This window comes from Puma concolor, chromosome A3 (genome assembly GCF_028749965.1).
Source record: "Puma concolor isolate L17-30 chromosome A3, mPumCon1.1.hap2, whole genome shotgun sequence".
Classification (NCBI taxonomy): Eukaryota; Metazoa; Chordata; class Mammalia; order Carnivora; family Felidae; genus Puma; species Puma concolor.
In genome coordinates, this window is record NC_141669.1 from 7,262,097 (window position 1) to 7,485,757 (window position 223,661).

General features: G+C 47.0%; 3 protein-coding genes, 1 long non-coding RNA gene and 1 other non-coding gene across 16 annotated transcripts in view; 4 read left to right on the top strand and 1 right to left on the bottom strand.

Moving 5' to 3' along the window:
• LOC147582219 (uncharacterized) overlaps nt 1–1,258 on the bottom strand; it is an 11,387-nt gene extending 10,129 nt beyond the window's left edge. For both annotated transcript variants that reach the window (XR_015248855.1, XR_015248854.1), the window contains exon 1: nt 816–1,258. This is a non-coding gene — a long non-coding RNA (uncharacterized LOC147582219). The remainder of the gene's footprint in view (nt 1–815) is intronic.
• A 37,564-nt stretch (nt 1,259–38,822) lies between these two features.
• Nucleotides 38,823–107,920, top strand: TAF1B (TATA-box binding protein associated factor, RNA polymerase I subunit B). Of its 6 annotated transcripts, none has more exons than XM_086699987.1 (16): nt 38,823–38,947; nt 40,528–40,626; nt 43,747–43,834; nt 46,596–46,724; nt 47,058–47,155; nt 50,197–50,286; nt 55,597–55,750; nt 63,336–63,492; nt 69,473–69,572; nt 90,923–91,070; nt 92,860–93,037; nt 93,599–93,645; nt 96,282–96,372; nt 100,935–101,005; nt 101,683–101,905; nt 107,716–107,920. In XM_086699987.1, exons 1-16 carry the CDS (start codon nt 38,930–38,932, stop codon nt 107,918–107,920), a joined length of 1,896 nt encoding a protein of 631 aa, XP_086556113.1. In that variant the 5' UTR covers nt 38,823–38,929. The 6 variants fall into 6 exon arrangements, with proteins under 6 accessions (XP_086556113.1, XP_025783128.1, XP_086556115.1 ...); XM_086699989.1 differs by lacking the exon at nt 38,823–38,947 and adding an exon at nt 39,194–39,370; XM_086699986.1 differs by lacking the exon at nt 38,823–38,947 and adding an exon at nt 39,420–39,695.
• Nucleotides 107,921–113,823: 5,903 nt separating this feature from the next.
• Nucleotides 113,824–113,908, top strand: TRNAG-ACC (transfer RNA glycine (anticodon ACC)). Its single transcript has one exon. It is a non-coding gene; the product is annotated as a tRNA-Gly (tRNA).
• Nucleotides 113,909–126,756: 12,848 nt separating this feature from the next.
• GRHL1 (grainyhead like transcription factor 1) lies at nt 126,757–183,370 on the top strand. Of its 3 annotated transcripts, none has more exons than XM_086699997.1 (16): nt 126,757–126,914; nt 130,161–130,347; nt 132,711–132,781; nt 135,172–135,562; nt 136,601–136,677; nt 138,125–138,281; nt 138,720–138,831; nt 140,060–140,154; nt 162,848–163,006; nt 171,495–171,582; nt 173,084–173,223; nt 174,300–174,337; nt 176,620–176,711; nt 177,048–177,133; nt 180,464–180,528; nt 181,661–183,370. In XM_086699997.1, exons 1-16 carry the CDS (start codon nt 126,895–126,897, stop codon nt 181,773–181,775), a joined length of 1,893 nt encoding a protein of 630 aa, XP_086556123.1. In that variant the 5' UTR covers nt 126,757–126,894; the 3' UTR covers nt 181,776–183,370. The 3 variants fall into 3 exon arrangements, with proteins under 3 accessions (XP_086556123.1, XP_086556124.1, XP_086556125.1); XM_086699998.1 differs by having other exon boundaries at nt 171,495–171,546; XM_086699999.1 differs by lacking the exons at nt 126,757–126,914; nt 130,161–130,347 and adding an exon at nt 130,360–130,609.
• Nucleotides 183,371–208,970: 25,600 nt separating this feature from the next.
• On the top strand, nt 208,971–218,536 carry KLF11 (KLF transcription factor 11). 4 transcript variants are annotated; one of them, XM_086700003.1, is made up of 4 exons: nt 208,971–209,196; nt 211,127–211,396; nt 212,883–213,861; nt 215,943–216,075. In XM_086700003.1, the coding sequence occupies exons 1-4, from the start codon at nt 209,155–209,157 to the stop codon at nt 216,011–216,013; spliced, it is 1,362 nt and encodes a 453-aa protein (XP_086556129.1). In that variant the 5' UTR covers nt 208,971–209,154; the 3' UTR covers nt 216,014–216,075. The 4 variants fall into 4 exon arrangements, with proteins under 4 accessions (XP_086556129.1, XP_086556126.1, XP_086556127.1 ...); XM_086700000.1 differs by having other exon boundaries at nt 208,973–209,196; nt 215,864–218,536; XM_086700001.1 differs by having other exon boundaries at nt 208,974–209,196; nt 212,898–213,861; nt 215,864–218,536.
• The last annotated feature ends 5,125 nt before the right edge of the window (nt 218,537–223,661 follow it).

The window sequence follows — 223,661 nt, forward strand, 5'->3', positions numbered from 1 at the left end:
GCCCCGAGCCCACATCCATTCCCGGCCTGGCAATCACTTGCTGCTCCCTGTCTGCCTGACATGGGCGAAAACCTCTTCCCTTGGCTCAGCCTATTGTCTGGTAGAAGAGAATACACAGATAATCACATTTAAAAGCACATTTCTAATCACGTGGCTAGCTTCTAGAAAGTCAGGGGGTGCTACTGAAAAGCTTTGGGGGTCAGGCAGGAAGACTTGAATTTGGGACCAGTGGGGCGCTTGGGTGGCTCAGTCGGTTAGGCGTCCGACTTCGGCTCAGGTCATGATCTCACGGTTTGTGGGTTCAAGTCCCGTGTGGGGCTTTGTGCTGACAGCTCGGAGCCTGGAGCCTGCTTCCGATTCTGTGTCTCCCTCTCTCTGTTCCTCCCCTGCTCGCGCTCTGTCTCTCTCTCAAAAATAAATAAACATCAAAAATTTTTGAATTTAGGATCAGTCCTCCCCCCCCCCCCCCCCCCCCCCGCCACACACACACACAAACTGTGTGGTTTCAGGTCAATAACCTCTCTGCCTCCATCAGGTCCTCAACTGGGTTGAGGATAACCTGATAACCTGCAGGGTTATCCTGCAGATCAAAGATAATCCATACAGGCTAAGCGCTCAGCATAACTACCGCACTGAGGGGGCCTTGAAAGTGGCAGGGATTTTTAAGAGTTGCCACACTCTTGCAGGTGGCATCGTATGGGATGTGACCCCAGACAACCAGCCATGGGGCTGATATGCAGGCGACATCTCAATTTCAGACACTCACCAATGTCCCTGTCATCGTCCCATGTCCACCTCAAACATGCACTCTTTACTTGTGGGGTGACCTTGGGCAGCTCTGGGATCCCCTCTGGGCCTCAGGTCCCTCCCCGGGAACCACAGAGTCACAATAGTGATGAGGTCTCAGAGATCTTGGACCAGGGAAGCTGTTTCCACACGGGACAGGTCTCTGCCAGTTTTGGTGCCAGCGCTGGGGGCCCGGAGGGTGGGCCCTCCAAGGAGGTTCAAGCGCAGAAGTCTCAGGAACGCCGACAAGGCAGCTGGGAGAACTTTGGGGCACTGTGGCCCCCGCGGTTTCCTTGTGGTTTCTCTCACTGACACACGACACGGGCTGCTGCATGAGACCCTCCACTCTGCCTGCTGAGGTCGTCTCCCAGGACAGGACCGAGGAGCTGACGTCACCAAGAGGCCACAGGATACAGCAGGCAGTCCTGCCCCGCCACGTCCTGGCTGGGAGACACTGAGCAAGTGAACTCAACCTCTCTGCAAAATAAAACAAGCAATTCCTGCCGTGCAATTCTTGTTCAGGGGATTAGCAACGCGGTCTGTAGTGAGGAACACAGCACCTTGCACAAAGATGCTCAGAAACAGTAGCCGATGTTCCCTCACCCAAGAAACAGCGTAACTAAGAAACAAAAGCCTCCCACGCAGGCCACAGACTCACCCTGATCCACCCAGAATGGGGGCCGCCTTAACTATCTCCTTCCTCTAGCGAATCCTGCCTGGACAACGCTTAGGATCCGCGGGTGAAAACCAGGGGCTCACACAACCCCCAGGCAAAGGTCGCTGGCTTCTGGGAGCCAAGAAAAAATGGACACAGAGTCCCCGGGGCCCAGCTTGGCGACGCTGAGGAAGACTAGGCTGCCCAACCCCGGGGAAGGGGACGGGGTGTGCAGGTGTCCCAGCCCGGATTCCCCCGGGGGGCTGGCTTGGGAAAGGCGCAGGGCAACCCGGCAGGTGCTCATGTCCGCAGCAGGTGTCCCGGCTTCACCCACCCCAAGGAAGCGGATTATGGGAGCGGCCGGGCACGAAACTGAGCAGACAGGCCGCTCTGCGGCTAATGGGCGTGGGGGCGGGGGTGGGGCTCACGCCCACTCACACGCGCATGCGCGCACACGCACACGCAGCCTCACCCACATGCTGACTCCGCAGTTTCCCGAGCCTCTCGGGGTTCACGGCCGCTCCTGTCTAGGGCACGAGGACGCTGGTTTCCCTGTGTATGCGCTTCCTAGCGGCAGGACTGTGCGTCCTTCGGTGGTGACTCTCCTGGTGCAGCTAGATGCCCAGAGGAGGCTTGCTGCGTGGACGGAGGGGTGGGTGACTGGGTGACCCGGGGGGATGGGGGGGCTGGGTTAAGGCAGTGGTGACGCCGCTCTAATGAGGAACTTTACTTAGAGACGCTCTTGGTAGTGACCGGAGACCCCCCTCCCAAAAGCCCCACTTCATGACCTTTTAAGCAACCGCCAAGTGACAAGCAGAATAAAAAACAGTTCGCCCCCTCCTTTTCCCCTAGAAACCTTGAAGGGCACGTCTAGTGAATATTTAGGAATATAACATTTGAATGTGGTGGGAGTGGATTTTCTCTTCTGTCTTAATGAAAACGTTACGGGTTTTGCCACGCAGAAAACCGTGTGAATGTCTCAGAAGTCGTGTCATTGATTTTCACAACAGGTACCCAAATCCCCCGCCCCAAATATTGGGAGGGCACACGCGCTCTCTCTCTCTTTCCCTCTTCTCCCCTTGGTCACATGTTTATAGTTGCAAAGCTGATCAGGCAGCCAGAAGCACCGAATTCTGGTCCTGGCCCCCGATCTATTAGGATGTGACTTTGGCAGCTCATTAACCACTGATGAGCCAAGTTTCCTCTTCAGTTAAATATACCTGCCTCCCTGGGTTCTTATGGGAACTAAGTGAATTTAGGTTGGTTTATACTTTTCCAACTGGGCCACAGATTCACTTGAGAAAGTTCCAGAAATGTATTGAAGGCTCATGAAGCCATAGGATAAACGTGTCCCCCCTCCAAAGGGTCAAAAGATCTGAAGAAATATTATTTCATATTCAAACAAACATGAATTTATAATAGAGAATAGTGTTAAACAGATAGTCATTTTTAAGATTAAAAACTGGGGCTCCAAAGATACTCCACATCTGGAACTCCTAGCCCCATCTCACCCCAGCAGAGTTTCTTCCCTATGATGGGTTGAGTTGTGCCCCCCTGCTCCTGAAAGACAGGTTCTTATCCTGTGAATGTGACCTTATTTGGAATAGTAGGGTCTTCGCAGATGTAGTCCAGTTTAAGGTAAGGCCGTTAAGGTGGGCCCTTAATCCAGTATGACTGGTGGCCTTATAAGAAGAGAAAATGCCATGTGAAGACAGTGACACACGCGGAGAATGGCAGGGACTGGAATGACACAGTTACAGGCCACGGAGTGCCAAGGATTGACGGCCAGCAGCTGGCAAGAGACAAAAAAAAGGGGTTCTGCCCAGTCTCCGAGGAAACATGGTGGACAGACACCTGGATTTGGGTGGTCCAGCCTCCAGGACTGCAAGGGGTACATTTCTGTTGTTTTAAGCCGCCTGGTCTGTGGAACCTTATGACAGTAGCTCCAGGAAACTAACACCACCCCCCCACCCCCGCCGACTTCAAAAAATATAAGAAGCTCTGAGGTTGGCCAGAGGGAGCGGGCAGATCTATTAGGAAACCAGGCATCGGCCCCCATCAGCTGTGTGACCGTGGGCAAGTCATTTGACCCCTCCGAGCTCAGTTTCTGTCTCGTGTGTGTCCGGCCTGTTCGGGGCAGATGCTCTGCCTGTGTCCTTATTAATGTTTGCTGCTCCTGTCCCGCTGTTAGTGTTTGTAACTGTAACAGCAGCATCCAGATCGGGCCTCACGTGGTGGCCGGGCCTCAGTGTGGCAAGTCATCCCCTTCCCGCTTGTCCTGGGGGAGGGATGGCAGGTCAGGCTTCTCCCTCAGGTGCCTGGCAGTGAGGCCGCAAGGATCTCATGGCCCAAGAGCTCAGACAAGGTACTGACCACACTCGAGGGGCCTTTTTCCTGCCTCAGCCACCAGGACGGAAACCAGCGGAGGGGGCTTCGGATCAGACCCCAGAGAAGTTTCTCGTGCGCCCTGCCCGTGGAGGCGGCAGTGAGAGGTCTAGTCCACCTGTAGGTGCCACTGGGTGCTGGTGCCTCCCTGTTCTCAAACCAGCCAACTACACGAGTGGGCAGGGAAGGTGTTCTGGAGGAAGTGAGGTTCAGCCGAGCCAAGGAGGGTGTCTGTTTACTTGTGTGCGTTCTCCATCGTCACTGTACCTCAGCGCAGGGCCTAGCGTGGAGTCAGTGACTGGTGAATATTTGTGGCGGTGAATGAAGCTCGGGCGAAGGAAAGGGAAGGCAATTCCTCCTGCAGGGATGGTTCCAGTGAAGTCTAAGTGGCAACAATCCAGGCATCAGCAGGAGCAGTGCCTGGGGGTCGGGGGGGGGGGGGGGCAGAAGGGCTGGGGGGCCGAGGGCCTTCCCCACCCCATCCTGATGGAGGCCCAGAGGCACTCTGAGACGGTGCCCCCAACGCTGCCATGGCTACTGGCTAGACGAGGCCTCACTCTTGCCCCGTGGAAGGTTCTGGAAATGATCCCACAGAAAAGGGTATCTGGGCGGCCTGGTGCTTGGCAAGGCAGCTGGCACATGCTGTGGTGGTCTCCCAGTGGCCTTAGTCTGAGGGCAGCGTCCCCAGGGAGGCCGGCCACGTGTGGCCCTCCTCCTGGTAGGAAAGACTGTGCTCTCTGCCCCGAGGATGCGTCTGAAGCCACAGCCCAGGGGCCTGTCGAGGCTTCCTGGGAATGTCTGGGCGCCATGGCAAAGGTACCACGACGAAGGTGGCGTGTGGCCTCACACGCCCGGGGACCCCCTTTCTCCAGAGACCTGGCTTGGCCCAGCCATCCCAGTGAACCCTGTGGTAAAACTACTATGGCCTTTGAGTCCGGAGAGCCCTGTGGCCCAGTAGGTTTCTGTCCCCCCCACCCCCCTACACTGCCTCCTCTTCCAGATGGAGGCAGAAGGCTCTTCGGAGAGATGCGGAGAGCAGACTGGAAGTAGGTCTCCTTTTTCTTCCAGACTGTTCTGGAACGAATCCCCGGTCACTTTTGCCTGGAGCCCACGCAGACCCGTGAGCCCTTCCGGCCAATCTTCGTGGACTCCAGCTGGTGAACTCCATGGATGCAGGGGGATCTCCTGGAGTTGTCTCCCAGTGGCGGTACAGTGCCCTGGTCCCTTGGGTGGCACCTCAACACGCAAGTCCTCCTGGGGAGTCCCGGCCGCCCCACTTCCGCACCCACTGACCATCTCTTAGGAGACCCACAGGCGAACTTCTCATCCGTTTGGTGCTGGTCTAACAGCTCCCGTGGCGGGACGTGCCTCTGACACAAACGGGTGCCTGGCGCTGTGGAAGGCGACCTTGTATCTGCCGCTGACTCTCTCCCCGGCTGGGAAGGGCGGCGACCACATCAGTGATGAGGGCGCCCACGGAGGGCGGTGCCCCCTTGGAGAAGGTGCAAGGCTGCCATTCAAGTTCATAGTGTTAACAGCTGCCATTTTTTGCAACTATTAGGCGCCCAGAGTTTCCATCCATATCCCCAATTCTTAGGGCATACATAATTATCTTCTTCTTTCAAATTATTTTTTAAAATGTTTTAATTTATTTTTGAGAGAGAGACAGATCATGAGCAGGGGAGGGGCAGAGAGAGGGGGAGACGCAGAATCGGAAGCAGGCTCCAGGCTCCGAGCCGTCAGCACAGAGCCCGACGCGGGGCTCGAACTCACGGACCGTGAGATCATGACCTGAGGTGAAGCCGGACGCTCAACCGACGGAGCCACCCAGGCGCCCCAATTATCTCCTTTTTTAAAAAGATGAAAACCCGAGGCCCCAAGAGGTCAAGCGGTGTGCCCACGATGGCAGAGCTGGTCACCTCAGGCCTCCGTGGCCCCCAAGCTCACCCTCATCCGCCACACCACACTGCATCCCAGCAGGGCAGCGTTCTGCCCAGCTCCACTGGGTGGCCTCAGAGTTAGTGAGACCCTGTGGGGAGAAAGAGGAGGGAGAGTCATACATAACAATGTAGGAACAGGACAACCGGGACCTTTCCCTTCCAAGGGCGAAAACCGTCTTTGCCTGGAAGGAGGCCCTGGGCACCCCCCAGTGGGCTGTCCTGGCAGGGGTGGGGTGTCGGGACAGGCGGGCTGGCAGCGTGAGTCTTCCCACCTAAGGTCCTGGGCCGCCAACCTTTAGGATCAGCCCATTGGTGGGTCAAGGGTCTACATTTGGTGCAATGAGGGCTCGCGGCCACGAGGTGGCGCCCGCACACCTCCCCCACGGCCAATCGAGCCCACTGGAATTCCACGAGGAGACTGGGGTCTCCTGGAGCCTTCCAGAGCGCAGGGCTCAGTGAAGCCCGGGATGTGGAAGGAGCCATTAAAGCGGAGGGAGCCCTGTGAGCCCCGGCAGGTGAGAAAGTGCGTCTTGCAGACAGCCCCCAGCCCTGCTGGGCCCGAGCCTGGATTTGTGGGAAGGGTCTTAGTTTTAAATCACGGTTCTCCGGTTGTCGCGATACCTCGTTCTTGTCATTTCACACGCCCCAATATTGTTGTTCAGAGAATACGGGTAGGTCTGTGGGCGAAACTGGAGGGACAGGTTTCTGAAGAGTCAAGCCTTAAAAGCCAGGATAAGGAGTTTGTTCAGGACTCAGAAGACACAGGGAGCCACGGAAAGGCTACGTGTGAGGGAAGGATGGAAACAAAAGGCAGGTAGGTGACTAGGGAAGAGGCCGTGTTCTGAACTAGGGCCCTGGGCAGAGAGGAAGTTAGTAGAGACTCTACCACCTGCCCCTTTTTCGGAAGCCTTTGGTCTGCCCGGTGCCTTCACTATCTAGCTCCACATCCTTTTCTGGATGGCCACCCAAGGACACGTCCTCCCAGATCAATGCCCTGTACCAGCCCTGAGCCCAGGCTCCGTCTTCCTATCAAGGTGTATCCTCCTTATGTCCCATTCTTTCAAAACTCTGCTAAGAGAGAGCGGATAAGCCCGCCAGTCAGTCTGTGCCATTGTAAAAAAAAAAATTTTTTTTTGGTTAACATTTATTTATTTTTGAGAGAGGGAGAGAGACAGAGTGTGAGCTGAGAAGGGGCAGAGAGAGAGGGAGACACAATCTGGAGCAGGCTCCAGGCTCGGAGTTGTCAGCACAGAGCCGGCTGCGGGGCTTGAACTCACAGACCGTGAGGTCATGACCTGAGCCAAAGTCCAGCGCTTAATTGACTGAGCCTTCCAGGCGCCCCCAGTATTGTATTAGCAGGTGACGTGTGTGCACACAGCACTATCTGGTGACTGTAGGGGTTTTAACAGGAACCTCCTGGATTCAGTGTCCTAGTCCAAAGCAGTGACCCATCGTGAATTTCAGGCAGAATGGCAGGCCCATATTTGAAGATGACCAAGTATGTGGGGGGGGGGGGGGAAGCCTTCTGAAGTGCCTCAAATTATATCAGAGAAATAGGCCCATTGTAATAACCAGTAAAATCAGTTTCCTTTGACCGTGGGACTTTTCTCTGGTGCTCAAGGCCGTCTCCTGCTTCATTCACAGGGACGGCATGTTGACCGGCTGGTCTGGTATTAGCATTCAGCTCTGCCCTGTCCCAGATCCCTTTACCGAAACTGGCAGGTGGCTACAGTTTGAACTCAGAGCGAGGGACCATCTTGTGGCTCAGTGAGATGAAGTCAGGTACACAAGGTTCTGTGATAAACCATGACAGCCAGCTCAGAACTGTGTCTGTCTAGCTCTGAGACTGATGGTATATACACATATACACATGTATATATATCTATGCATATATATATACATGTATATATATCTGCCTTTATAAGAAGAAGTCTTACTGTTATTTGCCGTAATAGTTTCAGAAAGAGGAGCAGATTAGCTCAGTCCAGAATTACCGGCATTTGACAAAATCTAGTGAGGCCCGTGTTCTGTTGGTGAAGGCTTTAACTGGGATGCTGTTAATGCTTAGCCATTGAACACTTCAAACATAATCCAGATGTAGTTTTAAAAACTGATAAATCTAGGGCGCCTGGGTGGCTCAGTTGGTTCAGAGTCTGACTCTTGGTTTTAGCTCAGGTCATGATCCCAGGGTTGTGGGTTCAAGCCCCGTGTTGGCTCAGTGCTGAGCATGGAACCTGCTTAAGACTCTCTCTCTCTCTCTCTCTCTCTCTCTCTCTCCCTTTGCCCCTCTCCTCAGCTCATGCACACTCTCTTTAAAATAAAAAATAAATAAATAGACAACACTAAAAACAGAAATCCAACTACATAAAAGTTAAAAAAGAAAGAAAAGAAGCTTTTCAATGTTGACATGACATGCTGAGGGAAAATATTTGTAATATACATCAAAGATAAAAGACTGATATGATTGATATTTGAAGGACTCTTTAACACTTGGAAGACAGACCAAAATTCCAATAGGGACCTGGGCCAAAAGACCACAAACATATAATTCACAATGAAAGAAAATGGCCCGGAAACGTATGAAAAACATGGTCACTCATAGAGAAATACAAATGGTGACAACACTAAGATAGCACCGTCACCCATCAGACTGGCAAAAATTCCAAAGCTTGACAGCGCACCATATTGGAGAGGCTGTGGAAGAGTTGGCATTCTTGTACCTTGCGAGTGGAAATCCAACGGTAAAACCCTACGGGGACTTGACAAAACCAGACTAAATTAGACACGCGTTCCCCTAGCCCAACCCTTGCCCTAGCAATCCCACTTCCAGGAATTTATCCCGAATATGTGTTTCCAACACCATGAAAATATGTATGTACGTGGATATTCATTGTAATATTATACGTAACAGCAAATTATTGGAAACTGCCCCAATGCCCATAATCTGAGACTGCGTGAATTAGAAGTGGTACACCCATAAAATGGGGGGTGGTAGGCAGCTGTAAAAAATTGTGAAAGAGCCCTAAAAATTGTTATGGAATGATTTCCAAAATATATTAAGTAGAAAAAAAAATAAAGGGCATATACGACGTGCTATCTTTTGTGTAAGAGAAACGAGACGATATACATAAATCCGCTTATTTTTGCAAAAAAGAAACACGGGAGAGGTAAACTAGAAACTAAGAAAACAACCTAAAGGAGTCGGTGAGAACGGATTAAAAGGGAAAGGAGAGACAATGGTATTTCTCTGCATCTTTTTTTGCATAGTTTTGACAAACTTTGGAACCTTGTTCACGTGTAACATGTTCAGTAAATAAAGTCTAGTCAGTATGAATGGGGAGGTCATCTGTAAAATTGAATAAAGCCTAAACGACAAAACTAAACTATGTATCAAATGGATAACACAACCACACGCGAAAAAGAACGAATTCAAGTAACTTTGAACACAGTACTTTATATCCTCAGTCTAAACACAAAAGGAAGTGGAAAAAAGAAAATCTTGAACTTTACTTAATAATTTTGTGGCTGGTAGAGACATGAGTGGAATGATTTTGAAACAAGCTCTGTGTATCTTAAGACGGAGAAAATGGGTCCGTATGTTGATATTAGGAGCCAGTTTTCACTGTGAGAGAAGAGAGACATAAGTAAGTACTGGAGAAAGGTCAGTGGGTTGTTTCCCAGGCACGAACGAAGTACCACAGACTGAGGGGCTTAAACAGTACACATCTACTGTTTCACGGTTCTGGAGGCTGGAAGTCCAAGATCAAGCTTGGGTTGGTTCCTTCTGAGGGCTGAGAGCAGGAGACTATTCTGGGTCTCTAGCCCAGCTTCCGGTGGTGTACTGGCAATTGTGACATTCCTTGGCTTGTGGAAGCATTCCTTTCTTCACACGGTATTCTCTCTGTGTCTGTGTTGACATTTCCCCTTTATATAAGGGCGCCAGCCATATTGGATTAGGGCCCACCCTAGTGACTTCACACTAACTTGATCATCTGCAAAGAGGCTCTTTCTAACTAACGTCACATTCACTACTGGGGTTCGGCACTTCAAGCATCTTTTGGGGGGAAATAAACCCATAACAGTGGTGAAAAACTTCATGGCATTGTGTAGAAGTGTTAGAATGAGCTTACGCTTCAAGAAAAAAAAAATCCATTTCCACGCTCAATTTCTATGTCACCTCAGCAGCACCAAGCCCCACAACGTCCAGATCTTGGTTCTTAAATACCATTCTCCATTAAAAGGGACCAGGATTTCTTGGGGAAGTAGGTGATTTCAGGGCCGAGAAAGGAAAAGTACAAGATGAGACTGGAGCTTTTTGCTACGCCTGAGAGTAAAGGAAGTGATGTACAAATGGTGGGGACATGTCAAAAGCTCAGTGAGCACGTCCGCTTGGAGAGGATGTCCCTGGCCAAACCTGGGACAACTTGAGCTTCAAGAAGGATGACGACAGCCATGGATGATGGCACATCGAATCAACAAGAACGCACGAGTTCTAAAAAAATGAAACATCCACGTAAGTTGGGGGAGATGGGAAAGCTTTTCTTTGCAGCAGAAAGACGACAGATGCAGACACGCGGGAGCTTGAAAAGAAATATTTCACAGCCATCACTGAATAACTGATTTGAACAAGGATTCTAAAACCATGGAGTGAAAGAGTGTTGGATACCAGATATTTGCAGTCTCAAAGTATCTCCCCAGAGATTACTCAGTAATTACAGAGAGACAAACACCATGACCTTGGCCATGGAGAAATCTGGAGGGCACCACCTTCACCAAGTGCTTGAAGCAAACATGAATACAGCAGGACGGTCTGACGTGACGTGCCTCCTGGTGTAAGGCCTGGAGAACGCAATGTCAGGCAGCATTCTTGGCAAAATAATGTAATCTGAGTCAAATCTTGAGGAAACGATCCCACAAATGCAAATTGAGAGACATTCTCAAAAATAGCAGGTCTGTATCCTTCAATATGTTGGTGTCATGAAAGATAAAAGCTGAGAAACATTTCCAGGTTAAGAGAACGAGATTTTTTTTTTTTTTTTTTTACAGCAGCTTATAAATTTACTTTAAAATTTACCTAGAAGTATAAAAGCTCCTGGAACAGCTAAGTTAACTTTTAAAACTGAAAGGAAAGATTGACCCTACCAGAAATTAAGACAGGCTCTAAAGCCATTTTATTTTATTTTATTTTTTAACGTTTATTTATTTTTGACACAGGCAGAGACAGAGCATGAACGGGGGAGGGGCAGAGAGAGAGAGGGAGACACAGAATCGGAAGCAGGCTCCAGGCTCTGAGCCATTAGCCCAGAGCCCGACGCGGGGCTCGAACTCACGGACCGCGAGATCGTGACCTGAGCTGAAGTCGGAGGCTTAACCGACTGAGCCACCCAGGCGCCCCTAAAGCCATTTTAATAAAAATAGCACTAAACAGACCAAAAGACCAAGGCAAAAGAACGGGGCAGACAGACCCCTGAATATTTAGCAACTTAAAAGAAGAATTTGGCATCATTATCAATAGGGAAAAGATTATCTATCTATCTATCTATGTAGATAAATGGATTGGGAAAATTGACTCCTCATACAGAGAAAAAAAAACGGTTCTTACCTAAAGCCATATAATCTTTTCTAAAGAGAGCCTGGCATTTTACAAGAAAGAACCCAGAAAGGCAGGCAAACGTACTCTGCTAAATTCATCAGTAATCAGAGAAAAGGAAACCAGAACAACAAAATGTTGGTTTCCCACACCACCGGGCTGAATAAACCAGGTGCCAGGAAGGGGCAGGAAGTGGGGAAAGGCCCCTTATTCTGCGTGGTGAGAGTGTGAATTTGTGCAGCCATCCTCTGGAGTGATCTGGAAATTTTTAATTGAATTCCTTGACCTAATAATTCTAAGATTTCTTTTTTTTTTTTTATGTTTATTTTTGAGGCAGAGACAGTGCACAAGTGGGAGAGGGGCAGAGAGAGAGGGAGACACAGAATCCAAAGCAGGCTCCAGGCTCTGAGCTGTCAGCACAGAGCCTGATGCGGGGCTCGAACCCGCGAATCGTGAGATCATGACCTGAGCCGAAGTCCACGACCTGAGCCCAAGTCCGCCGCTCCACTGACTAAGCCACCCAGGCGCTCCCCCTTAACCTAACTGTAAATGAGATTAACCCAGTATATGACCCAGCGATTCCACCCCTCCACATGGACAAGGATGTTCTTTGTGGCCTCGTTTGTGGTGCCTTCCACGGGGAAGCTCATGATTGATTTCAGGTCTAGGTAGGTCAGACCAGATTCACAAGGAAGCAATTCAAGAAATCAGTCATGTTAAAGGACAGCATCCAACCTGAAGACGCCTCTACAGGCCAAAGATCAGGCAATCTGAGCATTAATAAGGTTGATAACTGCAACTAACGAAAACAATCAGACGTGTTTATGTTCACGAGTTTGCAATGATACCAAAAGAACAAAGAAGCAAAAACAGCATTGGTTACTCCTTAGACGATACTAGGGGACCGCTGCATTATTCTGAAAGTGGATAAATAAGGAGAAGTAAGTATGTTTCCCGCTTTTCTGGTATGAATCGTACCTCAGAGTTAAAGCAAATAGGTGACGAAGGAAAGTTTCTGTTTACACACATATTCCAACTAATAAACGAACAAGGAATGATAGAAATGAAAATATCTGTGTTGTGGCCTGAATTTTGCCTGCCCCCAAATTCACATGTTGGAGCCCTATCCCCCCGTGTGGAGATAGGGCCTCAAGGGAGGTCGTTAAGGTTAGATGAGGGCATCAAGGGGAGGCCCTCATCTAACAAGGGGAGGAAGAGACGCCAGCCAATTTTCTTTTATCATGCCCAGAGAGGGAGGGCTGTGTGGGGACGCAGTGAGAAAACTGCCATCTATAAACCAAGGAGAGAGGTCTCACCGGAAACCAGCCTTGCCAGGACCTTGATCTTGGACTTCCAGTCTCCAGAACCTTAGAAAATACATTTTAGTTGTTTAAGCGACCCAGTTTGTGGTATTCTATTATGGCAGCCTGAGAAGACTAATTAATACTCGCAGTATTTTGCAACTCTTACGAATTAACGGATCTGGGCAATGGCCATCATGGCTGATGACACCGCAAAGGAGAGAGAACCAGGTATGTGTACCTCCAAATGGTCTTCCCCAAACTAACAAAGCAAAACAACCCCGAGTCTGTAAAACTTTTAGATCGAATCAGCAATTTGCAGGAAATCCAAGGGACAGAGGGACATGTGAACCAATACCACAGGAGGCAATTAGCAGAATCCAGAGTGTGGGAAATTTGACAAGATCCGGTTTCTTCCACGAAAAATTACAAGGAAACTAAAATAGAGGAGACAGCAATAGATGAGACGAGACGACAAAATATAGCAAGTAATCACAATGTAGGAATCTTTAATAACAAGTTAACAAAGAAAAAAAATTTCAAGTCAATCAGGGAACTATGTACATTGACTAGGTTTTTAATAACGTTAAGGAATCGCTTTTTATTTTGTTTCTGTGTCAGAATTTTTTTTTTCTAAAACGCAGTTATCTTTTAAAGACACATATTGAAATATAATGTCTGGGATATGTCCGGGATGAAATAGTATGTCTGTGATTTGGTTCAAAATAATCTAGAGGGTTAAAGAAGTGGGAGGAGGTACAGATAGGATTGGTCATGTATTGGCAATCGCTGAAGCTGGGTGATGGACATGTACGGGGCTATATTATTCTACTTGTAAAAGTCTAAACATTTCTATAATAAAAACAATTTTGTATGCGGAGTATTTTCAAGCATAATAAGCAAAATGAGATTTTTTTAATTTTTTTTTTTTTTTTTTGGCTGATCCCACTTAGGTAAGTTAAATATACACAAAACAGCACATTTAGAAATTTTTTAATGTTTATTTATTATTATTTAATGTTTATTTATTTTTGAGAGAGAGAGAGAGAGAGAAAGCACGAACAGGGGAGGGGCAGAGAGAGGGAGACACAGAATCCGAAGCAGGCTCCAGGCTCCGAGCCGTCAGCACAGAGCCCGACACGGGGCTCGAACCCACAGACCGCGAGATCATGACCTGAGCCGAAGTCGGACGCTTAACCGACCGAGCCACCCGGGCACCCCTAGAGAGGCTATTTTAAAGACTACAGATGACTGCCTACCACAGACCGAGGAGTGGATTAATGCCACATCCTCTGCACCTGAGGCCCAGGAAAGAGAAAAGGTAAAGAGGGAAAAAGCACAAGGATACGCAAAAACATTCCTGTGGCCCCCCCCTCCAGAAAGAAGCATCGTTAACGTGTTGGTGTTTCCTTTCTAGTGTTTTCTCTACACTTACAGAAAATGACCCTTTCCTTGTCACTCATTCCCAGGCTTCAGAGACACATAGAAATGCGTCAAAATTCTGGATTGCCCATTTTCTTAGTGGTATGATGTTGGGCAAGCTGCTTCCTCTTATCCAGTGTTAATTGTCTCATCCCGAAAAGCAGGAATGACCATAACCGGCCTCTTAAGGTGGCAGGACGATGACATCAAATTAAGGTGGCATGACGATGATATCATTGACACGAAAAGCATCTAACATCGCTGGGAACCCAGCAGCTACTCAGTAATTCCAGCCACTTTTAGCCCCCTCCAGGATCACGTGGTGGTTCCCCCAGGGACTTTGCACCCAGTCGCGAGGACAGAAGCAGGTGACAAGTGTTTGTCACACCGGAAGGCACTGAGCTGTGAGAGAGCCAGGCCTGGTGGCTGGCGTTCCATCTCAAAGCATCTCCCTCTTCTGCGGGACGCAGACACCAATAAAAGACAGGCTGTCGCGCCCGCTGCATTGTTCCCCGTGTTCCGCGCTCTCGGTTCCATGTGCGGCGACAAGAAGCTCACTTGTTGCCCCCCGCCTGCACCGTTCACATGGCGCTGGTGAGGCACCCCCAGAATGTCTTTTGTCATCTGCAGCGTTTTCCAGGGAAGAGTTCAAAGATGTGGGAAGTAACGGAAATACTGTGAAAAATATTGAGAAAGGCTTCCCGGCTGCAGGGAACGTGGACTCTCACTCTTCAGAACCCAAAGGCTCCCCTGCGATGTCCCGCTTTCAGAGTCTCTGTTTCACGCGAGCTGTCCCGAAGCCACCACACGCGGTACTGTGCCATTTTCCTGACACACTATTGGGTGGCTGAGCACACAGAGCTGGGGACAGGTGCCCAAACCCGCCGTGACCCTGGCGTGGCTGTGGGGCTCCCAGGCCTCTGTAGCTAAGCTGTGCCTGTGAATGTCTTCAATTCTAGTGTTTGGCACCTGTTGTTAGGAGAAGTTGTCCACTCTGTTGGCGTTTGTGAATCTGAGACTTTTAGAAGTTTCTAGAACATAGGCCTTGTGGGTCTTAAGGGCCTGCCTGACATCTGGCTATGATGTGACAGCACCAGGTCACAGAGGCAGGGGGGGCACAGGCAGGGCCCCCGCAGGCAGAGCCCCCGCAGCAGGTTAAGGTTCAGGCACCAGAAAGCTGAGCTGGTAGGAGTCAGGGACTCCTCTTTCCTTCCCTCCCAGAAATCCAGAAATATCAGAATGGGCCGTGAAAGGAGCTCATTGGCATCTATTGCCTCGATCCTGTTTAGTCTTTTGTTTTTCTTTTAAGTAGGCTCCACACCCAGTGCAGATTCCTACCCGGGGCTTGAACTCGTGACCTTGAGATCAACACCCGAGCTGAGATCGAGCGGGGCTCTTAACTGACTGAGCCACCCAGGCATCCCAATCCGTAAAAGTGCTGATGGGGATGTTAAAATCTAAGAACCCTGGAGCTGGAAGGAAACTGGTCCAGTGTGTTCACATTGTTGATGGAGAAACTGAGGCCCAGAGCGAAGAAAGAACTTACCCAGGGACACGGGGCTCTGGTGGCAACACTGGGGCGGAATTCTGGTTTGCAACTCTGTATTTTCTCCCACATCTTGCCGCTGGAATGAACATTCCAAGAGGTGCTGACTGTGATCTAGATGTATTCATTCCGGGCACACAAATGCTTCACCCTCTGTAGTATTCTCGGTTAGGGTCTCGAATGCAGTTCAAGGAGTTAATGCCTGAGGTTGGTTATGTGCCTTAAACTCAGGACCACCTAATCTTGGTGGCTTAAAGAGATTATATTACATATTACTATTATTTGTACATTCACTTTTGGTATGTTGCCTGTTTACAAAGTACTTTTTCCTGTACGATCTTATTTAATTCTCTCAACAAATCCACGAGGTATGTGTTATGCTTTCCATCATCAGGACCTGAAGCCTTAGACAGATGAATTAGTCACTCGGCCAGTAGTGCTTGACTTCCAAGGGTCTTTCCCGCCAACCACAGAGGCCTCGAGAACCCAGACTCCTTCGCCGTTGGCCAGGTGAACGTCCATCCTGGAAGCAGCAGACACACTGGGCCCCCTTGTGCAAAATTATTTTGTTTGGCCTCAGATTGTCTTCAAACATTTTAGGTCAGCATCTTAAAGTCCAGAGACTTCTGTAAAAGTGAGAATTTCTGATTTGTTTTAAAAAAAAAAAATCTGGGGGCGCCTGGGTGGCTCAGCCGGTTGAGCGTCCGACGTCGGCTCAGGTCATGATCTCACAGTCCGTGAGTTTGAGCCCCACGTCGGGCTCTGTGCTGACAGCTCAGAGCCTGGAGCCTGCTTCGGATTCTGTGTCTCCCTCTCTCTCTGCCCCTCCCCGGCTCAGGCTCTGTCTCTGTCAAAAATAAACAAACATTAAAAAAAATTTTTTTTTTTAAATCTGGAAGCTCTGGCAAGACTGGAATCTTCTCTCTGTTTAGCAGGTCTTTCTTTGGTCTGTCTGTCGCTTGGTTCTCATCATTACGACTTCCACGATTGTTTCTACCTGTAATAGAACCATGATGGCCAATGTTTGTAAATCACTCCAGAGCTTAGAGAGCCCTGGTCCTAAATGGATGGCTCGGTCTTTCTTAGTCCGGAAAGAATCTCTTCTGAGGTCAGTAGCTGGATGTCAAGGAAAGAGACGTGCTGATTCATGCTGTGTTCCCGAACACTCATGGAGGACCAGCGATGGCCAGCCTCTGCTTAGTGCTGAGGGGTGTGGAGTAGAGTGGGGATTCCCGCTTTCTTAGAGCAATCTCAGCCGAATCAAATAACAGCCATGTAAACTCTAGTTCCAGTGCTAACTAGTTGTTGCCAACTAGGATGTGCCCTTGGCAAGCCACTTCTCTCTGGGGGCTTCGAGAACCCTCTGAGGAACGAGAAGCTGGACTGGACCGCTCAGGTGGCTTCCCTCCGTCTCTCCCACAACCCATCCAGTTGATAAAGGCCATGGCTGCAGAGCCATCTTCCGTGTAAATGTTGCTCTGGCCTGTAATTTCCTGTTTTTAATAACACAGAAGAGCACCCTCGGGCTGTGCTGGAGCCCAGTGATTGCTAGCCCAGAGCTATATGGCTTATTAGGGCCCCGAGTCCTGGGGAACAGCAACGGAAAATCAAATCTGGATGAAAATCATAGGCTCCCGGGAGGACAGACCTTTATCCAGTCCCAGTCTACTGGTGACATTTCAGGATACAAAGAGATTTTTGAACAGCTGGGAGATTTAAGTCAATAGCCGTTTGGTGAGTGTCACCTCTGGTAGATAGTTTGGGGTGACTGAGCCTCAGCCTCGTAGGGGAATCAGATGTGACATACACCGAAAAGCACTTTATAGTTGATGGGGCATCATCACATGGTCTCCGTTAATCGTTGCTAGAGCCCTGGGAGGAATCAGAAGCTCAGAGAGGTGAAGTGATGCTCCAAGCACAGGCCGGAGAGTTTAAGAAATATATTAGTATTATTTTTTTTAATTTTAAGAAAATGCTTTATTTATTTTTGAGAGAGACAGAGACAGGGTGAGAGCGGGGAAGGGGCAGAGACAGGGAGACACAGAATCCGAAGCAGGCTCCAGGCTCTGAGCTGTCAGCGCGGAGCCCGACGTGGGGCTTGAACTCACGAGCCATGAGATCAGGACCTGAGCCCAAGTCAGATGCTTGACCACCTGAGCCACCCAGGCGCCCCTTATTGTTATTCTTTATAAAAGGCTCTTGGAGGTGCTAACATTTGATACAGGTTTTAAAATGAGTATCAGGGCGCATGGCGGGCTCAGTCAGTTAAACGTCTGATCTCATGGCTCGTGAGTTCGATCCCCCATGGGGCTCTCTGCTGTCAGTGCAGAGCCTGCTTCGGATCCTCTGTCTCCCTCTCTCCCTGCCTGTCCCCTGTTGATGCTCTCTCTCTCAAAAATAAATACACATTTAAAATGGGTATGGATTTTTTCTCCTTTTCTACTATGTGAATAAATCATTATAGATTTGGAAAGTGTAATAAAATGCAAAAAAACCCCACCAATCTAAATGAACAAAAGATCAATAATCCTAATACATAGGTGCTGCTGCTGTAAATCACATTCCAGTTCTTTCTTTCCATTTTTTTTCTTTAGTTGAAATCATGCTCTCGATATAGTTTTGAATTGTTTTTCTCTTTGCCTTATATTTTATCACATACATTTTGAACAGGTTGAACTCCAGTAGGAAGTGAGGGTGTGTGATTAGAGAATTCTGTGCTAAGAACTTGCCTGAGGAAAAGGCGTGGGACAGGAAAAGGCAGGACGTATTCAGGAAATGGGAAGTTAATTCTTCAGGCTAACCTGGTGATTCTATGTGGAGTCAGCAGTGTAGCAGAGTCTAGAGAGACCTTCAGTGTTAGATGGTGGAGAGCCTTGAAGAATTTGTATTCTCCTTAAAAAATGTTACACTATAGGGGCACCTACAGTGGTGGCTCAGTCAGTTAGGCATCAGACATCAGCTCAGGTCGTGATCTCACAGTTCGTGGGTTCGAGCCCCGCGTCGGGCTCTGGGCTGACAGCTCGGAGCCTGGAGCCTGTTTCAGATTCTGCGTCTCTCTCTCTCTCTGCCCCTCCCCTGCTCACGCTGTGTCTCTCTGGCTCTGAAGAAATGAATAAACCTTTAAAAAAAACTTAAAAAAAAAAAAGGCTACTGTGATCAGAACATGAGTGGAGGCCCTGACGCCTATTTGACCCTATAAGACACCCTGACCCCATTCTGAAAACCACTGTTGCATAATGTCATTTTTATGGTTGCGTGGTAAGAATACAGCATCATCTAGTTAATCAGCCTGCTCAGTTGTTTCCAATTTCTCCCTTTGTAAATTGATACTACATTCTTTGAGCATATCCCATAATTATTTCCCAATGAAGGTTTTTGAACACGGGTGTGACACAATCAGAGGTGTTAGTGTGAATGCCAAATACAGTAAAATCTTACTTAACTGGAATTCAGTTAACCACAATCCTTAATTAGCCAATTTTCTTTTGCTCAACTTTGGGAAACATAGAGAAAACTCCCTCCCATTCTCCCTCCCTCTTTCTCAAACACACACACACACACACACACACACACACACACACACACACTTACATAGAGAGAGAAAAAGAGAGAGAAAATTATGAAATAGGGATAAATTTAACAAATATTTGCAATTACCATACTCTGAAAACAACAAAACATTACTGAGAGAAATTAAAGATGAATGTAAATGGTGACATATACCATATTCATGGACTGGAAGAGCCAATATTGTCAAAATGCCAATTTACCCCCTCCTCCCACCAATACCAATTCTCCCACAAATTGACCTGTAGATTAAACACAGTCACATGAAAAATATTAGCAGGGTTGTTTTAAAATTCAGTAAGCAAAATTTAAAATGTGGACAGTCAGTTGAGCGTCTGACTTTGGCTCAGGTCATGATATCACAGTTTGTGAGTTTGAGCCCCACATGGGGCTCTGCACAGAAAGTGCAGAGCCTGCTTGGGATTCTCTCTCTCTCTCTCTCTCTCTCTCTGACCTTCCCCCACTTGTGCTTTCTCTCTCTCTCTCAAAATAAATAAACTTAAAAAAAAAATTTCAATGTATGTGAAGATGGGAAGTGTATAGAATAGCCAAAACAATACTGAAAAAGAGAAAAGTTGGAGGACTTACACAATCTATTTTCAAGACCTACCATAAAGCTAACAGTAATCAAGATAGTATGGTCTTGAAGTAAAGGTTGATATATAATATAGACCAATGGAACAGAATAGAAGGTCCAGAAATAGGCCCCTGCAAAAATATGGTCAACTGATTTTCTAGCAAAAATGCCAAGACAATTAAATTAGGGAAAATGATAATGTCTGCAAGAAAAGGTGCTGGAATAACTGGTTGGCTACATGCACAAAAATGAACTAAAACTAGAGACTTTATTTTGAAAAAATAACAGAAAGTCTTAATCATCATTAGGCAAAAAAATTTTTTAAATAGGGCGCATTTACAAATCAATAATTTGGACCATCAAAATAAAAAATGTGTGCTTTTAAAAAAAATATTTGAGAGAGAGAGCATGCATAAGCAGGGGAGAGGAGCACAGGAGGAGGAGGAGGAGGAGGAGGAGGGGGAAAGAGAGAGAATCCCAGTCAGTCTCCACACTCAGCATGGATCCCCATGCAGGGCTTGATCCGACAACCCTGGGATCATGATCTAAACTGAAATCAAGAGTCAGATGTTCAACTGACTGAGCCACCCAAGAGCCCCAAAGATGTGTGTTTTTTGAAAGCACAATTAGGAAAATGCAAAAGCAAACCACACACTGGGAGACTATGTTTGCAAACCATACATAAAATAAAGGACTTGTGCTCACAAGGTATAAAGGAATTCCCACAACTCAATAATGAGACAAGATAATTAAAAGTAGGCAAAAGATTTGAGTAGACATTTTATCCAAAAATACAGATGCCAAACAAGCACATGAAAAGATGTTCAACATCATTAATCATTAGGGAAATGTCAATTTAAACCAAAAGGAGATTCTACTACATACCCACTGAAATGGATAGCGCTTAAAATGTTGACAAGGCCGAGTTTTGGCCACAATGTGAAGCAATACTTTAGCATTTACTTACAAAGTTAAACATTCACTTACCATATGACTCAGAAATTCTACTCTTGGGTATTTTTCAAGTGAAATGAAAACATATGTCTGCCACAAAGATTTGTACATGAAGGCTCCTGGCAGATTTATTCAGAGTAGCCCCCAAACTGGAAACGATCCAAAAGTTCATCAGTTGATAAATAAAGAAAAATCTATATGTAAATGGAATACTACTCAGCAGTTGATAGGCATGAACTACTGATACATGCAACACCATAGATGAATCACAAAAGCATTACTAAGTGAAAAAAGCCAGATACAAGTGACTCCACACTGTACGTATTTATATGAAGTTCTAGAAAAGTCCTAGAAAATGCAAGTCTATGGTGATGAGAGCAGATCAGTGATGGCTAGAGGTTTGGGGCTTAGAGATGGAAACTGACTGCCATGTTCTAAATTGCATTTTTGATAGTGGTTGCACATATATATAAATATATATATACATATATATATTTGTATATATATATATGTATATATATATGTCAAAACTCATGTATACTTAAAATTGGCACATTTCATTATAAATAAATTATACTTCTACTGGCATTTGGATTCATCTTTGTTTACTTTTTTTTGTCATTTGTCATTCTTCCAGCCAACTTAGTAGCTTCATATTTAGGGGTTCAGAATTGCAATGTCTTCTAACGTCAAGGATAGAGTTTGTGTTTCTATTTGTTATTTTCCTTGTTGTTTTGAGATAATTTTGAGAGAAAAAAATGTAGGAAAATATTCCCCTCATCATCTCTCACCTTTTTTTTTTTTTTTTTTTTTTTTTTGAGAAAGAGCACACACGTGTGGGGGTGGGGTGGGGGTGGGTGGGGAAAGGGCAGAGGGAGAGAGAGAATCTCAAGCAGGCTCCGTGCTCAGTGCAGAGCCCAACTCGGGGGTCCATCCAACAACCCTGGGATCATGACCTGAGTTGAAATCAAGAGTCGGACTGAGCCACCCAGGCACCCCTTCCCCTCACCATCTTAAACTTGGAAGTCTTATAGATGACATTTAAAACCACGGGACTGGAGCTATCCATATTTCTTAATTTATTACTTAAATTTTGAGACACTATCCTGAGTTCCCAAATGACGACTAAGGTCTGAGATATCCTATACATCCCTACTTCTTCCCCTTCCCTATCCCTCCAACATAGTTATAAAACAATTTTAGGGGCGCCTGGGTGGCTCAGTCGGTTAAGCGTCCGACTTCAGCTCAGGTCACGATCTCGCGGTCCGTGAGTTCGAGCCCCGCGTCGGGCTCTGGGCTGATGGCTCAGAGCCTGGAGCCTGCTTCCCATTCTGTGTCTCCCTCTCTCTCTGCCCCTCTCCCGTTCATGGTCTGTCTCTGTCTCAAAAAGAAATAAACGTTAAAAATATTAAAAAAAAACCAATTTTAGTTATATCGATAGTCAATATATACTTGATCATGACTGCACAAATGGCGTTGACTAGAGAACCAAATTAACACTGTATTCATACCAAATTTCTTGTTCAGTCCTTCACTTTTACTCGAGTTACTCATTTCCTCCTTTTCTTCCCACATGCCTGATTTTCTACACATCACTGATTTTTCCTAGTGTCCCAGTAAAATCAACCTCCATTTTATCAATCATGTTTCCCATAATCTCCAATAAGTCATATGCATCCGACTCCTAGAGCAGAGCCTTCCTTCCACGTTCTTCAGTTGAGACTGGACATTGTACAGGTGTCATCTGGAAATTTCTATTCGCCATCGTTGTGGGGATTCACATTGCCTCTTATGCTTTAGATCCCTTGCTTCTTAGATTCTATGGGTTCCTTTCTTGGTTTATTCCCTTGTTTTATTGGATCATTACCTCTAGTACTCTACTAAAGTTACAATGAAACGGTACGAGGGAAGTAAATGATATTAGTTCTTGCATGTCTGAAATATTTTACCCTTATTTGATAGACAATTTGGTTGAATATAGAAATGCAGGGTGTAGATTAGAATACCGGAGGCATTGGTCCATTGTCCACTAGATTCCAGTGTGTTGTCGAGAGGTCCCTAGATTCTGATTCTTTTCTTTTTCTCTCTAGAAATTTATAGCATCTTCTCTGTATCCCTGATATTCAAAAAGTTCACAGTGATGTCCCTGACTCTGAGTCTTTTTCGCTCCTTGTTCTAGCCATTTTGAGTTGGAAATTCGTGCTTTAGTTCTGAGACATTTCTTTATATCATTTCCCTGCTAATTTTATCCCCTGGGCTCTCTTTCTGGCATTTCTAGCAGTTGGTTTTGAACCTTGTAGATGTTTCTTCTTGCTTTATCTTGTTTCTGCTATTTTCCTTTCCTTTCTTTCTTTCTTTCTTTCTTTCTTTCTTTCTTTGTCTTTTTGTTTTATCTTCTGGAATGTTCTCCGACTTTTTTTAATATTAAGTTTTTATTTTGATTCATATATTTAACTTTACAGAGGTTTTCCTTATTTTCAGGATTTTTTTTAAAGCCCTCTGGTTGTTTCATGGATACAATATCCTCCTCACACTTTTCAGGGAGACTGTCAGGTTTGAAGCTGTCTGATTTCTCCCAATTCTTTCTACCATTTCTTTGTTTTCTGTCTTTCAAGTTAGAAGCTTTCCCCCACATGTGGAGGTGGCTGGCCGTCCTTTCTCACTTAGCAGCTTAGAAAGCTCTTTGTACATAAGCCAGACTTAGGCCCTAGGGCTGCTGCCTGATAGGACAGAGTTCAAACCAGTTCACTATGAAGAATACCAAATGGTAGTCTCTGGAATTTACACTGAGAGAAGATTCTCATCTCCTGCCAGAGGAGATGTAAAACTTGCTACCGACATTCTGGAAAAGAGGTTAAGGGCAGTATTCAGATTTTCACTCAGTTCCCCTGTTTCCAGTCTGTACTTCCTCCTACCCCACCCACCCACTCTCAAATTCCTCTTTAATTACCCCTGCCTTCTCTTCCATTTCCTTGGTCCTTGTGGACTTAACCCTTTTATGGGACTGTTATTTTAGTGGGAGCTGGGAAGAAAAGAAAGGAGATAATGCATTGTTCAGCCTGCCCTGTGCTGTTTCAGTGATAAGGAGACTGGAATTCAGAGAGGGGTTTCCTTCTCTGTGGTATCCCATGACTCCCCAAGTCACTGCTTCTGTCTGGATCTCAATTTCCTCATCTATAAAATGGAAGAGTACTTCTAGATGAATTTCAGAAACTTTATATTCTGGAATTGTATGTTCCGAGAAACCAGAACCCAATCTTCACAGTTATGTTGTTTGTCTTATTTATGGTGCTCCCATGATGTCCTACCAACCCCCTTTGAAGATTTCTTCTCCCCTTGTCCTGAGTCAATGGCTACAAGCAAGGCTGGCTTCATGGGGGGTGTGGCCTGTGCAGTCACACAGGACCCCGTACTCTGAAGGGCCTTGAGCTTGGTTTAATGCTCTGCTGTGGCCACCTTGAAATTCTTATTAATTTTTGAACGAGGGGCGGCACGTTTTCGTTCTGTGTGGGGCCCCATGGATCACGTAGGTCGTCTTGGCCACGGGATGGTCACCCGCCAGGACTCTTCCAAGGATTTTCCAGAGCACAGCCAGAGCTATGGCTCTGTGGAGTCGGTTTCCTGAAAAGGAGGGAGGGGCATGGAGGGGAGGGCCCCAGGACCAGAAATGGATAAGCCAGCCCCCAACAGGTTCTGCAACTTACCTGAGATCTTATCACTCAAGAGTCTGGGAAACTCCTGAGTTATTTAAGGCAAACTCTGAGTACCTCACTTGTTTTGCTTCTGTTTAATTGGGGCTGTGCCTTCTGGCTGTTGATGTCCTTTGACAAGGCAATTTTGCATCCAGAGGACTTTATTCATCCATCTACCCATTCCCTGAAGAACGCACCCACTCTGTGAGCAGGAAGAGTGAGCTCTTTGGAACAGACAGAACTGAATTAAGATTCCCGCTCTTCCTGCCACATGACCCGACTTGACCTCCCGAGCCTCAGTTTTTCTTCCTGTTTGATGAGAAGCGAATGATGGTCTCCCAGCTCAGTGATGAGGTGACCTGTGATGTGACCAGCAGGTGCTCATTCCTTCAGCCTTCTTCCCAGCGCCAGGCAAACCGCAGAAGACTTCGGCTTCGGCTGTTGGACGCACCAGGCCACAGCCAGGCCTTGGAGCCCCCAGAAGGTCCGTTCGCGGGGGATGTCCTAGATTCTCTCTTCCCTGCAGCAGAAGTGTCGATGGGAGCCCGAGGAGGAAGGCTCAGGCATCTGAGAAGTGTTTGCTTTCAGGACTATCCCTGTGCTTTGTGATTAACATTTAATAGGCTCCAAGAAAGCTTTGAAGTTAATAATATGTCTCCGCCCTTCCCTTTCAACCAACGATCCTCAAGTGATACACTTATGTCTGTGATGAAATTGGGAGGCTCCTACAAGGAGCCAAGGCTTGCTCTTATCTTAAAAAACAGCACAAAACAAACCTTAGAAGTCTAGTTATGAAAATTAAACCCACAGAGAGGAGTGACACGGGAATGTGTCCTCAGCAATGCCTCTGCCTACCAGCTGCGCCTGTTTAGTGAGGCAGACGGGGGGAATGATGTAGTAAATGCAGCCTCATGACAGTTTATGGCATTTGTTCTCACTTTCCAACGTCCAAAGCCTTGACAAAGCCTTTGAACCTCCACCATCTCATTTGTACTTTACGATCTCAGCAGTATTTAGTATTATTTAGTATTTTGCTGAAGTTATTATCCCCATACTGCGGATGAGAAAACTGAGAGTCCCAGAGAAGCGACCTGCCCAGGTCACGACGCAACACGACCCAGTAAGGATCGGGGCCCGGATTCAAATGGACTCTCCTTATTGCAGTCTCTGCTCTGTTGCCTCCTTAAAATAGTATTTAGCGGGGCACCTCGGTGGCTCAGTCGGTTAAGCGTCCGACTCTTGCTCAGGTCATGATCTCGCAGTTTGTGGGTTCGAGCCCCGCGTCGGGCTCTGTGCTGACAGCTCAGAGCCTGGAGCCTGCTTCGGATCCCATGTCTCCCTCTCTGCCCCTCCCCTGCTCACGCTCTGTCTCTCAAAAATAAATAAACATGAGAAAAGATTAAAAAAAGAAGAAGAAATAGTACCTAGCTATTTCCGCACTTAGTGGAACCTCCTTAACTGAACTTTCCAGCTGATGTGTGCCGGCTCCCAATCCCTGGGCTGTTAGAAGCATCAGGAAGTCGGGGTGGGGAGTGAGGCGGTGGGACCAGCTCTATTGTGGCCACCAGGGCCCCAGAGCAGGGCCCCTGTCTGGTGGAGTGGTGGTCACATTCCCGGAATTCCCATGGCTTGGTCAGGACACAATTCTGCAGCCCCTCAGGCTCATCGGGGGCCAGATCTGTCCCTCTCACCCACTCAAGGGCTTTGCTTGGACTTTGCCTGTAAGCTCCCCTCTCTCTCCCACCAGCCGAGATTTCATTAGCAGACAGACATGCTGCAAACGTGCCCATGTCAGTACCACCGTGTCACCCTGCACGGTCCCCCGATGCTCTGCTCTGCTTTTCAGCAAAACTCCCATGGGCCTTGTCTTTCTTTACTGTCTACTCTTTCCTCTCTGTCCTGCCTCGAACCCATGCCAACCAAACTTCCACCCTTCCCGCTTGCCTGAAGTCATCTTGTCCATGACGACTCTCTTGCTGGGTCCCGAGCTAGGCTCACCCAACTCTTAATAGCCTTTGACAGTTCTTCTTTCTTGAAGCCCTTTCCATGTGGCTCTGGTCACCACCGTCCACTGGGTCTCCCTCTACCACCTTTGCTGGATTGTTCTGTTCCGCCTGACTTCTACCTGCTTCGGGGCCTTTGTCTCAGCCCCTGGCCCCTTTCCCCTCGTCCACTGTCTACACTCACTCCGTAGGTGTCTGCGTTTAGTCCCGGGCTTTAAATCTCATGTTTGCACCATGGCTCCCAAGTTCACATCCCCAGCCAGTATACCTCCCCTGAGTTCCAGACTCCTCTGTCTGACTTCCTATTCAATATCTCCCTTGTATGTCTTTTATTATTATTACTATTTTTATTTTTAATGTTGACTTATTTATTTTGAGAGAGAGAAAAAAAAGACACAGAGAGAGGCAGAGAGAGCAGGAGAGACAGAAGCCCAAGCAGGTTCTGTGCTGTCAGTGCAGAGCCTGGTGTGGGGCTTGACCCCATGAACTGTGAGATCATGACCTGAGCTGAAATCAAGAGAAGAGTTGGATGCTTGACCAACTGAGCCACCCAGGTGCCTCTGTGTTTCTTTTTTTTAATTGAAAAAAAAAAAAAAAAGGCTATTTATTTATTTATTTTTGAGAGGAGGGGAGGGGCAGAGAGGGAGAGAGAGAGAGAGAGAGAAAATCTGAATCACTGTGGGCTGCATCCCACGAACCATGAGATCATGGCCTGAGAGAGCCAAAGTCAGATGCTTAACTGACTGGGCCACCCAGGTGCCCCACCTCTTGTATTTCTTACAGATATATCACTGAACATGTCCCAACTCTAGGTACTCCCCCCCCCCCCAAACTGATCTGCCCATAACCATCCCAGTGAAAGGCTGTACCATGACCTCATCATCGATTTCTCTCCTTTTCTCACAACTACACCCAGTCCTTTGTTGGCTCCACCTTCGAAGTGTATCTATTCTCCTTGCCCATTCTGGCACCCGAATCCAAGCGCTGACCCTCCCGATGAGTCCCCTCCATTCCCCCTTCTCCCCTGAGGTCCATTCCCCCGCGGAGGCCTGCACAACACTTCAGAGTAAATCAGACCATGCCACTCCTCTGTTTAAGACCCTTCAATGACTTCTCGGCACACTTAGAATTAAATTGAAATGCCTAACCATGGCCTCAGAAGGAATATTCAAAATCTCCGTAATAATATATATTACTATATACTATTAATACTCATAATGATATATATTATACATATACCATAATAATATATATACTCATTTTCAATCATATATTCACATACAAAAGTCTATATAAATCAAAATTTGAAAATGTATTCTCTTTTGTGGCGCCTGGGTGGCACAGTTGGTTGAGCGCCCGAATCTTGATTTTGGTTCAGGTCATGATCTCACAGTTGGTGAGATCGAGCCCCGAAGTGGCCCAGTGCTGATGGTGCAGAGCCTGCTTGGGATTCTCTCTCCGTCTCTCTCTGCCTCTTCCCCCCTCGTGCATTCTCCCTCTCTCAAACTAAATGAATAAACTTTAAAAACGTGTATTCCCTTTTATTTTCTAAATAAGTCAAACTTCTGTTTATAGAATAAAACTGCCAATAAAATGATGTCAGTTATAACATAGAGCGTTCAGTGAATCAGTCTAATAATTTCTAGGTCATTTGTTGGTTTTCAGAAATTCCTGGTGTGATCTTTTGACATGTTCTCACTAATTAAATAACACCCCTATTGGAGCTATGATTTGACAGAGGGAAGTGCATCCAACTTTTCTAATAACGTCCCCAATAAATCAGTAGCCACTAGGTTGGTTTGTAGTCTCAAATAGAGAATTTCTCTCTCTTTTTAAAAAATGTTTGTTTATTTATTTATTTATTTTTGAGAAAGAAAGAGAGAGGCAGAGAGAATCCCAAGCAGGCTCCATGCTCAGCAGGGGGCCCTATGCAGGGCTCAGTCTCATGACCATAAGATCATGACCTGAGCCTAAATCAAGAGTCAGATACTTAACCAACTGAGCCACCCAGGCGCCCCAGAGAATTTCTCTTAATAACGATATTGTTTGTGGCAATGAATTGTCTCTCAGCTGCTATACAACCAAGAACAATTATATTGAAATGTTTTCTGATCCTTACAGGGTTACCCGAGATTCTTACATATTCAAGATCTCATTATTGGCTAAGTCATGGAAATCTTTTGCAGAGCGCCATGTTTAATGACGTTGAGCCCAGTCCTTCCCAAGAGGCTTAGAGCATCGCAGCCAAAACTGCATGCTCCGCGAGGCTACTCAGTTTTGACTCCTGGCTCAGACCACGATAACCTCTCTGTTTTAGTTTTCTTGTCCGTAAAATGGGGCTGATGGCGAGTTAACACGTTTAGAATGGTGTCTGGCTCTGAAAATGGTAGATATGCATTAGCTCTCGATTTACTAAGGAAACCATGTTGTTAATGCCCTTGACTAGAAGGCGTGTGGTGGGTTTTAACAAATGGATGCCCTCAAATGAGGGTGAAATTCAGGAAGAATGGCGAAAAGTGAGAGCTACACTCTGGAATCCTCCGCCCCTTCCTTCCTCCGCGGCCTCGTCCTATTGAAGGAGTACTGCTATTCCAACAAAGCCTCAAATGCCTGGCTAGTACCCCTACTTTACTGCCCCAGGCCATCCCCAGCTCTCTCTGAGCAAAAATTCCATGAAGGCCATCATCCCTACAGGCAGGCGCGGGTTAAGGGGGGGAAGTACAAGGCAGCCACGACCTGCTGACCGCCCCCAGTTGATCTCCAAGGTGTCCCTTCCCTCTTCCCCCTTCTCCCTTCCCTGGTGGGAGCCAACAATGGTAGCCAGGAGGTGGGATTACTGGGGACATCTGGTACCATGTGTCAGACAGACTGTGGCTGTAGTGCCTATACCAAACTGTGTGTCCAGGAGACCTGTGGGCAGTCAGGGCCCTGCCCAGTGCGCTCAGCCTGAGGCTTAAGGCTCTACCTCTTACCCATTATCCTGGCCACACTGGCTTCCTTTTGTTTCTCAAACACACCAAGCTTAGTCCGGCCTCAGGGCCTTTTTCACTCTCCCTGGGATGTATTTCCCCACATCTCCGTGGCTCTCTCTGCATTCCCATCTTCGATCAACTGGCCCTTCTTCTCGGAAGACTTCCCGGCGACCCTATAAAAATTCTGTTCACCTCACCCCACCCCAGTCACCCTGTATACTTACGTGGCTTTCGAGCACGTTTCACTCCCCAAAGTTATACTTTGTATTTCTCTGTTTTCTATCACCCGGCCATGATAGATATGGCAGAAATGGCAGATGACAAATACTGTTGCAAGACGTACAAACGGCTGAAAACTTAGAAGAGACAAGAATTAGAATGACACAGGTTTGCGATTTGAAGGTTGGCTAGGCAGATGCATGAAATACAGATATTTCTTTTTTTTATTAGTGTTTATTTTTTTAAATGTTTTATTTAGGTGGGGGTTTTTTTTGTTTTGTTTTGTTTTGTTTTTTGACTTTGAGAGAGAGTGAGCGCAAGTGGGGTTGGGGCAGAGAGAGGGAGACCAAAGGATCTGAAGCAGGCTGTGCCCCGACGGGATGACAGCAGTGACCTGACGCGGGTCTCGGACTCACGAACCGCGAGATCATGACTGGAGTCGAAGTTGGGCGCTCAACCAACTGAGCCACCCAGGCTCCCAAAATATGTTTCTAATGAGTCCTTGCTCATGGCAGTCACTGGATTCCACTTCAGTCATGGGACGTGGAGAGGACCGCTGGGAGGGGCCGTCTGTGGGAAGATGCATCAGAGAATGAATGTTCTCCACAGTAAATCATGTCTTTTCTTCAAGAGCTACTTGGCCATCCAACGGTGTCCACGGAACCCCTGAAGGAGCAGCTGCTTTGACCACAATGACAGAAGAACTGGGGTGAGGCCGTGGGAGATCCACCCACCGCCCCCTTTTCCAGCAGCGAAGGCTGCAGGCAGACTGGTGAGCGTTGCTGTGGGGAGGCCAAGGGCGTAGATGATTCTATACACGCGGGACCTCTCGGATGTCATGGGAGCCTCACCGTAACCTGTAATGAGCCGAATATCCACGCCAGACCTTTGTTCCACACGGAAGGCTGTTGTATATCTCGTGGCAAAATACTTAAGAGACCTGTCAGACTCACAGATGAGTTATCTTTTCTCTTGTTAAACAAAAAGGCAAATACTCCTGCAGTGACCGGTGGCTGTCACCTGCCTGGCAGGTGTTTTTGAAATCGTGAATACACTTAATTTGTCCCTCCAGGGCAAAGGGGATGTCTCCACAAAGTAAGCAGCTGAATGGTGTGCTGACTGGCCTTATCCTCATATTTTGATCTCAGCCGTCCAGGGGGCCCCTGACGCTTTACCAAATTCCCGATTCAGCGCTCCCATGCCCCCGAGGTATTACACCTCTGGCCTCTCCTTGGACCTCCAGCAACCCTGGACTGTCACACTCAGCTCACGACCTCCTTCCTGTTTCACCAGGGACAGTCAGAAGGGTTCTTCCTTCACGTCCCCACCAGTGCCTGCCACGGGCCTTTCCTTTATGGTCCTGACACAGAGGAACCAACCGTCTATGCCAAGGCCAATCCCTCTGCCTGAGCTCCGGATCCATCCCTCTCCCCAGCTCAGGGGGAGCCCCTGAAATCGTTCCCTCTCTCCCAACATCTCAGACAAGCAGGCAAAGGAACGAAACCAAGCAAACATCTGCCCTGACTTGACACTGCTTATCAGCAATGGCACTTCTGCTGCCATTTCTTCCACCAAGAAATGCCTCGCGAGGGTGGTCTGCACGCTCCTGCCATTCGTCCTGAACCCATCCTGTTTCAGCCCCAACACGAGCCACTCTTGTCAGGGGCACTGATGACCCCATGTCAGATCCGGTCTTCATCTTGCTGCGGTTCTCAGGGGCCTTTGACGAAACTGATGGCTCCCACCTTTTGGACATACTTTCTTAGCTTGGCTTCCAGGGTACCATATGCTCTTGACTTTCTTCTACTTCGAGGGCATTCACCCTCAGCCTCCTTTTCCGGATCTTCCTTCTTGCTCCTTACTTCAGTGTGTTGGGGTGGTCGGGTCTCTGTCCTTGGACTTTTCTATCCACAAACCCTTGATGACTTTATCCAGGCTCCTGACTCCCGCATTCCTACTGCCAGTTATTGGCTTTCTCTGGAACATCAAACTCACCTTTTCAACAGCGTAGTCAGCACCCCCACCTGGATACTGAGTAGGCAACACTAACTTAAACATCCCAGCACACTCCTGATTCTTTCCTCCACGTTCTATCACAAGCCCATACGTGGACTTTCTATCATAAGCCCGGTCTCCAAAAATGGCAACTGCATTCTTCCGTGGGTTCAGATCCAGAACTTTGCAGTCACTCTTTTCTCTCTCTCGCTCCCCACATCCGATCCACCAGGAAGACTGTGCCCTTGAGATCTACCCCAAAGTTGACTGTTTCTCCTCGGTGTCTGCACCCTCGCCCTGCCCTTAGCCCACACGTGGGCTATTTCAGTGGCCTCCCACGTGATCTCCCTGCTCCCCTTGCCCTCTTACGACCTATCGTCCATACCCCCCCCCCCCCCGAGGGACCCTTCTAAACTATGGATCAGCTGCTGTCACTCTTGTGCTTTCCATCTCACTGAGAATAAAATCCGATGTCCTTCCGATAATCCACAAGATCTCATCCATGATCTGGCCTCCAACTTCTTGGCCTCTGCCACACATCTCCTTGCTTACTCAAGGCCACCTCACTGTCGCAAGGTCTTTTCCCCTGAAGGGCTGATCCCCCACGTGTCCGCATGGCTCAGTACCCCCCACCCCCCACTTCTTTTCAACTTTAAAAAAAAAGTTTATTTATTTATTTTGAGAGAGACAGAGAGAGCGAGCCGGGGAGGGGCAGAGAGAGAGGGAGACAGAATCCCAAGCAGGCTCCGCACGGACAGGTTATCGATATGGGGCTCGAACTCATGAGCCGTGAGGTCAAGACCTGAGCTGAAACCAAAAGTTGGATGCCTAACTGACTGAGCCACCCAGGCGCTCCACCGCCCCACCCCCACCACTTGTTTGAAATCTTCTCTCAAATGTCACTTTCATTTGAGAAGCCTTCCCCACCACTGTCCAGAACAGCAACTCTGATCTCCAACCTTTCCGCCTGTCTATTTTCATATTCTGCTTTCTTTTTCCTCATGGAAGACTTTTTTGCCACCTGAAATATTTACTTATGTTATTACGGTTTCATAATGATTTACATATGTATTTGCTGTGTGACTCTGCTAGCTAGAACATAAGCTTCATGGGGTAAAGGTTCTTTCCGTCCATTGCTTTATTCTCTGTGCCTAAAACACAGTTTGGCACATGCTAGGCACTCCTTCGTTTAAGGCATGAAAAAGTAACCATTTTTTTGGAAGACATGTGCTACGGAGATTGCATTTTGAGAATAAATGTTTGCAGATGTTTCCACTGGTATAAAAATACTTGGCTTCTGTATCTTTGTGAGGCATCTGTTTCTGTTATGATCGCCATTAAAAAGAAGTATTAAAGTAAACTGCATTTAGGACAAGAACTACAAATCTCTGTACCACATAGTGTTAAGCCAAGATTACTCTAATTACAATATTACTAATATTTTCATTGACAGGGAAGTTATTTACATTAATAATTTAGATTTTTAGCTTATTTTGATATTTATGGGTGTCCTATAATGTACATCACTAGAACAGTCCTGCATATATATAATTTATACACAGTATGTATCTGTATAATGGGGTTGAATGTTCAAAATCCTTTTTTTTAAAAATGTTTATTTAGTTTGAGAGAGAGAGAGAGAGAGAGTGTTTGAGCAGGGGGGAGGGGCCAAGGGAGAGGGAGGGAGAGAGAATCCCAAGCAGGCTCTGTGCTATCAGCACAGAGCCCAACATAGGGCTCAATCCCATGAATTGTGAGATCATGACCTGAGCCGAAATCAAGTCAGGTGCTTAACCAACTGAGCCACCCAGGTGCTCCTCAAAATTATTTTCTGATAGGCTGCTGTCTCGAGGACGAGGTGTTTGGATAGGATAGGATCTGGACATGTGTTTTCGGTTCTTGTTACATAACATTCTACTTCGAGTACCAATTTCTGTAGCTCATCTATTACTGTGTAGCAAACTACCTTAGAATTTGCTGGCTTAAAAACAACCATTTTTGTTGACTCAGAATTCTGTCAGTCAGGAATTTGGCTGGGTGGTTTTCTGTTCCACCTGGCACGGGGCGGGGGTGCTGCATAGAGCTAATGACCCCCGCTAGCCTGGGGGATCCAAGAAGGCTTCACTCACATGTCTGACACTTCAGTCCTCTGTGTAGATTCTCCAATACACGTGGCTCGCTTGGGCTTCCTCACAGCATGGCCGTCTCAAGTGAGTTGGACTTTTTGCCACAGCCGCTGGCTTTCAGAAAAGCACATCTGAGGAAAAGCAAAAGCCGAACAGACATCGTGTGGAATTTATACGACATCATTGACTCAGTACTCGATTGCTCAAAGCTGGCCACGAGACCACTGCTGATTCGGGGAGCGGGGAGTTGGATCTCATCTTTTTTTTTTTTTTTTTAACATTTATTTATTTTTGAGACAGAGAGAGACAGAGCATGAACGGGGGAGGGTCAGAGAGAGGGAGACACAGAGTCTGAAACAGGCTCCAGGCTCTGAGCTGTCAGCACAGAGCCCGACGCGGGGCTCGAACTCACGGACCATGAGATCATGACCTGAGCCGAAGCTGGCCGCTCAACCGACTGAGCCACCCAGGTGCCCCTTGGATCTCATCTTTTAATGGGAAGAGTGGCAAAGAACTGAAGCCCATCTGAAATCCATCACAGTCTTCTTTTGCACATCATTATTTCGTGAGATTCATTCATGTTGTCGTCCCATGGTCTGATGCCATCATAATTTGCTATCGATTCTCCTCTTGGTGGACATTTGGTTGCTTGTGATTCGGGGCTATTATAAAGAATGCGTAATGAAAAGACTTGTATACATCTTCTGGTGAATCTATGCACGAAATTCTCTTGGTATATAAGAGTGGAATTGCTGAGTCTTTTATTTTTCTTAATTTTCTTAATGTTTATTTATTTTTGAGAAAGAAAGAGACAGAGGGCAAGCAGGGGAGGGGCAGAGAGAGAGGGAGACCCAGAATCCAAAGTGGGCTCCAGGTCCTGAGCTGTCAGCACGGAGCCCGACGCAGAGCTCAAACTCAAGAACCGTGAGATCATGACCTGAGCTGAAGTCGGACGCTTCATGGACTGAGTCGCCCACGTGCCCCTGGAATTGCTGGGTCTTAGCATATATTTAGCATTGCTTCCAACCAATTTTCCAAAGTATTGCTGCCAATTTATACTCCCATCAGCAATGTAGAAGAGGCCTATTTATCCAGGTTTTTGCAAAATCTCGAGACTGTCTAACTTTAGCCAGTTGTAGTAGCTCGCTGTGGTTCTCATTTGCATTTTTCTAAGGAGTCATGATGTTGAGCACCTTTTTGTTTATTTACTGATCTCTTAACTATCCTGAAATTGTCGTGAAAGTCTTTGACCTATTTTTTAATTGGGTTGTCTACTTACTTTTTCTGATTTGTAGGAATTTACTTGTTGTAGGTGTCTTTTGTTGAATTCATTCATTGAGAACACGTTTTCTCAGTCTTTGGTTTGCTTCAACAATGTCTTTCGATGAACTGAAGTTCCTAATTTTAATCAAGTCCAATTTAACAATCTTTTCTTTCACAGATAGTGCTTTTAGGATTGTGCTCTTTGGGAAATCTATCTCAAGTCAGAAAGATGTCTTCTGGGTATTTTTCCTAGAAGCTCTATGGCTTTAATCATTACACGTGGGGCTATGATACACTTCAAATTATTTTTTTGTATGTGGCGTGATGTAGGGGTATTTTTTTTTATACGAAAGTTCAACTGATCATAGTTTTTATTGAAAAACTGCTTTCCCACTGAATTTTAGTAGCACCTTTGTTATAAATCAGGTTATCTTACTTTTTGGGGGGGAGGGTCAGTTTCTGGACTTTCTGTTCTCTTCCATTGATCTTTTGGTCTATTCTTTTTTTTATTTTATTTTTATTTTTTTTAATGTTTATTCATTTTTGAGAGAGAGAGAGAGAGAGGGAGACACAGAATCCGAAGCAGGCTCCAGGTTCTGAGCTGTCAGCAGAAGCCCGACACGGGGCCCAAACCCACGAACCGTGAGATCATGACCCGAGCCGAAGTCGGCCACTCAACTGACTGAGCCACCCAGGCGCCCCTCTTTTGGTCTATTCTTGCACTACTGTTTGACTTATGTATTTTCTAACTTAAACCAACTTTACATTCCTAGAATAAACTCCACTTGGTTTTGATTTATTAAACTATGTATATATATTGCTCAATATAACAAAGGACTTGCATTCAATTTCCTGGTGTTTTGTTTGGAATTTTTTCATCTATGTTACTGAGAGAGAATGGACTTCAATTTTTACTTTTCTTTTAATATCTTGCCGTGTTTTGATGTCAGAGTTATGCTAGCCTCATAAGATGTGGTTTTCCCATTATTTGGAAGAGTCTGTGTGAGATGGGTGCTACTTTCTTTTTTTTTAAACTTTGTTTATTTTGAGAGAGAGAGAGAGAGAAAGATAGCGCAAGGGTACACAGGGGAGGGACAGATGGGGAGAGAGAGAATCCCAAGCATGCTCTGCTCTGTCAGCACAGGGCCTCACACAGGACTCAAACTCAGGATCATGACCTGAGCTGAAATCAAGAGTCAGACACTTAACCGACTGAGCCTCCCAGGCGTCCCTACTATTTCTTTCTTGAACATTTGGTAGAAATTTACTACCTTTAACTCATTTGAGATTGGGGTTTTCTGTGTGAGGTTTTTTATTTATACAGTGTACCTATTTCCTGAATAAATATAGACTTGTTCAGATTTCCTATTTCTTCTACAGACATTTTGGTAACTTGTATTTTTCTAGGAATTTGTCCATCTCATCAAAATTGCAAATTTATTAGCCTAGAGTTATTGGCAGAATTGAGCAGCGGTTAGTGTCGGTTCCACCAGCTGTCACTTACGTGGAATGTCACATATAGCAGCTGCCAGTGCATAATAGCACAGCTGGGGTCCTTGCGGAAATTTAGGTCCACCTTTACCAGGTGGGCTAAATGTATATCTTTCTGATTTACACATTCTTTCTTTAGATATGTTAATACCTTCCATCAAGATGTTGAATCAAATCTTGGCCCAGAGACTCCCTGGATGCTTTAAAGGTCTATTATCTCAATTCTATTTCCCTGTTTCCTCTTCTTGGGGTTATCTCATTGTTGCCCCACAACATTATCTGTATGTAGCTCAACGTTTTTTCCAGAAATACACCCACATTCACGCTCACCTGCAGCATAAGGCAGAGTCCATTCAAATTATCTGTGCCAATCTGACAGGCAAATAGGGCACCTGAGCCAGAGTTTTAAGAACTGCATACTAAAGCTTCTCTGTTCGAACACTCCTTTCATTCTTACAGTCTATGAAAACATCTTCCAAAGGGCTGGCTTTGCTCAAAACAATTTTCTGGTAACGAATGGCTGGAAAAATCTGTGACTCATTTCTGTGCAACCACACGCCCAAAGTCTCCAATCAAGATATGTCATCTGTTTAAACTACTTTGCGTATACATGAAAATCTTACAAAATCATTCATCCATTCAACAAATATTTATTGATCACATTCTATGAGCTGAGTACTGTTCTAGGCCCTGGATACACGGCAATAACAAAAAGACAAAGATTCCTGATCTCATATTTAGTTCAATACATTAACTATTTAGTTGAGCATTCGGTGCTGCCCTCTTGTTCTAACAGTTCAACACTTGAAATCAGGGCTGATCTAGAAAATAAGAGGCTTATGATCTAGCTGTTCATACGACGACCCTTAATGCTCTAACGATAGGTACGATTTTTCAGAAAGAGTCTGAAGCTGCACAGAGCCAAGCCTGGCAAATGCCACGGGTGACACAACCGGACAGAACATTTGTGCGGTGCCATGAAAAAATGACGAGATGGGCTGCGCCACTGGCCTGGGAGTCTCTTGAAGGCAAGGAGTCTGTCTTGTTTTTCTCTTACTTCCCAATTGCTGGCCCAGTGCCCGGCAGCTAGTGGGTGTTTAACAACTTTGTGAAATAAGTGAACTGACAGGGAAGTAAGGAGCGAGTGAATAAAGAGCCACCTGCTTGGTGATCTCATCTGGTCTCATGACTTTAAATACCATCTAGACAGAGAGCACTGCCGAGTGTATGTCTCCAGTCCAGGAGTAGCCTGTGAGTGCTACAAACTACCTTCTCATCTTCCCTGGATGTCTTACCGGCATCTCTAACTCGATAGGTCCCCAATCAAACTCCGGGCTCCTTTCTACCCCACTCCCAAACTGTTCCACCCACAGTCTGCCCCTACTCAGTCAATGATCACTTCACCCTTCTAGTTGCAGGTCAAAAGTCTTGAAGTCACCCTTGACTTTTTTCTTTCTGTTACCGCCCACTTCCTGACCTTCAAGATATCCTATGTCTACCTTCAAAATCTGTATTTCCAGAATTTTAGCACTTCTCACTGTCTCCACTGCTTTTACCTGGTCCAAGCTACCCTCCTCTCTTGTCTGGATTAAGACTCTCCTGACTTGCCTCTCAACTTCTACCTTTGCCCCCATCGGTGTCTTCTCCCCGGAAGGCTCAGACTGATCTGTCAAACATTAAGTCAGATCGCGTAACTCCTCCAACAGCTTCCAAGTAAAATGCTTGCTTAATGCTAATACTTAGTAGGGGTGCTCGGGTGGCTCCGTTGGTTAAGCCTCCGACTTCAGCTCAGGTCAGGCTCTCAGGATTCGTGAGTTCGAGCCCCGCGTGGGGCTCTGTGCTGAGCCCTCAGAGCCTGGAGCCTGCTTGGGATTCTGTGTCTCCGTCTCTGCCCCTCCCCTGCTTGCGCTCTGTCTCGGTCTCAAAAATAACCATTAAAAAAATATACAGACTAACACTTAGTATCGAACTCTTACAGAGGAGGAAACTGAGGCACAGAAAACGGTGATTGAATCCGGGTCTACCGCGAAAACGTGTTCTTCCCTCCAGAACCCCAGGCCTCTCCCGTGCAAAGCCAGAGCGGAGTGGAGACCCGGGAGCGCTCCGAGTCCACGCTGGGGACCGTCGGCCGCGCCACCGCCTCCCTCGCCGCGCGCAGCGGGAAGACGGTCCTGCAGCGAGCGGAGCGGGACTGAATCGGCTCGGTGTGAGGCACCGCCCCGTTTCTTCCCGGTCGGCTCGGGTTACGACGACTAGGAGAGGAATGCAGTCTGGGAGGGGGCCGCGGGGCCGGCGGGGCTTCCCTCCCGGAGCCGGCGGGGACCTCCCCGCAGCCCCAGGCGCCCGGAATGCAAAGCCGCGGTCTCGGTTTCCGCCCGGCGGGCTCCGCCCGGCGCTCCCGGAAGCTGCGCTCGCTGCCCGGGTAACGGGCCCCGCGGCGCCGCGATGGACCTGGAGGAGGCGGTGAGGGAGCCGGGCGCCCTGGGGGCGCGACGGCGGGGCGGGAGGGGAGGGAGGCCGAGGGAAGCGGCTGGAGGACGCCGACCGGCCGTGGGGGCGGCCGCTGGCGGGAGGAGGGCGGGCGGAAGGCTGCGGGGCGGGGCAAGGGATGGGGCTGGCGGGCCCGGGGTGCGGCTGGCGTTTCTGGCCCCGTGAGGTCGCGGCTGAAGGGAGGGCGGGGCGTTAGTCCGTAGGGGTGTGTTTCCGGGGGAGGCCGAAGCTGTGGGGCTTGTGGCGGTGGCCACCCACGTGGCGCGTCCCCTGTCGGCGGGGCCACCCACGGGTTCTCCTTGCTGGCGGGGTGGGCGTGGGAAGGGTCGGGGTTGGCACCCGCCGGCTCCTCCGTAACCCCCGCCTGTGTCTCTGGGAATCCTCGCCGCCGGCTGGGTGAGGGATTCCAAATTCGGGTTCGGGCCGCGCCGAGGTGATGCCGCTTTTCAGTACGGGGTCATTGCAAACTTTACCGACTTGTTGAAATGATTTAGGCGTTCATTTCTAACACGCTACATGAAATGCTGCACCCTTTGGCCCTATTGAAGGAGCATTCGGTAGCTAGATCAACGACAAGGTCAAAGACCTAAACGCTGGGGATCAGGAATTTAGTGCCAGTGTATGTATGGACGGAAGCACCATGTGGTAGAAGGGCTTAGTCGTTATAGATGCTCAATAAATGGTTATTGAATGATGGATGGTTAACGTCTGTAAATGCCGGGTGAATGAAATTGATCATTAACTCACCATTATAATTGATCATTATAACTCACCACTAACCTGTATTTGCCATGAGTAGGGATCCTGTTTTGCTCACCACTGAATCCCCAGCACCTAGTTAAATGCCTAGGACATGCATGGGTAATACTCCTTATATTGCTGAATGAATAAATCGAAACTTGAAACAACCCCAATAAAAATCTGGTTCTCTTGTCATCTGGTTTTTAGTGTCACGGAGGAGTTGCAAATGGCCTGCTATTTCTTCTTATTCTTTTTTTTTTTTTACATTTATTTATTTTTGAGAGACAGAGTGAGACTTTGCGCGAGTGGGGGAGGGGCAGAGGGAGAGAAGGAGACAGAATCAGGAGCAGGCTCCAGGCTCTGAGCTGTCAGCACAGAGCCCCACGGGCTTGAACTCATGAGCCCTGAGATCATGACCTGAGCTGAAGTGGCACGCTCAACCAACTGAGCCACCCAGGGGCCCCTATTTCTATTTTTAAAGTCTTTTCTTAAATCTTGTCTCTTTTTTCCTCGAAGCACTTTCAAGGAGTTTTATTTACTCATCTTTTTTAACATTTTACCCCATCACCTTTTCTTCTTTTTCTCCCCTCCCCCACTGCATATTTTAGAAACTTTTAAAAATAATTTAATTCCATTTCAAACTGTCCAAAAGACTGAGCGGCTTTTCTTCTTATAGATAATCTCTCTGATATATTTTTTTATTGTCTATGATTTTTTTAATCTATAGGGTAAAATCCAGGGAACCTTCTTTGTAGAAATGCAATGTGGTGAATATGATTTGATAGTAACCCCTTTTCTATCTGCTCCTATAGAAAGAATTCAAAGAAAGATGCACTCAGTGTGCTGCTGTCTCTTGGGGTCTTACTGATGAAGGCAAATATTACTGCACTTCTTGCCACAACGTTACAGAAGTAAGTAACAGACATCATTTATGCATTTGCCAATGTTTTGAAAATTGCAGTTTTAGCCTGTTATGTGGCATAGTGCCCAAGTAATTGATCGATTTTTGTCACTCCTGCCGTGGGCAGATTCCAAGAATGTTAATCTTCACTGCTTCTACATGAGTTAAGGAACGTGTAAATCACATTTAGGATGGGTTTTTGAAATGATGTCGGGCCGCATTCACAAGTGATGTCATGACTCCGACTGTGTTGTGTAAGGGAAAATAATTAAAATTGTACTTAGAAGGTGATGCATTTCTTCTTAATACTTCTGTAAGAGTGTTTAATGTGTTCTAGCTTTGAGGTTTGGAAGATGGAATGTTAGATTGAGGACTGTTGGGAATATTGAATATGCTTCATTCTCATTTTACCTCTGTTTAATCCCTTACAGATTTGCAAAGTGTTTTCTTATCCACTATTTCATTTTCTCCTAATATTCATTTTCACCTGTGAGATATACTATTATGGTCCCTGATGGGGCAAGTGGGGCTCACGAGCTGAGTGAGTGTGCCCAAGTCGCACAAGTCTAAAGTGTTGAGCCCGGACGTGAACCTGAGTCTTCTGACTACAGTGTTCCTTTTACCCCATCGCACCTGCCTCTTACCCTAGAGACTGTCATACTGTCCTGTGTAACGTTGGTCAGTGAGGCCTCTTCACACTGTGAGTGCAACGTCCTGTTCTAGTTACCACACATTCGGGCCACTGTAACCAAAATGATCAAAGGTGTGGGCAGTCTGCTCCTGGACAGGCCAAATATGCCAGGACTCCTCTCTGGAAGAGGATATGCTCCAAGTCCACAGGGCTGGGGAGGAGCAAATGTTACCTTCACCATAGACTTAAGAAAGGCAGATTTAAAACCGAGAAAAGTAACTGTGTAGACTTCTGCTTTGGGCCAAGATGGAGTAACAGGGACTGGATTTATCTTCCTACCTTAAACAGCTAAAAACTTGGGCAAAATATGTAAAGCAACTAAAAAAAACTTTTTCCCTTGAGGAAAGTGGCTAATTTACCTTGTAGCTCACCCAAGAGCTTTTCTTTTTCCTTTTTCTTTTTTTTAAGTTTATGTTTTTATTTTGAGAGAGAGAGAGAGAGAGCAAGCACGGGAGGAGCAGAGAGAGAGGAAGAGAGAGAATCCCAAGTAGGCTCCTCACTGTCCGCGCAGAGCCCGATGCAGGGCTCGTACCCACCGACCGTGAGATCATGACCTGAGCTGAAACCAAGAGTCGGACGCTTAACCAACTGAACCACCCAGGCGCCCCCGCAAGAGCTTTTCTTGAAGCAGTCATTGTTTTCCAGTATGCAGCTGAAGTTCTTATGCCTGCTTCCCATTTAAGTCACAGGGAACAGCTAAAAAAATGCCAGCTCAGTGAAATTTGGGGAGGGGGTGGATATGTGTTACTACCTTGGTGGTGGCGATGGTTTTGTGAGGATGTTTATACGTGTATCTCTACGTGTAGTTACACATGCATATACGGATGTACACACATCAACTCATTCACTTTAAATAGATGCGGTGTGATACTCTTTGCTCGGGTGCGTGGAAGGCACTAGCAGTGTTACTCACCGTTGTTTCTGCAGTGGCCGTGCAAATGTCAACACGGCGAAGGAAGATTGCGTCTAATTGGACAGTTCGTCATTGGCAGATGAAGTCATCGTGCTATTTTCGTAGAAATTAAACTCCATTAACTAATTGCGTCTTCTATTTCTGTCTTTAATAATGTTCCTATTTGATTCTGTCTGATAAAACCTACTGTAGTTACTTTAACTTGAAAGATCCTAATACCACTACACCATCTAGTTCCACATTTGAAAGACAACCTGTGTGGAGTAACTTGTCAAGAATGTAGCATTCTTTTTTTTTTTTTTTTAAATGTTTATTTGAGAGAGAGAGACAGAGCATGAGCGGGGGAGGGGCAGGGAGAGAGGGAGACACAGAATCCGAAGCGGGCTCCAGGCTCGGAGCTGTCAGCACGGAGCCCAATGCAGGGCTCGGCTCATACGCAGGAACCCGTGAGATCATAACCTGAGCTTAAGTCAGACGCTTGCCCTTAACAGACCGAGCGACCCAGGCGCTCCTCCCTGCCTCCTTCTTATAAGTTGTACCTGTCTTTGTAGGATAACTGCTTTGGTGTGTGTTCTGATGGATCTTTGTTTTCAGTGTGGCCAACCCAGTCCACTAATATTGCTTTGAATGTGGTTTCTCTGGCTACAGGAAATACATTCCCCAAATCCTATCGGTAAAGGTGTTTCTTTTACTCTTAGTGAAGGCTGCCGATAAACTTCATTCCAATCTCTAAGTTTAGAGACATATATAAATGTTGCCTTTTGGTTAAAAATCTTCACCTTTTTCCCATCATTAAGACTTAATGCTTTTATGTTTTGGTTGTGAGAAAGGCAGAATCTTAGGTACCAGCCCTCGAGAGCACTTGGAGTTAATTGGTTAAAAATCTTCACCTTTCTCCCATCATTAAGACTTAATGCTTTTATGTTTTGGTTGTGAGAAAGGCAGAATCTTAGGTACCAGCCCTTGAGAGCACTTGGAGTTGAAGACTATGGGATGAGTTACACTCACCATTTATGCTACTCACTATTTATCACGCTAAAATTCTGTAGGTTTGAGTAAAAATAAAAAGTAGTACTTTTATGGTTTCAGAAATGAAAGCTGTATTATTCAAATACGTAGAAGAGCAGGATGAAACAAATCTGTATGCAGTGTAGGCATTGCTGGTTACAACAAATACAGCCCTCTTCATTCCAGAGCGTGTTTGGATGGAGGAGAAAAGGAAGTTTGACTTTAGGTTTCATTTGAAAAAATTAGAAAGTGATTTAAAATAAAAGTTCATTAATTTGACAGACTTTTATTTAGCGTTTATTGTGTTCCGGGTACTGTTTTAAGCAGTGAAAAAATCTGGAATGAAAAAGCAACATAAAGGTTAACCAAAATCTTACAGTTGATACCATTTTCCCGAAATGTTACTGTCCTTGGTCCTGGCACTCCCAGTTTGGTTCATTCTGCTTCCCAGAGATGCTTGGAAATACATTTAGGGAGATGTAAAACCATCTTTTTCATGGTCTGTCTGTTTCCTGCAGAGATCAAAGGAAGTCATAAACACTGGGGCTATTCCTAATACGAAAATACAAGCCATCAACCGGGGACTTAAAAGAAAAAGAAAACTTGGTAAGCCCTTTCTTCATATGTGCTTGGAGACGTGGGATGGGATTTTAAATGGATTTTAGACAAGTTGCCAGAGTTGTAAATGGCTCATCCAAAGTGGAATTAAAGTGGGTAATTGTTGATGGTAAAACCGGAAGTAAATGTCTTAAAAGCATATCCTGTTTTTATCCTGCTTATTGTTGTGAGTTGGTTTTCCAGTGGAGCAGCTATTTTTTTTTTAACTTTATTTTTTATTTTTTAAAATTTACATCCAAGTTAGTTAGCATAGAGTGAAGCAAGGATTTCAGGAGTAGATTCCTTAATGCCCCTTACCCATTTAGCCCATCCCCCCTCCCACAACCCCTCCAGTAACCGTCAGTTTGTCCTCCAGATTTATGAGTCTCTTCCGTTTTATCCCCCTCCCTGTTTTTATATTCTTTTTGTTTCCCTTCCCTTATGTTCCTCTGTTTTGTCTCTTAAAGTCCTCATATGAGTGAGGTCATATGATGTTTGTGTTTCTCTGACTGACTAATTTCACTCAGCATAATACCCTCCAGTTCCATCCACGTAGTTGCAAATGGCAAGATTTCATCCTCTTTGATTGCCGAGTCATACTCCGTGGTATATATAGACCACATCTTCTTTATCCATTCATCCATCGATGGACATTTGGGCTCTTTCCGTACTTTGGCTATTGTGGATAGTGCTGCTATAAACATGGGGGTGCATGTGTCCCTTCGAAACAGCACACCCGTATCCCTTGGATAAATGCCTAGTAGTGCGATTGCTGGGTCGTAAGGCAGTTCTATTTTTAGTTTTTTGAGGAACCTCCATCCTGTTTTCCAGAGTGGCTGCACCAGCTTGCATTGCTACCAACAATGTAAAAGAGATCCTCTTTCTCCACATCCTTGCCAACATCTGTTGTTGCCTGAGTTGTTAATGTTAGCCATTCTGACAGGGGTAACCAGTGGAGCAACTATTGTGCAAAAAAGGATAATGGAGTATATTTCTTCTTATCTGTTGGCATATGTTTCTCTGTGTTATGTCATGTATTGTGAATATGATTTTCTGTGCTTTTAAAGAAAAATGCTTATTTTCTGAAATGACTCAACTATGAAATTGTCAGGATAGGTGAGTTAAACATAATATTCATCTTTTAGAAATCCATTTCTCACACTGAATTTTGAACACACTCTTCTAAAATAGGAACATCATTTTCCTTAAAATAGTCTCAGCATTGAAAGGTGACCTATTTCATTAATCTAGTGAGTATATATAATTAACCATTACTGAGAAGAATCTGAGGTAAAGTCTGATGCTTTAATTTTTTTGAATTTATTTATTTATTTTGAGACAGAGAGTGAGAGAGAGCGAGTGTGTGTGCTTGCGAGCAGGGGAGGGGCAGAGAGAGGGAGAGAGAGAATCCCAAGCAGACTCCACACTGTCAGCACAGAGCCCGACAGGCAGCTGAATCCCCCCAACTGTGAGATCATGACCTGAGCTGAAGTCAACAGTCAGACACTTGACAAACTGAGCACCCTAAGTCTGATGCTTTTTATTTCTGTGACTACCCAGGGCCAGATTCTCCAATTTGAAACCAGGCTAATGGTAACAGTGGATTCTTGTACACTGTTGTAAGGTAGCTTTAAGGACACACACGCATGAAATGTAGATATATAAATATTCGTGAAACATCTATATGAAATACATTGATATTCTTAGATGAATAACAGAGAGAATGCCTAAATGCTAACTCATGTTTCTGTTTTACCTTTAATAGTGACTGTTTTTATTAGGCTAAAAGCTCATTAATTTTAATTAAATTTTATTACAATAAAACTTGATTAATCTGTATTTTACTTAAGTAGATAAAATGTATAGTTTAGGGGTGCCTGGATGGCTCTGTCAGTTAAGGGTCCGACTCTGGATCTCAGCTCAGGTCTTGATCTCAGGGTTGTGAGTTCAAGCCCCACACTGAGCTCTATGCTGGGCATGAAGCCTACTTAAAAAAAAAAAAATGTATAGTTTAAACTTAAATTGCTGAAGGAGATTTGAATGCTTCAAATTAGGTGTCAAGTGTCTTATATTCAGCTTCTTTGACCCAACATAGTTTCTTCATCAGTAAAATGAGAATGGTAATACCATTTGTTCTATAAAATAGGAACTCAGAATTTAAATACGACTTTACCATTTTGTAAGAATGGTGTTCCGCAAGAAGAATGCGCACGTGTTCAGCTTTAAGAGCTTAAACTCCCTCAGTTTCAGAATGCATCAAAATTAGAGGCTTTCTCTCTCACTCATATACAACCCAAGACCCTTTCCAGAAATTGGGTTAGTCAACAGGGTGGGGAGTAGGAGTCCTGTGACATTCTGCGGGGAGAGGGGAGCCTGGAGTCCTAGTAAGAGACTTCATAAAATATGTGTAAAAGGTGCCGATAACATGTTTTCCATAGAGTTGGGATATTTGTCCAGCAGAGAGGAGTAAAACATTAGGGCCTTAACCGATTTTAATATTTTCTTTAACTGGTAGTTCTATTTAAACATGTAGCTGTGTCTGCTGTGGAGGCAGATTTCTTCACAATCTCCTAGGGTTGTTTTGAGCATTAAAGAAAATAATATATTTCAAATATTCAGCACATACCTGGTGCCAAGGCAGGGTTCAGGAAGTATTTGTTTCCTTGCTTCCATTTTCTCCCTGCGACCTATAACTGTCTCCAGAAAAGCAGAATGCCATCGAGCACTTTATTCTCTCAGAATGTTCTTAGTGCACTCTCTGCACTCCTAGGCCTTCGCATCTTGGCTTTTGTTCATTCATTCTCCAAACGCTCACCGTTCCCTTTCTTTGTGACCGGGACAGAGGCCTGGAGAAGCCAAGGCTGCATGGCGAACATTCTTTCCTTTCGGATTCTGCCGGGTATTGTCCAGTGCAGTACATTTTGGGGTTCAGTATATACTTTTAAAGCGTATTTCATTTTTTAATATGTTGACTACTCATTTCTCTGCCTTTTCCATGAGTATTTCAGAAAAATTGTAGATAACTTAAACTATTTAAAATCTGATGAATGATACAAACGGGGTTTAGCTTTAGCATTTAGTACGTATTTGCCAGATTGGAAACAAGAGAGAGTATTCCTGCTCAGGTATACAAAAAAATTCCAGCTGTAATGTGTAAAACCTAGTTGTAATTATGTGGTAGCCTGTAGTAAATAGGAGTGCACATGTCTGAAGCATGTTATTTGTTGTTTAGAGAGAGGCTGGGATTGGTATGTGTGTGAAGGTTTTCAACACATACTTTATCAACAAGCGGAAGCCTTAAAGACCCTTGGAGTGGGCCCAGAACTAAAGGTGAGTCCATTTGCGTCTAGAGGCTAGCTTGATGCTTCGTTTGAATACCAGTAGGATTTGGAGGGAAACTAAGGAGAAAAGTAGGGCTATCAGTAATGACACTAGGGCTACTGAAAGAATCATTTTTTCTGATGTTTTTTCCTTAATCTTTTTATTAGGCCAATAATTTCCAAAGTGTGCTCTACAGAATATAAATAAGCAATGCATCCAAAAGAAAATAAAAAAGGTTTGAGTCTTCAGAGGCACCTGGGTGGCTCAGTGAGTCGAGCGTCTGACTCTTGGTTTTGGCTCAGGTCATGATCTCGTGGTTTTGTGAGTTCAAGCTCCACGTCGGGCTCTGCACTGACGGTGCGGAGCTTGCTTGGGATTCTCTCTGTCCCTCTCTCTCTGCCCCTCCCCACTTGTACTGTCTCTGTCTCTCTCAAATAAATAAACTTAAAAGGAAAGGTTTTAGTCTTCAATATTAAATATTAATATATGTAAATATAAATATATTTAGTTTCAGCATTTAGGAAACATTGGGTTAAATAAAGTAAAACAAATAACTTTGCAGACTTTTTGGTGCCTTCTCTGTGTTAACGTGATTGTTTAATTTCCAAGGGGAAGTAGTCTGTGGCATTCACAATTTGAGAAAATCCTCTAGTGTGTGTATCTATCAGGACTTGAGTTTCAGAATGCACTCTGGGGAGTGATACATTAAAACAGTGCTTCTCAAACTTGAATGCGTACCAGAATCACCTGGAAGGCTGATTAAAACACAGATTGCCGAACCTCATTCTAGCGTTTCCAATTCAGTAGGTCTGGAGTAAGGCCCAAAATTTGCATTTCTTTTCTTTTCTTTTTTCTTTTTTCTTTTTAATGTTTATTTATTTATTTTGAGAGAGAGAGAGAGAATGAGTGCACACGAGTGGGGGAAGGGCAGAGAGGGGGAGAGAGAGAATCCCAAGTGCAGAACCCCACGAGGTGCCCCCAGAATTTGCATTTCTTACAAGTTCCCAGGTGACACTGATGGTCCGGGGACCACACTTGGACCTGCTGTTCCTCCAGAGTACCACAATCCCTACTGTTACGTGAATTTCACGTTTCTTCATCTGGTTGAAGCCATTTCAGGAATTCTTTTAAAAGCCAGTTATTTAGCAACAAGCAGTTATTATACACTTGCTTCGTGCCCGTTATTGGAAACCAGGTACTAAGAGATGCAGCCTAGTTGGAGAGAGCGTTTCACACATGTGGCATGAGTAAACGTGAAATGGTGGAGGGACGCCTGGGTGGCTCAGTCGATTGAGCATCCGACTCGCTTGATTTCAGCTTGGGTCATGATCTCACGGTTTGGTTTGTGAGATCAAGCCCCACCTTGGGCTCTGAGCCTGCTTGGGATTCCCTCTCTCCCTCTGTCTCTGCCCTTCCCCTGCTTGCACTCTCTTTCTCTCTCAAAATAAATAAACTTTAAAAAAATATATAGTTCATAAAAAAAATGAAACGATAGCTGTGCTCATAAATGACATTAAGGGCAAAAAGAGAAGGGAGAAAGATCAATGTGGACTGAAGTCACCAAGGAAAGATTTGTAGAGGAGCCTTTGCTGTTCAAACCAGTGTTTGAGGCAAGCCAAAAAGAATGCCCTCTAGATCAGTTTATAGCCGAAAAGGACCCTGGGCCTACCCTGAAAAGTATTATAGGAATTAAAAATCCAAAAACACGGGGGGCGCCTGGGTGGCGCAGTCGGTTAAGCGTCCGACTTCAGCCAGGTCACGATCTCGCGGTCCGTGAGTTCGAGCCCCGCGTCAGGCTCTGGGCTGATGGCTCAGAGCCTGGAGCCTGTTTCTGATTCTGTGTCTCCCTCTCTCTCTGCCCCTCCCCCATTCATGCTCTGTCTCTCTCTGTCCCAAAAATAAATAAATAAAGGTTGAAAAAAAAAAAAATTAAAAAAAAAAAAAATCCAAAAACACGAGAGACCAGATGGCATCCATGGTGGTCATTAAATTAGGGAAGATTGCTGGTAGTCTGGGGGTTTGGGAATCTGGTTTCTTTCAAGCCATCCTCTGTATAAATGCTTTCAATTTATAGTTCCATATAGTTATACCAAATAGATACAGTAGGGTTTACTCCTATATAGTTTTCTACCCACTTCATTGGGGTTAATCCTGAAAACAGTTTGTCTGAAATTAGCCAATGAGCATAACCCGTTAGACCTGACCATTTAAATGGCATAGGAACGGCATTACTCTAAGAACACAGGCTCTGGAATCAAAACTGACTCCAAATCCTATTCATGGTTTTTCCACTCAGTGCTTGGGTCATTTTGGCCAATTTACTCAGTTTCTGTAGCGGTAAAATGGAGATAATGGCTGTCTTGCAGTGTTGTATCAGAGCTAACGGATGCCTCATGCCTAGTAGGTGCTGAATAATAGAGAAGTTGTTTTGTTTTGTTTGTCCTGTTTTATTTTACTTCTGCCTGGACTCGATAGCAGCTCTGCTTCTAACCAGAAGTGTAGTCATGTAGAAGTTGCTTGCTTTCTCTCATTCTTTTTTTCTTTTATAATTTTTTTAATGTTTATTTATTTTTGAGAGAGAGTCCGAGTGCGAGCAGGGAGGGGCAGAGAGAGAGGGAGACACAGAATCGGAAGCAGGCTCCAGGCTCCGAGCTGTCAGCACAGAGCCCGACGCGGGGCTCGAACCCACAAACTGTGCGATCATGACCTGAGCCAAAGTCGGATGCTTAACCAACTTGGGCCTCCCAGGTGTCCCTCTCTGATTCTTAATTTACTTAACCTGCAAAAGGAAGGGGTCAACTAGGTGACCTTTACAGAATTAGTCTCTTCTTTCTCTAAGATCAAAGGTAATGAAGAATTTATTCAGTGTTTGCCGTATACCTGCCATATACTGATACACAGATTTTGTGATGATCATTCTTTTTCAAGAAAGTAGGTAAGGAAGGTAAGAACATGTTTGAATGGAGGGCGGTATGTGAAGTACATGTGGTAGAGATGTACCGGTGTGTTTGGCGTTACCTGAATTACCACTCACTTCCCTTTTACCTTAGAATGAAGTTTTACATAATTTTTGGAAGCGCTACCTTCAGAAGAGCAAGCAGGCCTATTGTAAAAACCCAGTTTGTAGAAGAAAAGTTACGGTAAGTCACAAGTCTGAAACGCAGGATTAAAAGTCATTTCTAGTATGAGGTAGAGATGAAAACAGGTTCAGCCTCATCTGGATTTGTGATGTTTGTCAGAGAATCGTCAGTGAAGATGTTTCTGTTATAGTCCAGAAGGACAAGGTCACTGATCTAGACATTGGAATTAATTTGGATTTCTTATCTGACTAGTTGAAACAAAGAAATTTGTAGTTAAGTTCTAAGTAGAAGTTTAAGCAATTTCTTTTAAGAAATTTGATTTGTATTTCCCTAATGATGAGCGATGTTGGGCATCTTTTCATGTGTCTGTTTGCCATCTGGATGTCTTCTTTGGAAAAATGTCTATTCATGTCTTCTGCCCATTTCTTCACGGGATTATTTGTTTTTTGGGTGTTGAGTTTGGTAAGTTCTTTATAGATTTTGGATACTAACCCTTTATCTGATATGTCACCTGCAAATATCTTCTCCCATTCTGTAAGTTCCTTATAGTTTTGTTGATTATTTCCTTTGCTTTGCAGAAGCTTTTTATCTTGATGAGGTCCGTCCTAATAGTTCATTTTTGCTTTTATTTCCCTTGCCTTAGGAGACATGAACAGACAATACTTTTTTTTTTAATGGTCATTTATTTTTGAGAGAGAGAGAGAGAGAGGGGAGTGGGCACGAGCAGGGGAGGGGCAGAGAGAGAGGAAGAGAGGGAATCCCAAACATGTTCCGCACTGTCAGAGCAGAGCCTGATGTGGGGCTCGAACTCATGAACCGTCAGATCATGACCTGAGCTGAGATCAAGAGTCAGATGCTTAACTAACTGAGCCACTCAGGTGCCCCCGGACAATACTTTTTAATGATAGAGTTATGAAACATTATCTTTTCTTCATTCAGGAGGCAGATACTTCTCAAGAAAAGCAAAAGATACTATGTGGTTCTACGGTGACACTTTGAAAGAGAAAAGAAAGAACCATCCAGACTATTAAGAACCTGATCTTTAGAATTACACAGCTAAAGTATTTGTTGGTTGGGGCGCCTGGGTGGCACAGTCGGTTAAGCGTCCGACTTCAGCCAGGTCACGATCTTGCGGTCCGGGAGTTCGAGCCCCGCGTCAGGCTCTGGGCTGATGGCTCAGAGCCTGGAGCCTGTTTCCGATTCTGTGTCTCCCTCTCTCTCTGCCCCTCCCCTGTTCATGCTCTGTCTCTCTCTGTCCCAAAAATAAATAAACCTTGAAAAAAAAAAATTAAAAAAAATAAAAAAAATAAAAAAAAATAAAGTATTTGTTGGTTATATTTGTACACTGGGGTTTTACCTACTACATAGAAAATTTGAATCAGAACCTGGAATTCTCTCTGACATTTTAATATGTTTAGGGGAACTTAAGATATTTATTTATTTTTGATTTTTTTAAAATACAATTTATTGTCAAATTGGTTTCCATATGACACCCAGTGCTCATCCCAACAAGTGCCCTCCTCCCTGCCCATCACCCACTTTCCCCTCCCCCCCACCCCCCATCTACCTTAGTTGGTTCTCAGTCCTTAAGACTCTCTTATGGTTTGCTTTAACTTAAGGTATTTAAAAAGGTTTAGGGTGCCTGCGTGGCACCCAACTCTTGATCTCGGCTCAGGTCATGATCTCACGGTTTGTGGGTTCAAACCCCACGTCAGGCTTTGCGCTGATAGCACAGAACCTGCTTTGGTTTCTGTCTCCCTCTGTCTCTGCCCCTGCCCCGCTTGTGCTCTCTCCCTCTCAAAAATAAACAAACATAAAAAAATAGATATTGTAAAAACTTTTGTTAACTTGACTAAACACCTGTCTAAAGTCTAAAGTAATATTCTCATCACAGTAAAATCTTCTTGGTGAGTAAATAAGCGTATGCAGAATTTTAACCTGATATGCAAGTTGGTGTATAATTTTTACTGAAGAGTATACCTATTTTGAATATACTCGATTTTGAAAGGAAAAAGGACCAAGTACTTTTAAGTTAGAAGCTTAGTCTCCTCAAATATTCAGTAATTGCTTCATGCTTTGAATGTGACTGTGCCAAGAATAGTAAGAGGAGTGCATCTGAATCCTGGCTTCACTACTTGTGACTTTGTGTGATCTTGGGCAAGATAAGCGACTTAAAACTTCCAGAAGAAGCAAACAAGCAATTGCCTAAATCAGGATAAGGGAAATAGCAAAGGGGGTGGCAGGAAAGGGTGCTATTCGAGATGGAGTGATGGGGGAAGGCCACGCCTCCCTGATGAGGAATCGTAGGGGCGAGTGAGCCATGAGGATATCTAGGGGAAGAAATGCAGAATTTCAGGACTGACTCAGACCTGCTGAGTCAGAGTCTACGTTTCAACACGGTTCCTAGGTGCTTCTTACACACACGAAGGTTTGAAAAGCCCTCTTCCAGATTAAGACCTGATGGTGGCTGGGATCAGGTTGTAGCAATGGAAATGATAAGTGGTAAGATCCTAGATAAACTCTGGAATAGAGTCGACCGAATTTCCTGACGGATTGGATGTGGGGTGTGAGAGAAAGAGAAGAGTCATCAAGGATGACTTAAGTTTGGAGCTTAAGCAGTTGGAAGGAAGGAGTTGCCGTCAACTGAAATTACAGGTGGAACAGGAAAATCAGTAGTTCAGTTGGGGACATGTGACGTTTGCGACACCTATTAGACATCCAAGAGGAAACTGCAGGTACTGTTAGATTTATAAGCCTTCAATTCAGAAGAGAGGTCTAGGCTGGAGATATAAATTTGGACGTTCTCTCTCTCTCTCTCTTTTTTTTTTTTTTTTAAAAATTTTTTTTTCAACGTTTTTATTTATTTTTGGGACAGAGAGAGACAGAGCATGAACGGGGGAGGGGCAGAGAGAGAGGGAGACACAGAATCGGAAACAGGCTCCAGGCTCTGAGCCATCAGCCCAGAGCCCGACGCGGGGCTCGAACTCACGGACCACGAGATCATGACCTGGCTGAAGCTGGACGCTTAACCGACTGCGCCACCCAGGTGCCCCTATCTCTCTTTTTTTTTTAATGTTTATTCATTTTTGAAAGACAGAGACACAGCACAAGCAGGAGTGGGGTGGAGAGAGAGGGGAACACAGAATCTGAAGATGGCTCCAGGCTCCAAGCTGTCAGCACAGAGCCCGACGCGGGGCTCAAACTCACAAACTGCAAGATCATGACCTGAGCCGAAGCCGGACGCTCAAACGACTGAGCCACCCAGGTTCCCCTGGACGTTCTCCATATGTATTACAATCATCAAATCTAAAATGCCATTATTTGGAAGATGCACCATTATTTTACATATCCCCGAGAAAGAAAATAATTCTGTAAATCAAACTGTGACATGCCATTGGTTGTAAGAAACACCCTGATGCCAGGGATATTAAAACATGGGGAAAGGAAGAGCATTTTGGAATCAAAAACAGTATAGTAGGTAGTATTTAAAACCACAAGACCAGATGATATCATCGAGGAGTAAAGACAGAGAAAGGAACCAAGGACTGAGTTCTGGCCCGCTCTAGGGTTAAGATGTTTGGGATAAAAGCAACATCAACAAAGAAGTCTGAGGACGAACTGGTAAATTAGGAGGAAGGTTGGAGAGTGAGGGGGCATCCTGGAAACGAAAGAACAAAGAGTTTCAAGAAGAGGGGAGTGATCAACTGTGAGAAATACTGCTGCCTGGCCAGGAAGGAAGAGGGCTAAAAATTGATGAGTAGAGTAGCGGGACCACAAGTTTGATTAGAATGACGTATAAAAGGGGTTCCTGGCTGGCTCAGTCTGTGGAGTATGCAGCTCTTGGTCTTGGGGTTGTGAGTTCAAGCACCACGTTGGGTGGAGAGATGACTCAAAAATTAAATCTTAAGGGGTGCCTGGGTGGCTCAGTAAGTTAAGTGGCGGACGCTTGGTTTTGGTCAGGTCATGATCTCATGGTCGTGGATCGAGCCTCACATCAGGCTCCACTCTCCTTCTTCCCTCTGCCCCTCCCTCCCTCAAAAAAAAAAGATGTTTAAAAATGACAAGAATGGGTATAAGATAGACTTGGAAGAGAGAAATTGGAGACAGTGAGTCTGGATAACTCTTCCAAGGCATTTAGCTGCAAAGTATAAAGAATTTATGTTGTAGATGGAATCCAGGAAAGGTGTTTTTTTTGTGTGTGTGTTTTTTTTAAGTGGGATAAATGATAGCATATTTGTGTACTGATAGGAATGATACAGGAGAGAAGAAATTTTCAATGGAGAGAGAGAGACAGTAGAAGTGAGGGATAATCTTTGAGTAGACGGGGTGGAATTGGGTGCCCAGAGGGAGAAGCTGGCTTTTTAGATGGGAGCTTGGATAGTTTGCCAGAAGAATCAGACAGAGAGTCAAGTTCCTGGCAGATGGTCGCCTGCATACGATTGTGGACATTATCTTCTGATTGCTTTGGTTTTCTCAGTGAGTCCGTGCTTATCTGCCAGTTTTATTGTGTACCTTGTCTCATGCTTACCTGTAGAGAGGGGAAATGCATAACAGAGGACACAAGCATCTCATCCCTGATTGATTGATTGATTGATTGATTGATTGATTGATTTTACTTTATTCTCTTGTGAGTTTCCTTAACATGAGTCTTACCTCTTCTTCCCAAGATTGAGTCACTTGGTCTGCACAACTGATAATGTGGCCTTTTGACTGTGATCAGTTTCCCCAAGGTAATGTCAGCTGATGAGGCCTTTATGTAGCCAGCCACATTTCAACAATACGTGTGTGAAAAATTAAACAACGGTCTAAGATAGTATATCCTTGTCAGTTAAGTGTTATAAATAGTAAAGTGCCACAGCAATTCAGGGAATCAAGAACTCTTCGGAAGAAGAATTGGTTGGGAGACAGCATGATAGAGTAAATAACGGATTGGAGAGATAGAGAAGAAAGGATAGTCCAGGGAGGGGAAATGGCATTATCGTAGATCCAAAGCGAAAATTCCCAGGTAGGCTCAGTGAAGATAAGCCAGCATTGCGCATGGGGTCATTATCGATGTGCCCATTGGTGTAGCTGCTAGAGCTACAAGGGAGATGTTGGTCACAGGGAGAAGGAAGCCTGATGTGTCTGTTGGCAACCTGTTTCCTTGCTTAGCCTTGTCTGCAGCCCTTCTCCGGGAGCATCGCCAGGAGCTGCTAGGGGACACCTGGTGGAGGGTAAGGTCTTTTGGTCTTCGGAACCTGGCAGATGGTTGCAGTTCTCTGGAGTAGTTTGCCTTATGGTGTTTCAGATGGGCAGGACTTGGTTAAGCTCGTGGAAATTAACTGCATTTTCAGTTCCCGTGAAATAATTTTATGTATATTTTGCAAATAGGTATTAGAAGATAACCAAAGTCATTCAGACTGGGATAGCGAGCCTGAGCTGCTGAGTGACTTCAGCTGCCCTTCTTTTGTTGAAAGTGGAACAGAGCCTCAGCCTGATGGTCTTGCTCAGAAGCCTTTCCCCATCAGCAAAGCATCACAATCAGGTAAAAGTGAGAATCAGACTACCTAGAATTTTAAAGCTGGTAATGTACCTTAAAAATAATTTAGTTCAGGGGCACCTGGGTGGCTCAGTTAAGCTTCCGACTTCAGCTCAGGTCATGATCTCACAGTCTGTGAGTTCAAGCCCCGTGTAGGGCTCTGTGTTGACAGCTCAGAGCCTGCAGCTTGCTTCAGATTCTGTGTCTGCCCCTCTTTCTGCCCCTCCCTAGCTCGCTCGCACTCTCTCTCTCAAAAATAAATAAATATAAAAAAAAAAATTTTAGGGGCGCCTGGGTGGCGCAGTCGGTTAAGCGTCCGACTTCAGCCAGGTCACGATCTCGCGGTCCGGGAGTTCGAGCCCCGCGTCAGGCTCTGGGCCGATGGTTCAGAGCCTGGAGCCTGTTTCCGATTCTGTGTCTCCCTCTCTCTCTGCCCCTCCCCCATTCATGCTCTGTCTCTCTCTGTCCCAAAAATAAATAAAAACGTTGAAAAAAAATTAAAAAAAAAAAAAAAATTTTAGTCCAGGGGCACCTGGGTGGCTCAGTCAGTTAAGCATCCCACTTCGGTTCAGGTCATGATCTCACAGTTCATGAGTTCAAGCCCCCAGTCGAGCTCCGTGCTGACAGTGCAGAGTCTGCTTAGGATTCTCTCTCCCTCTCTCTGTCTTTCACTCCCCCGCTCTCGCTCTCTCGCTCTCTCGCTCTCTCACTCTCTCTCTCAAAATAAAATAAAACTTAAAAAAATAATTTAGTCCAATCTTTTCGTATTTCAAGAAAAGGAATGTGGCCTAGCAAGAAGCAATGACTTGGTAAATTATATGGCTAGGAGAAAGGTAAATTAAATGAAATCTTAGGGCAGTTTTTTAAAAAGGTACATTGTCTCCACATGAGAATTTTTATGTGATTTTTATTTATTAAAATTTTTGAAGTTTATTTATTTATTTTGAGAGAGACAGAGCATGAGTGGGGTAGGGGCAGAGAGAGAGAGGGAAAATCTTAAGCAGGCGCCTCAGTGTCAGCACAGAGCCTGATGCAGGGGTCGAACTCACAAAACTATGAGATCATGACCTGAGCCGAAATTAAGAGTAGGACGCCTGAGCCACCCAGGCGCCCCTTTGTGTCATTTTTAAAGGGTGTTGAACAATAAGTGGATCCGGAAAGAACGAAGCTCAATAAAGATCATGTACGTGTGGGCTCAGAATTTCCAAAGAAAAGTTGCAGCAGAGAAATGATAGGTCTTAGCGAAATGATAAGATTGGTAAGAGTCAAAGATGATATATCCGACTTCTAATCATAGACTGAAGCAAAATTTATCGTATCGTGTGTGAGTTTCACTTTCTGATTTAATTCCATAATTTAAAATAGATAAGGAGTATATTTAAGGTAACAGGTATAGACCTTCCCCAACACATTTATTCATGATTTTAATTGTTTCTACACTACACTAAAAAAAAAAAAATAATAATAATAATAAAATAAACATGGTGGAAAACAGACCTCAGAGAACGGACCAGGCTCTTATTATAGATTACTGGAATCTTGATGTGTGCTGACAGAGTTCTTTGGGAGATCGCTTCCAAATCGTCTGGTGTTAGGGATTGTGGAAGTCTGGGTTGTATGATTACATATGGTTTTTAACAAAGCATTTCTTGTGTGGACTGCTTCTTTGCAAGTCTGTTCCCCCTAAAGAGCAAATTCCTTTTGTCAGCATATCTGCATTACTTGCTGGACTGCACAGTGACACAGATCTCAGACAAGTTATTTTTTGTGTCCAAAGAAGTAAAGAAGTTAGAATCATAGAATAATTGGGCCGCGGTGGATCTCTGGAGTTTCCTTTCCACGTTTTCAGGCGGGCCTGAACTCCACTGTCCCCAGGACTAGGTCTGAAGTCATCTAAGCCTTTTAGAGTACCATGATTGTTTCCCTATGTCTTTTTTATTTAAAAAACAATTTTTTTAATGTTCATTATTTACTTTTGAGAGAGAGACAGAGCACGAGCAGGGGAGGGGCAGAGAGAGAGGGAGATACAGAATGTGAAGCAGGCTCCAGGCTCTGAGCTGTCAGCACAGAGCCCGATGTGGGGCTCGAACTTACGAACTGTGAGATCATGACCCGAGCTGAAGTAGGACGTTTAACTGACTGAGCCACCTAGGTGCCCCAGATTATTTCTCTATGTTAAGAGTTTTTGTTTTGGTGTTTGCTTTTAGTAAATGGTGATCCTTAGAGCTTTATTTTAGTTTCTACATGTAAAGTGACTACTAATACAACCTTTATTTCACAACTATAAAATACAGAGCGTCACAAAGAAAATCATCAGTTATTGTGCCATCCAAAACCAAACTACTTTGCTGTAGATCATTCCAGAAAGTTTTTTATTCACGTATACATAGAGAGAAAGGGAGATGTAGTATTTGGTTTTTGTGAAAATGTAAACTATTTCTACATTCTTTAAATTTTTAATCAAAATTCTATATGCATGTAATTCAAATAGATTTATAATGCTTGATATGAAAAAAATTGTAGTCTGTTTTTCCCCTAAATGTGCTGTTCCCAAGAGACATTCATTTTCAGCTCTTCTGCAACCTCCATATCGCAAAAAAAAAAAAAAAAAAAAAAAAAAAGTTTATTTTTGAGAGAGAGAGAGTGCGTGAGCAGGGGAGGGGCAGAGAGAGAGGGAGTCACAGAATTTGAAGTAGGCTCCAGGCTTTGAGCTGTCAGCACAGAGCCTGATGGGGGGCTTGAACTCACCAACCGTGAAATTATGATCTGAGCCGAAGTCAGATGCTTAACCGACTGAGCCACCCAGGCGCCCCTGTAACCTCCATATCTCTATAGCATATGCTTATAGTATGACATCTTGATTTCTGCTGTTAAATTCCAACTACAGAAGATAAATCTTGGCTCTTTCACACCTTTCTCACTGTACCTTCCCCATGTAGTCACCAGCACACGATCGTGCATTTCTTTTTCTCTGTCTTCCAATACGATTATAATTTTTTCCTAGCCCAGCATTTAGTGTGAGCTATGTAACTTGCTATGATTATACTTTTCGTAGATCCTTTGGTTTCCTCAGAGTTGATAATTGTCGTCACTTGCTTAGTTTTCTATTTACTTATTACTAATCTATAATTTATTATTAGTGTATCTCCACACTTCCTCCAAGTTCTGAAAATCTCTCAATTTCTTAGCTATTCTACCAATTTCATCTTCAGAAGAAGTCTTGGTGGAGCTTCTGACCCACCCTTATCTACAATGAAATATCCCTAAACGTATGACAAGGCTGTCTTTGGGATCTCTTTACCACCATCCTGAAGATGCTCTTACCTTTTGTTAAGTTCCTTACTTCCTTGACCCTATTTCATCTTTCCTGGTTTACTCCCTTGTTTTTGTGGAGCATCTTTTCTTATTTTCCTGAGGATATTGATATGATAAGTGATAATATTTGACCTCGACTTGTTTTGTCCTCTGCTTCTTGTATTAGAGGTTTTCTTCAAATATTTATGAGGCTAATATGGCTGGTCTTCTTAAGAATAGAGACTGAGGGGCGCCTGGGTGGCGCAGTCGGTTAAGCATCCGACTTCAGCCAGGTCACGATCTCGCGGTCCTTGAGTTCGAGCCCCGCGTCAGGCTCTGGGCTGATGGCTCGGAGCCTGGAGCCTGTTTCCGATTCTGTGTCTCCCTCTCTCTCTCTGCCCCTCCCCCGCTCATGCTCTGTCTCTCTCTGTCCCAAAAATAAATAAAAAACGTTGGAAAAAAAAAAAAAAAAAAAGAATGGAGACTGAAAGGGGCGCCTAGGTGGCTCAGTCGGTTAAGTACCCGGCTTTGTCTCAGGTTATGATCTCACGGTTCATGAGTTCGAGCCCCACATTGGGCTCTGTGCTGACAGTCAAAGCTTGGAGCCTGCTTCAGATTCTGTATCTCTCTCTCTGCCCTTCCCCTGCTTGTGCTCTCTCTCTCTCTCAAATAATAAATAAAAACATTAAAAAAAATTTTTTTTAAAGAGACTGAAAAATTGAGTGAAAGCCTCGTATCCATAGGGAGTTTTGCTAGTTGCACTGTGCATGATCTAGCTGGATTATTTTCTTAGCAGGCCTCCAGCATTATCATCTTTAAATCTTTTCCCCCTGAGCTGATAGGATTTTCAAGAGAAATCTCTTTGAGTCATCTGTTTGGAGGGTGTAATCCTGGCTGTTCTAGGAACTGGGTGGGAAGAAGGCCTGAGAGGAATGTGGGGTGGGGGTGGGGGCTGTCTCAGTACTCAATATGTACACTTGCACTTCATCCTGCTGTTTTTCATAATATCCTGCTCTCAACTGTATGTATGACTGATATATGCCCTATTCCAGAGACCCTTCATTTTACTCTTTCCAGAGAAGAAACTTAACAATTTTCTGCCCAGATTGGGAAGCCTCAGGCATTTGCCAGATGGGGTTGGCATATGACTCTGAGCGTCTGACTGCTTCTCAATCAGACTTTCAAGTAATCTTTCTGGTGTTAGACCCACCTTCACCCGGTTTCCAAGATTTAACCGATTCTGGAGCTTTCTTTAGAGGTCCCCAGGGAAAAGTTACATCGGTTTATGGTTCTCCCTATCGCTGGTTTTGAATCCAGCTTTCTCGACGCTGCCAGGGCAGTAATCACCTGTCCATAGGCTTTCCAGCTTTTACAATTTTATTGCTGGGGCACCTAGGTGGCTCAGTCGGTTAAGCGTCCGACTCTTAACTTTGGCTCAGGTCATGATCTCATGGTTCGTGAGTTCGAGCCCCACATCGGGCTCCATGCTGACGGTGCAGAGTCCACTTGGGATTCTCTCTCTCGACCTCTCCCCTGCTCACGAGCTCTTTTTCTCTCTCAAAACTAAATAAACTTTATTTATTAAAAATATATATATTTTTAAGTTTATTTTATTTTGAGAGCGAGAGCAACGCGGTAGGGGAGAGAGAGAGAGAGAGAGAGGGAGGAGAGAGAGAGGAGAGAGAGCATCCCAAGCAGACACCACCCTGTCAGCACAGAACCGGAGGCGGGGTTCGAACTCATGAACCGCGAGATACGACTTGGGCTGAAATCAAGAGTCGCACACTTAACTGACTGAGCTGCCCAACAGCTGGTCTAGGGACTCTACTTTGAGAACCATCGACAGAAGCATTAAGTAAATTGGCATGCAGTATTCCATTGCCTGGAATTAAATTTCTATTCGTGTCACTTAGGTGGTTTTTAATTTGCTTCATATTATAGACGGTCCTGCCACAACGTGCCCTGACCTTGAGTCTTTGCATGTTCTAAAAATCATTTCACTAGGATGACAGTCTTGAACTGCTGGCCTGTTTGCCACCAAATAGTTATTGGGTTCCTCCTTTGTGCTAGGGCCCGCTCGAGGCCCTGGGGACCCGGTGACAAGCAAGGTCAGCCACCTGCTTAGATTGTAGTGGGAGGAGCTGGAAAATAAATGCACACATTCATTAAAAAGTTCAGTTACAGGGGCGCCTGGGTGGCGCAGTCGGTTAAGCGTCCGGCTTCAGCCAGGTCACGATCTCGCGGTCCGTGAGTTCGAGCCCCGCGTCGGGCTCTGGGCCGATGGCTCAGAGCCTGGAGCCTGTTTCCGATTCTGTGTCTCCCTCTCTCTCTGCCCCTCCCCCGTTCATGCTCTGTCTCTCTCTGTCCCAAAAATAAATAAACGTTGAAAAAAAAAAACTTTAAAAAAAAAGTTCAGTTACTGATAAATGCTATGAGGAGAGGATTTATAGGAGTTGGAAAAAAGGATTTTGAGGAGTAATTTGGAGAGTTTTATCCAAGAAAGTGGGGTTTTGGGGGGTCGTTCTTAGTCCCGCTTTCTACTTACCCTCCTTCCAGCTTTAAACACCAGCTGCATCATGACGGCTCGGAAATTTCTCTCTCGAGGTTCTTCTCTGAACTACAGATTTTTATACTCATCTGCCTACTCAACATCTCCATTTGTGCAGTTAGTAGGGCCTTCATTTAACACGTGTAATTCTGAAACCTTAATTTTCTTTCGTCGAACTTGTACTTCTGCCGCCCTCCTTGTCTCACTAGATGGCATTTCCGTTCTCCTGTTGCTCAGGCCCAAACTCTGAGAATCATCCTTGTCTTCTCCTTTTCTCTCATACTTCGTGTTCAGTCCATCAACAAATTCTTCTGACTCTGCCTTCAAAATATGTCCAGATTCCCACCGCTTCTCACCACCTGCAGTGCTGTTGTCCCAGCCCAAGTGCCCGTCATCTCTGTCCTGGCTGGTGTGTCCTGTGTCCACTCCTGTCCCCCGACAGCTCCGTTCTTCGTGCGGCAGCCGGAGAGAGCTTTTTGGAGACATGAATGGGATCAGGTGGTTTCTCTGTTTGAAACTCTCCAGAAACTCCTCAGAATACTCAGAATAATGTCCAAAATACAAAACGTGACCTAGCGAGCCCTGCGTGATATTTAAAAAAATATTTTTAAGTGTATATTTATTTATTTTGAGAGAGAGAGAGAGAGAGAGAGAGAGAGAGCGAGATCAAGCAGGGGAGGGGCAGAGAGAGAGAGGGAGACAGAGAATCCGCTCCTGACAGCGTGGAACCCCGATATGGGGCTCGAACTGAAAGACCGTGAGATCATCGTGACCTGAGCCAAAATCAAGAGTCAGGCACTTCACCAGCTGAGCCACCCAGGCGGCCCTATCGCTTTCTTCCTTATCATTTCCTGCCACTTTCCCTTCACGCGTGGTGCTCCCGCCACACTGGCTTCCTTGCTGCTCCTTTGAGTTCACTCCTGCTGATGAACGCAGTGTTCTTCCTGAGCTCCTCAAGACTTCCTGTCTGAATGTATTCACGTCGCCGCTCAGATGCCACCTTCCCCCGGAGCTTTCTTTCACCATCCATGTAAAGTAGCACCTGTCTCTTGTCTTCCCATCACTTTGTATGCCCCTGCGTCGCCATCTTCCTGTGTGGCCCTTACCACCGTCTGTCAGTTGCAATTTTTTTTTTTTCTCCTTAATAACCATCTCCCGTTGCTAGAATGTTAAGTTCCGAGCGATGTGCGACCCTGTTCACTGTCCGTTCCCCGGACCTAGAACAGGGGCACAGAGAATGAGAGGAGGGAGTGTTGAAGGAAGGAGCGAGGACAGACAGCGTCCTGTGGGGAAGGGTGCCTGGAGGGTGGGAGTGGGCGGAGGTGCTGTCGTGGCTGGTGTTTCGGAGAGCCCCTCACACAAGAGGGACACGTGGCTTGGGGCCTGGACCAAAGCACTTACACACTGTTTGCTTTGCTTTGCTCTGTAAGTGTTCTTCCTTTTACTTGTCTGAAAAATTGTTCCGGTTCGCTATGAAAACATTCAAGCAGGTCGAGTCCCTCTTTAGAATCTCAGCCCATCCCGCTCCCATAAAGAACCAACAGTTGTTAACCTTTTTAGCCAATTTTCTCTAAACCGTCATTGCTCTTTTTTGCCAGTTGCTCTTTGTAAGGATTGTATCAATGATAATTTGATTTTAAGATATCGAGAATGCCCCTTCGGATTTTTTTGTGGTTTTTCTTCTTTGGCTGTCCAAATAGTTATTTGCTCTTAAGAAAAAAAAAAAAAAAACTCCATTTATGTCTTAAGAAACAGCATCCATCTGTTCTGGATCTCTCGACGGAGTGGAATATTCGCTACGAAAGGAGAAGGGGATCGTGAAGATGACGGTGCCGAGGACACTTGCCTTCTGCTACCTGTCACTGCTGTGGCAGAGAGAGACAGTTACTCTCTCAGAGCTTTTGAGGTAAGCCGGGCCTCTCGTAGGATGACGTCTTTGCTGACTACCTGTGTGAACGGGGGGACAGCCTTTGGACATCTCGAGTCTGTCAAGGAGGCTTCAATTGAGGAACAGAACGGAAAGACTGGGTAGCCTGGCTTCCAGTTCCGAACTGTAACCCTCCCGGGGCCGGCAGCTCATCTCCTGGGTTTCTTTCTTTATATAAGTGAAATGATGGTATTTACCTTGCACGGTGTGTTGGAAAATTAATTATCTACCGTGCGTAGAATGCTTGGAAGATGAAAAGTAACACTTAAGTACCTGAGTAGTGGTATTAAGTATTTTGCATTTCTAAGAGAGAAGATGAGCAGAAGACCTTTACGTTGGCGAATATGGTTACTAGTAGTTACTCCAACGCACACATTGGTGCCGTCAAAAGCTAAAACACAGGCTGTCTGTGTTTATAAGATAAATTGAAAACAAAACTATTAGGAAAACCTGTTAGTAGATGGCCAGTGTTTACATTTTTCAAGATAATTTACAGTGTTTTATAGTTAATGAGTAAATTAGGGCATTGTGTGTAAGCCTTTCTCATTAAATAGAGGATGTGCCAAAATCATTAGCATGTTAATATCGCTCTTGCTTCATATATATATTCTATTTTTTTTTTAATGTTTATTTATTTTTTTTGAGATGGAGAGAGAGACAGCATGAGCAGGGGAGGGGCAGAGAGAGAGGGAGACACAGACTCCGAAGCAGGCTCCAGGCTCTGAGCTGTCAACACAGAGCCCGATGCGGGGTTGGAGCTCACGGACCGCGAGATCATGACCTGAGCCGAAGTTGGACGCTTAACCGACCGAGCCACCCAGGCACCCCCTGTATATATATTCTAAACAATAGCATTAGGTTTAATCCGTGTGTAGAGTGATTTTAAGAGCATAGGTTTAGAACCAGACTCCTGGGTTTGAATCCTGGCTATGCCACTTATATGTGACCTTGAGTAAATTATTAAATTTTCTTTGCCTCTGTTTCATCACTGGTGAAACGGAGCTAATAATAATAATATCTACCTCACAGAGTTGTAACCATTTCTAGTAATGAGCAGTCCATGAAAAGCACTCACCACAGTGCCTGGCACATAATAAGAACTCAATGCTAGTTATTATTGTTTCGTTGTCTTCATCACCATCATCGGTACTAGGCCCTTTGATTAAATAAAATGCCTCCAGTAAATGATGATAGTGCCTTTGAGTTTGGCCACATCAACCAAATAACAAGGCTTTTCTCAGGGGTGATTAACTCCGCATGCAGATAGTCCATTATTCAGTGAATTTTACTGTTAAGTTAAAAACCTCACCTTGCTCCATATGCCTTCACTGGGTGATCTCATCTTCTCCCAAGGCTTTAATTGCCATCTATACGATGATGACGCCGCCCAAATTTATATCTGCAGCCCAGACTTGTCTAGTGAGGGTCAGACCCGTCTATTCATACATACAGTTGCCTGTTGGACACTACTGGGGTGTCTTTACGGTATCTCGAAATCAGCATGGCGGAAAGAGTTTCGTCTTTCATTCAGCTCTCTCTCCATGTTTTCTTCCTTCGTAAATACCATGCACTCCGTTCCTTCCTATCCAGAAACCTCAGAATCCTTGACTCTTTCCTTTCTCCACGTCTGCAGTCAGTCATTACATCCCGTCAGTCATACTTGAAACCACATTTCTCCCCATCCCCTCTGGAATCCACCTGGATTACTTAGCAACCTCCCAAGGGGGTCCCGTGTCTACAGTCTCTATTTTCCTTTCGATAACCCAGAAACAACAATCAAATCACGTCGCTAGAGTTGGGTGAAGGGGCTGTCCAACTACCCACTTGGGTAAAGGAGCTGTCCAACTACCCAGTTGGATAAAGGGGCTGTCCAGCTACCCAGTTGAGTAAAGGGGCCATCCGGCTACCCAGGGCAATCTATAAGGGAGTAACAAGACTGCTAGAGATCTCACAAGATGTAGAAAATAGTACTCACCGGTAATTCCTCTTAGGGAGAATATTATATGTGTTTGGAAGGGTGGGGGCAAGATCCTACACCTTTGTCTCTCTCCCTCTCCCTCCTTCTTTCTCCCTCCTCCCTCCCCTCCCTTAAAGGAGATTTCTGAAGTACCTTCAAGGAGATTGGATCTAGTTGGCTGGAGGGCTTTTATTTTGCTCTGTAGGACATACAAATTTGGGAACCGAGCCTAATTACCTGGGGCAACAGGAAAGGAGATAGTTACCACTGATCCTCTTTCTCTATTTTTCTCAGAGAAGGAGCTCCAAGTCACAGGTTCTCAGAGTGTGGTCCCTTGACCGGCAGCAACAGCATCACCTGAGAACTTGTTAGGGATGCAAATTCTAACCAAATTCTAACCCATTCTAACCTTCTGGATCAGAAACTCTGGGGGTAGGGCCTGGTAGCCTCTGTTTTAATAAGCCATCCTGGGGAGTCTCATGGATGCTAACGCTGGAGAACTACTGCCAAACTTGGAAAAGTATTTAAAGAACATTGATTTGAAGGAAATACATTACTAGCCTGGCCCCAGTACCCATATTTCTTATACTCGTCCTACGTGTCACTGTTTGGTTTAATCCTTTAGCAACGTCCGTAGTCCTTAGATATAAATTCAGAAATCTTAAGGCAGCCTTTAAAGAAGCCTGCCTACTACCCCAGCGATAACAATAGTAATAAAAATAGCCAACATGCATTCATTCCACAAATATTTCTTGAATGCCTACTCGACGTAGGGGTTATTCTGGAGTCTAGACCCTTGAATTACAGTTGTGAGCCATACAGAACAAGTTCCTGCTCTCGTGAAGCTCGAGACCAGAGGAGGAAACAGATGAGCATTGAAATAAATGAAAAATGGTGAGTGAAGTGCTGTGTGGAAGACTGCAGTCAGAGGATGGCTACTGTAGACTGGCCATGAGGGAAGGCCTCACTGAGAAGCGCTTTGAGTGGGGGTAGAGCAGCAGTGAGTATCAGAAATACTAGGACTCCAGGTCGAGGGAGGTCGTCAGTGCCAGGGCCCAAAGCAAGAGCACGGTCTGTGTGATTAAGGAGCAGAGGAGGCCCGTGTGACGGGAGTAAGAATTTGAAGGAGTCGTAGGAGGGTGAGGACAGGGAGATAATAAGCAGGGACCAGATGTTTGTAAGCCAGGGTAGGAGTTTGGGTATTTTTTTTTAATTGAGGTATTATTCACATACAATAACGTTCACCCTTTTAAATGTGCAATTCAGGGGTTTTGAGTATATTTACAAGGTTGTGCAACCATCACCTCTATTTCCAGAGGATAATCGTCACTCTAGAAGGAAACCCCACACTCGTTAGGAATTTGGCTTTTAAATGTGATAGCAAGCCCCTGGAAGATTTTAGCAGGGGAGACGTTTTCCGACCGTTCGGGCAGCTCTGAGGAAAATGGATTCTAGGTAGGCAGAGGTGGAAGCAGAGGGACTGGGAGATCTTTTGCTATATTTCAAGCAAGAGACAGTGGTTTGGATTAGGGTGGTGGCAACAGAAATGGAACAAGGTGCATGGGCTCCGGATGTTTTGCAGGTGGACCCGGCTTAACGCCGATGCATTACTTCTTAAGCGATCTGTGATGGAGAACCAATTTGTTAAATTTCCAACCTGTCACAGATTAAAGCTTTTGGAAAATACCACCTCCCAATTATAAATAGAGACTCTGTTTTCAGGGAACGTGGTCAGGAGGGGCATATGGGACGCTTTTGGTCTCTGGCAGTTCCTCCGTCAGCTTCCTGGATTGATTCAGAGACCGATCTGATATACTTACCAAGATGAAATAGATTGTTCAGAGATTTGATTCAGTATCTCTTTTTTTGGAAAAGTTCTATATTTTTCTAAAAGAAAAAAAATTAAAAACCCACAAAACTTGGAAAGAGGTCATGAGCAGCACTCTTATAAATGGTGAAGATTGTTAAAACCCCAGATGGCCAAAACCTGCTCTGTGTGGATGTCTCGGTTTCCCCTGGTCAGGTTTATATTCCTTCCTGTGCTCCTACAGCACTGAGCGTGTGCCTCTGTAGGACACTGCGGCACTGTCTGTACTGGCTCATCCACAGCCATCTGTCTGTCCTGCTAGGACCATGGTGGGGGCTCTTCAGGTCTTATTCCCTCTGAACTAACCCTCACCCGGGGCTGTCGTAAATGTATTATCACATAGCGGGGATGACTACATAAATTAAGAATATATTCACATCATGGAATACTACATAGTTATAAAAATCATAAGCATGTAATATGCCCTGTATATAAAAAACCAAGAATGTAGTTCCAAAATAATTGAATACCGATCACTATGCACAAACACTTTTTGTAAATGAAAGAAATGAAGGAACACTAGGTGAGGGTGGTTTTCCCTATAGGGCTGCTCCAAAGAAGCCTGCTTTATCATTAAACTCCACAAAACACCATTTTTTTAAATGTTTATTTATTTTTGAGAGAGAGAGAGAGAGAGAAAGAAAGAAAGAGAACACGAGTGGGGGAGGGGCAGAGAGAGGGGGAGACCTTGAATCCGAAGCAGGCTCCGAGCTGTCAGCACAGAGCCCGACGTGGGGCTCGAACCCATGAACCGTGGGATCATGACCTGAGCCAAAGTCAGACGCTCAACCGACTGAGCCGCCCAGGCACCCCCACAAAGCACCGTTTTTACATACTACTTAATTCTCAACTTTCAGTAGACTAAAAAGTTAAATCACATTTTTAATCTGAAACTAAAGTTGAATCAACATTCTTTAACACATAAAAGGCTAAAAACTAGATGTCAGGTTAGCTCTAGCAACAGCAGAGACTTTGACCCAAAGCATTTGTATGCTAATTTATTCCTGTCTTTATCTTATTTTCCTTAACCATTTTCCTATTTTAAAAGTCTAACAGGTGCATACGTATATATGGCCCAGGTCGCAAGACCCCAGGCCTCACTCTGTGCTCGTCCCTGCTTTAGTTTTCTCCCTACCATCTTTTCCTACTTGACAGACTGTAGATCCCAGTTGTTTGTTTTGTTTGTCCTCTCTTTTCACGGGACATAAAACTCCTCGGGAACAAGCGTATTTTCCTGTTTTGTTCATTGCTATGTGCCCACAGCCTCGAATAGTGCTGGGTTTTAGTTCTCGATAAATTTCTGTTGAATCAATGAATGAATTGTAAATAAATATGTGTGTGTATTTATATACATATATAGGTGCGATTTTCTTCAACTCAATAATTTACTCAAGATATTTGATCAGCTACCGGGTACTGGACATTGGGGTGGAGTGATAAGCAAATGGGCAAGGTCCCTTCCCTTAATTATTTCCAGTGGCAGGTCCTGGTGACAGGAGGGTAGACAAGGGAGCTGTTCTAATGAGGAAAATGGGTCCAGGAAGGTCTCCCTGAGGAAGTGATTTAAAAGAGCAGACGCTGGGGCGCCCGGGTGGCTCAGTCGGTTGAATGTCCGACTTCAGCTCAGGTCATGATCTCACAGCTCATGAGTTCGAGCCCCGTGTCGCGCGCTGTGCCGACAGTTCAGAGCCTGGAGCCTGCTTCCGATTCTGGGTCTCCCTCCCTCTCTCTCTGCCTTCTCCCGTTCATGCTGTCTCCCTCTGTCTCTCAAAAATAAACAAACATTAAAAAAAAAAAAAACGTAAAAGAGCAGATGCTAATCCTGCGAGGGGCGCGAGGGGTAGAAGGATGCCGTGTCTGCAAGCCTGGCGGTGAGTTGACAAGTAGGACACATACTTCCTAGAAAGACTTAATCTATTTAGAAGCTTAAGAGATCATTAGATAATTGGCTAAGTGCTTTCTCCACACGCGGGCACAGAGAATCGTTGATATGTTCCGATTGATCATCTTGTGGCAGAAACGACGTTCTCAGCTGAGTCTTACCTTGTCTTTGAAATACGATGTTTTCAGCCCTTTTGTCTACTTTGCGAAATCAGTACATACTCCTTACTGAAGCTTTCTTTTCCAAAATACAGATTTGTTGAAGAGGGACACATTCCTTACATAAATGCTTTTCAGCATTTTCCAGAAGAGATGAAATTATATGGGCGTGACAAAGGAATCTTTGCTATAGAGGCAAGTTATTTTCTTTTTTTACTTGGTGGTCACTAATAAGACACAAAAACAGTATGGTGATTCGTATTCCTTTCCTGACTTACTCTTTGGTGTCGGCACTTTTTTAAAAACTGGCATCTAGTTTTTGTTCTGCCCGTTTGTCATAATTTATTTTCCTCACGTGGTTTCTTCTAATCCTTTAGGGTATCCTGAAAAGACAGCTATAGCGTGAGGTGTGCGTACCGCCAATAGGTATATTGTTAAGACTGAACTTTAGAAGTGTTATGTAGAGACCTTTAGGTAATCTCAAGTTAAAAAAATGTTTTTTGTTATTTGCATACTATGTTGCTTTTGAGAAAAAGAGAAGAAAGTTATTATCTTGTTTCAAGAGGTGCAATTTTCAGTCCTTTGCTTGTTAGTCTTTTTCTAGATCCGTCTTCAGATGTCTCCCGTGGAAGGGCTTCTGTCCCTTTAATTAGGAGTCTTTATCACTGTTTATAGTGCTCAGATTATCTTCTCTTTGCTCTTCATCAGAAGGTTTGCGGGATCCTAACTATAACTATTATCCTCTGTTTACCCACTTAAGGAATTATTGTTACAGCCTTCCCAACCTTCGCCACCTTACATCGTCTGTGGTTTCATTCAAGAGACATTTGTGATCCTTACTAAACCCCTGCATAAGTCTGGTTCACTGTCATACCAATTTTACATCTCAGCAAACAGCTCGGGGAGACAGAACGAATGCCAAGGCCATACAGTCGGCAGTCTCCAGCTTGGAGCTACCGAACTTGCAGCCTCTTCCTCACTGTGTCATCTTGGGCTCTGTTCGCCTGCCGCTCTGCCCTCCCTTTTACGCTGGTTCTTCGAAACGCTGAAGTAGGTGCTATGAAAACACAATTATGTAAAGTACTGATTTTGAAGCATTGAGCCAGAAGTGAATGGATGATTGGAAATGGCAGATAAACAAGCTTGCACAAGACCATAACATTTTACATCTGCGTTGAATTTAGAATATTGGTCACTACGAGTGATCTGCAGGGAACATTAGAGTTTTAAACCAGAAATGGCTCCGCTTTCAGCACCAGTTGTGCAGGAGCAGGTCCTGTGGATTTAAAGAGAGGAAGCAAGTTTGCAGGCGGGTTCCCCGTGCTGCCTCTGTGTCGTCACCGTTTATTCCATCTCCAGGAGAGAGGAGACGAGTCCCTCGTGCACTTGGACTTGCGGTGGTGTGCGTCCATGGGCAGCACAAGGAAGGAGGGTATGGTTGCAGCCAGCACTGAACCTGGAAGAGACAAAGAAGAAATAATAATAGTGGTAGCACTTATTATGTACCAGGCCCCGTTTTACATACTTTATGAACTCCTTGATTATTCAGGAAGTACATATTATTACACATATATCCTGTGAAGTACATATTATTACTACCCTGATTTTACAGATGAGGAAACTGAGGCACAGAGCTATTAGGCAACTTGCCTGGCACTCTCACTCTGACCATAGTCCAGCATGGCCAAGGTAGCCTTAGTTTGGAGCGAGACAAATGTGGGACCCCGCCACGCAGGGAGCATTGGATGAGACGCAGGGACAGGAAGTGGAAGTAGGTCATCGAGGCAGCGAAGAAGCTCCGGACCGGTTACCAAAACTGAGAGGTGGCCCTGTGGTGGAGATGGCACCCGAAACCGGAAGGCAGAGGATAGGGGGTCTGACGGGAGGATGATCTGGGCTGGAAGTGCCCGTGTGGGTCGTGTGTCCTGGCACGAAGCATAGGCTGGCCAGCCAGAGTGGCCTTCCTGAGAGATGGATCTTTATGAAAAGGCAGGTTAGTCTGTTTCTCCGATTGGGCAGGGTTGTGATCACATATTTTTATTTTTAATTTAAAAAAATTTTAAATTTGAGTACAGTTGACCTACGGTGTGACATTAGTGTCAGGTATACAGCGTGGTGATTCGGCACGTCTGTCCATTTCGCGGTGCTCACCGCAAGCGTAGCCGCCGTCCGTCACCATACAGCACTATTACATTTTTTCTTAACGTTTATTTTTGAGAGCTTGAGCGGGGGAGGGGCAGAGAGAGGGAGACACAGAATCCGAAACAGGTTCCAGGCTCCGAGCTGTCAGCACAGAGCCCGACGCAGGGCTCGAACTCATGGACCATGAGGCCATGACCTGAGCCGAAGTCAGAGGCCCAACCGACTGAGCCATCCGGGTGCCCCGTTACAGCACTATTAAAATATCACTGGCTGTAGTCCCTATGCTGTACGTTTCTTCCTGTGACTTATTCATTCCGTGACTGGAGGGTTGTGGTAATTTATTTAGAGGACTGGGGACAAGAGGACACATCCTGTTTTTCCAGTCCGCACTCCGGACCCCAGCTAATTTGCCAGAGGTGTGGTGGAGGAACTGAACTTGAGCAAAATCAAGGAGATACTTACAAAGTAGATGTTCCTACCACCTTAGGAGCCCTGTTTGTCTCAAGTTTTTAGTTTCAGAACTAGCCTGTGCTCAAGGTTGATGGGTTTTTCATCTTTTGTTGTTGTTGTTAACGTTTATTTATTTTTGAGAGAGAGAGAGAACACAAGCAGGGGAGGGGCAGAGAGGGAGGGAGACAGAATCCGAGCTGTCAGCACAGAGCCCAGCATGGGACTCGAACCCACGAACCTCAGGTCATGATCTCACGGTTCGTGGGTTCGAGCCCCGTGTCAGGCTCTGAGCTGTCAGAGCCTGCTTTAGATTCTGTGTCTCTGTGCCCCTCCCCTACTTGTTCTCTCTGTCTCTCACTCAAAAGTAAATAAATAAACCTCAAAAAAATAATTGATTTGAAAATCTGTATAATTCGTTAATTAGTAATTTCAAATTTAACTGCTAAAAAATTGTTCATGGTTAGTTTTCTTTTTTTTAATTTTTTTTTTTTTTTCCAACGTTTATTTATTTTTAGGACAGAGAGAGACAGAGCATGAACGGGGGAGGGGCAGAGAGAGAGGGAGACACAGAATCGGAAACAGGCTCCAGGCTCTGAGCCATCAGCCCAGGGCCTGACGCGGGGCTCGAACTCCCGGACCGCGAGATCGTGACCTGGCTGAAGTCGGACGCTTAACCGACTGCGCCACCCAGGCGCCCCTAGTTTTCTGAGCCTTGTTCAAGTGTTCCACTGAAAGGAAAAGACATTTAGCTTGGTAATTCTCAGTCTGTGTCTTTATATTTGTGTGGTTTTTCTAGAGGGACGAATGGAACTCAGTATTTTTGCATTAATCACCCCAGTGTAGTCTTGGGTAATAAAAAATTCTCTTTCTCTTTCCCTCCCTTCTTTCCACATACCCCCCGCTTCTCCCCTCTTTCCATCTCCTCTCCCTTTCTGTCTCGTCTTCCTTAATCTTCAGTATGTTCTGTGTCTTACATCCCAACTGACTGGGCTTTAACCTGATTTCTCAGAACCATTCACCACTCAAGTTATATCGATAATTTTGCTTGGTTGAGGTTACTTGTACTTTTTGCTAGTGCCTAAAATTATTTACTTGTATTTAACTCCCTACCCACGTCGTAAGCTTCTTAGAAATAGACACTGGGATCTTTTATATGGATCATGAAATATTAAAACTGGAGGAAAATTTATAGATCACTTAGTCCACTTTTCTTAGTTTTTCAATAAGGAAACAGGCCTAAGAAAAGATGTGATTTGGGAATAAGTAAACACCTACTTCATTAGGGTTTTCGTGAGGATTATTTGACATAATCTATTCAAAGTGCAGATGAATCACAGACGTTGAAATGGACACACCTTCTAGGTCTCAGGATGGAAAAGCTTTTCCTCTGAGGAGATGAAGAGTTATCCTCACGCTACTGGGAGGGAAAAAAATGTATCATTTTTGGAAATTAAAATTTTCATCTTAAAACTCTGTTAAAAATAAATAAAACAAAACCCACTTGGAATATGCACATTTCTACGTTTTCTGAAAGGAGGTGCCAGGAAGTTCATGGATATGATTCTTGCTTTTCCGTATAGTGTTTTCTAATTTTGGTTACCATAAATGCTTCTTGCAGAGGATATTGCTTCCTGGGCTGAGTTTATATGCTTGGGAGTGGTGGCTAACCAGTAATTTCCTTTTGAATTTAGAAATTTGGTTTCACTTTATACTCACAGAGACACTCAAACTTCACTCCATAAAAAATAATTATTTTGAAAAATATATACCTTGTCCTTTCGAATAGCAATAGATCCCCTTATTGCCAAATGTGTAAATGACTGCAAGAGTGACAGGGCACACAATCAAGAAACTGCTGTTGTCGTAGCCAGTGTGGCTTACGTTTCCCAGAAGACTGGCTTAAGCCTTTAGCTAAGAGTGGCTTTGCCCTCATAGGCAGTGTGGGAAGGATTGCCTGCAACTGTTAGAGCCACGTTTATATCTGCTGGTGATTCGGGTTTTCAGCCTGAAATATCATGTTCTCACTATTGTATCAAATCTAGACTGTTCTCTGCGCCCCCTAAGTTTTTATAATTTGAGACTTAATAAATATTTTGTAAATTAAGAAGCAAAATGAGGGGCTCCTGGGTGGCTCACTCGGTTAAGGGTCTAACTTAAGGCTCAGGTCATGATCTCACGGTTCGTGGGTTCGAGCCCCATGTCCGACTCTGTGCTGACAGCTCAGAGCCCGGAGCCTGCTTCAGATTCTGTGTCTCCCTCTCTCTCTTCCCCATCCCCCACTCGCTTCTGTCTCTCTCTCAAAAAATAAACGTTAAAAAAATTTTTTTTTTAAATTTTTTTTTTTTTCAACGTTTATTTATTTTTGGGACCGAGAGAGACAGAGCATGAACGGGGGAGGGGCAGAGAGAGAGGGAGACACAGAATCGGAAACAGGCTCCAGGCTCTGAGCCATCAGCCCAGAGCCCGACGCGGGGCTCGAACTCACGGACCGTGAGATCGTGACCTGGCTGAAGTCGGACGCTTAACCGACTGCGCCACCCAGGCGCCCTAAAAAAATTTTTTTAAAAGAAGCGAAATGAGTTAATGTTTACTTGCATGTTTTACTTTTACTCTGAGACTAATGTTTGCTCATCCTATCAGTTACCATGAGAGGCGTATTTAAATCTAAAACCATGATGACCACCTTTTCTTTCATGTTCTATCAGTTTTTGCTTCAAGTATTTTGGAGCTCAGGTACTAGGTGCATAACAACTAGGATATTTTGCCTTGATGAATTGACTCTTTTCACTATGTAACGTCCTTCCTCCCAGCCCTCCCACCCCTGATAAGAATTGCTTTCATATCTACCTTGTTCAGTGTTAATATAGCCAGTTCAATTTTTTAAAAAAAATTATTTGCCTAATATATCTTAAACAAATTTTTTAACCTCTCTACATCTTTATTTTTAAAGTGGCTTCTGGGGCACCTGGGTGGCTCAGTCAGTTAAGCACCCGACTTCGGCTCAGGTCACGATCTTGCGTGGTTTGTGGGTTTGAGCCCTGTGTCAGTCTCTGCGCTGACAGCTTGGAGCCTGGAGCCTGCTTTGGATTCTGTCTCTCTACCCCTGCCCTGCTCACGCTCTGTCTCTCTCTCTCTCTCAGAAATAAATATTAAAAACAAACAAACAAACAAACAAACAAATAAATAAATAAAGTGGCTTCCTGGGGAGTGCCTGGATGGGTCACTTGGTTGGGCATCCAGCTCTTTATCCAGGCTCAGGTCATGATCACACAGTTGTGGGATTGAGCCCTACATCTGGCTCCGTGCTGAGCTCGGAGCCTGGTTAGGAGTCTCCCCCTCCCTCTTCCGCTGCCCCTCCCCTGCTTGTGCGCTCTCTCTCTCTCTCTCTCCCATACACGCTCATGCCTGCTGGCGCTTTAAAAAAAAAAAAATTAAAGTGGCTTCCCGGTAGACAGTATGTGGTGGTCTTGATTTTTTTTTTTATGTAGTCTGATATTCTCTGCCTTATAATTACATGTTTTAAAATAATTCTACGTTTAGACCGTTGACATTTAATGTAATTATAAATACGATTGGGCTTACATCTACCACCTTGCTGTTATTTGTCCCAGCTAGTTTTTATTTTTTTCCTTGTTCTCCTGCCTTCTTTGAATTGACTTTTTTTTTTTTTTTTTATCATTCTATTCGCCACCATCAGTGTATTAACTGTAGCTCTGTGGGCTTTGCATGTGTGAGATTGTTCTAGAACTCCTAATATTCATCTTCAGCTTCTCACAGTCCACCTCATGGGTTGTACTTCCCTGCTCCCATTCTCTGGTGTCCAGCGTACTTTTTTATTTTAAGTTTATTTATTTATTTCGAGAGAGAGCGAGCGCTGGAGGGGCAGAGAGAGAGAGAGGGAGAGAGAGGATCCCAAGCAGGCTCTGCGCTGTCAGCACAGTAGCCCGATGCAGGGCTCGATCCCATGAACCGTGACCTGAGCCAAAACCAAGAGTTGGTTGCTTAACCAGCTGAGACCCCCCAGGCGCCCCCGTGTTTTCATTTCCTGTGCGTGTATGCCCAGAAATGGAATTGACAGATCGTATGGTAGTTATAGTTTTAGTTTTTCGAGGAACCTCCATACTGTTTTTCTTAGTGGCTGCACCAAATTACATTCCCACCAACAGTGCACAAGTGTTCCCTTTTCTTCCACAATCTCGCCAACGTTTGTTACCTTGTCTTTTTGATAGTAACCACTCTAACAGGCGTGAGGTGACATCTCCTTGTGGTTTTAGTTTGTATTTCCCTGATGATTAGTGATGTTGAGCACCTGTTCATGTACCTGGTGTTCACTGGTATATCTTCTGTGGAAAAATGTCTGTTCAGTTCCTCTGCTCCTTTTTTAATCAGATTTTTTTGTTTATGCTATGAAGGTATGTGAGTTCCTTATATTTTTTTGGATATTAACCCCTCATCAGATACAGGATTTGCAAATATTTTTTCCCCATTCCATAGCTTGCCTTTTCACTTTGTTGGTGGTTCCCTTTGTTGTGTAGAAGCTTCTTAGTTTACTGTGGTCCTACTTGTTTATTTTTGCACCTTTTTTTTTTTTTGGAGGGGGGTTGTCAACCCCAAAAAGTCATTGCCAAGATTGAAGTCAAAGAGCTTACCCCTTATGTTTTCTTCTAGGAGTTTCATGATTTCAGGTCTAAGTCTTTCATCCATTTTGAGTTGAGTTTTGTGTATGATGTTAAATAGTGGTCCAGTTTCCTTCTTTTGCATGTGGCTTTCCAATTTTCCCAGCACCATTTATTGAAGACACTGTCCTTTCCCCATAGATGTTCTTGGCTCCTTTGTTGTAAATTAATTGACCGTATATGCACGGGTTTATTTCTGGGCCCTCTATTCTGCTCCTTTGATCTGTGTGTCTGTCTTTATGCCAATACCATAATGTTTTGATTACTATAGTTTTGTTACATAGTTTGAAATCAGAACGTGTGATGCCTTCAGCTTTGTTCTTATTTCTAAAGATTGTTTTTGCCTATTTGGGATCTTGTGTGGTTCCATACAAATTTTAGGATTTTTTTTTCTATTTCAGTGAAAAATGACATTGGAATTTTGATACGAATTGCATTAAATCTGTAGATTGCTTTGGGTATATGGACATTTTGACGGTAGTAATCCTTCTACCCCACTTGCACAGCATATCTTTCCATTTACTTGTGTCTTCACTTTCTTTCATCAGTGTCTTATAGTTTTCAGTGTACAGAACTCGTTTCTTTCTGATAGTTTTCTGTTAGTGTATAGAAACACAACTGTTTTTCATGTATTGATTTTGTATCCTGCAATTTACTGAATTTCTTTACTCGTTCTAATAGTTTTTTGGTGGAAGCTTTAGGGTTTTCTATATATAGTACCATGTCATCTGCAAATAGAGATGGCTTTACTTCTTCCTTTCTGATCTGATGCAATTTCTTTCTTTTTCCTGCCTAATTGTTTTAGCCAGGACTTCTAATATAATGTGAAATAAAAGTGGTGAGAGCGGGCATCCTTGTCTTGTTCCTGATCTCAGAGGAAAAGGTTTTAGCTTTTCATCGTTGAGTATGCTGTTAGCTGTGGGTTTGTCACATATAGGCCTGCCTGATTTCTGATTCTTGTCTTTTCTATTCTTTATGTAATGTGTCTTTTTTCCTCTAGCTGCTTTTTAAGATTTTCTTTTTATCACTTTTTTTCATCAGTTGGATTACGATGTGCCTTGGCGTGGTTTTCTTTATGTTTCTTATGCTTGAGGTTCATTGACCTTAGATCTGTGGGTGTATAGTTTGCATCAAATTTGGAAATTTTTCCTTCATTATTTCTTTACATATTTTTTTCTGCCCTCCCCTTGATTTTTTTCTTGGATGCCAATTCCGTGTTAGACCACTTAATATTGTCCACAGCTCACTAAGGCTTCTGGCTCTTGGTCTATTTGTTTGTTTGGTTTTTATATCTTCTTTCCCAGTGTGTTTGTTTTGGATATGGTCATGTCTTCAAATTCCCTGATCTTTACTTCTTGAATGTCTAATCTGCTGTTAAACCCAATGAGTGTGGCTCTGATTTCAGAACCTTCTTATTTTCATTTCTAGAAATTTCACTTTAGTTTTATTTTTTCCATTTCCCTTGTTATGCTTGTTTTCTTTTACGTCCTTGAGTATATCGCCAGTATTTATAATAGCTATTTTAAGGTTCTTGTCTACTTATTCTATTGTCTCTGTTATTGCTGGGTCTGTTTCTATTGATTGGTCTGTCTCTTCATTATGTGTCATATTTTCCTTCTTTTCATGCCTGGTAACTGTTGACTGGATGCAGACATTGTGAATTTTATGTTGTTGAATACTGGATCTTTGTTTTGGTGTATAATTAGGTAATTTAGAGATCAGTTTGATCCTTTAGAAGCTTGTTTTTAAGCTTTTTCATTGCTGGTCTAAGGCCTTTATTCTGGGACTAACCTAACCCTGCTACTGTGGTATACTCCCTCAGAAAGTTCTATCCAATACCCCCAGTATTATGAAGTCTTTCTACTGCAGCTGGTGTCTTGTATGAGCTCTGGGAATTATTTGGATTCATTGGAAAAAATCCAGTGATTTCTCCCCCCACACCTCCCCATCCCCGCCCCACCGGCCTTGGGTTTTTCCTCACACATGCATGAATCAGCACTCAGCCAAAGACTTGAGAGGACCTCTTTGCAGATCTCCAGAGTTCTCTCTGTGTGTGGTTTTATCCTCGCTGGTACTCTGCCTGCAAATTATAGCCACCTCAGCTTTCGGGAGCACCAGTCTCTGTCTCCTCAACTCAGCAAGACCACAGGGCTCTGTCTCACTCCCCACTCCCTGCACCGCAGCTTGGAGACCGCCTCCAGGCAGTGAACTGGGCCTTTCACTTCTCTTCTTTCAGGGATTATAGTCCTATGCTTCCTGTGTCCATTGTCTGAAACTGTTATTTCATGGATTTTTCTACTTCCGTGTTTATGGTGGAAAGTCAATTCCCATTGTATTTAATCCTTGGTGAGTGGAAATGGAAGTATGACAGATACTAATTTGTAGACATTTACAAGTAGACTCAGTAGTCAAATGTGTTTTATATGAGCATTACCTAAAAAAATTCTTACTTGAATGCCTAAAGTCTCTCACTGCTCATTCATTCTTGGATTTTTAAACAAAATTATAATTTCTATTCATGAATGTTATGACTAGTATGATCTTTGTTTAAAAATTTTCACCCAGCTGGACTGTGTTATTGGAAGGTCATGGTTATAGGCTTTTGTTTACACAAAATACTTGCCCTAGAAATAATCTCTTTTGTTGACTGTTTTTAAGTTACTCTTGAGTGAGGGGACGGGGTAAGATAGAGGAGTAATTTCTTAGAGATTTTGGTGGAAAGTGTAAACATAAAAATAATATGAGATTATGTCTTGGTAGCAATAACCATTGTACTTTGCCTTTTTTGCTCCTATTGAGAACATTTTTTTGGAAAACTTTTTATTTTGGAAGAATTTTAGATTTACAGAAAAGTTGCAAAAACAAAAACAGTACAAAGAACACCCATGTATCCTCAACTGCTGTTAACATTTTATCCCACTTGTTTTATCATTTGTGCTGTTCTCACTGTCTGTCTAGCTACCTATCTATGCAATTTTATATCTGAATCATTGAGGGTAAGTTATATCTATCATGGCCCATTAGCCCTAAATATTTTAGTGTATATTTTCTAAGAAGAGAGATCTTCTTTTACATAACTACAATTTAGTTAACTCTTCATTTTTCTAAGAACTGAACCAGACACTATGTCACAGTTTATTTATTTGTTTTTATTTTTTATTTGTTTTTAATTTTTTTAATGTTTATTTATATTAAAGAGAGACAGAGTGTGAGCAGGGGAAGGGTAGAGAGACAGAGACAGAATGTGAAGCAAGCTGCAGGCTCCAAGCTGTCAGCACAGAGCCCGACGCGGGGCTCGAACTCGTAAGCAGTGAGATCATGACCTGAGCCGAAGTCTGATGTTTCACTGGCTGAGCCACCCAGGCACCCCACTAGTTCTTTATTTAAAAAAAAATTTTTTTAATGTTTATTTATTTGTTTATTTTTGAGCAAGAGAGAGCAAGCATGAAAGGGGGAGGGGCAGAGAGTGAGGTTGAGAGAGAGAATCCCAAGCGGGCTCCGTGCTGTCAGCACAGAACCTGATGTGGGGCTCAATCCCACAGCGTGATCACGACCTGAGCCAAAATCAAGAAACGCTTAACCAACTAAGCCACCCAAGCACCCTGTACTTAGCTAGTTCTTGTACTAGTTCTTTATTGATGGGAGTTTTGCATTTGGTGCTAAAAGGCTAAAGAAGGCAGCTAGGTAATGAAAAAAACAAAGCGAACAAAACTAGAAACAATCTAAATGTCAACAGGAAAATGGATAAAAAGTGACAGTCACACACTGGTATATTAAACAGCTACAGCCACAAGCAACATGAATGAATGTAAAAAACATTCTATTGAGTATCAAAGGCAAGATTCAGAAAACTACACATAGTGCGATGCCATTTGCACTAAGTTAAAAAGAAGGTAAAATAAATATATTTATTTAAGTATGTTTATGTGTATGATATTATTTTTTTAAAAAGTAAGTTTGAGGGGCGCCTGGGTGGCTCAGTCAGTTAGGCGTCTGACTTCGGCTCAGGTCATGATCTCGCGGTCTGTGGGTTCGAGCCCTGCATCGGGCTCTGTGCTGACATCTCAGAGCCTGGAGCCTGCTTCGGATTCTGTGTCTCCCTCTCTCTCTGCCCCTCCCCCACTCGTTCTGTCTCTCTCTCTCTCTCTCTCAAAAATAAATAAAGCTTAAAAAAAATTTAAAAAAAAAGTAAGTTTGTGATGAGCAACTTCAGGATACTAGTTATGCCTCTAGAGGGAGGGGAGGCAGTGGAAGGGGGGGGAGGGCAGGAATATACTGGTAGGTACAACGGTGTTGGGGATTTTCTAGTTCTTAAGTCAGGTAGTGGATTCATGGGTGTTCTTTTTATTATCAGGCTTCAAGATTACAAATGTGTTACATGTATTCTTTTGTATTTTTCAGACTTTAAAGGCAGCTAGAGGGTTGTCCAAATAGAATTTCTCAAACAGGAATAAAAGGCAATATGGGATACATGGGTTTGTTTGTATGTGTCCTGCATCCCCGACTATTCTTTGAGCCATATTTAATGCTTCTATTATTTTTTATCCACAAGACCTAATATAATTCCGTATACATGGTAAGGATTCAGTCTTTGTTTATTGATTAAATGATTTGAAATAGCTAAAGCCAGAATACGTTTAAATACTTTATTTTCAGGGGATTTCAAATTGATCTGTTGGGGAGTTTTTTCCACCCAAGTAGGAAACTTTCAGATGTATTTATTACATAAAATATGAGGAGGCCATTAAATAGTGGCATTTGGTGAAAAAAAAAAAAAAGAAAGCATTCTACTGATGTTTTAGCAATAAGTGTATGACGGACGTAACTCTGATGTATAAACAAGGACATCGAAAATGCCAGTTATGGGTGTGTCAGTATCACTCATGAAAACCAGTGCGTGAGATAAATAATCTTACCAGTTAATTCGTACTATTCACCAATATACTGAAACCAATAATGAATTACTTTGGTCAGAAAAGACATGTGTGAGGCTACACTGAGGACCCTTCTTTTTGGAAAGTCATCCTTCATATTTGCCGTGTGAAACTAGTGACTTACGTGGATTATCTGTGATTTAGTTTGATCCTCGGCCAGTACCCCCGGGACCCAGCATGCTTGGCCCAGGTCTGCCCTCATCGCTAGTTCCCGGGAGAAGAGAAATGGTGCCCAGGTTTTCCACGTTGGGTGTAAGGTCAGTCTGCTGTAGAAATAATCACATAACCCTTCCAGAATCAAACTGAAATAATTTTGGGATCCTCTACTTTTCAGAATACTGGCTTTTTAACCTTCTTTAGTACACATATGTGAGATTTGAACATTAGCTGCTTTGCAACAATCAGGAGAATATTTGGAGAACAGACACATCTTCAGAAGGAGGACTCCAACAGGTTTTCCCCTGCTCTCATCCTGGGCCCATAACAGATTGCTATTTTTCCATTGAATTGGCGAGTCCTCATTGGTTATCAGTTCATAAATTTGTATTTGTTCATAAGGCCTGTCTTTGTGCAAGTTGACGACCTATTTCTAAAATAGTCTCATCCCCCAGACCAAGACCCTGTTTCACATAAAGTAAATGTGTTCACCACAAACTTCCAGACTAGACTTTGAACAGAAAAAAGTCTTTTACGTTACTACATGGTAGATTTACAACCACTTAGCAGACTAAAAATGCAAAGTGAACCGTTTTGTGAATCATATTACCCGTGGAAATCATTTTAGCCTTCCTCCTTCAACGATATGTTCCTGTGTTTGTCATTACTTCTGACATTACTTTTATTTCTTATTAGTGTTTCTCTGTAATGGAAAGTCTTGTTTTAAGTTTGGATTAACAGGTGCATGTAGCATTAGCTTTTTCTTGGCTGAATCTTTGCTTCAAAACAACCATAATAAGTAAGGGTGAGGCACTGTACTCTTTTTTTTTTTTTTTAAATAGCTAAGCAGGAAGTTCACCTCTGACAGGGTATTGTAATCAGGTTTATCACCAGAGCCTGCTGTTGGGTAACAGAAACTCTAGCTTGTCCTTACCTGTCTGGAGGCATTGCTTCATGAAGGAAAATAAACTCACTGGAATATTTGTGAAATTTAATAAAATGCTTTCCCAAGCACTTTGTTTTTAGTGCATGCTAGAAGAATTTCTAATAGCTTTGTGGCCTTTTAAAAAACATATTAACCTTGCGATTGATCTCTTATTCTTGTAATTAAGTGAATTTGTATCCCTCTGGAAGCCCTATGTAGCACAATTGCTATACCTTTGAGATGCATCTTCAGCCACATCTGGCAATACGTCGCATTCCCTCTCTCCTGTCGCCTCCTTTTTCAAGAAAAAGGGGGCAGGTTTGGGATGTCTTCAGATGACTGTTTATTTAATTGACGGACATCTTTTCTTCATTGTACGCTTTGCCTTTGCTCACAAAAGTGCATTCACTGTTCCATAGTATGTTGAAACTTTTCAATGGAAATGGCTTTTGGTTAACAAAGGAAGCATTTTCCTTCGTCCTTCCACGTCTTAGCTTTCTCCAGTAAGTCTTGGCTCCTTCGGCAGCTGTACCTCCACCAGCAACGACAAAAGGTGCGATTGTTCTAGGAGATGGCGTTGGAGATAATGCCAGTGTTTTGTGTGTGGGCTGCCGGGACTGTTTCTTCTTCTGTGTTTGGTTTTGTTTTGTTTTTGTTATTCTAGACAGTTGAGCACACCTTAAAAACAAACCACCACTCCCGAAAAGAGCTTTAAAGACCCTTAAACCTTCATCCTAGGTGACCTCTTTTTCTCCATTAAGTTGTTCCGTTGGCCTTTAAGTGGGCCCCTGTGTCCCCATAATGACAAATCTGGCAGAACTCAAACCAGGGGGAACAGAATCCAGAACCCAGAGACCGTCGATGTGGTTTGTTTTCTTTCTCCGAGCCGGAGACTTGGAGCACCTGACTCTTCCTGCCGTCACCCTCCCTGAAGAGCAAAGCTCAGAAGAGGTTAAGGTGTGCGAGTTAAGTTTTAGTGTTTCACACCGTCTCCTTTTGCTGAGTTGTGATTCCCAACTCCAGGTAGATAGGCTTTTCCTCGTATTTATTTAATAAATTTAGAGATAACCTCCTCCTCCTTTTTCTGCTTCTGCCTCTTCTGCTGTATGTTTGACTTACGTTTCTGGAGCACAGTGCTGATTCAAAGCATTGTTTACTTCTAGAAAAAGTCTCTCAGTTCTCCCGGTGGAATAAGCTAAACTGTAGTCTCTTCCAGGGACACCCTCTCGATGCAGAGCCCCAAATAATCAGATCGCCGCTTGAACTGGAGCTGGGCCTAGACCTACCTGTCTCTGTTATACTGTTTATTCTGCAGAGGACTTGGAGACAGTAGGGTGGTCCATCTTTTCTGCACTGCTTTTCCTTATTTTTCTAGATGTTAAACCCACAGACCGGTTTCTACACAGAGAGTATGTCATACCCATGTTATTCTGCCGTGCTCCTTGACAGTGTTTCTAAATCCTCTCAAGAATTAGGCATTTCGTCATCCCTCGCTAGACTCAGCAAGAAGGGATAAGGAGGAAACTGGAAATTCGTTCTGAAGTACATCTCCAGTATTTTGAATGTTGATCAGCAACATTCTGATCTTCTCTCTGACTGAATGAGTAGAAAGAAAAGATGTAATGCGAGTTCAGCCAGACCCACTGAGTGGCACTTTGCCAAGATGATTCATCCTGCCTCCGAGCTGTCTTAACACCCTTTGTGAGACTAGGTCCCCGTTGGTTGGAGGAGGGGAAGGACCGCCCAGAGCTGTCACACACTCCTGGAGCGGCTCCAGATGCAGGCGTTCGGGTCTTCCAGCTTCCCCCTAGCTCCGCGCACCCCCTCGCTCTGTAGGCCACAGGTAGCTCTCGGGATTGCTTGTGCAATCTTTGTTAGAAGAATCTGGCGGGTTTCAGTGCAGCCAAAGGGCTCAGGGGAGTGTAAGAAGAACAGGTGTTCTCGGTTTCCCTCACTCCCACTCCTTCCAGAGTCACTGCTGCCACACAGCGTGGACCGAGGCCAGCGGAGGCTTTCTTTTGTTCCTGACCTCCCACGATATCCTGACCGGCCCTGGGATTCGTGGGCACACTGCTCTTTTCAAGCTCGTGGGGGAACGGCATCCGAGGCACTCTTCCAGGCTGCAGGAAGGATCAGGGTGGAAAACCACTGCATTTTATTATTGGGGGGGGGGGTGCCTAAGAATATCCTGGCGAACTTGTGCAAAGTACAGATTCTTTGGGGTGCCTGGCTGGCTCAGTTGGTGGAGCGTCGTGACTCTTGATCTTGGGGTTGTAGGTTCAAGTTTCATGTTGGGTGCAGATTACTAAAAAATAAAATCTTGACAAAAGGTAATAAAATAAAGCACAAGATTCTTTGGATGTCAGAGATTCATTAAGTCTTCTGTGGGCTGAGGACAGTGGGATGGGAACAAACAGGTTTCACTGTGGTCTCATTCTCTAAAACAGTGCCGTGGAGCCGGGCTTCCAGCCTTCCGCCTAAGGTTCTTTGCTGAGCGAGCCGCGCAGGCCCCGCCAACTGCCCTTAGTTGCAGTGGGAGCAGACGGCTGTAGGGGGAGGCTAGTCCATGGCCCAGCCCTGCAGGGACTTCGTGTGTCTTGTGTGTCTTTAGAGGCAAAGGGGAGCATTCGGATCCTTTTGATGGCGTCCTCTGGGACAGGAATGGCGTGCGGTGGCCACGTTCAGTTCTAATCTTCCCTCGTTTGAGACGCTAAGAAGACCGTCCCTTTCCGTATTCTACTAGAACCGTTACGTGATCATTTTTAGATAGAGATTCTGCTACCGTATTTTCTTTTTGCTCTGTAAATTTTGTCTTCAGGGAAAGGCAGACCCATACCTTAGTGTTACACATCTAATAATTACAGCTTCATAAACTCACCCATATAGGGTTCTATTGTTAAGGTATCTTATTGTTAAGGTATTTTAAAATAAAGGTAGGAAATAGCAAGTAGTAATAGATTTTGAATGTAGATTTTATATATATTGATTTTTTTAATCTTCAACTTTCTAATTCTAATTATGACCTCTCTAATATGTTGTGGTTTTTTTTTTTTTTTCCTTTAGACAGATGTTATTTAGGTTCCTTTTTTATACTTCTTAAAAATTGTAGGGGCATCTGGGTGGCTGAGTTGGTTAAGCATCTGACTTTTAATTTCGGCTCAGGTCATGAATTCACAGTTCGGGAGATCGAACCCTGTGTTGGGCTCCGCATTAATAATGTGGAACCTGCTTGGGATTCTCTCTCTCTCTCTCTCTCTCTCTCTGCCCCTCCCTCACTTGTGCTCTGTCTCTTGCTCTCAAAATAAATAAATAAATGTTAAAAAATACTTCAAAATTATAAACAAAATACAATTATGGCAACAATAACTTAAAACTTACCATTTAAACCATTTTTAAGTGTGCAGTTCAGCGGAATGAAGTACACTCACCACCACCATCCCTGTCTCCGGACCTTTCTCATCTTTACAAGCTGAAACTCTGCCCCCATTAAACTCCAGCTCCCCACTGCACCCTGCCCCCCAGCCCCAATTAGGGTGGGTAGAGAGCCACTGTTCTATACTCTGCCTCTCTGGATTTGACTCTTCTAGTACTGCACGGAAGTGAAGTAATACAGTATTTGTCTTTCTATGTTTGACTTATTTCACATGGGAGAATGTTTTTAAGGTATATCCAAGTGGTAGTGTGTGTCAGAGATGAAAATTTCTTTAAAAAAAATTTTTTTTTTTTGGGGCGCCTGGGTGTTGCAGTTGGTTAAGCGTCCGACTTCAACCAGGTCACGATCTCACGGTCCGTGAGTTCGAGCCCCGCGTCAGGCTCTGGGCTGATGGCTCAGAGCCTGGAGCCTGTTTCCGATTCTGTGTCTCCCTCTCTCTCTGCCCCTCGCCCGTTCATGCTCTGTCTCTCTCTGTCCCAAAAAAATAAATAAACGTTGAAAAAAAAAATCTTTAAAAAAAAAAATTTTTTTTTAATGTTTCTATTATTTTTGAGACAGAGAGACAGAGCGTGAGCAGGGGAGGGGCAGAGAGAGAGGGAGACACAGAATCTGAAACCGGCTCCAGGCTCTGAGCTGTCAGCACAGAGCCCGACGCAGGGCTCAAACTCATAGACCGTGAGATCATGACCTAAGCCGAAGGCGGACACTTAACCGACTGAGCCAACCAGGTGCCCCTTAATTTTTTAACGTGTATTCATTTTTGAGAGACAGACACAGCGTGAGTGGGGGAGGGGTAGAGAGAGAAGGAGACAGAGACTCTGAAGCAGGCTCCAGGCTCCGAGCTGTCATCACAGAGCCCCACGTGGGGCTCGAACTCACGGATGGTGAGGTCATGACCAGAGCCGAAGTCAGACTCTTAACCGACTGAGCCACCCAGGCGTCCTGCTTTTTAAGGCTAAATAATATTACATTTTGTTTATCCATTCATCCTTGGACGTTTGAGTTGTTTTCACCTTTGGCTGTAGTGAATAATGCTGCTGTGAATGTTAGTGGCGAATATCTGTTAGAGTCCCTGCTTTCAGTTCTTTTGAGACATCTACACAGAAACGCAATTGCCGTTATCATATGGTAATTCTATATGTAATTTTTTAGACTACTGTAATATGTTTGTGAATATTTATTTTTTTCTTATGAAAGAAATATATTCAGAATGATTAAAAGAAATGTAGAAAACAAATGTATAAAGAAGGCGATAAAAATCACCCACAATCCAATTTCTCATGGATGCCATTAACATTTATATTTTAGTTGTCTTATTTAATGTGCACTAACATATTTGCAAAATTAGGATTGAAGACTACATACAAATTTCTTTTTCAGTTTTCACTGAGTATTCACTCAGTTTCACTCAGTATTGCACTGTGAATATTTTCCTAAGTCATGGAACAGCCTATGAAAAAAGCTTTTAAAAAGCCTTTTTAATAGCTGCTTAATATGTATGCATGGAACGTATATCTAACATAGATGTCCATTAATAAGGAAATGTTGGATTCACAGGGGAATACTTTCCAATGACTTAAATTGATGTTTTCAAAGGCTATCTCATGACATTAGAAAATACACACAAAATATAACGTTAGGTGAAAATTTAGGAGACAAAACTTATACAGCTAATTCGGTTTGTACAAAGGTTCTCAGACAGATGGGAGCTTAGCCTGAGAGCAAGGTAAACCATTAGATTTTAGTAGAGGAGTGACATGTCAGATTTCATTTTGAAATATCACTCTTGCTGCTAGTTTCAAAGAGATAAAGGCGGATATGGAGATACCGTTTGGTTGGGAGCCCAGACTGGGGTGACGGAGGCTGAGAGGAGGGTAGTGGTTATGGAAGGGATGGGGACGAGCAGCCTTCCAGACCCAGCCTTGAGGCAAAGAGTCTGTGTGCACGTGGTGTGTAAGAAGTGGAACTGTCAAGGACGAGTTCCAAATGTTGGGTTTTTGTGGCTTGGTAAGGGATACCAACGGGGGACTAAAAGTAGGGGTATGGAAGAGAAATAACTCAGTTTGGAGCGTGTACATTTGACTCAGTGGAAAGATACTCAAGCGGAGTTGTCAAAGACGCTGTCGAATTGAAATCCCGGTGTTATAAATGTGAATATGCCCCAAAGGGCTGAGAGAAAAGTCCTCCAACATCCTAACAGTGGCTTTCCCTAAGTTATAAGCATTTTTTATTGTCTTTATTATAGTATTTTATATTTCATAACTTTTCTGTAATGAGCATGTATTATTTTTATAATCAAATTTAAGTGTTACTAGAATACATCCATGACATTATTTATAGTAGTGTAAAAATTAGAAACAACCTATGTGTGTAACAGTTGTAGAAGATTGGTAAACATTAAGTGGAAGGATACTGAAAACCGTCTAGCCGCCTTTTGAAAAAAGCTTTTCAGTGTTAGTCAAAAAGGAAAAGTCTGTTTAAAAATAAATGAAAAACTTGAAAGTGAAGTCTGCCCTATGGAATGGAGATTAGGAGAATCTAGAATCAATTGTAAACTATAAATCCGTAGATTTGCATTATTAATAATTATTTTACCCCCTGTTCATAGGTGAAAGAACGGTAGCCTATTTGTCACCAGATATTTAGTTTGACCTACCAGCTTTTAGCGTGGACATTTGAAAATATATTAGATCTTCTTAGCTTCCCAGATTGCTTTTCATTAAGGACCTTACAGTCCTGAACTTATCGTACATGATACTAGTCATGAATTTATCATACATCAAATTGGTTTTTTGAGATGATTTTTTTTCTAAGGGGAACATTCACTGCTCTGGTGTTTATTTTGTTTGCAGATAAAAATGCTTAATTATACATCCTGCCTGCATTATTTAAAAGGATTAGAATTGCCATAAATCTTGTCGGTAATGTTAAAATTGTCTTAACTTGAAAAGATACTTCAAATCTTGTGCAAAATGAAGCAACTGTTCTAAATGAAGTAATTTTATAAAGAAAAAAGACCAGTTCATCTCGAAGGTCAATGAGATTTGATTTCCTTTTTTTTCTTTTAAATTCACAGATTAGAATACAATGTACAATATTTCGGTGTACAAGTAGAATCACTCTATCTCAACATTTGAAAAAAACGGAAAAGGCAACACTGCTACAGGGAGCGACAGCATTACTCGCACCTCTGTAACTCCACCCTTGTGTTCACTCTAGTCGTTCCCCCCGCCCCCACTCCAGAGTGATCACTGTCCTGACTTCTCACTCCGTAGAAGCTTGGTGCCGAGTTGCTGGGTTCTGTACTTTATATGCATGGATCGTTCTCTACTGCACCTGGCTTCTTTCTTTTAACGTGATGTCTTGAAGATTCATCCATGTCGTTGCAGGCAGAGCATTCATTTCCTTGCTGCAAAGTGCTCCTTTATGAGACTATATCAAAATTTACTTATCGTTAATGGTATTTGGGTAGTTTCCAGCTTAGGGCTTTTGAAAATAGCGTTATTAAGAATGTTCTGGCACGTGTCTTTATGTGGACATCATGTACATTTCTGTTGGGGATATGTAGCTAGGAGTGGAGTTGCTTCACCAAAGAATGTGCACATGTTCAACTTTAACACTGCCAACCAGGTTGCCAAAATGTTTGTCTTTAGGCCCTATTTTAACAGGGTCCTACCATATCAGAAATGTTAGTTTCTCTGAAATTCCATAAGACTTAAAAAAAAAAATCTTACTTGAGTTACTTGATAACTTTCTATTTTTATACTGTGGTTATTTTCACACACCTTTCTGGGTTATAAACTCCTTGAAGCCATTGTTTTATTCATCTTTACCTTTCCCAAAGTACCTCGCATAGACTCTAGATTTAACATTTTTTATGTGAATGGATGAGTCAATGAGGCAAAATTATATGTAGTATTAATTTCAAAGATGTTTATAAATGGCAAAAATAAAAATAGCATACCAATTAAACTACGGGGGTGATCTGAAAGTGAACAGCATGCATTTCTTAATAATAGCTCATAGATTTTCCTGAATTCTATAAGAGAATCTTGCATGCAGTTATATGGGAGAAGTTGAGTTGTGCATTTTTACCTATTAGACTTAAGCCTTGGTATTACCGCCCACGCAGAAGCATGTGAACATAGTGAAACAGTAAGCTAAACTTGGTGGCCATGAATTTGAAGGTGAATGAGAGGGTGTGGTGAGGAGGTGTGGGAGGGAGATCGTGCAGCAGAGCAGACACGATGGCTCTGTAACTCCGGTTTGGGTCACAGCTTTGTCCCTTCCCCCAGGTTCTTCTGTGACTGGCAAGAAGTAAGGATTTCTCTCTGTCATGGGGAAGGCCAGTAGGAGTTTTATGAGCCAAATGGAATTTTAGTGGCCTTTTTATTTAGCGTTATTACTGTTTTATTTTATTTTTTTTTTTAATTTTTTTTTTTTCAACGTTTATTTATTTTTGGGACAGAGAGAGACAGAGCATGAATGGGGGAGGGGCAGAGAGAGAGGGAGACACAGAATCAGAAGCAGGCTCCAGGCTCTGAGCCATCAGCCCAGAGCCTGACGCGGGGCTCGAACTCACGGACCGTGAGATCGTGACCTGGCTGAAGTCGGACGCTTAACCGACTGCGCCACCCAGGCGCCCCAACGTTATTACTGTTTTAAACTGCTAAGAGGATAGTAAGGATTTATGGGTGTTTTCCTCTTAATGCTTTTCTCCACATTCCAAATTTTATTCAGTGAATACGTATTACTTTTAAAATCAGAAAATATTTTCTAAAAGTAATTTATGTTGCAAAAGTTGCTACCTTGATTATCTTTTATTTCAGTCTTGGCCTACCTATGAGGATATCTATAAAAAGATGATTGAAATTGCCAAATTCTTAGATCTGCCACGTTTTCCAGACATAACTGAAGACTGCTATCTTCATCCAAACATCTTGTGTATGAAATACTTGATGGAAGTCAATCTCCCTGGTAAGTGTGTGGGGTATGTGGTGAGGAAGCTGTTATCGAATTGTAGAATTATAATGAACAAAATACGGAATCCTCTCAAATCACTGACTATTAGAGCCACCTGACAGCGTCCATAGTAACATGAAGCTTAATTTCACAATCCTTTCTTAAAGTATTTCAGGCCACATAACAAGGTTAAAAGGACATTGTTCAGAAATTAAAGAGTTCTGTTTTGATACGAGGGATATGCTTGGTTTTACAGTAAGTTTGCTGAGTGCGATTAAAGTAACAAACGTTTCAATATGTGTTATTAATGACCTAGGTGCCCCCCTCCCGGAAAAAAAAAGACAGTGCTTTGTCATTTACGTGAAGCATGATTATTACACAATGAATTCTAATTTAAAAAACCCCAGAAGCTCACCTATGGTAATGTTTTTAGTGTTTGGTAACATGATGCTATTTCCAGTCCCTAAAACAAACGGAGATCAGTCTGGTAGGATCCCAGTGAACTCTCTGAGGCAATGAAACACAAATGTGGAGACAGCCCCGGTAGGCCTTGTTCACAATATACCGAGACACAGGGAGCTCGATGGAATCTGCCAATGGAATCCATTCCTGAATTTCTTGCTAAACTAGAAATGTGAGAAATTCAGGACTTATGTTCTTAAGAGAAAATACAAACATGGTGTGCCTATCCTATTGCTTGAGCAATATAAAAAATGTGATTGAATATAGTTTTTAAATGGGGAAGGAAAATGCATATGTTCATGAACAAAGCAATATTCAAAATTGTGTAGTGTAATTTTCACGGTAAAAATAAATATAAATATGTCATAACATAATATATGCACAAATGTTACACCAGGTAATAAATAGAAGGAATACAGGGGCTTACCAAAATGTAACTGACACAGGTCGGCTCATGGCAAGCGTCTGGTTCATGGGCTTGCTGTTGGATAGAGAGGGAAATAAAGTCAAGAGGAAATGGCGACTGAATGCATGCATCAAATTGCAATTTAATTCATTACAATTTATTATGCTCTTATAAATAATAGCTATTCTGCTTAAATTAAAGTAGAATGTTGCATATCTTATGTACTTAGGGAGTAAAGAAATTTGTTTAGTAACTTAGTGTTTTCAAAGTATGTGCACTTGTACTATCTTACTTAATCTCAGTTTATCCTCCCATAACCCATTTTACAAATGAGGAAGTGACTAATCCAGAGTCACAAAGGTAATGATCGGAAAGCCTAAATATATAGGCCCTAGCTAGGCCGTCTGGTTTCAAGTGCCACATTATTCAGCTTCGAATGATAGGTGAAGGCTAAACTGAACATATAATGTCTTTGGGAAAGCAGTACATCAAGTTCAATATGCATCAAACCTTCTAGCGTGCTAGCCAGGGTGTCAGCCAGCGAGTGAGTGTATACTCGTAGAGAAGCGCTTGGTCTTATAAGGGAGTTAGTTTCAAGTAAGTGACAAATTGCTGTAGAAACACAGACAAGAAACCTGTATGAAACGATAGAAAACTAGTGTGTGGCTGTGAGTTAGGTACCAGAATGTGTCCTATAAATAGTAGATGTCTTAGGAAGCCCAAATAGGGAAAGCTACGCCTTGCCAGGATCCTGCCATTGGTGTTTCTGTACAGATATCATTTTTGCGTTTCTTTTCTTCACAAAATGTGTGCCTCTGATTTCTAGCATCGTACCGTGTCTTAAGATGATAAAACTTGTCTTACAGAGGTACAGTTTAGCGTGGTCTAGTTAGGCAAAGAATTTATTTCACATTTTGCTGTTTTGCTCTTCAACAGATGAAATGAATGATTTAACCTGCCAAGTGGTAAAAATGACTGGAGTAGGAGAAGTGGATTTTCTGACATTTGACCCCATAGCTAACATGGCAAAAACTGTTAAATATGATGTACAAGCTGTCGCCGTTATTGTAGTCGTATTGAAACTGCTCTTTTTATTGGATGACAATTTAGAATGGTAAGTGTATATCGATTTTATGAGGAAAAAATCGTACTGTTTTTACCTAATTATCAGAGGTAAAGGATTCCATATATTATCTGCACAGAAAATAGAGCCTCTCAGTTGTGTGGAACACGGGCTAGTAGCAACAATTACTTCTTACAAGAATTTTGACTCAGCCAGTTGTCAGAGATTTAATTCTACCTTAGGAAGTTATTTGCCTTGCGTTTTCTTGCTATTTTTAGGTAGATACACATGTTCTCATTGCTTCACTGATTCTGGAGTTTAAATCATCATACACAGATCCTAAAGAATCTTGTAGCACTTTATCTGTATGCCTGTAGGCTCCTGGCGCTGTGTGTCTTCAAAGATTATTTCGGAAAGTAAAGGAATCTTGAAGTGTCACCCCTCCCGAATGCCCGTAAACGATGGCAGGGTGTGTAGGGATTTGCTTCTCCATTAAAAGTTGGCATCGGTGCCAAGTACTGTTCTACACTTTTCTTTAAGAAGAATTCAAAATGCAACTGTCTTCGAAGAAGTGATATCTCAATGAATTGACTTGCTTATTGGTGTTTCCAGGTCTTTGTCTAATACTGCTGAGAAATATAATGAAAACAACAAAGAAGGTACTTAACTTTTTATCATTCAACTTCAAAGTGATTGCAAGTGATGGATTAAAAGAAGCAATAGATGTAAGGAAGAAACTTTGAAAAATATACAAAGACACACATATACACACATGTATACAAATTGTACCTTACGCCAGAATTATTTCTTCATATAATTATCTAATTATACATCTAGGCTACTAAACTTCAGTGATTTCCTACTGTGTGTAAACACCAGCCAGCTTTTTTAGTCCCAGCTTCTCCTCACTAGACCGCGAAGATGCTGGCACTTCTGGGACTATGCCATCTGTTCTAACGCCTCAGCCTTTGCTCACACTGGTCCTTCTACCTGAAATGTGTTCCTTCCTACCCCCCTCCTCCCCCAACCCCTGGCAAAGCCACCTTTATTCTCCAAAATTCTACCTTCCCTTCACACCCGCTTGTGACCTCACCACTCCCCAAATCAGAACTTACCACTCCTGCCAAACCGCTCCCGAACAAACTTCTGTTGGAGGTTTCGCACAGTGAACTAGAGCTGGTGGACAAGGTATGTCTAGCCCTGGTAGATGGCCAGGACCTGTAAAGTGCTAAGAAAAGCTGGCAGAGAGTAAGGGCAACGTAAATGATAGAAAGATAGAGAGGTAGATTGTAAGCTCCCAGAGGGAGGGACCACGTCTTTCTTTCTTCTTTTTTTTTAAATGTATCTTTAGTGCCTAACACAGTGTCTGGCCTGGGAGCAATTCAGTGAAGTTTGGAAAATACATGAATTCTTAAATTCAATTCTAGTTTCTTAGTTCCCTCACTAGGATTTATGTTCATTGGTTTTTTTAAAAAAAATTTCAGCTTTATTATTGGGTTATAATTGACATATAAGATTGTAAGATATTTAAAGCGTGTATCATGGTGATTTGATATTTGTTGGCACTGTGAACGTATTCTCTCATCTGGTTAAGTAACACATGTATCACCTCACATTTTAATCCTCTGTGTGTGTGTGTGTGTGTGGGTGTGTGTGTGTGTGTGTGTGACAGAGAGAGAACATTTAAGTCCTATTCCCTTAACAAATTTCCATGATGCAATACAGTGTAATCAACTACACTCACCATGTTTTACATTAGATTTTCAGACCTTATTTATCTTAGAGCCAAAACTTTGTACCCTTTTACCAACCTCTCCCCATCTCCCACCCCCAGCCCCTGGAAACTACTTTTCTACTCTAAGAGTTTGACCTTTTTTTTCCCCTCCCAATATTGCACATACATTGGTGTTAGGAGCTTGGATTTAACGGTAGAAATCAGTTTGTGAGTTCTTTCCAGAATATGTGCAGAATACTTCTTTCTGTACATTGCTTCATGTCAGTTTCAACACAGAGTGGAAGGTTGAACAAAATGTCTTCTAATGTCCCTTCTCAGGCTAAAGGGCCATCATAGACTGTGTAGACATTTAGAGTAAACAGAGGGCTCTGATATATCATCTGCCCTGTGATGCTCCAGATAAATCCCTGCTGTCAGCGGGGCGAGTGTCGCCGTCCCCACTCTCTCTGCCTCCCTGCTGTCCACCGTCCCCTGCCTCCCCACATTATTGATGAGGAACTTGAGGTTTAACGAAGTTGTGGCTTATTTAAGTTCACAGAACTTTGTGTTGCATGAATCACTATAGTTTTTCCCTGTCCTTGTAGCTATTTTGGTAATTCCTGCTCCTCTGTGGCAATATGGTCTATGATGCCATATTGAATTCAGTGATGATGATACTGGCCATTTGAAAAGATTCTTAGGTACACATTGAAGGAGACTGTCTTCATAAGAAAATATATAACAAATTCAGCCTTGGGGCACCTGGATGGCTCAGTCAGAAGAGCATGCAACTCTTGATCTCAAAGTCGTGAGTTCGAGCCCCATGTTGGGTGTTAGAGACACTAAAATAATCTTCCTTTCCTTCCTTCTGATTCCCTCACTCTACAATCCTCTTTTCTGATTTACCTTTAATGTTATTTTTTTTCCCTCTGAAATCATCCCATCCCCCCATGTGGATTGAGTAAAAGAGTGAGGAGTGAATTCTTATATTCGACTACATTCAATTCTGTTGTCTCTCTAACCTCGACATCTTGAGCACACACTCATCCCAGCTCTTCAGTACAATCCCCTTTCTTACTTCTCTCTAGATTCTCTGGATTTGGATTCAGATTGGGAAGAACAGGAATAGGAACTGATGAAACTGGAAGTCCGGAGTCAACTATTACAGTGCCATTTCGCACATTTATCAGTCATTTGTTCCTTAATTCAAAAGTATTCGCAGACATATCGGAGCCTCACCGTGTGCCAGACGCTATGCTGGGTGTTGGGTTGGGAAGAAGAGTCATGATTGTAGTGACAGCTAAAATATGTCCTCTCTTCTCAAGGAGATGATAGTCAAATGTAGGAGAAACAGGTATATACAGGTTTTAGTATAATCTAGTTAGGGCCACAATATAGGTAGGAACTTAGTGACGGATTGCTCAGGAATCATGTGGGAGTACAGAGATAGTGACTCCTTAATCCCCAAAATGTTGACTCCCTAGTGTTTATTTGTGTCAATGAATGAAGACTCAAATGAACGAGGTATGTGGTTATAATGTGACTTATTTGGTTACTAATCATGGATTTCATTTCTTTCAGATAAGCCATGGTTTGATTTCAGAAAATGGTACCAAGTTATGAAGAAATCTATTGATGAGAAAAAACAAGAATGGGAGGAAGCCAGGGCAAAGTATGTTATCTCTTCTAGTTCTAGATTTACCTACTTGATTTCCAAGTCCGTTACCTTCTATTTGAAAGCTGAAGTTTCATTAGTTAGACTCATCAGCACTGTGACATTTTTTCTAGAAATACTAGCCCATATATCCTAATCAACTTTGTTTTTTGTGTTCCTGTTAACTCGACTCCAGATTTTATTTGGATTTCACCAGTGTTTCCATTAATGTCCTATTTCTAACCTGGGATCCAATCCAGAGCACCACATGGTACTCAGTTATTAACTTTTTATAATTTGCATGAGTCTCGCCTCCATTTCTAATATTCCTCCTTCTTCCCCTTTCTCGAAGTTGAACATTTTTCATCTGCTTTCCGGTATCACAAAGACTACAAATATCAGTCTGACACAGGCAGTTGGAATATTCCCCCAAATAAAGATCCCCACAAAAAGCAAAACAGAAGAAAACTGAAAGAGAAGATATTTAATTCAGTCGGTCTCGCCATTTGACTTTGAGCCCTCATTCTGATGTAGGTTCACTGCGATAGAGTGGAAAGAGCATAGCCGTAGAGACGGACAGTGCTGGGTTTGAATCCTGGTTGCATACAGACTAGTTGTGTGACCGTGGGCAAGTTACTTAATTTGTTAGCCTTGGTGCACTGAAATTTGGATTGCTTATAAATTTTCGTAGACATTATATTTTCTATAACATAGAGTACATTTCTATTGATCTCTGGTTTGAAGAGTTTTATATCGATTCTTAGAACTTTGAGTCTTTACGAGACTTTGAAGAAAAAATTAATGTCTGTGTATTGTATGTAAATTTAGAATAACCCTCATTTGATCAACTAATTTTGTATACTTTGAGAAAAATAAAGGCTCCTCAAATGAGTTAAAATGAGAATTCATTCAACTCCAGGTTCCTCATCAATGAAGTAGGGATAATAATGCCTGCTTTGTGCTCTAAGACCTAAATTTCACTTTTCACAGGTAGAATTTTTCATCTACATTTAAGAGAGCTTTTAAATAGAGAAACAGACTTGTGGAGCTGAATGAGGCCCTGTGGGGAGGAGGATCCTTGCCAGAAAGGGGAGAGGTGTAGCAGTTTCTCGAGATTCAGGTTTGACACAGTGATGGAAGAGAAGAGGTGGGGCGGGAACTTCTTCTGACAGCCTGTGGGACCCAGGAAACTGGGTCCTTCCTCTTCCTTGTCAGAGAAGGAAGGTCTCCTCAGTCGTTGGGTCTCAGCAGGTAAAATACTAGCAGCAAGAACAGGAGTTGGTTCCGTTGTCTCAGGTTATGTTGGAGAACCAGACGTCAGGCCTTTTATGGTGCCAGCGGGCTGTCCTGACCGATCCTGAGAGGCTACGTATTCAGGGGCCATGCCACTTGGCGTCTCGGTGGTAACTAGGCATTTATTAGCTCAAACCAGGCACCGACTCACACTTCAGACATAGCTATTAGAACCCCAACTGATATTTCAGCCTTCAATTGCACATCAAAGACTTGCTGACTTTTAGCTACTCTAGGGGAGAATTTACTGACCAAAGAGAGGATGTCTGTTTTCAAAATGGCATCTTCAAAATGGCTGGGAGAACAGCACCCAGGGAAGAGACTGTCCAGGGGATCTGTTACCAAAATCCTTCTTCATAGGGTAGGTGCTTTGAGCTAAGTGAATCACTACTGACCAGTGCTTGGGCACACAGCCCCTGTGTGTGCAATCTGTTACCTGTCTGTTTCACCCTACCCCACCCCTATTGTTGACGTAAATTTGTAATTTTTTCTCCCGTTATTCTGAACATCATCTTCCATGTTGTCAGAGGAATGTTAAAGTGTCTCCTGGAGTAGCTAAGTATAGGTCACTATGTATGAGACCATGAAAAACATTAATAAACAGTAGTTGAAAGCCTAATCACAGCTTAAGAGTTTGTCTTCATGACTTCCAGTTGTTACGGAAGATGCTGGGAAGAACATGGAGGAAAATTTAAAAGCATGTGCAGAAAATCTTTGCAGCCTTTTGGGTGAGGCACAATTCCGTAGATATGATAACAGAAGTGTGATCTATAGAAGAAAGAAATTATAAGTTGGACTTCATCAGAAGAAAGAATATCTATCCTCAAAAGACACTGTTAAGAGAATGAGAAGCGATACAGTGGGAGAAAATATGTGCACATCACATACCTGATAAAAGATTTGTATCTAGAATAATATTAAGCATTCTCATACAGTAAGAAAACAGACAAAAAAACCTAATTTTTTAAATGGACAAAAGATTTGAATTTCACTAAATACTTCACTAAAGAAGATGTATGGGGCCCCTGGGTGGCTCAATCAGTTAAGCATCTGACTCTTCATTTTGGCTCAGGTCATGATCTTATGGTTTGTGAGTTCAAGCCCCGTGTTGGGCTCTGCACTGAGAACAAAGAGCCGGCTTGGGATTCTCTGTCTCCGTCTCTGCCCCTTCCCCCTATGCACACACACGGGGTCTCTCTCTCTCTCTCTCTCTCTCTCTCTCTCTCTCTCACTTTCAAAAATAAATAAATAAACATTAAAAAAAAGAAGAAGCAGCTGACCTTATTTAAAAAAAATTTTTAAAGATGTATGAAATGATGCTCAATATCATTAGTTAATAGGGAAATGAAAATTAAAACCACAACAAGATATCATTACACACCAGTTAGAATGGCCAAAAACAAAGCGACATGAACAAAAAAGACCATACCAAATGTGGGAATTCAAAATGGTTCAGCCATTTTGGAAGTTTGACCGTTTCTCATAATGTTAAACATACGTTTAAACATTAATAACGCTATGTAGTAATTTCACTCTTACATAGTTACCCAAGTGAAATGATAACTTCACGTAAAAATCACCATTCGAATGTTTGTACGGGCTCCATTCACAATGGCCAAAAAGTGGCAACTACCCAAATGCCCTCCAGCAGGTGAATGGATAAACCAAGCGGAATATGTCTGTACAATGAGATACTGTTCGGCAGTGAAAGGAACAGACTTCGGATGCATCCACAATACGAATGACTGAAATGCATTATGCTGAATAAAAGTCCCCAAAGGTGACATGTGGTATGATTCCCTTTATATGGCATTCTGGGAAAGGCTAAATTCGAGAGATGGAAAAACATCAGTAGTGGCCTGAGATCAGGGACGTGGGAGCGTGGGGAGGGGTTGTCTGTGAAGAGGCACGGGAGACCTTGGGTTGACGGGCCTGCTCTGTATACTCACCATGGTGGTCGTTACGCCACTGTGTGTGTGTGTGTCTGAGCCGGCCGACCTGTACACTGAGCTGGGGGGGGAGGGGGTGTGTGTAAATTATACCTTAGGTTTTAATAGTTGGGAAATAGAATGGGAAGACTGGTGGGAAGCATATAGGATTCCTGCAGAAAACATTAGGACTTTGTGACGTGCCTCTGTTTTTTGTAGCTTTTATAGTTTGGGGAAGAGGTAAGCAAAGTACAAATTTAAAGAAGGAGTGTTTAGACAGTTAAAATGTCATTTTACATCGCTTTTCCCATTTCCTAGGCGTATGACCCGAAGGAAATAATGTCTTCTAGATTATAGCACAGTTGCTACCTGTAGAGGCATTTATTATAAATGCGTAAGAAAATCTATCTAGATTAGGTATCACAAGGAATTTTTTTCTTAATTTTTTAATGTTTATTTATTTTAGGTGGGGAGAGGGGCAGAGAGAGAGGGAGACACAGCATCCGAAGCAGGCTCCAGGCTCTGAGCTATCAGCACAGAGCCCGATGCGGGGCTCGAACTCACGGACCGTGAGATCGTGACCTGAGCCAAAGTCAGACGCTCAACCTACTGAGCCACCCAGGCACCCCCACAAGGAATTTTTAATAGCGGGTTTATCCACTGATTGGGATTAAAGCATTTAGGGAACTTCTTTATTATTCCCCCCCCCCCCCGAGTACATTGTTAACGCTTATTATTTAAGAAAATAAATAACAAAAAAGATATTTGAAAGAATCACAAACTTGTTTCCCATAAGTTTCAATGACAAGCTCTCGGATATATTTTAAATGTATGGTTCACTAAAATTTAGTTCGTACATAATTTTCAGGAAAACTGTCACTTATCAGCATCGATTGCATCACTACATCAGAAGCTTGGTGCTGACTGTTCACCTCGTATGAGTTACCAGAATCAGGACACCTCTGATTTAATCCTCAGCCAAAGGACAGTTGGCCAAGGCACAAAGAACAGTGGTTTCTTAGGTGGTTTCACTTTATGAGAACAGACAGCAAGAGAATTTTATGGTGAAGGAAACCATTTCTACATTTTTATATAATTCATAGCTTCTTCAGGACCTTATGACACCTGGGAGAGTTTGGGGATGAGCACGTCATTCTGTTGGCTTGCTGTCACCTTCAGCGCTCCTCACTTACATCTATGACATAAGTGCTACAGACCCGTGTCAGTAGGTCATTCCAAGGCAGAGGTACGACACTTAACAGCAGGAATTTCAGAGATCGCTTCAGAGAAACTTTTCTGAACTGTGTTTAGGTCCATTTCTTCTCCGTCATACTCCGCATGTTTTTCTGTATTGTGCAGGTATCTGTGGAAAAGCGAAAAGCCACTCTACCACTCATCCATTGACAGAGCAGTGGCATTTAAAAGACGAGGTGAGTTGTGGTTTCTGTTAATGCCCCGTAGCATCACCATGTAGAAAAGCTAAATATCTTGACTTGAAAAGGGCGTGCCTAGGGGTGCCTGGCTGGCTCAGTCAGAAGAGCGTGCTACTCTTGATAGGGGGGTCGTGAGTTTGAGCCCCACTTTGGGTGTAGAGATTGCGTTAAATAAATAAAAATAGTTAAAAAAAAAAACAAAAAAAGTGAGTGCCGAAGGAACTTTTTTTACTTCTTCAACAAACGTTTCAATGCACATCCAAAGAAACATCATCATCTGCAAGAAATCTCCATGGGAATCTATTGCAGGAATGTTGCATTTTTTAAAACAGAACTTAAGTTCCCACCAAAATCTGAAATCCTATCTTTCTATGACACTCAGAACTCTGGTTTGGAGAATTGCCTTTAGGTTGTCTTGTTAATTTCCCCCCCCCCCAACTGTGGTAAAAATACATAATATAAAATTTACCATTTTAGTCTTTTTTAAGTAGTTCCCCAGTGTCCCTCATCCAGTCTCAGTTTCCCTTACTGTTTTCGCCTTTCATTATCTTGGTGCGTTTATCAAAACTCAGAAACCGACGTTAGTACGTTGCTAACAAGTAAACTACAGGCAGTATCTGTGATTTAACATTAGTTTTCATTTTATTCCTTTCCTTTTTTCCTCCCATTTCCAGAAATGGTGGTGGATCTACAAAAACAATTTAGCACATTGGTTGATTCAACACCAACTGTTGGAAGAAAAAAGCCTTCGAGTTTTCAGTTCAACTGGGCAGAAGGAGACGCGGCCAGAACCTGTTTCCACGGACACAGCCTCCAGGGGATCCTGAAGAACAAAGGCCAGTCGCTGACAACCAAGAACTCACTCTACTGGCTAAGTACACAGAAATTCTGTAGAAGGTATGTGATGCTTTTAAAAAAATCAAAGGATAAAAAAAAAAATCATGAAATCCCTCATTTGGCATGAAGCAGTATTCTTTTCGAATTCAAAAAGTCACCTAAAATTAGAGCTGTCGTGAGGACCAGATAGGTCATTTGTTGGAATTAGGAAGATGTTGGGCGGGGCACCCGGGTGGCTCAGTTGGTTAACCTTCCGATGTCAGCTCAGGTCATGATCTCACGGTCCATGGGTTCGAGCCCCGCATCGGGCTCTGTGCTGACAGCTCAGAGCCTGGAACCTGCTTCGGATTCTGTGTCTCCCCCTCTCTCTGCCCCTCCCCTGCTCATGCTCTGTTTCTCTCCATCTCTGAAAAATGAATAAACGTTAAAAAAATTTAAAAAAAGAAGAAGAAGAAGAAGATGATGATGTTGGGCTTAGAATCAAGAAAATTGGAATTAATGCATTGAGTCCCGTTTAAGAGTTTTAGGGATGGAGGTGTTAACTCACTTTACTGCGATAATCCTTTCACGACATGTACGTCGCACGCTTTGAACTTAACATACGTCGTGTCGATACTATCTCAACAAAGCTGAAAAGAGTTTTAGGATATAAAGACTTTTTTCATTGTGACTTTGTATTTTTACACCAAGCTCATCCGATACTAATCTCAGTCTTGATGCATAGAAACCATCCGTCCGGCAGTCTCCCCGTAAAGAGGATGTGCCAGTGCAGCCGGCTGTCCGTCCCCCGGCTCTGCTCTGCCCACAGCGAGCAGGTCACTTCCCGCTCTACGGCTCTGTGGCCCCAGTTGCAAAACCAGCGTTTGCGCGAGTGAGGGAGGGGCTCATGTCCTTCTGTTTTTCCCATGGCGCAAACAGCGCGTGATGCCGATCTTTGCCCGCTTCTCGAAACCTCCAGGGGCTCCCCTCTCACTCACAGGAAAGTCCGAAGACCCTCCAGAGCTCTCTGACCTTCCCTGCTTCCCTCCTTTTCTCCGTGTTCACTGCCTTTGCTCACGCCGGCCTCCTGGCCGTGGCTCGAGCTGGCCAAGCACCCTCCCCACGCCGGCCTTTGCACCTGTTGAGCCCCCAGCCCGGAGTGGTCTTCCTCCCTGTGTCCTCAAGGGCTCACTTCTGTCAGGTGTTTGCTCCAGTTTCTCTTCACCATCCTGTCTAAACTAGCACCAGCTACCCCCCCACCACACACATACACACACACACACACACACACACACACACACACACACACACACCTCATCACCCCCTGTTCCCCTTGCCTATTTTTTCTTTCTTATAGCTTCTGTCACTATTGACTAGATTGTTATTATATTTGCTTACTTGCCTGCCTTCTCACACTGGAATAGACTGTAAGGTCCTTGAGTGCAGGGACTCTGTCTTAATGAATTAGTGAAAACTCCCAGAGGCTAAAACGGGGCCTGGGTGCTCGCCAATTACTCGTTGAATGAATGAATGGAAAATAGAGATGAGAATTAAATGAGATGTTTGGTGTCTGGCATCTAGTAAATCTCAGTAAATGAAAACTATGATCATTGTTTTCAGTAAACCTAATTTTCTGTTAAAGAGTTTCTCTTCCTAAGTTGAGTAGCAATCAAAGGTAAGTAAGCTGTAGAAAATCCAAAAGTAAATAACAAAATGAAGTCATCTGCATTAAAATTTACTACTTAAGAAAGGCTGAGCAGAGTCTAGAATGACTGGGGTGCCGCCGTCTTAGCAGCAACGGGGAAATGCTGGAATCCCGACCCCCGGGTCAGCTCCGTGTCTGAGGTGATACATTCCTTTGCAGTGGTCAGAGCAATGACTCTTTCAGGTTTTCAGATTGCATCAAAAGGAAGAGAAAAGGTCGTAGTCCCGGCCAGTGAGGAGCCCCCGCGTGAGACCAGCACGTTAGGAAGCGGTGATCTGGCGCCCTTCTGTCTCGTCCACCGGCAGGGTCAGTCCTGAGTGAGGGAGGGAGGCGCTCATTGTACCTTTATGCTTTTCCCGTGGTGCAGTCAGTGTATTTCTAGACGTTCTTCACAGATGTCATACGGTGATAGAAGACAGTTACAAAGAGACCTTGGTATAGTCAGAGTTGAAACAGCGGAGATTTTTTTCTCTCTGTGTCAACTGTTAAGGCTAAAAATTATAACCTATAGACGAAGCATCAGTGATACCGTGACTTTATGCACCAAAATTCTGTCAACCTTGCCTATTTCGACCATAGCCTAGAACCAGAGGGTAAGCAAAAAAGGCTTCAGCGAACCAATAAAAATGCCCCAGGGTCCAGGACTAGAGCTGATGCACTTTTCTCAGGAAGCCCCTCGGCCCCTCGCTCACAGCCTGCTTACTCTGCCTTCGGGTGTATTTCTGTCAGGCCGAGTTGTCTGATTTCCAAACTCCGCATCATCAAAAGAAACAAAGTAGGAGGGACACCGAAAAGGGCTGTGCTGATAATCATCTTGACAGCAAACGTTAAGTGACACCCACCCGGTAAACGGTAGAGGAGCCGGCATCAGAAGCAGAAGCAGACAGAAGAATTGAAATTACAGCGGTCTGAAGTTCATTCATGACACACAGTCCAGTCCCTCCACGCCACAAGATAAGCCTGATGGGGTCTCCGCTTGAACACAGAGCAAGACCCACATGCCGTGTGCATTCTCTTTGGGTTTGTTTTCCTTAGCTGTATTTCCTAGTATTTTTACAGTAAAAATGGACAGCCGGTAACAATATAATTGTGAAGGCTAAAACACATTATATTGAATGTGCTCTGTTTAAGATAACCGAGTCACGAATCATTCAGTTTTAAAAGGTGTCCGTACAAAATGGTTAAAATGAAGTGTTCTGATGCTGAGGAGAGCAGATCTTCAGCTGTGTAGAGAATTTTGTCACACGGAAGACTCACGTCTGTAAAATCTTGTGCGAACTCTCAGGCCTGGAGGACTAGGCAAGGAGGACAAGAGCACCTCTCGACGAGAGGCCGTTTATCCTTCTTGCCTGAGGCGGAGCCAGCCGTCTTCATGAATCAAAATGCCCTTCATACTTCTCAGTTGCCACAAGTGCCCGTCTGTAAGTAGGCCAGTCGCTGGCAGTTAGCTCGGTCTGAAGGCCTGTTGGAGGCACTGGCTAATCAGGTGTCTGCCCTTGACCTCCCTGAGACGAGCCGGTGGTTCCTCTCCCCTTCCGCAGGAAGAGGAACAGCCATGGTATTTCAAGTTGCCACCCATGGGAAATGGAGAGGCTTTGGATGTACACACACACACACACACACACACACACACACACACACACTTTTTTTTTTTTTTTTTTTTTTGCTCCCACAAAAATCTTATTTGAATTAAAAATTTTTTATTTTAGAGGCATCCGGTTAGGGTTTCAGTTAAGCATCCAACTTTGACTCTCGTCATGACTTCACAGTTCATGAGTTCAAGCCCCATATCAGGTTCTGTGCTGACAGCTCGGAGCCTGGACCCTGCTTCGGATTCTGTGTCTCCCTCTCTCTCTGCCCCTCTCCCCTTCACGCTGTGTCTGTCTGCCTGCCTGTCTGTCTCTCTCTCAAAAATAAGTAAATATTTTAAAAACTTTTTAAAATAAATAAAAATTTTAATTTTAACTAGTATTTTAAACTATAGTAAAAAAAAAAAAAAGTACTCAAATATGTCACATGCCAAATTTGAACCTATTTCAGACCACCAAAACATTAACTCGTGTTAGCAGGTTTATTTTTGTACGTATACAGACTTGCGAAACTATTCTTTTTGCAGACATTTGAACTTCTTTCAAGGAAGCTCTCATGAGGAAGTTCAAATGTACCTTTACACTGACTGCCCCCTCTTTTAAATGTAAACCTGTACTTCATCCCTTCACATAAAATTGTTTGTGTAAGCATATTCTTATAGCATCCATTTGCCACACTCATTTATTTTCCGTGTCAGAGATCAAGGAACATCAGTTGGCCCATGTTCTTCTCACAGCAGAATGCTTGGCAATAACAAACTGTTGTGTGTTGTATTCAGTTTGATGGCTTACAACTCTAGGATAGTTTTCTGAGTCTGTGATAAAGAATATAATCCTTAGAAGGTATTCCTAGGGATTCAGCTTAAAAATAAAAGCCCTCATGGGAGCAAATAATCTGTATGCCTTTTGTTATCTTTCTGGTATAGAGGTAGAGCCTCGCAAGGTAACAACCCTTTTTGTTGTAACCGTTTGTCTGAAAGAATCTCTCTCACAATAGCTGAAATTTAAAAGAAAAGAGGGCACCACTTTGTGAGAATTCGTGTAAATGGCTTATATTTGATTTCTGTTAAACCAACCAATGAATAGTTGAGGCTTTTAAATTTCCTCTTAGTGAATATGGTAGGAGGTTGGCTTTGTTGTGTATCATCATTCGAGTAGTCTTAAGACTTTAAGTGAAAACAAAAATCAATTTTAAAGGAGTATAGTGGAAGTGAGCATTTTTGAGCCCCTGTGAGGTGCCAACCATAGGGTTAAGTGCTTAATAAATGTTCTCATTCAATGCTTTTGTCTACTCTCGGCGGCAGGCACTGTTATTTTTTCCTATTTTACAGGTCAGAGAACCGAGTATAGTTGTCCGTAGTCACAACTGATGGGGGCAGAGTTTTGTGGGGCAAACATTAACTTTCTTTCAGGAACCGAGGATCATATATGTTAGATAAATCCTAAAAGCGCATATCCTGTGTATGTTGTTTACTTGTTTTTTAAGCTTCTTATTATGGAAAATGTCAAGTATATTAAAAAATAGAGAGACTAGTTTAATGAACCCTCCTCCCTGTACCTGTCATTCGGCTTTAACTGCCGTTAGCATGACTGGACTTGCTTCACCCACGCCGACTCCCTCCTCACCCCCACCCCCAGATTATCTGGAAGCATATCTCAAATGTCATAATATTTTTAAAAACAAAACCATAATAGCATTAATCAGACATTTAAAAACTAATAGTAATTCTGCAGTACTATCAAACATGCAGCCAATGTTTAGATTTTTCCAATTGCTACGAAATTTTTAATAGAATTCAATCCAAATAAGACCTATACACGGCAAGTAGCTAAGGTGTTCCTTGAGTGTTTTCGTTTGTAAATTCCCCTTGTATGTCTTTTTTTTTTTTTTTTTTTTACCCCTTGCAGGGAAAAATTACTTGTTGAAGAACCCAGGCCTTTTGTTCTGTATAAATTCCCATAGCCTGCATTTTGCTGATCATAGCCCCTGAGACTAGTTCGTCTGTGCCCTGGATTGCCTACACCTTGGTATAGTTAGAGATGGAGAGTTAGAGTGAGTTAGGGGTCCGTAATTAGAGATTTGGTGGTAGTTGGAGATTTGTTCAGATTCAGGTTCTACTACTTTTTAAGATCAGTGAAATTGCTTTGTGAACTCTTGTTTCTGTAATAGGCACAAGATTGCGGGCTACGTTATCAAGGCTGGTGTCTTATTTTGGGTGGGGATTAGGGATTATTTATTTTATTTTCTTTTATTTTAAAAAATGTGCCCAGAATCCCTTCCTGTGTGCCGTTGTTTGCCTCGAGCAGGATAAGGAGAGCAGCCCACCTGGGACGGAAGGACGTCTGGGCGAGGAATTGTGAGGCCTGGCTCTGGGGCGTCCGGTACCCTGGCCTGGTAGCTATGGGTGGTGCTGACCTCTTGTCCTCTAAAGTTAAGGAGATTTGCCGGTGTTCCAAGTTTCCTCCCAACTCAGAGTACTGTTTTAAGCCGAACCGCATATATTTGCGAGGTTGTTTAGTGGATGTGTCAGGGATAGGTGCATACATTTCCAAATGGCCATTTTAAGATAACTTCTTCCTTTTTCTTCCCTTTCTAGCTATTGTAAACATGTGACGACCTATGAAGAATCAAATTTTTCTCTGAGTTATCAGTTTATAATAAACCTCTTCGCCTTCCTGCTAAGAATAAAGACCTCTTTTCTCCATGAAGAAGTGAGCTTAATTGAAAAGAGACTTTTCAAAACAAAATACAGTAAAACGAAAAAGAAATCTTCAAGATCCAGGAAAGGGAGAAAATACTGAGAAAAATGAAATCGAAACTCTCTTGGGAAAATATCTCAATAGTGACAATAATGTCAAAGTATAATATTCCAGAGAATCGTGGAAAGTAGAATTTTATTACATATACATGCTTACATAGACACACATCTGTAGCAAATGTGCTTATAAAAACATGTATTGGAAGGGGCGCCTGGGTGGCGCAGTCGGTTAAGCGTCCGACTTCAGCCAGGTCACGATCTCGCGGTCCGTGAGTTCGAGCCCTGCGTCGGGCTCTGGGCTGATGGCTCGGAGCCTGGAGCCTGTTTCCGATTCTGTGTCTCCCTCTCTCTCTGCCCCTCCCCCGTTCATGCTCTGTCTCTCTCTGTCCCAAAAATAAATAAACGTTGAAAAAAAAAAAAATTAAAAAAAAAAAACAAAAAAAAAACATGTATTGGAAAACAAGTGAACTCTTGTATTTTTTTTAAATTATGAATGTTTCTTGACAAAATTAAAATAAGTTTTATAAATAATACCTGGAAATTTGTATTCATTGTATGTTAAAGCTAAATTTGCTTTCCGAACTAGATGGCTTCCTTATTCTTTATGCCCCAGAGGAAATCCCGGATGGATCAAAGATCTAAACGTCATAACCTTTACATCCACATATACGTTACAGTGTCAGAAGTAAACGAGTAGAGCTGTCTGGATGATCTTGGAGTGCAGAAGGACTTTCTGAGCGTGCCCCAAAAGCAGAAGCCAAAAGGGAAAGACTACAAAGCCACAGGCAAATGGCACGTTAGGAAAATATATTTGCAGCACGTGACGGACACAGGACTAATTTCTTTAATGTATCAATAGCTCTTGCAAAGCAACAGAAAACAGACAAACTGAGCAAGAGGTATGAAAAGATAGCTTTCTGGAAAAAAGAAATACAAAGGCCAAGCCAAAAAATGATAGGATACTCCACCTTGGTCATATTAAAGAAATACAAATTAAAATAGATACTATTTCCCACATGTTAGATTTGCCAAAGATTTGTAAAGGTTTCGACTATCTGGTGAGGATATTGGAAAGTCAGGCATTCTTGTTCACAGGTTATTCATGCAATGCTGGGCAACTTCTGTGTTCCGGGCATATTCCAGGCACTGGAGATAACAGCATTAAACAAGGTCCCTGCCTTGAAGGATCTTCTACCCTAATTGGGTGGGGGCAGGTAGTACCAAATATATAATAGTTGGGCTAAGGAAATACAATGAAGAAAAAGCAAGGCAAGGGTGATAAGGGTGGGCCTTTTTATCGAAGGAGATTGAGGAAGGCCCCTGGGAGGTGACCTTGAGCAGAGATCAACTGCTGTGAAGTACAACCAATGGCCTAGGCCATGGAGCTTGATAACCTTCCAGGGGAAGGTCATTCCAGGCAGAGGAAACGTGCAAAGGCTCTGAGGCAGGGGTATGCTTGATGGATTCAAGGAGTACCATGTGGTCCGGGGCAGCCGGAATGTTACGGTTGAAAGGGAGATTAATAGCACACGAAATGGAAGAATTTGCATTCAAGGCCCCGGTAAGGGCTTTGGGTTTTATCCCAAAGGTGTCATAGGAAGCCATTAGAAAATTTTGAGCAAAAGAATGATGTGATCAAGCCTGTGTCCTAGAAGGCCCGCTTTGCCCTGTGGTGAATACACGGTGCAGAGGTAGAGGCCTCATTAGAGCCCACTGTCCTGGTTCCTGGGCCCTTTAATTTCCTGCTGCTCCCCCTGTGTGTGAGGGAAGTTAACCGCTGGGTTAGAAGGTTGTGGGACTGGGGCGCCTGGGTGGCGCAGTCGGTTAAGCGTCCGACTTCAGCCAGGTCACGATCTCGCGGTCCGTGAGTTCGAGCCCCGCGTCAGGCTCTGGGCTGATGGCTCAGAGCCTGGAGCCTGTTTCCGATTCTGTGTCTCCCTCTCTCTCTGCCCCTCCCCCGTTCATGCTCTGTCTCTCTCTGTCCCAAAAATAAATAAACGTTAAAAAAAAAAAGAAGGTTGTGGGACTAGCCAAACACACTGTACCTGACATTGAATAGATGAGGTTGACAGCAGTTTATGGATCGTAGGTACTTACCACCCGCGAGAGGACGCAGCACACAACATAGGGCCAAGGCAGAGGGGGGGGGCAGGCACACTTGGGAACGGGGAACAACCAGGGAGCGTGGGAGGCAGGCTCTGCAGTATCAGGGGGAAGGAGTGACCCCTGGTTCCTGCCCGAGGGTGTCATTGGCTTATTTGAATAATCCGATGGGCAGTGGGGAGCTCAAACCTGGTACTCGGCAGCCCCTTGGTCTTCTTCATGAGGTGTGTTTGATTAGGGGACCCGATCCACGGAGCAGAGTGGGGAGGGGAAGTTGCCGTTAGGCCACTTGGGGCCCTCCTAGTTTCACCAGATGTCAGGACGCCACATGGTTTTGGGCCTTAATTTTAGGCTGCATACCACAGGGGAACTCAGAAGAGGGGGGATCGGGAAATCTGTTCTGTTTGGGGCACGTCGAGTTTGAGATGCTGATCAGACACTGGAGGCATGTCAAAGGACGAAGCTGGGGGGCGGTCTGTGGTTCAGAGGTCTGGGGTCATGGCAATGTAGGAAAACACAGAATATAAGTAATATTTAAAAATTGCGGGGCCAGATGGGATCTCCTAGAGGGTTTGTATAGATAGAGCTCTCCATGGATGCTGTTGGCAGTTCAGCAAGTTCCCTTCTACTCCTAGATTGCAGAATTTGTTTTTTTTTTTAATCGGGAATTAATGTTGGTCGTTTTTTTTTTTTTTTTTTTCAGATGCTTTTCCTGCAACTTTGAGATAATGGTACATTTTCTCTCTCTTTTTTTTTTTAATTCTTGTTTTATTTTTTGTCTACTTGATTCTTTTTTTTTTTTTTTTTTTAATTTTTTTTTTCAACGTTTATTTATTTTTGGGACAGAGAGAGACAGAGCATGAACAGGGGAGGGGCAGAGAGAGAGGGAGACACAGAATCGGAAACAGGCTCCAGGCTCTGAGCCATCAGCCCAGAGCCCGACGCGGGGCTCGAACTCACGGACCGTGAGATCGTGACCTGGCTGAAGTCGGACGCTTAACCGACTGCGCCACCCAGGCGCCCCATCTTTTTTTTTTTTTTTTTTTTTTTTGGTTTATATATTTTGGGGGAGGGGTAGAGAAAGAGAGGGAGAGAGAGAATCCCAAGCAGGCTCTGTGCTGTAAGCACGGAGCCTGACACGGGGCTTGAACCCATGGACCGTGAGATCATGACCCGAGCCAAAGTCAGATGCTTAACTGACTGAGCCGCCCAGGCGTCCCCATTGTCTCTTAGCCAGTTAATGTGGTTTCACATTTGAAGTTCAACTGAGTTTCAAATGTGAAACCAACCTTGCGTTCCTAGTATAAACCTTACTTGGTCATGATCTATCATCCATTTTACATATTGTTGAATTTATTTTGCTGAACTATTTTTTTTTCTTTTTTTATTTATTTTTTTTTTTTTAATTTTTTTTTTCAACATTTACTCATTTTTGGGACAGAGAGAGACAGAGCATGAACGGGGGAGGGGCAGAGAGAGAGGGAGACACAGAATCGGAAACAGGCTCCAGGCTCCGAGCCATCAGCCCAGAGCCTGACGCGGGGCTCGAACTCACGGACCGCGAGATCGTGACCTGGCTGAAGTCGGACGCTTAACCGACTGCGCCACCCAGGCGCCCCTATTTTGCTGAACTATTAAGAGGTTTTGCATCTGTGTTCATAGGAAATGTTGTTCAGTAGCTTTCTTTTCTCCACTGCCAGGAAGAAGATTCGTGGATATTTCTGTACATTTATTTCAATAAAAATGTCTCGCGTATCTACACAGTGGTTCTCAAAGTGGGATCCTTGGACCAACAACATTGACATCACCTGGAAACTTATTAGAAATGCAGAAGTCCAGGCCCTATCCCTGACCTGCCGATTTGTAAACTCGGCGTGGAGCCCTCCAGGTGATTCTGTGCACACTAATGTGAGAACCACAGGTGTATCACGTATCGGTAAAGTTCAAAAATAAATGACAGGGAATGGGAGGTAAGCAAATGCTTTTAGGCTGCAATGAACAGAATCCCTAACTGTTAAATCAGAGGTAATTTGTTTTTTCTTTTAACACCTCATGAAAGCTCTGGAAGTAAGTGGTTCCAGATTTGGTTCAGGGGCCCAGCAATCCCATCAGGGACCCAGACTGTTTGCGCTCAGGTGGTTCGAAGCATGGTGGCCTTTTGTTCTCCAGCTTGCTACTTCAGGGTCACAAGATGGATGCTACAATTCCACACAGACAAATCCTGGTACAAAGAGGGAATTTTCTAGAAGCCCCCTGGTAGAGTGTTCTTTACCTCCATTGGCCAGAACTGCACCATAACTAGCAAAGGGGGATAGGATTACCATGACTGGTTTAGATGACCGTGATGCATTCGTACCTTCCCTGGGATTAAGGGTCTTTCTTTAATACTTGAGCAAAATTAGGGTACTATTAACAGAGAAAGGTCGGGGGAGCGGGCTGTCTGTTGCATTCCTACCTTCCCCAGGATTAAGGATCTTTCTTTAACATTTGAGCAAACTTTGGGTACTATTAACAGGGAAAGGTGGGGGGACCGTCTGTTGACAGGCAATGAGCAATATCTCATTGCGGTCTTTTCTCTCAAGTTCAAAGTCTTCACATCTTATATGTGCAAACTATGATGCTAGGGTATTACGAGTAAACTAATTCCTAACATCTGTTGATCGTCTACCACCAGGACATTCTGTGAGATACTTTATAACTATTAGCATCCAGCTTTGTTCTAGTCTTAGAGAATGACCTAATAGTAAATGCTTGCATAAGGTCTGTTATGTGCCAGATGTTTTTCTTAATGTTCCGTATTTTTTCATATATGTTAATGGAGTTAAATTAATAAATGAGTTATTAGTTTATCCCTCACAACAACTACATGATGTAGGTACTATTATTCCATTTTACAGATGGGGAACCTGAGACATGGGGGAGGTTGAATACCTTGCCCAAAGTCACACAGACAGTCTAGAATAAATTGCTGAACTACACTGTCTCTCCTGAGACTTAAACAGCTTTCGCTTCCCCAAAGCTTACAGTATTAGCAGAGCCTAATTTTTTTTATTAAGATTTTTATTTTTAGGTAATCGCTATGCCCAACATGGGACTCAAACTCACCATCCTGAGATGAAAAGTTACGCGCCCCACCGAGACAGCCAGGCGCCCCAACAGAGTCAAAATGTATTTGGCCACATTCAATCCACAAAAATTATGCCCCTCGATTTTATTATCTGTAACTTTTCCCTCGTCTCCATCCTGTTGGGTAGGGCTGGAGGGCAGCAAAGATACAGCTTTGGATCTTTAGTCTTACCAATTAAAGACATCTTCGTCTCTTCAGGGTTAAAACGACCACTTTGGGATAAATATTTAGTAAAGTGATCCGGGCTGTTTTACCAATCTGTCTCCTTCCCTAGATGGTCTCTGGGTTCAAGGGTGAGATGGAGAAAGAGCCCTCACCCTACGTGTGTCCTCAAGGTCCTTGCCAGCTCTCTGATACAGATGGTCGTGGGTGCTGATCGCTCCGCTCAGCTCCCACAGGCTCGGGGTGTCCACGAGGAATGACAGCCCCCAGCTCCCCCAGCTGCCTCCCATGTTCTGGCGGGGAGAGCGAAGGTGCCTCTGGACCCCTTCCACGCTCAGGCGTGCCTTAGTACAGCGGGTGCCCCTTGGAGTGGGCGGCCATTACTTCTCTGCTGCAGTCCCCCCACATGGGCACAGGACACCCTGGTCTCCTCAAGGCCTAGCTCTGTTTGAATACTTGCCTCAGCTATTTCTAAACTAAAAAGGTACGCGGTTATGAAATAAGGCAGAAGTAGACGAAGTGCCATAATGGATGTAATAGAGCCCAGTAGGGGCGCCTGGGTGGCTCAGTCGGTTGGGCGTCTGACTACCACTCAGGTCACGATCTCACGGCTCGTGGGTTCGAGTCCCACGTCAGGCTCTGTGCTGACAGCTCGGAGCCTGGAGCCTGCTTCAGATTCTGTGTCTCCCTCTCTCTCTGCCCATCCCCACTCATGCTCTCTCTCTGTCGCAAAAATAAATACACATTAAAAAAAAAAAATTCAGGGGCGCCTGGGTGGCGCAGTCGGTTAAGCGTCCAGCTTCAGCCAGGTCACGATCTCGCGGTCCGGGAGTTCGAGCCCCGCGTCAGGCTCTGGGCTGATGGCTCAGAGCCTGGAGCCTGTTTCAGATTCTGTGTCTCCCTCTCTCTCTGCCCCTCCCCCGTTCATGCTCTGTCTCTCTCTGTCCCAAAAATAAATAAACGTTGAAAAAAAAAATCTTTAAAAAAAAAAAAAAATTCAAATAGAGCCCAGTGGGAGCATAGAGGAACTCACAGCTGGCAGGGGCAGCTTGGAAGGGCTGGGTGCCCAGGGAGGGGTGCCCAGTTCCCAGGCTTCCCCCACCTGGAGCAGGAATCAGGTTTTTCATCTCCTTTCAGGGGAAGCCATAAATTATTTTGCCAGGAGACAGACTTGTGGTACTTGTTGATTTGGGTGGAATCTCTTTTATGAACGAAACTTATTTTATGTTTTTTTTTTTAAATTAAATACCTTACCACTCCAGTGAAATATAATTTTGCAGATGAGGTGACCACCCTAGAGGGAAATAAAACCAAGTAAAATTTCACGTGGTCTCATCTCCAGTAACTATTGTGACAGTGAGAAATCAGACACTTCCAGGGGGTGAAAATAGAATGTAATAGGTACTTCTGGAAAGAAAAAAAAAAGTCTTTAAATTGTTTTGTCTGTCAGTGATCCGTCTAAGCTCATAGCCATGCAAATATAGCATATATGTACTGAAGTTGAGTGAATTTCCTGTTCTTCGTTGTCTGGAGTATCAAACTTCGATCATCAGAACATCGTGGAAAACAGCTGCGAGTATGTTTATTCCACACCTACCCACCTGTTTTCTCATTTACTATATTGAGATAAATCTATCCATCCATATCTGTAGCGATTCAAAGTTTGATCTAGAAGATTAACATAAAAAAAACCTCTAAAGTTTTTTAATTAAAAAATTAATTCAGGGAGGTGCGATGAGGATCTTTTCTCCTGAGAATACAGAACATTGACCTAAATATTTTGTTAATCTACAAGGATATCACAAATTTTGAACATACATTTTTGGTTTGGGTTATTTATTTATTTATTTATTATTCAATGTTTTTTATTATTTTTAATTTAATTTTATCTTTTATTTACATCCAAATTAGTTAGCATATAGTGCAATAATGATTTCAGGAGTAGATTCCTTAATGCCCCTTACCCATTTGGCCCATGCTCCCTCCCTTGGTTTGGGTATTTAAAAAAAAACTGTAGGGGTGCCTGGGTGGCTCAGTCGGTTAAGCATCCGACTTCAGCTCAGGTCACGATCTCGCGGTCCGTGAGTTTGAGCCCCGAGTCGGGCTCTGGGCTGATGGCTCAGAGCCTGGAGCCTGCTTCTGATTCTGTGTCTCCCTCTCTCTCTGCCCCTCCCCCGTTCATGCTCTGTCTCTCTCTGTCTCAAAAATAAATAAATGTTAAAAAAATTTTTTAAAAATGTCATGTTTATTTAATTTTGAGAGAGGACAGAGTGCTAGCAGGGACAAGGCAAAGAGAGAGTGAGACACAGAATCCGAAGCAGGCTCCAGGCTCTGAGCTGTCGGCACAGAGCCCGACGCGGGGCTCGAACCCACAGACCGTGAGATCATGACCTGAGCTGAAGGCAGAGGCTTAAATGAGCCACCCAGGTACCCCAGGGTTTGTTTTTTTTAACCCTTCAAAAAACGTGGATTTCTTCAGGCAGTTTGGAATTCTGGGTTAGACTTGAAAGGAGAAACGGCTCTTCTGCCTGCCAGATTTGGCCCCTCTTACATTGGGTAAAGCGACATCATCATGGGAAAGTAATGTTGTTTATTTATCTCACCAAAGGGCAGTATTTCTCTGGGGGCACAACAGGCGTGTCATTGCCACACGAAAGTGGATGGAGCCTTCTATAGCCCAGAGGAAGGAGGAGAGCCCAGGGCCGGGGCCAGCAGGGGCAGCACGTTCACCCCGGGGAGAGTGTGTAGTTCTTTGTTAGCTCTTTGGGTTGGTTTTTTTTTTCCTCCATTGGCACAAAGCCGAGAAAAAAAAGCACTATGAATTCAACCCTGTATTTACACAGAAAGCTATATTGCTTAGGGGAGAAGGCGCATTATTTCCAAGACTTAAGGAAAACTTTGAGTAGAATTTCCAAAGCTCTGTGAATTATTATACACCGCAGCGAGTTAAAAGCGTGTGTTTTCATGTTGGGCATATAGCCAGTGACATTTTTTTTTTTTTCCATTTACAGTGCCTCTGTATTCTTGAAAGCTGAGTAAGTTCACACCGTATGAAGTCTGTCACAAAATGTTTTCGAGAAGCTCTCAGGGTACGTTCCCTTGTTCCGTGTCCTTGTGAAGTATTTAAGCATAAAGTGATGTTAGTGCCAGACTTACCTGATAATGCGCCATGATTTGAGGAGGACTTACAAAAGAGCGCTTTTATTGACTTTATAAATTAAGAACCTGGTATTTCTCAGCTCACTTGGCCTTTTGCCCTTCTGCTACAATTATTTCCTTCTAGAACGATTAGTGCATGTTTTATGGATATTTGCGTTGAACTGGGTGACTCACAGATATTTCCAAAAGAATTTTTAAGTTAGAATGCCACTTAAATGTAATTACCTTTTGTCACCATTGTTGTCTACATTAATTCAGATTCAGTGATGAAGTTAAACATTACCTAAAATGAAAAAGGTGGTCTCTGAATTTAACTCCAGGGCCAGAAGTAGGAAAAACGTGTTCTTTACCACGTTGGAGGAGAAGAAAATATCGTAAACATGTTCATTTATTTTTACCTTTCTCTCCTTAGAAATTCACACCGGGACAAAATCCACACCAGGGAAGGTCTCCTCCGCCTGGGGTCCTCGGTCACCTTGCTTGGGCCCTGTCTCCCCCCCCACTCACCGCTTGGCCATGATGTCAAGACACCTTGCACATGTCACCCCCTCTCCACGCCTCCCTGTCTACCCACCGAGTTTCTCCAAGGGCAGCCCAGGGATCTGCGTCTGATCAAGTTCAGACCCTTCCCGACTCCCCTGCCTGCCCCCCTCCTCACCACAGCCCGAGGGTCAGAGCAGCTGGGGTGGCCCCAGAGCCTGCCTTTCATCACCTGGCAACCCCCGGCCCCCTTCTCTGTTCTCCCACCTGGTCCCCGCCTCCCAGCCCCCACCTCGCTCTGTCCCTCAGACTGATTTCATCCTCCCTCCGTCTGAAAGGGCCCTCGGGTCCTTCCACAGCATCAGGGAGGGGTCTTCTTGCTCCTCGGGACCCACAGCACGTCCACTGTCTGAAACCTACTTCCGCACATGTCCTATTGTCCGAGCCAGGCGGTGAGCCTCTGACACTGGGGGCCATTTCTCATGCTCCGTCTAGAACCCTACATTCCACGGATGTTCAGGAGACGCCTCCGATGGAAGGAGTGATGGTAAAAAGGGAAAAGTTCGCGAAAACCTTCCTACTTTCTCATCAGCCATGCACCGCAAGGATCCCCACTTCACTATCGCACCTGGTTGTCTGCCTTGCAAATGTTGGTTTGGAACCAAATAGAAGTGTTTTTATTTTTTTTTAGGAGTTTCGTTATTTCTTTTGAGAGAGGGAGCACAGGAGGGGCAGGGAGAGAGGGAGAGAATCCCAAGCAGAGCCCGGCATGGGGTGGGGGCGGGGGCCCAACACGGGACTCGAACCCACACACCATGAGATCATGACCGGAGCCGACATCAAGAGTCAGACACTTAACCGGGGAGCCACCCAGGTGCCCCCGAAGCATTTTTAAAACAGAAGGGGCAAATGGGCATCTCTTTTGCTCAAGGTGTACCTGTGGCCATACCACACAGATAGCACGTATCTCTGGAGTGCTCAGAATATTCCAGGCCGTGGTCTCAGCAATTTACACGAACCACCTCTACTAATCCCGACTGGTCCCATGATGCAGTACCGTGTTATTCGACAAATAAAGACATTGAGAAGTTCTTTTTTTTTTTTTTTAATGTGTATTCATTTTAGAGAGAGACAGAGAGACAGAGAGGGAAGGGCAGAGAGAGGGAGACACAGAACTCAAAGCAGGCTCCAGGCCCCGCACTATCAGCACAGAGCCCAACTCGGGGCTCCAACTCATGAACCCCGAGATCACGACCTGAGCCAAAGTCGGACTCTTGACCGACTGAGCCCCCCTGGGCGCCCCAAAGCCATCGAGAAGTTCTAATGCCAGGCACTCTAGCTCCGGAATGTGAGGGCTTCACCAGCTTCCAGCCCCGCCTCACAGAGCTCCAAGCCCTGGTGATGTCAGCGTGGAATCGGAGGAGCCCGAGAGCTACCACGAAGGTGAAAACATTGGTTTATGACTGGTGTGTTTCCTCACCACCCCCTCCTCCAAAACCTCTGCCCCAAACCTGTTTGGCCTCCTTGCTCCCCGGCTGTCAGTGACAGCACCATTCACCTAATCACCTAAGCAATAAATCGCCAACTCCTCCCAATCTGTCATCCAACATCTCTGTCACTCAGCCCTGGCGGTTCCACCACCAAGGACCTCTCTGGCCGGTCTCCAATCCTCTGATAACATAGTCGCTGCCCAGCCCAGGTCCTCACCACCACCGTCCCGGTGGGTGCAAAACCACTCTCCTTTCCAAGCATCTGCCCCGCCCCTGCCAAGTATTTCCGCCAAAACAGATCTGATGCCACTCGGAGACTCACCCTGCGATGGCTTCTGTTGACAACAGCCTGATAGCTTGGTCTGGGAGGCCCGTGAGAGTGTGATTCCTTCCAGTGCAAGCGAGGGGTCCCTGAACAGCCATGACATCTCACACCTCGGGGCCTCTGCCCGTGCTGTGTTCCCTGCCAGAAATGCCCTCCCTTGTCTCAGAAGACCCCTTATTCTTTCTTTACGACCCTGCTCAAACGCCACCCCCCACCTTTCCCCACCTCAGCTCTCCCGGGCAGAATCCGTCCTCCCCAAAGCACGTGACACACACCTCCATCAGGGCATCTACAACATCTGTGCTGATGTTCCTGGGTCTCCAGGAGGAGCGATTTGTGCACCAGATCGCGAGTTAGTCTGTGAGTACGTGCACCCGCGGGCTGGGTAGGAGATTTTTGAGGGGAGGAAACTACAGCTCTTATGCGAAAAATAGAGCTCACAAGGATCAAAAATATGCAGGTGACAATGCCAAAGAGGAGCCGTGTGTAGGAGACGTCCCACATCTAATCTGTAATCATGAGGCTCGTTCAACTGACTTCTACCTGCCACCCACCAGAAACTTGTTAGAACCCCTCTTCTTTGGCATTTTCAATACAGTGCCAGTGCATCTGTCTTGCTTTATTAAGGATCACATGCCTTTTTTAAAAAAAAATTTTTTTAACGTTCACTTATTTTTGAGAGAGAAAGAGAGCGCATGAGCCAAGAGGGGCAGAGAGAGAGGGAAACACAGAATCTCAAGCAGGTTCCAGGCTCTGAGCTGTCAGCACAGAGCCTGACGCGGGGCTCGAACCCACGAACCGTGAGATCATGACTTGAGCCGAAGTCCGGTGCTCAACCGACTGAGCCACCCGGGTGCCCCTGGGATCACATGCCTTTGAAGAAGCACTTTTTGTGTTTTGCTCGCTCCGTGTATGTGTTAAAAGCCAGCCCTCTGGGGGCGCCTGGGTGGCGCAGTCGGTTAAGCGTCCGACTTCAGCCAGGTCACGATCTCGCGGTCCGTGAGTTCGAGCCCCGCGTCGGGCTCTGGGCTGATGGCTCGGAGCCTGGAGCCTGTTTCCGATTCTGTGTCTCCCTCTCTCTCTGCCCCTCGCCCGTTCATGCTCTGTCTCTCTCTGTCCCAAAAATAAATAAACGTTGAAAAAAAAAAAAAAAAAGCCAGCCCTCTGATCTCCCGTCTCAGAGTAGTGTCCCCATCTGCTGATCCCCACAATGGCCCCAGAGTAGGGTCACCTGGGAGTTTTGTGATGCCCTGAGGAGCTTTTACTGAGAGGATGAGGAACTTAATTCCAACTTTCCTTCCTACCGAGGGAGGACAATCTCTCTCTCTCGTAGTAGTCAAAAGCGGTGAGATGCTACAATTTTAAGTGGATAGTTTATAACGAAGGCGTTTTACCACTCATAACCTTTTCTTCAGGGAGTAAAGTATGCAAATGTGAGCCGGCCAGCCGAGGACAGGCCTTCCTTCCCCTCCCGAGCCTGGAGCGCTTTCTGGAGAAGGCCGCAAAGCATGATGGCTCCCCGCCCCACTCAGCGTTAGTCACGGGCAAGGGAGGTTTACCGAAGGGTAAGGCCAGTGTTTCCAAGCCGAGGGCTTTCTGGCAGCTGTGGTGCAATGTTGAGCCTTCACTGGAATGATCGATCTCCATGAAGCCAGAGGAAAAGAATGTGAGATATCTGGGTTCCAGTTGCCAGCAAGAGGGTGACACCCAGCCTGACATCGCTCTTCTGCCTCCATTCAGAAACGGGAGAGAGTCTGGATCAAGGCCCAGGTATTTAACAAGACTCACCTGAGACTGCAGTCATGCTGGAAGAACATGGCAGACATGGAAGGGAAGGGGCGAAGCCTCCTTGAACGGGCGCATTCAGGACAATGCCACTAAGGACCTCCGAAAACAGAGCGTCGGATACCGAAAAGCGGAGAGAGGGTTCTGCGAGTCCCCATGTTGTCTAAGTTTGAGGATCAATTTAGGGAATAATCAAACCCGATCCTGGAAGCCAGAGGCTGTCACCAGAAGCCCCAGCCATGGCTCTGCCGCATGTAAAGTGTCCAGGCTGCTTTATAATGGGGCCACAGGCTGCACCCAGAATATCAGGCAGAAATGCTCTCATATCGGGACCACGTAGAAGGGAAAGTGTGGGATTTGGAAACAAGGGTCTGGGTTCAAGTCCCAAAATTCCCGAGTAGGAGACTCTAAAAACATCACTTGATCTCTCTGGGCCTTGCTTCTTCATCTACAAGGTGGGCATAACCCTGTCTACCTCAAAGGCTGGTTTTAAGAGTCAAAGGAGCTCAGGTATGTGATCGATGAGTACTGCCCAAAGAAGGCTAATGTCCTCACCATCCTGAATAACAATTATCGATACTATATAATATGCTTATTGCTATGCTAGATGATGAGGTTTTTATTTTTATTTTTTTAAATTTTTTTTTTCAATGTTTATTTATTTTTGGGACAGAGAGAGACAGAGCATGAACGTGCGAGGGGCAGAGCGAGAGGGAGACACAGAATCGGAAACAGGCTCCAGGCTCCGAGCCATCAGCCCAGAGCCCGACGCGGGGCTCGAACTCACGGACCGCGAGATCATGACCTGGCTGAAGTCGGACGCTTAACCGACTGCGCCACCCAGGCACCTCAATGATGAGGTTTTTAAAATATATATGAGATACAGTTTCTGTCCATTAAGCGGCTTATATAATACGGTGAGGGACAATGGGAAGTCGGGACGTTTAATATTTATTGAATTCCAATAGGTCTGGCATTGTTTGAGATACTTTTCACAAAACAAAACAAATGGATCCCTTGGTAGGAATCAGTGTCTCCTATTCCCCAGTTGTGGAAACTGAGGCTCAGGGTTATGTAACTTTCCAAAGTCACAGGGCTGGGAGGCAAGGGCGGGGATTCCATACTCTCCCTTCTATGCCCCGTATCTCTAGAGTAGAAGACTTTCATCTCACAGCAGACACACAGTGACACAGCACAGACACAATGGCTCTGGTACACTGGGTGGGACTAACTCGGATGTCAGGCACGAAGGCTCTTCCATTGCAACTACTGAGATGTCCCTTCCATATGGCTGTTTCATCAGAGCGAGGTCCCTGTGCGTGATGAGCCCCGCAAATGGCTCGTCGGGTGATGGTGAGGTGGCATAGCCAGCAAACAAGCACCTGGAGAAACTAGACTAGGTTCCCGACCACCTAATCTCCCAGGAAGACGGAGGCCCGCTGTCACGTGTCTTCGCGCTGGGCATTGTGTGAGATTCTTTACTACGTGATGTTATTTAACTCCACAGAACTGGATGCTGTTTTCCTCATTTCACAGATGAAAAAACTGAGGACTGGCAGGGAGACAGGCTGCTTGAGGTAAAACTGTGAAGCAGATCTGAGATTTGAATCCAGATCTGATTGACTTAAAGCCATTCTCTCAAACTCATGCAGAGCTGAGTTAACTGAAAGGCAGAGCAGCTTGTGATGTGCAGTTTAACAAAGGGATGGCCGAGGCTCCGCAGGAGTAGTTCAAGTAGGATGGGAAGGATGCTTGCAGGAGATGGCCTTGGAGGTGGCCTTGAAAGCAGAGGTGGGATGGGGGCAGTGAGGTAGAGAGAAGGAAAGGCATGGCAGAGGCAACCGAGGGCCTGAAATTGCAGGGCATATTCAGGGAACACGGTGATGGGGTCCAGGGCCCTGGGGCTTTTAACTGGGACAAACTTTAGAATGTATCCATCGGGGCCAGATGGATAAGGAATTTAAATGCCAGGCTCCGGAGGTTGGACTTCAGTTCTGTAAGCTGTGGGTAGCTAACATCAGAACTCCTAGCAACCATTCTTGCAGTCACGAGACCCTGGAGCTGGAAGGGACCAGATGACCAGCTCAACCTCTTCCTTTTTCTGAGGCCCAGAAAGCACGAACTCCACTGAGCTCAGTAGAACCTGGGCTAGAGCTCTCTCAGTCTACTTGGCCCTGCCTCCTTACCCCCACGTTCCCTACTCGGAAGCCCACGACTCGAGAAAGTGCCTCAAAGACCCTTCTCTTAAAAAAAAAAAAACAAAACCAAAACCACAACCCCATCCGTTAGCGAAGAAGAATTATTGCCAAACAAATAAAAAGATCCTAAACCTCACTCGTAATTTTAAAAAATGCAAATCAAAACAATGAGATGCTAGTTTTCATCTAACAGACTGGCGAGGCTGAGTTTGAGAATGCCCATCATTGGTGATTCAGCCTGTCCCGATAACCCATTGGTTGGAGTCTAAATGGGGCAACCTTTTGGAAAACGAGTTGGGAAGATCCGTAAAGATTGCACCTGTGCATATGTCTTTTTCATAGAAGTGCAATTCTAGGGATTTAGCCTAAGCTTAGACTCAATCAAGTGTGCAGAGTGCATAGTTAGATGTTTGGTGCAGAATGTTTGCAATTGTGAAAAACTGAGGAGAAAACCCTAATTGCTCACCCATAGAGTCTCATTATCACATATCAATACAAAGAAATAATATGCAGCCATTTTTTAAATTTTCATTATCTTTTAAATTATTTTCAATATTTTTTTTTTTGAGAGAGAGAGAGAGGGAGGGGGGAGGGGCAGAGAGGGAGACACAGAATCTGAAGCAGGCTCCAGGCTCTGAGCTGTCGGCACAGAGCCCGACGAGGGGCTCGAACCCACGAGCCGTGAGATCATGACCAGACCTGAAGTTGACCGCTTAACCCACTCAGCCACCCAGGTGCCCCATGCAGCCATTTTTTTCTTAAGTTCAGTAGATGTGTATGTGCTCACATGGAAAATGTTTAAGACATAGGAGATGGAAGGAAGCAAGCTGAGAGTTGGGCTGTGCGCAGTATGAATACCATTTGTGTAAGGAAATAAAACATACGTATACCTGTAGATACGTGGGCATTACCTAGTAAGATCCCCAAACACCGTTCACAGCGATTATCTCTGGATGGAGGAGGGAGGGACTCTGTGCTCTAAACCCTCTGTGTTACTTAAATTTGCGTGTAGTTTTTCCTTTATGTCTCCCTTCCTTTTCTGCTTTTTTTTTTTTTAACTATGACCACATAGTATTTTTCCAACTTAAAAAAATAGTAAAAAAAAAAAAAAATAGAGAAGGTATTACCAAGAGAAAGGTGGAGAGCTCAGAGGTAAGGATTTTAACTTCTGTTTTAGAGAACTCTTGGAGACAAGCTCAATAGCCTATATGAAAATTTATAAAAACAGACCCAATGTTTTTTGTTTGTTTTTTTTTTTTATCAATACCTCTAGGGTCTAAGAACCTCGGGCCCTTACTATTTTTGTTTTTGGTTATATGGTTTGATATTCGCTTGTCCCATATTTATTTTGTGCCTACCAGATACCAGGCACTGGGAGTGAAGCACGAGGCTTTTAGTCCTCTGTCTCAGGAAGGCCACGTAGATCAACCCCGGTCATGGTCAAGAAGGGAAGAGGGGCAGAACCGATGCCTGCAGGCTCAACGGACGCTTACTGGATAGTTCCTGTGTGTATACCACGAGGCTGGGGACATACACGCGAAAGCGATACAACCCCCGCCCTTTGTCGAAGAGCTCCCACTATGGTGGGGACAGATGCAAACAGAAAATCACATACTACAGACAGAATATGGTAGTGGGGTGACGCAGAAGGGACTGTGGGGATGCACAGGACACTTAACCCAGCCTAGGAGGTCAGGGGAGCCCCGCCGGAGGAAAGGGGAGTCCTGGCCGAGTCTGGAAGGTTGAGTGAAGTTGGCCGAGTGGGGAGCGGAGGAGCAGGGAATTGGGGGCACGGGGTGGTTCTTAGTTCTGTGCATCGGGAGGGGAAGAGCGAAAGGGCAGGTTGAGCTATTCATCTACACACCCTGCGACGGAGTTTGCACTTTATCTGGAGTGTACCCGAGTGACACGATCTCAAATGTGTGCTTTAATAAGGTTCACTCTGGCCACCTCTGGAAATGCAGCAGAGGGAGAAGTCGAGGTGGGGACAATGCCCACTTGGGGTTGCTTCAAGCCGCGCCAACTCTGATGATTTCCACCTATATAAAGACCCCGGCGGCCTCCCTGTTTCTAAATCCTCATCTTTTGTGGCCTCCCGGCAACATGTGCCCCAGCTGACCGCACCTTCCTCCTGTCTCACTTTCTGCACCCAGCTCCCACGAATCCATTTCCCTCCCACCTCGGCGATCTCCCCTCTTTGGCCCCCTCTGCTAGATCTTCTTCTTCCCAGCTTTTCTGCATTGGGGGCTCCAGGATCCCCTGGGGGTCCTGTTGTGTCCTCCCCCTGCAGTGGAGATTCATCTTATCCCCAGGCTTTCAAGACCATCTCTGCGCTGATGACTCCCAGATGTCCGTTCGGCCCCCTCTTCCCTGGACCCCACAGTCCCGTCCAACCCACTCTTCCAGCTTTTACCCGGAAACCTTGTAGCTGTCTTGGACTCTCTTCTTCTCATACTTTACATCCACCTGTCAGGAAATCCTGCTGGCTCTACCTTCAGGACACATCCAGGCACTTCTCGCTGCTCGACTCCACCACCCTAGGCCACGCGACTATCATCTTCGATCGGGACTCCCTGCTCCCATCTTCGTGCTCCTACCGCCCAGGTTACTTAAAGACGTGAGGGAGATCAGGTCACTGCTCTACTCCAAAGCCTCTGTCTTAGTAAAAACCAAAGTCCACACACCTCTCCCCTGTCCTCCTGCTTTGTCCTCCTCTGGTCACCGGTCTCCTGATGTCCACCGTCCACACCTTTTGCAAAGGTGTGCCTGTCCCACTCCTCCCCCACTTCCTTGAAGGCCTTTCCTCCTCAGGCCTTCCAGCCCCAGCTCCACCCCGTGCTCTCCAGCTGCCTGCTTTTTCTCCCGCAGAACTTGCCCGTCTCATGAGCGCGGTTTCCAACACACCTTACTCATAACTGCTTATTGTCGGTTACCCCCTAGGATGCTGAAGGCAGGCAGGGAAATCTGCTCACTACCTCCACGTCTAGAACAATGCCTGGCATACAGGAGTTCTCCCTATACTTGTTGAACGAGCCAGCTGACCCTGGAGAAGGGAACTTCCGCTCAGAAGGACCATTCGGCCGGAGTAGGGGTGGAAATGCCGGAAATGCTGGAAGGTTCAGCAGTGGGTTAGGGATGGAGCCCCAGGAAGGAGCTCTGGGGGTGGGGGTGGGGAGGGGAGTGAGGGGTGAAGGGGTTGAAGCCCAGATGGGGACTCTGAGAGGGCTAAGGGGTGCGCAGGGACTAGAGGTGATGGGGGACCAGCAGTGAGGTGGGGGCGCAGGAGAGGGGGAGGGGCAGGCACTTGGGACCAGGAGGCTAGGACGAGGCTGACGCCACCACTCGGCAGGTCCTCACCCAGGCCTCACGAGGGGAAACAACGGTTAGGAGACGGGCAGTTGCCCAGTGACTGTCACATAGCGGACACTAGAAGATGGACGCGCAGAAGGTTCGAAAGCCCGACAGCTGCGGTGGGCACGGCGAGGCCGGAGACATCTGAGCTTTCTCAGGCCACAGCCAGAGGCCTCATAAATAAATGGACGCGGACTGAGAGGCGGCACGAAGGCGGGGCGCTTCACAGACCCGGAGAGGGAAAGGTGCCCGAGGCAGCCGAGCTGCGGACCGCGGACGGGGTGGCTCCATCACTGGAGCCGCGGAGGGCTTCGGTGGGCTAGCGGGGAAGTTAGGCCCCCAAGGCCCGACAAGGACCCCCAAAGCTTGGCCGGTCCCTCAGGTGAGCCGCCGAGGGCTGCGAGCTCGGCGCCGGGCGGTGGGCGCGCGGAGGGCGGCGGAGGGGCGGAAGGTGCGCGCCTGCAGCCGCGCGGCCACGCCAGTCCCCGGCCCGAGGCAGGCCGAGAGCGCGGGGCGCGCCGCACCTACGCGGCCACGCGGAGCGGCGGTCCCCGCCCCGGCGGCCCGCGCGCTGGCCAATCGGGCGGCGCCGCCGGCCTCCCGGCCCCGAGGCCCCGCCCCGGGCGGGCGCGCTGCCAGCCAATGGGCGGTCGAGCCCGGGCGCCCAGAGCGCGCAGCCCGCGCCGAGCCGGCTCAGAGCGAGAAAAGCGAACCCAACCCGTCGGGGCCGCCGCTCCGGACCCGCCGCCGCCGCCGCCGCCTCCTCCCCCCCGGATCGGGTGTACTGTCCCAACCCGAAAGTCCAGTTCTGCGGCCCGGCAGCGGCGAGCAAGCGCGATGACACAGGAGTACGATAAGTAAGTGAAGCGCCGGCGCGCGAGTCCGGCCGTGCGGCTTCAGGCCGCCGCTGCGCGCCGGGCCGGCCGCACCTGCCGCGAGGCCCGGCGAGGCGAGGCGAGGCCGGGCGGGCGGGCGGACGGACGGACGGACGGGGGTGTGAGGCCGGGCGCGGGGCGAGGCCCGGCGGGCGGGGTGTGAAGCCGGCCGGCCGGGCTGGGGGCGCGTCTCGCCGACCACTTTCTTCTCCGCCGCGGCCTCTGCCCTTCAGCATCCCCTCCCCCGCGCCTTTGTTCCTCCGAAGCCCCCGGGGAGACCCTTGCTTTGGGGACTCGATTCCGGAGAGGACAGCTCCCTGCTCAGCCCCCCTCCGCCTCGGCGGCACCACCCCGCGGGCGCGCCCCCATCTCCGCTCGGCTGGTGGCCCGGGTGCGGGGAGGGAGATTCGTGGTGCCGCGCCTGTCGGGCTGTGGCCGCGACGCGTGGACCCTCCCGTGCCACCCCCCCCCCCCAGCGGGGTCGCGTTTGCTCGGGGGGGGGGGGGGCACTCGCTCCCCCGCTGAAAGGTACATGTCTCGGGTAATCAGTCCCCTGTCGCCCAGCGGTCTCCTGCCTGCAGTCCGCCTGCTAGAACTTCCGAAAGGAGAGATTTAGGGAAAAGTTGAAGTGCTCTGGTGTCCTGGCATTTTTTTTTTTTCCCCTTGGCTGGCTGTGTGAGTGAGAAAATTGTTGTAGGAGTTATTTTGCCACTTGCATCATTGATGGTAATTACAGATTACTGTAATTAAAAATCCTCAGAAAAGATCAGGAGGAAGAAATCGTCGAAATCAGGGTGATAAACAGAAAAGTACTGGGCTAATATGTCTTTTGGAGTTTGTGATTAAAGAAATATTTCTAACCCGTGCAAGGTGGTAATGTAAGATGTTAACATTAAGGGACACGGGGTGAGGGATATTCCTGTATTTTCTTTGCAGCTTTTCTGTAAATATAAAATTGTTCCGAAATAAAAAAGTTTTAAGAAAAAAGTGAATCGCACCAAACGAATGGGTATATTTCAGATCAGTAAATCCAGATCAGACGTATTCCTTCCAGGTTGTAACTTACGTGTGCTCTTTTTCTGATTGAGGGGGTTAGATTGTGTATGGGATATCTTAAATGGATTAACCTGGTGTTGTCCATTAAGTGATCACTTGAAATATATTTCAGAAATCTTGGAGAGCTCATTGGTGAAGGGTTTAAGACTTACCCAAGGCAGTGAGGGGCCTTTCGAGACTAGCACCTGCCAGTGCCCGGCTGTCCTAGGAGGAAGTAGACTAAGACAGGCAACTGGGGACTGTTTGTTTCTTGACTTAGGGTTTAGATAAGGCAAATTTCCAAAGCTCAAATTTTGGCCTCTGGCACGCTTTGGAAATGTAAGGCACCTACCTTCAGGGTGATCCCAAACAAAGCCATTTGCAAGAAATATTCTCTGTTGCCTGGACAAATTTGGGATGGGGGTGGGAGAAGAAGGGAAGCTGAAAAACTAGCATTACGGGAATTGAATGAGCCAAGTGCTGTCATAATCTTCTGGAAGTAGCTATTACACTATTAATAATAGCTTAGCCATGCCCCAGTAAATCACCTCAAGATAGCACTGATTCAGTGGTTGTTAATACTCGGCTCGGAATGGTGTAGGCAGTGCCCTTTTGTATGTGACGTATTTATTTCTTGTGCGTGTGAGATTTAAATCCACTCCTGCATTTCTAAGCAAACTGCCTCATTGAGTTTGTTTTGTGTTAAAATAGTACATGCACCACCTCGAGTCTTCTTTTTCGGCGAAATGTAAGCTCCTTGGATTTTATGCCTAGACATGAGTTTAAACCATTGACTTTGAAAGAAGACCTGATTTTGAGGTTACGTGGTCGGCCCGTGTCCCCACCCCTTTTCAAAGATGTTCTCCTTTCTCAAAATCCGTATCTGCTTTTAAAGGGCCTGGGTGACTGCCAAACCCTAACCTGTGTTGATTACTTGAAAAGATAATCAATCTTTCTACATTCACTTTTAGAGTAGGCAGGTCACCTTTAGGCCATTTAACATATTTCATTTGTGTGTTGCAATGAGGCCTGATCCTTAAATTTGCTTGTTAGAATAGTGATAATTCAGAGCCGTTTTGAACATTAACAGGTTTTTGGTGGGTTTTTTTTTTTTTTTTTTTTTTTGCCCCTTCAACTTCATTTTGCTGGAGTAAGTGTTCCATTTTTTCTCTTTATTGACTTATTAAATAGCGCCAACCGAACAGTTGTTGAGACTGTTTACATTTCAGGGTTTTGGAATCAGTCATGTTTGTCTTAATCTTTAAAATTAAGTCTTCTGTAAGACTCTACTAAGATCTCCGTTGATTTTTCTGGATTTGTCCCACCAAACAACAGTGTTGAAACGAAACCGTTCTTGCCCGGTGTGAGAAACTAGGAAAGATTTTTAAAAACAAGATTTCCCACCTATTTTTTTTTTTGAAAAAGCTCCTTTCGTTCAGTGGCTTTATTTATTGTCGTGATTCTCAAGTGTTTATCTCTGAGATAAACAGTTAACTCCCATGCCAGAAACTTATGCCTCCTTATTGATTTACAGTCCCCTTTGGCCACATTCCATGCTCAATCTGCTGGGAATCAGTAGAATATTCTAACTTTCTCATATACCCCGGAGGATTAAGCAAAGTTTCCCTTTTTCTTTCCGCCCCCTCCTCCTCTCCCCCTCCTTTGTGGGTAGGAAGGTTTTTAAGGCATGATATCAACAGGAGAAGGAAGGAAATAACATGTAGCAGCATGATGATCGAACCATGTAAACTCTTCTTGAGGAGGGTACAGTCCTGATTGGAGAGGTCTGAAGGGAGTGAATGTTCTGTTTTGCCTGACTTTGTCCTTGTGTTTGTTTACTTAAGTGGTTGAATAGCCTGGCATTTTCTTAGAGCATTTTTTTGTTTTGTTTCGTTTTGCCAAATACTAGATCCTGGGTGACAGGTACAGGTAAACCGCCCAAGGTTTAGGTTCCCTGGCTGCCTAAATACCTTGCATCTTACTGGGTGAGCCCTCGGCGTGCATGTAAGTGGGTTGTCTCCTGGTCTTGTCTTCATTTTCTTTGCCAGGGCGGGTCACTGATGAAACAGTAAAGAACAAAGCTATTTGATTGGAACGTCCAGGAATTGGTTGTTTGGGTCTTGAAAAATGAGCTTATGGTGCCTTGCGGTAAAAAGTGCGATATACATACACGTGTTTCTGATTTCTCCGAAGCAAACGGCCGGTGTTGGTTCTTCAGAACGAAGCACTTTATCCACAGCGGCGCTCCTACACTAGTGAGGATGAAGCCTGGAAGTCCTTCCTGGAAAACCCTCTCACCGCAGCAACCAAAGCAATGATGAGCATCAATGGGGACGAAGACAGCGCGGCCGCCCTGGGCTTGCTCTATGACTATTACAAGGTGGATTCGCCTCCTCTTTTACAAACCTAACAACAGTCCGAGAGGCACTTGATTCAACAGCATATAAAACAGTAATTTGCTGGCAGAGTGTAATGCGAGTTGCTTCTCTAGTGACTATAAATAGTCTAATGAGTACTTTGGCTTACTGTGGTTCAAAGCTGAAAAGGGACGATCATAGAATCAAAGGGTTGTTTTTGCAGTGTGTGCAGTAGCCCGCTGTGCTAGCTCTATCTGAGAGGCGAAGCTACCGCAGAAGAAAATGGTAAGATGTGTCGCATCGAGATTGAACGTTTTACCAAAGGTACTTCTCAGTGCCCTCAAGAAGAGACCGTGGTTCATTTACCTGTGCTCCAGCCGACATTCTGACGCAGTCAGAGTGACTTCCTTTTCCTTACGTGACACGACAGAGCTTTTGATTTGATTGTAGGAGTCATGAAGGGAAAAAAAGCGACTTTCTAGTCTTGGGCTTGCTTGTTCTACGCTCAGGGTATATCTCGTTGCCTATTTCTGTAGGTCAGTGCTAACCATTTATATCTCTGCCCAAAATCATTTATATCATTTATTCTCTGCCTGAAGTTTTACGTGGTGTTCCTACCTGGAGATTTGTATCGTCGTCGTCGTCCTCATAATACTAGCCAGCGCTTACTGATTGTCTGTATCACACTAGACGTGTTACCAGCACGTGTGTTCTTTTTGATCCCTCCAGAAGGCCTGCAAAATATGTGCTATTATCCCTATTTTGCAGATGCGAAAAAATTAAGTCCTCAGGTCACAGAGCCAGGATGCGTAGCGGCCAGGGTCTCAGTCCCGGTCTGGATTGTGCCAAAGTCACCCTCTTCAGTATGCCATGCCGTCTCCCCTGGGACACACTTTGCTTCCTGTATTTACTTTGGCATTTTTCTCTCTGCCCAACGATAGTATGTGGAGATGGCCATACGTTACAGTTTGGTTTTGCCCTATTTTTTTGTTTTTAGAACTTCCAAAGCCATAGGAAACTTAAATTTGACTGGAAAATTAACCCCCAGATACAGTCACCTAGATTCACCAGTTGCTTGCCTTCTGTTCCCTTCTGGCACTGTATTCTTTCCGGAATACAAGAAATGCAGAGGGGACAAAAGCAAAGAAGATAGTTTGATTATGGTCACCAAATAGAGTGGGACCTAAACGCAAGATTTAATTATTTTCTTATGTGAGGCTGTGTATCCGGCTTGTTGTGTTTGAGAGGCTGAGGTAAGATTTGTTTTGTTTTGTTTCCTTTGAATATGAAGGGAAACTTGTGACTCAGGATGCTGGAAGAAATCTTTGCCTGGGAAGTGTAGCCGAAGGATTCCTTTCAAGTGGAGCTTATGATATATCTGTCCTCCTTACGGCTCGTTTTATTGACTCAGTCAGTATAAAAATCATAAGTTCCTAAGTATTATGAAGTTTGAGGTTACATATTTTTTTAGGTTTTTTTTTTTGTGTGTGTGTGTGTATTTATTTGGAGAGGGAGAGAGAGGGAGTGCGCACACAAGCGGGGACGGTGTAGAGAGGGAGAGAAAGAGAATTCCGAGCAGTCTCTGTACCGTCGACACAGAGCCCGATGCGGGGCTTGATCTCACAAACTGAGGTCATGACCTGAGCTGAAACCAAGAATCAGAGGCTTAACTGACTGAGCTACCCAGGCGCCCCAAGAAGTTTCATGTTTTTAACTGAAACTTTGAGAATGGGAAGACACCAGCAAGTGTAGTGGCAGAAAGACTGATGTAATAATACTGATTGTAGTGCTTGTATATACGTATGTTTTAAATACAGGGTCCTCGAAGTATCTTACATCTTAGGGGGAGATAAATCATCACGTCTGTACTTTAAAGGCGACCATCTTCTGTCTGTATGTCAGACTGCTTATGATCGGTGTAGGGTGATTTTCTTTTCTAAATGAACTGATGAGTTTGAGGGTTTTTTTTTTTTTTTTGCATTTGATCTGAAAGGTAGGGCAATGGAAAGGAGCAGCGAGAACACCGAAAGAGCCCAGTTGTGTTTTCAGTAGCTTCTTGTTTGTTCCACCACGTGGATAAATGGGTAAAACCAGGCCAGTGGTTTTTGTTTAGGGGATGCGCCCAAACTCAATGACACATTAAATTTGCGATGCCCTGGGTTTATTTGGCAACTAAAGAATCGTTGGCTTTTGCTTATTAACCTGGCGACCAGAACGGAAGCTCTTGAGGGCAGACGCTGCCTTCATCGCGTTGTCCCCACAGCCTGGCATTGGGTGGGCAGTCTGGTAAACCTGTGAATGGTTGAACTTAACTAAAAAATAAAAGGCTGGGCCTATACTCCGCTAAGTGAGAACTGAATTGTCGTCTCGTGTGTTCATATCTAAGGTTCCAAGAGAGAGGAGATCGTCAACAGCAAAGCCAGACGTTGAGCATCCAGAACCAGATCACAGCAAGAGGTAATGTCTAATAGCACAAAATCCTACTCTTGAAAAATGCCAGGTTTCTGCGAAAATAAGACTGGGAGTTTGTTTAAACGAAAAAGCTCTGGTGGAAGAGATAGGTGGTAATTAAGATTCTGTTGCTCCGAAAAGTTACCAGGTTCTTTAGACATAGTTGCCTTTTCTGGAAAACAAAGCATTAACTCTCTTTTCCTGTGGAGGGATGTTTTTAGTAAGAACGGAAGGGGAAGGGACATGTTTGCTTATCCTCTTTGAGGTTCTCTCAAAAGAGGTGTGGCTTAATGCAATGGTAGGGGTCCTTTTAAAGAAATTAAGTAGCCAGCAATCTTGAATAATTGCCTAAGCAAAACTTAATGAAGTAGCTCGTGTTCCCAATTCTGTTCCCAATTCGTGTTGAAGTTATTTTGAAAATATTTTAGGGGCGCCTGGGTGGCGCAGTCGGTTAAGCGTCCGGCTTCAGCCAGGTCACGATCTCGCGGTCCGTGAGTTCGAGCCCCGCGTCAGGCTCTGGGCTGATGGCTCAGAGCCTGGAGCCTGTTTCCGATTCTGTGTCTCCTTCTCTCTCTACCCCTCCCCCATTCATGCTCTGTCTCTCTCTGTCCCAAAAAAAATAAATAAACGTTGAAAAAAAAAAAAAAATTTAAAAAAAAAAAAAAAAAAGAAAATATTTTAGGTTAAAACTTCTAGAAAATTAAGGCTTCACTTTGGCCAGGAAAAAAAATTAAATACATCTTTTAAATTTCCCTGTGTTCTATTAGTAATAGAGGAGTAAAACATTTTTAAAGAAAGAATGACCACTCAGAATCCCACTGTCTTGACGATTTCTTTATTTACTATTTGGGTGTGTGTGCACATTTTATGCGGTTGTGGTTGTATTCACAGATCGGATTTGATAGTTTGGGTTCTGCCTAATCCCTTCTGTGAGTGTTTTCCACGTTGCTGTTTTAATCGTCATAATTACCCTTTGGAGAAGGGCTGATGGCTTTTATTATGTTACTCTTTATCATGGGCATTTTCAAACAACAGAAGTAGAGAAATAATATAAACCCACATACGTCATTCCTAGCTTCAGCAGTTACTGACATGATTCCTCCAGTTTGATCTACTCTTCCCTGTTCTCCAACTGTTAAATTCACTTTGTATTTTATTTGTTTTTTGCTGTAGTATTTTAAAGCAAAACTTAGTGTCCTAACATTAAGTCCCTGTCTAATTTTTTTTTACTACCACGAAGGCTTACTGACCCACTTTCTAGATCGCTTTTTCCTTTTTTCTTTCTTGAGGATAAATTCTTGGGAGTGAATTTATGCTTCGAGGTTCGAACATTTCATTGATCATGCTCTTTTCTGTAAAGGTCAGCCTGTATTGTTTGAGGGAGCTTTGAAAATTCACGAACTGTGCCCTGGACAGGAAATCATCTTCTGTTGCCCAGAATAGTAACTAAACCAAAAAATAATTTTATGCAAATTTATCTACCTGTACAGTGTAACCATAGGTTTTCTTGTGATGGTAGAGAGAGCCGCGTAAGTGCAGGTACCAGGGAGAGTGGTGGCCGAGTAGGGACAGTTTATACTTGGCAAACCCTTGTGCACCAGGCATTATTATACACGATCTGGTGTGCCGTCTCATTTCATCTCGCCACGACCTTGTGAGCATAGATGCCACTGTCCTCCCCGCTTTAGAGAGGAGCACACAGTTACAAAGAGATGAGATAGCTTGCTAAAGGTCGTAGACTTTGAACCAAGGCGGTCTGACTCTGGAACCTGTACTTGAACTGTCTTCTTTTTTTTAAAATTTTTTTTTCAACGTTTATTTATTTTTGGGACAGAGAGAGACAGAGCATGAACGGGGAGGGGCAGAGAGAGAGGGAGACACAGAATCGGAAACAGGCTCCAGGCTCCGAGCCATCAGCCCGGAGCCCGACGCGGGGCTCGAACTCACGGACCGCGAGATCGTGACCTGGCTGAAGTCGGACGCTTAACCGACTGCGCCACCCAGGCGCCCCTGTACTTGAACTGTCTTCTGCTCCGGCCATTAGGTTTATATCTTTGAGCTTCTAATGAAATAGGATAATTTTATCAGGATTATTGGGAATAGAGAGAACTGCAAGGGCTCTGTGTTTCAAATGAAATTTTACTTAATACTTTTGAATTTTACTTGACTGATGACTATGAAGTCTTTTTTTCTTTCTCTACTAATGGAATGTCATTGGCATTTTCTATTTATTTGGTTCTTCCCCAGTATTGTATTATTATTATTATTATTATTATTATTATTATTGCTGCTGCACAGGACCCAGCAGCCCACTGCCATTAGGAACATTTAAAAATTGTCAAAGAACTGTATCAGCATTGAATTTGAAAACACAGTTTGCTTTTCTTTTCTTAAAGAAACAGCATACCAAGTGTGACTGAGCAGTCCCTCGTTTCTGCTGGAGAAAACAGAGTGCAAGTACTGAAAAATGTGCCATTTAACATCGTCCTTCCCCATGGCAACCAACTGGGCGTTGATAAGAGAGGCCACCTAACAGCTCCCGATACAACAGTCACGGTCTCCATAGCAACGATGCCAACCCACTCCATCAAGACAGAAACCCAGCCCCATGGCTTCGCTGTGGGAATCTCTCCAGCGGTGTATCATCCTGAGCCCCCTGAGCGGGTGGTGGTTTTCGACCGGAACCTTAATGCTGACCAGTTCAGCTCTGGTGCTCAACCCCCAAATGCTCAGAGGCGAACTCCAGACTCTACCTTCTCAGAGACCTTCAAGGAAGGCGTTCAGGAGGTACAGGAAATGAAAGCATCTTCCTAAGACATTTGTGTGTTTGTATAAGTATTGAGTTCCACCTCTTCCTTGTTACGTAAGCTTGAAACTCAGCCTGAAATGAATGGATTAGGAACAAAAGATTTTTTTTTTTCTAAGAGAAAAGGCCCATGGGTATAATTTGTAAACTAAACCTACAAAGCCAGAAATGATTATCAAGGGCACATGGCTAATCTTACCAGCATTTGAGTTAACAATTATGATTTCAGCTAAGTGATTTGTTGGAGAAAGGGAACCCCGTGCATAATCTTCCATCGACAACAGAGATCTCCACATAAGTCTCTTCTCAGCTTTTTGTCCTAGACCAAAACAAGATTCCTGCAATTGCTCTTAGCATAAAATGATTTATCATGGACTTGCTTGGTCTCTCTCGGTTGGTAGTGTAGTCAGGGAGGCAGTAGGTCTTGATGACAAATGCGGTGTGTGAAATTTACAAATTAACCCCCAAGGCTTCTGGGGGGTTTTGTGGCGATGAACACCTGTCAGGTAAAAATTAGGGACCGAAGATGTTCGAAGCCATCTTTAACATCTCACGGGGGACAGGAGCATCTGTCTGCTTATGGAGTTAAGGACTAGAATAGTAGCCTTTTCCGAGACAACGCACCGATCCATCCAGCCACGGTACAGACCTGATACTGTATCTTCGCTTGGTACGATGATTCCTGAAAGTCACGAGATTTTGGTTGCAGATTCTAGAGTTTGAACAGAAGTGAGATGTGTGGGAAAGATGGGAAAAGGGAATAACGTAGCACTCTGTGGGAGTACCCGCGGAGATTGTCCCCGTCGGATTGAGTGGCATGTAACATGGGTGGGTATTTTTCTTTCTTTTTGGTTTTCTCTTTACATCTTTTGTAGAGTGAAAATTTTTATTTTAAAGTGAATATTGAATGAGCAGTGGGTTGCTGTAAGCCACATACTCCTGTGCTGTACCAGATAATTGGTCTTTAGTAAGCCTGATAACCAGTTAAATAGTTGTGGCTTATTGCATTGATATTTCAGGTTTTCTTCCCCTCGGATCTCAGTCTGCGGATGCCTGGCATGAATTCAGAGGACTATGTTTTTGACAGTGTTTCTGGGTAATCGTTGTCTTTTAATTTGATTTTTAACTTCCAGCTCTTACGACTTTTTTGTTAATTTGATACTGGAAAATCAGAGGTGGCTTTGGTGTGCTTTCACCTGTATCTCAGCTACAGTTACTGTGGTGTCGTCTTTGCTCGAGTCCGTTTAACCTTGGAATCTGTACTGTGTTTCACGTTTCCTTAATTCTTGGTGTTGGTGCTTTTCCTTTCCTTCGGTTTCTTTATGTGATGGCTGCAGAATGGAATCTAAAAGAAGAGGTGAGGGATTCAACTAGATCCCCGAGCTCCCTTCTGTTTGCAAGAGTGTGTACTTCCGTGAGAATTTAGGAATAACATCAGGTGGATAAAGGCTTTTATTCGTGATTAGGCTCGCTAGCGGTAAAATAAATGAGGTCAGCTTTTTTCTGACCTGACGACCTCTTCTTTTAAAACCTCACGAGGTTGTGTCACACACTGGGAATATGAATATCTTCCAAATAAATTGTGGAAATGTAAAAACACCTCCAGAGGGTTTTTAAAAGAGCTTAGGATTTCATTTTATAATTTCGTTCTTTGCAGTTTTTGGTATGTTGTATTTTGAAGCGAACCCCGTTTATTTGAAAGCCTAGGATTTTGTGGGAATTGAGACTTCCCTTAGAGACCTGCCTCAAGGAGCGGGAGTCACAGACTCGAATGCCTTTAGGATCTCAGATAGGGGTCACCACCCTTTTTCTGTAAAGAGTCAGATAGTATATATTGAAGCTTTGTGGGCCTCCCAGCCTCTGTTGCAACTGCCCAGCTCTGCCACTCCAGCACAAAAGCAGCTGCCTATAACATGTAAATAAAGGGTGTGGTTGTGGTCCATAAAACTTGATTTATAAAAATGGGTGTGATTTTCGACATCTGGCCTAGGAAGGCTGTTTAACACCTTTAGGGAGATTTATGCGTGTTACTTTAAGGTGGTAGGAAATGTAGGGAATCGTGGAATGCCCATCTAGACATTAAATTGCAAGCAAAACCAACAAAAAGAGTGCGGTGCAGACCACATCAGATTTAATCAGAGGACTACCAGCCACCTGTTTGCAACCTTTGCAATGTCTTCTGGTTGCAACCAGATTGGCAACATGTCTTGGGAGATTTCCTTCCAAAATCCTTTTTTAGTCACGGGTATCTTTAGTATCCTTTGCTTCCCAACTTCGAATTTTTAACGTTACTTCATAGAACTTCTAGGAGGCATTTTGTAGCCCCACATGAGAGATTGAAGAATTTCCGTGTCGCTAAAGACAACCTTTCTTGTGGAAGAAGTACCAGTGCCATTTATGATGTGACATAGTCAGTTGGATGTTTCCTGGTAGTCGCCTGTTGGCATACATCCACACTGAAGCGTTTCAGGATTGAGCTCAAGCATAAAGGAAGCTTCCCAAAGAGTGGATTAGAGATCTGTGACTTTTGTTTCATTCTTTAGGAACAACTTTGAATATACCCTGGAAGCCTCAAAATCGCTTCGACAGAAGCCAGGAGATAGCACCATGACATACCTAAACAAAGGCCAGTTCTATCCTGTCACCTTGAAGGAGGTGAACAGCAGCGAGGGCATCCAGCGGCCCATCAGCAAAGTCCGAGTAAGTTCTGCTCTCAGTTCTGTTCTCTAGGAAAGCTAGTCAGAGCTTAGCATTCCCCAGTCTGAAGAACATCAAAATGAAGATCTAAAATTGCGGTTTCAGGGGTGTCTCGGTGGCTCAGTCGGTTGAGCGTCCGGCTTCAGCTCAGGTCACCATCTCGCGGTCCGTGGGTTCGAGCCCCGCGTCGGGCTCTGTGCCGACAGCTCGGAGCCCGGAGCCTGCTTCCCATTCTGTGTCTCTCTCTCTCTCTCTCTCTGCCCCTCCTCTGCATGCATTCTCCTCTCTCTCTCAAAACTAAATAAACATTTACAAAAAAATTAAAAAATAAAATAAAATTGCGGTTTTAAGCCTTACCTGTAAAATAGAACACTAAGTTTTCCGAAAGATCCTCGCCTCCCCCTTCAGTGTCTTCATGTTATAATGCCTTCTCTTTCATAGAGTGTGATCATGGTGGTTTTTGCAGAAGACAAAAGCCGAGAAGATCAGTTAAGGCATTGGAAATACTGGCACTCCCGACAGCACACAGCTAAACAAAGATGCATTGATATCGGTAAGTAGCTCCGGAGCCTGCTTTTTATTCCCAGAGGTGCACGCATCCAGTTTTCTGATTCCAGTTATTTTTGGCAGTGACCAGCTTCCTGCCGAAAGCATTTGAATTTTTATGCCAGCTGCTGATCTGTTCCAAACCCTGTCCTCGGCCTCCTGGAATCAGTGCTCTTAACCTTACTTCCTTCATGAGGACATGTGGCCCGTGCAGTGGCTTTCCATATGACACCAGGACCAGAGGCTGTGTAGCCTGCCCACGCAAGCGTGCCCCGCTCTTTGGTCTGCAGAGTTCTTCAACGTTTATTTATTTTTGGGACAGAGAGAGACAGAGCATGAACGGGGGAGGGGCAGAGAGAGAGGGAGACACAGAATCGGAAACAGGCTCCAGGCTCCGAGCCATCAGCCCAGAGCCCGACGCGGGGCTCGAACTCACGGACCGCGAGATCGTGACCTGGCTGAAGTCGGACGCTTAACCGACTGCGCCACCCAGGCGCCCCTGGTCTGCAGAGTTCTTGTGGTGAAATGTGTTCTCGAAGAGATTTCCGATCATTTGTAAATGATAGTAAGGCGGACAAAAACCCTAAAGAAACAAGTTAAAGGAAAAACGGCTAGCGTGCACTTACCTGACAGTGTCCCCCGGTTGCATGTTGAAGTGCACCGCTAGACTCTTCTGTCTTCAGAGAGACCCAGAGATGCGTCACTCGGGGTGTAACAGCAGACCTGTGCAAATCCATGTTTAATGAAGTGGCTTTATGAGAACGAATGCCTGGTCTCTTGCTATGTATATAAGTTTCGTATTAAAACCATTATCTATATCGCAAGATGGCTCTTAACCTGAGTGTTGCTGCTTCTTCTTTTTCTTTTTTTCTTTTTTTTTTTTTTTTGTCTTTTTTAACTTTCGTGGTCTCTTTTCAGAACAATGAAAAGAACTGAGTTCTGATCTTGGCTCTCGGGGCCAGTTTCGTGACCTTGGGACAGTTACTGAAACTTTTTAATCCTAAGTGTCTTCATTTTGACATAAGGGGAAAAAATTAAATACTACATAAACTTGCCTCTATTTTAAGAGTGCTGTGATTTTTTTTCTTCATTTTTTGAACTCTTTTCAACCCAACAAAATGTTATATTAAGTTTTTCAGAGGTGATAATATGAAAAAACAAATCGTACTTTGAAGTGCTATAATCTCGTGTTGGAACCAGAAATCACAAATTTCTCTCTCTCGTCACTCATACAGCCGACTATAAAGAAAGCTTCAATACCATCAGTAACATTGAGGAGATTGCGTATAACGCCATTTCCTTCACTTGGGACATAAACGACGAAGCAAAGGTAGGTAATGGAGTTCAGGGCCTTTTCTGTTTCCAGCTTCGTGAGGAAAAGTGGGAGGAGTTTAATGATTTGACAACTGATCTTTCTCTCTCTTTTTTTTTTTATGGTTTTACACATTTTCATTCTTTTTTTTTTTTTTTTAAGTTTATTTATTTATTTTGAGAGAGACAGACAGCATATGTGCGTGTGGACGCGCGGGGCAGAGAGAGAGGGAGAAACAGACTCCCAAGCAGGTTCCGAGCTGTCAGCGTGGAGTCCGGCGCGGGACTCGATCTCATGAACCGTGAAATCATGACCTAAGATGAAATCAAGAGTCAGATGCTTAACCGACCGAGCCACCCAGAGCCCCTTCGTGTTTTCATTCTTTTGCTCAGGAATAGGAGAATAGGCTGGGCTAAGAAGATAGGTTCTGGCCGTTAAGTCGTGCCGTGCATGGAAAGGAGACAAGACTTTGGGAGAAGAAATAGCCACTGTGTCATCAGCGGTGCCCTCTCTTCCGCTGGGTGGTTGACTTCCTCTCTCTTCAGCATTTTACATTTTCTGAAGTACAGCTTCTTGCCAGATGCTCTGAAACTGCCCTTGACCCCTCTCCGTCCTCTGAAAAGAACCACACGTGGCGCAGCACGCGAGCCCGCGGGGTGGGTGGGAGCCTGTCACTGCACGCTGTGCGGCGCGGAGCCTGACGCCTCATTCTCTGTGCTCCGTTCCCTCATTTGCGGAGCTCATACCTGCCTCCTCTCTCCTTCGGGCACGTCGTGGGCTTATTCAAACGGTGCCTCTGAGGCTGTTGGAACTTCTTCAGAAAGGCCCTTAAGTACAAGTTGTTGGTAGCAGTGCTCTCGTATCGTTGCTCTCAAATACAGCTCGTGGAAGGTTCTCCTCTCTCGGGGTTTTTTTTTTTGTTTTTTTTTTTTTTTTTAATTTTTTTTTCAACGTTTATTTATTTTTGGGACAGAGAGAGACAGAGCATGAACGGGGGAGGGGCAGAGAGAGAGGGAGACACAGAATCGGAAACAGGCTCCAGGCTCTAAGCCATCAGCCCAGAGCCTGATGCGAGCCTGACGCGGGGCTCGAACTCACGGACCGCGAGATCGTGACCTGGCTGAAGTCGGACGCTTAACCGACTGCGCCACCCAGGCGCCCCGACTCTCGGGGTTTTAAAGTGAAGAATTACCTCCAATTCACATGGTCATTTGGATCATTCTTTTTTTTTTTTTTTTTTTTTAACGTTCATTCATTTTTGAGAGACGGAGCGCGAGCCAGGGAGGGGCAGAGAGGGAGACACAGAATCCGAAGCGGGCTCCGGGCTCTGAGCTGTCAGCACAGGGCCCGAACCCACGAACCGCGAGATCTTGACCTGAGCCGAAGTTGGACGCTTAACCGGCTGTGCCGCCCAGGCACCCCTGGATCATTCTAATTGGAGTTTTGGGCCCTTTTAAGAAAAATTAAACATATTCTCAAGTCATTTCTGCCCTTCCCACAGATTCCTTTTAGAATAATCCCTCTTTCACTAAATTATTAGAGTTTGGGTATTTATTTTTTTTCTTTGGATCAGTTTAAAAATTGGGAGCTGAGGCAACACAAGAGAAACATAAAATTTTGGGGCAGTTAGTGTAAAACTGCTCTTTACTCTTTGTTGCACTTTTCTACATCAAGGTCCCGGTATGAACTGAGGCTAACCTTCCTGTCCTTCTCAACCTCTTTTTGTTTTTTGTTTGTTTGTTTAATTTATTCAACAAGAACTATAGCCATTATGGAGTAAGTCTGCCTCGGGTACTAATTATTACATCATTTAATTTTTTACTGCCTAGGGTTGCTTTTAAAAAATCCTACGAGCGGGTTCTTGAGGACCATGTTAACTTTGTAGTAGGATTGCTTTCCTTTCTTACTGTGGGCACCCTGTCCAAGGCAAAGACGTGTCCTCAGTGGAGGATGTGGTGAGTGGGTCTGCCGGTCTGTAAGGAAGTGCGGGTTATTGTAGTTGCACTGATGTGTTCCTCCTGACCACCTTGATCCTATACAAGTGTCCTCAGGTTGCTTAGTCCAGAGTTCGGTGCTTGATTAAACCACAAATTCACTACAGAAGAGCTGTTAGGAGGAAAAGTAAACTTTTCACTTTATATCATGGTTGTTACGGCTATTTTGAAATTAAATATCATAGTAAGACCCAGCAGCCTGCAAGAACAGTTGGCTCTGTGCCCTCTGGGTGCTTCTGTTATAAACGCAAACCAGGGATAGGTTTCCTGTTTGCCAGTAGGGACTAATTGAGAAATTGTGGAAGAGGTGATTGAGAACATCGAAGTCCTGGGCCCACTTTGCTGACTTACCTGTGACCTTGGGTTTAGTCCCTTAGTCTACTCGCTCAGTTTTCTCCCCTCTGTCCCCCTAGGAAAACAAAAAGCCTAGGGTGGCCAACTCTCTTTTCTGTTGGCACGTCATCAAGTTAATAAGCACTTGTCAGAGTGCGAGGAGAGCTGGGCGGAAAGCCCTGCATACGGGCAGGGTGCTTTGTTTGTTTGATGTGTCACTCTCCAGGATGGGAGTGAAGCCAAGATGACGGGTGGGATAACGGCTGCTTTTATTCTGGAAGACCTTCAGCATATTTGTATTAAAGAGAAATATTGCTGGAGGTGTGTCTTAAGTAGTCTTAATAGCTACCTGTTAATTGGTATAGGTAAGTTCAGTTTCATTTCCCCCTTCAGACCCCCAACGCTGACTTGATCTTTAAGCTTTTGCCTGCTGCCGGAAAGAGTTCGTGCCATTTCTTAACGAGGCCGTTACCTTTTGATGCTGATAGCAGGCATCTGCTTCAAGCGTGTGTTGGAATTCAGTATGTAGATTTTTTGCCTTCCCTGGCCAAGTGGATGTTTTCTGTTTTTACACTTAAAGTAATTGATGCCCCAGGGCAGCTAGAGTGAACAAGTAAACGTGCAGAATCTTGTGTAGGTTTTTTTTTTTTTTTTGCTTCTTTTTCAAAAGTATCCACTTTCTTTGCCCACTTACTTGTTCAAAGTTGGAATACATTTGTTGATTCTTAATTCCAGTGCATTCTCCCCCATACACGTAAGGGTTTATTGTGTGTGTGTGTGTGTATACTGTATACATATATATATATGTGTATGTGTACATATATGTGTATGTATACGTATATATGTATACTACATATAGTATACACATGCTGTATGTATACTATATATATTATATATATATTATATATAGTATATACTACATACATATTGTTACATATATATGTAGTATATATATTATATATGTATATGTATATAATATATATGTATAAATGTATATATGTAGTATATATATTATATATATAATATAATATAATATATATGTAGTATATATATACTATATATACTACTATATATAGTATATATTGTATATTATATATAGTAGTATATATATAGTATATACACTATGTACTACATATATATATATGGCATTCCTTTTGTCCCTGACACATCTTTAAAAAAAAAATCTGGGGCGCCTGGGTGGCTCAGTCGGTTAAGAGTCCAACTTTGGCTCAGGTCATGATCCCACGGTCCGTGAGTTCGAGCCCCGCGTCGGGCTCTGTGCTGACAACTCAAAGCCTGGAACCTGCTTCAGATTCCGTGTCTCCCTCTCTCTCTGACCCTCCCTCATTCATGCTCTGTCTCTCTCTGTCTCAAAAATAAATAAACATTAAAAAAAAATTTTTTTTTTTAATTAAAAAAAAAGAATCTAATACATCCTTTTGGCCATGCCAGGATGAATAAAATCAGAATTCTGTCCCAGTGTTGACACCTGAATCTTCCCTGTAGTTTCTGCAGCTTGCTTTGGAGGTGACTCTATTTTGATCCCATATCAGGTTGAATCTTGAACACGTTGGCTTATGTTCCACTTTGGGAAAAACACTGCCCAAACTGGACTCATCTTACATCGTCCCTGTATATACTCCATCCATCAGTGTTATCATATACCTATTACTGTAGGAACTTGAAGATATTAGGAAACTTGTCAAAAATCATGAGTTTTCAAAGCGGCAGGTAGGAGGAAGCTGCTGTGAAAAGCAGAAATAGCATAGGAACAGTCCCCCAGGTGGCCCTACCCTCTGTGCTGTGCAGACCTATTTCGTTCATTTGCCTGTCCTCCACACAGACTTGGATTTGTCTGGATAGTCCGGTATCTTTTAAAGAGGCAGGAATCTCTGGGTAAGTTAACCTTCATCGGCCACTCATATTCCCCTGTGGAATAACTTTTATCAGATTTCTTCCCCTTCAGACTACAGCTGAGATCAGCTGCTTGAGGTACTTTTGGCAGGGAGAAGCATTTGCCTTCGAAACATTGAAAGGTGGATCTCTGGTGAGGTGCGGAAGTTTAGAATTTGTGAGTTCTGAGGGCACGGGTCACATGGAGAAGAGAGGACTAGGACGTGAGGAGGGCGCATGAGGAAGGTGGCATAAGACAGGCCCCTTCTTGGGCCGTATAAAGATTTTGCCCGCAGCCGGCTGTGCTCCTCCCCCATCCCAGGGACTCATGATGTTAGCAAGGATCCAGTGCCCGCTACGACCAGGGCACTGCACGAGATGGAGGCTGACGATGCCAGTATTGCAATTCAGGTATCAGGTTTACTGTGGGTTAAATCGGCTTTTGCAGGGTAGCCTGAGATCCTGATTCTGACTATAGTCAGAAGACTATATATATAACCCTTCTGACTAATGTTATAGTCAGAAGGGTGTTGTGTGCTGTTCATACTACTTTATAAATGGACTTGAGAGACCCAAATAAGTTATAAATTGGGACGGTTTTATTCCTCAGTTACAGTATTTCCAACACTCAATACTTAGTTCTGGGTAGGCTGCACATCTTGGCCTCGAGTTTTACATCTTGCTTGGATTGTAAATCTAAGAGTTCATAAGAGCATTGGGATTTGGTTAGTGATATGAAGTAAGGGCCTCTCAAAGCCTGAAGATCTAAAATAAATAGAGGAAAAAGAAGTTAGGGAGAGAGAATTAACTTCTTTGAATGTCTGTTTTATGCTGAACGCTGCCGGGGTGCCTTACGATCGCACTTAACGAGGCAGTGCCAGCTGCTCAGTACCGAAAAAATGACGTGGTCCTCTAGATGAGCACGTTTGCTACTTGGTCATCACAGGCGGCTGTCGAGCAGGCAAGAGTCTAGACCTTGAAATGGACAGAAAGTGTTTTTGACAGGAAGACTGTTTAAAACAGTACGGGCACCCGGGGCGCCTGGGTGGCTCAGTCGGTTGAGCGTCTGACTTCGGCTCAGGTCATGATCTTGCGGTTCGTGGGTTCGAGCCCTGCGTCGGGCTCTGTGCTGACAGCTCGGAGCCTGCTTCGGATTCTGTGTCTCCCCCTCTGTCTGCCCCTCCCCTGCTTGCATTCTTTTCTCTCTCTCTCTCTCAAAAATAAATAAAATATTTTTTAAAAAATAAAATAAAATAAGTAAAGTAAAGTAAAATAAAATAAAACCATAGGGGCACCCGGCTGGCTCAGTCGAAGGAACGTGCGACTCTTGATCTTGGAGTCGTGAGTTCGAGCCCCACGTTGGGGGTGGAGAGTACATTAAAACAGTAAAATCCTTGAAAGGGTAATAATTCTCGTTAATAGAGGAGCGTTATGGGTTCACTAGTATAAATTCCTGTAGTAGAAGAACACTTTGCTAACGGGAAGTAATTTATGTTGATTGTTGGGTAAGTGATGTTTAACCACAGAGAAAGAGAAACGACAGCTGTGTCGGAATCAAGTGAAAATTGGGCCAGCGCACTCGGAGGGGACCCTGAGATCCAGAGGAGCGCTAATTGGGACGGATCCGTGTTGATGGTATAGGAACATACGGAATTACAGTTAACCTAGACAATATGGCAAACAAGAAAATAGCTACATTTCAAAGCAAAGCTCAAGATTTCTTTGATCATTGAGATGTAGCTGTGAAACTAAGCAGACCTTTTAACGATGGAGTGGGCCCCAGGGATACAAAATATCTCACAGATTTCTTTTCCGGTGGTGACTTCTGAATTTTTACACCAGAAGGTGCATTGTGGCGCAGCTCCTGTTCACAGGTTTCATTTTGAAACTATTGACAGCAAAGCACTTGCTGTCAGACAGGCATCAGGCTCCTGCTAGAGGAAGCCGTGTCGAGAAGAAGTCAGACGTGGGGTCTGATTGCGTGTTACTGTCTTGCGCGTCCGTGGCTTGCGACAACCCGGAGGTGCGGCCCTTTTTCCTGCAGGGCCGTCGTGGAGCCGGGTTGCTGTTTCACATCTTCATTAGACTCTCAGGAGGCAGCGCTGCATTTCGGTCTGTGATCGGGCTTTCCGCGGATAGATGGAACTATGCCTTTTCCTTGGTGGCATGATCTTGTCGCGGGGGGGTGACAAAATCAGTTTCCACATACGTTTTGTCTCCCCACGGTCCTTGAGGAGGGAACGAGGGAGCCGTCAGAGATAGGGCAGAACCAGAGCACCCCGTCCTGTGGGAAAACACCCATCCTCGAGAGCACTTTGTGCTTTTACGTTTAATCTGTCGGCTCTAAGAAGGAGCGCCAAGGCGTTCTGAAGGATCGTCACTCTGAGCCAAATGTTTTATGTGTCATGGAGAGAGGCTCATGTTACAAAAGAAAGAGGATTAAAATAGAATGCATAGCCCCCCTAGGGGACTGGAGCCCTGAGCAGCTTTACCGCGAGGGGCCTGTGCTTGGACGCAGCCCTGGTTATCTTTCCCTTTTGTCTTCTTGTCTCGGCAGAAATGTGTGGAGTTCCTGGGGAGGGATTATTGGGGCTGGCAGAGTTCATTCTGTCAGAGGGGTGTAACCATCCCGGTAACTTGAACTTAAGGCTTTCTGTAGGTGCTTGTGGGATACAGGTTTATGGGTTTAATAACCGTTTGTTGTTTTGTCTAAGCGTAATATTTGGAGTTCATTGTGAGAGTAATTTTTAATTTGTTTGGACTGAGCATATTGCATGCATTTACAGGGATTCCATTCTAGTGAAGCATCAATTAAATGCTCTATTAAAGAAAGGTGTTGCCATGTTTGGTTGCGTTAAGCAGGGACAGGTTTGGTTTGTTTCACCGCTTTAAATTTCCAGTGTGAATGGGAGGGAGGAGGGAGAGAAGGGAGTCAAATACCTTACTTGCAATTGCAATCAAACGCAAGCAGGTGATTTAAAACAAAAGCATATACTCCCTGGCCTAGAGAGGAGTCAGGAAGCACTGCTACTTTTAAAACGAAGGCTAAGGGGCGCCTGGGTGGCTCAGTCGGTTGGGCGGCCGACTTCGGCTCAGGTCATGATCTCGCGGTCCGTGAGTTCGAGCCCCGCATCGGGCTCTGTGCTGACAGCTCAGAGCCTGGAGCCTGTTTCAGATTCTGTGTCTCTCTCTCTCTCTCTCTCTCTCTCTCTCTCTGACCCTCCCCTGTTCATGCTCTGTCTCTCTCTGTCTCAAAAATAAATAAACAAAACGAAGGATAAGAGGCTTTTAGTGTTCAGGCAGATGCTGGGCTGACTGCACTGAACGGGCTTATCCCTGTGTCCTGTCCTTAGAGCTCTGGGGAAACGGACAAGAAACAAAGAGCCACGCAGGCTTCAGAAGGGTCATGCGTCTGACTCCACGGGTTTCCTTTTGTGCAGGTTGACAGTACGTATTTATCAAAGTGAAAAATAAACTTTTTTTGGTGCCAGAAAGATAGTCATATTCCTCTCTAGGGAATGAATAGTCTTAAGGGTTTTCATTTGATCGGGTTTGGAAATGGTGAGAAGTTTTTCCTGGTTGGAAATTGTGGAGAATGCCTTTAATTAGCTGATACGGATTAAATTCTTAGCAACTGGAAGGTTTGCTTCGAAGAAACTCTCCTGGGTCTGACTGTGAGGAAGGCTGCTCTTTGAAGCTTTCGTTTCTTTTTGCTGGATTCTGGCCTCAAAGTATTTCACGTGGCATACCCTCGTCGCCTAAGCAAGGGGTTCGTCCAGATGGAACGTAAAATGCACTGAATCCTGGTGGAAATTCAGAATCCGCAGGTAACAATAGCACACATTTATTGTAGCACATGCCTGAGGGTAAGAGCCGAGTGCATGGTGTTTTTGCTTGGACAAGGGAGACACTTGGCAGCTGAAGAAAGCTTTAGTTCAGTAGTGAAACCCGTATCTTGTGAAACAGGTTTGGAGCGTCACGTCTATTTAGACACCATTTGTGCTGCCACCTGAATTTGTTTTTCATTCTCTCTCTCTCTTTTCTTTTTTTTTTTGGTCCAGTTTCGCCCCTTCCACCACCCTACCGCTGTCAAGAAACACTGAGCTCCTCTACAGAACTTTTCTTCTTTGACAGCTTGTCACCTCAGCCCTCCTTTTCTACATCCTTCCTGGAAATTCCATCTAAAGTGGTTTTAGAAATCTGTCACTTCCACCAGTTTTGCTACTCGTAACTAAATCAGAGAGCTTCGACTCTGGCCTGACATTCGTAGTAGTAACCGAATTTACCTGGAACGGATTCCAAGGCAGCAGGGGGCCCCGGACTTCGGGTTTCTTTCATACGGCAGATCTCTACTCGAGACTCAGATCCTTTCGTAAATCTCAGTGAGCTGTCTACATTCGTTACTCACTTGGGGACTTTTTCTTTAGCTTCTTTTAAAATGGAAAATATAATCAGGATTTTGATTGGAAGTCTGCTTGCCTGCCGAGTCTGCCCTCATGACCCCATATGCTTACCTGCCCTATTCTGAACCTGGAGATGCCGGAATGTGGTCTGTGTTTGCCTGTGTCACACCTGCATCCAGTTCTGCACATTTCACAACGAACGTCCTACTTGTTTGGGACAACAGGTGCCAAAACACTGTACCTGCCAAGTGTCCTTAAGTTCACCAGGTCCTGCTTAAAGGATGTAACAGAGGGAGGTTAATACGTGGGTGCCTCTGGAACGTCTCTATGTGTCTCTCTTCCCATCTCCTTCTCTGTTTTCTCTGCCTCTGTTTCTCCGTCTCTGTCCCTTCCTTTTCTCCTTGTCTTTGTGACTTTCTCCCTGGCTCTCTCTGCTGTCTGCAGAAACAGAAGCTGCCATATGGGTGGTGTGGGAAGGCAGCACTGAGGCCACTGAAAGGGTGATGACTGCTGGGGCCTCGTTTTTTCTTCACGGAAACACCCCACGTAGAGGCGAGAAGGTTTCAGGTTCGTGCCTCGTTCTTCCCAGATCCCTCTCCTCCCCGCCCTCAGCCCTCCAATTCTTTTTCTTATCTCTTGATGGTCGTTCGGTAGTCTGAGAAACAACACAAACACTAATTGCACACTTGGAAGCTTTTAGTTCCATGTAGTAGGATTTCTTAACCACCTCGTATCATCAGAGTAGTGGGGAGGTCGGACTCTCCGAGGCCGATCCGATGAGTCAGTAGCGGAACTGGATTCTACTTCTGAGTTTATGACTCAGCCTTTGATACCTGCTGGGGCTTCATTAATCAGGCAGGCACACGGAGTAAGTCGAGGAGCTACAAGGCAGAAGTAAGACAGTCTAGGGCTTGTTTGGTTTTGTTTGTTTGGTTTTGGTTGGGCAAAAGAATACTGATCTGGATTCAGTGTCTGCTGTGCAGGGCTCAGTAAATGTTAGCGTCGACGCAGACTTTAGCCACGAATTGGATCTTGATTTCTTTTTTTTTTTTTTTAATTTTTTTTAACATTTATTTATTTTTTTTTTTTGAGACAGAGAGAGACAGAGCATGAACGGGGGAGGGTCAGAGAGAGAGAGGGAGACACAGAATCTGAAACAGGCTCCACGCTCTGAGCTGTCGGCACAGAGCCCGACGCGGGGCTCGAACCCACGGACCGTGAGATCAAGACCTGAGCCGAAGTCGGATGCTCAACCGACTGAGCCACCCAGGTGCCCTGGATCTTGATTTCTTAGTTTACACCATTTCCCACTCCCATTGGCTTCAGTTGACAGAACTTCCTACCAGCCTACTGGGAAAATGGTGATTTTATTCTCATGAATCAGTGTTGTTGGATTTAGGGTGAGAATAAACTTTGTTTTTATGGGGCACCTGGCTGTCTCAGTCGTGTGAGCATTCAACTTCGGCTCAGGTCACGATCCCACGGTTCATGGGTTTGAGCCCCACAGCGGGCTCTGGGCTGACAGCTCAGAGCCTGGAGCCTGCTTCTGATTCTGTGTCTCCCCACTCACACCTTGTCTCTCTGTGTCTCTAAAAAAAAATGAATAAAAATGTTTAAAAGGAAAAACAGGTTTTAAAAAAAAAAAACTTTTTTTTGTTTTAAGTTTTTATTTAAGTGATCTCTACACTCAGCATGGGGCTCAAACTCACAACCCCAAGATGAAGAGTCACACACATGCTCTTCTGACTTGAGCCAGCCAAGAGCGCCGGGAATAAACTTCGCTTTTGACTTCACGTTGTAATTTCATATGTCAGTAGAGATTTCTGACTAAGAAGAGTTGCTTTTGGGTATGTTTTCGAGTGGCTACCTTGACTGATGTGGAAGAGAGTAAAACTAAAATTTGTCCTGAGTTTTCTACTTTCAATTTAGTAGATCAGTTATGGTCTAGGAATAAAATTACAAACATTATATCCATACTTGACTAAGTTGAATTTTAATACTAGACTGGGTTAAAGTGATAAAAACTCCCAGAGGCAACTGGATCCAGGGTGGCTGTGGCTGTCTCTGAGGGGACCACGTCACCAACTAAATCTTGTGACTTAATATGAAGTCAGTAGGAAGTTGGCACGGAGACTTCCCTTTGATTTAAAATACAGGGACCTTTAATTTCACGCCTCGTGATCCAAAAACAACCTGTGCTCACAGCCACTTGGGGGTCACTTTTTCCCTGTTTTTCTTCTTCCCTGGACAGTTTTCCCATTAGATTCTTGTTCAGCTTTCTGTGCATCGTTGTGCCAGTGTGCTTTCAAGAGCGCGAAGTTTGGTCCCGGCCTCGTCTCTGCCCTCTCTCTCCTGTGTGTCTTTTATTATCTGTCTTCAGAGCCTGAGCCTCGGCCGCAACTGAACGCTGTCTCTCTTGAGTTAAATGGCATTGAGTGGCCAGACTCTGAAGCGTGTAATGCTCACGCTAAAGGTAGATGTTTTTAGGGTATATGACAGATCTATAAGTACATTTTTGAAATAGAAAACATTTGTCAGTTATCAGTTTTTTGATGCGTCTTCCATAGCTAAATTAACCGACTTTTCTTTTTTCTTTTCTTCCTTCTGTCAGGTCTTTTCTTGCTTACGATTACCAGACCGTTGACACTCACTTGAACTATCTGTGCATCGTAACTGACAGTATAAAATATTGACATAGGTAGTCAGGTTATCCATATGCTGATACTTTTCCAAAAGTCTGCTGTGTGTAATCTTGTTTGCAAGAGCAAAGCACCATTCTGACTTGAAGGATTTTTTTCGTAATGTGTTCTTTCTTTCTTTTGAGAGGGGAAGAGTCCGTGCACGCGTGCACAAGTGGGAGAGGGGAAGAGAGAGAGAGAAAGAGAGAGAAGGAATCCCAAGGAGGCTTTGCGCTGTCAGAGGACTCTGTTTTCAGGGCTCTATCTCATGAACCGCGAGATCATGACCTGAGCCGAAATCAAGAGTCAGACGCTTAACCAACTGAGTCACCCAAGTGCCCCAGGATTTTTTTTAACTTCAATTATTATCGACCAGTTTATTTCCTTCTAGGAAGTCTGTGCAAGGTAATTAATCTCTTGCTACGGTGTGGAAGAACTGGCTTCTGAAGTCATGTTGCAGAGGGTTGTCTTTGTTAACTATACATTCATTCGTTCAGCAAATTCTTATACTTTTCTGTGCAAGAACTGTGAGGAAATAAAGAAATGATTGAAGCATAAAGCCTGTCCTCAAAAGAGATTACACCGTCTATGTAATGACACAGGTCATAAGTGAGGTTAGAAAAACTCCGACGGTTTCTAGGGCAAAAGAGTACTTTCCGCTAAGGGGAATGCTCTTGATGTGACTCTTTGAGAGCTTGCATCTGCAGAATATTTTTGCAGTCTATTTGATTGGGCTTTTTTTTCTTTTTCCTTATTGTCTTTTCCCCCGCACGGATTAGCTGTTGCGAATTTCAGTGCAAAAGAGGCAGCTAGAATGGTTTAGCCTACAGAGGTGCTTTGACATATCGAGGCCCAGACATTGTGTAGTATAGAAAACGGCATTTGGGACTTGCCTTCTATGACACTTGAATCGAAGAAAATGCAGACCCGTACCACACCCATCAGTATAGCATGCAGTTGCGGGTGAAGGGTCACAGATTTGTTTATCAAAAGCAAAATTGTTAGATACCTGCACTTTCCATAATGGAAAGCTGGTCACCGTAGATAACATTATCAAGTACAAGAGTGGATAGATGCAATAGAAAATCACCTCATGGCTCATTATGCGGCTTCATCTCGACCCTAGAACTTTTCTCTCTCTCTCTCTCTCTTTCCGGCTTTCTCTCTATAGATATAGATGTAGATATATGTCAGTGAACCTCGAAATATCGTAATCTTTCCCGAATTAATTGAGGGTATGTGTATAGTCGATTTAATTATCCACTCAACAAATATTTATTTTACGTCCAGAATGTGTAAAAACCTGCTGTCCGCCAAGATGACCTAGGTGTTCAGGTCATCTTGGAGGAGAGTTATGAACATAAATAACCTGTGAACTTGGGCAACATGTTTCTAACCTCTAAGCCTCCATTTCCTTATCTGTGAAATGGGGTCAGAATAGTACCAATTTCCTGTGTTATTTTGAGGACCAGAGTCTGGTACGTTGTAAGAAGGCAATAAATACAGCTCAAATATCCTAGCAGCACGTGGTTCGATTTGGCTGGAGTTGAGGAGGCTGGGGTCATTTATTTAGTGAACGTGTGGTTCTTATCGGCCAAGTACTGCCAGGATGTTCTGGGAACGTAAAGATGAGTCAGATCTGGTCCAGCTCTCAGAAAACTCAAAATTTAGTGGGGGAGATTGCCACCCATGAGTCCATCGACAGAAGAAAACAGAAAGCCTAGAGCGTCCCTTAGAATGGGGGGTGGGGGGGGGGGTCAGAGGAGACCGTTGGGGACACTACCACCCACGAAAGGATAGTAGGAACTGGCCAGGCGTTCAGAGCCGGGGATGGGCCGATGGCCTTGGGAGGTAGGAGTGCAGAACCGAGACCACTGGACCTTGCCTGAGGTCTGCAGCGGGTGGGGGTGGGGGGTGAGGGGCGTGGGGGCCAGATCCCGAAGGCCCTGACATGCCCCAGCAAGGCCCGGGACTACACCCTGTAGATGAATGTGTCTCAAAACCTTAGGGTCTGTTGGCCAAGTGTACTGGCCAATGCTCAGTTTCTTTGAGATTTCTAATACTGTAGGCTTCTTTAAAATCATAAAAGATCATGTAAGATTTTTTAAAATCATAAGTATGTTGAAAATCACAGAGCATATACCTGCTGCCAGGAAGTGTCCGTGCCAGTGTTTGTGCTTGGATGTCAGGTTTGGTCCAGATGAAGACCAGATGAGCTCTCGGGGTGCCCTGTGATCAAGCATTTTGCAGCTGTTTGGATAGAGCAGTATTTCTCAAACGAAGATCTGGATATTTGTTTACCGGTTAGGGAACTTTTTTTTTCTCTTTTAAAAAGGATACATGTAGGGGCTCCTGGGTGGCTCAGTCAGTCGGTCGAGTGTCCGACTTCAGCTCAGGTCACCATCTCACGGTTCATGAGTTCAAGCCCCACGTCGAGCTCTCTACTATCAGCACAGAACCTGCTTCAGCTCCTCTGTCTGTCTCTCTCTCTTTGCCCTTCCCCCACTTACGCTCTCTCCAAAAGAAGTCAAACATTTGGGGGAAAAAAAGGATACATCTATTATTGACATTGGAGAAATAGCGCAGTAGGCAGTAGAAAACGTGACTGGAAAGGTCCATCAGCATCACCCATAGCATCTTGAATGCTGAGGAATTTAGTTGCTATTATGTAGCCAGTGGTGAGCTATAGAAAAGTTTTTAGTAAGAAATGAGTAAGATTCGTAGTGATAACTGTGCTTGGCGATCGCCTAATGTCACCGAAGCAGTCTCTTGTTTCATTTGGTCACCTGATTAGTAGCCATTTTATTGTCCAGAGGGCTCTCTACTTGGGGTTGGGAGAAAGAAGGGTTAGTTTGTGTAAATTGAGATCAGCTCTTTTTTATTGAGTATTTTGTTTTTGAGGGGCAGTATTGTGTGTATTTTAAGTTCTGTGAGGATTTGACAGTTGCTAAATTACGATTTAGAGATCCTGTGTAGCTATTTGCAGACCCGTGGTTTTTCTGTCATTACCAGCCTTTAATTCAGTACCGATGTGTAAGAGGCATTGGGAGAAATACAAAAAATGTGCTAAACACTGGAAAACATTTTAAAAGTTTGTTTATTTTTGAGAGAGAGAGAGAGAGGGAGGGAGAGGGAGAGGGGCGGGGAGCAGGGGGTGGGGCAGAGAGAGAGAGACAGAGAATCCATCCCAAGCAGGCCCCGTGCTGCCAATGCAGAGCCAAACACGGGGCTCAAACTCACGAACTGTGAGGCTGTGATCTGGGCCGAAACCAAGAGTCCCTGCTCAACTGACTGAGCCCCGCAGGCGCCCCAAACGCCGGAAAACATTGGAAAACCGTGGAACAACCTCTGCCATCGAGGGCCTTAGAGCACTTTACATTTACAGTGTGGCAGAGTCCCCGAAGTGTTACGTAGAGAGGTGGCACGTTCAGCACCCCTGTTTGTTCCTCTCTCTGGCCTAGGTGACAAGGGTATAGAGATGTGGCTCTTTGCCCCAAACCGAAGCTCCGAGTCTGGTCTCGGGGGAGAGGAGGGAAGCTTCTTAAGTACAACTTGCTAAGTAGTGAAACGGCTGTCATTCTGTTTGGGTCATTAGGGAATGCTTCTCAGAGCAGTTTTGTCAATCGACCTTGGTCTTTATCCATGGGCGATGTCAGTAGAGAATGAGGTATGAGCTGGGGTGGGAGTTGGGAGCTAGATTTTGGACGGCCTTGATAATTTGGATCCCTTCCGTCAGAGGGAAGTGAACCACTGACGGTGATGATGATTTATCTAGCCTCTTTCACTTTCTGGGCCATTGAGGTGATGTTACATGGACGAGTTCCCGTGATCCCTCATGTAATGAGCCTAACACTGTGTTACATTGTTTTAGTTTAAAAATCAGATCTCTTGGGGGCGCCTGCGTGGCTCAGTCGGTTAAGTGTCCGACTTCGGCTCGGGTCGTGATCTCACGGTTCATGGGTTCGAGCCCCGCATCAGGCTCTGCTGACAGCTCGGAGCCTGGAGCCTGCTCCAGATTCTGTGTCTCCCTTTCTCTCTGTGCCCCTCCCCTGCTCGTGCTCTGTCTCTCTCTCTCTCCAAAACAAATATTTAAAAAATTTGTTTTAAAAAGTAATAAAAATCAGACGTCTTAAAAAGAAAACTTTATCCCAGCTGTTATGAGGGTGGTTCATGTCTTAGCAAATCTAAAGGTTTACTTTTTTGTTCCACTCATTGAATAAACTAAATTATAAAATTAAAAGAAAATCATTTTCACCATTCTAGCAGCAATGTTATAAAAATATGCAAAATTCCACCCAGACCTCATTAAAAAAATTTTTTTTTAATGTTTATTTATTTTTGAGAGAGGGAGAGACAGAGTATGAGTGGGGGAGGGACAGAGACAGAGAGGGGAAGACACAGAATCCAAAGCAGGCTCCAGGCTCCGAGCTGTCAGCACAGAGTCCAACGTGGGGCTCGAACCCACGAACTGAGATCATGGCTTGAGCCAAAGTGGGACGCTCAAGTATCTGAGCCATCCAGGCGCCCCTACCCAAATCTCTTAGTGGGGAAAAAAATTAAGACTATATTATTTGGATGTCAGGTTCTTGTACACGAATAATAATAGAGAATGAGTATTAGAGTTGTGGTAAATCTTTTAAAACGAACAGGCTTTTTGTTCATGAAAAATATCCTAATATAGTGTACTTAAGTCGGCCAGTTCCATTATTTGGCTTCTGATTCAATACTTACAATTTTTGTAACTTTGGACTGATAAATTTCAAGTGCTTTGTTAACACTTTCTGTGAAATTATATTTCTGTAGTTTCTCCCCACACATTCACTTGTGAAAGCTCACAGATCTGAGTGCTCTCTTCAGACGGGACGGTCAGCATGTTTTACCAGCATTGTGCCTTGGTTTATTGTGTTAATGAAGCCCCCAAAGTGAGTTGGGGGTTTATAAAATATGTTCTCTGTTGCCCTCGCTTCACTGGCTGGGAAATGAACCTCTGAGGGCAGCCTGTGTTTTGAGCTTACTATGTCCGAGTGTCTTTGTCCCCCTCCCTTCTTCCCTTTTGAGAAGTAACAGCGGGGACAGCGGCCCCCAGCTCTGGGAACAATAGTGCGCGGCTGCCACAAGCTTCCTGGAAAAAGCATCAGCAATTAGTTCAAGATCTGATTTCTTGTTGGTTCTGCACTTGCAAGCATTTGGAATAAAAAAATCAGTACAGGGGCGCCTGGGTGGCGCAGTCGGTTAAGCGTCCGACTTCAGCCAGGTCACGATCTCGCGGTCTGTGAGTTCGAGCCCCGCGTCAGGCTCTGGGCTGATGGCTCAGAGCCTGGAGCCTGTTTCCGATTCTGTGTCTCCCTCTCTCTCAGCCCCTCCCCCGTTCATGCTCTGTCTCTCTCTGTCCCAAAAATAAATAAACGTTGGAAAAAAAAAAAAAAAGCTAAAAAAAAAAAAAAATCAGTACAAGTTAAGCCTTTGATAATACCAATCTTTTCAATCAATTTTCAATCAATTTCAATCAATTTTCAGCTGAGGTTTGAAAACAAAATTTAATCTTCTGAAAAGTTTTAAGTGCGGGAATTCTCAGCCAAGAATGAGGAACTACATTAGAAAAACGGGCTGGACGTTTGAAAAGGAATCTTGCAGAGCATCTTCGACTTGTTTAGCAGTTTATTCTGTGGTTGGTTGTTTTTTTTTTTTTTTTCTCTCTCTCCTAGCGATTTTGGTTGGGAGCATTGGATGCTCGTCTTCAAAGATTTATGTTTCATTTGTTTGAATAAAATCAGACTTTTCCTCAAAATCAGTGACAAGGAAGTGTGAACAGAGAAGAGGTTATCACATGCGTGTATTCCATGGAGGAGGTGAACCTGTAATAATTCTCTTTCTTTGAACCTCTTTCCCACCCTCTGGGGAAGATATTGGCAGCTTTTCTATGATCACGTCTTAGGAAGTATTTTTCTCTGCACAGTGACAATGGCCTGAATATTCGTTTTATCCAGATTTGGGTGACTTGGCCTGTTGTCCTGCTTATTCGGGGTGTCGCCCATTAGGTAGAACCCATCCCGGTGTTAGCGCTGCGAGGAGCAGACTGTAGCCACCTTGTTGCCCCCCCTCCCCCCGGACCTGAACGCGAGCTCTGCCTTTCGTTTCTACACTTGGCCTCCGACCTGCTTTGGGTGCTGCTGATTAAAGATTTGTCACCTTCCTAAATAAGATTCCCTAGAAACAACTTCTCCCTTAAAATTACCCTAGTCCCTTCTGTGGGTGTGGGTTGTACTGATAAAATGTGTGGTTCATGGGAAGAGTGAGACGTCAGCGGGAGCTCCTTCTTAGGAAGTCACTTGTATAGAAAGTGGAAATACTGAATTACAAAAAGGGAACTAATCCTTCCTCGCTCCTAACTACGCTGTGATGTGATATAACGGTCAATTAGTGTTCGAGCACCTTAGAGAATGGTTTATTTAGATCAGGGCTCAGCAAACCGCAGCTCTCTGCAAACCCTGGCCATCCAGCTGCTGTTTATGTAAATAAAGTTTTATTGAAAACAGCACCACGACATCCACCTGTGGCTGCTCTGCCTTGTTACTGAGGGGTTGCCGGGTTGCATCCACGAAGGCCGAAACACCGTTGGGCCCTTTCACACACAAAATCCAGCCGCCTCCTGGTTTACACCGACAGGCGACAGCTGTCTTATGTGGCTGCGTTGTATGCCGCCTTAGCCCCATTTATTCACTGCTCCCTCTGCATCGTCCTTCTTTGGTTAAAAACATGTGCTGCTCACCAGGCACCAGAAACAGGGCTGGCCCAGCATTGTCTCTGTCTCCAGGGCTTGGCAGCTCGGTGGGGGTGACCCCACAGGTCACCCGAACGCACGGTTCACCCGCACACATCAGCCCCTGCGAAAATCGCACGTCACGTGAGGGATAAACAGAAGTATTGTTTGAAATATTTTTTTAACCGTATTTCTTTATTTTGAGAGAGAGCGTGAGTCAGGGAGGGGCACACGGAGGAGGTGGGTCTCGAGAGAGAGAGAATCCCAAGCGGGCTCCACGCTGTCGGCGCCCAGCCAGACGTGGGGCTCGAACGCACCAACCATGAGATCATGACCTGAGCCGAAATCAAGAGTCAGACACTTAACCGACTGAGCCACCCAGGCACCCCAAATTTGATAGAGTTTTAATAGGTTTTTGTCTGGTCACTATTTCATGAACTGTGGGTTTCTGACGATTTGTATGACCTTACTGAATAGTAAGTTTGAGCAGATGCTTTAATCTTTATCCTTCCATTGGTTGAATGAATATTATTATTCGATAGGGTTATACCTCTGTAAAAAAAAAAAAATTCAATCAAAAAGAAAGCTTGAGGGGATACTATAAATACATGTAGGAATATCTGAAGTCTTCAAAGAAAGGAAACCATATGTTGGGGCTTGTTTTAATCACCTCAGAGTTTTGGAGTCAGAGGAGGCCTTTGGTGGATCAAAGCGGTAAGTATACAGAAGATTAATCACCTGACGGCCGTGGCTTTTATCCTGACTGATTGCTGGAATTACTTGGGGAGCACCTGAAGAAGGCCTTGTGTCTGGAACCCACCCCAGGCCAATGACAGCACAACCTCTAGATGTGGCTTTACTGTCTCCAGGAAGGGCTGACGTCCTCCGGGTGATTCTGATTGAGTCAGGGACCTGAAGCATCCAAGTTCCCAGGCAGTGCTGATGTTCCTGGCGCCATGCTTTATGAACCTCCGCTTTATAAGATTCTTAATTCCGTACAAGTAGTTCATATAATTACTCGAAGTGGCAACTTTACACGGTACTTTTAAAATTACATGATTGGTAAAAAAAAAATTGATAAATGTATTACACAAAATTACTGTCCCTAATAAATACATAATAGAGAAAAAAGCATTCACAATCTTTTAACGTAAGTATAATCCTAGGACTCAAGAGAACTGATCTAGACACGGGGCATCTGGGTGGCTCAGTCGGTTAAGCGTCCGACTCGATTTCCGCTCGGGTCCTGACCTCGCCGTTCAGGAGTTGGAGCCCTGCCTCCAGCTCTGTGCTGACCGCGCCGTGCCTGCTTGGGATTCTCCTCTCTCCCTCCCTCTCTGCCCCTCCCCTGCTCTCTTTCTCTCTCTCTCTCTCTCTCTCTCTCTCTCTCTCTCAAAATAAATAAACTTTAAAAGGAAAAAAAAGTGATCCAAATGTCATCTAATACAACCTGCATTTGACAGGCAAGGACCTCGCCCGTGGTCACGGCACTAAGCCGCGTTGGAGCTGAAACTCCAGTGTTTTCGTTTTCAGACCAAAGGCTTTCCCTTCCCGTTGACCACGTTACCCCTTGCTAGAGCGCACACACAAGGCATCTTTGCACTCTTGCCGGTTTTCAGTCGAGGCTTACACATAGCAGATGTGTCCCCTTCAGTGGTGGCAGCGTGGACCCGGGACTGCCCTGCCGGTTCTTGCCGTGAAGCAAGAGGCTTCAAGGAGCACCGCCCCCCCGTTTCTTGAAGGTCTTCGGCCCGTCATCCTTCTCGTACGTCACGTCCCTGGCCTGGAATGCTTACGCTGCCCATCTTGTTCGCTGTTTACGGCCGTGTTTACGTATTTCTCTAGACGAGGTGGTGGTTTTTAACGTTGAGTTAGGAATGCTGTGAGCTTTTCTTTGTTGCGTTTAGAAATACCGCCAAGTTTGGAAAGAACTGATTTTCAACATAGAAGAATGTGCATAAGAGAGCAGTTGCCAGTAATCCTCAGTAAAAGGGTAATGTCCCTCTGAAGGCTCCGTGTTCAGGCTGATCCTAGGATTTGGTTCCTGCTTAGTTTTGCTTTGAATAGAAACTTGACACTGGGAAGCAAGGGGAGGTTAGGTTTTAGGTTGGATTACTGTGAAATCCTCTTGTAAATGGAATATCACTTTGGGTCAGAGCCTTCCTGGAATTGTTGAGGGTTAAGTGTAACTTTCCCAGGCTGCTGTTTTTGAGTCATAAATGGAGCCATGTGGCCTCGTATGACAGAGAAATTTAGATTTTCCATTTGGTTATAAAATGAAAAAATAACGGCGATTCGGTTACCTGATGGGCTCAGATGTTCACAGGGACTACTGTCTTGCTGTCTGTCTTGTTGTCTGCCTTCCTATTTTGTCTTTCCATAGCCTGTCTCCTTAACTCAGATTTATACATCGTACGTGAAGTGTTTTTTAACAGCATACAATTGGCCATTGAACAACGACACAGATTTGAACTGCGCGGGCCCACTTACATGTCAGTTTTTTCCGATAAATATATGGGAAACTTTTTTTTTTTTTTTAATTTGCAACAATTTGAAAAAACTTGCAGATGAACTGCATAGCCTAGAAATAACTGAAAAAATTAAGAGAAAGGTACTGTAAGGCTCTAGCATATGAGTACATAGACAAAATATGTGTTAATTGACTATGTTATTGGGAAGGCTTCTGGTCAACAGTAGTTAAGTCTGGGGGGAGTCAGAAGTTGCACGTGGATTTTCAACTGTTGGTAGTGGGGGGCAGTTGGTACCCCTAACCCCTGCGTTGTCCAAGGGTCAGCGGTACAGGAAAAGAGACCAAGTCAAAGCACAAGGTTTCCGTAATGGATTTGAAATTCCTATGTACCACTTTTGGCCCGTATATCTAGATTGCGGTGTTTTTCAAAATGAAAGCATTTTGTTTATTTACTGAAAATGAGTTAAGTGGGAAGTAAAATGGTAGCAGGCTAGGAAAGGCAACCCTAGGCCGGGCGCTGTGCTCCTACGTATCGAGGAAGCTGCCGTGTAGAGAGCAAGGGGCTTGCCTGCTGCGTCTTGGCGCTGCGTGTAAAAATGGCAGACCGTTCCAGGTAGTGAAGAAAAGCCAGGTGATTCGGGTACAAAGTTGATTTGGGAAAGCGAGGTCACAAGGTGTAAAGGGGGGAGCCCCGGATATGAATTCCAGCCCTTTGCTTTCTACCCTGGGGACAGTTTAGAAAAAAAAATCTCTCTGAGCCTCACCTGGAAAAGAAGGATTAACTGTCGCTCAGGGTTGTGAAATGAGAGCGTGTGTATAAAGTGAGTGCCCCGTGCAGGTCTGGAAGCGTTAGGTGCTCACCGCTGTGGGCTTCACGACACGGGTGGGGGGTGAGTGGCAGCCGTCTCTGGAGGTGTCACCGGAGCCCACGTGCCTGCAGAGGTGGAGGGAGACACAGGGAGGAGCTGTGGAGGTGGCTCGGACTGGGACAGAGGGACACAGGAGGAGGGACAAGGACAGAGATGTGAGGCAGGAATGGACGTTCGAGGTGTGTTTTGGGGACGGTAAATAGCCTGGTCTGAGGGACACAATGAGAAACGACTTTTCAGTCTGTTAATGTGGACAAGTTCTCAGTCTTTTTCGGGCGTTTTGGTCTTTTCCTTCTTGAAAATAACGTATAGACTAGAACAAGAATAAAACTCCTGTTTCGGCATTTGCAAACCTTCTAGAGAGCGGTGAGATCTTCATCATTACGGTTACAATCTTTTTTCTCCTTACCCTTCCCACCCCCTTCTCTTTTATCTGCATTCTCAGAGCCCCCCCCCCCCCCCCCCCACTCTTCTGGCTTAAACTTCTCCCTGTCCGGGCCTCGGTTCAGCCAGTGGCACCCTGCGCTGTTGTGGTAGATCTGTTCGTGGTGTTAGGGCTGGGAGTTGTTGGCCCCTGGACTGGAAGGAGTCCAGCCTAAGGGTCTCGGGTCTTTGAAAGGCGCTGATTTTTAAAACTGTAATTCCAGTAGTATCCACTGTGTGGTGCTCACGCACCAGATACAAATTCTAAAACTGGATGGTTGAAAGAGAGCTCGAATGCATCGTGACCGCGTATGAGAGGTTAAAACCCGTATCACACACAAAAAGAGGGAAATGGAGCATGTTCTTTCGGAGTCCCAAGATTCACTTGAGTCTCTCCTAAGCAACAACCTCCAGTGCCGCTTTAATAGTGTGATTCACTGATCTCATAAGTTCCCAAATATTAGGACATGCATAGGGAACTACAGGCCATCAGAGGTGGTGTAGACATGACACGGGCAGGTTCTCAGTTGGTACTGAGCTCCAGACCAGCTGCCTAGAGAACGTGGGCTATCGGTCATATTTTAAAATGACATCGAGAAAGACGTCCAGCCTCTTCCACAGTATGATGCTAAGCAAATATCCTGGAAGGGAAAATTGACAGGGGTTCAAAGCTGCTGTCTGTTTTTTTCCCTTAAGGTCTGCCATTCCTCTGACCAAAAGTAGCTTTGAAATAAACCCTTTATTTTAAAAAGTTTCTTTTAAGTGAGCAGCTGAGCTCTCATTTAGAACATATTTAAGTGATTTCAGTGATGTTAGTATTTTTACAAGCTCTGCTAAGGTTGACTGTTGGTGCCCGTTACTTACAATGCCGTTGTTTTCCCTCTGCAGGTTTTCATCTCTGTCAACTGCTTAAGCACAGATTTCTCTTCTCAGAAAGGCGTGAAGGGGTTGCCTCTTAACATCCAAATTGACACCTACAGTTATAACAACCGTAGCAACAAGCCTGTGCACCGGGCGTACTGCCAGATAAAAGTCTTCTGTGACAAGGTAAGATTGTCAGATTGGGTAGGGACCCTTAGAATGAAGCGTGTGAGTTTTACTCTTTCTCCCAGAAGATGACCAAGGTCCTCGTAATATTTAAGGCTGACGTAAACGTATTGCTAACAATACCAAGTAGCCTATTTTAAATGAGAAAGTATTGTGGTAGCCATGCAAAGACGCATTATATCGGGGAGGGAAAAAAATCTCATTTTAACTGAAACACTAGAAGGTCCAGTGAGTACGTTTCATTGGGCGTGTCGGTAGAGTCAGGCGGTACGCGTAGGAGCCATGAGCTCGGTCGTAGGCGGCGCCCAGCTTACTGGACTTGTAGACAGCGGCTGCCGTGCTGGAGTTCTTGAACTTGGTGTCTGTGGACTCCGTGCGGATAACCGGAAAGGGCTGTTCTTTAACTGGCTCACCCCTGCTCCCGGCCCTTTGGTAAGTCGCCGGCCAGCGGGCTGAAGCAGGAGAAGGTGAGATTCAGTTTCTTCTGCACAGCAGCAAGGAGGCAAAAAGAGAAAGTATAGGCCCAAATGATCTCGGCATCATTTCTTTTCTCTGGAGAGGAAACGATCGCTTTTGTCAGGTGCGGAGCCGCGGGCTGGGCTGGATGAGATCCAGGGAGCCGCGGGGAGGCCCGCTGGGCGTTGAAGATTGCAGACCGCGCTCTGCTTGGGACCTGCATGTTGGCCATAGAGAAGTGAGCGCTCCGTTGAACTAAGACTGAAGACGGCTGTGACTTTTCCCTCTCAGAAAATCGTGGGCCACATTCTTTGCCATCCCCTCTTTTTAGCCTGTAAACCAACCAACCGACCCTCTTTATTGTTAAGATTCTTAGAAGGCGGGCCCCTGGGTGGCTCGGTCAGTTGAGCGTCCGACTCTTGATTTGGCTCAGGACATGATCCCAGGGTTGTGGGCGCCAAGAGTCGGACACTTAACCAGCTGAGCCACCCAGGCGCCCCCAGCACACATTGGTGATTTCACGGTTCTGTAGGCCAGAAGTCGGACGCAGATCTCGCCGGGCACAAATCAAGCTGTTAGAAGGTTGTATCTCTTTCTGGAGTCTCTACGGGAGAATGTTTCCTTGTCTTTCTGTCTTCTAGAGGCACCCGCATTCCTTGGCTGGTGGTCCCTTCCCCCTTCGAAGCCGGGAGACTCACATCACATCCCTCTGACACTGCTTCTGTCGTCGCATCTCCTTGTCTGGTTCTTCTGTTTTTAAGGACCCTGTGATTATACTGGGCTGACACAGACCATCTCGGACACTCACCCTTCTCTCAGCGTCAGCTGATTAGCAACCTAATGTCTCCTTTGCTGTGCAAGCTGACATATTCATAGGTTCTGAGGATTTGGGTGTTTACATCTTTGAGGAGCTGTTAGTCTGCCCACCACAGGACTTCCATGTATGCTCCGTTTTACAAATGACGAGTCACATCAAGTGTGGAGCCGGGATTTCTGACCCCAAGGCACATTTCTTTCCTTCATACTGCATTCCTCTTATCAGGCAAAAGAAAACCTAAAGAGGTGTCCAAAGCCTACAAACTATAAGCCCCAATTTTTTAATTATTTGATTCAACAGACTTAAAACTATTCTAGTTGTTTCCCAAGCGCTTACTCTGTTTCTGATGTATCATTCTGGGACCGGACAGTTTGTGGACTTATCCTGGTCCATGGATCACCCTTAGAATATCTGTATTAGACCATGTCAGCATGAGTTAGAATGAACTGGAGTTTTCCGTGTCAGATGGTAAAAATACAAGCAGTTTCTCAGAGAAGGAACAGTATCGATTCATGATCTTAAACGAATTTGGGTTTGTTTTGTTTTGTGTTTGTTTTGTTTTTTCTTTCCAAGATTTTATTTAAATTCAAGTCAGAGGCACCTGGATGGCCCAGTCGGTTAAGTGTCCGACTGGATCTCACCTCAGGTCTTGATCTCACAGTCATGAGTTCAAGCCCCACATTGGGCTCTGCGCTGGGTGTGAAGTCTACTTGAAAAAAAAATGAAACTCAAGTTAGTTAACATCTAGTGTAGTATTGGTCTCAGGAGTAGAATTTAGTGATTCTGCTCATCACAGCAAGTGGCCTCCTTAACGCCCATCACCCATCTAGCTCATCCCCCAACCCTCTTCCCTCCAGCAGCCCTCAGTTTGTTCTCTATGGTTAAGAGCCTCTTATGGTTTGCCTCTCTCTCTTTTCTTTTAAGTTTACTTACTTATTTTGAGAGAGAGAAAGTGAGCAGGGGAAGGGCAGAGAGAGGGAGAGAGAGAATCCGAAGCAGGCTCCATGCTGTCAGTGCGGAGCCCAACGTGGGACCCTGTCCCACCAGTCATGAGATCGTGACCTGAGCTGAAATCAAGGGCTGGATGCTTAACCAGCTGAGCCACCAAGGCACCTTGTCCCTCTCTGTTTTTCTTTTCTTTTCTTTTTCCTTCCCTTCCCCTATGTTCATCTGTTTTGTTTCCTAAATTCCACGATTTACTTTGCTTAGCATAATACACTCTAGTTCTATCCATGTCATTGGAAATGGCAGGATTTCATTCTTTTTGAAAAAATTTTTTTTTACATTTATTTGTTTTTGAGAGAGTGAGACAAAGTGAGAGCGGGGGAGGGGCAGAGAGAGAGGGAGACACAGGATCAGAAGCAGGCTCCAGGCTCTGAGCCGTCAGCACAGAGCCCGACGCGGGGCTCAAACCCACAGACCGTGAGATCATGACCTGGGCCGAAGTCAGACACTCAACCGACTGAGCCACCCAGGCGCCCCGACAGATTTCATTCTTTTTGATGGCTGAGTAATATTCCAGTTTGTGTGTGTGTGTGTGTGTGTGTGTGTGTGTGTGTGTGTGTGCGCGCGCACACACGTGCGTGCGCACCTGCTACATTTTCCGTTCATCAGTCGATGGACATTTGAACTCATTCCATAGTTTGGCTGTTGATAATGCTGTTATAAATATCGGGGTGCATGTGCCCCTTTAAATCTGTATTTCTGTATCCTGTGGGTGAATACCTACTAGTGCAATTGCTGGGTCATAGGATAGTTCTGTCTTTAACTTTCTGAGGAACCTCCACACCGTTTTCCAGAGTGGCTGCACCAGTTTGCGTTCCCACCAACAGTGTAAGAGGGTTCCCCTTCCTCCGCATCCTTGCCAACTTCTGTTGGTTCCTGAATTGTTAACTTCAGGCATTCTGACGGATGTGAGGTGGTATCTCATTGTGGGTTTGATTTGTATATCTCTAATGATGTGTGACATCGAGCATTTTGTCATGTGTCAGCCATTTGTATGTCTTCTTTGGAAAAATATCTTCATGTCTTCTGCCCATTTCTTAAGTGGATGATTTATTTGGGGGATGTTGAGTTTGAGAAGTTCTTTATAGATTTTGGATACTAGCCCTTTATCAGAGGTGTCATTTGCATATATCTTCTCCCATTCCATAGGTTGCTAAATTTTTAGTTTTGTGGATTATTTCCTTTGATGTGCAGGTTTTCCTTCCTTTCTTTCTTTCTTTCTTTCTTTCTTTCTTTCTTTCTTTCTTTCTTTCTTTCTTTTTGAGAGAGCGTGAGCAGGGGAGAGGGGCAGAGGGAGAGAGAGAGAATCTTAAGTAGGCTCTAAGCTAAGCGTGAAGGGGCTCAATCTCACAAACTGCGAGATCGTGACCTGAGCCGAAATCAAGAGTTGGATGCTTAAATGACTCAGCTGCTCAGGCGCCCCTACAAAGATATTTTGTTAATCAGTGGTTGTACAAAGATTAGAAACCGTTTGCTGTGTACATGTGTGCCGATGTACAACTTTTCTTCAGAGTTGCAACATTGAGTGTGGTTTGGGACAACACATGATTTCATCTTCTGGAGTTGCTGCTTGCCGACTCACCGGTTCATTTAGATCACGTGGGGTAGGAGCATGTTATCCAAGGTCTTGGATAGCATGGCCACTGTGTAGGCCAGTCACTGTTTTCTTTTTTTCCCATTACTTGTGCGTAAGCTCCGTACCATTTGGGTAAAAGGAGATCACACAAAGCTGTAGTTAGAAAGTAGGCGTCTGTACCTAGCAGTGCTTTGTGTGGCCTGTCTGAATGCCCGGATACCTTCAGCCTTCCTGCATATGCTGTCTTTGTAAGGCCCCTAAAATGACCAATTTTTCCCTTTTGCTGGAGCAGAGATCTCCACGGGGATGAAAACTGTTGGTCTCCTTTCCCCTTTGCCTCCCTTATGGCACATAGCAGTGGTAGGAAGTGTCATTTAATTGCAAGGTATCTAAGGGACGTGGCAGGTGATTTACACACGGTTTTCATCCCCAGATTCTACCTCAGAGCTCAGGGTTGCTATAAAGTCCTGCATGGGAAGAAACTATGCGTTGCTGTGTGTTCATTTTTGAAGTCCTTGAATCTTTCAACCACATGAAACTCCTCTATGACCTCACACCTTGATTCTTGTGTATCTTGTTGTAACTGCTGTTGCCCCTTACGGTCGTAATTGCTTCTGCTGTTTTTTCTTTTGCATGTTTTATTTATTTTTGAGAGAGCACAAACAGGGAGGGGCAGAGAGAGGAGGGGAGAGAGGATCCAAAGCAGGCTCCGAGCGGACAGCAGAGAGCCCAGTGTGGGGCTCACACTCATGAACCGTGAGATCATGACCTGAGCTAGAGTCAGACCCTCAACTGACTGAGCCACCCAGGCACCCGCTTGTGCTGTTCTGCATTGTCTCGTGCTGCCTCTTCTCCGTGGAATATCCCACCTGCCTCCTTGATTCCCGCCTTTCTAAGATTTTACTCACTTATTATTTGGTGCCTGTGAATTCATTTTTCTCTGCTGGTTCTTAAAGCTCTCACATTCTATGAATCTGGTCTACATCTGCAGTAAGAAACTGGAAATAAGACCTCTTTTCGTATCCTGCAGAGGTACTTGTGTTGTTTTTCTCTCCTAAGAAGAAGGTTTTCTTAGTACTTTATTATGAATTGCTCAACTGGTTTGATGAATGGGATTTTCTCTTATTTCAGAAGAAGCATTGATTTAGCAGCTTTTCAGACAAAACAGGAACAGGAATTGGATCTCTGACCCTTGAAAATTTGGCAGCTCCTCTTCCTACAAGCTTGTGTATATGTGTGTGTGTGTGTGTGTGTGTGTGTGTATCTGTAGTTTATCCGTATAGAGAAAAACATCATTGACATTTATTTCCTACAGATAGTTTTCTTCATCAGAGTGATACCCACCATAGCTGTAACCAGGAACAGATGTCATACATCAACTTTTTAGGTCATGGCCGGAGGTGATTGCCCAAGATCAGTCTCTTCAGTTGTTGTGTGAGAGAGTGAAACAGCGTGAACTTAAATGGTTTTCTGTAATGCCATAGGACTTCCTTTAACATTTCTTGCAGAGTCTGTGATGAACCTTCCAGCTTTCGTACGTATGAGAAGTGTTTCACCTCTGGTTTTTATTTTTTGAGAGAGACAGAGGGCATGAGTGAGCGAGGGGCAGAGAGAGAGAATCCCACGCAGGCTCAACACTGTCAGTGCAAAGCCTGAAGTGGGGCTTGAGCTCACAAATTGTGAGTCTGTGACCTGAACTGAAGTCAGGTGCTTAACCAACTGAGCCATGCGGGCGCCCCTCACCTCTGATCTTGAAAGCTCCTTTTGCTGGGTATAAAATTCTCGTTGCCTGCTTTTTCCTTCAGTGCTTGAAAGACATGACTCTGTTGTTGTCAGGCTTACATTTCTAATGAGAAATCTGCTCTTATCGGTATCTTTGTTCAATGTGTCTATTTTTCTGTGACCCTTTTTAGATTTTTCTCTTCTTACTGGTTTTGAACAATTTGATGTGTTTCTTTACATTTCTTGTACTTCGAGTTTGTTGAGCTTCTTGGATCTGTGTGTTTATAGTCTTCATCCTATTTGAAAAAATTTCCAGCCATTGTTTCTTCAGATATGTTTGTTCATGTGTCCTTCTTTGAGAATGCCACTTGCACATGTACGTGTACGGCTGCTTAAAGTCCCACAGCTCACTCGTGCTCTTTTCATTTTCTAGAATGACTTTCTGTCTCTGATTCGTTTTGGATAGTTTCTGTGCTAATGTCCTAAGTAAAGTTCATCACTCTTTGCCTTTGCCTTGTCTGACCTGCTCCTAATCCCATCCAGCGTGTTTTTCATCTCAAGACGTTGTAGTTATCGTCTCTGGAAGATCAGTTTGGATCTGTTTTAGATCTTTCATATCTCAATATGTTGTTTTTTCACTGACTTTTTGGACATATGGAATGCAGTTATAGTAACCATGTTAATGTCCTTGCCCGAATTCTGTGTCCATTTTGGGTGCTTTCGGTGGTTTGCTGTCCTCCTCAGACGGTCATGTTTCCCTGCTTCTTTACGTGCCTGGCCATCTCACTGGACACTAGACGTTGTGAGTTTTATCTTGTCAGGTGCTGCATGGTTTTGTAATCCTCTGAATCTTCTCAAGCTTTGTCCTGAGAGCAGGTAAAGTTACTTGGAAACATTTTGATCCCCTGCAGGTCTCACCGTTACGATTTGAGAGGTGGGTCAGAAACAGTGCTCACTGTCAGCTAATTATTTGCTGACTGTTCTACCCACTACCCTGTGAATTTTAAGTTTCTCCAGTCTGACTGGTGGGAACAGGCACTATTTTCAGTGAGTTTCGGGCACTGTTTTCTTGTCTTTACTGAGGGCTTTCCCCCCACCCTTGGGTAACTTTCATAATTACACCCGTTTATCTCAGTACTCTGCTGACTACTTGAGGGGACCTTCCACAGATCTCTGGGGTCCTTCCTGGGGTAACTCTTTCCCCTTTGCTACTTTGTCCTGCTTCCTTGATCTGTCTGGATTTTCAACTCTGTCTCGACCCAGGGAACCTAGACAGGGCCCACCTGTGGACGCCCCTCCCTGTGCTGCAGCCCGGGAGTTGTGAAGGCAGTCCGCACCTGGAGGGCTCGTCTTGCTGCTTTCCCGTTTCAGGGAGCCCTGCTCTTTGTTGCCTGGTAGCCCAGGCCTTGAAAATCCTTGCGGTGTGCAGCCATCTTTTTTCTGTTCAGGGTGGAGGGTAAATGATCCGTGAGGCACCCACCTTGAGCAGAAGGGGAAGTCCCGTATTCTTTTTTTTTTTTTAGTTTTTTCTTTACGTTTGTTTATTTTTGAGAGATAGAGACAGAGCACGAGCAGGCTGAGAGAGAGAGAGAGGGAGACACAGAATCCGAAACAGGCTCCGGGCTCTGAGCCGTCAGCACAGAGCCTGACGTGGGGCTCGAACCCACAGACTGTGAGATCGTGACCCAAGCTGAAGTCGGACACTCAACCGACTGAGCCACCCAGGCGCCCCAGAAGTCCCGTATTCTTTATGGAGGTATCTGATAACTATGGGAGGAGCCGTCCCATTGTTTTAAAACCACCTTTTGGGAAGTGTAATTTATCATCAGAATGGAGCTATTGTTAAACTGTTGGAAGGGACCGAGAGAGACACAGACCAACTCTGTACAACGGTGCGGGGAGAGCAGACTTACTTACCTGTGTGCCATGTCGAGAAGGTGGTGCTTCTCGAAGGATCAGCGTCACATGGCAATGTTTTGAAAAGCAGGTTGTGTGTTTACCAACATGTTAGTATATTAACACCTTCTAGAAGAGTCAGGCGGGGGTTTGTGTTTGGTTTTTTAAACGTGGTTTTATTATATAATAGTGCCAAGATCCGTGGGATGATTTTTATTGGCTCTCTTTGCTGTCAGGGAATTTATTTTCAGAAAAATAAACTACTTGTTCATATTTAACTGGGTGACTTGGTAAAGAAACCTATGCCACCCAGAAATAAATGCTACCAGATGAAGTCAAATGATTAATTCGTAGTTATGTTTTTTATTATACTGACTTGCTTAATTTCAGGTCATGTTTGTTAGTAACACGGTTTTTTATTTTTGCGGGTTCAACTGCATGGCACCGCCGTTCGTGTAATCGATACACGTCGTGTACATATGCTCCCTCTATAGGACGAGGAGTCCACTTTTTCTCTTTTAAGTGATGATGCCGATTTCTAGTTAAATCCTTGCGCTTGTGAGTTACAGCGGTCAGATCTGTCATTCGGTTGACGCCAGGTCCTTGGACAGGATCCCAGCTTTCAGTGATGTCATTGCCCACGTAGGGACCTACACTCGAAGCAGGGGTCAGCTTGTCTGCCAGACAATGGGAACAGTCTCTGATGTTCTTGAAGGCAGTGTGGTACATTAGCAGATTTTCTCAGCTTTTCATTTAACCTGACCACATGCATTGTGGAGGGGATTTTGCTTTGTTTATTGGTTTTTTAAGTAAATGTTGTTTCCCCATGGTTTCACATAGTTACACATAGTTTTAAGAACAGGCTTTTTAGAGGAAACCGCTATAAGCTCCATGAATATAATAAGTAATAGCGTTCATCTCCAGAGATTTTTTTTTTCCCCATTAGTCAGATTAGGGTTCAGTATTTTAAAGAGGATCAGATAAAGAATTGTGCCTTGTCTTCTCTTGACCTATAGGGAGCTGAAAGGAAAATCAGGGATGAAGAACGAAAGCAAAGCAAAAGAAAAGGCAAGTGTACTGACCCCAGCTCCCAGTTGAATGCCTGTAAGTAGAAATGTTTCCGCCAAGTGTTTCAGACCTTTTGCATTCACAATGGCCACTGTGTTTTCAAGCAGAACATATAATCATGGATACTTAGTACTGGGAAGTGGTAGCATTGCTTCCTTTACCAGTTACAAAACCAGCCGAATGGCCGAACTAAGGGATTTTCTTGCGGAACTACAGGAAAAGATTCTTGAGTTTTTCCAGAGTTCAGACTATTTTGGCTGTTAGTTTTAGTTCGGGTTGCTGATTCCAGTCCTGAAAAATAACACATATTCTATCTGAATAGCTGATGATAAAATTGGGACTTGTCTAGATTTTGAAGAATAACACTAATGCCCTTGAGAATTCAGGACGTCTTACTCCTGAATGAGTGTCGTTTTCCTATATACAGTATTCTAACATTTTAGAATCTGCGGGGCTCCTGTTTGGACATTTCACTGGAAAGGCTTGCTTGCTTTCAGTCTTTCTTTCTTTCTTTCTGTCTTTTTCTTTCTTTCTGTCTTCCTTCCTCCCTCCCTCCCTCCCTCCCTCCCTTCCTTTTCCCTCCCTTCCTCCCTCTCTCCCTCCCTCCCTTCCTTCTTTCCTTCATTCCTTCCTTCCTTCCTCCCTCCCTTCCTTCCTTCCTCCTTCCCTTCCTCCTCCCTCCCTCCCTTCCTCCTCCCTCCCTCCCTTCCTCCTCCCTCCCTCCCTTCCTCCTCCCTCCCTCCCTTCCTTCTCCCTTCCTTCCTTCCTTCCTTCCTTCCTTCCATGTAACCAGTGTTCATATTCACAAAATCCTGTATCTCTCAACTACAAGGGGAAGAAAATGCTGCTCTGTGGCAGTAGTGTTCCATCGGCAGTACGTGGGCCGCTAGCACCTGGTCTCTGAACAGTCTGTCTGGCTCAGCAGACATTTGCCCCGTAGCACATTGGTCAGGCCCCCCGACCGGCATCCACGTACAGACGCCCAGGAGAGCTCATCACCGAGCACTGCAGAGCAGATGACAGGGGAAAACGGAGTCTGCAATTTAATAAATAAAAAGCCTAGACAGTCATACTTATTTTGAGCTTCTCTAAGGTTAAGTTCTGAGGTCAAGTTGGAGGTCTAAAGGTGTGGTGGGCTCTGAAAGACCAGAGTGCATTGCTGTTAGAATGTCAGCTGTTTAATCAGGATAGCTAAGGTGAAATTGCTTCTGAGTTATGTGTATGCAGTTTGAAGCTTTAGCCTTTCAGACGGAAATTAAACATGCTGCTTCAAATTTTCTTTATGTGTCTGTCTATATTTAAAAATAGGCTTTTCTCTGATTTTGGTAAGACGTTCAATTGATTGTAGTATAAATACAAGCAACATATTTCTTCACATAAACCGTGCTTTTCTTCTTTGTTTAGGCCACGTGACCCGTACCTTATATAGTGCTGCAGTTTAAGTTTCTTAAATCTGAGCAAAGTGCTCTGTGGCCTGTATCTAGTCTGTGTATATAAGCTGTTGACCAGGGTGTCCGCGTTTTTTTTTCTTTTTCAGTTTCCGACGTCAAAGTGCCACTGCTTCCCTCTCACAAACGAATGGATATCACGGTTTTCAAACCCTTTGTTGATCTGGACACTCAGCCTGTCCTTTTCATTCCCGATGTGCACTTTGCCAACCTTCAGCGGGGAACTCACGTAAGTAACCAGGATCCCGGATCCCGGGGCGGTTGTGAGGAACTAAGACTCGACACAGAGAAGGTCTTTGGCGTTCGTTGTACACAGAGGCCAAAATTTAGCGAGGTTTGACCAGTGTTACGGGTCAGCTGTCTGGAACATTCAGTTGGGAAGTGTGTGTAAGCACTGTTGACAGAAATGCAGGACCAAGCCCGTCAGCGTCCGCTTCACTCTGTACCTGCGTATTTGTATCTTTGTTCATTTAAAGATGCTGGAACAGTAACATAATTTGAAGTCTGAGTCTGTGATCTTGTGGATTTAACTCGTGTGGTTCTGGGCAGGAGGGAAAAGCCAGAGGAGTCCCTAGGGTAGAGGCCCTAAGGGCAGAAAGAACGCCCAAAGGCTCTTTCCGTGGTTTTGGTTACTGAATCGCAGTTGGCACATGGATCGCCGGATCTTGGCAACTAATGTGAAACTAGCCACACCCTGCTTTGAGCAGAAGCTTCGTAGAGATAACAGCTTGCATAGAGCGGAGCCTGCTTTCTGTGCAGAGCTCAAAAAAGTATGCAGAAGAGACCCTGCCGTGCGCTTGGCGCCCAGATTTCTCTGGGCTCGTGCGTGACTTTATTTAGAGTTCTGGGGTGGGGGTGGGGGGCATTGCCGGTGTATCCAGTTTCTAATGAGAAGCTTCTGGTGAGCAGGGGGTCAGCCAACTTTCTCTGTAAAGGCTCAAATAGTAAATATTGCAGGCTTTTGGGGTTACACAGTGTCTGATGTGACTGTTCAGCTCTGCCGTTGTAGTGCCGAAGCAGCCATAAACAACGTGCCAGTGACTGAGTGTGGCTGTTTGCCACTACGTACTTTATTTATATAAACAGGCACTGGGCCAGACTCGGCTCGTGGGCCATAGTTTCCCAGCCGCTGGCTTAGAGGAGTTCCAGATACCTGTAAGAATCTGGTAATTGAAAAATAAGGCTAAAGGGTGGTGTACGAGGTTGGTCAGATTCAAAATTATTTTCATTTTAGGAATAAGTCACTTAACGGTCTGAAATACTTTGAGCATATACTTGAAAAGCTGTCTATTTTTTTGGTTTTAGGTCCTTCCTCTGGCCTCAGAAGAACTGGAGGGTGAAGGGTAAGGCTTCTGTTTTGTTTTATTTTGTTTAAATGTTTGTTTATTTTTGAGAGCGGGAGAGAGAGCATGAGCAGGGGAGGGACAAAGGGTGGGGGACGGGGATCCAAAGCGGGCTCTGCGCTGCGGGGCTCGAACTCACAAACCTCGAGATCACGACCTGAGCCAAAGTTGGATGCTTAACCCACTGAGCCAGCCAGGCGCCCCTGTTTTGTTTAACAGGTTCTTTTTATCTGTGAACAATCTCAAACTTACAGAAAAATTGCAAGTATAATACAAAGAACTAATTTTTTCCTGAGTCCTTTGCAAACTCAGTGACCCACCATTCCTAAATACGTGTGTATTTCTTGCAAACGAGGACAGTCTCCCACATAACAGAGTCGGGATATTAACAAGACACTAGTCCCAGCCAGTCCTCGTTCCTCATTTGAGTTTTGCCGGTTGTTCCAATAATGTCCTTTATAGCAAAAAAGGATCCGATTCCGACCCCGTGTATTCAGTTGTCTCCTTCAGCCTCAGACAGTCCAGTCTCTCCTTGACTTTCCTGACCCACTACTTCTGAAGATTAGAAACCCATTGCTTAGAATGTCCTTCGGTTTGGGTTTGTTCGTTGTTTTCTCATGATTAGATTCAGATGACTCTGCACCTCAGCAGGAATTTCCCAGACATAATGGTGCATCCTCTGTGCATCCTGTCAGGTAGCATAATTTCCGTGTCACCCCCTGCTCGTGCTGTTCACTCGGATCGCTGGATCAAGGCCGTGTCTGCCAGGCTTCTCCCCCGCGAAGCTATTTTGTAATCAGTGGTTTGTGGGGAGGTGCTTTGTGGCTTTTAAAGATCTCATTCCTCATCAGACTTCGAATTTATTCATTTTTTTCTTTATATCGGTACGGGCTCCTGGTTTCCAACTTTATTCAACAAGTCGCACGTCATTTACTTGCTCACATTGTCGCAGTAGGTCGGCGGACCCCTTCAAGCTGCCCCTGGGTCCCCTGACGTGACCCTCCCCCCAGCTCCTGGAGCGCCTTCCTCACCTTCAGGCACGATGTCTTCCAGGTGCTTGTGTTTTCCCTTCCCAGCTTGAGAACCTGCTCCTTCTCCAGAGGGAGCCCAGCCCTGGGTGTGCTCCTGACTCTCGCGCCGTTGCTGTCACCCCCCTCCCCCAGCACACGGGCGCCCTCCTTGGTCCGCTCGGGCCCTGACTGCCCGCGCCCCCAGACCCCCTCCTCAGCGCTCTACCGTGTTGAGGGGCCGGTCCCCTCTTCCGGGCTCCCCCTTCAGACCCACGTTGCCTATGGAGCCTTTTCCTCTGAAGGCCAGTCCTCCACTGCCTCTAACTCCTCGTGTGCTCAGAGCCTGCACGTGCTCTCAGGGGAGGTCTGGGATGTGCCGGCAACTGAGACGGACACGCTGAGTATTTTAAGGCCCAATCCCTGTGCCTGAAGTGTCGTTCTGCTCAAAGCCAAGCACTCCCTTTCTTCACTTCCAGTTATGGGACTGTTTCCCCGCTCGCCCCCACTGACCTCCCTCACAGCGTAGAACTTGCACCCTGTGACTGAGCCTTGGAACCACTCAGTCCTCAGCGGTGTCTTCTTCCCCTCTTTCTTTGCACAGACACTACTGTATTCTGACCCTTTGGGATTTTATGCTGTGATGGTCTCCAGGGTCCTCTCCCAGGTTCTGCTGCGGGTCCTGGAGTCCCCTCCAGTCTCCACCACACACACGCGTTGAGTACAGCATTCTCGTCTCACGAACCTTTGAAAGGTTTCCTAAATGCCTGCAGCATTAAGTCGGAAGTTCCTTATAGCCAGATGATCAAGGTATTCCATAGTAGAGTCCAGCCTTCTGGATTTGTCTTCCTGCAGAGCATCGTATCTTAGCCAGCCCGGCTCTGTGGCTACACCTCCCCCCTTGGTTGACGTGTTCTCTCCTGTTAGCACCTTGATGTACGTATCTCAGGTTCTACCTCCTCCATAAAATGTTTCCTGAAAAGAAGCCCTGCGTTCCTGCAAAGGCAGCTTGATCTAGTGTGAGAGCGATGGAGGGTGTCTGGCAGGTGACCTGAGTGTAGTCCCAGCTCTGCCATTAAGTTGTGTGAGCTGGTTCAGTCACTGTCTTCCCTTGGGCCTCAGGTTTTCATCCACAGACTGAGGAAGCTGGACCAGGTAAAGAACCAAGGTCATGTTAAATCTAAACTTCGGTAACGTACCCTAAATCTCTCTTTTGTTCCCGCAAGCGATGTTTTCAGTCGGCATCACTGATTGCCTCGTTTGGATTGCCTGCAGGTCTAACTTGAAAAGGGGTCCGTACGGATCAGAGGATGACTTTGCCATTCCAACTCCTGCTAAGCTGACTCGGGTGGAAGAACCAAAGAGAGGTGCGTTGGTTCACATTTCTTGTGGGAGCTTTCAGTTAGAAGTGAATTCTGACTCTGTCAAAAGCATGAATTGCTCAAACCAACCCTGTCTGGCTTGACTTTCTCGAGCATTCTTCCGTCAGGCCAGCTCTTGGCTTGAAGCTTGGGCTTCTAGCAGAGTTCCAAGAAGCTGAGAGCCACGTTCCTCAAGATGGAGTTGACTTTGGTTCATGTTTACTGTTCCTGATGCAGATGTCTCTTTTTATTTCAACCGCTCTCCAGAGTCTCTTATTTTGCTCATATGAATAACCGCGTCCTTTCTCTCCCCACCCCGCTGTACTCCTGGCTGGGAATTAGTGCTGCTGTATGTGCGGAAGGAGTCAGAGGAAGTCTTTGATGCCCTGATGCTTAAGACTCCGTCTTTGAAAGGCTTGATGGAGGCCGTAAGTAGTGGAAACTTGGAAGCCCTCTTTCGAAAGTAAAACCCGCTTAAGTAGAAGTTTTCTCTGAAACAAATTTTATCAGACCTTCCAGATTCTCTGTTATACTGAAATCTCTGCAGCCTGTGCTGTGTGGCACACGTTTCATCCAGCCACACGTGGCCCTGAGTCATCTGCCGGGCCATCCCCGCTGGGTCTTACAGGGTCTCACCCAGCAGACTAGTTGGCAGACGGTAACCTCTGAGTGATGTCTACTGAACTGAATTGAGTGCTTTTGTTTTTGGGGTTTTTTTTTTAATGTTTTGTATATTTGGGGGCGGAGCAGAGAGAGAGGGGGACAGAGGACCCAAGCAGGCTCTGCACTGTCAGCGGCAAGCCTGATGCAAGGGCTCGAACTCACGCACCGTGAGGTCGTGACCTGAGCTGAAATCGGATGCTCAACCGACCGAGCTACCCAGGCGCCCCCTGAATTGAGTGCTTTTGCGATGGTCCGTGCAGTAGTTTTTGCTTGTTCGTTTGTTTTCTTAAACATTCTACTCTTTTTTTGGGTTTAGTTATTTTGAGAGAGTGCAAGTGGGAGAAGGAATAGAGAGAGGGCGGGGAAGAGAGAGAATTCGAAGCAGCCTCCACACCATCAGCATGGAGCCTGATGGGGGACTCACACTAACTGTGAGATCGTGACCTGAGCCAAAGACAGACTCTTAACCGACTGAGCCACCCGGGCACCCTGATCCGTGTCGTAGTTTGTTATATACTTGGTTAAAAGCAGATTGCCGTTTAACAAACCATTTAGACCCTGACAAAAATTATTTTTAATCAAATAGAGATCTCGGAAAATTTCATACATAAAAACAGTGGCTCCTTGGTCGGCCTTCGAAACGCCCGATCCTGGGGAACGACGGAGCTTATGTCAAGTCCTTACCCAAAGCCTATTTTTGAAAATGTAGACATGTAGCCAGTGATGACCGTAAGTCTTTCTCACAAGACCTCAGCAGTGAATAAAGTTACCCCAGCCGGGCCTTCTGGGACTTCAGCAAGAGATGGCCTGAGAAGGAGCCCATTTTGGCTTTGCTCCAGGACAAAATTCAAAGAATCTACACTGTATCCTGATATTTGTCAGCCCCCTGTAGGTCATAGGCATCTTTGAGCTCAGAGCATGTGCGTAACTGGGCTAGAAACCTGTTTCCTCTGGTTCTCTGGACAGCTGCGGTGCATTCAGTTCAATGAACAATATTTGTTAAGCATCTGCTTTATGCCAGATAGTGTTCTGGCTTCTCGAGTTACAAGAGTTAAGTGACACATTGCCAAATGGAGTTTGGGTGCTAGTTAGGAAGGTGGGGACAATAAAATAGGCAAAGAAGGAGCGCCATGGGATTGAGCCCTTAGTGTGGAGCCTGCTGAAGATTCTCTCTCCCTCCCTCTGCCCCTCTCCCTGGCTCACGTGTGCCCTCTCTCTCTCTCTAAAAATAAAAAAAGAAAATGTTTTTAAATGGGCAAAGAAACTAAGAAGTAATTTTCCAGGCACTGATAAATGCAGTGAAGAAAAAGAAAGTGGTGGGGTACAGGGACGAGGACTGGGGGAACCACGGTCTCTCGGGGTCCCTGAGCTCAGAGGCATCTCCCAGCATATTGCCTTCCCCCACCACAGCCAGTGCCACCGTTAGCCTCTGCTCTGTGTTGTTTTTCAGCTTCCTGCGATTTCTCCTCGGTTACCCTTTCTTACCTTGTCTTCTGGTAACCCTTCCTCATTTAGAACCACGCAAACTCCTAATTATGGAGAGAGAAGAAACGAGAATGGTTGAGACTTTACAGTGCAGATACAACTTGCTTGTAGCCCGTAGAGAATTTGTCAGTGTTTCCTAATGGATGTTCCACAAACACCCGAGGAATTACTAGCCAGTGATACAGAAAAGAGGTGGATTTGTTTGGGGCGCCCGGGTGGCTCAGTCGGTTAAGCGTCCAACTTCGGCTCAGGTCACCATCTCACGGCTTGCGAGTTCGAGGCCTGCATTAGGCTCTGCGCTTGCAGCGCGGAGCCTGCTTGGGATTCTCTCTCTCCCTCTTTCCCTCCCTCTCTCTCCGCCCCTCCCTTGCTCGTGGATTCGCTCTCTCGCTCTCTCAAAATAAATAAACTTTAAAAAAATCATTAAAAAAATTGAAAGATAAACATTGATCATTCTTTTAAAACAAAAGGAAGTGGATCTGTTTGTACGAGAGCTTGGATGTGGGCTGAAAGGGGTGTTTTGTGAGCCCGACAGCGGTCCCAAGGCTGGCCTTCTGGCCTTTCTTCGTGCCGCCTTGAGTTCTGCTCTTCGTATGGAAGGTCAGCTGTGGCCCCAGTTTAGGGGTGGTCTGCACAATTCTGAATAAAGCATTTGGCCCAGACGGAGTCAGCTCATCCTTGGATTAATTCATCCTCTCTCTCTCAAGATAGCCTCTGGGCGCTCGTAGGAAGCCTGCAGACTTGACCCTGTACTGATTTCCCTGCTCCGTGTGGACCCTCGCCGATGGTAGCAAGGGGGGTGGGGGAGCTGGGGCCCGGGAGGGGCGGAGGGCCCCACCCCAGCGGCTGCAGCCACAGTGGCCGGAGCCCTGATGGTTTTGTGAAAGTCTGTGTTCTCCCTGGAGAGGCCTCGGGTAGATCTGGCCGAGGCGCCCTTCCTGGCTTGTGATCAGGGACTTGGACGTTTCCTGTGGGCTGTGGGACATTGAAATGTTTGTTTCCTTCTGGAAGCGAACTCCTGCTTTGTGCCGGACGCTCGTCAGTCGTCACCGCGTCCCGTGGTACTCGAAGGGAGGGTCTGTGCTGATGAGGACAGTCACTTGTGTTGATTTCTACACTTGATCAGAATACTCGTGACGGTGTGGCTACGTGCCCTTACACGCTTCTCAAAAGCCGTAGAGTGTGAACCTAATGGGAACTGTGGATGCTAGTTATGATGCTGGAGCGATGTTGGCTCCTCACGGACGACGAAAGCCCCGCAGGGACGTGAGATGGTGGCACCCAGGGTCTGGTGGGTGTGCAGCTGTGTGCTTTCTGCTCAATTGTTTATAAACCTAAAGCTCTCTATAAAGTGTTCATTTTCTAAAAGGATGACCATACGGGACACTTAGGGACTTCAGCAAACTGGGGGGAAGTGACAGGCACCTGATTGCAGCCCCTCCAAAGGCAGGTGACGCCCCCACCCCCTGGGGATATGCGTGGTTTCGTGTATGTCTTTGCACGTGCATTTTTGAAAGACAGAAAGCTGAGTGACTGGGCACAGTATTTATAATTTGTGTTTTAAAGCCATGAGATTAGCATTTTGTAATTATCTTTCTTGGTTCTTTTAGATCTCAGACAAGTATGATGTGCCCCATGACAAGATTGGGAAAATATTCAAGAAATGTAAAAAAGGGTAAGCATTAACTGGCATTTCTCCTCCCTCTAAATAATATCAGTCTCACGTCACATGAACGCTATTCACGTGCGTTTGTGCCCAGTCTAGAAAGAGTTGTACAGACGTGAATGCGAGGATGTATTTTTTCTTAAGTTATCCACACGAAATTGATCTACCTTTCTGAGACAACTTTGTGGATCTTTTTTTCCAAGCAAAATTTTTATGTGCTCTTGCCTTGCTTGGCAGCAGTGAAATGGCTCCAGATCCCAGAGCCCAGGTCGAGATTTAGGAAGGGTAACCACGGTCGCTACCCCGTTTACTGAGCCCTCATCGTGAGGCAGGCACCCGATCGGGCACTTCGCACGCTAAGTTCCCACACTGCCCTCTGAGCTGGTGTGATGTTCAGTAAGTCAGGAGTTCACACGCAAGGCAGCTGAGGTGCAGAGAGCCTGAGCCGCGGCCACAGTCGGGCAGAGGTCAGTGCCAAGGCCCTGGTCCCGGCTCAGTCTCTGCTCCTTCTGTATTCCGTCCTGGATCATGTTTTCAGTCACTGGACGTTGCTGCCTCATCCAGAAATGAACATTTTTAGTCCCATTTCACTTGAGCGTCTGTGCTGTTTGACACGGGTAAGCCGAGTGTGGCTTAATTCTAAGGCAGATCCTAATTGGAACTTTCTCGATGGGCCTACCAGGGAGCGTTGGACTTACTAGCAGTTCGGTTAAACTTTGAGGATCTGTTGCCAGGGAAGATGACTCGTCAGGGAGCCGTGGCTCCAGATCCCGTAGGTTAATTTTACCCATGCGCCTTGGGAAGCCGGCCCGGCGCGGTGCGGCTCCCGCAGACGTGGTTCGTGTGTTGTGAGGGCTCCTGCGTATCGAGTCGTGACCACGTGCTGAAGTGGTAACAGGGAAGAGGCCGGCGCGGTTTGTTTTCCCTCGGTTCCCGCACTGTTACAAGCGCTTTACTTGAGCCCCTCAAGGTAGGCACCGTGGTTACCCCCGTTCCACAGATGAGGGGACCGAGGCTTAGGGAGGTTTTGTAAGTGACGCACCTCCCGTGCCGCAGCCAGTGAGCGGCAGCGCCGACTGGGAAACCGGGTCTGGCTCGCAGTCGGGCAGGGATGAACACGAGGGTCTCGCTCGTCTTCCAGGATTCTGGTGAACATGGACGACAACATCGTGAAGCATTACTCCAATGAAGACACCTTCCAGCTGCAGATCGAGGAAGTGGGGGGGTCGTACAAACTCACCCTCACTGAGATCTAAGGGCACACCGCCCCCCCTCCCCCCCCCAGCGAGTTCATGAAGGCCTCACGTAGGTCTTACCCACCGGAAGCAGGTGCATCGCAGGCGTGGGCGGATGCCGGTGGAAGGGACCCCTTTCGAGTTGGAGACGGCGTTGCGTTTGGCTGGTAGATAGCGTTCAACGCGCCGCACTGGCGTTTTTCAGGCAGCCGAGGAATCCATATGCCATCATGTTTGAATTTTCTGATATAGATACTTAGGATTAAAAGTGAAACCTTTATTCCAAGATTTAATAGACTCTCTGGGAACCTTTAGAATATCTGCTACATTATTTATATAAAAATACTGGAATATTTGTCTCTTCAATGTTAGTGGGCCTGCTCACCAGTGCAAGTCAGAAAAGGCAGCGGGCTTGGCTTTCAGGGTGCTGTGCCCTTGTCCGAGCTCAGCGTGACCGACTGCCTCAGGGTAGGGGGAGCGGCGCCCCAAGGGGGGGGGGGGTGCGCCCTTTCTCCCTCAGCCTCTCCGCCTCCAGAAAATGTTTACTCAAGTAGGGCATGTTCCTGAAATCTCCCCGTGCAACTTTCTTGAACATATCACCTGCCTTTCTCATGAAGAACCTAAATGGGTGACAGTGTGAATCAGTTAAGCTAACGCTGCATTGTATATAAGTGCAATACGTTTTTGAAGGCCTGTGTCTGTAAATGTGTATATACGTGTCTTATACAAATAGATAATATATAAATACGGTGTCTGTACATACAGCATAGAGATGCAACAAGGTCTACCTTGCAGACTTTCCCTAAACGAAAGGTTAAGTTATTTTTGGTAACGTCTACCAAGCAGACCGAGTCCTGTGCTTGGTGGAACTCACCAAAACGCCTCGTCTGCGTCCTCGCCAACAGCAGTCATCCCAGAGCACGGCAAAACCTGCCCGAACGGCAGAGATTCTGTTTGCTCTTGAGAATGCGGTTGGTTATTCGGATTTCTGCCCTAACGAACGAAGTAAAGGAAGAACGCCAGCGCATTTCCCGTCTGTTGCGTATGCCGTTCTCAGTCGTGTGTCCCCGCGAGAGTGAACACGCAGCAATCCTAACACATGCCGCGATTATCGTGGTCTCGGTGATACGACCCCAAATGGAGTCCTTCCTCATCTTCCTGTTACGCGAAGTGATTTCTAGTTCGTCGTGTTCCAGAGCCTTCAGGCTTCGAGCACCTTGTGTGCTGCAGACCATTCTGGAAAGCACTCATGAGTGCATGAGACTGTATTACTCTGGCAGGGGAACAATTTGTACACGTGTTGAAATATATAAATGTACTAAAGAGTGTAATTTTATAACAAGTACAATCACGGGTATCCAGGTTCAGGGAGCTAGAGTAGGTCATTTGTGTAAGTAGGACTTGTAGTTGCATTTTTACGTTAAACTGTCCTAATGAAGTATGTGAACTAAATTAAATTGCTGGTTTTCTAAGATAAGATACCATGGGACACGGGTCATGACTATTTTATATTTTGTGTTATGAAATTAATTTTTGTCTTGTTTGTTGTTTTTCACTGTATCACTGAAGATGCATTTTAAACCAAAGGGATTAAATTTTGTATATCTATTTCGTAAGATGTCACTTCCTGTCAACTCCATTTCCCTTTACCCTTCCGTTACTCGCTAACGCGCGGTGTGAGAGCGTAGCCTCGTGGGGCTGAGAAGAACCTCCCTGGCATTCTCTCCTCATTTCTCAAACGGAGAGTCCTCTTTTCCCTTCGGCTTCAGTTTTCCGTACAGGTGTCTGAAATGACCCAAGTAACTGTTAAATAAGGGAGCCCCGAACGATTGCCACTGTTACCAAAATGTAACCACTAAAGCCGAAGGTAGACGCTTCGAGACCCAAAATCTTAAGGGTTCTTAGTTTTTTAAAAGCTTAACAGAGCATGTTTGGTTTTAAAAAATCTGCCGATAATGTTTCAGTTCGTCAGACTCTCTGAATCAAACAGCTGTCAGGAGTTTATTCAGGGAATCCAGGGCCTGAATGTGATGGGCACTAAAATACATTTCTAACGAATACATGATCGGATCAATGACGCGAACTGCCTGCTGGATCTCCCGTGATACCTATTCGTTGTTCACGTTAGTCCTTGGGCCGCAAGTGGAGAATCTAGGGGCAGACTCCGCTCCTGTCACTCAGCGGCCCCAGAGCCGGACTCCGAGCCTTTCGCCAGACTCCACGTTTACCAAGGCTCCAGGGAGCTCCCCGGGTTCCCTTCTGCTCCCTGACCTTCCCGCACGCGGCTGCGTCTCTTTCTCCCTTTGTCAGTTAGCAGAGAGGCTGTTTACAAGTCAGAAGCTCACAAGGCAGTCCGGGCTGGACCTGGAGCAGCAGGCCACGGAGTCGGCGTGGTCTGTTTAACGAGGCGGCCGTCAGTGAAGAAGTCCCTGAGAGAGCGCCCAGAAGGGGGTTCCGTGAGGCGGACGAGACTCGGCAGGGAGGAAGTCCCAGAAGAAGGCAGATGTGGGACTGCGTCTTGGTAGGACCCCGCAGAGAGCACTCTGCACCTGGTTTCCGTCCCTCCGGCTACTCTGGGGGAAGCGGTGAGCAGTGTCATCCAGTGTTGGCGATACTGGCCTCTCACCTGCAAATTTGGTCACCGATGTGTGGCAAATCCAGGCCACCCAGTCAGCACGCGACGTAGTCAGACCTTAAACCCACGCCCGAGGGCTGGCCCAGCAGGTGTAGGGTAACAGCAGGCACACGGGTGGTTCCTCTCCATTCACGTCTCCTCGGTCTCACATGCACTTGGCCCTGAACTTCTTTAGCCAAAGAAGTTTAGCCCTTCAAATCTTTCAGCCAAATTCTGTCTCAGCCCTCTTACTGTGAATGTAACACAGGCTAAGAAAAAGAAAAACATAGGGGCGCCTGGGTGGCTCAGTCAGTGAAGCATCCGACTTCGGCTCGGGTCACGATCTCTCACAGTCCGTGAGTTCGAGCCCCGCGTCGGGCTCTGTGATGACAGCTCGGAGTCTGGAGCCTATTTCAGATTCTGTGTCTCCCTCTCTCTGACCCTCCCCCGTTCATGCTCTGTCTCTGTCTCAAAAATAAACATTAAAAAAAGAAAAAGAAAAACATAAGCCATTAGAGTGAATGTTGAGCTCCATGAGAAGATTTCTCTCAGAGATTTCCTACCTCTCCTTATCTCGCTCCCCAGAGATAAGCGTGGGTGGTCTCTCCACAGCCACACACGACTCCCTCAGGCAACGGAGGCTACTCCTGAGACGGTTTTACAAATAGTGAACTGGTTTTTCCTTCTTTTTCTTTCTTTTTTTTTTTGTTTTATTTATTTTTTTTTAACTTTTTTTTAATATTTATTTTTGAGAGCGAGAGAGAGCGAGACAGAATATGAGTGGGCAGGCTCCGGGCTCTGAGCCATCAGCACAGAGCCTGACGCGGGCCTTGAACTCACGAACCGTGAGATCATGACCTGAGCTGAAGTCGGACGCTCAACCGACTGAGCCACCCAGGCGCCCCCCCCCCTTTCTTTTTTTCTGCAAACGTTTTCATTTACCGCCATCCTTTGGATGTGCTCTGGTTCCTGACTGCACTGTCCTGTCTGACGCCGGGATCGTCACCTGATCTGAGCCCACTGGAGGGCGCCCAGGCCAGGTTCCGCCATCACAGAAGGAGACAGGCCGACACGTCTGCCTTTGCGCCCCCAGCACACGAGTGCTGGGTCACCAGACACGGTCCGTAAATACGTTGTGGGCACTGCCACGTTGCCCTCCTCAGTGAAACCGATTTGCATTCCTACCCACCGAGTCTGAGAGTCTTTCCCGACATCTTCCCGCCTGGATTGGTGCTTCTTGCGTTGGAGTTGAAGTCGAACATAACTTCGTGTTCGGCGGCCCTTTGTGCTTGCGAACTGTGTACGTACGTCCTTGAGATACTCCGTCCGTTGTCCTGCTTTCTCGCGTCTTGCGCCCTTCAGTGCACCCCACCATCCGTCCCTGCCATACGCTTCATCTGACTGTACCAGACCCTTGACAAGGTCCTTGAATCCCCACCGGATTGCAAGGGTCAGGAGGCGACACTAACGAGATAGACGTCCACCATTTCCCTCCACTGTCACATGCCCTTTCCCCCGCAAACTCCCTTTCCCAGCTCACCGATGACCTGACACTCTCTCTCTCAAAATAAATAAACATTAAAAAAAAAAAAAAACCACTCAAATACTCCCTCCTTGAATTATGATGTTTTGAGCATGCCATCTGATTCCCATTGAGGGGCTAGTTGATAACAATGACCAATAGATTTTCACAGACTCGAGCAGTCCAGAGTCAGCCCCTGGAAGATACCTTGTTCTTTCTGGAATGTTCTCTTGTATGTTGCTGCAAAAGAGGAGCTCTACCGCTCTCTTTTCCAAGTTCTAGAATTCTGAGGAAGGGGAGGGAATCTGGTGGGCGGGGTTTCTTTCGGTGATTGGGAGCGAAGATGGGACTTTCTTTCCCTCCAGCTTTCCCATTCCCAGGCGCGCACCCGAGCTCAGGTGTAGGTGCCCTTCGTGTGCTCGAAGGAGGGTCGTTTCAGTGATCGGGAGTGGAGTTTGTCTTCTGACCTCTACTCCCTTCAGTGCATGATTTCCCTGTCATTCTTTACGGAAAATTAAGCCCACAGCCCAGGGACACCGCCTCTCACACGAGCGCACACCAGCCTGAGTGCAGGGACTTTCTGAGGACACCCAGTCACATCATGGTTAGCTCTCCATTTCTCGCGTGACCTGGTTTCTTTGCCCTACTGAAAAAAAAGCACAATTTGCTTAATTTTCAGGAAAATCTTAAGTGATACAAACTAAAAAAGTGCAAGATAATTTTCTACTTCCTATTTCCATTGAGGACCTTCCTTTTTTTCTTTTCCTTCTCTTTCTCTTGTTCTTTTTCTTTCTCTTTTTCTTTTTTCTCTCTCTCTTTTTTTTTCTCTCTCTTTCTGTCTCTTTTTCTTTTTTTTCTTTGCTTTTTCTTTTCCTTTTCTCCCTTTCTGTCTCAGTATATGTCAAGACCTCAACCACTGACCAGGGAAATTACAGGATGCAAAAATGTTTAAGGATTCCAGCTGGCCTGTTATCTCATCTGGAGGACAGGCCTCACGCTGTAAACAACCATCTGCAGGAGGGGGCCATGATTCCTTCTGGTCTCAGAAGTTTAAAACTCACCAGGGAGTTGATCACGCAGGCCTGCTCTGCCTAGGCCGCCATAAAGGAGGGTGGGAAAGGAAAGTGCCAGTGCGGTTCACATATTACCCTTTGGAATGGATACAGAGTTTTCTGCCCAAATGAATCTAGACACAGACCTTTTAACTGTCACAAAAAATTAACTCACAGTGGATCACGAGCCTAGATGTAAAGTGCAAAGCTATAAAATTCCTAGCAGATAGCACAAGAGAAAACCTAGATCCCTTTGGGTATGCCAAGGGCTTTTTAGAGACAACACCAAAGCACAATCCACGAGAGAAATAATTGATAAGTCGGATTTGACTAAAATTACAAACGTCTCCTTTGTGAAAGGCGAGGTGGGGAGAACGAGAAGACGAGCCCCAGCCTGGGAGAGAATAGTTGCCAAGAATCGTCTAGCAAAGGACTGTTACTCAAAATATACAAAGAACTTTCATACTCCACAATAAGACGACAAACTACCTGATTAAAAAAACAGGCCAAACACCTTAACAGACACCTCACCGAAGAAGGTATACAGATGGCAAGGGTGTGGAAAGATGCCCCACATCAGACGATCTCGAGGAGGTGCAAATTAGAACCACGAGGAGACCCCACTGCACGCTGACCAGAAGGACCAAACCCTGGAGCCCTGAGGACACCGCCCGCTGGGCCAGGGCCAGGAGAAGCAGGAACGCTCACTGGTGGGAGTGCAGAGGGGAGCGGCCACTCTGGGAGACAGCCGGGTGGCCCCTTACAAAACCAGACCGTTACCCTGTGACCCAGCGGTCGTGCTCCTCGGTGTTCGCCCCCAGCGAGCTGAAACCTTAGGTCCACACAAAAGCCTGCACACAAATGTTCGTGATGGCTTTATTCCTAATTGCCAAAACTTGGGAGCAACCCAGGTGTCTTTCGGTAGGTGAGCGGATAAAGAAACCGTGGTCCATGAGACAATGGAACATTTTCAATGCTCAAAAGCAATGAGCTACGCAAGTCATGAAACGATGTACAGGCAGCCTCAATGCATGTGTCTAGGTGAACAAAGCCAATCGGAAAAGACCACGTGCCGCGTGATTCCAACCATAGGACTTTCGGGAAAAAGGGAAGTGATGCAGACAGTGAAAAGATCGGGGGTTGCCAGGGTTTATGGGGAACGAATGGATAGGTAGAACACAGAGGATTTTCAGAGCAGTGGAAACGTTTTTTTTAATTCTGGTTTTTGGGGGAGGGGGGCGTGTTAATGTTTATGTTTGAGGCGGGGGGCCGGAGGAGAGGCAGCGAGAGAGAGAGAGAGAGAGAGAGAGAGAGAGAGGATCCGATGTGGGCTCTGCGCTCGCGGAGGGGCTCGATCTCACGAAACGTGAGATCCTGGCCTGAGCTGAAGTCGGAGGCTTAACCAGCTGAGCCATCCAGGGGCCCGTAGAGCAGTGAAAATATTACAATGATGGATACATGCCCACGCGTCATTACACAATTGTCCAAACGCGTAGAAGGCACAACACCAAGAACGAGCCCTGATGTAAACTGTGGACTTTGGGTGATAACAGTGTATTGTGTGGGTTGAACGGTTGTGGCAAATATATCCTCTGGTGGGGGATGTGCATAGTGGAGAAGGCTGTGCATGTGCAGGGAAGAGGGTAGAGGGGAAACCTCTGTACCTCCCCAATGTTGCCGTGAACCTAAAACTGCTCTAAATTTTTTTTGATGTTTATTTATTTTTGAGAGAGACCCACACAGAGTGCAAGTGAGGGAGGGTCAGAGAGAGAGGGAGGCACAGAGCCCGAAGCAGGCTCCGGGCTCCGAGCTGTCAGCCCAGAGCCCAACGTGGGCTCGAACTCACGAACCGTGAGATTGTGACCTGAGCCGAAGTCGGACACTCAACCGACCGAGCCGCCCAGGCGCCCCGAAAACTGCTCTAAAAAAATAAAGCCCTGCTAACAAATTGTTTGTTCCCACACAAATGCACAGACTTGCCCCCTTTCAGGTCTGAGGGCCTATGGGAACCCGCAAGCCCTCCGTTTCTGACTTGTGTGTCTAAACCCAAGGTCAAAGAGCGCTCCCGTGGGAGGTGTGCAGGCCACCTGTCGAGGTTCCTCATCCCTGGGCAGGGTCTAGGAGTGACCCTGTGCCTGAGGCGGGCACTGTGGGTAGCCTGTGTGACCCGATCTTAGGCTCAGCCGCGCAGGGAGGGGGGTTGTGGACAGGCACGGCCCCCCTGGCCCCCGGGACCGGGAACAGCCAGCTCTGCTGCAGTCCCCCGGCACTCAGCAAGTTGGATGCTCCCACGTCCGTGTCCCGCTGGACCAGACGGAGCGGGGGACATCTCGTCCCGTGGCTGCAGAGGGAGCCGGAGGTGAGCCCGGTGGCCGGCACGGATGGCCCGGTTGCCAGGGACCAGCACGGAGCGCTTCGTCTCTGTTTGCGTGCTGGCTGTGATAAGAGTGAACAAACATCCTGCAGGCCACGCAGTCAGGCTCAGGGAGCTGTGGCTCCAGAGGGCAAAGTTGCCCCGGGGGGACGGTGGCCCCGCCCCAGAAGGGCCCCAGGGGGAAACCAAGCGGGAGGAGGGAGCGGCTCTTGGTTCCCACGTCGGTAGTGTTCGGTAGTGCCGTCGGTTCGACTCAAGGCCACGCTGTGAGGCGGGAGGGCAGAGATCATCGGCGCCACTTTGCAAAGAAGCACGCGGGCTCCGAGAGGCTCAGCGGCCCGGCCCGTGTCACACAGCAGTGGGCAGAGCCGGCCGGCTCTCAGCCTCCCCCAGAGCCATGTGGCCTCGGCACTCCGAAGGCAGCAGTGCCCTCATCGTTTCCGTCCCGCTCCCAATAGCTGGCTCCCTTTTGCATTTTTTTCCCATGGCATCTGTCCTCAAAGCCGTCGGCTCTGTGGCCTAGAGCGGACAGGCCTAGCTGAGGGAGGAAACTCTGGAACAGTGAGTGCCGCAGGTCCCCTCGCCATTCTGTCCCTGTCTCTCCTCTGACAGCCTCTGCCCACAGCTGTGGGAAGACGGACAGTTGGCGGAAAGCCCCCGGAGGAGGCTCGCACCCGCCGACGCCCTGCGCCCAGGCCCCTCTGCCTGGCTCTCCGCTCCCGGCCCCGGCCCTGGCTGCAGGACCCCTCCCGTTAGGAAGCCAGGCCCCGGCCTGGGGACCCCCGGGTCGGAGGCAGCCGGGGAGGCGGCTGCAGGGAGGCCTCCTTCCGCGGCCTCCTCGCGCCCGGCCCGCCCGCCTGGGAGGCCAGATGCTGGCCAGGCCCGTGTGAGGTTTGTGCAGCCTTCCCGGGTGGCTGAGGGCCAGGCAGGGGCCGGCCTGTGGGTGTCTGGCCCAGCTGGCCGCCGGCTGCCTTTCTCCCGCCGGCCCTGGCGCACAGCCCACGGCTGGCGCGACGCTGAGACCTTTCCCCCACTTCCAGCCCGGGCCTCCAGATGATTCCAGGCCCCTAAAGTTTCCAGGAGTCACATGTTGCCGGCGCAGGGCTTCTCGGTCGATTCCCAGCACCCCCGCCCTTGCTTGGGCCTGAAGGCCACAGTGGCAAACAGGGAAGGGAACCGGGGCCCCCCCGAGGAGGTCCATCGCAGGCCTGCAGGGCTGGGACCAGGCTGGAGCGGGACGGGGGGCCACCCTCTGTGCACCGAGGCCCCCAGCGCCTGCCCCGGATCAGCACAGCGCCCGCCCTGCCCAACCTCCGCGACCTTCCCAGCTCCCCGCATGTCGCTGGTCGGCGTTAGTCCTGAGGGTGGGGCCTCGGTGACCCACTTTCTCTCAGTCATCATCATGGGACCCTCCCCGCATCCCCAGCCTCTCTTGTCTGCTTCTAATTCCCTCGACCTCGATACGCCCGGTCTTCCCACTCCTGAGCCCAAGGCATGGATGGAGAAACTGAGGCACAGAGGCGAGCGGAGGCCAGACAGACTGGGCCCTGGCGACCCCCAGCCCCAACCCCAGGCCCTGCCCAGACCCCGGAGCAAAGAGCTGGCTTTGGGGAGGCAGGGATGCAGGGGGCTGGGGGCTCCCAGCCTCCTCACCCCTGCCTGAGGGGCAGGAAAAGCCACTTCCCCAGAGGGACACGGGGCCAGGCCCCAATCCTGCCTCCGTAGCTCCCTGATCAGAGAGGGGATGTAGGGAGGCCGCCTTGGCTACCCCTCCCCCAGCGTCTCAGGGAGCCCCATCTAGATGGAAGCCGGCAGACATCAGATGCCCTCCCCCCACCTCCCGTAAAGCGCCTCCAGCCTGCTGTCTTATCAGAGGCGGCACCAGAACTGTCCCGACTGCTTGGGGATTGTAGGACAGAGGCACCAGAGTGAAGACAGTGGTCTGGGGAAGCAGTGAGGACTTATCAGCAAGCAGGCCAGGCAGTGGTGTCCCAGGCCACCCACAGAGCCCTGGGGCTTCCTTCCAGATCTCCAGGGGCTGTGCCCTTCCCAGGCCAGCCTCCTCCGGCTCCCAGCCCTGGGCAAGTGCCGGGCAACCTGCACCTGCCCAGCTCCTGGGCGGGCTCCCTGCTTTCCTGTCCCCTCAGGGACAGTTTCTGGGGGCTCACAGGCTGTGTGGGGTGGGGGCCGGGGGATGACTACAGCCCTTATCCAGAGCTTGAAAGGACATCATACCTGGTGAGGAGGGCCCAGAGCTCGGGGGCCTGGGGCAGGTGAAAAGGGGAATCTAATTGTATTTCTAGATGTGTCCCAGACATCTGGAAACGTCCAGGGAGCCGGATGCCTGGGTGCTGCACCCAGGGGCTGGTCTGAGAGGTGAATACATGATGGAAGCCGGCTTTCTCCCTGTCAGAGAAGGGTTAGAAGAACACAGGAAAGGAGGGAACTGGAGCGGACCTACGTTGTTGGTTGGAACTGGAGACGCTCCCTCCGGGAACCCAAGTTTCCAATATTTACAGATTCAGAAGTATCAACGTGCATGTGTGTGCACACGCGTGTGCACACATATGTGCGTGCGCGTATGAGTGTGTGCATGCATGTACATGTGTGTACGTGCACGAATGTGTATGCATGTCCGTGTGTGCATGTACGTGTGCATGTGTGCGTGTGTGTGTGTATGTGTGTGTGTGCATGTGTGTGTAGCTGCTCTCCCAGGGCAGCTGAGAGGGCCTGGGAGCTGGGACCCCCTTACAACAGTGGGCACACTTGAGGCCCAAACCTGGGCATCCCAGAGCCCTTCTCCACCAGAAGGAGTCCGAGTTCCTTGGAGAAACGGCCAGTCCCGGGGACGGGGGCGGGGCAGAGCACAAGATGAGCCCGGAGCACCTCGTTGAGCAGAAAGCAAGAACGTGCTCAAGGATGGGGACACGGCGGAAGGACCCCAGTGTCAGCTCAACGGGGCTCCGCCGGCCAAATCTAGGACAGCTCGGGCTTCAGAATAAGTGACTGTCCCAGAACAAAATAGAAGATCATAATCTTACGTACACACAGACGTAAACTGACAGAATACGCCAAATTTTTAATAAAGGATCAGGTATTCACGTACTTTCAGAGTGTCATCCCTCAGAATATTTACGAATTACGGAATAAAAGAGCAGCGCGTCTACAGCGGAAAGCCCGGCAGACGTCACCTTAGTCGAGTGATCAAAATGAACAATATTAGTAACAGGAGAAATCGATACAGGACGCAGAGACAGTTGCACCGAGAAGAACACGGCATCCCTTAGGAGGTGTTCCTGCCAAAGATGCCCCGCCTAATTCTAACTATTAAGTAGAGTCCGGGGAACCCAGATGGACGCCCCGAGTGGGCCCCTCCCCCACCCCCAGGATACCTCAGACAATTCTCTGGCCCGATAGTTTTCCTAAAACATCGTCCGAAGTCAGGGCCTTCTCCATCCGGGGTACTTGTTCAATCTCACCAGCGTAGTGAAGGTCTGCTGTGTAGACAATGCCCAGGGCACTGGAGAGGGGTCCGTAGGGAGCGCCTGTCCATGGACGTTGCCAGACTCTGGCCTGAGAGCGGGGGGGGGGGTGGGGGGGGGGGCCTGGGGTGGGGGGTGGGGTGGCAGGCGGGGGAGAGAGGGCAGAACCGTGACTCAATGAAGACCTCTGGAGAACAGGGAGGTGTTTGACCCCAAGCGGCCGAAGGGGCTGGGCGGTGGGAAGACAGGAAACAAATCCGGCTCCAGTGTAGTTGGAGAGCCCTGAAAGGGGGTGTTCAAGCGAGGGAGCACCCCTGAGATCGCAGTGCTCGAGGGGGGCACTGGGGAGTGCAGGCTGTCACCTGGCAGCCAAGGCCTTGCCCAGATAAGGAACGGCAGCGACAGGTGCGTGTGCACTGTGCACACACGTGCAGGTGTGCGCACGGGGTGGGGGGCGGGGGGTGGCTCAGCCCGACGGGTTTCCAGTGGCCTGGGCTTCTGGGAAGGGGGCTACGGGGAGGGGGCTGTGTGAGGCTGGCCCCCGAGTCCCTGGGAAGTTATACACAGTCAGCCTGCTTCCTGGGACGCTGTTCCTCGCTTCTGTTTCTGCCCCCGGGGAAATCTGCCATCAGGTGGGGGCATCGGCCTGGAGACGGAGGGCTGCCTTCCGAGGGCAAACAGGAAGGGCAGAAGCTAACCTTCCCCGGGCTCAAATCTGGGCGCCGTGCTGGGTGGGTGTGGGGGATTCTGCTGGCTTGCAGGGCTCCTGGTTGCAGAGAAAACTCTCTGAGGCAGAGAGCTGGGAAACCAACATGAGAAAACAGTCAGGAACCGTGGCCAAGGCCGTGCCCCAGAAATGGGCCACGCCCATGGCTGCCCAGGATATGTCCTCCATCCACCCTGTCGCTGGTGGATGCAGGGCTCCCCACCTGGCCTCCTGGGCCCCCTGTAGGTATCTCTGAGGGTGGAGGCTTGGCCGAGGCCCCAGAAGGGTGAGGAGGATTAACCCAGGGCTTCTGCAGAAGGACACAAGCCTGCCTCCGTCTAAGAGTTTCTAACCAGGTTTCCCAGAGACAAGAAGGGCCCGGGGGCCGCGTGTGCTCACATCCCAGTGTCTCAGGACCACTGGAAAGGTGGGCAGCATCCAGAGTGTCAGGGGCTGCACAGAGAGGCCTGAGGGGTCGTGGTCTTGGAAGCCTTCCTGGAGGAGGTGACTGGTCAGGATGGCTAGCAGGAGCCCCCTGGACACATGGAAAGCCTGGGAGCCTGCTTCAAAGTAGGCCCGGCTTTGCTGCAGGGACCAAAAGCGGGGACTCGGGCTGGAGACAGAGTGTCCTATCAGAGCCATCTGCCTCCTTCCTTCAAGAGTCTTCAAGGATCTCCTTCCCCGAAAAGAGGCAGGGTCCCCTCCCATTGCCTGTCCCAGCTGACCTGGGGCGCCCTCCCCGGTCCTTCCCTGGACGCCTGCCTTACCCACCTGGGGTGGGTGCAGCCCCAGGCCTGGGACTCTGAATTTCTCACTCCAGAGAGTGGGTGGAGCCACTGAGGGGCCTTGCCTTGAGGGGCAAGTTCTAGACCCGAGGAGTCTGGCTAGAGCCGGACAAGGGACCGGAGACAGCAGAAGGCAGGGGACTACTGAGAAGGCCGTGGTAGAAATCCAGACACAAAAGAGGTGGGGCAGGGGGAGGGGACAGACAGAGGGGGCTCCGTGAGCAGGGGTGACAGGGAAGTACTGACCCTACTTGGTGGCTGTTTGGATGTGGAGGGAAGGGGGAGTCTCAGCTTTCCCTGAACGAACCTTCCCGCGGAGGGAAGGCAGCGCGATTTCCATCCCACCTCACCTGCTGTCCCTCTGGCCTGTCCTGGCATCGCCCAGGTCCCGCCTCGGGCCATCTCCTCCCCCAGAGCAGGGGCCTGGGCAGCAGGCTCAGAGCCAGGTGGCCTTCTGGAAAGGTGGCTCTGGTTTCCTGGAAGAACTAAAACAGCAAACACACGGCATTTCTCTGTACTTCCGACAGTGCCCGGGCCCCCGCTCTGGGAGATAAGGCTGTGTACACAGCAGCCCCCTGGCCAGGACTCACCTCCTTCCCCCGCAGCTGCTGAGGGCAGAGGGAAGGGGGGCGGAGCTCAGGGGTCCGAGGGCACAGAGACCCAGGAGCCAGTCTGCCAGCCTCCTTTCCCAGGGGAGGCACCTGCCACAGGGATTCCCGGCCAGAGGCCACGAAACGCTGCCACGTACCCGAGATCCGTGAGCACGCGGGGCCCGCTCTGAAGCCTGCATGAATCATGTGCGTGCGTGTGTGTGCACACGGGTGTGCTGCTTTATCCTTTGTTCAACACACATCCAGGCCCGGGGCGTGGGAGTGGGATGTAGCAGGGACCAAGGCGGTGGAACCTGACCTCACCGACCTCTCAGGGGTCGGACCCTCAAACGGGAGACACACAGGTTGAACAGGGCGAGCAGGAGCGCGTGCGCGGTGGGGGGTGGTCAGTGTTCTGGCTGGGGGCACGGGGGGGAGGGGCACACAAGCGTGGGACATTCTGGGGATCTTTAATGCAGCAACAGGATATACGTAGCTGCACCGGTGAGAAAGAACACAGGAGCCCACGGTCTGAACTTACACAGGACTCCCTGCGACTCCACCTGCAGCCATCGGAGGGCAACAGATATCGGACCCAGCTTGCGGCTGTAAATAACGAAAAACTGGGGCAGGTTCTATGAAACGCTGGGAGGCACGGCGGGGGGCTGTGGTTCCCCGAGAGGGTAAAACTTGGGGATGGCTCCCGCTTTCCGCCGGGGGGGGGGGGGGGGGGGGGGAGGGGCAGCCCAGGGGCGTTCTAAACCACAGCACGGGGAGCTCATCTGCAGTGTTTGCTGATTTCTGCGGTGTAAATATCCCCATCGTGGCTGATTTCAAGCTACGAAGATAGCATCACTGCAAATGGAAATGAGGACATGGGTGCCATGGGCCGGTGCGAGCTGGCTGCAGCATGTGACAACCTGCAGAGACTGGCGATCGGCGGCTCAGATAAGGGAGGGAGCCCCGGGCGGGCACCGTGTGTGGTAGAAACATTTTTTTCTCGTGGGGACGCAGAGTTCCGGGCTCAGCCTTATCTTCGGGGCAGCTGTTAGGGTGGAAAGCGCTCTGGGGGTCAAGCACCACAGCCCGTCTCCTACTCTCTTCCTTTCAAGTAGCAGAGGCAGGGCCCTGGCCTTGCGAACCCGAGCTTCTTCCCCGCATCTGGGCAGACCGAGGCATTGCTCGTCAGGCCCGGGTGCCGGGGCTGGTCAGCAAAGAGGGGGTCTGAGAACCCACTGTTAGCTCCGCCCCTGGGCCTGATCAGAAGTCCTTCCCCCGAGTCCTGGGCTGTGCCCGCATCTGTGTGAAGCCCTGGGGACAGGGTAGCCTGCTCTGTGACCCCGAACCTCCCCTACACGCACACACACACACACACACACACACACACACACTTTTCTTCCCCCCTTTTTAAAAGTTTACTTATTTATTTTGGGAGAGAGAAAGAGAGAGCAAACAAGAGAGGGTCAGAGAGGAGAGAGAGAACCCCCAGCAGGTTCTGCGCCGTCAGCACAGAGCCCGACACGGGGCTTGAACTCATGAACCTGAGCCGAAAGCAAGAGTCAGATGCTCAACCCACTGAGCCACCCAGAGGCCCCTCCCCTTCCTCTTTGAAGCTCAGCTCAAACATGGCCGGGAGGCGGTGTTCTGAGCCTAGGATGAGGTGCCTGTCTGCCTCCGGTCCCTCCTACCTCGCTTACTTCCTCTGGTCCCGTCCCTGATGCCTGGTCACCTGTGTGTCCCCCACAGCCCCCCACCCCCAGACTGTGCGTGTACTCAAAGCTCGCTGTCTCAGGCCATCAGCTGAGATGAATTCATGGGTGGGGGTGGGGGTCATTTAACCTGTTCACGCCCTCTCAGTCAAGAGCAGGGGTACACACGGATGGGGCGATCTTGAGGACAAATGCTCCCCGATCCTGGAGCCCAGACATGTGCTGGAATCCAGAGGGGCTGGTTGAAGCCCACGTGGGCTGTTTGATCCAACCTTCTGCTCTAACCCTTTGCCACCGTACTAACAACATCCTCTGATAGCCAGAAGGGGAAACCGAGTCTGGGGCAGGGAGGAGCCGGCTTCCCCATGACCGCTCCCGGCCTCCTCCCCACTGGCTGCTGAGGCCATCAGCGTGGATATGTCCCTCTGCAGAGGAAGTGGTGGCCAGGCCCACCCCTGTGCTGGGAGGAATTTTCCCAGGGTGGGGAGTTTCCTGCTCCCCGAGTGCCAGACAAAGCCCGCAGTAGGACCCTGTGGGACAGGGAGCTTCCAGCACCCCTCTGACCAGCCCCCACCCAGAAGAATGCGCTGGGCCTGTGACACCCTTGTCCCCTCCCTTCCTCCCCCACCCAGAGCTTTGTGAACTGGAGCCAGGGAGCCCGAGAGCTGGGAACTTAAATGGTCTCCGAGCCCGGCGCTGAAACGTCTCCGCGGCAAAGCGCGTGAGGTGGTGTCCAGAATGCTCTAAGGCCTGGCTGTAGGACGGTGCGCACCCCAAGAGCTCCCTGGGACCACCCAGCCCGGGCCTGGCCCGCCGGCCTGGGGGTGCAAACTCGGTGGCCTTCTGCACCTGAGCTCGGGAGCTGCCTCCCCCGCTCGTGGGACTCCGGGCCCTGCCCCTCCCGGGGTTTCCGGGGGTCCCGCACGCACAGCCCTCAGGGTCCCACAGAGTGAGGCGGCCGGCTGTCCCCTCCAGCCCACATCGCACACAAACCGGTCCAACAGCAGGGACCGCGTCCCTGGCGCGGGCGATTTGATTTCTCTAAGGGCCACGTTTTGTGGAACTGAACCTGTAATTCTTAAAACATCTCAGCTGGGGAAGTATTATTACTTCCATCTATTTATTTATTTTAATTTTTTTAATGTTTATTTTTGAGAGAGAGAGACAGACAGACAGAGCATGAGCAGGGGAAGGGCAGAGAGAGAGAGAGGGAGACACAGAATCCGAAGCAGGCTCCGGGCTCCGAGCTGTCAACACAGAGCCCTCCACGGGGCTCGAACCCACGAACCGCGAGATCATGACCCGAGCCGAAGTCGGACGCTTAACCGACGGAGCCCCCCAGGTGCCCCGGTTACTCCCATTTTAAAGTTCAAGAGACTGAGGATCTGGGATAAGTGGGCTCCTGCGGGTCCATAAAACAAAAGGGCGAAGGCTGTCAGTGTGGACCCGGACAGAAGACGTCCAGGGCAGAAGGAGAACTTCAGGGTGACATATAGCTCACCGGATGCACGCATGACTTCCAAAAGCCAAACCCAAGCTAAAAGAAAATGTGTGTTCTATATGTAAACATAGAGAAATAGGGCTGGCGCCGATAACCTGCCTTCGGAGGCGGAGTGGATGGGAAAAGGGGGGAGACTCTCACTGTTTGTCCGCAGGATGAGAGAGAGGAAGGAGAGGCAGAGGGGAGGCAGAGAGGGGGAAGGAACAGAGAAAAATGTTACTTTCTATTAAAAAAATTTTTTTAAGTTTATTTATTTATTTTGAGAGAGAGAGGCAGGGAGGCACAGAGAGGGAGGGAGAGAGAGGATCCCAAGCGGACCCTGCGCTCTCAGCGCGGAGCCCGATGCGGGGCTTGAACTCGTGAACCGTGAGATCACTACCCGAGTCACAACCAAGAGGCGGACGCTTAACCGACTGAGCCACGCAGGCGTTCTCTACTTTCTTTTCACGTACTTTTCTCTATTTCTCTGTTTTCTATAATGAGGACGGTTACTTTTGCAGTAATAATATTAACATTTATTTGAATGATGATGTAAAATTATTAAAAGAAATCTTCAATTGGACCAGCCACAAGAACGTTGTTCAAGGAGTTTCCAGACTGCGGCACATGATGGCCTTCAGAGCGCTCTCACTACGGGCAAGGTCAGGGGCAAACGGGCAAAGGGCCGAGCTGGCCCCCCACCCCCTACCACCAATCAGCTGTATGATCTGGACAAGTTCCCTAACCTCCCCGTCCTCAAATGCCCCCTCTGGCAGATGGGGGTCATCTGTGCCTATGATGCAAAGTCCGTGTCAAAATGAAATGAGATCATGAAAACCCCTGTGCCGACAGTGACCGGCACACCTCCTGTGATAAATGGTGGCCAACATCATTAACCGTTCGTTTACTTTATGTTAACATGATATCGCTCCTACTCCTAATAACAGGAGTGAGAAATCCGGAGTGCTTGGCATGAATTGAAAGCATTTTGTTAATAAGTCCCAAAGCTTTCTCAGGGTTCACATGCAAGTTGATCCTTTACACACTTTCTATGCTACAAATTTCCCAGTGACGTTTATCTGGATTACCTTACGGCCTCGCCCCACCTCGCGCTGATGGAGATCGGCTCCGTGGGTTAACGAGCAGTTAGCTGGCGTTCCCTCTGTGGGTGCCCTTGTCCATGTGCCCGAGGGGACAGAGGTGGCCTGGATTCACACGTGGGAGCCACCTGCCACAGCTGGTCGCCTGTTGTCTCTGTGCAGGTAGCACAGTGGATCCCCCTGAAGAAGGGCAGACATCCCACGGCCACTTGGCGATCTCGCCTCACCACCCTCCGGGACGCCCCTGGGCACCCCCCAAGAGTCAGCCTGGCATGGCAGACCAGTCCACAGGCCTCAGGCGACCTTGACGAGTCAGGAGTAGCCTGTCCCCGCCCGGAGCCGCCCACCCCTGGCTCTAAATCCCCCTTCCTCTGCACGCCCTGTGCCCAGCCCTGCGGCCCCTCCTCCGGGACTCGACTCCCCCACTGCATTTTGGAATGGCTGGTCAGGTGCCTTCGTGGCCCACCCTGAGGGACACCCGTCCCTGCCCAGTAATCCGTCCGGTTTCCCTGAGAGTTGAGGGGTCAGCTCTGGCTGGCACAACACATCCCCTTTCCTGGAAACCCAAGCTCCTCACTGTGACTTAGCAGAGACTTTGCCCCTAGTGGCCCTGCCTGTCTCCCAGGACCCCCTGACACTCAGATCCAGGCATGCTCAAGGCTCCCGCCGAATCTTCACGGTCTCCCCTCCAGCCCATGTGGCATGCACATACTGCTCCCTAATCCATGTATGTACACGCATACACACCTATGTGTGCTACCTGGAAACCTGCTCCGATTCATTTCTGACGGCATGTTATTTAAAAAAAAAAATGGGGGAGGGGGGCCTGGGTGGCCCAGTCGGTTGGGCGTCTGACTTTGGCTCAGGTCACGGTCTCAAAGTTTGTGAGTTCGAGCCCCGCGTCGGGCTCTGTGCTGACAGCTCAGAGCCTGGAGCCTGCTTCCGATTCTGTGTCTCCCTCTCTTTCTCTGCCCCTCCCCAGCTCATGTTCTGTCTCTCTCTCTCTCTCAAAACTAAATAAACGTTAAAAAAAAATTTTTTTAATTTGGTAATAAGTTTAGATTTACTGAAGAGTTGCCAAGATGGTACAGAGAGTTCTGGGATACCCTGCACCCAGCTTCCTTAATGCTAGCATCTTACGTGACAGGGTCTGTTCCTCGGAACTAAGAAATCAACATTGAGATAATACTACAGACTTAACCTCAGGCTTTATTCGGAGTTTGCCACTTTTCCCACCAATGCGCTTTCATGATTCCTGGGTCCCATCCGGGGACCACGGTGCAATTAGTCCTATGTCTCCTTAGTCTCCTCCCATCTGGGATGGTTCCTCAGTCTCTCCTTGAGTCATGACTTGGACTCCTTTGAAGACTCCTGATGAGGCATTTTTCAGAGTGTCCTTTGATTTGGGTTTGTCCAGCGATGCTCATGATTTGACTGGGGTCATGGAATTGAGGAAGAATAACACAGAGCTGAAGTGCCCTGCTCACCTCTCTTGGGGGTCCATAACGTCAACGCAACTTACAACCACTGAGGGTAGTGCCCACCTCCCACCCCTTGCTTGGGCATGTCTGCAAACTCTTCCCACTGCAGAGTTACTATGTTCCCTTTCTGTACTTTGTTAGAAGCCAGTCGCCAAGTCCTGCCCACTCCAGGGGACAAGGCTGAAGCTTCCCTCCCTGGAGGCCATTCTGTCTGATATGACTGGGACTCTTCTGGAGCAGACAGCTGTCCCCTCTCTCGTGTTTGCTTAATTACAATGCATTTATGTCCTCTTTAAGAACCTCGGAGATGAGTGGCTAAAATAGCTCTGGCCGGGGCACCTGGGTGACTCGGTCGGTTGAGCGTCCGACTTTGGTTCGGGTCATGATCTTGTGGTTTGTGAGTTTGAGCCCCACATCCGGCTCGCCGCTGTCAGCACAGAGCCCGCTTCGGATCCTCTGTCCCCTCTCTCTGCCCCTCCCCCACTTGCGCTCTCTCCAAAATAAGTAAACATTTAAAAAATAAAATAAAATAAAATAAAATAAAATAAAATAAAATAAAATAAAATAGCTCTGCCCTGGGTGTTGCCACAGCCCCACGACACTCTTCTCCCGTTGCACTTACCAGGCCATATCATTATCATTACTTTCTTTGTGAGCCTCCCGATCACAGGACAGGTTTTTAGTCGTCATTTATTGAGTAGTTGACAAGTGGCAGGCACCTTTGCCAAGAATTTATACAAGCATCATCTCATCTAATCCCCATGACATTCCTATAAGCAGAGGAAACAGGCTCAGAGAGGTTAAGCAACCTGCCCAGGGTCACAAAGGTCGTAAGTGGACCCCATGAGGGCAAGAACTGTGTCACACCCATCCCGCCCCAGCGGCGAGCTGAGCACCAGGCTTCAGCAGGAAACACTTGCTTTGCGACAAATGCAGCAAACCCCAGGCTGTCCATCTTGGTAACTGCCTCTGTCAATTACCTCCCGCCTTCTGGCCCAGGGACCAGCAGCACCAGTGATGTCCCTCCTGCCCTCCTGAGTCTCCACCTGACAGGAGGCAGAGGGAAAGGCAATGAAGCCGCTCCCAAACCCCAAACAGTGAGCGTGGAGCCCTTGCTCCCCCCCCCCCGCCCCCCGCTCTGCAGATGCCCAGTGACCCAAGGAAGGTATTTCGGAAAGGGCTCGGGACAAATCAGGGCAGGAGGCGTTTTCTAAGCTCATCCTGGGGAGGCGGTTCCCTAACTTCCCGGTGCGGGGTGAGCCCAGCCAACAGCCACCTCCCCTGTGCTCAGAGCGGCTGGAGCTCCTAGTTCAGGGTGGAGATGAGCGGGAATTGGTAATTCTGATAAACGTGGGTGAACAGATGCCACATGAGGACACCGAAGAAGGGCACTGACTGCAGCCTGGGGTGGGCGCTTCCAGGCAGAGGGGGAATCACAGCCAGCAGGGGTCTCCACCCAGCTGTCCCTTGGTGCCCGGGAAGGAGCTGGCAGCGGGGCCCGGAGGCTCCTGGTTCCACTATGCTCGGCCCTGTGCCATTGCTGGCCTGCACACATGGGGCATCTCCTTCAAGGGGTTGCAATGCGTTCCTCTGCTGAGTCAGGGGGCTGGCCAGCGGGGGGGGCCACAGGAGCAGGGCAGCCTGACAGAGGCTCACCCGGCAGTCCCCACAGGGCAGGAGTGAGGAGGAGCAGGAGAGATCCAGGCTCAGGCCCCTGCAGGGTCCCTACAAACCCCGCTGTGAGATGCTCCTTCACGGGCCACTGTGCCAACGCCTTGAGCTACTGCCCGGCTGGCCCTGCAGCCGGGCTGGGCTGTTGCCGGCCCCGCACCGGGCCCGCTGCAGAAGCCAGGCTGGCGGCGTCCCCAGCTGCAGGCAGATGGCCAGGCAGACGGGCTGGGTGGCCACGGAGATACTTGGAAGGCTGCCCTCCCAGGCCAGCAGGTAGTCCAACGCCACACTGGCCTCCAAAGCCTTTCTTCTGGGGCTGTTCCCGGGACAGCAGCCCTGGGGCATCCATCCAGGGGGCACCGAGCTGGGAGACAGTTTGGAGGTGTGGGTTCTAGTAGCTTCTCTGTGCACATTCGGAGGACAATTTGGACGAGTTGCTTCTGTTCCCTGGGTCTCCTTCTCCTCCCACGAAATGAGGGGACTGGCCTAGATCAGCGGTTCTCGCCGCACGGTCCCTGGACCAGTGGTATATCAACAACATCCGGGAACTTGTTAGAAACACGGAGTCTCAGACCCCGTCAGAGACCCACTGGGCCCAGCAACCTGTGTTCTAACACTCCCCCCCGGGGAATTCTGGTGCTGCTCAGCGTGACAACGGACCTGGATTCTCTCACAGGTCTTTTCCTGAGGCTCCTTCGCTCTGTCGGGCACCCACTGTGCAGGCAGCGTGGAGGTGATGTGTCATGAATGCCAAAACATCACTTCCGTTCCCTGGATGGCTCCCGCCCACCGGTCCCTTACTTCTAGTTCCGATGACATCCTCTAAGGGACACCGTACCAGACCACCCCCCACCAGGCCCGAAGGCAGAAGTAGTTGGATGTCTTCTGCTCCCTCTGCACATGTGTGCATCCAGCATGGCTCGAGGTACATTCCCTTGTCTGTGGATCAGTTTCTCCTGCCAAACGGGACCTGAAGGGCTGGGGTGGGTCTTCTTCCTCCGTGGTCCCAGAGCACCCGGCACAGAGCAGGGGTCTCCTTCCCAACATCATAGGTTGCCCTGCCTGGGCTCTCAAGGCCCCCCACCAAGTACCTTCCCCCCCAGAGAAGCCTCTAGGGGCCCATCCTCAGGCTTTCCTTGGGCAAAAGTTGCCGGTTGAGGCTCACGTGACCCTTCTCCGTGAGCCTGGGGGCCTGACCCATAGATATAACCTGGTTCTCCCTCTTGGAAGGTGTGAGGACATAACACACAGGCTGTGCTCGAGCCGGAGACACAGGGTCACGGGGGTCATGGTCAGCAGAAGCAGAGCAGGAGCAGAGCTTCCTCACTCACCGCCCCACCCCCCCGCCCCTGGAGGGACGAGACTGGGCCCTCCCCTCGTGTCTGGTGGGGGGCGCCGCTGCCACCCCAGGACCACTTACAGGGACTCACATGTGCTCTCAGCACCTGTTTCCTGGGAAAACAGGTCCCGGCTGGGGCAGCCCCAGCCGGCGACAATGGACAGGTGGCTTGGCCTCTCGACTTCTCAGTTTCTTCATCATAAAATGGGGCTGAACCAGAGGATTAAAAGGGAGGAAGCGCTGGCACCTTGCAGAACTCTTGACCCGCATTGACCCACATTTGATACCTAATAAATGTCTGTTGAGCTGAACCTCCTTTATAACTCCACTCAGCAGGGCACCTGGGCGGCTCAGTTCGTTAAACGTTTGACTCTTGATCTCAGCTCAGGTCTTGATTCAGGGTCATGAATTCAAGCCCTGCATTGGGCTCTAAGCTGGGTGTGGAGCCTACTTAAAAAAAAAAAAATATATATATATATATACACACACACACACACACACACACACAGATAGATATAGATACCTATTTCTTTCTACCTATCTAGCTAGCTAGCTATATCTCACATTAGGCATCACTATCATTTCTCTCCGGAGCAAAGTGGCTCCTTGCGGACCCGCTGGGCCTCAATTTCCCCATCTGTAAAATGAATGGATTGCTCTGGATGATGCATGCCTCAGCTACCCTCGCAAGCCCGTCCAATGCCAGTGCCCCCAGCAGGGGTGGGGACAGGGGCCCTAGGGTGTTAGGCATGGCAGATGCCCACGGTTGGTGAATCGATCACCCAACAGGTGGGAGACTGGTGGGTTGGTGACTCATTAATCCCTCCACCAGTCAGTCAGTGATTAAGTGGGTCATTTAGTCGACCGGACCACAGTCCACAAGCTAGTCAGTTTGCAGCACGTCCTGGTCCTTGTGTGGCTTCCAGCCAGTGAGCTCAAGCCAGGGGGAAAGAGGGAAGGATGGGACCCAGGCCCCATGGGGAGCCAGCTGTCCCCTCACATCCACTCTGCCTGCCCCCTGCCTGTCCCCCATCCCCCCCGCAGCCTGCTTTGCTTTGCGGCTCTTGGTTCCACAGCTGGGCTCCAGCCAAGGCCAAAACACTCAGGAGCTGGCAACGCCTGGGACTGCCAGTCGGGGACCCGGGGGAGGGGTACTGAGGGTCAGGAGGAGGAGTGAGTCAGCCTGCTGTGGGTCCAGGGCTCTGGGGGGGAGGGGGGGCACCCAGGCCAGAGTGCAAGGAATGTCAGCTCCACCCATGTTTCCTCCAAGGCTTTGAAGTCAGCCTCTCTAGCTGAGCTTGGAGGCCAGTCCAGGCAGCCCTTGGATAATCACAGTCATCAGAGATGGAATGGGCCTCAGAAAACATCTAGTCCAGAGATCCCCAGATTTGGGCATTTCACTAACCACAGACTTTCCCAACTGGGAGGGCCAGTGTTTTGTTTTCACAGGTTAGGGCATCCTGTCCCGTCTGCGATCCCTGCCTCTGCCTACAACACAGGACATTCTAACAAGAAAACATGCAGAGAAGATGGTCTCTGAATAAACAACAGTCCTTAGGTGGTACTTAACTACATGAAAAAAACAATGCAACAAAACCACAAAGACCAACTTGATCATGGTCCGGGACGGATTAGGATCACGAAGATCATCCACCGCCATTTTGCAAGTCAGGAAGCTGAGGCTCACAGGTGAGAAAGAGGCCCATTCTAGGTGACCCAGCACCATCATACCAGGAGCTAGGACAACAGTCGAATTCAGTCCAACAGTGCGACAGGGACCTCAGTGTGGAGGGCAATCGCTGTCACTATCCCTGGCCGTGTCTGTTCCAAATGTCAGGGCCCCCTCCCCGGTAGATGACTCCCATATCACCAAGAAGGTGGATCATACGTGAACACCCTGACCTTCTCTCCTCTCCATTCCAGAATCTTCCTGGATCTCCAGCCATTTTCTCTCCCTTCCCCTGTTCTCCCATGAGGCAAGTCCTTCTTCCTGCGCCGGACCAGCATCCCCATGGTGACAAGGACCCCTTGTCCTCCTCAACACATACTGAGCAGAGGAAAGGTAGAGAGAGAGGGAGACACAGAATCTGAAGCAGGCTCCAGGCTCCGAGCTGTCAGCACAGAGCCCGACACAGGGCTCGAACTCACGAACTGTGAGATCGTGACCTGAGCCGAAGTCAGACACTTAACCGACCGAGCCACCCAGGCGCCCAAGATGGCTTTTAAATACACGTAAAACTCCAGAGGCAACTCCCCCAAAGAAATACAATATAATATGATGAGTTCTCATCTTTTCCACTTAGCTTGGTAAAGGTCAGAAAATTCGCGAAGGCCCAGCATTTGTGAAGAAACAGGGGACTGGCTCTGCAGCCCATTGTTGGGGGGATGAATAGGCACAAGTTCATGTTTGGAGGAACATTGGACAATCTTTCTAAGTTTGAAATAAACACGCTCAGGTATCAAAATTTTTTATCGCAGCATTATTCATGGCAGACTGGAAACAATCCGGACGTTTCAACAGAAGAATGGGCCCAGGCATCATGGTCTGTTCTACAGCCACAAGAATAAATGAATTCCAACTGCACGCAACTACATGCCAGACCCAAAAAAGAACACACTGTGGGATTTTCTCTGTACAAGCTTCAGTACAATATCCTATGGTGTGAGGAACCATGATGGGGAGCACCCGGGTGGTTCTGTTTCTTGCCCCGGGTGCCAGTGACACAAGCGTGTGCTTTGTGAAAATTCAGAAAACCCTTCGCTTTTCACGTTTTCCTGCATCTGTACTGTACTTCCGTAACATTTACCCAAAGGAGAAAGGACAGAACAGAACGAAACGTGTAGGTGACCCAGCAATTCCAGTTGGAGGAAGCGATCTGGTAAGTCCCCTTGCACGTGGGCAAACCATGCTTGGACATCAGGCCCTGGCAAACTTAACCTAAGCACCCTGGTGATTTAGCCAGGGGTGCTTAAATAAATTATGTCACTTGCCTGTAGGGTAATATTCTTTAACCCTGACGAGGCATGAGACTGGTCTCCGTGAGCTGATCGGTCACACCCTGGAAGACACGTCGCGAAACCAGCCGGCAAGATTCAGAAGGTGCACGGAGCACCACCCTCTGCGTAAACAGCATGTTTGCAGATACGTCGTGGCCAGGAGGCCCCTTCACATAGGAGTCCTCTGTGTCCACATCTGGGCTGCCCACCCCTGTCTGAGGGTCTGTGGGGCCTGGTACCGACCGGGGCCTCAGAAATGTCCCCGAGTGAATGACTGTAAGCGTCTTTAGTTGAGAAACATGTCAACGCCCCTCGGGCTACAGGCAGGACCAGCATCCGGGCTTTGGGAGCAACCACCACGGTGTGTGTGTGTGTGTGTGTGTGTGTGTGTGTGTGTGTGTGTGCGCGCGCGCGCGCGTGTAGAAAGGCTTTGTGCAGAAGCGGTATCTGGGTAGAGGTGAGGGATGATGGCCTGGGCCGGTTATGCAGGGTCAGAGATTCTTGCCTAACGAGCGAGCGAGGCTCAGTCCAGTAGCTACTCGGATGCCAGCTGAGAGTTTGCATCCTAGCGTGGTACCAGCTCTGCTTCCAGAAGATCATCCTAGCAGTGCGATGAAGAGCAGACGGAAAGCCATGAGGCTGGCGGCAGCGAGACATGCTGGGAGGGGGCGGCAAGAATTCAGGCGAGAAAGGGGGGGTGGCCTGGGCCGGGGCAGGAGTGGGTGATGAAGACAAGCCAGTAATTTGAGAGATACTTGGGAAGAAGGGCAGGCACGAAGTAGCTGGGAAAAAGGAAGCGAGTGCAGGGAAGGGAAGGGGCCAAAGTGACTCTGGTGTCTGGGTAGAAGTAGCGGGGTCTCTGGTGACGCCCTTCCCAGAGGCGAGCGATCCGGATGTGGGGAGAATGTGAGTTCAGTCTCCAGGACGCGGAATTAGAGGTGTCGGCAGGATGGCTGAGTCGCGGGGGTGGGGCAGGGGGGTGTTCGTCTTCAGTGGCTCATCCAACCAATCGCTACTGTGTGCCAGTCACCGGGAGTTGGCAGTGAAGCGGACAAGCTCCCTAACCTAGGGAGGGTTCCTTCTGGTGGGGAGGCAATTAAATAACTAAAGAGACAGAACAGGCACGGGTCATGAACCGTGCCACGGAGGACCTGAGGAAGAAATGGAGAGAAGGCGGCCAGCTTACCCTGCCTCTACCCAACCAGGCCTGTGAGGAACAAGCAGTGGTCAGATCCCTTGGCCTCATCAGTACAAGGAGGAGGTCCTGCCCGCTCCTGTGGCCTGTCCCTTGGACCCAGAGCTTCTCTTGCTCAGAGCACAGCACCCACAGTGCAGGGATCCTCTACTTTCCCCTGCCCTTGGCTTTTAGGGCAGAGGACTCTTTGCTGTGGCCTCTGCACCTTAGCTGTACCCACCCACATCAGAGCTCAGCAAGTGTGAGCAGCACGAGTGGATGAAAGGCTGTCCTGCGCTGAGCTGCAGGCTGCAGGGGTACAAATACACACAGATTGGTCCCTGATCTTCAAGAACTTAGAGCTGCAGAAGTGGATAAACCATACCCAGAGTCATGGTCAACCCAAATACAGGGAAAAAGAAAGATGTCAATGGGTATCTCACTCAGGCCCGAGGACTTCCTAGAGGGGGTGACGCTTACACCGGGTCTGGGAAGAATGGGTGGGTTTCTCCCGCTCCCACTTAAAAGAGTGGAAACTGCGGCCCAGAGCTACCTGGGAAGGGGCGTCAAAGGCAGGCTCAGGCCTAGAGGCTTGGGCTCTGGGTGCCCGCAAGGAGCCATGGATGCAGGAGTGTCACCTGCAGCCAGCCTGCTTTCAGAACTCTTCCTGGTCAGGGATGCACTCCTAGGAGCCGACGATAGATCAATCAAAATAAAAACAAGCAAGCAAAACCCCAGTAGGGTTCCCTCTACGAGTCGAATTCACTCCACGGGTCCTGCACTTGGGCAGGCTGCGGGCGGTACCCCTTTAAACGGCGTGGCACTCACCAGCCAGCCCTGCCAGGGTACTTCCCCAGCACCATGGGCACCGCCCCTCAGTCCGCCGCTGCCGCCGGGACCTTTCCCCTACTTTCCAGGTCCTCAGGCCCCGCCCCTCGTTCGGACCAAAACACGTGCCGCATCCCGCCCTGCCAGATCACGCCTCGACCAGGCTCCGATCACGCGGCTCCCCGCGGCGCCCATTGGCCGGCGGCGCAAGGGCCTGGCGCGGACTGGCTGGTGGGCGCCCGGCCCCGCCCCGGTGGGGGCGCGGTGTATTTTGGTTTGCCTTCGCGCCACGCCCCCACGGCCGCTCCCTCCGCGGCCGCCCCGCCCCTCCCGCACCGCGAGGGCCGCGCCGGGGCAGAGCGGCGCGGGCGGGCGGAGGCTCGCGCCGGCCGCAGGAGCTCAGGGTCGTTGCCGCCGCCCGCGGCGCACGTGCGGCTGCTGCCGTGCGCTGAGCTCCCGCCCGCGGCTGCTTTGTTGCCTCCGGGCCGCCGGCACCATGCACACTCCGGGCTCCGTGGGCCCGGGCGACGCGCACGCGGTGAGTGAGCGCCCATCTGAGCGCGGGGCGAGGCGGGGACGTGCCGCCTGTGCGGGGCCGGGGCGTGGAAGAGGGCGGGGACGCGCACGGGGCCTTGGCGGAGCCGTGCGGTTAGGGGCGAGAGCGGGCTCAGGAGCTGGGAGGGGCAGCAGCCGTGCAGGGACGCGCCGGGTGGCGCGGGGGCGTGTGCCCCGCGCCGCCCTACGCGTAGCTTTGTCTGGAGTATCCGCAGCGGCCCCCGCTTTGCCGGCTCCCAGCGCGGGGCTATTTCCAGCCATGACGTCACCAGGCCGTGTGAGGAGGCGGCCGTTGGGCGGGGCGCGGCGGGCGGGAACGCGACCCGCGGACGGCGGGGGTCCGGATGATGGAAAGGGAGAGGGGGGCGGGGTAAAAGCTGGCGGGAAGGTGGCACGCGGGGGGTGGGGTGGGCGGGATTGGGGGTGGGGCAAAGTCTGGCGGGAAGCCGGCAGGCGGTGGGTGACGTAGGGGGCGGGGCAAAGCTGGCGGGAAGGCGGGGCAGGGGAGGGGCAGAGTTGGAAGGAAGGTGGTACGTGAGGGGCGGGGCAAGACTGCAAAGAAGGCAGTACATAGGGGGCGGGGCAAGGCCGGCCTGAAGACCACAGGTGGTGGGTGGGGGTACAGGGAGGGGCAAAGCTGTCGGGAGGGCGGTACGTTAGGGGGCGGAGCAAGCTCATTTGAAGACCACTTGGGGTAGGTGGGGGTGGAGGGCGGGGCAAAGCGGACGGGAAGGCGGGGCAGGGGCGGGGTAAAACTGGCCTGAAGACCAGATGCGGTGGGCGGGGCAAAGCTGGCGTGAAGACCACATTCGATGGGTGAGGGGAAGAGGGCGGGGCAAAGCTGAAAAGAAGGCGGGGTGGGGGAGGTGAAGTAGGGTGCTTCTTTCCTCAGCCTTGGCCACCTGGTGTCTGGGCTTGAAGGCGGCTGGGACCTTGGTCGTCGAGACTCGAGGACCCTGAGGGCTTGAGAGAGAGAGGTCTGAGTGCGCTGCATACCTGCCGTCCACAGCCTCCTGTCTGTGACCTCATGATTCCGGGGACCAGGCCGAGGTCAGAAGCCCGGCCAGCGGCGGTCACGATCCTGGCCTGCTCTGGGGGGACCTGCGGGAAAGCAGGATTTGATGCTGAGGCGAGCTGAGTGGAAACCTGTATCTTTGCAGATTTAAAGGGTCTTTGGGAAGGGATCAGTGGATTCCAGTTGCATCTGTCCCCCCTTCCTGCTTAGACTGGTGTGACACGCAGGAAAGATGTCCCTCTCCTAGGTTGCGGTAGCTTTTTAAAATTCTTCTTCCTGTCTGCCGCCTAGCCTTGTGGCGTTAAGGAGTGAGTGAGTGTTCTGAGCGTGGGGAACAGGGCTAAACCAGCATGGGCTCCACCTTCCTGGCACACGTGGAGTTCAGCCGCCGGGAAGTTCTGCAAGTGGTGATGCCCTGAGTTTAGAAGGCTGTGCTCAGTGCTTCAGAGAGTTCCAGAAACGCATCCGTAGGGATGCTCTTCGGGTGGCGGTGCCAACTCTGAAGAGCCATGTTTCCTCTCGCCAGCCGAAGACTCAGAGTCCGAGTCCGTTTCTCCCCCGGGGCTTACACCTGTGGCATTAAAGGCTTACTGGCCATTTACTGGAGGAAAACATTAACTTAACTTTTTTTTAACAATCGGGGTTTTCCGTGGACACTGGCTTGCCAGCCGAGTCCAGTCGTCCTCACTCTTCAGAACGTTGGCTTAAAAAAAAAAAAAAGTGAAATTGATGTGAATGTTCCGTTGGCGTATTTTTCTAGAATACGGGGTTTGTGTGTGGTCATGGGTGTGTGTTACGTGTGTAGTGCACGTGCTTGGGGTGCGTATCCACGCGCCCCTCGGGGTCGCGCCCTCAGCTTCCCCCGGACTGAGAAGCCATTGTGTTGTGTCGCCTTTAGGTGGACCTCATGGACATCTGTGAGTCGATCCTGGAGAGGAAGCGGCACGATAGCGAAAGGTCTACGTGCAGCGTCTTGGAGCAGAATGACATCGAAGCCGTTGAGGCTCTTGTCTGCATGAGCGCCTGGGGTCAAAGATCCCAGAAAGGTGACCTATTAAAGATAAGACCTCTCACGCCTGTCTCTGACTCTGGGGATGTCACTACCGCTGTGCATGTTGACGCAGCCGCACCTGAGCTACCAAAGGACTTCGATTCTTTATCGACTCTGGTAAGAAGCGGGGAGAAGAGCATTTTGTGTAGTGGCTGGATTACGTTAAATAAATGTGTTGAAGACCTTGCGGGTAGAGTCATTGGTGTGCTGCTAGTCAAGTGCATAACCTCTGTGGACCCTCAGGGTGCAAACTTCTCTTCTCCCTTCAAAATGCGCTCTTTCCGTTGCTAGATCATAGCGTGCAGCCACAGGGTACAGCGTTCATAAGATGAAATCTGCAGATCAATGTGAGGAGGTAAAATGTACTCGTTTCCCTGGGGTATTGCAGAGTGGGGCTTAGTTCCCCGCCCCCCGCCCCGATGCCCCCATCCGGGATCAGGAAAGACGGGTGGCGGCCAGAGACAGCCCGTGCTTTGGCTCCGGCCTTCCTTAGCTGGGTTGGAGTGCTGGCCTCTGCCTCCCCAGAGCAACCCGCTTCTCACGTGTGCCAGTTGAGTGCAGTCAAGCAGCGTTTCGTGTTTGTTTTCTCGCCTTGCTGGCGCCACAGAATCGCTGGGAGAGACCGCTTCTCGGCTTGGAGAAGTTGAGGACGGTCCGTTGGTAACAGAAGCGAAAATCAGAATCTCGTGGTGCTGGGCTGGAAGCTTGTACTGGAAGGAGAGTGTGGAAGGCAGACTTGGGAGGAGGGAGGAGAAGGGACTTGTGGACAGTGGGGAGAATTAGACAAACAGTGGGCCAGAACCCCCTCGCGCAGTTACTTGGCACCGGGCTCCGTAAGCGGGGAGGTGTTGGGTGCTACGAGGGAGGCTCGGTTCAGGCAGCGCCGCTGGTGAGAGCCTGGCCTTTGGGGGATCATTCCAACAGATTTTTACCTCGCATCCAGTAGGCTCTGGATAAGTGTGTGTGAATGGCTAACGCCGGGGGGCTTTTTTGAAAAAAATTGAGAATCAAAAATTCTTATGAAAAGCTCTTATTTTGAATATAAATTAGTTTTGTCCTTTGTAGTCCTAATACTTCAGATTGCTTGTTTCAGTGGCCGTGCAAGCCCAGGAGGGCACTGACGTTCTTTTTTTTTTTTTTTTTTTTTTTTTTAATGTTTTTATTTACTTTTGAGACAGAGACAGAGACAGAGCATGAGCAGGGGACAGGCAGAGAGAGAGGGAGACACGGAATCCGAAGCAGGCTCCAGGCTCCGAGCTGTCAGCACAGAGTCTGATGGGGGGGGGGGGGGGGGGGGGGGCTCGAACTCACGGACTCTGAGATCATGACCTGAGCTGAAGTCGGACGCTTAACCGACTGAGCCACCCACGTGCCCCAGGACACTGACATTCTTAAAACTAAGCAAACTGATTGGTTTGGGAGAGGTCCGATAAGGGGGAAGAAGCCTAGAAAGTAAGGTATGTCACGTTGCCTTGAAACGTGCTGGGTGCCGTTGTGAGCGGGCTTGGATGAATTTTTTCTAGATACTCTTTGAAGGCCTTGGGGACAGCGTGATCAAAGTAAGTCCCCTTTAAAATGTAACCAAAACAACCTTTTCACGCAGTGCTTTTTTTTTAAGTGCATGACTCCTCCTCAGAGCCCTGATCTTGTGGAGCCATCGACAGGGACGCTTGTTGCTTCCCAAGTAACTGATTCCAAAGCGTGCCTGGTCACGGCCGTGCCCCCGGCCTCTGCCGAGGCAGCCCAAGTGCTGAGCGGGAAGGCGGAGAGGGGCCTTCCTGGTGTGAAGCCAGAGCCACTGGGGCCAGACCCCGGCCCCTCCTGCAGGCCCGTGGTGACGAGTGTCATCCGCCACACCGGGGGGAGTCCTGCTCCTGGCCACATTCCTACTGCCCAGGTTCAAGAGCACCAACTTTCCGGCAGCAGAGAAGGAGGAGCACGGTTTCTGGGACACATCGAAGCTTTGCTGGGCACACGACTCACGGACAACGTACTGAACACTGACTCATTGTCCTCTCAGCCTTGCTTGCACGAGTCTGGTGGCCTGATCCCCACGGACAGAGGCCAGCAGGCAGTGTGGCCTGTCGCAGTTCAGACCTGCTCACCAAAGAATTATGAAAGTGACTTGCCGAAGAAAGCCACCCCTGTGATCTCTGTCCCTGTCCCCGGTTCCCCCGTCTTTTGCCAAATGATCCCTGTGACTGGACAGAGTGGCACGTTACCGGCTTTTCTGAAGCCTCCTCCCCAGGTGTCTGTGGGGACCGTGAAACCCATCCTGCCCCACGCTGCTCCGGTGCCCCAGCCTGTGTTCGTGGGGCCGCCTGTGCCTCAGGGAGCCGTGATGTTCGTTGTGCCCCAGGGGCCCCTGCGCCCGCCTGCCGCCGCCTCGCCCGGCGGGACGGCCGTGGGCAGTACAAGGTTCCTGCCCCTGGCCCCTGCTCCCGTGTTCGTCGCCTCCGGTCAGAACTGTGCCCCTCAGGTAGACTTCTCCCGAAGGAGAAATTACGTTTGCAGCGTCCCAGGCTGCCGGAAAACCTACTTCAAAAGTTCCCACCTCAAGGCGCATCTCCGCACTCACACGGGTGAGTACTGACGGGTGTGAGGACGCCGGGTCCCGTGTTCAGGAGACACGCCTGAGCCCGCCTCCGGTGGGAGGGACACGTGAAAACCACCGGGAGGAGAGGAAATCTGGCCTGTTTCCTCTGAAAAACCCTCGTGGTCTCGTAGGGATCGGGGCTCACGTTAGCATAACCATCGGTGGTTTTTCTGGAACATGCCGTCCGCTCATCCCCGCACATAGAACGTGTGGTTCTGGGATCGCGGTTCTTTGACAGGTTTCTCGGGTGGTGCTCGTACTGTCCCTTTCTCTTCACGTTGCCGGAAACTCCTCAGTCTTTCTTTCAGCATTTTAGAAAACGTGAATTTCGCATTCCGTAAACATCAGCGTAACTTGTTTCGGTTCCCTCTGGGGAAGGGTCTCTCTAAAGTATGGAAAAGTTTGAATTCAAAAATGCGTGACCTTTAAGGGCATGGAGTTTTCTCATTTGGGGGAACATACAGTTTTTTGTTCGGAAGAACTCCGAGACTCTGATGACTTGGTGACATCTTTATTGTCTCATCGGCTCGGTCCAGTAGAATTTTTGGCAACGGGGGAAGTGTTCTCTGCCCAGTTAAGGTAGCCACTGGCCACACGTGCTTGAAATGCGGACAGTGGGACCGAGGAAGTAAATTTTTCATTAAGTTTATACTTACATAGCTACATGGGGCTGGTGGCCTTCGCGTTTGACTGAGGTCTGAGAGCTGCCTGGTAGAGTTTCAGCTTTAGTAGATTAGGTTAGAATATCTCTGGGGCGCCTGGGTGGCGCAGTCGGTTAAGCGTCCGACTTCAGCCAGGTCACGATCTCACGGTCCGTGAGTTCGAGCCCCGCATCAGGCTCTGGGCTTGATGGCTCAGAGCCTGGAGCCTGTTTCCGATTCTGTGTCTCCCTCTCTCTCTGCCCCTCCCCCATTCATGCTCTGTCTCTCTCTGTCCCCAAAAAAATAAATAAACGTTGAAAAAAAAAAAAATTAAAAAAAAAAAAAAAAAAAGAATATCTCTGATGTTCTGTGGCACTCTTGTTCCTTGAGTTGGTGTTCTGTTTTGCTTGTGAGGCTCCTGTGGTTAAATAGTCTGCTTGTTAAGCTCCCCTTTCGGAGGGTCGCACTCTTACATAAATGTCGGTGCAATAACCGGTCCCGCAGGGTCTGTAGTATAAACCCCTGATCTTGGAACTCCCTTCCACCGAAATGTCTGCTGATGGCTTGTAGGACGATAGCGGGTTGTGGAACACAGTGTAGGAAAGGCTGAACTGGAAGGAGCGATCATTGTATTGTTTTCCACAATGCATTTCAGGTAGGCGGGTTTTGGTTAGCACATCAGAGCTCGAATATCGGCAGCTCCGACTAGCAGGATGAAGCAGGGTTTAGAATTGAGGCATGAGCGTCCTGGCTGTATTGGAGTGAATGGGTGCCTCTAAGGGGCTCTGCTTTTCAGGGAAGGAATTGTTCTTTCAAGAATCTTCCCCCTACCCTAGGCTATACCAATGAAAGATTTATTTTTGTTTAAAAAACACCTGGGTGTATTTTGGGGCACCTGGGTGGCTCAGTTGCTGGAGCATTGATTTCAAGCTCAGGTTATGATATGGTGGTTTATGGGTTCAAGCCCCACATCGGGCTCACGCTGCTGACAATGCAGAGCCTGTTTGGGATTCTCTCTCTGTCCCTCTCTCTCTGCCTCTTCCCCCCTTCTCTCCCCCTCTCTCTCTCTCTCTCTCAAAATAAATAAACTTTGAAAAAATTTCTTGCGAAATGTGACATTAGTTTGACATCTCCGGGCCTTGACGTATATATTCTGTACTTTGGGTGTGGCAAAAAGAAATGCATTTTGGAAGAATTCTTGACATTTGAATAACTCAGTACCAGAATAAGACGATACTACTTTCTTAGATTTCGATGAACAGAATTTAAAAGTGACATGAATTAACCTGTCCAGTAAAGCCGCTGAGCATTTACGTCTTCTTTAATGTGTGTTTTCCTGCCTCTTAGGAGAGAAGCCTTTTAACTGTAGCTGGGATGGCTGTGATAAAAAATTTGCCCGTTCTGATGAACTTTCTCGCCACCGCAGAACTCACACCGGGGAGAAGAAGTTTGTGTGCCCCGTGTGTGATCGGCGTTTCATGCGCAGTGACCACCTGACGAAGCACGCCCGGCGCCACATGACCGCCAGGAAGACCCCTGGCTGGCAGGCAGAGGTTGGCAAGCTGAACGGAATCGCCTCGGCCGAGAAATGCGGGAGCCCGCTAGTGGGCCTGCCAGCCTCTGCCTGAGAGGTCAGCCAGGGAATTGCCAGTGCGAATTTTAAAAAGCATTTTTCAGGAATGGAACTGTCCCTCCCCCCCCCAAAAAAAATTTTTTTTTCTTGTGGGGGGGCTAGGAGAAAGTGGGGAGCTGGTTCTGATGAAAGTATGTTAACTTTTCCTTTTTCGGTTGGGACCCTGTTCGATAACGTTTCGTAGTTTCAGAAGTTTTGTTTTGTTTTGTTTTGTTGAGGAAATGGAAGAAAATTTGATCATCGGAATCACCAGCATTCAAATAGACATTTTGGCAATAAAGTTTACAAAATCTGGATTTTTACAGCCTTTCTATTCGTGTTTTATAGAAATGAGACAGGGTACTAATTTTTATACTGTTTTTTATTAAAATATTTATATTGTTGGTGTTCAGATCACCACTTTCTAGGTGATTTTACAGTCTTCTTTTCAGCGTTCAACGATGTTTTTCACAATAACTCTACTTTTAGTCAATTTGGCACATTATTCGGCCACGAAAAGAAAAAATTACAAGTCTGTAATCAGGCCCTTTAGATTTAAGAATTGTTACGAATCAGAACTGGTTGAATGGGGGCTTCTTAAATGGGTGGGGAAGGGATTTGCATTTAAGTTTTTCATAGCATTTTCGAGGGAAATTCCAGGCAACCATTCCTTTAAGGCTGTGGCCCAAGGAATCAAAATTTTGGTTAAGTAGAACGAGTCATTTATGTCGGTAGTGTGACTTGTGAAGGATGTGCCCCAGAGAATAATTTAAAATACCTGATAGGTACCCGGTGAGCGGTGAGCTGCTGTCGGATCTGAGCGTCTGCGTCTTTGGGGGCCCTCGCTTTACCGAGAGCAAACTGCTTAGTTGCCTGTTTGTACCTCAAACACCAAAAAAAGGTAATGTAAGCACTCAAACCCAGCCGTTTCGTCAGTCATCAGTCGACTTCTTTTGCTGTGGCCTTACACATAGTGTTTTATGGGTACAGTGACTCCTTAGAGAAGAAGAAAATGTCCTTACCGGTTGGAGGAACTTTCCACCAAAGTACAGTTGATCTGAGCTAAAGTGTACATGCAAACAGCCCAGCTCCAATATTCCGATTCCTTTATTTAAGAACTCTAGGAAATGCGAGTTACGCTCTATGGCACTGGTGCTACCCAGCTTCTCTTTCGTTCATTTGATTTGAAGGAAATTGACCAGACAAAATTACTCGGAACGGGGTATTTTGCAATCCGCCTAGAAGATGAGACCCGCAGCAGCACTTTGAATCCGTGTGATCTCAAGCCCTAATTACACAGACACTGTGGCCCTGGTGTCCGGGGAGCCACGGAGATTGCTCTTGCTGGACGGCGTTGGGAATCCAGGCGACACGGTGCATGCAAGGAACGTGTGAACGTGGCACCGCTTTGTGAGCCCGGGAACGGGTTTTATTGTGCCGCATGTACTTAGATCTTGCCTTTGCGTCTTTGTTATATTGGCGTTTACTTTTATCAAAATGATGGTAAGGTGAAATATTAAATAAATACAATTAGGTTTTATGTTCAGGTCCTTTTAGTATGATAACCATCACCTGGACACCCTGTAAATTGCCCTTTAGTATCAACCGCTAATTGATGTACACGTCTGAGTGCTGGCTGTTACGTGCAGATGGCCCTCACGTTTTTGTACACTTCGTTGTTGAGTATTCCTACAGGTCATGGGACGTAAGACAGGTGCAAGAGAACCATAATTAAATATTGTAGCTCATGTTTCCTCACCCCCCCCCCCCCCCCCCCCCCCGTCTTTTCTCTTTCTACTTACATCTTAAATCAGCATAAATATTTCTGACTCTATGTCGTAAATGGCATTCAATTTGCATATTTTTCTTAGTTATGCAAAGTAATGGAGGTCCTATTGTTGATAACACAGGGTGTTTGAGAATCGGGTTGCTGGTTACATTAAATTTCATTCTCTGAGCAGTGTTGTTTGTAAAGAATAGATGTGTTAAAATGGGTTTGATTTCTACTTCCATTTCCTGATTAGATTTAGAAATACCTTCTGTAAACTTTTCCCCCTCTGTTTTGTTGACTGAAAGACTATAAATTAGGAGAATTTCCATCTGAAAAAGACTATCCTGAGAACCAGAACCTTGTGTTGTCCCAGCAGAGTCCCTCTGCTGGGAGCAGGGCTCGTGCGGCAGCCCCCCCTCCTCACTCCCCCCCCCCCCCCCCCCCCCCGTGCACTTTATTGCCTGAGCAGTTTGCTTGATCTTTTTTGACTTTGAGCCTTTTGTAGTTTCAATAATAAAATTTTAAATGTTTCAGAATTATGTTTTATGTAACAGACTTTGACATTATTTAAATGAACATGTGTGATGTAACTTTTTTCTTTGAATCCTATAAAACTTTTTTGATTTGCAAAACTGAACTTGTGTCCCGTGTCATTTAGCTGCCCCGGGACACACCCCAGTATCTTTTCAGAAAAGAATCAACAAAATTCATTGTATATTGGCCCAACCCGACCCTTCTGTTGTCCGGGGTTCTGTTCTGCTCCCGGGGCACCCTTCAGATTCCTCGGAGGATGGAAATGAGGGGAGGGGTTGCCTCTGGTGACCGCGGTCACGCTGGTCGGGTTCTGGCAGGGTGAGACCGTGAGAGCCACGTAACCTGTGACGAGGTGGAACGGGAGGGAGCCTCTTCCCTCCACTCCAGCCCAGACTCGACAAGTGTCTCGCGGAGCCACGCTCTTTACTCCTGCTCTTGGGGTACGTTCTGTCTTGAACCCGCTCCGGCTGGGGCTCGCGTCCACACCTCACTGAGGGAGCAGAGACCTCCCCGAGTTCAGGCCTCAGTCTTCATACGTTTCTGCCAGCGGCGCTGGGCAGAGCTGAGCCCCGCCCCGCAGGCCACACTCCTGTCTCCCTTGTGCTGCCCTGTCTGCTCCTTCGCTGGTACCCCTCCTCTCCCTGCCCCCCTTTCTGCCGCCCCCCCCCCCCCCCGCCGCCCCGCCAACCATGTGATCTTTTCCAGTCTCGTGACTCCGAAATAACATCTCTACCATAGAGACCTCCGTGTGTGCCTTGGTCCTGTGCACCTCTCACCTGAGCATCAGAGTCCCGTATCCAGCTGTGTCCACTTAGCATCTCAAACTTGGAATGACCGAGCTCTTCGTCTCTCCCACACCTACTTGCCTCACAGTTGGCCCTACCGTCTTTAGAACGGTGAGTCCCTCCTTCTAGCGTCCCGGTGGAAAACCCTGGAGTCACCTGGACTCCTTTCGCACTTCGCACGCCATCTGTCACAGGCCTGTTGACTCCCTGCCTCGCAAAGCCAGCCGACCTGGGAAGTGATTCAGTAGGCCACGCTGCTCCTGGTCGTGTGCGTGTGTGTGCGCGTGTGTGTGCGTGCGTGTGTGTGTGCGTGCGCACGTGCAGGTGGGGGTTGGGGGGGGATCAAAGATTTATAATGGGCCTTGCATCCAGCAATTCAGCAATCCGCCTAGGAAAGTCTCTCCGACTCCGAACGTGTTTGTTGCCAGGGGCCAGCCTGTGCCTTTGTACCTGTTGTCCTTTCTGTGGCCACCAACCGCTAACTGCTTTCTGGCTCTAACATCCACTCTCCCTCATATTTCAACCAACCTGCCTTCGTTCAGGGACTTCTACAATGAGGAACTTGAGACATTTTCCTAATATCTGTGACCCCCTCTTGAGAGAAAGCCCAGGCACCAGGACTCCCCACCCTAGAGGGTGAGACACCGTCCCCTCTGAGTGAGGGAGGTTCGTTCCCAAAGGCCCCTCACCACTCAGAAGTTTAGTGGGTTCCAGGACTGTCCTGAGCTGGCCCTGCAGGCAGCCTGCCGCTCCCCAGCATGTCTCGCTGAGCTCAGGGGACAAACTGGCCAACAAGCAGAGCCGATAAGACGCCACGAGCCAAGTGCTGGACAGGGCTGCACAGGTCCAGTGGAGATGACAGTGCTACAAAGTAGTGACAGTATTCACACTTCCTCCTCAGCTCTCAGTGCCCAGTTCTGATGGCAGCCTCTGCGGAGCCTTCCCCCCCCTTTTCTGAACTCTCGTAAGACTAGAGTTTCTGTCCAGGAGCCTGGGTGGCTCAGTCGGTGAAGCGTCCAACTTCGGCTCAGGTCATGATCTCGTGGTTTGTGGGTTTGTGGCCCGCGTCAGGCTCTGGGCCGACAGCTCGGAGCCTGGAGCCCGCTTCCGATTCTGTGTCTCCCTCTCTCTCTGCCCCTCCCCCACTCGTGCTCTGTCTCTCTCTCTCTCTCTCTCTCTCTCTCTCTCAAAAATAAACATTAAAAAAAAAAAAAAGGCTAGAGGTTCTGTCCTCAAGGCTAAAACCTGTCATATTTTATTGAATTTTATTGCGAGCCTAATCTACCTGCTGAAATGTAAGCTCCCCCTTGACAGGGATCAGATCACATCCACCTGCCCCCCTGCCCACCCACCCCTCCACCCCTCCATCTACCACCCACCCCTCACCCATCCATCCATTTATCCAACACCCAGCAGCATTTAATGGAGTCCGTTGCGTTGGGGCAGAAACCCAGAGGTGAGTCATTCTAGTTTCTGCCCCCGGAGAGCTCACAGTCCTCTAGGTAAGACGCGGAAGCACACGAGGAACGATTTGAGCAGCAAACAGGATAGAAGATAGACGGTCGGGGAGCGCGGTGCTGTGAGTGGCCGATGGCGCCACTGGAAAAGTCTCCTGGGGGGACATCTGAACAGAAGGTGAGGAGAAGGTTTTCCAGGCCCCGAAGAGGACGGCAGCGTGCGCAGAACAAGGATGCCGACGGACGCCCCAGGCTGCAGGTGCCAGAGGGTGGGGTGCGAGGGCCCCGGTGGAGCGGAGAGGGTGTTGCCGGGGAGGTGGCCTGGTGTCTTCCCTAAGGGCCAGGCAAGTGTCGCTGAGGGCTCCCCGGGGGCGGGAGTAGGGAAGCAGCCACACCCGCTCCAGGACTCACCTGGATCCTGCGGAGGGATGTGGGGAGGCTGCGGGTCTTTGCCCTTCTCCGCCTTTCCTGAACTTCCCCTTTCATGCCCACTCTCCACCGCCTCTCCTAGCTGAATTAACTGCCCGGCCTTCTTTCAGGGACCTGTCGTTGTAACCACACCCCTGTGTTCGCCTGTTTGTCCCCCCCGTCCATAGACGGTGGGTTCCCTGGGGACAGGGGTGACAACCCCTCCCTATGGCTTGTCTGTGTCCCTAAAGCCTAGCATCCTGCAAGGCTCAGGTGACTCCCTCAGTGTTTGTTAAATGTGAGGGGTGGGGGGCGGAATTTATGCTCAGGTCAGACCGCTCCGGCTGAAGGGACCGGAGGGGTGAGGCTGGGGCAGGAGTTCAGTTAGGAGACACTGACCAGCAGAGAGAAGGGAGCATGTCGAGAAATAGGTGGGCTTTGGGGCACCTGGGCGGCTGTCCAGTTAAGCGTCCGACGTCGGCTCAGGTCATGATCTTGGGGCTCGCGAGTTCGAGCCCCAGGTCGGGCTCTGTGCTGACAGCTCAGAGCCTGGAGCCCGCTTCGGATTCTGTGCCTCCCTCTCTCTCTCTGCCCCTCCCCCACTTGTACTCTCCCTCCCTCTCAAAAATAAATAAACATTTAAAAAGATTAAAAAAAGAAAGATGGTCCACGGCCATACCACCCTGAACGCGCCCGATCTCGTCTGATCTCGGAAGCTAAGCAGGGTCGGGCCTCGTTAGTACTTGGATGGGAGAAAGATGGTCTTTGAGAGGCAAAGGCTGTGAGGTCTCCACAGGAAAGGCGAGGAGGTGGGCAGCCCTGTCTCTCCCAGTGTCCAGTCCGAGGGCGCGCGTGCAGAGGCAGCGGGCAAGAGAGCGGCCTTCTTTTCCGCCAAGAGGTCTCCTAGGCCTTGGATTCCTGACCGGCCGCTTCGCTAGCCTGGCTGAGGCAGGCCTGTGTTGCTGGCCCCCTGCAGCCCTGTGTTGCTGGAAGACATTCTACCTTTCTGAACTTTAATTTCCTCATTTGTGAAATGAGGACCAAGTAAAGACAAGAGATAACACGCCCGTCTCAGCGTCCGGCACTTTAATTTCTCATGTAGAAGAAAACCTGAGTTGTTTCCTACCCCAGGGAGCCGGGGCCCCTTGAAGGGTAGCTGTTTGGGGCCCAGAAATACCAGAACAGGCTTACATCGTATTCTCGTATCGCCGGCTGCCTTTGACAATGGCAGGGACTGTGCTAAAGAGCAAAGAAGCCTTTCAAAGGGACGGCCACGGGCCAACTTGTGACAGCGTGAACATTAAAATAATAGAAACACGAATTCCATTCCTGCCCAAGAGGGAGTGACAAGAGCCAAATACCCCCTCACATCTGAAAGAGCGAGGGCACGATGCCAGCTTTTCCAAGGAACTGGACCTTAGGCCATGAAAGACGGTCACCCTGAGAGACAGGAAGTCAGTGGGGTGAACGCTACAATCGCCCCCGTTTGCTGCCTTGAGGAAGTGTCTAGGCTGCCGTGGAGGGAGGGGAAACCAGGCAGGACCCAGAGGGGTCCCTGATTGAGATGGCACTGACGGTCCAGGGACACTAAGGCGGTGAGACATCACAGGACAGAGCGCCGGAGAAGAGAGGACCGTACAGAGAATCCTGGAGACCCGCCGAGGTGCCCCTGAGCAATCCGCGCGTGCACAAACCTCAGGGGCGTCAACACCCTGAAGCCAAAGGGAGCCGTGTCACACACGGGCAGGGGTCCGTTTTCTGGGCCGAGGGGCCATCGCTCCTATCGGCTTCTCGAAGAGTGACTTGACACGGTTAGACGTCTTCTGAGAACGAGGCTGGTCGGAAGAGGCACAAGGGGTACACGCAGGGGGACAGGACACTGGCCGGGCCAGCCCTGTGCCCACCGGGCTCCATGTTCAAGTCCAGGGAGATGGCTGTGCGTGCAAATCCGGGGAGCCGTGACACAAAGTGGCCAGGCAGTGTCGCTGTGGGATACCGAAGTACCGCAGAGGGGGTGGCGTGATCCCGCCCCCCAAAAAAGACCCTAAGACGTTGGCCTTGGCAGCGGCTGGGACCCTTGAGGCAACCGTGTTTTCTCACGAGGCCCAGAGCCTTGTGGTTGGCCTCAAGGGGGCACGATGGAGCACGGGGTCCCCAGGCCTGTGAGTACGTGGCCGGGGGACCTCTCAAACATAACACAGGGAATACCAGAAAGATGCAGAATTCCTGCTGGTAGATGGGGCGGGGGTGGTGCTGAGGCCATGGGTCCTCGCTGGTAGCCTCAGGGGCATCCCCGAGGAAGAGCTGTGCCCTCTTGGTAGACCAGACCCCAGACCCCAGACCTGACTGGCCTCCTGCGGAGCACAGACCAGCCCCTCCACCTACACTGAGGGGCCCGACAGGGTCCCCCTTCCTCACGACCAGGCCCCCACTTCTTACCTATATGGGCTTTGCAGTGACAGAGCACGCAGCCAGCCGTCTGTCATTTAAGCCTCCCGGTAACCGTGGGCGGCAGGCTAGACAGACCCTCTGCCCGCTGGAAAAATGACGCTAAGATGCCGGGATCACTGGAAAGTGA

Excerpts from the sequence above, each read along its gene's own strand:
- TAF1B (XM_086699986.1), top strand. The coding sequence starts at position 39,672 with ATGGTTAACGTCTGTAAATGCCGG. Across the intron at positions 40,627-43,746 it reads CTTGCCACAACGTTACAGAA|AGATCAAAGGAAGTCATAAA; the intron begins GTAAGTAACAGA and ends TGTTTCCTGCAG. Across the intron at positions 101,006-101,682 it reads AGTGGCATTTAAAAGACGAG|AAATGGTGGTGGATCTACAA; the intron begins GTGAGTTGTGGT and ends TCCCATTTCCAG.
- GRHL1 (XM_086699997.1), top strand. The coding sequence starts at position 126,895 with ATGACACAGGAGTACGATAA. Across the intron at positions 130,348-132,710 it reads TGCTCTATGACTATTACAAG|GTTCCAAGAGAGAGGAGATC; the intron begins GTGGATTCGCCT and ends TTCATATCTAAG. Across the intron at positions 140,155-162,847 it reads ACATAAACGACGAAGCAAAG|GTTTTCATCTCTGTCAACTG; the intron begins GTAGGTAATGGA and ends TTCCCTCTGCAG.
- KLF11 (XM_086700000.1), top strand. The coding sequence starts at position 209,155 with ATGCACACTCCGGGCTCCGTGGGCCCGGGCGACGCGCACGCG. Across the intron at positions 209,197-211,126 it reads GCCCGGGCGACGCGCACGCG|GTGGACCTCATGGACATCTG; the intron begins GTGAGTGAGCGC and ends TGTCGCCTTTAG. Across the intron at positions 211,397-212,882 it reads TCGATTCTTTATCGACTCTG|TGCTTTTTTTTTAAGTGCAT; the intron begins GTAAGAAGCGGG and ends CTTTTCACGCAG.